Here is a 235382-nt window from a genome sequence, read left to right as displayed (position 1 = left end):
GTTACTCTTTCAAAATGATTTGGCGCCAACTGTTTTGCAGTGTTGCAAACTTATCACCTCTGTCGCAAGATTTACCACCTCTTCACACCCTTTTTTTCACAAAAGCACTTAGCATCAAAGCAACCTTTTGGACAGACCTTAGCTACTTTCCGTAGAAGAGAGTCGCCAGTATTGCCTTGCCAGCGCGAGGTCGGGCTTTCCCTGGGCAGGCACAACACTTCTGGTCTCATTCGATTTGCCGTACAGCAGCTGCATAGACGTGAATGAGCTCCTAACATTCTCTCTGAGCGATCATTTTACAAGGAAATATAACCTAAGTCACAACACAGATGTTTTCTTAAACTTCTGTGTATGGTAATTTTGATGAAGTGGTACTGTCAGATGAAGTGCAGAGCAGCAGCTTTGAAATGGCTTGGAAGTGACTGCTGGTTAAAATGTAGTCTGAATGGGCTGTGTTTCAGTCAGTATTTCAACCATGTTGTCCAACAACATAAACAGAAAAACATGTAAATGAGAACAGTTTTTTTGGGAATGCAGATGTATTAAAATGCTATATATGTCAGCACAGAGAGTGGAAGAGAAGCAAACAGATAAAGGGCTGAAACCGGCTCAAGCTAGGCAGAATATAAATACCCTGGAAGACGTCATGAATATGCTAATTAGCGTACTACGTAATCTATTAACATTTAGCAAATTTTCAAGCAGGCATTATCTTATTTCCTTAAAAAGTAGTTGTTTACAGGAGTTCCACAACAGTTTTCAACTACGTCTTCAATTTTGCACAGTGACCATTCGCTGTCCAGCCATATATTAGGTTTTGATCTAGTCTTATTTATAAAGAACTTTGTGATACTCCTTTAATAACTACTCAATAAAAAACCTTAGATGAATTTATTTTAGCTAAAGCTGCCATTGGGAGTTCTTGTGCTTTCCCAAAGTTGGAGAGACTTTGGGAAAGATTTTTCTGTAATATAAACCCAAAAAGAACCAGGTTATGTAATCATAAATTAAAATCAAATGCAATATCATTGTCCCAGATCTGTCCTGTTATATCTTTCCAGTTACTTTGACATGTTGTCAGTCCATCCTTATGTCTCTGCTAACAAGTTCACATACTAACTTCACCATGCTTAACTAAGCCTGCAGTATTAGATTAGTCCCATTACAGTTTTTCCAAGTTCTTCATCTTTTTCATTGCACTGTGTTCTGGTTCATGTCAAAATGGACACACAGCCCAGCACTGTTCCTGAGGGCCTGTTTCCAAGCAGAGCCCTATACGTTGTAGTAAGAGCAAGATCATTACCACGGAAATATGGAAGAGGTCAGATGTCATCACAGTTTACAAACAGAGCCTCAGGTGGTCTGTGATGAAGCAAGATGTCTGCCTGTGAAGTGAATAGCTTACAGCAGCATGGCACAGTCATTATAAGGATACTGCCCAAAGGTCAGCTGTCTGTTTCACCAAACCTGCAACAACTCCTTCAGTCTCCTTGGAAGTGAAGTCCTCACCTTAAACACCACCTTAGTATTTTGATAACGACAGACTTCACAATGCAAAAATAAAGCAGGGAGAGGTGTGTGGACTGAAAAAATGCACAGATACAGTGAGCGTTAAAAGATTGCAGCGTGACATGGAGCTGTCCGTATGGCTCATGACTCACAAGAGCTGCAGCAGTGTCGTGCTGCTAATACATGCTCGTGATTCTTAATTAATGAGTTTTATTTAGAGTGATTGCATGGTGGATTTGGAGGATCCATTACTCATGAAGTCAGAACCGATGTCGTGGGTTGTGTTTTTTTCTTTCTTGACATGAATTTCAAATAATGAGGAGAAGAGAGGACAGATGGGTGGAGAGAAAGACAGAGAGAGAGAGAGAGAGTCGTTTTTAGATTTTCTCAAGATAAGGTTGTCAGCACAAAAAAAAAAAGGGACTGCAATGTGTGTGTGTCTGTGTGTGTGTGTGTGTGTGTGTGTGTGTGTGTGTGTGTGTGTGTGTGTGTGTGTGTGTGTGTGTGTGTGTTTGTGTGTGTGCATGTGTACCTGTGTTTGTGTGTATCTTTCTACGCAGGAGAAAATTGATTTCCAGCAGATGGCATAAAAAGCCCTCAGAGGACACGAGTGTGCACTCTCTCAGACAATATTTGGAGGACAAAACACAGAGACAGATGCATTTTTAAACAGGTCTATTCAGACACACACACACACACACCTTAATATGCAACAAGAAGATGGGAGAGTTTCTGAGTCTAGAACACATTCATATTTTAGTTGAGGTAATAAAATAGTCTTCAAAGGACATGGGATAATACACATGTAAAATCTGCCATGGCTGACATCAAGGCAGGCTAACTAAAATGGTCTGCCCTCACTACTCTAAATTTCCTTCTTGTTCCTCAGTATTCTTCATAGGTATAAAATCGGACACTTTCGACTGTTGTGTTGTCACTCTGCGTTTCTCACCCATATTCATTCTTACACTTCACTCATCCTCTCACTCCCCCTCTCATCCCCTGACACTCATTTGTCTTCACGCCACAATTTTATTCTCTGGTTATTTTTCCAGTTTTTTGTCTGCGGTGTGCAGAAACAGGAAAATAAATGTATCTAATGATGAAATTTTAAATGAATTGTTGACTGCAAATGCTGAGACTGATGGACTGTGTAGACTGAGAGCAGGTCACGCATGCAAACAACTCTGCAAGAAGAACTCTAGATTAAAAACCAAATACTTAAAAGGTTCTTGCCTGGGTAAAGAAAAACCTTGGTGAATTATGTTCAAAATTTAAGTGTTAAAATTTAGCTGAACAGTTAAAAAGTACAATGCCCTGAGAATGAACCATTCAGGATACATTTTATGAATAAATGGAATCACAAAGTGGACTGTCACAACCAGATGCAACCAAGAGCCAAGCAAGGTGGGTTTGCAAACACACATACACACTCAATCATGAAAAGAGAGCCAAAGCCCCCTCTGCAGTGAATCACATGCTTCACAAATTATGATGCATCTGCTCACCCCATCGCAGTAAAGTAGGGAGGGGTGAGAGAAAAAGGTTAAGAAAGAGGATGTTACGGAGATGTAATTAGACAGAGAGAGACAGAGAATAAGAGAGTGAGAGATTTGGAGGAAAATGTCAGGGAGGGATTATGTTAGTGTGGAAATACCTGATCAGTCCTCTGGTATGCTAGTTGCTTATTAAACATATAAAATACATTCGATTGTCGAACGTTACATGGAGTGGTCAAGTACAGCTTTCATGTAACCCTTGACAGTGTTTTAGGTGTATGAAGTATGAGGTTGCCACTATTTTGGCTGATTATGGATAAGAAACGCTAAACATAAAATGAATACTTTCCACTTCTTCCAACATACACAGGTGCTTTTTCTATTTAAAAATTCACAAATGTGTGTATACAGTATGAACAGCATGTAGCTGTATTAATAACTCTTATGAATGATAAATATGTACTGATAATAAAGAAATTAATAGTCATGATCCATGAGCACAGCTAATATCTTGTTCACAGATTACATAATTCTTTTTGCCTTGTGTTGCAATCAAATGTGTGATGAAGCCTCATATTAACAAACAACACAATGAATTTTCAACACATAGACTGCATCTTGTCCTGTCTCCCGTCCTCATAAAGATGTTACATGTTTACGGAGCCTAATTATCAAGAGTGCTCTCAGTTGCCTTCTCAGATATTAATATGTACCATTAGTCATCTGTATTCATTTATCTGAGATTTAGTTCAGCAACAGAGAATGGACAGGATAACCAGTAAAGCGACCAACTGCGGGGGAAAATGTGAAAGAAAGCTTTCTCCTAAGTGCTGCAAAAGTACTGATTGACTGACAAACATGGCTTACACAACCAGGTGAGTCAAGATGGCTTATTTTTTTACAAACAAATGGCATCAGACATAACAGGACACAAATAGCCGCATCACAGCAAATAAAAAGTGATTTTTGGATTAAACTAATAAGTTATGAAACAAACCAAATGCAGATTTATTTATAACCAAATAAGCAACTTGGGGTATAGTTATATTCATGGTGCATCACACACAGCAACATAGAGAATATATATTTTTAATATACGTGGCCTCAGAGGAGACACAACCAACGTCTTTGGCTCTGTTACAACCATGCCTTGCCCATGGAGTTACACAATGACGGAGTGCTGCATTAACAAAGCAGGGAGAATAAGCGAAGGGAGGGGGGTATGAGATCCAAAGTGGGTGACAAAGATGGAGGAAGAGCAAAAGCTTGTTCCTGTCCAGATGGAGCCACTGTGGGGATTTTGAACCGTGTGTGTGTGTGTGTGTGTGTGTGTGTGTGTGTGTGTGTGTGTGTGTGTGTGTGTGTGTGTGTGTGTGTGTGTGTGAAAGGTAACGATTCTGGTACACTGCCATGTGGAGGCTGAGTAGGTGGATTACCTACTCTGGTTCAGAAGCGAAAGTGATGAGTAGTAGGACTTTGATAGAAAGTAGTTATCCTGGTGACTGCAAAAGGTCACAATGCTCCTCTAGTGTGAATACTATCCAAAAATATGAACCAATGAGCGAAATATTTAAGATACTTAAGATTTTCATGAGCTAGAATCTTGTTTTTAATAATATTTATGGTCAGCATTTCCTGGTGATAGCCATTCAAAGTATTTACATTAAGTAATTACCCTTCTACTTTCATTACTAGTGGCAGAGTCCTCAATTCCTGCACTTGATTCAAACTGCTTACAAATCCAGTGGTAGTATTCATACTTTTACCTCATTGATATCAGCCTCACTGTTCACTGTACACGCTCTGACAGTTGCATATTAAGTTACTGCTAATGCTAACCAAACATTTCCTACAGCTGCTGCTTCACCTTAAAAGCGTTCAAATGAGGAAACAAAGGGTTGGCGGGTTGGAGTCCCATTAAGCCTCCAGAATTCTGGGACATGTAGGATTAAACAGCACTTACTCTTACCCCTAGCAGCCATGGGTAACAGCAAATCAACAAAGACTAAAATCTTAAGGATTACATCATCAACTGGATAGGTCCCTTACATTTCAGCTTTCAGTAATTTACTTCTGTTGTGTGTGTACATTTCATACAGGCGAAAGAGTTTTGCAGTTGCAGCCTCTACTGGAAAAGGACTTCGTTTTAAAATGAAATACACTATCAAACAAATTTATAGTACTTATTTTCCAATGGGAAGCTCAATCAATATTTACTGGGGCTGTAAATGAATAGTTTCCCCCCTAAAGTCAAATCCCAGCAGAGCAACACTTTTGGGATCAACAGACACCGGCTGGAGCTGCTTATTTGACAAGGAGAGGAACAAGCTGCTTCTGCTTTAAGAAAATAATTTCAGTCATATAGATTTGAATCAGAAAAAAAACCCATCTCAAGAAAAGAGCAAAGACATTTAGCCTCTGATTCACTGCAAAGGACGCTTGAACACACTTAAATGGTCAAAGACAACCAGAATAGCATATACAGTGACTTAAAACACTGGACTAATGGACTGTATGGCGGCCTGAGCGTTCTTTTAGTATGTGACTCTGCTTGTTGGTCCATCCATTTCATAGATTATATGGGATTACAATGTGTCCATTCCTAGATGGAACATTATGGATTAGATAGGCATGGGTAATCCAACAGGGAATCTCATCTTCTGACTGTGGATGATATGTGTTGAATGCTAAATATGGTCAGCCTGGTGGTCAAAGAGGTTTCTACAGGAAATAGAAGGTCCTGCTGCAGCCCGTATATCCGCTCCTGTCACAGTGTCCGGTGCCTTTACTCCTCCACGCACAGAGCTGCAGGCTGCCGCTGCACTCTAAATTTTTATGTTTCAGTGAGAAAAGCAAAGACACCAATTCCCAAGTTCGATGCCTTTGCTCAAGGTGCTAAAACAGACAGAAAAAAAATAATAAACTGAGGAGGAGATTTGAATTGATGTGTAAGAATCACACATTGAATTTGTGTCTTCTCCTAGGTCTCTTCCGTTCGCTGCCTCCGAGAGATGCTGAGAGCGCTGAGAAAGAAATTAACACCTGACAGCCTGCCAGAAGCGGTTAGAAACTGGCTGTGACAGACAATTTAGTTAAAGCTAGAGTACCATAGCAGAGTGTGAGAAACTGGTTGTGGCAGACAATTTAGTTAAAGCTAGAGTACCATAGCAGAGTGTGAGACATGTAGCAAAAGCAAAAAGTGGCCGATAACCTTTTTGAATATTGCATATCATGGTTCAAATATCCAGTTGTTCTATTGAACAGCTGGACTCTGGACAGCCATGATACATGAACGATCTTTGGATTATTCAGCCTCCACAGACCCAGTGATAGATCCATCACATTTAAATGCACTGAAATATGATTTAAAATTCTGCACAACACACCAACATTTCTAAAATATACCGGATCAAATAAAAAAAACATTAAAAGGTAACATCGGTGTTGAAAGGTTTAACATTATGTTCTAACTCATTAGTGTGTGTAAGCAGTTTTTCACACACAGCAGGCTACACCCACACTGTAATGAGGTTAGCCGGACTTTGACTTGGTTTAGATCTAAGTTGTGTGACACCAGCCATCTGACTGTGACTGTCGGGCACAAGCAGGATAGCTGCTGATGGACTTAAGATTTAAGTCCATTACTAGAAGAGAGGATTGCATAACCAAAGGGCGCCCAATCGTGTCTTATCCACTGGGATAGCTGAACAGATTGACTCAAACTAATTAGAGAGTACAGATGTTGCTGTTTTGTTCTGTACCTCTCAGTTCTTCACAGTCATTGCTGTACCTACTGGCATGATATTTGTTGTCTTTTCACTATCAGTCACTTGATGGCTTATCATATCATCACCATATTGTGTACAAAGGCCCAAGAGAAAATCAAGACTCATAATACTGATGTTGCAGGACTTGTCTTGAGGCGGAGAAGCATAGATACATTAAATTGTTTTTAAATCCCTCCTCATAGCTATTTCATTTGACAAATCTCTTGCATGCTTTCTCCCTTCAGTTTTTGCCCACAATTCCCCAATATATCTGTAAAAATGACAGATTCGTGACAGCAACCTTAAAAAGTCAGAGGCTCATGCTGCGTACTTGTCTTTTTTTTTTTTTTTTGTCAGGAGACGTGTTGAGGGTGTCTTGGCTGGTTGAGAAATGGGGCAGGGGACTGCAGGGATTGAGTAAAGAGCAGGTGACAGTGGACAAAGCGCAGAGGGGCGGTTCCAGGGTCTGCCACTGGGAGGAGGAGAGGAGGGGTCAGAAGTTAAGGGGAGAATGAGAATGGAGGATGACACAGAGGTGGGAGAATTAAATGTGTCAATTTTAATACAGGCAAAGTGCAGACATGGAAATCACACTGTAATGCCACAGAGGGATAGATACTATAGATAAACACCTGTACAAGTTAATGTAATCCAGTAAAATAGACCTGAATTTTTTGGAAGCTTACAGTGGCGAAAAATACTTTTTTGACATATGGAAACCCATGTATCACATAAACTGAAACTGTGAAAAATTTTTGGAAAATACGCTTATTCACTTTCTTGCTGAGAGTTAGATCAGGAGGTCGACACCACTTTTACATCTGCCCAATAAATATAATATTCTGTCTAGCATTTAGCAGCAGTTAGCTTGGCTAAGCTTAAAAGAATGGAAACGGGGGTAACAGCTAACCTGGCTCTGTCTAAAAATGACAAGAAACAACAAATGAGATATAATTTGATAATTAGTGATCTTTGGAGGTGTTTGTAGACGGATTGTGTTATCTTAAAAGAAAGCCAACTAGCTATTTCCCTCCCTTTCTAGACTTTATGCTATGCTAAGTTAACCAGCTGCTGGCTCTAGCTTCATCATTCATGGTATCAATCTTCTCATCTAACTTTCAGCAAGAAAGCGAAAAAAAGGTATTTCCCAAAATTTCACACTATTCCTTTGGGTACATTATACTAGAACTAGACAGCAACCACCAACGTAAAACACCGAAGGAGGGTGGGGATGCGTGGGTTGTGCTGGAATATTTCTTGGCTCTGAGCAACTGCCAGAGACAACCAGCAAACACTCCACGAGACACGAAGTTAGCGTGCCTGGCCAAGAAATAGTCTGGCACAACAACCTCATGTAACATTTTCTTTTATAAAACTTAGTTTTTTCTACAGATTAAGGCAAATTTAGTTTCCTTTGGACTGAACCAGGCTCGCTGTTTCCCTGTTTCCAAAAAACTGGCTCCCGGCTTTTGCTTCATATTTACTGTACAGAGATTGGTGTCATTCTGCTCATCTCTCTCCAAGAAAGTGAATAAGCGTATTAACCAAAGTATTTAAGCATGTAATAAGAGAACACAGGGGAACCGCTATTTGTATGTAAAATGTACAGTGTCTGTCTTTACAGCCCTAAACAAATTGCAAGCACAATAAATACACATAATGCTGACAGTATAGACTGACTCTCCAAACCCATTTGGAGAATATCTTCTGCTCTATTGACTGTATACAATATAGTATGCTGTCCATTTAAGACTGTCCATTGAACCTGGGGTCCTGAACCTGAGTTCCTGAACTAAGCCAATCAAACATGGGCTACAGAAATACAACCTTTTTTTTGAACATCTAAATGCGTGGCTGAATCACAACAGATAGTTCACTGGGTCTCCCAAATCCTCAATGTACTCATAACTCCTACAGTGTATGCACCTTCTACACCAAAGAGAGAAGGCTCCAGTCTTTTCTCCTTGAACTTTCTGTCCTGTAATTTGCTCAGGGGGAGCAACAGAGGACTTGGAGCACCATGAAAAATGTTTTGTGTCCGTCATGGAAAAAAAATGAGCATTTTTCTTGTTGAGTCTGGAGAGCACTGTTTCTGTAGGAGGGTTTTCTCTCACAGCGGGTTTCGTTACTGCTGCATTTCAATCACAAGTGTGAGCGCGCTTGTTTGTGTGTGTGTCCCTGAATAAAAGCAAATGCAGCTGACACAGGCTCTTATGTGGATTTAATTCACTGCAGCTTTTTTCAGAGGCTCTTAGATTAGAGACAATATGAAAAGAAACACATTCTTTACATCTGAAAATTAAGACTTTAATAAAGATTTGAGGTTTGTACACAACGAATTTAGAACAATACAACACCATACAAGACACGGACATACAGTATTTATTTGTATTTATTTATACAAATAACAACAACATGAAATAGACGGATACCAATGCATACAGTGAAAAAAAAACATAATTTTTTTTTAAGAAAAGACAAACATTGCAGATAGAATTAAAAAGCTTAGTTTTCAATTTTAATAATCGTAAACACAAAAATGCCACACAACTATCAAAAAGCCCAAAAAAGCTCTGACATGAGCGCAACAGACACCAGGCATAATATTAATAATAACACTGCAGACTGAGAGACATCATCAAAGACACTATTAGGCAGAGCAGGATGATTTTGACCTGATTTAACATCAGTTTGGCGGCACTGCACAGAAGTTTCAAGACCTGTATCTGAGTTTTCAAATGTTTTGTCAAACTGCTTAAATCTTAAAAATTCACCTGGGAATTCACAGAGACGCTGATGCTTAATTAGATCAAAATATCCCAAAGTGTGAATTTTTCATCAGGATAATACATTTGATGATTTGTTTACATGGGTACAAACACCCTGACAGGCACTTTCCACTAAGGATTATTTTTATGCTAGCGAGAGCCAGTGATTTAGAAATGTTGAAATAAACAATCTGTATTTAACATCATGTCTCATACAACAGTTGAGAGTAGTTGTCCAAACATGAGCAGAGATAGATTTCCAGCAACATACTGGACACAACATACTGGAGACGTGTTACACACATACAGTACAACTCATGCATGGAATGTAGGAAGGTTGGAGCTGGTTAGTTTATCACACCGCATTACTGCGTGGTTGCATTTATGAAACTGCAAGGAGAAAACAGTTGATATTTAAAAATGTTGAAATTATTGAAAAGTAATATGTGTGATGTGTTTTGGAAGGTTGCACTATTAATTCAAAGAACACTGAGTGTGTGTTTTTTTTTTTAAGATTAAGCCAAAAGTTTCCTTGATTAGACCATATGCATTGATTTTCTAGATGTGTAGAGAATGACATAAATAGAGCGAAAACTGCTCCAACGCGTACACGCATCCATAAAAGAGTATCATTCTGCTAGTGGTGGTGCTTTCCTTAGGGAATAGGATGTCTTGTTTAAGATTTGTTCAGCAACAAAACAAAAGGGAACCAAAGAGACCCTCAGGCCTTGATAGACAAACACAGCAACCTAAAGTAGGTATGGATTAAAGAGGCACTGCCCTCTTTTGTGAAAGCAACACATTGAAGTGGCAAGACATTACAAGTATATGAATACATCATGCAGAGGTGAATCAGCCCCAACAACTGCCTGGTCCATTTGTCTTTTCCCCTGTCCTCCCTCTTTTCTTTCTCTTTCATCATCTACTCCTTGCTGCCATCTACTACTTAGTATTCCCTCCACTTTCTCCAAAATTTTTCATCACCTTACCTTGACTCCCAACTCCAAAGCTGTCACAGCCCCTCATTAACTCCTGGCTGACCCTGGTGCACTCATGGAGGGATTTCAGCTGGCTTAACATAACTTCTGGTAGCCACGGTGGAGGTCAACAGCTCTCTGGCTACAACAGCTGGGGACAGCTCGTTGAATTTATTTGCTTATTACATTATTAACATGCTGTATCTCGTTTGTTGAATCTGTACAAAAATTGAAGTGTAAAAACATCAATTGGCTACTTTAAAAGGGGTTATGTACCAAGCTATTTCTTGGCCCAGGACCAGAAACTCCCTGGAGTCTCTGCTGGTTGTCTGGCAGCTCGTCCTGGCGAAGACATAGTTTGGCACAAACTCTTCATAAAATGCCGAATTGTCGTTTTTACTCTCTGGCTTTTGTACAGATTCAACAAACAAGATATAATAAGATATAATATATAACAAATTTGCTCACTGGTTTAGCTAGCAGAAGGTTCAATTGTTTACTAGTAGACTCATGGTAAGGTTTACATTAGATACTATAGGTAATTAGACGCTAGCTGGTTTGCTAACAAAGCATAGCAAGTAAGTGGTAGGACCAATATAATTTGACAACATAATTTAGGGTAGCCTAAATCTGGAGATGAATCTAATTTACCAAAATGTTCTTTAACCCGTTAAGTACATGTATCTTAAAATGTGACATTTACCGATTCCACAGCTAGTGTATATTTATGAAGAATCCCATTTTGTTATATTGTACAATTCTACATCGGACCTCCATGATGGTGGGTGTGGCAGCTATAAATTTGGTGAAGTAACTGCAAAGCCTCTTCTGTGTCATGTAACGTACAGTATCCCATTCATTTTCCATTTTTTACACACTTGTCAGTCTATGCCACATGGAGTTCATTAGAACATCCTGTAGCAGTGCTAAAATTGGGCATATTGAATCCTACCTTCTTGAAATGGCTACAACTTTTTCCATCATCCCTGCCCTTCTTCTTTCCCCTTTCATTAAAACCTTCACCGTTGGTCACTGAGAGCCCCTGCTGTGTTTACTACATGGCTCCCCTGGGTACTTGGTGGCTCCGCCGTAGACCTCAACTCTGTTCTCAGTCCAGGGGGCCACGCTGCCCTGTGTTACTCTGCCGCAGCGAGCCAAGCTGGCCACCTGGCTAGAGGACAGGACCCGGTCCCAGAGACCCACCTGGGACAACTCTCCAACCAAGGCCTGGGAGGAATCAAACCCCCCACCTAGGGAATCCTGGAGAGAAAGACGTGACGTTAGCTGGATAACCGAGAGGAGTCCTGCAGAGGGATCACAGTGATTGAAGAGCAAAAACAGTTTTACTTCCATTAACACAGAGGCTCAGCTTCACCTGTTTTGCTGCCTTCAGCAAAACTGTGGACCTGCTTTTGGGAACATTAAGGAGGTGCGATAAAAGGTGACCGGTATGACTGCAGGACTCCGGAGCAAAGAAGCCATATGGGAGGAATTCTTTTGGCTCTGGACGCGGGTTCCCTAGGCTATTACTCTTGTTTCTTGTGCCCATTTGTTTCCTGGAACTATGCACACACACACACACACACACACACCCACACACACACACACACACACACACACACACACACACACACACACACACACACACACACACACACACACACACACACACACACACACACACCTCACTCACCAACCACTTCAACACTTTAGCTAGTACTTTGCTCTAAAGTAAACTGATTTTCTAGATTTACTGGGTCTACGTCCACTCTCTCAAAACCTGATTTTATTTACTCAGTTTATTTGTTATATATATTTTTAGAACATGGAGAAGCCAGCAAGTGAATAGCGCCACAAATACAGGCGGTAAACCAGTATTTGCTTGCAGTGCTGTGGTCAGCAGTAGTCTGGAGGGCACACCAAATCAGATTTTTTTTGGAGTAAACTGCTTACCTGCCTCTAATCAGTTAAAACCTAATTCTTTTATTCAGTCTTTCACTCAACCTTCATGCATTCACCTGCTCCTGCCCCAACATGAGCACTCCCGCAGGTCTGATGTGATGTCCGGCTGCCAGCGCGTGGCCCTCGCCCCTCAGCTTCCCCCCCTGGTAGGCCTGCCAGGCTCCTCCCCTCTGGCTCCAGCTCACACAGATGTGCTGCCAGTTGCCTCTGGAGAGGTTCAGAGGTAACTGCGCCACCTAGGAATGGGAAAGAAAAAGGACAGTTCAGATAAAGTAGATGTTTGCATTCCAGGGGTTTGGAGTGCCACACATTTGAATGTCAGACATATTGTCGGGCAACTACTGTGAATTACATTTGCATGATAATGGTGCAGCTGTATAGCCATATATTTGATATCCCTTTTGATACATTTTTTCCCTTAGGGTTCAAAAGCTGGCTGTTATACAGTATTTTCCCGGTCCCAAAGACATTCTACTATCTCCAAGGACACGCAGCTGTTCCTCCAGGCATCTATTACCATATTGACTTCATTGAATTATAGTTAAAGCCACTGCACTGCACTACATCACTCTGCAGTGCTGTCAAGGTGGTACCTTAGTTTGTCATGGAAACACATGAATGAGGCTATTTAGCTTGTTTGCTAAATTGGCTGTTTTGTTTGATTTGCTCTACTTATTTGTATGCTAATACAGTTCACTTTTACATCTGTAATAGACATCGATGCTATAATGTTTTTTATTTACAGTACAACTAGTTAAATTCAAAAAAGTGGGTGAGGCTTCTAGAAAGCAGCGGTGAACCTCTTCTAGGGTGATTATAACTTACCAAAAAACAAAGATGTATACTGGTTACTGTCGATTCCCCCATTCTATATCTGTCTCATATTAGTGCTGCAGATTCTTGGATTACTGTGCCTTACAGGAACGTTATGAACAGTTAGCACTCTGATGCTGAGATATATTTTTATCCTATCCTTAATGGTTTTAATTTAAAAGGCACTGAAATATTATTTTAAAAATGGTCCCAGATGTTTAAAGGTTTCTGTGGCTGCACGGTTGCATCTTATTGACAAATTCTACATTTCTTGTGTATTATTGATATAAACATATTGCCATATTGCACATTTGAATGGATAGAGGAACTCCACATTTACAATACTGTACATGCCAAAGTGTCATCTCTTCAAGCACACAAACAACATACACTTACTGCAAGTACATATTTATCTCTTTATAATTAAAATATTGAGAAATATACTGCCAGTGTGGTGTCTGATATATTGAACAAGAATTGTCAATATTCAATAAATAATTTAAAATTTAAAATTATGTCAGTATATACAATGGCCATATACAATGCATCTTGAATAGAATTTAAAATACATCTTGCAGAACAAGAGCCTGAAACGTTTGTGCTGAGATAATAATGTATTTTAGGAATTTAATTCATAAATAATCTGAAATAGGACCCCTGTATATACCATGATATAAATCTCCTTGGGAAAATCAATCACACGCAAGCAGTGGACAGGTCAGAACAGATATACAGTACATGCTCAGCCTTTTGACATTGCTTTTCAAAGACCACCCTGCAGTTAAAGCACAGACTGGTGCAGTACCTTGTCATTGATGAGCAGCTCAGTGGGGGTGTGCAGGCCTTGCAGCAGCACCAGTTCGTTCGGCTGCTCAGGAACAGCATAAGACAGAGGCGTCCCGATGCCTCCCTCCGCGGACCGCAGCCACAGGCAGAGGGTGAAGGCCCGCAGCGCTGGGATGGAGTGTTTCACAACAGCGTACATGTAGTTTGTCCTTGTTGGGAAGGACAGTCTGTAGCCCTCTGGGTAAGGATGCCCAGAAACACCTGGGAAAGAGAAAGAGAGCTTGAATATGGAAACAAAAGAGGAAAGTGATAGAGAATACAAAAAGAAATCAATTAAGTAATTTACAGTTATCTGGAAAAAAAAGATCAAGTGGTCTTCTTCCTTTTCTAATTTATCTGTATTTTTTTCATATAAAAACATCCGATCTGTTTATTTTAAGCAGGGAATGAATTTAATAGTCTTTCTGATCTTTTTTTTCTTTTGCATAAGTTAAACATAATTAATTCACCATAAAGAAACCCCATGGCTTGATCTGACTAAGAGTAGTTTTTGTGGCAGATTATTTCTCATCATTAGTGATTTGAGTCAGTGCAATGTGATTAATCACAGCCACTCATAATTTATCTCTTAATTGTTTCCTTTCTTTCAATACCTTACCTTCCTCCAGTCCTGAGATTCGGTGGTGTAGTTTACTGATGCCCTGGTCAATTTCCTGTCTGTGTTTCTCCGTTTCCAGCCTCAGGGCTTTTCTCTCTTTCTCCAGCTGCTCCACCTTCCTCTCTAGCTCCCCCTCTAAGTCTTCCATCCTCCAGGGCCTGTCAGTACCATCTTTGTTTCCAGGATCAGCAAACCCTTCTGGGCCGCCAGACATCCTACCTTCCTCTGGTGCTCCTGAGGTGCTACTGTCCGTCTGGTTGTGAGGAAAAGGGCCAATGTCTGTCTTCAGAGGAAAGAGACAGTGGATGGAAACTGGTCCAGAATTTGGGTTTTACAGTCTAAGGAAAATACTTTAAAGTACTCTCTCCACTCTCTCTCCAAGTACTTTCTCTGAAGCACTACATTACACCTGGGGATGCATTTAAGGGCTAATTTCATAAGGTTTAACTATGTAATGTAATGTTTTACTTCAAGGAAAAGTTCACCATTTTGTGACATGACAGTTTGTGGTTTTACAGGACATAATGTGCAGGACTGTTTCCTGGCTGAGCGCATTCACAGTGCGGTGTTTCCCCGTTTCCAGTCTTTATGCGAAGCTAAAATGAGTGACTACTGTCTCCAACTTAAAACTGAATGAACAGCTATGAGACAGGAGGCAATCTTCTCAACTCTCAGCAAGAAAGCAAATCTTTTTGCAAATGTCACTCTATTCCTTTAAACTTGGTGTTTTTTTCATTTATCTTGATTATCAAAGTTTACCGCAACTACTCTATAGAGCATTAGTTTGCTTTTGCAACATTGCTGAGAACAGATTATTTACTATTCTAATCTGGATTATTGATTATTTGTTGATTTTGCCATCTTTTAAAATTGTGCTGGGATCTCTGTTAAAATAGTGTGGTATGAGTAAGTACTTAGTAGCTTAGTAAACCTGCAACATGTCAGTTTTTGGCTACTTGGGTTACAGTTACACTTACATATCATCACCTTTTAAACCTAGGTGGGAATTTTGTATGCAAGAAGTTGCTTATTTAAACATCCAGAAATTACGGAGCAACGTTAGTATTCATTTGGGGTCATCTGATTTGTCACCCGGTGATCCTAATATTCTCTTTTGGTCTCAAAACTCATGAGGGAAATATTTGACTGTCTGTCTGCTGTTTGGTGCTGAGCAGGTAGTGACCAGCATGGTTTTTAGAGCTTTTTCACTGAAAACAGCTGCCTGCTGCAGCCGCAAATAAGCTCTGTAAAGTCAAGGGGAGGTAATTCTCAGTAGGTTTATCTGCAGCCCTTTTCATTTTGTCACGTTGTTTTCACATTGTCATTTGATACATCATTACTATAGAAACATGGATTATAGCCACTTTAAATCACTTGTGATGTAGAATTTCACATGAAAAATGACAAAAATTACTATTCAAGTGTTAAATACATGAAGTTTTGGTTCTGGGCAGATCTTCATTACACTGAGTCATCTTACGTCGACAGAGATTTTTTTTTTTTTTTCAATCAAGTATGACACAATGAGTAATTTAAAGTCAGCAAGGCTGCCAAGAGAATGAACTATATCAGTCAACAACAAATTGCTCTGCTCTGCTGCATAATGTCCCACTGAAAAAAACAGCCAAACCACAAGGGAAGGAATGTGAAAATACAGACTCTACAAGATTCCTAAAACCTATGTGGTCCACTATATCCACCAAGCATTTTGTTTTACAGCATGCTGTATAATACAGAAAATACATACACATACTTGATTATGAACAATACTTAAAAGCCATATAGTGTGCACCATCCTTACGTATGGTATAAGATGATACAAAGAGTAATGCATTCCTACAATGATAACTACTACGACATACATGATAACACAAAGAGGTCAGAGGTCAGGTCTTGGCTTTTGTCCCAAATTAGATAGATGACGGATGGAATTTCGAATGTAATCCTCAGTTCATCCTTTTCAACATGTAGGTTTCACAGTAGACTTATCTCTCTATCGCTAGAAACACTTATCCAGGGATGTAGTTACATACATTGTGGTTGGCAAAAAAAAAAAAAAGTCCAACATTCCTGATATTTTGTCATTATAAGTCACTCGTCAAGTCTACTGTGTTGAATGCGCCACACTTGTACAACGTTGACCACCCTATTGTTAGTATTGTACTATGTGTTATTAGCTCAAAGCGCAAACACATTTGCTGTAATAGTTTTAAAACTGAGCCCAAAATGATATGTATGCATCTTCTCTGTGATGCATCTGCTTTAAATCAAAAACACTCCAATAGTTCTTGGCAGGATGGGTGACCTACTCTGAAATATATTTAAAAGCTCTGTTATCAAGCCTGGGGTTAGGCTCTGAGGCAGGTATTTACAGGTGCAGATGTCAAACATTTCTTGAGAGATACTAATGGAACTGCAATACCCTCTATTCCATAAATACATGGATGTGTACAAAATAAATCTAGAGTGGCATAGGTGTGGTACATGCATCGTAAATGTTCTTAATTCATCAAATTAAACATGCCTACACCTCACACTAACTTGACATAGTTATCTACATCTTAAATCTCTGTCTCCATTGTATTTCCATGCAAATAGTTGGTGTTTGGGCCAAATCATCTGGTAGATGTTTAAATATATCACGGGGTAAGTGAAAATGTTGACCTGCTGGTGCTGCAGCAAAAGTCAGGAGATCATCAAAGTTATTGGGATTCATCCTCTGGGAACCTTGAAGTCTGTCATATCATCTGTATCTTCCTCATTACCTCACCTTCCATATCTTCTTTAGGGCTCTTAAGTCATCAAATTTGTGCATCCATTGTATTTTAATGTAAATACTTGGCATATTCTTAGAAACTGTAATTTATGCAAATTTGCGTTTGAGGTGCTAAATAAAACTAAAATTGTGTTGTAGGGAACCTCCACAGCAGTAATTAATTATAGAATAAGAGTCCATGCTGTATTAGCCCAAACAAGTGCTGTAGTCAGTTTACACCAATTCATTCTTATATTTGCCTGTAAAACAGTTCTGTGAAAACAGGGCCATCAGTTGAAAAAATTATAACAATAATATATACAATAAGCCACAGAGCCAAGGCTGGAAGATATTGCTCCTGGATTCAAATGTCACACACAGCCTATACAAAAGATAAAGCACTCGATCAGCATGGTATTACTGAAAGCTTACTGTCACTGAGCCCCTAGTTGAAACCATACTGATGTTGCAGGAAAAGAACATAAACTGCTCTCAGAAAACAACGTCCCAAGTGTAGTGAGTAATGCTACAAAATGCAAAACCACTGACTGCACAATCACACCACTTCAATCACATCAACTTATTTGCATCACACGTCTGACTAGATAGCAGGAGTAGCAGGAGAAAACAGGCAGGAATATGGTGAAGCCGGTGTGTGATTGGATTTTAATGATGGACGTTGCCTGTGAAATAAATTGTGTCTATAGGTTTTCTGGTTGTAGAAAAATAAGTGGACATCTAGTGACTTGTAATGAGCGACGCTGGAGTGTATGCATGATGCACAATCAGCAAAACAGTCTGAGCGGACCACATGCAGGAAGAAAGCTGGAGGAAGTAAGGAATTTAACAGTTATTTGACCCGACTAGCATTCCCAGATGAGCCCTCTTCATGTGTGTTCACCAGCACGCAGGATCTGATGTAAACACCACACTGTGCTACTGAAGTAGGCCAACTACCTCCTGTACACAGAAACGTGACTTGGAATGGTGGAAGAAGCAGAGTGGGGGTGAGGAAAAAAACAAACAAACAATGGTTTAGCTTTAAATATCACCCTGAGACCGGTGAAATCCATTTGCATCAACACATTGTGTGGAAACAGCATGCAGAAAAGTGTGAAAAGTGTAAAACATGGAGATTGCATTCATTCATTATGGAGCTTTTCATCTGACAGTGGCAATATGGAACAAAGTGTGTATTATCCACCAAGAAAATGACCTGTACAGACATGTCCTACATAAACTACTATTGAGTGAGGAGTACTATACTGCAGAGAGGCATGTTCAGTCTGTGCCCTCAACAAATATGGGCACCTCATAAATTATGTATGGTATTTCTTTAGCCAAAAATTAGGTTATACATCATCGGATTCTGGTCAGATAAGAGCACAATTACTTTGCTATATTCTCTCCTCCTCATCCTCCTCCTCCTGCTGCTGCTGTTACCGCCTTCTCCTCCTCCCCCCTTATCCTCATCCTCATCTCTCCTCTCCCTCCTGCCCCTTCCTCTCCCCCTGTTTACCCGCCTTACTCCTCATCTCTGTCTTTCTTTTAATTTTACATTTCAGTCTGTTTCCTTGACATGATAGATAAGCAGCCTAGTCAAGCCATCAATTCATGCATTATTAAAGGTCCTGGCGGATGACATGTGATGATTAAGCCAAAGAGCTGAATGTTGAAAAAGGAAGAGGGCTTTATATAGTTTCTTCCACTCAGATTCCACTGCTATATTGTGTGTGTTTTTTTTTAATACTTACTTATCAGTGAATAGCATCGCTTAATGCTGTTGTTTACAAAAAAACAAAAAAACAAAAGGGACATCTGACTGCCCATATCCAATATCACACGCATAGCCTTTGTATATTATATACTCACTTGTTCTCATGCAAAATTGAAAACCCCTGCTTTCATAAAGCACTCATGCATGCCCAGAAATCTTGAAAGGGACAATAGAGTGAAGAAGAGACAAATATAGCCATGGGTGTCTACTCCAATAATCACTTATTTCAAGGAAACTGCATGAAGAATTTTATAAAAGGGAGATCTTTCTTTGTGCCTTCGAGATCCCTTCATGTGGGACCAAAGACCGGTCCTTGGGATGAATTACACCTCTGTCAAGTATTGATTCAGTTGGATGCGGAGGGACGATCTATTTTGAGGGGCGATTTTCTTCAAACTCTACCTACCTCCAGTTTCTCTATGCGGTCTTTGAGCTGAGTGATAGCCTGCTCCAGCTCATCCACAGCCCTGACGGTGAGCAAGTGGACACTATCGGGTTCCGAGGCCGGGCTGTCCCGCACCATGATCCGCTCCAGGTGCGCCTCCTCCGCCGTGCCTTTGCCCCCCCACATCCCCGCAGGGCTCCCTCGTCTGTCCTCGCCGCTGCTCCTACCGTTCAGCCCCTTCTCACACTCGGACAGTTTCCCCGTCAGTTCGCGGATGGTCCGCTGGTCGGTCAATATCTGGTCTTTTTGCTGCAGAACGGTCTGCCGGAGTTCCTCCGCGGTGGTGCGGAGGTAACCCCAATCTTCGCCGGCGTACAGCGACGGGTCGTCCGCTTGTTGCTGAAAGTTTTTCGGGTTGCACTCCCCGGCGGGGATCGGCGTGCAGATGAGTCGGCTGACCGTCGGGTCATGTCCGGTGAGTCCAGTGACCCCATCAAGCCCGCTGAGCCCGATGTTGAAAGTAGGCGCCTCTGACTCGGGTGTTTCAGAACCGTGGAGAGCGCCCAAAGATCCGGCCCTGGCCACGGAGCCCCCGGCAGCGGGGGTCTGCGACGCCGCGTCCGGATACAGCGAGTGGTTGTCGGTTGCAGGTTGCTGTTGTGCCGCGGCAGCCTTGGAGGATCCGGTGTGGACGGCCGCGATGATGCAGATAACCGCTCCGATGAAGGCCACCATCCCGGCGGCCAAGATGATAACGATGAACTTCAGGGTGGCGGCGGGTGCGATCGATTATTAGAAAAATCTAATAATAACACTGATCTGTAAGAAACTGAAGGGGGACAAACCAGCGAAAAAGTATCAGATTATCTTCCTGCATATGAATGGAGAAAAATCCCTCCTCACTTTTCCCCTCTTCCACAAGAACAGCCGCTTAGAAAACGAGAGTTCCGCACCATAATTGAGTGATCATGGAGCCAACACAAAACATCAGAAGAAGACAGTCCTCCCCTGTTCAGCGCGCATGTCTTCGTATCCAGGCACAATCCAGCCTGTTAATACTGGAGCAGATTTCGCGCGCGCGCGCGCGTGTGTGTGTGTGTGTGGGGGGGGGGGGGGTTAGTTTGGAAGAAGTTAGACATTAACACACATAGGACTGCTCCTCGCAGTCTGAGAGAACACTTTTTGTTTCGTTTTATCTTCCTCCTCGCCCTAGAGCTAACTTTCCCGGTAGAATTTAGCCACCGTAATCTTCACGGTTTCCTACTGTGGACGAGAAATTCGAGCATCTGACATTTCATCTTTTGCTCAAAAACACGTCAGGTTTTATGTCCTATGTGTTGCCGCACGTGCTAAAAGGGCTCCCTGTATGCAGCCTTTATTATTTATTTTAGCTTTCGCTGAAGATGCAGTTCTACACCAGACCCCCCTCCAGTGCATATCAAACCACAAAATTAGTTTTTCCTCCCTTTGGTTTAATATTTTCCAGCTCAACGCACATCACATTACAGGCCTGCTGTAATGTGATGTGTGGATGGCCATAAATCAGCCCCAATTCTCCCCATAGAGCAGCTGTGCAGCAGCAGAGATGACAGAAAGATGGCCCTAGTGGGGGTGCATGTGTGTGTGTTTGTGGGGGTTAGTTTGGAAGAAGTTAGACATTAACACACATAGGACTGCTCCTCGCAGTCTGAGAGAACACTTTTTGTTTCGTTTTATCTTCCTCCTCGCCCTAGAGCTAACTTTCCCGGTAGAATTTAGCCACCGTAATCTTCACGGTTTCCTACTGTGGACAAGAAATTCGAGCATCTGACATTTCATCTTTTGCTCAAAAACACGTCAGGTTTTATGTCCTATGGGTTGCCGCACGTGCTAAAAGGGCTCCCTATATGCAGCCTCAAATAAGAGGCTACTTCTATTTATTTATTTATTTATTTTAGCTTTCGCTGAAGATGCAGTTCTACACCAGACCCCCCTCCAGTGCATATCAAACCACAAAATTAGTTTTTCCTCCCTTTGGTTTAATATTTTCCAGCTCAACGCACATCACATTACAGGCCTGCTGTAATGTGATGTGTGGATGGCCATAAATCAGCCCCAATTCTCCCCATAGAGCAGCTGTGCAGCAGCAGAGATGACAGAAAGATGGCCCTAGTGGGGGTGCATGTGTGTGTGTTTGTGGGTGCCTGTGTGTGTGTGTGTGTGTGTGTGTGTGTGTGTGTGTGTGTGTGTGTGTGTGTTGCAGAGCATGATGCCCGGTGCTGTTTGTTGAGTTTCATTAAACCCTGCTTGCCTGTAAAAATACATGATAATCTCAGTTTTGATGTACACACACACGAGCACATGCAATTGAAAAATACATTTATGAGTGGGCATGAGAGAGATCCGGTGAGAGAAAATGACACACACACACACTCACACACAAACACACACACACACAGACAAAGGTGTGGGCAACATCTTCACTGTGTGAGGGAAGTAGCTTTCGTGTGTATAAAATTAGTGTGTGATGAGCATTCTCACACAAGTAACAAGGGGGATTTAAGATAAGACTTCTTGAAGTCACAGGCACTGAGATTTCTAATGTAAGATGTGTGAGGGAGAAGGCATGAGACAACCGACATGTCTGCAGCAGAAAATAGCTCCAGCTCTCAGTCTTCACTGAATACCACAGAATAGTAAAGTAGGGGTGCTGAGTGCTCCCGTAGAAATGGGGACAAGAGCCTGGGAAAAGTAAATACGGAGCAATCACATCCTCACATATGATTAACAGTGATGTCTGAACTCCAAATATCTGTGTTCAGCTTCTACACTAAATGGCACTAGTGGCGTTTTTGTTTTTGTTTTTTTGTGCCTGTAAATAGCTTTGCAGCAGTAGTGTGAGTTCTTATTGTGGTTATTTTTCCTCATGCTTGTCACTGTAATGGTCCCATCGTTAATTATAGTGCTGCTCGTGGCTCTAAAGGGATTTTATTTCATTATTTTATGATGATGAAAGTGTAAACACTGTGCCTGTACATGAATGCATTTTGGGGATTGAAGTACACAAGTATAAAATTATGTTTTCTTTCGCTTATTGGCACTAAATGATTGCTAAACACTGAAGCACGCTCCCTTTTCAGTCCACAGAGCTTTGATAATATAGAGGGTACAAGTGCATCAAAATGCCAGTATGGCTGAAGAATTTTTGACCCTGCTGCCCAGTTAATAATCAAGATATACTGCTTATTTATTATGTCTATAAAAGCCTCTGTGAGAGAAACTGTGGCCAGCAGGTCAATCAGCTCAATTTATCACCCAAGTCACCCTTGACCTTTATGTTGTGTGCTAGGGTGATGATAGAGCTTTAAAGTTTTTCTTTGGTGGGATTTTTTTTTAATTATTATTATTTTTTGTGCTAGCGCAGATTTTCCACACGATTTTAACCATAATCTGTGCTGGGGATTTGGTCAGAGCAGCTCGAAAGTTTAAAAGCATTGCCTCTACCACACACACACACACACACACACACACACACAAACTGTATGTGGGCATGTGGAAAAATTGAAGCTTTTCAGGATCATTGTTTTGTATACATTGATGTTGTTTTTCCATCTTCTGATAGTATCTGGTGCCTGATTACTCTGGGTGTTGTTTATATCAAATAAACTGATTAAAGGTCCAATGTGGCAGGAGAATGTAAAATATATCCTTACACCAAAGAGCTACTAATGGTTGACAGCGCTGAAAAGTACATTCACTGGGCTACTTTTTGAGGTACTTGTACTTGAATACTTCTATGTTATGCTGCTTTATACTTCTACTCCACTACAATCCTCAGGGTAATATTGTACTCTTTACTCCTCCTCAGCAATTTATCTGACAGCTGTAGTTACAAGTTACATTGCAGATGAAGAGTTCACATATAAAACACGTGATCAGTTAATGAAAATATAATTATTTTTATGGATAAAACTACCCAGTAACAGTATTTATAGTAGTTAAAAGTAGCCAGTTCTCAAAATTCAACCTACGTGTTAATGCATCAGTAATAATATTTCAGTAATATAACATATAATATTATAACGATAACAGGGTACATTCTGCTGCATATAAAATACTTTTAGTACCTTTAGTACATCTTTATGAAAATAAATTTGTGGTTTCACTTAAGTAAGATTTCCAATTCAAGACTTTTATTGACTTGTAATGGAATATTTTTATATTGTAGTATTGTTACTTTCTACTCAGGTAAATGATCTGAATACCTCCTGTACCACTGATGATCTCTGATAATATGTTACAATCAGTCGTCAATATGTTGACAATGTACCCTTTGCTTTAAGAAAGTTTCAGTATACAGTGGGTGTTTGTGCTCACACACCTGAAATATTGAACCAAAGTTTAAGAGAAAGAGAAAGAGAAAAGAAGGGATAAAAAAAGAGGGAACGAGACAGATTTAAACGAGTGTTGTGAAACTGTTTAAAATTCCAGTCATGTCTCTAGTTAGTTTATGCTGCCATCTAGTGTACAAGCCCCCCCCCCCCCCCACGGCCCATGCCCGTAATCTATTAAACCCTGTACAAATAACTTGGGAACCAAAGGTTTCGCAGTTTTCTTCTTTACTTCCTGTCTGGATTATCTCACACATATGCATCAAATAAAATAGAATAAAATCATGTCACACTTACCACACTCTCCTTCAGGCATTCACAAAAGGAATACATCACCATCCATGCGGCACCTGCACCTCTCTGCCAGGAGTTCACGGGGAGTTCACTGACTCTGACTTATCAGGGAAAGAAAAAATCCCCAGTCTGATAATAATAAATCCATCAGAACTGTGGGTCTGAGTGCAGTGCACAGCAGTGTGTATTTCAGCCATGGTCGGGTGTTGGGGATTCGTGCCAAAACATGATGATTGAAGTAAGGAAAGAAATCAGTAACCTTTTCTCCACTCATCTATGGTTTTGATCAGACATGGTAAATATGGCAGAGCAATTCTTCGCCCGTCTTTCTCTTTAACAGATGCAGAGGTCTTCAGTTTTCACTTGAAAAAAACTGAAAATTACAAAGAAAGATCAAGATACACTCCATTAATTTGTTTTATTCAGTTTCTGTTTACAATGTATGTGAACCACTCCTTCTTGTTTGCCCCGTACAGTTTATGCAAGTACGATTTTGACATATAAACTGATTAAAGTACGGATTATAGGATTTTTAGCACATTTTTGCAAATTTTGCATCAACCAATCAAAAATGAGGAATATTATTGATATTACTGTATTAAAGCATTGGGATTATTAATCATGGATTTCCAAATCTGCTTGATTTACAAGTGCACTTTGTGACATCTTCATATTAATTCAAGTCAAGTGAATTTCATTTATATAGCCCAAAATCATGAACAATGAAACTCCCTTAAAAGGGCTTCACCAGCTCTACACTATGTAACACCATCTATCCTTAGATGAGAAAAAATCCCTAAATCTCCCCTTAAAAGTTAGAAAGTAAGAAACCTCAGGAAGAGCACCAGAGGAGGGAGCCCTTTGTCAAGGTGGACAGACATGCATTGGGCGATGTGTATACCGAATATATTGAAATAACAATAGCAGAATTCCAACATAGAAAATAAGAATGACAATATTAGGTAGATGCATTGTGAAGTATATGATGAATATGAATCCAGGAACTCCTCGAGCAATCTCCAGCTTCCACCAAAACAGGAAGGGCCTGAGCCACATAACAGCCCACAAACATCTGGAGAGAGGACAGTCTATGCATACACACCAGAGGCAAAACTCAAGGACACTGTCCACACATTATTATTATTAGTAGTAGTATTGAAATGTAAAAACAAGTGTTACTGCAGATATACAGCAGATATTGCTGACTCAGGTGCTTTATATCTCCATGTGTTTAGAAGACTCATTTTTCACCTACATTTTCCTCAGAAACAGGATTTATGCTGGCTCCACGGCTCCCTGTGCAGGTTATTCCCAGGCACTTATGCACTTATACATGGTTTGTTGACAAAAAGAAAAATCTAGAATAATAACCAGCTTATTCTTTAAAATGTTATCATACATATATATATATATATATATATATATGTTTATTTTCTATGTTTCAGTGTGAAAACATATCTCTGTTCATTCAATGTAGGAAACACACGCACTCAGACACACAAGTCCAGAGAGTTAGGGTTTACAGCTTATGTCAGTTTGTTTTATGGTAGAGCTGTGTTTAATTATTTACTCCAGTCTTTCTCAGGCCACAGTGGTGTCGATTACCACCACACTGAGCTGCCTCCTCTCGTCAACTCCACATCCAGTCCAATACGATTGACTCGCTTTTCTCTCTGAAGCTGTGGTACATTCGCTGGATGATTTAAGACCTGCAGACCCTCTCAAGGTTTCATTGACAGTTGCACTATTCTGGATAGAAACATGTCAAGGTTGAACAGTGATCAGTTGCATCGCTCCACCTTGGGGATTTACTCGGTAAGTAACAGATACTGTGTGTGGGCCAATGGCTCAAATTAGATAACAAGCTTACCTGTGAGGCAGATGGGTGCAATAAATAACCAGAGTAGTTTAACGAGCAACAGTGGTCTGTCCTGGGTTTTGATTTCTTCTCAAGAGACTCTTTGGGAAACTGAGACAGTTTCTGGAGAACATGGAAACTTTTCTTTGCTACAGAGGAGTAAAACTCAGTTAAACCTCTTTACGTAATTTCTGCCAAGCAAACATGATGTGAATTCACAAAGTCAGTTTTAAACTCAAGGAGTATTTGCTTCCCTTGATAACACAAGGGATATGACTCTTAGCTTGTCTGTGCTCCAGTGTTGAGTGTGTGTGTGTGTGTGTGTGTGTGTGTGGGGATGAATTAAAGATGAATCTTATTGATTTTTAGGTGGGTCTTAAAATTTCTCTGGCCTTTAAAATTTAACAGAGTCTGCGTGTGTGTGTGTGTGTGTGTGTGTGTGTGTGTGTGTGTGTGTGTGTGTGTGTGTGTGTGTGTGTGTGTGTGTGTGTGTGTGTGTGTGTTTGTGTTTCCCACACAGAATTTGATGTATGAGTTCAACCCGAGCCTGCAGAAGTTGGTTTCACTGGGAAACAGCTATGTCCAGGCTTTCAAGGGTAAGAAAGAAAGAAAGAACCCGTGAATAGGGGTATACACACCTATCTTTATAAGTACTATAAACTAAATGGACGGTAATGGTGTTACACAGAATATGGGAGGTGTCCGGCATCTATTTCACTAGGCCTTGTTCCAAAGTCTATTTGCTTTGGGAATATCCTGGTGCTGTTATAGCCTTGGTTATGGACTTGTAACCAAGGCCTATAGAGGTTGATATGACAACACTGTCAACAGACAAACAGGACTATAACTACATTTGATCTCCATGTACAGAGGCAGGGATTAAGGATGCCAAATATAGTCTTGACTTAACAGTTTTGGATTTATTGATGCGCTCTACAGTGGCCTCTATTTATATTTGCTATAAGTCCTCAGAGAAAAAGAAGAGGTCATTACCGGGTTTAAACTTTTAATTTGAACCTGAATGTACAGTCATTACGTCTATATTTTATGTCTTAATTATCCTCTCCATAATCACCTTTTATCCCTGTGCAATACATTAAATGTGAAAGACCTTTAAGAAAAAGCAAATGAAATTCCGCTACAGAAGCAGTTTTTCTAATGGTGGTGCTTGTACACATTATATTATATTATATTATATTATATTATATTATATTATATTATATTATATTATATTATATTATATTATATTATATTATATTATATTATATTATATTATATTATATTATATTATATTATATTATATTATAGGTGTTTGGTTTAATAAATACAAGAACGCTGATGCTATATCTTCAGCAGCTGATTCATAGCAGCACCCCTGCACCAAAAGCCTTGCAGACATAAAATGCAGATTATGATGTGTCTTGTTGCCACCTGCACAGAGACTATAAGCTCCCTCTGTGTGTTCGGAGTAGAGCCATAACTCCAGGACATGTTAATGAGCTCTAGCCAAGGTAGTAATGTTTAGATTCTCCTCGTGCATTAAAAAAAATCTATTCCTCAAACAGGTAGTCAATTCTGTTCATATTTAAAGTAGCTTAACCACTGTTGTGTTTTGTAGTACAAGATATTTAACATGCTGTTTTCTTTTAAATTGTACGTTTGACTAACAATTGATATGTTAAAACAGATATCGAAATTTACTCTGAATATAATTTTGGCTAGATATTGTTTGTAGTTTCTGCCTTTTGGCTTTGTAGAGCGGAAATAAAGCAGCGTCAGTAGTGGGTGTTAAGGTGTTCCTTAAGGTGTTAAGGAAAACTTATTTATAAAGTGGAATCCACTTTAGTCTAAGGGCAGGACTTCTCAAACACTCCTTAACAGATAGCAACTGCAGTAGAGCTGCTATATCTTGGTGTATTCATTTCACTCTGTTCACACTGTTAATACTGTTCATAATGTGTATATCTTAGGGCATTGATATGTACCTGTCTCTGTTATTTATATATCACTATACATATGCATATTAATCTGCACTTTACAGCTTTTAACACTTCTGGTTAAATGCTAAACTGCAATTTTGTTGTCTCAGAAGTTGTACAACACAGTTGAATATTGCACACAGATGTTTGTGTGTTTGGAAATTTAAATTTGAGTCATGCAATAATTTCCCTTTTGTTTGTTATTGATGACTCTTTTTGCCTGCTTTTATATTTCAATGGCTGGGAAATGAAATGTGCCAAAAAAGAAAAAAAAAAACTGCATTTCAATTTGTGTGTATTTGTGTGTGTTTCAGCTCTTGCTGTAACAAGTGAGGCCTACTTCAGTACACTTTCTAAGATCGGAGAGAAGGACTTCCACACCAAGTCCTCACGCTCCCTAGGTATGTGTACACACACAATTAATGCACAGTTGGCTTGTGAAATCTCATGACTAATGAGTGGAGATGCAAAGACTTTATTTCTGTACCTAAAGTCCAGGATAGGAGCATTTTGTCCTTGATGTGTTTATGGCCATTTATTAAACAAATCAAACACTGTTCCTCCGAATCATGGAGACCAAAGTTTACCCTCAGGTGGTACTTTATTATTCTTCCTATTACTAAAGTGTGTGTGTGTGCGCGTGTGATTACTATGCTCTTTGATGTTTAAATGTACACAACATACAGTGAGAAAGTACTGAATGCGTGTATTTCAAAGTGTCTGTAACATTTAGTCTCCATAAAGAGGAAAAGAGTTTGACCTGCAGCTCAAACTGAAACAATATTTGTATTAGGCTCAGGTCGAGTCGATCGCAAAAACGGGGCAGAACTGTCTAATTAGATTTCTTTTGAATGCTTCAAAGTTAACCTGCAACATAATGTAGCCTATGTTTGAGGGTGTTTTTACGTGACTTCAAGCTGAGCGCTGACAGAGTGGTTATCAGATACCAACAGGGAACTTGAATAATAGACACAGCCGCTTTAAACTGCGTGAGCATTGTTTTATTTGTGTCTTTGTTTGTGCGCGACTTTATCTAAGAAATTACTTAAGATAAAAAAAATAACTGCTACTTGAAGATATTTTAGTATGTTCTAACAAACAGACCTGTCGTGCTCGTTCTCACAGCCTGCTCTTTCCTCTGCCATCTTCTTTGCAGGACAGTTATACTTATGTTCAGGTCTGGAAAGTTAACAGAGTGACAAAACATTGGGCTTCATCCTTGAGGTCTTTAAAGAAATTCTTAGTAATCCACTCATTATATTTTCAGCTATCTTATACAAAAGAAAGCGTCACTACATTAGTGACAATGTAGCGTAGTGGCACTAAATTAAAGGGCAATTCCCTTAATTTGAATGAAAGAACATACAGCCCAAACCACAGAAAAGCCCCAAACTAAAAGTAAGGAAAAGTATGTGGATAGGGGTGTATTATTTTATGGTATACTGCTTTTGGAATAACAAATGGCCAGAGATGGAAATATTTCTAGAACAGTGAACACAGGTGATTCAGGGTGTTACCATTAGGAGTAGGGCTTTTTTGATAATATCATCCAAACAATCCAATTTTACTTTTCACCCTCTCTGTTGTCCGAGTGAACCGTGGCAACCCAGTGCTCTTTCAGAGCATAAAGCCTAATTTGATCACCAAAATGAGTCACAAACAGTTTAAGGAAATTTCCCAGAGAAAACTCCAAGATTCACAGTGATACGTTAACTCCTGCTGTCTACTTGAAGTCTAAAAAAAGTGACATAAAGCATTTAAAGACAGAAAGAGAACATTATTATATATGATCTCTTCCTCCGAAACAAATATTGTACTACTGTACTACTTGATAAGAGCCATAAATCCTGTATTTATATTCAGAGAGGCAAACACTGGCAGATGTAGTTCAATTCGGCACAACTGTATTGAACAGTGTACACATTTACAATATGTTATACATGCACAAGGAGGGATGGATGGGAGGTGGGGAGTGAAGGGGTTGTTTTGGGGAGTGGGTAAGGGGTAAGGGGTGGGGGAGAAAGGGGTGGGGGTTGGATAAAGGGTAGGAATGGGGAAGGGGGGAGTGGGTAAGGTAGGAAGGGAGAAAGGGGAAAGGGGCTGGGGTTTCAGGGGTAGGGATGATCTGCTGTAGCTAACCCCTGTTCTTCTTTTGCTTCTTTTCTTTTTTTTCATTAATTTGTTTACCTTCACTCCTCTTTGTCTCTTCCTCCACCTTCTCATTGTCTTTGTTCTCCATCTTTTCTTGCTTCTGAACCTTGGTCTCCTCCTGTTCTTTTGGAACCTTGTTCTACTCCTTCTTGTTCTGAACCTTTTTTTCCTCTGGTTCCTTTTGAATCTCGGTCTCCCCCTGTTCCTTTTGAGGCTTGTTTGCCTCCTGTTCTTTAGGAACCCTTTTCTCCTCTGGTTGCCTTTGAACCTTGTTCTCCTCCTGTTCTTTTTGAACCTTGTTCTCCTCCGGTTCATTTTATACCTTGTTCTGCTCCTGTTCTTTTTGAGTCTTGTTCTCCTCCTTCTTCTTCTGAACCTTTTTCTCCTACAGTTACTTTTGAATCTCGGTCTCCTCCTGCCCTTTAGGAACCTCTTTCTCCTCCGGTTCCTTTTGAACCTTGTTCTCCTCCTGTTCTTTTTGAACCTTGCTCTCCTCCAGTTCCTTTTGAACCTTGTTCTCCTGCTGCTGTTTTTGAGCGAGCAGGGCCAGGCAGTCTATATACGCTTTCTGTCCACTTTCCAGCAGGTTAACTTGCTCTTTTAGAGCCTTGTTTTCATCTTTCAGAGACTTAATCTCACACTCATTGCTGTATAGAGGGCGTCTCTGAAGCCCTGTACGGTGTGCTGCAGCTTGCGCTGCAGTCACAGCCAACAACTGTAATTCATGCATATACTATGAAAACCAGACCTTTTTGAGACAACAGTGTACTAAAAGTGTTTGGTTTTTACTTTATTTTTAGATTTTTAAAATATTTTACCTCAAAATTACCCCAGAAATGCTGCCACATCTATTTTCAGTTTCAGTTGAGTTTATTAGGGGTTAGGTTTGGTTTACTGTAGATTATTTAAGTGAAACCGTTTTGGTCAAAAGTTTTTCATCAGATCTTATACATGCTAGTTATGTTACAATGCAAATTTCCCTTTTTTTTTCATTTTTAATCCATTGATTAGAGACACTGACAGCAAGAGTAATCTGTTTGGGTATTTTGAGAGAAATTTTGACACAATTTTGCCCAAGAAACAGTACTGCAATCATAAAATCCTCCTTTTCTATTTGTATTTTTATCAAAATATATTAGAAGTACTGTATTTCTCAATATGGTTTACTGGATATGAGAAAATTTTGTAGCATTAACTCAACAATTGTATGAAAATGTATTAAAGCTGTGGACAACATAGCAGGGAAAATTTGGCAGGCTTTGAGAGGCACAGTGATGAATGAAGAAGTTTCTCCAGGTCAAATGAGAAAATCTTACCTGGTTTCTTTGTCTGTCCATTTCAGCTCAGTAAAGATACTGAATGGCAACAAAGAGAGCAGTCGTACTTCGCAGTCGGTTGAAGATCAACTTGAGACTGTGTTGCAGTTTCATTGTTTTCAAACTTTCCGATGTTGTCTTTGTTCACATTACTGATGTTAAATTTGTAGATGTTGATATAGATTGACGTTGTTTTGCAACAGTGGACAGTTCGATATCCTCAACGACATGGGATGGCATTTAACAACTCTAACAACTCTAACAAATTTAACAACTCCCTTCTAATTCATTGTGAAAATTCATGAATTTATGGTAAAAGCACTATGGCAAAATATTGACAGTACATTTGTGCTTAATGAGTTCCCAAAAAACAAAAAAAAACAAACATCTATTTATTTGTAAGAAGGAGCGAACAGAGTTTTTTCTCCTGAAAGTTTAAGGACAAAGACAAAATGTTTCCTGGTCTGACCCCTCAGTCACTATCTTGTTTTACTACATGCACATCCCGGTCCCACATTGTTAAAGACATACAACAAATCAGTAAACTCCAAGCTCCATAAGGTGCAAGGACTCAAACTACCAAAGGCCCCCTCACTTCAGTGACTGTCCATAGTACTGTATATATCTGTGTCTTAGGATCCATGATGAAGAGACTGTTTAAGTTTTTAGACTGCTTTCTTTTAACAGATGTCCACAGACTATATCAGTTGGCCGCAAATAGTAGGTTGCGGGCCTCAAACAACACCATCTTTCATGCAGCCATAAAGCAGGCCTTTATGTTGTGTGGATAGCCTATCATTCACATCCCCAGTCTCGTACTGGAACATTCACATATACTAACATAGTAAGCTTCCGTAACTCTGTTAGTCCTTATTTACAAACAGGAAAAATGACATCTGCCCTCACATTTATTCTTAAATATCGATATCGGTCTCAGCCCCAGCAAGCCATTGGTTGAGCTATATATACATACATACATAGCCTATACATAATGTTGACCCAGTGTTTTCTGTTATTGAATAGATATTCAAGACAGTTTCACTCTCTACAAGTTGATTATCATAACAACAATCTAGGCACATGATGTGTTTTGTACACATAATGTTCATTAAAAGGCTGTAACTGTTTTAAAGTCCTCCTCCCCTCCAAAATATGTTTCTGCCAGACTCTGCTGGTAGGGCTCCAGGGGCCGTTCTAAATAAGGGTAAGCTTTGTAAAAATCCTGGTTACAATACGTACATGCAAGTGTTTAAAGTGTTTGTGTCTGTCCAATTTTGGATGTGCTGCAGGGATTTGGGGTTGTAGACGAACAAAAAAGTGAGAAAGTGCAAGACAGAGCTATGCGTTGCTTTTTGGGTTTGCATGAAATGATCCCCAAATTGTCCGTATTTGGTGATATAGGATGTGAAATCATACAAAAGGTTGACATGCTGATGCTGTGCAATAGAGTAATTAACATGCCTGACAATATACTTACTACACAAATGTTTTATTGGCATTGCTCAAACAATTATCCATGCGCAAGAGAACACGCAGAGTTACTCTCTAAATTTGCTTCATAGTATATATTCAGAAATAAGTTGCCTTGTTGTGTTAGTTATTTTAAATAACTGCTATCTGAATATTATAAAGAAAAATTTTCAGAAGAGATATTAAGCAAACCAAAAATGAGAACATAGTGTGTTATTGAACACACTTACCATCCCGAGCAATATGTCGCCCTTAAAATGAGCAGAGCTCAAGGTCTGTTTGTGCTTAGTTAAGATCTGGCATCCTGCCTTTGGCCGTGGAAATGGAAGCTTCCACACAGTCCTAGAGGAGGACAGAAAGTGTCTTCAGTGGTCAGATTTGCTCGTATGACCCAGAACACACTTTAGAAAATAGGCAAAAAAAATACATTACCATCATCATAGTCTGACCTCATATTAGAAAGAGTTGCTTTTTATTTGAGGCAAACATTTTAATGTTTTTCATCTAGGTATCACACTGTGTAACTGTGACTTTGTGTGTGTGCCATCTGGAGTGTGGGTGTGTGAGAGTGTTAAATAATTTAATGAGTGTATGTGGATAAACTAAAGATAAATATATTATATTGCATAATTCATTTTATTGTTTTCGAGTAATATATTGTTTATAAAGTAACATGTAATGCACTTGACTTAAAGGAGATGTCCTGATTCAGATCTCTGAGAGCCAAAGAAGACTCACCTTGGAGCTGGATGGAGTAGTAAGTTACATCAACACTCATCTGTCCATCACATCTTTTGAGCGTGATCTTACCCCATCTGGTTAATTTTCTCATGTGTTTATAATATGGTTTTGTGTGTCTCCTTCTAGTTCCAATGGTTCAGTATTGAGATTCTTCAGGAGATGGAAAACAACATTAGACTGGACAAAGATTACCTTTCAGTGAGTGAGGGCCAAGCAGGGGCACCACAAGGTCGCAAGAGACTCTTACAGATTGACAAGCAGTTATCTTATAATTATGTTCAGGAATGAAAATTAAAATAATCACTGCTGGGTATCATGGGAATAATTTTGGACCTTCGAATAGGTTGTGTGGCCCTGGAGTGAGTTATCCAATTAATTAATATAGCAATATAGCACACTTACCTCACAGACACATCCACTGCATTGCTCATTTTGGCCTAATACTGTATTACAGTTCCTGGATGAATGAGGTGATTTTACACAGACGTGATGTGAATTCTCTGTTATGCAGGGCAGCAGGAATCACTATGAGACGGAAGTCCACCACCATGCAGCAGCTCTGGAGAGAAATCTGAGGAGAGGAATCAACCAGGTCTTTGTGTTTCTCACATTCTTTCTTTCTGCATCATAGGGAGAAAATTCAGTACATTTGTACATGTGTGTGTCCTTGTACTGTATATATATATATATATGTGCTGTCAATTATGTGTATTTTCAGGACTGTATTGAGTATGTGCAGTTCCTCAGGGAGAGCCATGGAGAGGCTCTGAAGGAGGAGGAGAGGAGATACCGCTTCCTGGCTGAGAAACACTGTGGACTGATAAAGTCCATCGCCCACCTCATGGATAAGGTATACAGCTTACTTTGAATAGCATCTGTGAATTCATTGTTTCCCACAGGGAATTCCCCCTCCTTTATAATGAGGGTTAACCACCGAGCAGCAGCATATGAGGTACACAGATTCAGGGCTGATGCCGCTCTAACAGGTCGTGTGTCTGAACTCAGGGACCACTCTACTGACGTAATCTAACATTTTACTGTGGCTGACAATTTTTTTTTTTGCAGTGAACCAAATCCAGTTGGTACTGTTAAACTAACAAAACCCACTGAGAAATATATTTAGGACTGCTTCTTGACCCGTATCTTGACACTTTTGGGGCATTGAAGCCTGGTTGTTTTAACTTATAGTTTAAATAATGAGGCTGTGATGAAGCCCTTTGAGATTGTACCAGTAATTCAGGACTATAGCAATTGAACTAACACATAAATATTTGTTTGTTTAACCCTCTGTACTCATACTGCAGGCAACAATAGTAGTTGGTAAACAGCAACCCTTGGGCCAAATACAGCCTTGCACCGAAAATGTTTGGCCTTCTAAAAAACCGTACGTTTTCCCTTTCATATGTCATTAAAGTCAAAACCTTTACGTGATTTAAAACAAAAAAAATCTACTGTAGGTATAAATGTAAATACAAGGCTCATTCCAATGACGTAACATCTTATACTGCCCACACATGAAGGCATGCAAACCATGCGACCGTGTGTACAGTTTGAACAGCACTAAAATCAAGTCAAATGTGTTTCCAAAATGAATAACACAGACAAACTATCCCCTTCATTTAAAATGACACAAGAATGTATGGAAGCCCATTTCCAACCCGAAAAGAAGAAAATAAACAGATAATAAGTTAGTCCTGATAAAAATAAAAATGCTCATGGAAAGTCAAGATGATGATAAAATTATTACATAAAAATTATAAAGTACAACTTTTGTCATTTCAATTTTATTTATGTCACAATTGTGACTTATTAACTCAAAAATATGATCAAAAGTAAAACCTAGGAGATAAAAAATCAAGGTCAAGTCTTGACTTTTCTTTCATAATTTTTCTTTTTCATTTTTTTTTTCGGCAGCAATGGGCTTCCATACCCTTGAACGTTTTAATCCTGCTGCTGCATCCTGTTTGACCAGAACAGATCGGTGTCTCACAAAATAGGCTGCTGATGATATTTTATACTGCGGCAACAACAGCAACAGTACTTACATGCAAACATAAAAGAAGCAGGCCACTGTTAATCATATGTGGATAAAAATGATTTACAGTACATCTCTTGTCTCGTAGTGGCACACTAAACACACGTTTGAGTAAATATTTGAGTTTTATGGCCAAATGAGTATTGACATAAGTTGCTCTGACTTAAGCTGCTGACCATTTGAACACTCACTCAAGAATGACGAAAAGAAGTGTTTTTTATACATTTGTTTCTCTTTGTGTGTGTGTTGTGGGGCAGACAGGTGGTTCACTCCAGCAGAGAGCTGACGCCTGGACAGAGGAGGTGAACATCACCAGACAACCTGAAGCCAGACATCCCGCTCCTCTGGACAACGCTGTGAGTTCAGGGCAGAGTTTATACCGATCAGCCACAACCAGTTATCAGTTTTAATCTTGTTGAAATCGACCGTGTTTTCTGAATTATTCAAACAGAGTCAGAGTCAGATTGCATTTGAATTTTTCAACACTCCAAGAGTATGAAACAGAACTTGAGCCACATAAAACGTTTTAAAAATCCGTCTTAAAGTCACTGAATAGAACTGAATTTATCTGAATTTATAAACCAAAAGTTAGACAACAAAACATATGGTGATGGAACTGAGTGTGATCTGCATCAATTTTTTTTCTAATTTCTCTACACAGACACAAAGTAAGTCATTCTGAAACCAGTGAACTAGCAATAATATTTTTGTTACCGGGTTGCCCTCTGGTGGAGGAGCTTGGAACCTGACTTCATTTGAAACCATCCGAAGCCACACTTGCATGATTTTGTGACAAAATCTTTCTGACGAGGATTAAACCTGAAGCTGAAGTAGAAAGACAAAGACTACAGATTGTCTGGCATGGAAGAACAGAATACGTGATTGTGATAAGGCTATAAGCATTGTTCTGTCCAGAAAACTAACTTCAATTGAAGCTATGGAATAACGATCTGAATCTGAGCCTTAGACATCATCTGAACGTACACACCCTCAGAACGGTGGGATCAACATCAAGGATGTACAAACCGAAACCATATGGTTCATTGTATAAAAGCTGCAATTACTATTCAAGTAAACAACAAAGAAGCCCCTTAGATAAACCCTGTCAGTCTCAGTCTGTTCCTCATTGGAAGGTGACATGACAGTGAACCCAACAGATCCTGCATCCAGCTGTAATAACAATCAGAGGATTAACATGGATTCTGTGCTTGTTTTGGTTCAACGTGGGATTTATTCTTGTCTGCAACAGTGTGAAGCCTGTGAGCCAGGCAGGCAGATATTTGAGTTGTGTGACATACATTACTCATTGCAGCATATGCAACCGTGTATCCAACAAATCCTACAATGTCTTTGTGCTAAGCTAAGCTAATCGCCTGCTAGCAGTACACTGTAAAAACTGCAACTTATATTCTTCGGCATAAATTACAATTACAAGATGTTGATCCTTTTTAAAGTAAAAGATGAAATTGTGCCAACAAATCAAATTAGTATCTTGTTTCAGGGAAAGTGAGTGAGTCCTGATAACTTTGAATCTTAATCTGTTATTCATTACAAAGAAAGACAGTTCTGTGGACTTGTGCTCTTTAGTTGGGGAAGGCAGGAAAAATAAAACTTTATTCTTTTTTTTATTGATCACATTCAGAACCTAAACTCACAAGTTCAATTGACCAGAAGAACAAAGCTTGACTTAATTAATGATAAAATTAGAAATAAGAAGGAATCAAATCACATTTTTTACCAAGACAGATTTGTTACTTTGAAATGAAATAGGTTAACAGAAGAAAAAATGGTAAGTTAGATAAACTCAAAGCTTAAAATGTTATTTGAGTTTTCTGAACTTTTCCTTTTGCAGTGTAACTTCATCTTTACCATACAGACACGAGAGTGATATCAATTTTTATCTGACTCTTGGCAAGCAAAATAGTATATTTCTCGAAATGTGTAATTCCAGGGAGGCCACAATGAATAATTTCTCAGTAATGACGTCCTCAAATGTGGAAATGTTACAGCTGCCATTTGTGACTGCAGATCCCAGCTTCAGCTCTGACAGAATAACTGAATGACTCACTGATTTTTGTTTATTCTGATAATGTTAACTGATTGCCATTATGACAAAAAGTGCCATAATATTTCCCGGTGTTTACATAAACATTAAAATTACCACTGCAGTTATTACTGTCTGGACCTGTGCACATAATGTGTTGTGTATTGTTGGTTTTATAGGTGGGGATGAAGAGGGAGGAGATCAGAAAGAGCAGAGAGGAGCTCCCCCTCGGTAAAATACCGTCAAGGGGTGAGTGGTTGGTTCAAACAGGTTTTATGAGAAAATATGTCACTTTACTGACACCATGCTTGAGCACAGAAAATAAGATCAAAAATGATAACCTTTTGGCTGTTCAAGTGCTTTAAACACTTAACAGCAATATCATAAAGACATTTTTTTCACATTTTACATTTTTTTGTGTTATGCCTATCACCATAAAGGTCTTTCTGTAATATTCATTTTCGTCTGTAACTCATGCACAGCCTCTGCCTGTAAATCAGTAATCTTTCCTTCACTCTACCAGCTGCTTTATCTCTCTTTAAGCCTTTTATCTCTGTTTCTCTCTCCCTCTCTCTCATCCACCTTTCTCTCCCCCTTTACATTTTGCACATTGTGCACTGTCATACCTCCCCTTTTGTACTTTCTTCTGGTGACAGTCTGTCCAATTATGAGGCTCGCTTATCTAGAGTAAAAATAGATACAGTAACAATGTATGTAAAACAGAATATAAACAATCTCCAGGATGTAAAACAGTGCTCCTCCTCATATTCAGCTTTTCCCCCTCTGAAACATTGCATGCTGCAGGTGTGTTGTCTGTAGCACTACAGCATCTCAGATAGCATTCACTAGAGAGAAAAACAATGCCACCTTGTTTTGTGTAATCCAATGAGCTGCATCCTCCATCTGCCATTCAAGCAAAATAATTATGCATAGAGTGAGATATTTAGTAGTCTGTTAACCCTCTGAGTCATGAACACCAGGGGCATAATGAACAAAAAAATCAATCTTAGCCACTTATCATTTTTAATTAATCATTTCAACAGAGATCCTTCTTTGCAGTTTATCAGATAACTTGTGCTTCAGCAAACTAGTGTCTCTGCATCCACTTTGTGCGTTTCATTTTTCGTCTCTCCAGCTCCGTCCCCCCAGGGAAGCATTGTTCGCTCTGCAGGAGACTCAGTGGGAGTTGGCGGAGGAAGACCTACCAGGGCCCTGGTTGCCCACAAACCTGCTGGCTCCAACCCCACATTGCTGCCCTTCACCAAGGGAGAGACAATCACTGTGCTGGTCCAACAGCCCAGGAACGGCTGGCTGTACGGACGTGCTGACAGCAGCTCATGGTGGGAGATGTCCCCTTGTGAGCGTGTGTGTCTGTAATTGTGTGGACTTGGGGGCGCCTGTCTGTCTTGACTGTCTACCTGTACCCACTGTCCTGTTTATGTCTTTTGCTTGAATAACAACTTGTACATTACCTACATGTTTTCTTCTGCTGCACTGCTGTAATGTAATTAAGAATAAATAGAAAATAAAATAATATATGAAACAGTGAGACTTGTTAGACTTTCAGCAAATGATGGAGAGAAAATGAATAAAATGTTGTAGGGGAAAAGAACAAACAAAAAAGCTAAAACTTGATTACTATAGCTCTGTGAGGCTGAGGCACGGTGGTCCTAAATTTGAACAGTAGTATGCTAACCTGCTCACAAAGACACACTAACATAATAATGTTTAGCATAATGTTTTCTATGTTTACCTTGTTAGCATGCACGAAATGGCACTAAACACAAAGTACAGCTGAAGACAATTGGAATGTCATTGCAGTTATTTGGTCATAAACTGTAGTAGTGGAGTTAATTTTTTATTTTTTGATGACAGCACCAGTTGAAAAATCAGGCGATCACTATAGTCAGTAGCCATGAATGTCTGCACAAAATTTCATGGTAATCTGTCCAATAGTTGCTGAGATGTTTCAATCCGGACCAAAGTGATTGGATCCATGACACTGCTATTCCTAAAGCCACATTGCTAGTGTGACTCAAATCTACTACCACCACCATTCAAATGTATTAAAAAGTGTAACGGTCTTTATCAATTATTTTAAATATGTCAAAATTTAAAAGTCCTGGTGAGATCCACACCTAATCCACTTTATGTCATCTTTAATTTCTGTCACTTTCATTCTCAGTCAGGGATGGTTTCCGGCCTCATATGTGGATGATCCACCAAAGTCAACCAACTCCAGGTAAACATCCAATAACATGAATTCAGCAAGTGTGACTGTTGAATAAATGTTTGCTCATATCTCACTGAATCTTATTATACCATAGACATCATGGCAAAAGATAAAGTTTCCATTAGAATGCAAGTTAGGTCCTCGTCATCTGTAGGATTATGTAATTATTGCGTATATTCTTTTCTTTATTTGCAGCCATTAAGAATGAATGAAGAGATAAATCAAAGGCTAAACCTACTGCAAAGTATTTGCCTGCCAAACCTGCTGCTCTTCCAGGCTGGCCCTATTGTTTTAAAAGAGGGTCATCATGAAACTCAGGCCAGGAATAATTAGAATAACTGAACTATTTAAGATATTTGGGTGACCCACTGCTGTGAGGAAAACCAATAAGAGCTTTTCAATTAAAACTTTGTTCACTGTGTCACTGCAGACACGTGCTACAGCTGAATGTCTAAAATGTGAAATCTCATATATTTCACAAAGCAAAACATGCTTTAACTCGTTTTTTGGATTCATAATATCCTCCCTTTGATCATGAAGTATAATGAGCATTTCAGGAAGAAAGAGAGCTCAGGTGTCAAGTGAAAAAAAAAACAGATATTATACTTCCTCTAGAATGAAAACATTAGAATTTTTTGTGTCGTTTCAGTAACTCTACCCTCCGAAGCAGCAGCAGCACGAGCAACCTGTTCAACCAGCCGGGAAGCAGCCGCCACAGCGGAGCCGCGCCCCCTCCCCCTCCCCCTCCGCCACCACTCTCATACCTGACTTCAAATAAAGACTCTGAGATGCAACCAGTCACACCCACTCTCGACAAAAGGGTTTATTCTAACTCAGAAAACAAGGTATGTTATCGCTTATCAGCGCGTTATTAATCAATTGACTCTCTCTAGGAAAACAATGTCAGTCTTTTTTGAACATGGCCTTCACATGGACACTGAGATGTAACTCTATAAGTCTGCAGTTTGCTGGACGCTCACCGTATTTTTCCTCACAATAGTTCTGCAGTCTTTTTAAAGGCATTTTGGACACCACTTTCTTATAAGATGTCTTTGTAATGTTGTAACTATTGGCTAAGGTTAATGATAAGCTACTAGAGCTTTACATATCAGTTAAAAAACATCAATAAGGACATATTTTTGGTTGCCAGGTTGTGAAAATCCCTTTGGCTGGTGGTCATCCCTTCTATCTAGTAATGATGCAGATTTAAATATTGGTAAACCTTTAGAAAATGCTCATTGGTTTCCTTCTTTCTAATAATCCATCATGTATGCAGTTATAAATGTTAATAAGCCATTAATAAGTGATTTTAATTCATGAAGTCTGCAGTTAAAAGTGCTAGATGTTAGAAGTGAAGATGTTGATAAATGCCTTTTTGTACTGATTGTCTGCAACCCTTTTCTAGAAATACAGTCTGTACTACCTGGCAACCCAAAAGCTGTTCTTATTAATGGTTTTTAACTGACCTTTAAAGCATTTTTTAACCATTACTAATGCTGTTTGTAACAACTCATTATCCCTTTACAAAGCATGCATAATTAGAAACAATAACAAGATACCTCATTGTGTCTGCCTTTTTTTGGTTTACTTACAAACTCAGGGCAAGTAGGAAGTGTATTAATGGTTTCAAATGTACTGATAACCTTTATGTTTTCTCCAATGAGGATGGATATGTATATATGTAGACGTTTGATGGTGTTCGCCAATCTGTCCAGCAGGGGCACTGTGGCAAGGTGCTGTTCTCAATGGCACCACATCCATCTTTCTGGTGGATGCAGGGAGGAAGCTCCAGCTGCTGATGGTGTATGGTGCAAGGAGGTTGTGTGCATGCGTGTGCGTGTGTGTGCTCTTTTTTTAGTTATGTTTTTGGATTGCTGTATTTTATGGTGGAGATGCTCAAACTTCAGGGTGTTGCTGTGTGACAAAACCTTCTCTCCTTGGTTCTGTTTAATCACATTTCCAGCCTGTTCTGTTTCTGTGAGGAACATGCAGAGAGATGTTGACAGGAAGGAGCTTACGGTGATGAAAGGCCCTTGTAAACTTTGATATTTTGTTTTATTAATTGATTGATATTAAAACAATAAAGATATTATACTAAAATTCTAAAAATGATTCGTCTTCACAGTAGAAAACTGTCCTTTCACCAATACAGCAAAGCATTTTAGCGATGAAACCTGTTCTCAAGCAAACAATGTAAATCAGAAAGCAGATTTATTATTTATTACAACAGTAACGATAGGGCTGCAGTGATTAATCCATTAATGGATTAAATGATCAAAAGAAAACTATTTTGATCATCAATGAACCGTATTTCAAAAATGCCCAAAAAATTTGCCGCAATTTCCTGCATCTGGAATGTAAGATTTTGCTGTTTTTTCTGGTTTAACAATATAATAAATTGAATATTTGGGGGATTTTGGACTGTCCCTGGGTTCTGTAGGATATTGTGATGGACATTTATCTCTAATCTCTGATATTTTATAAATTAAAAGATTACTTGGCAATGAAAATAATTGTTAGTTGCAGCCCTAAATAATAATTTTATACAACATATTTTTCCATTGTGATAGAGATACATTTTCTGTTCATGTCTGTTAATGATTTGGCGCTATATGAATCAATTGACTTGACTTGACTTGTTCATCTCTATTGAAGAAGTTTGTGTCAACTGGACACTTTCTGTGGGGCGGCCAGGCACAGCTATTCAATGAGCAGCTTGTGGGAGGACCAACTGAAAGCAGAGGGTTCAAGAGCTGGAGCTTGTTGAGCCTCCATTAGTGCATGTGGCTACATTTTGTGGTTTTCGCTGGCCCTCACTCACCCATACGTTTCTCATCTTTCTCTGCAGAGATCACATCCACATGGATCACAACCGGAGCTCTTCCCGAGGTGAGAATAATGTAACTGTGGCTCTGCTTTTAAAGTGTATTGAGGTAGTTAGATGTTAAAATGGAGGCCGCTCATGTTCGCTTCCAGAGAAACTAATGAGATTTTTGAAGTATATCATGAACCCATTAAATCTGAGAACAAAAGATGAGGGCAGTGATATAAATGGCACAGAATTGGTTTCCTTCCATTAGAGTTTGAAGTGCATTTTACTACTGATACCATCTCAGTAATGGCTGAGTAATGGTTCGGGAACCATGGTTATCGCTCTCACCTCAGGTGAAGAGTTTGCCAGATGATGCTTGTACGGTTTGAAATGCAGTGCTCATTTCTCTTGTTATAACCTCTGTTATTAAGCTCAGTCATTGTGGGCCAGAGCATTTTTTGATATTGGTTTTCTGTACTCTGTCTCTTTTCACCTTCTTTCAACATATATCTCCTTCTTGCCTTTCCTCTCTCTGTTATGAAGGGGTACCAACCCATTTGCAACAGTTAAGTTGAAGCCCACATCCACCGATGACAGATCGGCCCCAATTCTATATCGCAGATGACAGCTTAACCTTGAAACAAATGCTTTCATCGGGCTGAACAGTTTGCTCTGGACCTTGGCCTTCTTTATGGTCAAAGGCTGAGCAAGTGGACCATAGATGGAGGTTGTGCTTTCATACTTTCATATACTTCTGTTCGCCATAGAGTCCTACTGCAAAGATGCACAAAAATAGGAGGAGGAGGAGGAAATACATTTGAATAACAACTTCAGAATTCTTGGTTCGGCACTCTGATTTTAGCCAACGTCTACAATGATTGTATGATGTCTGTTCTTGTTTTTTATATAACAGGTTCTCTGCTCTGTGATTTTAAAATAGTAATGAATGAATAATTGTGATATAAATGTGGTTATGTAACGTAAACTAATATCTGTATTGTTCTTACCTGGCCTTAAATCATCTTCCCTTTTCTGAGATGTTTGATTTGTTGGCACTGAAATGCTATCAGCTGGAGAGATGATATGTGAATGACTTGGATATTGTCCATTTGGCAATAAACTATTATGTACTATAATTATATTATAATTGATATGTACAGTTGATGTTACAAATCAGTGCTTGTTGATGTGCAACATAAAATCTATATTCCTTTATGTAAGATGTGTCATTCATTGCTCAGGAATAGATGCTTTATGCCATGCACAGTGTGCAAATGCTTTAATGATCTTTTCTATATTCAATATTTTTGTATTGCCATTGTATTGTGTCTACCCTTTAATCCTACATTGTCTACATGTGAATTAAGCTGATTGCTAAATATTAATTGCATTAAAAATGTACTTTGGAAAAGGGCTTGTAGTAAATGATAATGTAACCTCTGGCAGACAGTGTAATATCTTTTGAAAAAATAGAATAATATGGCTGAGATGTAATGAAAAATGCAATGCATTCAGGGATTATGTAATACCATCTTTATAGCATCATGTAATTACTTTAACCAATGTGTTAAAGCTGTTACATTGTTATTATTGTATAACATAAAACACTGATTGCTAAATAAACAATAATCAAGGTAGGTATTAGGTATTATATCTTAGGTATTATTTTAAGAGTTTAAAGCTCAAAAACTGTGGGGGTGTGGTTTGATGTTGGTAAATTCTGAATGGAGCACACAAGTTCATGACATCACCTTTTCCAGATGGAGCCACACCCAATTTAGATGAGAGCTCAGTTAAAACAAAAACAAACAAACAAAACCTCTCTTATGAAATAAGCAAAACTGCTCTAACTTTGGTAGAAACTAACATATTCATGTAGAAGCCCATCGCTCATAAAAAGAAGCTGGTTGAGAAAATCTTATAGGGGCCTTTAAAGTATGTCACACTCCTAATTGTCATACTCTGCTTTTAAGTAGCAATTTTCACTTTGGAAGACATAATTTCTGCATGCCACTTCCCATAAAGGCCATCTCTCCAGTGACCATTTATCTTTCTTATGAATCACCCTGACTTAAACAGTCTGTTGGGACAAGCAGTGTGCTTTTCTGGGCTAAACTGAACTCAACAGTACTGTTTCTTGTCGTGTAGGTGATAGCCTCTAAGCTTCAGATCTGTGTTTATTTGCTCAGGCAGTATAATGGCCTACTAAAGATCAGGATTCCCACATTGCCTTTTTGGGTCCTCCGTTGGGGATACTTAACCCAAATTGAACCTCAGTGTGAATTCAATTCTGCTAATGGCTTGACAGTATGGTTCTGTTAAACTAGCACACCGCTTATGAATAAAGACTCTGTGGCAGGGGGAGTAATGTGGCCTCTTCCTGCCTTTTCCTCCTTCATTGAAGTTAGATTCATAGTGTAATGTGGACTGCGAGGAAAACATTGGCAGAAAGAGGCTCCTCAGTGATCTGTAACTGCATAGAGGTTTTCTTTATGTAGTTTCTTTTCCCCAATTACTGCTTAGACGAAAGCCAGTTCTAATGAACGCTTATAAATGAAAGTAAGGGATAATTTGACCTTTTTAAAGACAAAAGCTTTTTATCGTACAACCCTTTATACATTATTAGGTTGCTGTCGAGATATGCTTCAGTTGTTGTGCTTGATAAGAGCAGGAGTGAGAGCGAAATAAAGAAAGGAAAAAAGAAGGAAAGATGGAGAGCTGGGTTAAAGTGTGAAATCAGAGGAGAGAAACACATAGAGGAAAGAAATGAACAGAAGGGTCAGAGTGAGTCAGTTTTTCGAGGCTTTGTTTTCGTCATTTTATTTTATTCTTTCACAGCTTGACCTCTTTCTTCTTTTGGTATGTTTTACAACAGCTCATTATCAGAGGAGAAAGGGATGGATAGAGATGAATAGATAGAGGTATGGAGTGGTTGATGGTGTGGGAGGGGACAGAGGGGAGCAAATGCAGGTAGGGAACAGTGCCTGAGGTGAAATCGAGAGAACAAAGAGAAAAACAGATATAAAGGAAAAAGAAAGAGGGAAAGTGAGAGGACGTGTTGGCTACGAAACACAAAGAGATAAGAAACAGGGTGAAGTTAGAAATACAGAAGGAAATGAGAGTCTTTCTCTAAAATCTCTGTTTTCTTTAAATATCTACTTTATGCTTTAAAATGCGAGGCTTATTCCTGCAGGCAATTTTTATATCTATACAGAAACAGAAACAAGAACAGTTGTTTATAAAAAGGATAAAATAAATAGGACGAATATAGCTTGTTGGGGTACTTGAGGATGTGTGGGTATGAGAGGGTGGGACACAGGAGTGTGTGTAGCAGGAATTAGCTGCAGTCTAGTGGGCTGGCGGTCAGGGTGGGGTGGTGGAGCGTATGTGCTGGGAAGGGAGAAAGGGGGCTCAGCGGGTGTCAGGATGTGGCAGTGGTTAGGAGGGGATCTTGGAGCACTAGTCAGTCACACTAGGTGACTATTTATTCTTTCACCAGGGCCGCGAATTCTGCAAGAGAAGAGGAGACGACAAAAAAATCAATAGGGGTCAGAAATGTTTTGAGTTATTTTCTCTCTACATTTAAAATTTCCATCACAGTAAAAATGTGTTAAGCGTTCAGTTACATACATGATGTCAACTCCACAACATGTCCAGTGTCAAAATCAATTTAAAAAGTTAAGCTATGCCTTAGGAAACGCTAAAAAGTAATGTATAGCACGTACAATTTGAAGTTAGGGTCTGTATGAAAATTATAAAGCAGAAAGTGGGGGGAGAGGTTTTGGCCTGAAATTTTTGAAAGCGCTAAAGAGGGCAGTTAATTTTTATGCCATTCCCCGGATATATATTTTATTTAACGCTTTTCTTATGGTTTACTGTATCAAAAAATGCTGAATATATACAGCAAAATAGTTATGTCAAAAACATGTGTTTATGTTTGCCATGGATCATACAGGTATGTTTTGCCATATGCAGTTGGTTAGCAGGGATTGAACACATATCTCTCTCAAGTGCGCATCATTTTTCCACTAACTAATGGTTCAAAACTAGAGAGCAGCTGCCGTAAACAGGATGCACCATTTGTTATGTTTACAGTAATTTGTGCAATCGCTGATTCCACTCCTAATGTGTGATCTGTGTGCCAATTTGTATCAGTAACCCTGGGGATGATCTTACATTTAAAAAAAAATCAGCGATAACCCCCCAGTAACTTAGGTACAGTCCCCTTAACATGCAAACATTGTATCTGTCTGTCTACAAGTGGGTGTCTGAGCAACTTCAAACACATTTAGAATGAAATTTTACAGACTTTGTGGTTTTATGATTTAATTTGGACAGATGAGAACAATATCAGGCGAACGGTGATGCCAATTAACTGCACCAAGATGCCTGAAAATCAGTGGTGTGCAGTGACTTTTATCGATAGGCAAGCAGACCCGAAGAACCAACTACACCACCTCCTACACCTTGAGTAACAGAAAGGAAAAGATATTAATATAACTGAAAAGTAGTAAGACAAGTTATATCGATTTGAGATGACAAATCACAGTGTAATTTGCTCATTTACTTGCTAATGCTACCTCTTAACGCATAGGAAGAAAAGACTGTTGAAGCATTTTTCTAAAGCCCAAATGCAGTTTCCACATCCATCTGCGCATGTGTGTAATCATGTGTGCAGTATCATAACTGATCTCAGAATGGTAGAAGGGGCAGCTTGACAAGCAAACTTGTCTGTAGCTAGCTATAGCTAGTCAGCCGTCAAAGATCCCAGGATTATCCACATTGCACATGCAAAAATGCCCAAAAAATGCTGCCCACCCCCTCTGATTGACTAACACCAGCCTTTGTCAATGGGACATGGCCAAGCCCAGGAAAAGGACAGAAATGATAGATGCAACAGCTGGTAATTGATCCGGCTTCAGGAGACATTAGCCTATTGCGGCCATAGGAGGGCAGTAAATTACAAGATGAATGTGAAGAGGCAGATCCTTTTAGGGGACAAAAGGCTGTTCTGAGATGTAAGGAGAGATATTGCTTCCACTTTGGTATAGTTCTAATTGATGTCTTTTTTTTTTTAGTTTTAACTAGTCAAGCGCTGCTTGCCTTGCTTGTCTTGATGACACTGTTAAAAATTTATTTGAAGTTCTTTTGGTGTGCTGATCCAAATCAGCAATAGAAAATGACTGTAGTCTAAGATCTCATGGACATAATAACCTTGATTTTATTATCTTATAGCCAACATTCACTACTAAAACTTCAAATTTTAAAAAAATCATGGAAACCTACAAGTGAACTGCAGTCTTAATAAATGACCAATAAATAAATATGTCACACACCGCAGCAAATGAAAACAGCGTGCCTGTGTGCGTGTGGGTGTGTGTGTGTGTGGGTGTGTGGGTGTGTTTGTGTGTGTGTGTGTGTGTGTGTGTGTGTGTGTGTGTGTGTGTGTGTGTGTGTGTATCACTTTCTTTCTACATTTGTGCTGCTTGGTGTCTGTTTGGGTGACCTTGAGACACTCCCACTAATGGAATTTGATGTCAGTATTTACCATCGACCCCAATCTTGCCGTCTCCATCCTTGTCCGCGGCTTTTAAAAATGCTTTGGTTTCTTTGTCTGTCAGGTCCCTGCCATCTTTGGCAAAGCCTTTTAGGACGAATCTGGTCAGAGACAGAAAAGCAGAAGGGATCTTTTTAACATAACGCTAATGTTTTGTGTGCAGTGAGATCATTTGTTACAGTTTTTGGGTTTATATGTGGTTGTATGTTTGTCTCACTTGAGCTCCTCCTCCTCTATGAAGCCGCTGTTGTCGGCGTCCAGCACCGTGAAGACCTTCTTCACATCATCAGAAGACTTGGCCTTCAGACCCACCATCTCGAAAAACTTCTTATGATCAAAGGAGTCAGCAACTGCACGCACACAGACACACACACAACACAAGAGCATACTGTCAGAATTTTGCAAGCACTCCTACACCGGAAAATTTCGAAATGTTTCTAAAATACTTTTGTACTAATAAAGGCACAATGTTTCTGTTGCACTGTAAAGATAATGGGCTTCAAATCCTTCACGTGTGGTTCAATATACATTCTCAGCAGTCAGTGGAGGCATGAAACTGCTCTTAATGTTACTTGAAGCTGCTCTTAAAGTTACTTGAAGCTGCCGAAAGTTGCCTGTTCTACGTTGACCTGGGTGATGAGGCCCAAAGGCAAAAAATTAATTGTAACAAAGCAGCCTTGTAATAAAACAGTGTTACAGTTATAGATTGAGAACATGTGTTTGCCAGAGGACCCATCAGTTCTAGGTCATGGAGCTCTAACTACCTCCTCTGTTTGTCTATACAATATAAGCAAATACACTAACTATGGGTATGCACATATGTAAAAGAAATTCAAAAACTGTTTTAGCTGCCTCTTGAATTACAAATCCAGAAGATGAGCAGCTGTGTCAGAAAATATCTGGTTCTTTGGTTAAAATCAAAAGTAGCTGACAACCTTGCCAAAATGACACACAAAATGTGATTTTTCAAAAATAAAACTGGTGCCTATAGCGTCAACCTATATACGCTGGCTCACGTGGTTTTTGGTGCCAAAATAAAAGAAAGCCTCTGATTTATTTGTGGCAAATGCTTTACCTGCAAATGCATCCAGAGCTTTCTTGATGTCATCATTGTTGAGGATGCTGCTCATTGCCATCTTGGCTGTAGGAGAAAAGAGATGGAAAAGAAAGACAGAGCGGAGGAGACAGAGAAGGAGGAGAAGGACAGAGAGGGGACAAGGTTAAAAACACGGTCACTAGAGAGCAGAGCGGGAACTCAGAGACATTCTCATTTTACACCGGTGACACTCTAGAAATGGAGCAGGAAACCGGGACATGTGAGTAGGAGGTGATGAGTGACAAAGGGAATTAGTGACAGTCGAGAAGGAGTGACAAAGGAAGAGATGGGAAGTAGTTGGAGCAAGAGAAAGGAAACATAGCAGGATGGCGTTGAGAGAAAGGTTTATTTGTGGTGTTATGTGACATACTACTGGGGTCATCAAAATTAAGGAAAATATTAAAATAAAAAAGTCAGAATGAGGGGGAGGCACAGATGGACAGAACAACCAGCTCAATGTCCATATCTGTGTGATATTATTGAGCTGTTTCGGCTGAAAGCAGGGCATCGGGCCAGAGGCCAAGTCAGCAGGGGTTTAACAGCCCATCTGAGTGTTCTGCTGTGTCTGAAATACCGCAGGAGAATTCAGTTGGTCAGCCCAGTCCAGACGGGGAACCTTCTTGCACCTCACACTATGAAAGGTGAGCCCGGCACTTAACAGCCATTGGCTTTTTACCGTGTGTGAGTGAACCTGATCACCACTTACGAGGTTGTCACCTTCTCCTGACTTTGACTGATTCCCTCCCATTCTCTGTTGCTATTGCAAACACACATAAACAGGCTGCGTACACTTGAAGCTGAACGCACCGCCAGGCAAACACACAGAGATTTTCCAATCGAGTGGCGGAAGAAGACAGGAGTCTAGAGATCTGCTGTGTTGATTAGAGGATGTGGTGCTCTGATTTCCCTTTTTTCATTGTGGAAAGACATTATTTCAAGTACGCCGTATGAAAGATGAGCCACGCTTCACTCAGACATTCACACAAACCTCCCCTCCACCCCTAAATGGATGCACACACCACTCATTGGGCTGTTTGTGGTCTTTGCCTCCAGTCAACTGGATTAAAAAAAACCTCTTTCAAAAATGTAGCTTAAGCCGTCTACAGAAAAAAGTTTATGACTAACTGTAAGTTCACCAGGGGATGACCAAAGTAATTATAATTCATCCACTTGGGCTTTTGAATGTATGCACCAAATTTCATGGCAATCCATTCAGTAGTTGCTGAGTTATTTGAGCGTGGAACAAAGTGTACTGGCTCTGACTGCGAGCGGGCTAAAAACCTCAACTTGTGAGTCTGAGTCTGGCTTTGTGAGGCTACCGGGATCCTCTGAAGGAGAACTTACTGTGCACAACTATGCTCCAAGCTTAGTTTGCTGCACTGGGCCCTAGAGCTCTCGGACACGAATAGACACACACCACCGTTCAATGCTGTATGATAAATTTAAAATCTTTTCACCTTAAGTGTGGTGTTGATGGAAAGCCGTGAGAAGTGAAATGTCTGGTAGAAAGGTCAAGGTCATGACACTGTCTCGCCATCCTCCTTGGACCATCATCATCATTGTATTCTCTGTGTGCAGCATATAACGCTGAGCTGGCCGATATCATCGCTCTGTCCTTCTCAGTGTTGGAGACACAGTCTGAGTTGCCTGTACATCTCCGCCCGTACAAATCACTCATGCTTCACTACTTTGCTGTATCATGCCTTAAGCAGTGTAGCTATTCTAATATCATTGGCTCCATAATCCACACATATCACTGGCCTCAATTTGCCACACTGTGCTTTTAGTTGGCTGCATTTCACATAACATTTAACATAATTTATAGATAAATTATATATATTATAAATCAATTATATAAATATTTACAGCAGAGTAGAGAAATCATAAGTTAATGACTTCAGAGGGCTCTGATAATGAGAAAGATCATATTTGCAGTTTATAATACAAGTAGTTAAATGGTAGATGGGTGATGGCACACAATTAAAACAAATTAAGGCACAAATACCAATGGCTATCAAAATAATGGCATTTAACCAGATCTGTAAGTGTTTTAAAATAAACTGCTCACAGACAATGTAGTGTCAACAACTATTTGAAGTAATTCATAGATTTTTTTTTTTTCCACCAGTGTCACACTCAGCTTCAGTGATGCACAAGCTTTGTGTTACCTACTTCAGTAACATACTGCTGCACAGACAGATCAATACTGAACGCAGCCGTACATCCGATCCTTTACCACTATAAAAGCACAACCTCCTTCTCTTACCTTTAACCACAAAGGTGTCCGAGGGGAGAAGAAACAATTCAGCGTGAAATGAGGAAGACAAGATTGATTCACTGAGATATCTCAGTCAGTGTGCTGCCGGTGGAACTGTATAAAGTAAGCCACACTGATTCATCTAAAGGAAAGCACAAAGACCAGTTGCGCTTATGCTGATCTGAGGTCAGTCTCTGCAGATTTTTGGTCTCAGTGAATATTTAGCAGCAGAACGTTATACAGCTTAATTTAAGTCACATTTTTGATGCTAAATGTTTGGGAATGGGGATGCTTATCCGCTTTCTTACCAAGATTCGGTTGAGAATCTCAGCAGGAAAGCGAATACATTTCCCAAAATGTTGAACTAATCCTTTAAATCTATCTCTATTAACAGTGAATTTTAGGCCGGCCGGGCGAAATCTACATTGGAAGATAAAAGCCATGTCATAAAATCTACTCTGACACAGTAAATGCAAGTGTTACAGTGGCAGTACCACGAATCATGAGCTCAACTTCAGGACCAGTGGTGAGCTGATCCTTGGCAATAGGATCAACTCACAGTAATCAAGAAATTATTGCATTTGAAATATTATTATTTAATGAATTACACCTTAAAGTTCAATTTCTGCCCAAGCTTGCTATAAAAGACTGAAAATGAGCTTTGAAATATTACATTTTCATTTGGCAGACACATTTCCTCGAACATAAGAATGTTTCCATCAAACGTCAGGAGAAATTGGAAGCTACAATATGTTTATGAGAAAATTATAGGACAGTATGGTTTGACTTTGTTGATATGGGTATAATTTTAACTTAATAACCTAATAACTTAGAGGGACACTATAGCAAATCTCAATATATGGACATACTGTTAAAGAATAAGGAAATATATAGAAAATCAAAATCTTTTGGATCAGTTGATAATATGGTACTGCCAGTAATGCTCTGGAGTAAACCCTTAGAGTTTTGATTGTGTTTTTCTTATTCTGATTTGTTACTGATCAACCCTTAGGGGTTTCTTCAATTGATCCAATAGATATACAGTACAGTGAATATCTTTGGAAAACGAAGTAGTCAATATTTTACAGATCCATATGATTTAACCTTCAAACATTATTTTGTAAGTTTAGGCTTTAAGATGGCTCGGTGTAATTGCAAGCAATATTGTTCTATATCTTTCAAAGCAACGATAATTTCGTAAGCAATCTGTTTTTTTTTTTCTTTAAATCCTCATCTGAATTTAAGTGGGTGTGATTGAAGCATCAGTCAGATTCCACCAAGGTTATCTAACGCACTGCACTGCAGGTATTATGCACTTAATGATCATTTGATGCCATCGTGTATCACCACTATCTTTGCTAGATCAAGTGTTTCGCCCGGAATTGTCCTGGACGTCCTTGCTTTATTTCGTACTCTTCACTACACTGATTTCTACATTCTTGAAACCATGTCCCAGAGGTATGCTCTTTACTTACTGCATGAACTCAAAAGAAAGCCACATTTTTCATGACTTAGGCAGAATGCTGAGGCAAACAAACAAACAAAAGATTTAAACAAAGATCAAGCCGACGCAAACTGTGGATTTTTCAATATGGACAAACTGCTAATCTGTGATTTGTCCAGATATTTAGAAAATGGTTAACTGAACATACAGTATATGCTTCATATGAGAAAAAGGAAAAATAAACCAACAATATGTGACATAAAAATTGAGTTTGAAAGGTTTCTGGAGGATCCAATGAATCTCAGTTGCCGTCCGACATGAGCTCTTTGAAGTACACAAATATGTGAAACTGGGGTTTCCTTCACGGGAGGTCCCATGACCCTGATGGTCAGTTTAGGTGTGGGAAACCTAAGCATACTGTAGGACTGCCGACGCCCCAGTCTTCTATAACAGCTGCATGAGTGTGTGAATATGTGTGTTTGCATGCAAGTGGTTATATTGTATGTATTATAAAAGGTGCCACAGGCTAGGGTGATGAGGTGGAAGGCTTAAAGAAGAATGTACTTGCATTTTCAAAAAACCTGAGCCCCTTGTGGTCATTTTTCTCTTGTGTTTATGTTTGTGGGTAAGTCTTTAAAAAGGTGAGAAAATGTGTGTATGTGTGAGCACAGTATGTCTTAGGCATACACATCAATCAGCCACCACATTGAAACCAGTTGCCGTTTTTTAATGTTGTATACTTTTTATACAGTATACAGATGGAGGAAATGATAGTTAAGGAGATAAGAGGAAAAGAGAGATACTGCAGAATAATATTCCTCTTCGGTATCATTGCATGCAGTTTGGGAACTGAAAGTGAACTCTTGCCCTCTACAGAAATAGGCTCTGATGGCATTGTGTGGTAGGTTTTCCCATTTGTGTGGAATCATTACTCAAGCTCACTGTTTGAGTTTTATGCTGTTTTAGGTTTAAACTCAGGTCACCAGTGACTTCAGTGATTTCATTTGTTATGGTAGACTATATAAGAAAGGACATTCTAATGTATGACTTTGGTTATTTGAATGAAGACTGTGCTGCTGCTGCCATAAAACACACTTAATATATCTTAGAGATATGAAGGAATTCGGGATGTTGTTTTTCCTAATAATAGATAATAGATGGGATTCACTGAATTTGTGCTGGTGCAGAAATTTGAGTGGATAACAATAAAAAACTTTAGAGAGCATAGTCATGGCGGGACAGTGACAGTCTGACTTGTGTACTGTATACTGAAACTGATACTGTATTTGGTATCTTAAATATATTCTTGTCAAATAAGATGAAAAGAATCAATATGTTTGTCATCCTTAAAAGGACCCAGCTAATACAGTTGCGCAGTAAATCTGAGGAATATAAACCACTCTAATAGGCCAGGAAAGCGTTCTAATGAGCTTGATGGTTGAATGTAGCCAGAGCTATCTTTTCTGTGCACATTACACTGTCAACTGATTTTATAGTGCTGCTGATAGGGAGAGAAATACAATTGTGTGAATTCAAAAACAAATACACATGTGTGCACACAAACAAGATGAGGAAAGAATGGATTTGATAAGAGTAGTGTAGAGGATCATCTGGCTGTTATCACCACCGTCCAGTGTCTAATCCTCTGGCAGGTACAGGACAGGATAGCTTAACCAGACAGTTACAGCTCGGCAACAATAGCCCTGTGTGTGTGTGTGTGTGTGTGTGTGTGTGTGTGTGTGTGTGTGTGTGTTCATAAACTGTACAGAATTTAATTCTCTCACAAACTAACTGAGTTAGTTTATGAAATAATACATTTGTAGTGTAACTAATTATATGCTATGCTAGCATCAGCAAGCTAACATGCTCACAATAACAGTGCCAACAAGCTGATGTTTAGCAGGTATAATATTTACCATTGTAGTTTAGCATGTTCACATGCTAATATTTGTTAATTGTCACTAAACACAAAGCACAGGTACTTTTTAACTATAAACAATATTACAGCTACGCTGGCAGCTATGACGGTGAATGTCCTACACAGCTGTGCTTTGAGTTAAATGCTAAAGTCAACATTCTAACATGTTCAAAATGTCAATGCTAAAATGCTGATGTTTAGCAGGTATACACCATGTTTAAGATTTTAGGTTAGCATATTAACATTTTAACATTTTCTAATTTCTATAGCATTGAAGACAAAGTACAGTATTGTTTGGACAAATTAAAATTTTGACCTGATGATGGCGCTAGAGCAAAAGTCAGGGTATCACCAGACTTGCACCAATTCATCCTGATAGGGGTATGAATGCCTTTTCCAAATGCTAATTCATCCAATAATTATCAAGACATTACACTACAAACAAAAATATCAACCTTGTGGTGGGATTAGAGGAAAAGTGGGGGATCACCAAATTCACCAAAACCATCCTCTGGAGACTATGAACGCCTGTGCAAAATTTCAAGGCAATCCATCCAGTCGTTGTTGAGACATATTATACTCCGTTTTATTGCAAAACACACATGAGATGAAAGCAATCTTAAGGATTTGGATTTGCTACATATTTGCATAACATATTACCAAACAAATTAAAGATGTAAATTCCATTTAATCTGCCATTGAAAGCACCAGCGTTAAGAGGGTTAAAAGGCAAACATATTTTACTGTCACACACAATCAAAATATTATGTGTCTTCCTCATTAATTAACTGAGACCGCATCCACTTAAATATCGTTCTGTCTATAAATATTCATGGTACATGATGCATCTATTGTATGAGTACATGCAAATTTTTTCAAATCTCTGTGATCAAGCACACAGTCATTTCATTCTCAAGAGAAACTTAATGTCTTTTACTGCATCAGCATTTTGACAACGTTATGTTACCCTGGAGCTGTCAATGTGAGACTGTATTCAATCTCATTAGGTGTAATTATTGACCTTGAAAGATATCACAAGTAAGCACTTCAACAAAATTACGCCTGTGCCTCCTATTTTGGCAGCAAATCGTTGCTATCAGAAAGTAATTACTTTGTTGATGTACTGTCTCTGTATCTAAATCTAATCTCACTCTATAGAGGAGCCTGTAAAAGAAGGTAAATTGTCTGGTAAATGTCTTCACACGTTTCTCTATCTATCAACCTTTATATTAGTTTAATCTATCACTGCATTTGATTACAAAGCAAAACCAGAACAGTGGAGCTACTGCGATGTCAATATCAACTATTCCCTATCCACATTTGTGCCTTGTCATAGGTAACCTGGTTATGGTAAGGTCAGTGCTTTACACCCCTAAAAAACTTATCTATTTCTTCTTTCCCTGCAACCATTTCTTCTTCTTACCTGGTTACTGGCTGACGGGTGCTGATGTGGGATAGGGGCCAGATAGGTGCAAGAGGGACATCCAGTAAAAGATCACAGTCTCTGCCCTTTCTGTTTATATGTGCCCGCTCCACCTATTTTAGGCTGAAAAACGGGAGCCCAGCTCACTGTGGGGCCAGTGATGTTAGGCTCAGCCATATCGCTTTCCTGACTGCACTCATGGTAATCAAACATTACTATTAATAATCATAAATCTCCACCTCTCATTCCAGTCAGACTTCTTTTCTAATGCTCACCCCCCCCCCCCCACCCCCACCCCCCCCCTCCTCTAACCCTCAATCCTTCCTCCTTCCAGCCATTTTATTTCTCCATCTAATTTTCTCACACCTCCCACCCACAGGGCCTCGTTCTTTCCTTTAATCCCCCTCTGATCCAATCTCTACCCTTCTCTTCCTCTTTGCCTCTCGCTGTCTCTCTTCTCTTAAACCTTTAATTTGCACCTTGCACCATTCCCTCCTTCAAGGCATTCTGCATCATCAGTGACAAATTGTAAGTCCTTGAGCTCCTCTATCTTTACCACTGGTGTTCTTTCACTTTCCCTAATCTAAAACATTAAGGTGTTTACATGCTAGTAATCTAAAATCTCTTTGGGCTAATTCTTGCAATCAAAAAGCATGTTACCATTGACCACCCCTCTTTACCTTTGCAACAACTGTCGGGCTGTCACCATAGCACATCAGGTAAACACTTAAAATGATAACGTTGTCTCATTACAATAGCAAAGGCTTTTAAGATGAGGACTAATCGATGACTATTTCAGGGAACATTGGCCAAAGTTATGGGGCGGTACATGTCCCCAAATCCAGTAAAAGCTGCTAAACTGCATAAGCTCCTAACATTAGCCTAAACTGTGATAGCATCCAGGTCCCCAAAGCTTCCACACAGTTGCAAAATATTACACCTTTTTTTAAAATGTAACCCCACAAATTGATGTAACCTAGTTAGGTAATGATGTGGTCCTTGGCCTTAGAAGTAATGCTGAGTTACTACTGTAAGTTAGTTAGCTGAACATGCTAACCCTTGCAGCTTGTGTTAAAGCAGCTAAACACATTGTTTATTCCACTTGTTAGACATCTGCTCTGTTGATTTTAGTTATGGAAAGGCTCCTCACACTTAAAAACTTTTATTAGAGCACCAATACACACCACTTATACATGTGGACAAAACCAAAGCTTGTAAGGCCTCCCATGCTTACTTATGGTTGCTAATGTAGGCTATGCTTGGACAACTGCTATTTAGAGGAGGGGTTTGGCAGGCTCCTATTGATAATCTCCAAGGTTGCTTCCATTTGGATCATTTTGCCCAAGAAGTTGAATTAAAAAAAATGTTTGTGGGCTCTGTGGAATTATGTAAAAGCAATAGCTAGACTAAGATGTGCAGCAATCCAGAAAACCTCCAAGGTCCACTATGCAGACCATAGTGACTTTGCAGTGAAAGAACCTGCAGTGAGGCCCCATTGCTCTTCATTGCTAACCCCAACAATAAAACACTCAGGCATTGGCAGGCTATGTATCCTTTTGGTACAGTGCAGCACACCCTGCCCAGCAATCCTCCTTGAGGCTCACTTATAGATGTGAAGTGATTATAGATCACAGCAAACATCAGCTGTTTCCAACAGAGGTATTACTGAAGAACCTCTCACACTGACCTTTAGGAAGCTTTGGTTAGTAGAGGCCGATACAAGACGTAAATGCTACTGTCTGTACGTGAAAGCCATAAACAAGCTCTATTTGGAGGGATAGATTTATGTTTGCTTGAGTCTCTGTGCATGTGTTGTGAATGCTGTGTGTCTTTGAGTGTGAGAAATGGTGCAAGTGTGTGTGAGATATTGAAACAGAGATCAGTGATCTCTGCTGTGGAACAACTTTCAACAACAGATGTTATTATCTCAGTTACTGTTGGATGTTTTGTGATTTATTATCTTTGCAACTTAATCATGAAATGTTTTGTAGAAGCTCTTACATTCCAGTGACTGTCCTCACCAGAAAAACGACAAGATGGGTCAATTGCACAAAGGTGTAATTTTTCATGTAATGGAAACCCATTTTTGATACTATTTATGGTCACCATTTTTCAGCAATAGTCATTCAATGTATTTACAGTCTGTATTTACTTTGATCCTGCCACCAAAAATGCAATGTGTTTGTCTACAAGGTTAAGGCTGACAGTGATCGTTCATCAAAGCTGCGACTTTAAAACCAGACATTGTCCATTTTCACATTTTTTGACAACAAATAAGTAAATATTGCAGGGAGTAACAGTAAAAGAAGGAGCTGCCACAGTGAGATGTTAGATGAAGAGGGGTAGGTGACTGGCTGAACACCTTGGACTCCTCAGCAAGATAACCAACCTTTTGTAATCAGATTGTGGTTTCTCGCGGCATGGTGGAAAAAGGCCAATTACTGACTGACTTCTTAGTTAAAAAACACTGGCTGCACTGTAAACTGATAGTGCCAGTTGCTCTTCTGGAGCCAGTTACATCAGCTGTTCATAAGTTCCAACTTAGTCTAGTTAAAATTTAAGTGTTACTCAGTGTTGATTGACAGATCACTATATATAAACTAGTTGCACCTCACAAACAAGTTACTACGTAGAAATTTTAGCTGTTACTAAGCATTTACTCCTAATAACTGCCAGATAGGATTGTTTCATACTGGTAGTTAACTGAATTAGCTAACTGACAGAACTTACTTTAAACTGAGGACAAAAGAGTGTTATTGACAACATCTGACTTGAAACTTGATCAAAATGCTGTCTAATAGTGAACTGAGAACACTTTAAATTACATTTTACAAAAATAACACACTATACCTCAAATGACAAAACATTATGTTAATAGTCGACTAAAATGACCCAGTACTGGTTAGGTTAGGTTATATCAATTGACTATTTTCCCACTCACACTTAAGACAGAGATTTGATTTTTTTTCTTTATTTTTTCCCAACTTTTTAAATTCTCTCCACCAAAACAACAGCAGAGACATATACAGTACACATAAAAAGCAAATTTCCTAGGATAAGGGTATCCGATAAAAAAAGAAATTTAGCAAGTTATCCCAAACTCTACAAAACCCCTTATGGGTATCACACAGATCTCTGCATGAATGCAAAATCATGAAGAAAGCCCTGGTGTGGTCATTTGAATAATGAATGTCTTCTCTCACAACCTCTTAAGAATAAGATTATGGTGGATAGCCGCACATACAAAATGGGGATCACAGTTAGCTTTAGTCAGCGTTGGTTTCTTTTGACCCATGCCATGATCTTGGCCAAGTAGTTTTAACTGGCTAAAGTTTTAGACATTAATCATTGAGCCAGCAGATCAGAAAATATTCATAATGACTTGTTAGTTGACTAAAACAATCATATGGGTTGTTTGGTTGATGCTGACAAATGACCTACTTTGTTGTTCACATATGTGAACTCAATATGTCTAGAGTAATTAACCTTGCCTTTGACTCTCTCTCTCTTTCTCTATGTCTCTTTCTGTCCTCTGCTTTGGCAAATCTGCACGGGGACATCACCCCCAGTCTAATTCAAAAACCTTCTTCTCAAAGTCCTTTTTAATAATCCCATGCCCTTTCCCTCAACTATCCTTATCTAATTTGGATGCAACCTTGTGAGTATTTCTCTCCCTCCTACTATCTATTTGCTGATGCACTTCTCTAAATTTATCACCCTCTCCAACCCCCCTCACAGCAGCCAAAGGGCCACAGAGGGGGTTGCCTTGATCCCATGATGTGCCAGGTTGTCTCTTGCAGGCCTACAAGGGCTCAGCAGGGGGACAGGAGGAAGGAGGGAATGAGAGGAGGAGGTGATGGGGTAGTGACAAGCAATGCTGGGAGGGAGATACAAGTTCGTGATGAAAGGGCAGAAATTAAAAGAGGAAAGCCAAAGAAGAGATTAAGAGTGGAATGCCGACAAAGCAAAAGAGAAAAGTTAAAAGGGTGTGGTAGAGTGGTTTATTAACAATGGATCTCACCAGAGAGTGTCATTGTTAGATGGGGCACAGGTGGAGGGTAGGGATGAGAAAGTAAAATGAGTGAAAATAAGAGAGAGAAAAAATCCTGTATAGCTATGGCCTGACAAGGAAAACGATCATGGGTTGTCGCCAGAGACAAAATGGAAACCTTTATAGACTGTGTTTTTCTTCTATTTCCTTCGTAATGGCAACAGGACATACTTAATAACTTAACACAAACCTCTCCTGGTCAAGCAGCATCAGAATTTCAATCCCAGTTGTCCCACTGCTTCAAATTATCTGATTATCTGTGCATCACTGTCATTAAAAAGATTTTTGGCTTGTGTATACTTATGGGACTACCATTCAGAATGAATTTTTTGAGATTGTTTCAAATGACTATGCAAGTTAGTTGACTGTGCCAACTGGCATATAAATGTGGAAATTCACACCCTTCCTTACTGGTACACTTAAAGTCTATATATGTGTTGATTTTCCATTGGGGCTCAAGCAAACCATCACCAGCTCTATCGTTAATCACACAAACAGGCACTGCTCATTTTGATATTCTCCTGAGGGTATCTCACTTCAGTTTTTAAGTCGAATGATTTGTAGTGCAGAACAAACATGTCAGTTCAATTTTTTTTTTCTTTCTCCTCTTTTGAAATAGCATGCAAACGTCAGATCCGATGTTTTCCAGCACAGGTTTTGAGTAAAACATGAGGTTACATTTACATTACATCCTGTAACTTATTACAAAGGGAATTTCTTTCCTGGAATGATCTAAGAGGATACGACATAGTATAAGGAAGATTTCCAGGTTGAAAAAGAAGAGATAAAGAGGGATAATAATAATAAGAGAAGGCAGGAGAGAAAGTAGCCTTTGAACCTGAGTCCAGGTAAGCCAACATAATGTGCACACATTATGAACCTGTTTGAAGGTAGCAGAAAGAGACAAAGACAAAAATACAGAGTATGTTACCAACCATTTGTTTTTCTTCACATTTTGATTTGTTCACTGAAAATTATGCTGGGATATTGGACTTGGATATGGACTTTCAAAGACCTTGGAATCTCTTGGCTACATTTTTGTGGTTGTTTTACGATCTGGGTGGTCAAGTTTCATGGAGAGGGTGTCCTTCTTCATGACATATGCTCACCATGAGGGGTTCAAACCTTTGCCTTCCCCTATTCTCAGTGTACACCAAGTCGCTTGGCCTTGACATCACCTCTCACAAATTGTCCTTCCATGCTGTTGTCACCTTTTGAATATCATCTTCATATGTTATATTCTTGTAGATAAACTCTATTTCTCTTTCCTGCCCCAGGCACAGAGGTTCAAAACTGCATCTGGGTATACCTGGCTGAAATATCCTTTTGTCCTCCACAACCTTGTTCTTCCTTTCAAAATCCTGACACCACGGAATCTCTCTTTCATCACCGACTAAACCAAGAGCAACTACCCCAATTTAGTAAAATTCTTGGACTCATCTAACTCGACCATCAGAAAAAAATGCATTACCTATAGAGAGAGGAATAGCAACGGCACACAGGTAATATCTGATTGGACCTACTGTACAATATACTTGACACTCAATTCATTATACTCTTATTTTCTGGTGGGTGAGGCTGTTGAGGGCATCATGTCCCAGCTGAATATCACTTTGCAGAATGTTGGTCCTTGCAGGTTGTAGCTAAACAATGAAATTACACATAGCTTGGACAATATTGGCTCTTTTTTACAAGTCCCCAAAACTATTTGTTAAGGTCCTGACACTAGGTTTTATCATCCATGCAGACTGGTCCCTCAATCATCCAGTCACTGTGGACACAATAAAAAAGCTCCAGAAAGCATTGTCATCTATTACCACAAGGTCATCCCTGCTCTTCCTTTAGCTCAACAGCTTCCCCTCAAAAAATTCTGTCTGTTTTGGAATATTTTGTGCCATTTAGGATAACTCCTTTTTGTAAGATTGAAAATAATACATTATGTATAATCTGTATCAGATCCTGCCCCATTAAAGAATGTACATACAAATTGTTAGTTGCTTGACTGCCTTTCAGAGCACTGATATTAGCTTGTAAGGCCTCCACACGCAAAGTACTTCCATACCCGCACACCGATTCAACTTTAAATTTGCTCTTTGCCTTGTGCTTGGCTACTATACATATACACATTACTACACATTTATTGTTTTCAAAGTGTTAATAACAGGGTAATTCTTACTTTATCTTCTTTTATCAATGTTTTTCAAACAATCGCTCAACCAACTTACTCTTTAAATAGTACACAAAATTGCCAGACTACATATCCTGTCCAAACATGAAGTAGCTTCGCTTGTTTTACTTTTGTTCTCGCTCCAAAGGATACTACTACTGGATAAGAACATCTGCTAAATGCCTCAATTACATATAATGGAAACTGACGTTGCAAGTCTTTGACTTCAGTTGACCTCAGCACCGAGCAGGTTGTCCCCACACAGCAGGAAGGCTTTGTCCTCACATCTGATCAAATTTTGCAGTTAGAACAGATTGCCACCATCAGCATCCTTTTCACAAGGTTTTGCATTCAGATGAAGTCAATCAGCTTGATTTCTGTAGTTATCCTGTAGTTTGGAGCAGTGTTCAAGTGCTGAAATTTCAGTGAGACAGACTGGGGCTTTAATGCTGAAGTAGACACTAACTTTAGTGGAAGTGCATCTCACAGGAACAAGTGCTTTTGAAGCAAAAAACATGTAAATTTCAAGCATGCTGGAAGATTTAAAATGCAGTGCTTCTATGTCAATAATGTCATGGGCTATGGGGGATCCTTTAGCATAACAATATTGGTATGAGGGAAACATTTTTTATTAAACTATCAACAAATCAACAATTCAAACATGCATTGTGTCAAACATTGCAGGGAACATAAAATCCATTTAAAAAATGGGGGTAGTTGAAGGAATATGTAAATCTTTAAAATTTCCGAAAGTTATCATGATACACGCATGCAGTGTATATGAAAGAGATAGAAAGAGTCAACAGAATGGAGCTGTTATATGGCATCATCTTTTTCCTCCACGTGCACTTTTATATTACTCTGTCTCAGCAGTTGTTTTTTTTCCATTCTCTAACATTGAAAAGGTGGGAAGTGAAAAAAATGAGTAGACTGAGAATGGTGAAGTAAACATTAAAGGCAGAGATGAATGAAAAAAAGAGAATATGAGAATAAAAGAAAAATGGAAAAGATGGCATATGCTGAGCAGGTGGGTAGATAGATAGATAGATAGATAGATAGATAGATATATAGATAGATAGATAGATAGATAGATAGATAGATAGATAGGGGGGAGGGTTTCTGTTGATGGAAAAATGAGAATGAGATAGGGGGATCATTCGCCTGTTAATAGGTAACTCCAATCCAATCTCGTCTGCTGTCTGTCTGCAGCAGGAGGAACCTGCTAAATCATTGTTCTTTCTGTTTAAATACCAAGGCATCTAGACAAATATTCCCCCTCTTACTATATATAATCAGATCCTGTAAAGATATAAGGCTTCACACATCAGGCACATTTTGATGCCAAGGATTACTCCTCTACAGAGCCTGCAGATATTGGACGGCGCACACCCTCTGTCAGAAGTAGAAAGATACTAAGAAACTTAGAAGCAAGGAAGAATGATTGACCCATCTGTATGCACACAGAGGTATGACACCCTGACAGAGCGAAGATAGGATGTTGGAGGGCAAAAAGAGGAGTCCAAAGGCTGCTCACAGGAAAAGAAGATTTGTTTGATGTGATTAAGAGTGGAAGATGTATGAGTGTGATGTCAGAGGAATCGTATTCATCTATCTATACATCTGTCCATTGGTCTGGACAGACTGGAAAATCTCTCAGGCTAGTGTTGGAACTTTCCAAGCCATAAAGTGTCCAGGTTGGTTTCACTATCATCACTAGATCTCCACTGTCATCATCAATGTGTCGATAAAGTTGCCCTGCCTGAAGAGCATCTCATTAAAGGAATTTTTTTTCAACTATTTTGTTTATACTCTTATTATTACACATTTTGCCATCTTTTCATTATAAAATTTGAGACCTACGGGTGTGCTGACACTGGTACAAATGCATTTACAATGGACTCCAAGAGGGAAAGGAGCAGGAGGAATCAGATCATGGTGATGGAATAGTCCTGGAGGTTTTAAACAAGTCCCGAGTTTAATACAATGTCTAAATCAAGTAGTACGTGAAAGTGAGATTTATGGGGATTTGTGACCAAAATCAGTTGAAAAGCTTTAAGAAATACAACTAACAGCATGTCTACACATAAAGCATTTCAGCCATGTTTTTTTCTTTTTTTTTTAGTTGTTCATCTCACCTGCATTTGACAGATATGCTCCTATCTTATCAGTCCAGTTGCATAACAGCTCACCGTTATGCTTGTGCTATATGCCCACAAATGCGACCTGAAGCATATTTTTATCCTCCAAGTCTATTTTCCTACATTTAACGCACATAACCACAGTAATTGTGTATTGGGCTCTGAACGCTTCCAGAACCAGGGTGACCTACAACTCATTACCTGCCTGAACGCATCCTGTGTAGACACATATAGAGCACCAGATGTATGTTGCTGATAAGTGCTGCTCCCGCCGTCTGTGCAATTATGCTAAAGAGCTACAGCCATGCTAGCAGCTCTGTGAGACTAGAAGCTACATAATAAAGTCATGCTAACATGTTCACAATATCAATGATTGATATTGATGAATTGATGATATTGATGTGAAGATCGGAGTTAATGCTAGCAGGCTAACATTTGCTAATTAGCACTAAACACAAAGGATGAAATATATCTGATGAAATCAAACTCACTTAGGGATCATCAGAATTTATAACAATCTGTCCTCATGGGAACATGAGTGTCAAATATCATAGCATCCAGCCAATCGTTTTTGAGACATTCCACTAAAAACCACAAGTGTGAAACTCATGTTGGCACTAGATGAAAAGTCAGGGCGTCACCTAAGTCCGGAGGATTCATCCTCCGGGAACAATGAATGTGTCGACAAAATTTCATATCAGTCCATATCTTAAGAACTATTAGTTCTCAAGCTATTTCAGTCTGTTCCAAAGAGGTGAACCAACAGATTGACATTTCCTTATTGAGCCATTGCCAAAAGTGGTTAAAAACACAATTTAGATCATATCTGTATGGAGAGATATCATATCTCTAGAGTCCTGAGGCTTTTTCCTAAAACTTCATTCTGGAATTCTTCCTCTGGGCTAATTTAGAACCTAGCAGATGTAATTTAGATATAACTAAGATTAGTCTGATGAGTGTGGTCAAGATTCAATTAGTAGACTGCTCTCATATCACCAAATAACGGTTGGGATGGACAAGTGTAGCGAAAAATCATCCTAAGTGTATCCTAAAGGGTGTTCTAAGCCAACTGCTTCTATCTCCCATCTTTTCTCTGCTGTGTCTCTGCTCCTACATATATGTATTATCCAGAAAGCATAACCAACATGAACACACATATAGTGTACTAATAAACAGATGCATATATACAGCCAAAAGACCAAAACAAACTTTGACATAATGGATGTAATAACACAAGTGTCATACAGATAGACACACACACACACACACACACACACACACACACACACACACACACACACACACACACACACACACACACACACACACACACACACACACACACACTAGAAATGCTTAGCAGAGGTACAGTGACGAAATGCAGGGCGATTGTGTGAATCCCACAGTATCTGGTGCTGGCCTTGGCTGGCAGAATGGTGTGAACCCAGGCAACAGGTGTCCTGGAATAGCTGAGACTGACTTCAGAGGCAAAATGAGTTCTAGCACCCAGATATGAAAGTTGGTGACTATTCAGAGACAGAGAGAGAGAGAAAAAGAGAGGGAGAGGAAAGGAGAAAAAGAGAGACAAAACCCTTTTAACCTAATTTTAAAAAGTTTAGAGTTTTCAATCTAATTTAAAAACAATTGGGATAGGTCTTGGTTCCTCGTTCATTAGCATGTACAGTAAGAGACATGCAACAGGAGGTAAACACATCTTTTGGAGAAAAATAGTTACGAAGACTGATACAGTGGGAGATATAAGGAGATGTTTGTGGTCACTGGCGTCCTTAGAGGAGTAATATGCAGTGACAAGCAAGCTAATCTCTCTGGCAAAATCGCAGCTCACTTAAGTTTTTGTTAAGCAGTTCATTTATATTGGGCGAAGTTATTTAATTTTTTTTTTTTTTTCTAATGGGAAGTAATGGAAAATGCGTCTGAAAGATAAGATTTGAAAGAAAAGAAGGGAGTTTGTGAGGGGCCACATGGGACAAACCTTTTTTTTTTAAAACTTTGATTCTAACTGTGATACAAGTTATATGATTGAATGAATATTCTATGATTTTAGTCATACTGATAACAAAGTAATTTAAAGATAATTTCAATCAATTTACAATTAGATTTTGTTTGTTTTTAAGTTTCACTTAACGATATCTTCACTATCAAAGTGAAGTTTTTTTCCATACATACAGTAAACTGTATACAAACGCATGAGTGCAAATTTTCCATTCATAATATAACATATGATTAAATAGATAATTTCAGATTTTTTATATTACAATTCAGATCTCACAATATATTTACATAATTTTCGATATTCATTATATTAAATGACTGTCCAGTGGAGTAGAGTGTACTGTATATTTTCTGTTTTCAAATGCAGAATATGTACATCATATTGGCTGCAAACACAATGTGATTAATGACTAAGTGACAGGGGGACAGAAAAAGTGCTGTAAACAAATGACAGACTGGGACTTTAATATTTGAGTTATGGTTCATATAGCCAATTAAACCCATTAGCCCAGTTGTTGTTGGGAATATCAATCTGTTTTGACTTTAGAACACATACTTTCTGATTAGTATCAGTAAATGTAGCTTAATTGAAAATTTTGTGTGACTGGAAAAATCCTTTTATCTCTACAAGCAAGAGAAGAGTCCGTTCTGTTCAATGTAGTGATTTACAGCATTTACAGTGAAGAAAATTGCAGACGAGGGGAAGAAATTAATGAGAAAATCTTTACAAACACACGTGGGCATTCGTGTGTAAAGCATAAGGACACACTTACACACTTCAGCATACGTGCTACATGTAACCCTCCTCCTACTCTCACACTTGCAAACACCTACAAAAATTTGCCAACATATACACATACTGCACACATGCATGTTCCAAAAATGAGCAAAGAAGCATTTGACCTTGAAGCTCAATGTGAACAGAGAAATGCATCTGCTGTGGTATGCGTTGGGTGCAGCAGTAAAGTCTTTCGAACTCCAACAAATCACTAGTGTCAGGCAATAAAAAAGAGAAAATATTTGAAGATTATTCCCCCCTTAAATCCTCTCAAGCTTGAATCACATTAGTGGCACATGGCCACATCTGCACATTATGATAATAACCAACAAAGACTGTCTGTCACAGACAGCCTGACATTCATGTGTTCCTTCGTTAATCCAAGGACGACTTAGTATCACCACACTATTAAATGCTGCACATTATAAAAACATTAGAATGAAAACAAGGCCGGCGTTCATGAAGAAAGCAGCACCTGCTCTGCACTCTCATCCTGCAGATGTCAGACTGCTCTTTATGGACTGTATAAGTTTGAGAGGCATTCCTAAGTGAACAGTCCATTAACATACATTAAGCTAACTGGCTAACAGTTTGCTGTGCACTAAAAACCAGCCGCATTGCAGTTAAAATCTCATTTCAGTCAAGGACTCATACGGGTGAAGGATTCTTCTGGACAAGACTCTGCCAGTCTGCAACGCAGAAAGGAGGGACCATTATCATTATATCAATAAATCAATGAAACATTAAATTGAAGGCATTAGTGTACATTAAATAAGGATAGTGTATGTGTATGTGTGCAAGTGTCTTCAGTTTAATTCTGAGCTCATTTATCTATGTCCATAATGTGTGTGCACTTGTGAACTTACATATCTTTGACATGTTAATATGTTTAGGTACCTCAACAGATACTACCACATTTAGCCAGTTAGTTCTGTTATTCAGAGAAAGAACAATGCAAAAGAAAGAGGCTGCTGCTGCAAATAAGCACAGTGCAAAGGTACAGCAGAATAACTAACTTCTCCTTTTTACTTAGCTAAGAAGCAAGGCTGCACGTGCTGTCTGCCTGGCCAGCTAACTAACTAGGCTGGGTTGTGAGGGTGAACAGCCAGTGTTAGCAAGCGTTGTTAGCTAGCTGGTTGAGTAAGAGTCACTTCGGCAACATTTCGATTTAATGTTTTTCAGACACACAACTCTGTGAGGAGTAAAAAAAAAACTGTCTTCTCTCTGCGGTCTCTCTAGCCAACATGCCCGACACCCTCCAAAATGACCATACCGTTGAATCAACTCCTCTCTATAACTGTTTCAACAAAAACTGAAACATTTGAACCTTAATGAAGATTGGAGTTATTGCCAGAGTGTTGTATTAGCCTGCATTACCTTTAGCTTGGTGTACTTAATAAACTTACAACTGACTGTATGTTTGTATCCGTGTGTTGCAGTGAGGGAGGAGGTCGGGTTTGACACTAGAGAGACACTGTAATTAAGTTGAGTTAATGTACCGGCATCTCATGTGCATCGATCCACTCCCTGCTAATGACCTGTTAGACTTACTAAGTGCACACCTTCAACCACAGTATGACCTGATTAGATAAAAGCCCATTTATTCAGCCTGTACTTCAAGCCATGCGCTGTCATTGCATGCTCCAACAGTGACAGTAAAGATGTTTTAATGAAGTCATTTTTCTTTTTTCCCATGGAGCCCAGAAAAGCAAAGTCCTCCTATCTAATTGTAACGAGAAAACGTCAAACCCTGTTTAATTTTATGCTATGCAAAAAGAGAAATTGGTTTCATTATAATTCCTGGATTAAAATGAGTTCACCGACAACTAGCTGAAGTGCATTTTATAGAAGAGATAGTGCAGAGTGTGGTTATAATTGAGCCGTTTGGGTGAGGTGTCGCAGAGCCTTTGAACAAACTCTGCATCATTCATGACTTCTCAGGGAAACAGGCGTAATAAATCTGTTGAGGAGTGGCTTCCTCTCGCTTGTTCACTCTGCAGGAATACATGAAAGACTTGATTATAAAACACAACCGACAGAACTTTATCATCCTGGATTTTAGAATACCGGTGCAGTGTCTGATTGCCTGGCCTGCATTAATTCAGAGCATCATTCAAACAACTTCACGCTTTGTCTCTGCACTTCCTTGGGTCCTGCACAATACGCCTGCCGTGACATAGTGTCCCCTAGCAATGCTACAGTAAATGCATCATTTCTGGAGGTGAACGCTCCACTTCACTCCAATAGTGTCTGGGTGAAAGTGTAGAAAGTGCTGTCGCAGTTGATTTCTTAAAACCCTGGTATGTGTGCACTGTAAATTGTGGAGGTGCTGCACTGCTCGTGCAGTGTAGTTCCACCTTTTTCTTCACGTCTTTTAACGTGTAGAAAAAACAGTGTTTCATCCAAAAAACTTAACAGTCGACATTCTACTTCCTTGGGTCCTCAGCAATACACCCACCAAGGTTGAAGTCGATCGGATGAGCAATTGTCAAGAAAATGGAAAATAGACAGACAGACAGGGAGCCCTCCATTTATAGTTAGATTACTTGGCAAACATGTTAATACCAAACATTAGTTTAATGCTAGGTAATATGAACAGTTGTTCTAGAGTGTATGTAGCCGTACAAAGTGGTTAGTATTGATGTTATCAATGTTATAAGGCTAATGGAAAGTTTAAAAAGTCCCATAGTACAAGCTGGCCAATGGGCAATTTAAATATTAATAGAATGAGGTATCTTTGATTGAATATCACGACTTAATTAAATCTAATTTTATTGAAAAGATGAAAAAAGAGGAGAAAAGAGGAGTTGTCTTGAAAAACTGTTTTGTCAGAGCTTCTCTGTGAAAAAAAGAGAGGACCTAACAGCCTCATGATTCAATTTCATCTTCAGTTTCTTTTTTCATGCTTTCATGCATCATTTGCTTTGGATCAAACAGCCTCCTCCAAATGTGACTTTGTCTGCCTCTGGCTTAGCTATAGCCTGTTCACTGTCACACAGTCCCCGGTCCCACCCACATCAAGTTCTTATCACAACAGGTCCATGACTCATGAGTTATTATTCCTCTACATTAACCTCTCTGACCTGCTACCTGCTACACTACAATCGCACACATAAAGCCTATACAAACAAATATAATGAACACTGAGTGGCCATTAGTGACTGTTACTGTTCTGACCTCACTGTGTTCTTGTGCATTAACTAAATGTCCTCCATCAGCCCTCGGGAGGCATTACATAATGCATATTATATATGTTTTGAGCAGCGCAGGGGTCCAAATTAGTGTTTGTGTAGGCATGTCTACATGCGTATATAGTATATGAACATGTACTTGAGTAGGATTTGGTATTGCTCTGATTCAGCAACAGGCTGTGCATGCATCTTTGATGTGTAAGCTGAACAGTGAACATAATCAGTACTGGAATCCATTATTCTATAGCCTAAAGTGCAACAATAACATGGGAGGGGATGTTATTCAGTCAGCCAGCAGAGCTCTGTAACAACCCAGTCCTTTCCCTAACCGTCAAGCTTTATAGAGGAAGTGTGTGTGTGTGTGTGTGTGTGTGTGTGTGTGTGTGTGTGTGTGTGTGTGTGTGTGTGTGTGTGTGTGTGTGTGTGTGTGTGTGTGTTGGGGGGGGGTAGAGAGAAAGAAAGAATGAAAGTAAGAGTGTGATCACTTACTCACAGAGCTTGTGAGGATGAATAATGATCATTACTGTGACCTTCCTTGTTACCACCTGAAGGGTAGCTGCTGCACCCAAGGGAGTCGGCGCTCAGCGGCTGGCATCAAAATTTACACACTTTACTAGTGTGTGTGTGCGTGTGTGTGTGTGTGTGTGTGTGTGTGTGTGTGTGTGTGTGTGTGTGTGTGTGTGTGTGTGTGTGTGTGTGTGTGTGTGTGTGTGTGTGTGTGTGTGTGTGTGTGTGTGTGTGTGTGTGTGTAGGGGCAGCACACAGAGCTGCAGGATATGCAATGCTTCCAACTGTACATTACTCCAGACATACTTCACTTCTGTCATCCTGCAGAACAAATTTTAAGGGACTGCAGATCTGATAAGATGATAGGTGAAAGAGAGAGGAAGAGCAGGGGACAAAGGGAGTGAATGACAGAAAGAGAAGGAAAGAGGTGTGTTTGAGTAAGAGGGATCTCCTCTGGTCCCTTCGTCCCTTCGCTAGGATTTGGTTTATCATTCATTCAACAGCAGTTTGCCCATTTTCCCTGCCCTCTTGGCAACACAAATAAAAGCTGACAGCAGTTAGGATACATACATCAGGTTACACACACTTTTACCCTCTTTTTCCCTTTCTCAAATCACATCATACACACCTACACAGACACACACGCAGAGGACTTTAGTTGTAGTAGTTTGAACTGGCCCTGCCAATAAAAAGCTCCTGACGTGGAATCGCAGGTGACAGATGAGGCAGGTGAGGAGAGGAGCAGGGAGGGGGGGGGGGGGGAGGGAGACAAGGAGACAGACAGGGGGAATAATTAGGAGGGGCATGCGATGCTGGAGGGGGTGGAGTGCGGAAGGAGACGGTGTAGATGAGACGGAGAGCAGAGAATGGACAGGTGGGGTGAAAGGGAAAGAATAGCAGGACTGGTGTCCTGATGTTGTGATGACAGCTCGACAAGACAGAAGAGGGGACAAACTGTTCATGGCTCTCTCACGTTATCTTTTATTCCTCTTTTTAATCCCGTGCAGACCTACCTCCTTCTCATTCAGGGCACAGAGAGGAAATTCACACTTCGAATTATTAAAGTTACTCTAGAGAAAACTTCTTCTTACTCAAGCAAAGTCATCCAGAGTTGACGTTTTCATAAGCAGAAATCTTCCAAGTAACGACCAATCAAATGTCTTCAAGAGGATTTCCAAAGGGATTCTGAATTTTTTTGTCAAGATTTTTTTAGCTGCATAAGATTCTGTCCTCTTCCCAGATTTTTCCTCTTTGCATTTGCCTTCTTTTCTCATCATCTTCACTTCGTCTTCTCACTTGTACCCCAACCTCATCTCCTCGCCGCTCCTTCCCTCTCTTCTTTTCTTGTCAAGGAACATCTGGTGCCAGGGGAAGTTTGTTCTTTCCCTCTTTCTTGCAGCTGGGTGCTGGCAGCTGTCAGTCTCGTCATGATGGTTTTCTCATTCCTCGCATTTCACCATCGACCCACCCTCTATTCAGGTGAGACAAGACTTCATCAGCTGCCGTGCCTCAATGAGCTGGTGTCGCTTTGCATCTCAAGTAGGTTTTGCTTGCTTCATATCAAGCAGTTATACACTCAAATGAAGAAAAAGAAACGTGGATAAAATTTTGATGTATTTCATTGTTTTCTTTGGCCTGATCTTCAAAGTTATTTTGTCGGATTAGCAGCATAAATGCAAAAAAAAAAAAGTAAAGAAGAGAGAGTGAAGGAGAAATGACTGAAAGTTCAACCTTTTTTTTTTTTTTTTTTTTTTTAGATTCAATGATTTTATTGGCATATTTTGTCCAAGCATTTAATAGTTAAATAGTTGTTAGGAAAATTCTCTCACTCCAACAGCTGCCTCACTGTCTTTATAACACCCGGCAGTGTAACATCACCTACTGTATGAAAATCTCTCATGCATCTCCATGACTTTTTCATCTCCTTGATCACCTCCCATCTCACTCATGGACCACTTTGCTTGATCAAGACATTGTTTTAGTACCTATAACTTCATGTCAAACTAGTACCTCTTTCACAATGACATGTCATTGGCAGCCATAAAAAAAGTTTAATAATGCTGTGTGGCTATTCTATTGCAAGATCAGATATTTTGGTGGAAAAGAAATACATTGTATATGTTGAACATTTGACTGATATATTAAGTATCAACTCTTTTTAGATTTGATAAAAACTTAAATTAACAACATAACCTCATTATGTTCAAAGAAGATGTAATCCGGTCACATTTCCTTTGAAATAATTACACACTGCATCAGTCTGTCTCTGCCAGTTACACAATCTGAGAGATGCTTTTTGGGTTGAGTGAGTTTGTGAGGGAGGGAGGTTGTGGTTGGAAGGAAGGAGGGAAGTGTATCCTTGGATCTAACTTTTACCCATTTAATAGCATAATGATGGTCGAGTACCTCCAAAATAGTGCTCTGATATCATGAATCAGGATTGGAGCCAGACTGGGCAGCAGAGTGAAGCTGTTAAACGCTATATAAGCAACACATTGAGGCTCTCCTACCTGTTCTTTCTATTGTCTGGTTTTTGTCTTATTTCAGTTCCAGTTTGGCGTCATCCTCTCCTCAGTTTTTGCTTTGTTTCTCTGTTCTCTTTTTCAATTTAATTTCCCTCATTTGTCAGTGTGGCTCCTCTCCATCCTGTTGATTTTTCAAAGACAATATGTCCCCGCCACCCACATTAACATCATTATCTATCTCCTTGGCCTCTCCATCCATCTACTCCCTCTCATTTGGCCGTCTCTCCCTAAGTCTCCCTCTCTCTCTCTCTCTCTTCTTCCCATTTCCAACTCTCCTTCCATTAATTGTACGCTTTCATTTTCTTTAGCAACACACATCTTTGTAGTCACATCAACCTCCTCTCCTGGCACATTTCGCATCATCCCTGAATCCATGATTCCCCCTCCTCGCTTTTATCTCTCTTTCTCCATTCCTGTGTCCCCCCACCCCCTCTGGCAGGATCATTTGGCTGCTGCAGACGGGCTCTTATACTCCAGGTGCGGTGCACTGAATGGTGACCACAGGAGGACCACAGGAGGATGTGGCTCACACACACACACACACACACGCATACAGTGCAAACACAGTGAGCAACCAATGGCCCCATCATTGCACCAACCTCTCTGTGGCCAGCATTTCCTCTCTTTTCTTTCCAGGAAAACTATCTATCATGTTTTTCCAGTCAGCCTCTGCTATAACACCTGATTCAGACGATATTCTTGTCACTCTGCCGCTAATAAATGGGCTTGTAAAAACACACCCGTGGGCAGGAAAACACAAATATGTATATATATATTTGTGTGTGTATATATATATATATATATATATGTGACAAATGTGTCTTTCATGCCATCTCTTCATCTACTCTGTCCTCTGCCAAGCCATTACCCTCTCCTTCTCTCCTCTTCCTTCTCTTCTTCTCATTCCAAATGGAATAATTAATCTAGCCGATTAAAAATACAGCAGCATCAATAGTTTCCAAAACGGCCCTATCATAATTTTGCTTCTGGGCTCAATGAGATGTAAAAATGGCTATTATAACTTGTTAGGAAATACGTAAGCATCACTGTTTCTGAATGGGAGGTTCTGAATAGAAGTAATCTTTTATGGTAGAAATCAGTAAGACATTTGCGAATGCCGAGGCGAATTTCTGAATTAATTACTTTTTGTATTGATATTTGTGTGAGCCTGAGTTGAGGGACTGATTTATGCAGTTTCTACATTTATCACAAAATGGAAATGGCCCTACTGTTAATACTTTCAATCAGGCAATGCAGATAAAAGGTTTTGAAGAGGGAACCAGCAAAACAATGCAGACAGAATAAATTAAATATCTCACTTATCCACTCTTTACCTCAGCTAAACAATAGTTTTATTCACCAGTCATTATTTGAAGCATGTAAGGTGTCATTGAAATCGAATTATTTGGTATTCCTGAGAAATTAGTTACACAATATGGCTCTGCTTCAGTATGTACTTGCACTGGCATTTTCGTCTGGGGGCCTGAACACCCCCTCGTAATGAAACCATGTTTGAATTAAAAGAGCACTCAGTGGAGCGCAGACCTCCGCCAAGGACAATGTCAGATAACATACAACATATAATTCTTGCGTAATCCTGCTGACAATTAAACAAACCAAGAAACAGACAGGTTTAAAAACATAAGCATCCTTGACAAGTTGTTGTAGTCTATCTCAGGGTTGACGCAGGGGACAAAAACATTCACAGCTAATGTACAATTAATCTAACGATCTGCATGTTTTTGGACTGTGGAGGGAAACCCACTCACTGTCCATGCCACACAGGCCACACATGCTACATGTTCATAAAACAATTCCACACTTTGCTAAACTATGTGTAATCATCAGCCTTGTGTTTTGTTACCCTCTTATGAATACTGAATTGAATTTGAGCACATTGAGAGGATGTGAAAGCTTGTACTTCACCAACAGAATGTATGTAATTCAAATGATATAGATGACCTTGACTTTGACAGTGAAATGTCTGTAAATGAAAAAAGACAAACATACTGTACACACACCCACACCCACACCCACCCACACACACACACACACACACACACACACACACACACACACACACACACACACACACACACAGGTAAATAACATAACTGCTGGAAAAGGCGCTGACCAGAAGAATCAAATCACTCTTATATGTATGTCACAAATGTAACAGATGAAGCAGTGTCACGCATGCATACAAGACAGAGCCCTACACACTCACACATATAGTATATACAGTATATTATTCTATAATCCTAGAAATGAAATGCCACATGCCTGTACATTTCTCTGACACTTATGGTTTCATGCTATGGAGAAAATAAAGAAGAGCATCACAGTGTAACTTCAACTTTCACCTGCGACTGCACTGAGAAATCATTAATGCTTACTCATTCATATACTCATCCATATTTACTGTTATTTGTTGAAGATGCCCCTTGACTCGCTTAGTATAGTGTCTTTAAAGCACAACGGGGCCAATGAGTGTGCGATTTTGTGTCTCCCGAGCTGAAAATACTGCAGTCTTCGTCATGCCCAGCTGGCTCACAGCAGTGTGATGTAAGGGCCTATTTTTTTCTTCAGCTGCTTTAAAGTGATGGAGTTCAGTTTGGCTGGGCCTTGTTCAGGGAAAACACTGAATCAAATGAGACTGACGTTAATCATGCCAAGGAGTTTTTGTGTGTGGTAACTGGTGTGGCACCTAGGGTAAAGCAACACAAGAATGGTTTGAGCCATGAATGAATGGGGTCAGAGTCATGAGAGACACGTCTCCTTTTTTACTCATACAGACACACACCTCTTCAGGGCAGCGATCTACACCCCCCCCCCCACGTTCTGATTTGTTTCCTCTAATGTTGCCGCTCTGTCTTGCTGCCCCATGCAGCTTGAATAAAGCATTTACCCTTCCATCCAGCAGACAAAAGGAGAGATCCTGTGAGGTGAGTGCCAGGATGCCCTGTTGCCATTGATTTTAATGAGGGTCGATGGACTCTGAGATCTGGCTCACTGCATACTCCCTGTAAGAGACACAGGCCAACCTTGCCTAGTTAAGAATAACGGCCTACTTCATCAGTGCCATGGTCAGTATATCACAGGTCTCGTCCTTGCCAGGAAGGAACAGCCCCTTTTAGTGTCCTGCTCAAAGGCCCTTCAGGCAGATGCTTGTTCATGCAGATAAACAGAGTCTTTCTACTCACTATGTCCGAGTGCCGTCTCGATGGCCCGGAGGACTCATTCAAACAGGGGTGAGGTTTTCACACAGTATATACAGTACACTCACCATCCCAGTAAATTTCACACACACTCCTTCAAGTTCAGTTTGAGTTTCATATTTGCTCGAGGTCACTGAAACAAAAATCTGAAGATGAAGGGTGTTGTTAACTTCCCCAGCTTGTCAGAGATTCAGGGGATCAGTGACGAATCAAATGTATGATTTTTCGATTTAGAGAATGATTATTATCATCTCAGCTTTGGCTTGAGACTTACATTTTGAAGTAGAGGTGTTGGATTTGAAAGACACAGGTATTTAGGAGGTAGGGAGGGTCTCATGAAAGATTCTGTCAAGTTGCATTATGGGGACCATAAGATTACTAGGAACAAATAGTCTGAATATCCTGCCCTTTGCTGCTTTGGTTTTGACCATTCTTGTTTTTTATATGTCACTTTTGACTTTATGGAAGTACAATACTAAATCACTGGAGCACTCCTTCAATACTTTCCTCAAAACATGGTTTTGAATTGTGAAATCAAAAGCTTGATTAAGAGTTGTATATTTGGTGTGAAATACTGCAAAATACCAAAAATACTGTGGTTGAACGGTTGAAATAAAACTATAAATCAAAACCAATACTGTAGGTATTTCGGCAGGACTCCTTTTAACCCGCTGCATCAAGAATAAATTCAGCTTAACAGTTTACTCATCTCTACACTTGGGCATGGTGGCTATTTCCTGAACACAAAGCATGTCAAAGGTAACGTGCCTGACTGATATGCCAGGTCTGGCAATCTTTCAAAAGAGCTGAAAGTTTCAGTCCAAATCCTGAGAGAAAAGCAAAAAATGAATTCCCTGTAGAAGCTTTATTACCCTTTTTTTAAAACTCAAATAATGTTTTTGCTTTTTAACTACTGTATATCTAGTTCTCTGGTTAATGCTGCATACTGTTGTGACCATATTGCTGTCATTCTTATATTTGATTTTGTCACTGGACAGTAGCCTTATCTCTTGTTGCCCTTTATTTAAAAGCATTAGCCCCATCTGATGTAGCCTGTGAAAGCAGACTCAGGGAATCAGGTGGTACCTGATGACTTGTACTGTCTTACATGTAAAAGTCAAATCTTAATTGATCAACATTTTTTATCTGAACATTGAATCAAATGACTCGCTGCAATAGGAAAGGATCACTCGTGCTGTATTGAGGCGAGAGACTTTGTGTCATTGTTGGTTGGAGAAAATTGTGACCCACATCTTTGAAGACCATACAATCCATTATGGAACACAACTCAAGTACACCCTCCTTAATCTGCATTTTACCTTTTTTCTTTCTATCTTTTCTCCCTGTCTGCTCATGTATCTCCCATTCTTCCTTACATATTCTCTCCCTCTCAATTTGTCTCTATTTCTACCTCTCTGTCCCTTCATCTCTTTGTCTGTAGAACAGCTTTACCACCTTATTGTTGCCTCCCTTTTCTTTTGGCGGAACACATTCTCCTCTGGCCTACAGCATTATAGGCTATCCAAATAAAGAAAGGAAAACACAATTTGTATTCTGGACCATGTCTGTGATGTGAAGGGAGGGGGGGGCAGAGAAGAGAGAAGGGGTTGTTAAAGTCACAGTTTGAAGACTGGTTAAATTCATTAGACATACAGGTTGATGTTCAGGGGCATTTGCCTACGATGTCGGCAGATTTGTTACTTCTTGAGGGGAGTTTGACCTTGAGTCAACAAGGCAAAATACCCATGTAAGAGAACATACTGGAGGTCGTCCATTTTATGTCATGATAGTGATTTTCACTTCTGCTGCTACTTGTAATTAGGCATTCATCTTGTAGAGTATTATTCATCCATCTAATTTTGTGCATCATTAAACAAATGGTTTGTATATTGACACATGACTTGCCTGCGCTGCGCTTGAGTTTGCTGGTGGTTGTTTAGGATGCTCTAAATATAGACTCACATTGTATCCTCACAGTTGGATAACAATGCATTTAGTAGAGTAGGAGAGTAAGTGGGATGGCTATCCACACATCGCAACTCAAGTCTTCATGAATACATTTTTCTGAGCGCTGGTGGCATGCTGTGCATGTGAATCTGTATTTGTGTGAGTGAGCAATGCTGGCAGAGTGTGCACGTGGATGCCAATTTGTGCCATTATGCATTCATTGCCCTGTATCCCTAACCCCAGCAGTGATGCATAGTCAGCAGCTGATACCCACTTGTCACTGACAGCAGCTCTTACAGGGCTGTGAGAAAGCGCGAGATGGGGGGGGTAGCGCTCCATTGACCTTGCAGCAGAAAACAGTTACAGCAGTAGTAGCACACCCTTGACTGCTCACGTACGCAAAGACACACACTCCGAGAGGGGAATACACAACACACACACTCTCCCCTTCTCAGTCTCTCATGTTCATTCTGCTGCTCGGTCCAAACTCAAGTGCTTAGGAATTGCCTCAGGCCTGTTTGCTAGGGCCAGCCTTTTTACAAAGAGAATGAGAGCAGGATGGAAAATGGGCAGGAGGCAGGGGGTTGAGGACAGAATATGTACATTCACATCAAGGAAAGAAATGTGTAGTCACTCATAAAGGCACAAAAGAGAGACACAGTGTAACTGAGTTACAGCTTTAGGGGAAGAAGTGAATAGAGATACACAGAGTCCTGCACACTTCTATGAAGGTACAGTACACAGTTACATGCATACACGTGTAGAGACACATTGACATCAGCAATCCAAAAAGGCCTCTCCTCTATAAGCGGACAGCTTCTGTACAGGTAAGGTAAAGTGCATTACACTACTATATCATGCTGTTGCATCCACAAAGCACCAAAAGCACATAAATGCACCCCCTAACCCCCTTGATAAAAGTCAACTGCAATAGTCCAGTACCATACCAGTGCAATATGAATGTAAAAATAGCCTCCTCAAAGCATTGTCTGACTCCAATCTAATGCCTCTTACTGATAATAACATGGGCCTTAGTCTGGCAATGCGACACTGAATTGAATGGGTCTCATGAAGGAGTGTAATACAGGAGAAACATTGTCACTGAGTGTTGTCTCTGCTGCTGGTTATTGTTGGTGGGATCACTGATATGAATTCTGAATGAAAACATCCCAGTATTAAAAACCTTGAAATTTGTTTTGTTGCTTACTAGACATTGTATTATGCAATTTGGCAGGCCAGCCATTAGGAATTATGGACAGGGGGAGAAAATTGGAGCCACTCATCCACACCCACTCCAGCATCACCAGTACCCACCCACCCTTAGCTCTAATACCAGCACGGTCAATTTCAAATAAGCTCTTGGCCATTAGCCCTGTAGTGACAAAGATGGTGCCTCTAACAACCATTTCCAAATCCAGTGTTACAGACCCATCCAAGGCCATTCTCTGTTTTGCAAACAAATACTCACTATGATTATAAAGTAAAAAAGGTCATGTCAGTTATTGCCAAAAATTCTTTCAAATTAGACTGAAAGTTATAAAATAATAATAATAATGATCTTTATTTATAGAGAACTTTCCAAAATCTAAGTTACAAAGGCTGTTGCAATAATCTAGACGTGATGAGATGAAGGCATGTAGGATGGTCTCTGTGTTTTTAAAAGTTAAAATAGATTGTATTTTTGAAATATTTCCAAGATGATAAACCATAATCACACAGGCTTTCTTACTTTCAAACCGGTATCCAAGATTCCTTGCAATAGGCTTGATATATTCCTTCTTTTACCTTAAAACAAAAACGCTGGGAAAAAAATGGAGAGAAAAAAAAGCAATCTAATGGCTTTATAAGGTCAGTGCAGCAGTGTTTTTTTAATGTAGTTAAGTAAACGTGCTAACATTGCTTAAAGGTTAAGCAGCTAAAGTTTTATTTGCTAGTCTGCCTAGCTCCAAACCTTTTTCACATTCGCCTTCACCTGTAATACCTGGCACGTCTTCACATTTTCTTTTTTCTTTTTTTTTGGGCCAGAAAAATTGGCCATTGTCTCTCTGCTCCTTTCATTTTTTTGTTCTCTCTTTACTCTGGCTTTTCTTTTTCTCAGCCCCTGACTTAGCTAGTCGGTGTGTGTCTTCTGCACATCTGACTGACCAAGTGTTTCGACCGCACCTTTTTACAATAACAGCGGGATGTGGGGTATCAGTTGAAATGTGTTTGAAACACATATTTATATATAAATACATATAAATTGTATTGTCAGGGATATAAGTCAGTAAGAGAATTATAGAACTTGATCCCATTTAAGGGTCAACCAAAGACCTTTTCATGACCTTTCCTTGGGCCCAGGGGGGCCCATGGCCCAGGGTTCATCTGTGACCTTTCACCCCCCTGATTGCCGGGTTGCATCTTGGCACACAGACCCCTCAAAAAAAGCCACAGAGAAATGTAATGCAAGTTCAATGTATTTTCAAGATATAGTCACTGTTATAATTCATAGAAAATGAATATTACCTACAATGTCATAGGTAGTATGAATATTGATCTTTGAGACTGTGGCAGAATGTAAATAATAATGTTTGTGTGAGAAACTTTCAGTATAGAATCAACTAACAAAGCGGGTGATAATGCAGAGATGGAGGAATGGAAGAGTGAGAATGGATAATGGGATAACGATTGCAGATTAAATAAAATGTAGAGTCAGGGAATTGGAAATGATTGTCAGACGAAAGAGGACTACAGTAAGGAAGTGATAAATGGAAGGAAAATTGGCCTTTGTTCCTGAGAGACAGGTTGTGGCCTGAGATGTGACATTCAAGAGGAATTGATGGATATTGTTCACAACGAATGCCGCTTTGCAAGGGCAAAGCTACGGCTCATCTCGCCTAATCTCTGCTATTGAGATGAGCTGTGGGTTGATAATGCAGTTCTATATGATCATTGACAGTTCGTTGCTCCACATTTGCTTGAGCTGTTTTAAGTAACTGTGCTTGGCATACAGGGCGCTGGGCCTTTAAGGCAGCTCTGGCTTTCTCCACTTGTTCTTTTCTGTTACGCTGGGAGCCAAGAACTTCTCATGCACTTTGAATAATCCAACTTTAAAACTTTCAAGACCTTTGGAAATTTCTTCCCCAAATTTGAATTTATTTTCCTTTTTTTAAGTGAAAGGGATTCAGCCATATTGATTTGATGTTCAAAATTCAGATACAATAGTTTTTTTGAATTTTATTTAAGAATTCTTGACTTTTAAAGTGATAGTTTGACATTATGGTAAATAGGCATATTCACGTTCTTACTGAAAATTAGATGTCTGAACGATGAATATAAAGCTACAGCCAGCAGCAGATTAGCTTAGCTTGAAATAGCTAGCCTGGCTCTGTCCAAAGATAACAGAATTTGCCTACCAGCACCTCTAAAGCTCACTAATTAACACGCTCTATCTTGTCTGTTTAATCTGTCTTTCGCAACCATGAGGTTTCCAGGGGACCAGGGCAAAGAAGGGCCAAGAAGGCATTGCGTCTAGCCCAGTACATAACCCCCCCCAAAAAACCACATCATTATGCTTTGAACCTTTGGTTTTTGCAGGGGTTATATATGTTGATTACTGAGCACACTGAGTTGCTTGTAAAAAAGTTGCTTGATTTGGTTACCTTTCGACAGATTTAAGATGGCTTTTTCACCTTGTTTCCTGTCTTTATGTTTAGTTAAGCTAACCGGCTGCTAGCTCTAGCTTCATATTTACTATGCAGACATGAGAGTGATATCAATGTACTCAACTCTCAGCAAGAAAGCAAATAAGCATAGTTCCCAAATTGTCGAACAATTACTTTAAGAGTATTATACCTATCTTGTATTATTTTTCCTGTTTAAATGGAAATGTAATCATGTAGAAAATTAGCATTATATGCAATAAAAAGGTGCTGATATATTTGGTAATATTCACAAACCCTCTATTCTCAATAATGGGTGGGCTGTCTAATTTGTGTTTTAATAAAGATTGCAGTGTATGTAATGTGACTGTATTGGCTCTACATTAATCTAAGAGTTATTTTGTGAATCCACGGTAGCATTTTAATGTTAATTTAGCCTTAATATTACAAAACTTGCTAAAAGTTTAAAATAAGAAACAACAAAGACCATAATTTGTGTAATTGAGCAAAATATGCTTGCACGGATGTTGCACAACTTAACACAGAACAAATTACATTTGTTGACTGAGTAAACGTTTAACCTTAGGACTGATACTGTTCACCGCTTTAGAAACAGTGTAAATCTATATATGACTTTATTCCCTAAAGATAGTAGCTTTAAGAGGCTTTGACAAAATAGGTCACATCATCATCCTATTTAAGTTTTCTTTTCTAAAAAAAACTCCAAGCTCTAAAATAAGAAAAGTCAATTTTTGCTTGCCCTCGCTCCCATCTGACCATGGGTTCATTAATGATCTCATTTAAGAGGTCAGGGTTTTCTAATTGGAAGTGGGCTGACTCCAGTTGCACTGGGCAGGCCTCTGTGACAGTCTAAAGTTAGTATTGACTTTCTGACCTTGGTAAAAATTCTCACTCTTCTGACACAACTGTGCATAGAAGTACATCCAATCCTTCAAGTAGCTCAAACAACATTTAGACCTAAGATCTCCCTAAAGGATCATACATTGTGATAATGTGCAACACCTTCACATGACCTCACAGTCCAGCTGAACACTGTCTACTACTGTTGCTGTTCACTTCACGCTCATAATTCCTTGTTAATAGATGTCTTGGCTCCAGCGCTGGTGCCATCCACACACATCCAAACAATCACATCCATACACACGCTTACATCCGCAGACAATTTGCACTAGTGTCTACAGGCTTACACACATACACACACACACACACACAATAATAATAAGCCCCAAACTGGCAGCATCAGACACGTTTTACACTAATCATCATTCCTATCAGCGAGACCATCAAGCACTCTCCAGATGCCAGCCGCCTCACACAACATCTGTCCTTGACCTTGGCAATGACTCACCCTTGAGGACTCCAGAGAACCTGCCTGTCTGTCACAGCCTTCAGGGCCATTATGATATCAGGGGCATTTTTTAACGTGTGTGTGTATGTTGTGTAAATGTGATCAGGGTTGTTTGAGGAGGGGAGAAGTGTACACCATCTATGACCTGCCCTGCATCAGTTCACAATTTGCACTTGTTGATGCCTGTTTGTATCAGTGTGCATCTGCGGGACAAGGCTTAATGACCTGCGGTGCTACAGTATATCACAAATTTTGTGTGTTAACAATCGAGATGACTTTGCAGGCTGCCCGAAAAGCAAGTGTACTATAAAGTATACTGTATTTGTGCTTGTCAAGTTGTACCACATGAATGCAATCATGATTTGAAACTGTGTGTTTCTGATTGTCACCAAATCAATTCCCATTTCCCTTCTTTTCTTAAATCTCTCACCTCAGCAAAAAAAAAAAAAGGGGGGGGGGGGTGTCCTCTTATCAAAATCTGTGTTTTAATTAATGCCTTTTAACAAGGGCCCTGAACACTGGGTTGATTGTGCTTTTCATAACAAAATCAGCACAAATGCAAATTCTCTCTGAGCGACCTCTGTTCTGTGGCTGGGAACGGTGTTTTAATTATCACGACAACCTCTTAAGTGGCGGAGAAACCGTGGAGATGAGGTAACCATATGCTCAGCAGTGACAACTTATCTTACAGCCGCATATCAGCTCACAGGCGGTGGAGGATGTGAAGAATGAGGAGAACAAACTTAACGCTGATAAGACATTTAAACAGCAGTGAAAAGAGGGAAAGTAGGGAATGGAAGGAAAGTGAAAAAAGAGGAAAAAGATGATGGTGATGTTAAATACCAAGGAAATCAAATTCCAATTCTCATGGATGTTTGCCCACATAAGTACCATGCTTCCTTCTGAATACCTACAATTAACTGACCACTTCCTGAAACTCTCACCTATGATCACAAACCCACACCAATAACCCCCTCTACCTATCCCATTAAAATGACATTTCCCCATCCATTCCAATGGCAGGTTTCCATCCTTCTCTCTCACACTCACAGTCTCCACACAGCAATAAGCAGCAGTGGAGAGAAAACAGACAACGAGACGGCAATTGGCAATGTTGGACAAAAGATAGGCTTCCTGAAAATACACAGGAATACGCACAAATATACTGTATATACATACACACATGCATGCCTACACGCAATTCTCACCCAAACCACCAGTAGTTATTTTTTTTCATTTTGTTTAGTTTCACATCAAGTCTCAACACAGGTCTGCAGAATGCAGCCAAGGTAATGACAACAAAGAATCAATGTCTGCATGCAGTTTGACAATACATATACAGTTACTGTGTTTGTGTTTGTGTCTGCTCCTTTGTGCACTTTTATCCATGCTAGCGGCATGGCTCTGTGGATGGCAATGTTACTCTGTCTCGTACTCGACCACTTTGATCCACATCTGAACGGATATAAAATTGATTGCTGTGAAATCTGTTACAAATGATCATGGCCTGCAGAGGATGAATCATACTGACTTTGGTGATCCTCTGACTTTTCCTCTAGCGCCACCAGCAGGTTGACATTTTTGGTTTTAAGAGAAATGTCAGCGCAAGTATTGGATTGAATGAATTGTAATAATTTTGGTGATCCCTTAACATTTCATCTAGCACCATCATCAGGTCAAAATTTCGTTGTCCAATATTGTGGTTTACAGCGTTTACTGTGGTTTGTTAGTATGCTCACATTTTACTTATCAGCATGCTAAACTAAGGTTTTTTAAATTGTTGTCAAATCAGGACAGATATATGCATACACACAACAAGAGTTTCTCAGGGGAAACAGCAAAACAGAAGCATACTTGTGGCGGAGAAATTCAGAGAGAGTCCTGCTTGAATCATATAATGTAAATTGCTGTATCATTCCCAGTCTGCACTGAATCTCTTAATGTGTGAACCTTCTTTTCTAAGAGTTGGAGACAGTTTTTCCAAGTGGTGGTATGCTCATTTTGTTATGACAATTTTCATATGAAGATGTCTGTTCGGTTCAGCCGATGTGCTGACAACAATGCTCTGCATCTGAACCAAACACAGCATTGATGTACAAGAGTGGATACTATGTTAGTGTGGAGGACTGTGTCTGGATGCGTTAACTGGGATAATGAGTAAGAGAGAAGTACACACACAGAGACATGCACACTTGCCTTTTTCATCTCAACTGACAGGCCACAAGAGCCACCTATAACCAGAATTTAGCAGCACTTAGAGCTCCTGCAGTTAATCAGACCACTTAATAACCATGTACAAACACAATGCACACACACACTCATTGAAATCCCAGTCTGACTGTTATGGTACCAAAATATCTTTCCTTGTCCACCTGTCCCAATGCCTCTGACACAGATCCTAAATTTCTCCTGCACTGGTTCTCCACAGTTCCCTAAACACACCAGCATCAATAGAGATCTTCACAGCTCCACACACGCCCACTCAGTGTCTTCTGTTTCTCTCTGTCCTTCTCGCAAACACACTCCATGCTCCGACCTGTCCTTTCACCTTCCCTCTTCCTGTCTTCCTTGCTCTGATTCACACACAGACATGCATAACCATTCTTTCTCTCACACACACACAACTCCCACAGCCACATTGTGAAGTCTTCTCCTCCCGGAATATTATATCACACCTTGGTATTTCACACTCCACAGAGCTCCACGCTCGTTAAGTCACTGAAGTCGCATAAAATCAGGAGAAGATATGCTACCATGCATCGTGGCTGACTTTTATATCTAATGGGGAAGTGGTGATAAAGTTTATAAGGATGTATGATGTGTGGGTTCAACAATATAGAAGGATAGCACAAGGTCCATAGGGCTGTGTGGACAGTTATTGTGTAGTCTGTATTCTATATTATCCTGCTTGCTGTTCAACTGGAAAGAAGGGAATTCAAATCCTATCTCTCTGACAGGTATTTGTCTGTGGAACTTGGTGGATTAATTTTCTTGTTTAAGAAAGAAAAAACTTATTTGTGGTGAATCTCAAGGTCCAATTCTGGCCCTTATTTTTTCTCTATTTACATGCTTCCCTTTGATGAATATGTTGTTTTAATGTATATGCAGATGATACACAATTCTATCTTTATGTCCATCTTACTGAATCTTGTAGCTTGGTTGCCCTAAAGGTTTACTTTGAGGATGCTGTGTGATGGATGACTGTGACAGTTATATTATAACTTGGCTTAATACCTGCTGCTACCAAACAAGAAATTTGGGATTAATTTTTAATTCAAATCTGAACTTTGAAAACCAAGTACAAGGGGTTAATCAGTGTGGTTTTTATCAGTAGTATCAGAAGTATCTCTAGAAATGAGTAATTTATTTCATTGACCTGGGGAAAGTTATTCATCCCTTCTAGATTACTCTAAGCAGTTTTTAAAAAGCACTATATCCTCTTCATCTTTGCCTCCAAATGCAGTTGCTCAGCTTTTAACTCGAACTACAAAACAAACACATTACCTTAATTTTAGCATTGTGACTTTCCATTTCTTACTCAATACAGTTCAAAATTCAGTTAATTACGTCTATGTTTGGAACCTAGGATGACTGTGCATTTGCATCCCTGGCACCTAAACTGTGAAAAGAATTACCCTACTGCACCACTCCCTATGCATTAAAAACACAGTTTTTAAAACTGGCTTTTAACTGCCTTGTATCTTACTGATTTTGGGTATCCCTTGGGTTATCCTCTAGCTCCACCCTAAGGTTAACACTTGTGGTTCAGAGAAAAATAACATGACAGCAATAAGATGGATTGTCATGAAATTGGCTACAGATATTCAGGGGCCCAAAAGATAAACTCATAAGACTTTTTGTCTAGTGCAAGTAGCAGCTGAAATGTGTCCCTTATTCAGTGAAATACTGTATTTCAACATCTACTAAATGGATTGGCCAAAAGATCTTTTCAGACATTCATGGTTCCCATATGATGAATTTCCTCTAGCACCACCTGACATTTGTCTTTTTTATTGAAATATCTCAACAACTTTTGGATTAAAATAAGTTAATATTATCATTGTACCTAACTTTCTCTCCGTCAATCTTATGCTGCCCATTTCTTCTCCCATTTTTCATGCCAATTTATTATTCCTAAACTTTTTGTCAAATTCCAGCCTAATCCTTCACATCTCTTTTTTCTGTCTATGCCGCCTGAAAAGGTATCTGAAGTTCCCCTCCTCTCCTCCTCCTCCCTATTTCACCTCCATCTCTCTCCCTTCTTCCTCACCTCCCTGCCCTTCAAGTCTGCCCCCCCCCCCATGAGAAAAAAACAAATGTCATTTTTTAAATGGCCAGCATTGGGGAGGCAGTAGCGCATCATTGTTTAGACAGCTGTTAATCTTGGAGGGTTTTTGGTGGCAGCAAGATTGTGCCACTGACGGTGGCAGGGAGAGGAACGGCAATCTGGAACAGCACTGAGAATGACGCAATGAGGTAGAAAGAGTTAGAGAGAAAAAATAGTGAGTTAAGTCTGGTGCTAAATCACCACACATGCCCCAGTTTGTGACCAGATCTGTCTGTCATTGGGACGTAATGTGCCAATGAAGAAATTGATTCACAAATTAAAATGCACTGAGATGTCTCTATACAGCACTCACCATCTCTGCATTATTGTATAGTATGGACTGTGTAATATAGATAATGTTAATGTACCAGCACACACCCTGCAGTTCCATTCAAGTCTCTACTCTGAAGCGTCAGCATCACCCGCACAGGAATATAATGGCTTTTCTCCCCCACCCCTCTCTTGCTACATCTCCTCCTCTCTTTCTTTCACACACATACACAATGAAGCACACGCAGAGACACAGCGCTCAGAGAACCAATCACCATCCCCTGTTTTCAGGTCCTGTTTGTGAATGGGATTCTTACGGGAGAGGTGGAGGCAGGCACCACTGCGTTTGTAGGCATGCGGCTGCTACAGCGGGGAAACATCAGCATCCCATTCTCATTTTTACCTCCTTCACTTGAAATATTTCTCTCACTCCCTGTTGGCTGTTCTCTAATTCATTTTTGATGTTTTGCTCAGTTTTTTTCTCACGCCCTATCCATTTTCTACTTCTTTCTCCATCTTCTTGAACCCTCTCTGACCCTTTTTTGTCTGTTTTGATGCTGCAGTCGATTGTGACTACTGCATCAAAGTAGCATTTATTTTTCCATGCATTTATTTAATTTTTATCCTGACATCATCTCCGTCATCATCACCATCATCATCTACTGCTGTTTGACAATTTTACATCTTTTTCACTATCATGTTATGTCACTTTTCCGTTCACTGCTGCAGAGCTGGCTTTCTCCACTACATCGTTTTTCTCTTCTTTTCACCAGTCATCCCATCTGCCTCCTAAAGCTGTTGCTGATGCAGGTAAAGTGAACCAACAAACACAAAGACACAGACACACACACATAGACCCTTACCTCCAGTGACAGAGTCTTCGTCCCGAGTGCTTCTGGATCCTCACCGGTTGAGGGAAGACAAGCGAGCCTGCAAGCTTCTGGCGGCAGACGTGAAGTGGAGGACAGACAGAGAAAGAGACAGAAAGAGGGAGAAAGAGATAAAAGACAAGAGACAGCAGAGAGAGTGAGAGGTATAAAGAGAGAGAGAAAAAGAGAAAGTGGACGAAAAGCAGGCGGGAGGAGCTCACGCTGGCTGGAGGTGAGATGAAGGGGAGAAAGAGAGAGGGCGAGAGAGATAAAGGGAGAGGGAGGGAGAGAGCGATGGTGCTCTGGACTGGGATAGGAGGGGACTGTGTGATGTTTGTGAGGAGGAGGAGGAGGAGGAGGGATTGCAGGGAATGGAGGGAGAGGAAAGTTGGAGGGGAGGGAGGAAGGAAAGAGAAGGATGCAGGGACAGAGAAGAGAGAAGGAAAAGGTGATTAAAGGGGAGAAATTAGGGAGGAGGGAGGATAGATGGGTGAGGCAGAAGAGATGTAAGGGGAAAAGAGAAGGGAGGAGAAGCAAAAAACAGTAAGAGAGGCCAAGGGGTAGAGAGGTAAGGAACGTGATAGAAAACACATAAACAGGTATGTTCATGCTTTGCTCTTGAGGGCTTTGATTTGCTGATTTCAGAACATTTTACTCCATTACAAATGTAATCTTTTACGGTCCCAAAAAAATACAAGTACAACTCATGTCAAGCTGTCACACACTGGCGGTCCCTGGGTACAGTCAATTTCAGAGTGGTGAAAATATCGTCCCGTCCATTAAATCACACTGTAATCCAATCCTGTGCTGGTGTGTTCCAGCAATAACTTACCGGAGGTAGCAGACAGACAGCTGGGAGAGAAAAAGAGAGGGAGATTGGCAAGAGAAGAAGAGTAAAGAAGAGCCGATTGAGTTTTGTGAGATGCTGTTGACAGACATGGAATCAGGGAACTTACCAAGTTCCCTAAGAAAAGATTGAGTGATAATGACAGAGGGTCATGCGGAGAAAGGACACGTGGAAAGTAGAGGAAGAGGAGCGGACTGATCTCTGGTTAGATGCACTCAGAGATGAAAGGTTGCTGAAGAAGAGAGATGGAAAGAGAGGGAAGAAAGAAAAGACAGCTGAATGGAGGATGATGATATTGTGAAAATTCACTGATCTGTCATGTGCCTTTCAGAAAGTTTAAGGAGGGTAATGGGTCATTTGACATGTACAGTGTCACTGAATGCATGCGACCTAAAAACACATTACAGTCATGGACGGATTATGGAACATCAGGCCCCTGGGCACAGACAAATTAAAGGCCCCCACCTCTTGTACATAGGAGCAAGTAACCCAGACTGAAAGAGACTCAAAATGATAGCTGCATCTTTTGTAATCATTTTGCTTATTTTGGGAGTTGTTTGGCATCTTTTTATGGTATTTTGTGCTTCTTTGTAGTCTTTTTGTTTTTGTGGTCATTTTGTGTCTCATTATATTTGTTTTGTGTTTGAAGTCATTTTGCATCTCTTTTTGGTCATTTTGTACGTCAGCTCCAAAGGACAAAAGCACATACAAGTAAGAAAGCACAAACATTAACGGAAACATGCTCAACATCCAGAAATGCAACAAATACAAAAACACATACACAAAGGGAAAAAACATGCAACAAAAACTGCTGCACTGGAAGTGCTCCAGAATGCAAGGGGGAGTAATGTTCTTGATTTGGATAAGCAACAACATTAAAGATACTTTTTCCTTCCCTAACTTAACCCATTATTCAATCATTCCTGTTTGTAAATTTGCTCCGACGTTTTCGGAGATTTTCAGAGAAGAACAATCTGTCCGGTGAGAATTACAGGTTTTCTCAGCAGCTCTCAGCTCACGGCACCCAAGATGAGCAGCCCATCAATGTGTGCAGTTGTTCCCGTGAGAACAATCTTATCTCCTCAAGCCCGTCGGTAGTTTACCACTGGCTCTGTTGTCTGCTGCGTTTTGAAATATGATTCCTTTAGAAGGATATCATTTGGGCTCAGAGTTGAAGTATAATATTACATAATAAATACGTGTTTATTGGACAGTTTAACAACAGCGCTGCTTCTTTGGACTGGGGTTCTTATATGTAAATATATATTACCACATTTTTTTTTAAAATAAATATATTATAAACAAAAATTAATAGAGGCAGTGCAGTCTTTATTTAATTTCACAGTTTTTTCTTTTTATAGTTTTTTAGTCGTTTTGCATCTCTTTGTGTCTCTTTGTTTTCATCTTGTGTCTCTTTGTAGTCATTTTATGTTTTATTGGGGTAATTTTGTGTTTGTCATCATTCTGCATCTTTGTAGTCGTCTTCGCAGATGTTTGATTGACTTTCCAACAAGAAATTTTAATAGTCACTTCAAACAGAGGCTCTGTCTGCCTATGCCCATCCAGGTCCCCTTGTTAATCCATCTATGATGAGAGTGTGGTAAAAGAAAAAAACTAATCCTGTAAATTACTGAATTGTGTGCAATTTCAAGCTTATATATTTTGCATATGTGCGCGGCCTTCTCTGGGACTGTTTGCCTTTGTAGGTTTAATGAATCCCTCTGTAGTGCACTGAAAAAGTGTAGTATGGTAAAATACCTTCTGGACATGGTTTTGAAAAAAATGCCCTGATCTCAAATTACAGGTCAAGTTTCATTCGTCATTGTAGGACCCGAGGCCCGTAAAAGGGCCTGTGATAATACAGATGTGATGCATTTTGAAAATCTCTTTTTGTATTCAGTGTCAGAGGTTTGGGTCAGCTGCAGTACTCTAGAGCTGACGAGGAAATTATTTTTGTCAAGGTGAGGAGACTTCAGGAGAATGGACGCTTGCCAATGCAGAGCTTAATCCTTGGTCCTCTTGTCTTCCTTTCAAAAAAAAAAGCTTTACTAAGCTGTTTAAACTCAGAACTGACAGTGGCAGTCCCTTTTCACTAAAAAAATAAACGAACTATACAGAGCTGGAAAAAAAATCTAAAATGCCCAAGGCTCGCCCAAATGTGTTGTGAGACTCTCATGCAAATCACCCTTCAGAACATGTGTGTATTGTGCATCTCTGCGTGCATGGATTTTGTGTTTTTTAAAATAAATGGACAGCATAACAGATAGACAACTAGAGACAGAGCAAGAGATACAGGCTCAATTCCAGCTTTGAGGGATTTCGCCATACAAGCTGCTGCGTATTTGTCGACTCCAGAGTGGCAGCTTCAACATCCCAGACCAGACTCCGGCTGCCAGTCCTGCACAAGCACCACTACTGGCAGTGAAAGAGGACGTGAGTGCACTGCACACTCTCTGAAGTCAAACCAAAGAAATTATTTATTCTGATAAAAAATCTTTGTTTGGACATCGTTTCTCAAAGTTATCTGGAGGAGAAGTTGAGGAAAATAAGGGATGTGACTGTATTATCATTGCTCCATGGATATTATATGCATTGTTAAATGAATGCTTTTGAGTGCTCATGTCCTTTCAGTGGCACCATGCACCACTGCGGACTCTGGCAAAAAGTTCAATGTGATGTCTATTCTCACTTTTGTGAGAATAGACAAGTGATATTGGGAAACAGGCAGTAATGGAATGTTACTGTGCTTTGACAGTAATAACATTGTGTGTGTGTGTGTGTGTGTGTGTGTGTGTGTGTGTGTGTGTGTGTGTGTGTGTGTGTGTGTGTGTGTGTGTGTGTGTGTGTGTGTGTGTGTGTGTGTGTGTGTGTGTGTGTGTATGTGTGTGTATGTGTGTGTCCTGTGTTGGAAAGAGAAGGCACGAAATGAATGAGACAGGATAAATAGAGACAGACATGTCTCTTCTAGCTGTTTATCAGCCCACAGCACTCTGCCCAGATTAAACCACAACTACTTTATAATTACTATAATGTATTCGTATTGGACTAGAATGCCTCTCTTAATAAAGGGCCCAGTAATTGACTCTACCTTTCTCTAGCTCTAACCCCCCTCTGTCTCACACAAACTCACTATTGATCTCATCAATTTACATTAAATTCTCATTAGCCTCAGAGAGTAGTGCCTTTTACACCAGCAGGATGATGGCTGTGCAATGGTGAAAGCGGCACAATTAGTCAACAACGAGAGATCGGTCTAATCATTCGGATTGTGCTGGGTATAAATTGTCATTAGCACTGATTTGGCGGTAAAGATTTTTTTTTCCATCTTTTTTTCCCCCCAGAGTAATTAGAATCTTATTGTTTAACTGAGGAATGTATTTTTTCCTGTCAAGAAACACAGCTGATCTTGTTTCATTCAACCTGTGGAAAAATAAAAAACTCTAAAACAATGACTTCAGATGAAGGATAGTCTTTTCTTATGGTTTATACTGTCTGTGGAAATCAAACTGCCTGCTTTCAATTACTTTGCTTGCTTCTGCTGCGAGATCTGTGTCTTCATAAAATGAGATTCCTCTCACTGAGGTGAAAGCAGAAGTCTACCCTAAAACAGCCTCTTGCAGATTAAGTTGTCTGAATACGTGTTTGTATCATTTACACGTCTCACTCAGCTGTCCCAAACATGTCCGAAATTGCAGAAAGAGTGAATTTGTCCTTGTAAAACCAAACTCACACCTGTAATTACAAGCAAATATTCCCAGTTAAAGTTACACAAGGTAAGATTTCATTTTGAATTTTTCCAAAATTACATCTTTCAGTACTGTTTATGCAAACTAGCAACAATAAATTGTCTATAAGACCGTTTAGTTTATTGTGTGGATTTACATGCTGCTGTAAACTGCACACACAGTAAGTGCAATAAGGACTTCTGGAGTTCAAAATATATCAACAAAAGCAGTCATGTTAATAAGAATGTGTTTTCCGACACAGTTGAAATGTGTTTTATGTGTCCAGTTTTTGATGTGTGTATGCAATGCACTGTGTCTGTATCAAATTCAAATGGAAACATGCTGTGGCTGTTATTTTGCGGTTGTTGTCGATCCCAACCCCCGGAGGTCGTTGCATAATGAGATAACCCTCAGTCCAAACCTCTGGTACTCAGCGCTGCTGGATGCTGTTACTGTCCTGTGAATTTGCCCAAATCAAGTCTTTAGAAATGAGAAGCTTTCCTTATTTTATTTTATTTTTTCCAAGACTAGGAAAAAGGTTTTTAAACAAAAATTTACATCAGTAACTAAGAAACAATGTTGTTTTACACTCCTTATTATCCTCCATCCATCCAAGCATACCAAACAGCAGCTGTACTTTGTGATCACAAGGTGGCACAATTGAGGATGAAATTGCATTGCTAGGCTGCCTGGAAAATTCAAAATGGCATTAACATAATGTTACATTTTTTTGATTATGATGCAGTCTCTGGGATGCAGAAGAGTGAATGGCTGAGGTTCTGCAGTGTGCATATAAAAGCCCTAAACCCTTTCAAATATACTTGAAAAAGAGGAGTGAACCATGTGCCCCATTTTCATGTGATCTGTCCTGGAGAAGTAAGAAATTTTTATGCGCTACACTGAAGTCGCAGTCCTTCTCACTTTAGTTTTGGAGCCACACGCAGATGAGTTTTGTAGCTTTCCTTTTCCAGATAAGAGAGAAAACTCATGAGCCCATCTCTGCTTGTTTGACCACATTTTTGACACCAAAAAAAATCAAGTCACTGATATATAGATATCTCCAAGGTGGTTGGCAAGTTCCTTATTGTTTCTGAGAAACAGAGGAGGGTTTTTTTTATATTCTTCTTCTTCTTAAAGTCTCTAGAGACAGAAGCTATTCTAGTCTTCCCAATTTGTCTGGAGCCAAGCCAAACCCACTTGTCAAGTGCTTATACTGACAACAACACAGCAAAGTGGCTGGTCATTCTGTATTTTCCATCTTGATGCTTCCGCTTTTTTCAAACTCAGGCTTTAAAGGGATCTTTTCGCAGGGAGTCATTGGGCTATAGAGAAGAGAAAGAAAGGATAATCTGAGCGGTGTGATTAACAAGGTGTGCCATCAATGAAGTTGACTTGACATGATCTGGCTTGTCAAGTCACTAAACTCACAAGCAGATAACATCAGTGAGGTTTATTTTCTATTTTCTTGATCATTAAACTTAGATTGTTTTTTTTCTAAGTACTCATAAACATAATTTGCCGTGCATGCATCTTTCGCGCATTTCCTACATGGCCTTAAAATGTCATCTTAAAATTTTCATCTTCCCTTTATCAGATTGATATGGCTGTTGTTGTTTTTTTTTTTTTTTTTTTTACTTCCTCCCGACTCAAATGCATCAAGCCAAGAGACCTTCATTAGACTGTGCTGTGGCTCATGATCCAAGTAAACTGCTGGACCTTTCAGACTTGAAAGTAATTTTGAATTGACAAGTGTAACTGTGGCATGAATGTTACGCATAGTGCGCTGCTATGTAAATTCCACGTGGCAGCAGGACACCGAGCCTCGGCTGCACCGCACTCACTTTGTGTAATACTAATAATGCTTCAGCAAAAAAAAAAAAAAAAAAAGATCTTAAAATCATGTGTGGGTCAAAGTCAGAGATCCGTTCATGGATACTTAGTGAAAGCAAATCTTAATTTATGAAGCAGTAGTTTCATGTAAATGTGGTCGCTCGTGCTTAAAAACATACATTTTGTTACCTATCTTTCATTTAAATTAAATAATAAATTGACAAACAGCACATACTGACAGCAAGCAATGAGAAGAGGGGGAAATTGTAATTGTGTACATTATACTCTTTGTTTTGTTTATTATATCTGTCTAACAGTATACTGAACTGACTCTAATAACTTTACTGATCTCGCTGACCAAGAACAGCATCAGTGACAGTATCAGAACAAGAGAGCAGAGCAAACACAGCAAGGAGCACTTATCCTTCACTTAAAATTAAACATGATTTACCAACAGTTAAATAGAATAGGAGCTATTAGAAATGAATTGTAAGTAGAACAACAGTAACAAACATTAAATGGGACAATATCAAAACTTTAAATCAAATTTGATCCTTAAGTTTACATCTTACCATGAAATGTGGTAGATACATCATCCAAATGAGCATATGTTTATTTGCAGTCTTTCACAATGCCTCACCCCCTCTGCCTATCCATGTGAAATAATACGAAGTGGTGGAAGAAGATGTTGCTAATTAAAAAATAGAACAGAGTAAATGTACACGATTACGGGTAAAAATCCTGCATTCAAAATCTCACTTTCGTAAAAAATACAGAAGTATTTTCAGCTAAACAAATTTAAAGTCAAAAGTAAAAGTGCACATTATGCAGTATAGTGCTTTTCAGAGTGTTATATTTCTATACATAATATTATGATCGATGCATTAACTTTTAAGCATCATTTTAATGTTGCAGCTGCTCGAGGTGGAGCTAATTTTAACCATGCCATGTTTCAGTGGTTTCATCTGTAACAATGCATCATATTTTAGAAGCTGCACATATGTTCTGTTTGTAAAAATCTGTAAAAACTGTCACATACGTGCAGTGGAGTAAAAAAATGAATACTTCCTTCTGAAATGCACTGGAGTTAGGGCATAAAGTTGCATAAGATAACGAAATACTCAAGTAAAGTGCAACCACCCAAAAACTACTCAAATTGTACAACTACCTCAAAAAAAAAGTAAATGTACTTAGTTGCTTTCCACCACTTCAAATACGTTAAATTCACTGATAACAAAAATATATGTGATTTTTTTAAACTTTTGTTTCCATCACCCAGATGACTGATAGATGTTTAATCTTAACTAATTTCACATTTACTCTCTTATTCATTTCCTAATCTAATCTAACCACTAATGCTCTGCTTGCACGTAAACTCTGAATTAAGCAAACAATTGTACATTTCACTGCCAAAGAGTTGTAAAACTGTGCCCCCTCAAATGAAGTGGAAAGAAGCACCTCATGGCCTAACACTGAATTATGGCCCTTTGAAGAAATGTTCAATACACCCACCTCTCATTGGCAGCAGAGACGTCAGGCCACTTCTGTGGGGCATTTAAAATCCCTCGTTGGAAAATCTAAAGTATCTGAAGTAGCGTCTTAAGTAAGACAGTTTAAGGGAATGTAGCAAAATAATACACACACACACACACACACACACACACACACACACACACACACACACACATACTCCATTCAGCCACAAAATTAAAACCACTAACAAGTTTTAATGTTGTGGCTCATCTGTGTTTATGTAAATTAATAAGTCACAATGTTGAATGATGATATCTATCTGTAATATCAAAGTAGAGGTTTCAGCTGCATGCTGCATAGCTCCACAAAGGAAATGTGCAACTGTACAGTTATTTCCCAGCATGTGGTTGATTAACCACTGATACTTGTATGTAGCTGGCAAATTTCATGTAGGCTGTATTGTGAAACCAAAAAGTATATACTTTGTGAGACCAGAGAGCAAAATTGGCTTGGTTTTTTGCATTTAAACAGGTAAAGCAAAAGTAATGTAAAAAGCATAGCATGTTACAGGCTGGAGCCAGTTAAAACAGTTTTAAGCAAAGTGACCAATCGGAACCGTGTTTAGTATTCGCTGTTACAACTTTCTCTACTTTGTATCTATGCCAAATAGTTACCAGAATGTACGTTCCCAGAAACAAAACCGCTTTTTGGGGTACAGGTGTCAGGCTAATCATAAACATGTATTTTTGTCTTTTGTAGGCTTCTAGATGATGCCAAAATATGTGACTGCATCTGTCTTTAACTATCTGTACCTCTGTTTTCAAATCAGAAAAGATTACTACTAGCATTTTGGAGCCTGCAGATGAAAAACAGCTGATCATGCAATAAAGTGAAAATGACACCAACTGTCTTTGTGGACAGAAAGAGGAAACTGAGCTCATCACAGAAGAAACTCCCACAGACTTCTCGACAGTGTTCGTGAGGGGCTGGGCGTAAAGCAGAAACCGATGGTGACAGACAGTGGGACAGACAAAGGAAAGGCAGTCTTCATCATTTAAGGTAAGTAAGTGGGAAATTCTGATTTGTGGATATTTCTAGGGTGAAAGTTGTGTCATATTGCTCCCAATCGTACTCTTTAAAATAGCTTTTTATTCAACAAGCTGAAATTGATTGTAAATATCACAATACAAAAGAGTTCATGTATAGTAATATATATATATATGTTCAGCTCTAATTTGCCTTTATGATATCAGAACACAATAATTTATCTAAAAATACTGAGTCCAAGAGAGCTGGACTTTCTGTTTGTTCTTCCGTAGAGCTGTTATTATTAATCCCTGTTATTATTAATTAAATGTGTTGAGCGGATTGAATCCTACTTGTTCACGTCACGTCACTCACATTCGATATGAATTACAGTGAAATTTCGTAATCAGACCAACCATAAGCTGAGCATGTCATCCAAAGACTAGTTATGTACTTTTATGAAGAAAAGCTTTCCTTCATGTCTTCTCAGATGCTTTATGCAAACTGCCATTTGCCGACATATGTGAGTTTTCCACGTTTGTGCTCTTATTTGGGTTGATCTCTGTTTCTTTGTGATTTTACGAGGCTGGTGGTTCTGTGTCAGTATTACTGTCAAACCTGTTGCTCTGCTCTGCTGTGCGACCGACTGCACAGTGGCATAATGCAGGCTGAGAAGGTTATTTGGTTTCATATTTAGTGTTGGATTCCCACATTCTCGTGATGGGGGTTTCCCCGACCCTACCACCGTAAACAGAAGCTAAAAAGACAAAAGTGAAGTCTGTCATGCCTGAGTGACCCTTAAAATCCCCTATTCGGATTACTGCGCTGAACCACTTACTATTTTTCTCCCTTTTTATTAAACTATGCTATCTTTGCATGTTGTTTGTCCTTTTTCAAACAGCATGTTTTTCAAATTATTTAAATACATTTTGGGAAATGTGAAAAGGATTCTACAAAGACTAAGGTTTTTCACATGGTCAGGCCACAAAATGACTTTAAAATTAAATCATTTGAATTAATCTACGGAGATCTACAGTATTTTTATATTAAAAATGTAATGTAATGATAAATGTAGTGCTTCTTTATTAGGGAGCTCTACAATTGAGAAATGATTGCGGAAAAGAAATAAGGAACTAAGCATATCACTGAAGAAGTGTGTGTTCTACCTTTCTTACGTTACTAAGATTTCATATCATTAATTACCTTCAGAATTGTAGAAATTTTGATATTTGTTCAAATTTGTTTTCTTTTTTATTATAATTCCCATAAGACGATTAAGGATCTTAATGGATTTTTTTTTTTTTTTTGGAATTTTAGAATGCTGGATGGATTTACATTCAGAAATTATGTTCATTTATGGACAATTTTGGGTGCACATAATCGCAATTTAAAGAAAAAGTAAAATGTAAAGACTTACATAACATCATGAAAATAGAATTTGCATTACACTTTAGTACAGAATTTGTTTTTAAAAGATTTTATTAGTCTCAGACAAAATATTTAAAATCAACTTTTTCATAGTTCTGTGCTTATTATGTTTGTATTAGCACTCTTAAAATTTCCCGGCCTCTATTAACAGCCTTTTTTTGAAACTCAGTCTGTCAGTCTGAGGACTGCATTGTCTCCTCACACATTGACAGTAACTTCTTAACAATGCTGCAATTTTAAGGGCATTAACATTGTGGTTCTGGTGCCACACTGAATATTTAAGCCAAGGTGTGAAACAACTGATCTGTGTCAACTGTACTTGGTATTTCAAGTTGATGTGTGTGATCCCAAGTGGCAGCATGTGTATTTTTATTTTTTTTTATCAGAGTCAATGACATATGAGAGACAAAGATAAGAAGCAGGCGGATGTGTGGTGACATCCCACAACAAGCTGACACTCAAAGCAGAAGTGACTGATAGTACTGCTGTCATGACAATGAACTCTACCTCTGTCCTTTATTTTCTCTGTATACTACCTCTCCTCTATAGACTTCTTGGTAATGTGTATACACACAGCTCAGTGCATTTCCTGAGACAAACTCAGAAAAAAAACAGGGTCATGGCCCTCTCTGTCCCCAGGAATGATGCCTCTCTTCTGGATTGCGCTTTGGTCAATGCTCCCTCTTCTGGCTCTCCTCTCTGGTCCAGATCATTGTACCTGCCATGAGAGCACTTGCCTACAGAACAGTAAGTTTCTGCGGTATTCTTCTTTTTGAAGAACTTTCTGAAGTTAATTGTTTCATCATTTCTGTGCAGCAACGTGACGTATTCTTTCACGTTTCAAGATACAGGTGCCCGTGTCTAGAACATTTTGATTTAACAAGTTGATTTAAATTAGAAACAGGTTTTCTTACTGCTCAAAGGTTTTTAGGAGATAAATAAGATTTCTTTATAAGATTTAGCGTTTTGAATATTAAATTGCCAAAAAATCAAGTAGTTAAGTACAGCAAAAATTCTGTTTGTACATTAAGGCATTGGTATTAATAATCCTAATATATACATATATAATGCTGGGAAAGCATAACGCATGACAAGCAATTGCTGTACTTGTGTTACGTTAGGCACATTTTCACCTAATACTTCTGCAGTTGTACTTGAATAAGATTTTTAATACATGATTTTTACTAGTAATGGAGTATTTTTACAGTGTTGCAATACTACTTTTACTAAAGTAAAGGAGCTGACGCTGTCTTCCACCACTGGTTACAGTATTTATTCAGCATAACACAAGAGTCATTGAGAGAACTTTAGCACAGTCCTTGACCAGGTATCTAAAAACTAAATTTCTCCTCTCTACCCAGTGTCTCCATTGCTGGAATCCTTACAGTGCCACAACGACTACGAGTCCTACATCCACTGCAAATGGAGGAAACACAGAAACACACCTCTGTTTCTTTGGCTCAAGATTGAAAACAAAAGGTAAACTCAATAGAGAAGACAAAGGAAGAACAAGGGGAAAAAAAGTGGAAAGGATGTTTATCAATGAATAAGATGAATATGTCATACTGGAAGGTTTTGTGTGTGCCACAGCTCTGTGTCCATGTCCTTTCAGGAAGTTGTGTGTGCCGTACACTCCACCAGTCCAAGAGAAGAACGAGAATGTCCAGTGCAGATATAAAACAAATGTATTTTCCATTGGCATCAGTCACACCGTCTTCTTCGACAAGAATGAGACGCTGTCCAACTGCTCATCTGTCCCACGCAAGCCTCTGGATGTTTCTCAGCACTGTGAGTTCACATGACATCTGACTATTATAACAGTCACCTTTACTGGGATAATTACAGAAATAAATCATGCTGCTGAGTTCAATTAAAACATTTTACAAGGTAATCATATCAGTTGTTTATTATGTGTAGCTGCTGTTTAAATACACTTGTGTCTGGCAGTGTCATCACTTCAGCTCCTCAAGTAGCCATGTGTTTTTGTATTTGTGTTGCACAGTGAGAGCGCGTCCACCAGTGGACCTGTCCACACATGATGCAAGTGATGGAGGCCAAAGGCTCAATTGGTCCAGCCCCTACCCCTCCTCCTCTCCCCTGAACAAAAACCTCACCTACCAGCTCAGCTACAGAACAGACAGACAGGACTGGACTGTAGGCATAAAAAAGAAGACATATTCTGCTACCAGATTTAGAAACAAATGACACATTATTGTAGATCAGTTTTGAAATCATGGAGCGACTTTCCAGAATCCCTAAAGTTTTGGTAGCCTAATACTTCTGAAACATTTCACTTCAACTGAAATGTCAAAAATAAAAGCTGAAAAAAATAAAATAGAACTCACATTGAGTTGCATTTTAACAGGCACTTGTGCCATTGTAGTTCCCAAACACCAACTGACATTTAAACAGCTTGCTGTATTATATTTAGCAATGATAATGAAAGCAGTTACTGATGCATAAATCATATCTGATATAGTTCCTCTGACAGGAAAACTGGTGCAAGCTGTGAACCCATGGGGCCAATTTTTATTCAAAATTGGATACTAACGTCAAGTCTGAGCCCTGGTGGCACTAAAATGAAGTATGCAAATATGCTAAAAATACTGTAAAACAACGGAAATCATACAGAAAAAAAAAACAGCCTGGACATTCGCTGCATTTATGCAATCTGGGCAGAATGGGAAAAACAGGGAGAACATGCCCTTATTCCGACTTGGGAGTGAAATCATGCATTATTCCAGGGTGTTAGACCTATACTCTGTCTCACTTCAGATACTTCCATCAGTACACTTCCATGTAGTACCCTTTGTACACTAAGTACTTCCTTGCGTAGTGCTTGAATTTCGACAGTTTAGTGTTGTCTCAAATCAAACACAGCCCTTGTGTACTTAACGGAAATGACAATCACAAGCTAGCCAGCATTCGCGTTCTCATACACGGTACCAAATCAATACAGACTGCTAAATTAACCCATTAAACATACGCATGGTTATCTATCTGACTACAGCATAGTGGTACTTAGTGAAAAAAACCCTTTGCGTAGACATATATAACTTAACATTTGTATGATTTGAAAATAGGCTGGGGGTCCCTTCCCTTCCGCTACGTAGCCAAGATGGCGACCAGGGAGGGTGAGAAGTGTCCATGGTGTCACACTCAACTTTCTGCCCATTATGAGTAACCGACCGGGAACTCGTCATGCACTGCATGTTGCCATAATTTTCAGTTTGAATGCACCTATGCACTCAAATAACAAGTAATGAGAAACAGTGCTCTTGCTAACCTCTTAGTCCCACCAGATAAATAACCAAAATTAGGTACTTTTTTTGTATCACCTGTAGTAGCAGTTCGTTATCTACACACTGGAAGCAGAACCAAAAAATATTTCTTTAACTTTGAATGAAATGTTTTGTCATCCAGGATTCACACGCATTTTTTCTTCACAATCTCTGCAGACTGAGGATGTCACAAACACCAGTATAAAACTAGAAAAGCACTTGTTGCTTCTGGGTCACAGGTATGAAGCCAGGGTGAGGGCCCGGGCCAGCGTGGGCCAGTGGAGTGACTGGAGTCCTCTAGTGACCTGGGAAACTGAAGAAAGTGAGTCAGAGAAAAAATTGAGCCTAATTTAAAACCTACATGCAATCACTTAACAAAATTGTGAATCATTTAACGTATGTGTAGGGATTAGCTTCAACTTTGACATTTCTCAGAAACCATTTTGCTCACATATTTAATGTACTGAATCATTTCTGCTATAAGGTTCTTCTAATACACACCCTGTTCCTTTTCTCCTTCCCTCACATTTCAAATCTTCTCTCTCTGTCCATTTTTTTATGGAAGCCAAGAAAAAAGTCTGTAGCCTTACAGTTGTTGTTATTATGTGTCTCTCTAATATCTCTCTCTTTCTCTCTCTCTCTCTGGTCCTAGACCCTTGGCAGGTTCCCAGTTTGCAGTGTGTGCTGGATGGAGAGAAGGAGGTGATGTGTAGCTGGGAGGTGAGCAGAGAGCTGGCTCACTTCATTACCTACCAGCTGGCCAGTCGACAGAAGCAGACTGCGCCGTAAGTCGAGTGTGATGCTGTCCACACAACCTGGTTGAGGCTGAATGAAGCACCCATCCAGTTACCATTCATTCATGTATCTGACCCCCCCTTTTAATCCCTGCCTCCAGTACTAAGAGATACTGCTCGAACCCAATAGTCAGGTCTGACACCAGCGGGACGGTGCTGAGGTACAGCTGCTCACTGACTGTCACAGACCCTGCACATCTGCTGCTGGAGCTCCTACCAAAACGCAATGTCAAGACTTTTAAGGCCTACCAACACAGTGAGTGGAAACAAGACAGAGGTCACAATGTCACAAGAGAGGAGGATTGGCAGAGGGGACGGGGCTGTCACTCTGAGCTGAGCAGGGAATAGGGATAACATGTCCTGCCAAATTAAAAACACACACAAAGAGGCGATAAAACTGCAGGAAGTTGTGCAGATATACAGAAGAGCTGTGATGTGATTGAATGTCCCCACCTAGTGTTTGAATGGAACTACTGCATCTGTGTCTGTTTATTACCACAAAATAAGATAAGACAAAATAGGATAAGATAAGATAAGATAAGCTGCTGTACACTGAGACACAAAACACTGAACTCTTTGAACTGCACCCATGCTTCCTAATCTGTATAGAGCTTTGTGCCGTATGTGTTTACATGAGTGATCATCTTAATCTGATCTATGATACAAAATAATCTCTTGGTCCACAGTCCGTCCCAACCCACCGCAGCAGGTAACAGTGAAGGAGAAAGGCCGCGACTGGATCGTGGCATGGACTGCACCGAGCACAGCTTCAAAACTGACACTGTACTATCAGGTCTGCTATTACAGGACACAGGAGCAAGTACGAAACTTTTATTACTTTATTATTATTCTAACTGTAAAACTGATTTAGTAAAAGTAAAGTAACTTAAAAGTCATGCTAATCAACAGAAGATAATAATTTGACAGTCATATTCATATTAAAGTGTTTACTGTAGCTGTTTACCACACAGAAACTCCTACTTGGCTGTCTGTCTCACTTTTATATACTTTTATATTTTGAATGATTTCATCGTTTAAACATTTATTATTAAAAAAGTGCATTTAGTTGATTAAGTTTGATCATGCCTTTAAAACAGACACAAGCGGACAATATTTAACGGATTTTATATGCATTACATCATCAGGAACCTTGTACCCTGCTGAATATTTCAGATGGGTCCGTGTCCTTTACCCTCCGGGGAGCCTCTCTGGCCCCGTCCAAGCGCTACCAGATCAAAGTCAGGTCACTGGTCTTCCCGGGAGAAGGCTCCAGGTATGAGGGAATCCCGTCTGAATGGAGTGATCCTGTGGGCTGGATTTCCCATGCAGGTACCACATGTTCACAGACTCTGAGATACACATCATGGGCCTGAAAATCATCATCATCATTATCATCATCATCATCATTTATTCTGTTTTCTGCTCCCTGACAGCCCCCTGGTCCCTCACCACCTTGATATATGTTCTCATCAGTGTGTTTGTGGCCACAGTGTTCTTCATACTCTACTGCACCATTCCAGCTTGTCAAAGGTACTCTACTCATTTATTAGCGCTGTGTGCGTGTTGCCTCCTTTCTCGTCAAAAAATTGAGCTTGCCTGAACACACTGTCAAAACCCAAACTCCTGTTAAAGTGTAACTACAGCTATCAGGTTAATTGATTAGAGTACATGCATTATACAAAGAGTCCATCTAAAATGTAGTGAAGTTAAGCCAATAAGCCTAAAAAATGTAAGCAACAACCTCTCATTAGTTCACAACTCCAAATGTTTCCATTATGGACAAATATTCTTTTGTAAAGTATAAAAGTTAGCACACTAAACCACTTGGCATGCTTTACTTACATGCCAATGAAAGTTTTACAAATGACAGGTGTGTGTACATTTTTTCATTTGAAACAAAACTCACTCTTTACATGGTATATTTTGAACAAACAGGAAGATAATCCTGTGGGTGGACTCAGTCCCTTCTCCAGGAAAAAGCAAAATCCTGTCTGAGTTTAAGGTGAGACTGGGATAATTCTACATTTTAATGAAGCAAATTGAATCAATCACTAAATTATTATGTTGATCTGTAAATCATTGTGTATTTTTGTGATCCAGTCCGCCACCGGTCGGACCTTCTTGCAGTGTGAGGACACTTCCATCTGCAAAGTGCTATACTTCGACACCGTATCTACATGGTAACACGTTTCACACTTGACATTTCTAGACAAACAACAATTACAAATCCTTCTATCATAGATGCAAACTCTGAAAATGAGACAGAATATGTAGTACAGTAGTAATAAATCAGGAATGAATGAATTACTGACGATATTCTGTATCAAGCAGCAAAAACACTCTCTGCCCTTCCTCTCTCTGCAGCTCCTCAGAGGCTTTGCTGTGGTCAACCACGGACACTACCAAAAAACACTTGGATCCGGACGACGGCTTCTGTAACAGCAATAACTTTCTCACCCCTACTGAGAAAGTTAAAAGCTCTGAAACATCCTCCATGAGCTTAGGCGGGCCCTACATCATCTGTCAGGTCAGCCCCTTGCAGCCACAATCAGCGTCATTTGTCAGGTTTCGAGGTGCCGAGAATTTCTCAATCAGTCAATACAAATCAAAAAAAGAAACACAAAGACATTCAGCGCTGAATTTAACTGAATCTGAATGTTCAATATCTTTATCCTTTTTAATAGCTGCTGAAATGCTGACCAATATTCATAAAAATACAGAGTAATAAAAAAGTGACATGTCAAAACAATACATTGTGGCTTTATGGGGGTTATGTACCAGACTACTTCTTGGCCAGGTGCAGTGTTAGGAAGTTACTACTCCAGGCCAAGAAATAGTCTGGCACATAACCCCCATAAAAACAAAAGGTGTTGTTTTGACACTTTGGTTTTTCTATGTATTAAACAAACATGATATAATATGTTAATTAGTGAGCAAGAGAGGTGCTGATTCGCAGGAATAATGAAAATGACAATTCGCAAGCTAATGTTATCAAATAATAATTATCTATTAATTTCCAGCCATTAAATTTCATACTGAACAGCACTGTGTCTATCTCACAGACATCAAAGTCTAACTGGAAGTCAGTGGATGTCAAGAGTGAAGAGAAAGAGAAAGAAGAAAAAACCGTATTAGATGACTCTGGATCCCCTGTGAATTTTTCTGTGAATCCTCCCGTTTACGGAAAAGGTTATGTGTGTCTACCCAACTGCACCATTCTCATATCTCACAGCGATGCCAACACAAACACACACAGACGAGACAGCGCTGAGCAGGACCAACAGTGTCCAGATACCACACTGAGGCAGGATAAGACGGATGCCCAGCGTGGCTTTAGTGAGGCGACCAGCAGGGAGCAACCTCTGGCTTACACCTCCGGACCTTTGACCCCCTGGCCTCAAGGTGGCACCATACAGGCCTCAGGGTACTGCCAGCTCCCACAGCCCTAATGAGAGGAGCACAGTAACCTACAACTTGCAATGGAACAGCATATCTAGCAGGACCTATCAGGCTTTCTTGGCAGATTTAAGAATGAATCAAGCAGTGATTTCTTTCCATTTTATTTCAAACCTCTCATGCTTTCATGTGAAATCAAATAAATCACATGTATCAATTATCGGGTTATTATACATTAGAAAGAATTTTTTAGAAGAACCTTTTTGCTTGTTTTATGCTTATCTGACCTGAGATCCGGTTGGACGACTGACCAACGGAGGGGAGTAGTGAGCTGAGCCTGCGTGTGCAGCGCAAGTAAGTGCAGTGCAGTATGACACCCAAAATAATTCTTCTCAGTTTAGAAAGAATTAAATAACCTCTGTTCACATACTAGGTCAGGGCAAAATAACAGGAATCTGGGACTGTGTCCGGGATATTCAGTTCTGTTTTCCCAGAAAATTATGATAATTTACTGACTGTGTACAATTTGTCACACATGTAAAGTGTTTCATGCAGGATCTAACACGGACTGTTAAGAACTGTGTTTAAATTTCATCGGGTTTTTTTCTATTACATCCTCGATTTCTGTGACAGCTGAGATTAGCAGGTGAATTATGTAAACTGCATTTCATGGGAAAAGTGAGTATGTTTGCTGACTGTCCTGTTCACTGAAGTCATGTAAAATATGCATGTTTGCACAAAGGTGTGTGAGTTGGGACCTTGTTGTAAATATAGCCTATGTGTTGCTGAATGCATTATGAAGTACTGTGTTATCTACCTTGTGTTGTGCCAATACTGCTGTGTGAGGTGGTACAAGTATTGTCACTGCATGTTTATTAGATAAGAACTGAGGCTTGCAGAGACATTTGAACTGAAAGGACAAGGTACTGAACATATGTTAAAGCTTCTCTATGGTATAAAAATTCCCATAAGGTATGTTACTTATAGGCATACCAGTAACCTGAGTAAAGTAATGTAGGTTTGCGATGTATTTGCTGCACTGTTGTACTGTGATAGTGATTAAAAAATTTTACAGTTTTGTGGGTATGTTTAATGAATAGCTTACAAACCTACACGTACACACAAACATTAATTGCACCCCTCAACTCTTCCACAGAAAGGCCGAGAGAAGAAACTACAAAAGCAGTGAAGCTGAGAAAAAGGGTTTAAAGTATTCAGGCTGTGTAACAGATGTTATAATAATGTTTTTTTTTAATGCTGCTTAATTTATCCAAAAGATTTTCCATACAACCTGTGTAATACCTAAAAATTGTAGATACTGGACAGTGAATTATCTTCATGTTTGAGAAAATAACCTTTATTTTGATTACAGAAGCTAACTGGAATTAATGTATGTTTTGCTAGTCGTCCATCTGTCTGACTGCTATTCATGTTGAAATTAATATAATGAATTAATTTAAAATTCATTCAAATTAAATGGCTTCAACCTGGGCAGCCATACAAAACCAGAACGCAAGCTACTGAGTTAGTGTGATTTGGCATTGGTGTGAGCTTCGGTTTTGAAGGTAATTCAAATGTAATAAGATGTTTCACAGAAATTATGCATTCCTATGACACAAAAATTTTGTTTTTGGCCAAATATACTCTGTAGTTAGTGTTTTGCCTTTGTAGAGCAGCGCAGTCTCTGGTCTGTTCACATCATACTTAGCATTAGCAACTACTGTATTTTAGCTGTCATCCATTATACTGAAGTCTCTGTCCCTCTTTCTGTCTCTATCTCTAATGAACAAATAGAAATTTTTTTTGTCCATAGGCAAAGATTCTGTGTGACCGGTTATTCCTTTATCTCTTGCACATTTGTTAACCTGAGTAAATCACTAGTGTGTGTGTGTGTGTATTTGTTAACAGGTGCGAAATCTTTACCTGAGACATTTTTTATATAGCAATTTGGCAGCTGAGGTCCAAACCAGAAGGCAGACATCACTGTGGTGTATACAGTAGTTAGACCATCTCTCTCTTCCTCACATGCACACACACACTCTCACAGCGTTATCTAATTTATTGCTCTGTTTGTCTGAACATCTGTCTAGCCTGACAGGGTTGTACGCTGTATTCAGGGTCTTTCAGTTTCTGGGAGCAGGTGTGAGTGTGTCATACATATACTATGTGGTGTGCAAGCATTTATGAGACTGCAATGCAGCATTACTGTAAAACATTTATATCATGAAAATATTGTGCTTGAGTGATACTAGTCTTTCTTGTCTCTGCAGAGAGAACACAATGCTGGAATTCCAGGCATGCTGATATCAACTTCCTGTGTTTTCAGCCCATCGCTAGGTACAGCTTCCTGTCTGATGAGGCTGAGGAGCAGTTTGACACACAACAACTGATTCAAGGTGTCCGTAAAGGCAATAACACACTTGTCTCTTTGGCCTTGACCATACTTGTGCAGGGTGATTTGATGCGTTTGTCCAGCTTGGCTTTTTCAGATGTTCTGCTCCAAAAAATCAGTCACATTCCTCAGTCTCACAGTCACCGTCAGAGAGCTATTGTTCCCTGGAAGAGAAGGGTGGTCCTGTGGAGTGAGTGAGTGAAAAAGTGACAGATTCATATTGATCCTTATCAATCAGTGAAAAGTGTAAAGAGGAGCAGATATAGGACAAAGGTGTGTGCTGATGGAAACACCAGTGTTAGTGTGTAAATGCTTGTGTGGTCATCTGTGTACAGCATGTCCCTGTCCTTTGTCATACATAAAAACAGGAAAATAAAAGCGCTGGAAGGTGTGGGGAGTCCATGACACCACACGGATGCTTGTGTAACCTCCTGTTCAAAGGCCTCCTGTTTCCTCACTACTGGACATCAGGGAATCCAGGCCAGACTGAAATACACACAGTAATGGCGAAGATATGCCTTCTAAGGACGTCTGGACAATTAGATGCTTTCTGCTATATTTTCTTATCACTTTGAGAATGATTATGATACAAGTAGGGAAAACACAGGTTGAAACACCCTTGCTTTACATTCACATACATGCCTACACATGTTAACACATATATTTTCCATTAGGTGTTTTCTCCTTTATAAGTCTGAACGGCAGTTTAAAGGAATTATGCTTAATGACCCTAATGACATTTTTTTTCTTTCTTTGTTTTTTGCTGATGGAGAAGACATGGAACAGTGGCAGTGTTTTATTTAACTTAAACTTTTTCATTGATGTTTAAAAATGTACATTTCGTCAGTAAAATGGCAGGTGTCTGTCGCCCTCTCATCAACAAGATGAGTTAGGATGAAAGAATAGAACTTAAACAGGCTTTTAGTTAAGTAACACTAAAGCTGCTCCAGTTCCGCATGGATACACATTCCCAGAGGTCCACCACATGTTTAAATGCCTGGTTTCACATACACAAACCTGCTTCTATCACTCAGGGGGACATTGCAATCATTAATTACCCAGAGACTTAACCTAACCTTAACCAAACCCACTCCATGCTTCAACCCAATCCTTACCCTAACTTTATCCTTAAACCAAGTCTTAACCCTAAAAGTTAATGATTTGTGCTCCCAGGACATGTATTTTGTTAAAAGGGGAAAAATGCATGTCCCCAAAAGGACATGCGCTTCTGAAGACATCGGCATACTCCAACTAAACTGCTTGTCGGTGGGTCGAAAAATGTCTGAAACCTCCTCCCCCCGCACCTGTCCTATGGTGAAATTCCTACATCCAACCGTTTGTGTTGCTTTTTGAAACCGGCAATCTGAGATTCACATCCACTTCACACTGTGATTAGCCAGCTCTGTGTGACTGAGAAAGGAGCTAGGGTTCAAACTTTTCACTCAGCCTCTCGTTTTTCATTTTTGACACAACTATTTCTGGCACTTTTTGGGTGTACAAATGCATGCAACAATATGAATGTCTTCCAGGAAAGATCATCTGAAAGTGTGTGCCATTTTCCCCACATTTTTATGATAATTGTTTCTTACCTGTTTTTATGACGCCCACTTTTACCGGTGTTGGAGTGTGACCATTCGAAACAGCTATAAATACGTCTTCTAATATGGTCGGACTATACATCATATGAACTAGTTATTTTCAAGCGTATCCCAGCCTTAAGACAAGTTCACAAACACACACAAACACACAAAACACAATGATCTTTAAGACAAGCCTAAAATGAGATATCAGAAAGATCCCTGAGCAGAAATCCTATTCACTTTTGAGTTTGTCCCAGCATGCACTGGACAAAAAGCATGGTAAACCTTGCAAAAGTCACCAGTCTGTCACAGGGTTAACACATACAGAGAGACAAAACGTTCACACTCACAGCTTTGAGCCATTTGCAATGTCCAGTTTACCTAACCTGCATGTTTTTGGACAAGATATAGAGTAAACATGTAAACAGAAAGGCTTATGCCAGCTATGGGTTGGGCTCAAACCCAGGAGCCTCTTGTGATGAGGTGACAGTGCCTTGGTAGTAATTAATTCTGAGTAATTTACATCACTATAATTGATAAATATACAAATGGTGCAGAATTCAGTGACTGCATTCTGTGCCCCTACTATCCTTCAGAGTTCTATGATGGAAACTCGTGGAACAGATCACCGATAAATCCCAGCACATTTAACAGGATTTGATTGGAACTAACTAATATTAATAGTTGGGTCATAGTTTGTTATGAACTTGGTTTTTTTTTTATTTTTTCATAAGGGCACTGTTCATGATGGTTCATTATATGTTTCCAAGCGTTGTTTGCTGGTTAGGTAACGGTGTTGTTGAGACCCAACAAGCCATGTCATCCTTTAAGATCAGCCAGTCAGCTATGAACCATCCAATGTCTTTAGTCACAGTCTCTGCTCCCTTGGAGACACTCCCACACTGTCATGGTGGCTGACCCCTGTATGTGTTTGGAAGAGCGACCGCATGCCTGTGTGTGTTTGTCACAGTCAACAAGCCTCCAGGCACATCTCTTCCCTATTCTTGTTTGACGTCCGTGGGGGGTGGGGAGCAGCTCAAACACCCATGGAAAAACAGGCATCCCACCTTGATGCTGAATTTGGAGATGGTCTGCTGTTTAGAAGTAGTACGCCTGTGTGAGATTGACAGTCGGGCAACAGGAAGTAATGCATGAATACCTGAATACACATTGAGTTGAAGGAGTCACATACAGGGGGGTTAAGGGTAAAGCGCAGATGCTAAACCGGTACATTAACATGAGATCAAACCTAGTGATTTATCCAAATTTTATATAGACAAACAGAGCTATTTAAGCCCAAATGTGTTAAGACCATAATTACATCAAGATACTCTAAAGATGGTTTATATGCAAGAACATTAGCATTTATTTTGCTTCAAAACCATTCTTCATTTAGACGGGAGAGCAGATGACTTCTTGACTCCATCATTAGCAGACAGAGCTATGCAGCTGATTGCTGAGTAGGGGAGTTTTTGCAGCCAACAGTCAAGTGGGTAAATGTGAAAAACAAACCATAAAGAGTGTGTGCCAGAGTTCACCTACAGTACATCAACCTCCCACTATTTCTTTTCTGTCTCTGTTGTCTGATTTGACAAACCTCACTGCACATCACTGGGACTAACACCCAATACGAGGCAGTGAATTTCAGGAGTCAATATAATGTCTGAGCTGAAGATGCACTGTGTAGACACAACATGCCAAACAGGCTTAGTAAATAAGTCCACCTGGGCTTTAGAGGTAGTAAGAAAGTCAGAGAGTTCATGATGTCATAAAAAAGTGTTATTCTTGCAACTTTTAATGTGTCGTTCAAGAGTTTGGTGTTAAATAAGCACCTGCTTTCTGATTATAAGATGCTGTACTATACATACAGTTAAACAGCTAAACAATATCTGAGACTAAAGGGATAATCTGGGGCAATTTTGTCTCCAGCCTTGAAATCTCATGTGAACCTTTATGTGAACGGGCAGTGACCCAGGAGTTGTAAAGTCCTTGCACATTATTAACCAAGGTTTGTTTTTACCCATGGCATGGCTCTATGGATGACAATGTTGGTCTGTCAGTTCGTTGGGCCACTACTTTGGTCCAGACTAAAATATCTTGACAAGTATTGGATGGATTGCCATAAAATTTGTTACACCAATTCATATCCCCGCTCGGCATGAACTGTACTAACTTTGGTGGTCCTTTACCCAATGGTAAAGTTTTCATATAGCACCATCAACAGTCAAAAATTCAAAATTTCATATTGTACAATAGTCTGGTTTTTGACTAAATACCTGCAAAACTAATAGCATCCCCATCAGCCTCTGTTGTACTTTTTTAGTACAAGCAAATGTTAGCTTGCTAACTAAGACTCTAAACATGGTGAACACCATACCTGCTTAGCATGTTAGCATTAGCTGACTTTAGCATTTGGCTCAAAGAACTGCTGTCTCCAAGTACAGCTGAGCCATAAAGATGGCTGTGGACTCTTAAGGCCAATTCATGGTTTCCACTTGCCCTTGGCTGGACGCTTCTATTCATACCACAACCAGGGTATGCATAGGCAAACATGTTCCACACATGCCCACTAAAAAACATGATGGCAACCTCCTGACCACAAGAAGAGCTCCTTTGTTTCTTGTATTTGGCTGAAGAACATGAAAAAGTCAAAAATAAAAACAGTGTGAATAAAAATAATAAGACCAAGGATGAGACATAAACAGTTCATACATACGTTGCAAAGCACAAGCGTCAAGTTTACTTTGGTGCATGCACAGTTGGTGCGCTCACAGTACAGACAGACCGCACAGACTCAAATTTTTGGGTTGTACGCCAACGTTCATACAGGGTCTGCACAGACCCTCACAGACTTGGGCAAATGACAAAATCTACAACACATGGACCCATGCGGACACGTGGACTCGGAAAGCATGAATTGGCCTTTAGTCTTAAATCAGTTTTGCTTCCTTAGTCTGTTGCTCATCACCTGTTGAGCAACAGTTGCTGACCAAGTAAAATTTGCACATTTCATAAAACAATGGCCTTTTAGGACAAAATCCATGATTATCGAAAAAAAGGAATTAAATGGAATAAATACACAAAACAAAGTCGATTTAAGCACATTAGCTTCTTATACCCATATGAAAATAGCATTAGATGGCAATGTTATCACAAACATTCCTTTTTTTCATCATATGTCATAATAAAACAGACAAAATCAGTAACAGTTGTAAGTTGACACGAAGGACATACAAGCCATGTTTTTCAATAACTTAAGATGTCTGACTGATTACGGATTATTGGATACCAAATAGCATCACCAGTGTGTTTCTACGTGTTGTTTCTAATGAAAATATACACAAACAATATCTACATTTTCAAAGTTTTGCTGTCGTTTTAAGTTATTAGCTACTGATTTACTTGTTTTGACCCTTTCAGTTTCCTGTAAATGAAATGTCAAAAACAATGCGTTGAAGATTAATAAAACAAATATAGGGACAGTTAAAGAAAATATGTTGTAGATAGGTGTTCCCCCTCCTCCCACAGTTTGAAAGAAATGTGATTGTATCTACCAAAATGTAACTGGTGGAAGAGAGACGTCTCAAAGAGAGAAAGAGACAGAGAGAAACAGATATATGCTTCTACATGAATATTGAGATGCATGACAGAAGTGTAGGTGTGGGCATATGCCCGTACACACACGACACCACATACTTAGGCATACAAAACAAACACACATGCACAAACTTTTTTCGACATAGTTAAACACTGCATGATATTGGGAGGACATAAATGGTTGTGATCTTTTTCTTGAACTTGTTCATTGCTTCTGATTGAACCATCCAGCCATCGTGACAGACTGAATGTGTCTACCGATCTTAAAGACAACTTGTTTGCAGTATTTCTATAAAGAGTTAATCCACAGTAATGGTATAGATAAATAAATAAAAAACATACCACACAGTCAGGTAACAGGTGTAATGCTATCACCTCATATTCAGATAGCACCTTACTCTTTTTTCTTCACACCTGTGATGAGATTTTGAAACAAAGAAACCTCCCTAATGCCACATTTTATGTTTCGGTTCTCTAATCACATCCATGTGATTCCAGTGTTTGCAATGAGTTAAATATAATTAAATATGGTTAAAGAGAGACCATCACTGTTTTAATGAGCTAATAAATGATATCTAGCCTTGGTATGGTAAATCTACACAGCTTTATCTTCCCAACATAGTCAAGACTGAGCCCTAAATATGTGAGTTCTATCACACATTGAAATACTGGTCATTTTAGTCAGCATTAGTTGTCACTTCAGTCTGTTGATGATTGTCTCTTAGATTATCCAATTACATTACAAAACGTTCTTTCATGAAACAGAAGAGTTATGTCCACTTTTATGTCCATTTTTCCACCAAACGCACTTCATAGTCCAGTCTGACTGTCATTATCACAAAATCAAGTCTTTCAGCAACAGTCTTTCTCATTTAAACCTCATATAGACTCGGTTTTGTCAATATATAAGTGCAGTTTCTCTCTGTTGATATCAAAACATGGTTCCAAGTAGAGTTTTGAAATTGCACTATTATCCACAGTTCTACAGCGATGCAGTTTCAGTCCTCCAGATGTACTGTGCTTGCACACAATTTTTTCAGTCTTCAGGTGCCACTTGTTACTTAATACCAGCAGCTTTCGTTGTAGAGGCAATTGTTCTCTTTTTAAAAAAAAAAAGGTCCACCTTTATATTCCCTTTTCCTCTCACCCTCCTCTTACTTGGTCCAGATGTAAATACAGGTTCACCAGACAGTCATTAGTAGTGTTACTGAGGAGATCTCACAGGATGAGCAGGTTACTGAATGAATGAATAAATATTTATATGAAGGGAGTCACTCTGCTTCACCTCTGGATTATCCGCAAAATACACCAAGTTCACGTTGTGTCCCTGAAGGGGAAATATAGTAAGGCATAATTTAAACTTCACACATAGTAGCACGGTTTTCCACAGTTTTACATTCACTGATTCAAAACTGATTGGTTAATACTTTTTTCATTCATTTTATTTTATTGCCTACATGTTCTGTGATCTACTCACCTGGGGTAATTTTAGTGCTACATTAGCATTGCTCTCATAGCTGCCTTGCTGATCCGTTTGCGATTCTTCCTCATCCTTCTCTTTGTTTGGTTTGGACGAGCGGGGGGTCTGGGGCCTGCTGGAGCCAAGGGCTTTCGTGTGGTAGTCGTAGATGTTGTTGTCTCTGTAAGAATAGAATTTACATATTACGAGAAATATATAAAAAGAAACATTAAAAAGAAAAAAAAGAAAAGAAAACTACCAAAACTCTATTACTTCTACTCAAGTGGCTTTGTGAAAACATTCTTGAGAACAGGACACTCATTTCATTTAACCACATTATTTTAGTCTGACAGGTATTCATATTTTTTTTTATTACTCCAGTATTAAACACTTTCTATTACCTGGTTTCTGTGTTGTTGTCTGCAGATGATGATGTTTTACATGCAGGTGATGTCGAATATCTGTCCCCTTTTCTTTCTGCCTTTCCTCTTCTTCTCGTTTCAACTGCTGCTGTCTCAGTATGTCCTTCTCTTGGTCCAACCTCTTGTGGAGAAGTACAAGCTCTTTTCTCTCCTCCTCCAGTTTTGCCTCCTCAATCTGTAATATCCTCTCTTCCTCTGGAGTCTCGTTCTCTCTCCGTCTGGATTGCTCTCGAGGCTCTGGATTTGGCTCTTTGGTTGGTCGGAACCTGCTCCCAACTCTCTGACTAATGGTTTCCTCAGTAGGACTGAATTTGGCTTGAGCATTCTGAGTAACAGGCTGAAAAATACCACTTGTGTGATTCTTTGTAAATTTGGATTTGTCTTCTTGCAAAAATGGGCTGTGTGTTTTTGTGCCTTTGTTCTTGCCTCCATTTCCCTCATTAACTTTCCCTTCCGTACTGTTAAACAGCAACCCATTCCCACCTTCTACCAACTTGTTCTTTACCTCAACGCCGACATCATCCGCAGAGGAAACAGTCTTGCTGCCATTTGAGATCATACCATACTTCCTCTCCACATTCTCTGGATTCTCAGATTGGTCTTCAGTCCCATGGGGCCTGCTGGAGTTATGTGCCCAGTGTGGAGCAAAGAGAATAGCCTCTCCAGACCGAGATGTGTCGTCCGCAGCCAGACTGTACCCTTCTCCAGGCTGATTGAAGGTGTCTCCTCTGGGGCTCCAGTGCTGCTCCAGGAGATCCTCCAGGTGGGCCCTCTGGTTCTGTTTCAGCTCATCCCACTGATGGAGCTCATCTTTGGATTGCATCTTGACCTTTGACAATAAAATTCAACAAAATTCAGTTCAGCTTAATTGGGTATAGTTTGTCTCAGTTTTGTCCATTTAGAATCAGTGTTGATGAGTAAACATTTCAAATGGTGTGTACTAGGCATTTGTATGACAAAATAATTCTACAGTCGAATTTTTCGGTTTATTTATTATCTAATGTTATAGGATGGGTCCAAACCTATACTTTAAAATCAACTCACAAAATTATTACTACAAAGCAAAATTATGTTTTATTATGTGTTTTATTGTGAATCAGTGTTGAAGATGTGTTGGGCTGCATTTAGATATTTTGTTGCCAGAGAAATTGTTTAATAAAAGTGGTTAGGCAAAGGGTTGCAGTTTTGTACTCAAGTTTGGCGGAAACCTCAAACCTTGTAGTAAAGGTAGTTTTTTTCTTGTGTTGTTGTGTTCAAACCTTTATAAGTATTGTGTATAACCTTAGCCTTACGTTGAAACATGAGCTTGACTGCTTGAAACTCATCATACTAAACGTTGTCATAAAATGTGCCAGTTTTAACGTCTGGATACATAAAACAAAAACGGGTTTTGTCTTGCCATTATTTTGTGCCACAATATAATTTGCGAATCCAAGTTGTGCACTTAGTGTGGTTCTAGCATCCCTCAAACAACAGAGAGAGCATGTACAATAGCATTGACACTGTACCTTTCCCTGTCCGTGTTCTTGGCTGAGCGTCTGGTTTCGATGCTGGTGGCTGTGCTGTCTGCGAGATGATTTTTTCCTGGGCACCGGGGGACGTGACACCGGCTGACAACGGCACTCCACATGATCCAACACTGACACCACCGCTTTAGCGTAAGTGGGTCTTTTATTTATGTATTCAATCTTCATGACCTGGAGAGGTTAAGGGGAAGGTGGGAATAACAGGGGAAAATTAGCAGTATAACAAAAACACAGTGCCTACATGTGTATGTTTTGACATTGTGTTTTGGCATTGTGTTTTGAAATGATTTGTATGTATATCTGTGTGTATGTGGTTTTTTACCTGCAAGTATCTGGTGTGCGTGACAACAGGGACACACTGCAGGCTCTTGGTGTTGCAGCAGCCGGAGCAGCGCTGCACCTCAACGCAAGGTGGCCATAACAGAAAGTTAGCATTGCTACGGTCCAACATCGCCCTGGTGACCTCAACCACCTCTGTACGTACTTTACACAGAGCCTGCTGGGCCGGCTGGGCATCTGAGGGATGAGATATGACTGAGTATGATTATGACTGGTAGTAATGGTGTTAGCATTAGCATGAGTATTAGTATTCAAAACATACTCCATTGTAACAAATACCTTTTACTCTTCTTGACTATTGAGAAGCACCTTCCCTTTGTGTATATGCTTGTTAAACCAATAATTCAGAGACAACAATTAAAAAGCACATGGGGCTCGTTGCAATGTGAGCTCTTATCATTGAAGCCCAATTTACTGTTCTATACATTAGGGGCTATGACTTATGCAGCTCACCTATGACTAACTTGCATTAGCAGCACAGCATCCCTTACAGCCTGTTTCTTGCTGTTGCAGAGCAGAAACAATCAGCTGGATTATAAAATAAAACTGATATGATATGACTTCTTCTAATCAGCGTCATATTGGTCTGAAACATGAGGGAATCTCATTCCACTGTGCTTCACAAAAGTACACTGTTCAATAAGACTGTTTTGCTTCTCTGGAGCTGACATAAAAGGACACATATACGATATTGGCCGTACTTTACACAAGGATTGATGTAGGGCCAGTAGTATCTCCTCATGCGAGAGGGAATCCAGCAAAGTCACCAAGACTGGTGTAAATTGATGTTTAGTCATTTAGACATCTGTTTTATCATGATAGCAAAAAAAAAAGGTTAATGGGAAGGATTTTACCGTGTCACTAAAACTTGACAGGCCAACAATACTTGTCACATAAATCAACTCCAAGGAAGGCTGTCCTACACCAATGAGGACGGAGTACTTTTACATTCATGAGTAAACTCAGGAATTCTCCATGCCAGCACCATGGCCCTCTGTTTTCCTATTTTTGAGTAGGAATAGGCACACATTTATCCTCACAAACTGATGCATGTTTTATCATGCATGCCATGAGAAGGCTTTTTTTTTTTTTTATATCTAAAGAAGCTACATGAGAGCAATACCAGTGGTGGCTATCTCCTTCTTGATATACAATAAATTTACATTCTGAGAGCAACAAGCAAGTCTTCTAAATAACACTTTAGAGGAACACGAAGGCAGGAGGGGGGCTGATCTCACCAAGGCTCCTTGGTAGTCTGTGACCTCCATTGGCTGCAGCAGTCCCGTCCTCTTCATCTGAGACAAAACATTAAACAAACACAGCATTTGACTAAACATGGCAACTGTTTTTGGTACGTGGCGTATATTTTATTCTAAGGCCTTCTAGCGCCCTCTGCATGTGTGGAGATAAAACACGAGCCCGAGTCCTTGCATGTGGGTGTGTAAATGTGAGCATGCACAAGAAGACAGAAAGAGGGAGGGAGAACAAAGGGGGTGTGGGGGTAGTTAATGTCACATTTGAGTGTGCATGTGGACATACACATGCAAAGAGTAAGAAACAGAGACTTAAACCTAGTTAAAGTAACTGTTGTTATGATTCTAACTTTGAGTATTTGCATGTGTGTGTTTGTGTGTGTTTCTGAGATCATGCATTCCTCCTGCTTTTTTCTGTCTGAGTTAGATTTAGTACTGATGATGTTAAATAGTCACAATTAGAGTAGAATAGTAACCGCTAATTGTTGTTGTGTTAGTTCTCAGTTCATCGTTGCATTATAAATAACAAAGTCTTCACTGTCTGTCTACACTGTCATCTTCTCAGGAAGTAAGAAAACCCGAAGGTTGCACAAGATTTTCAACCCATTCAGCAATAAAGTAGGCAATTCTGTTTCTCATGACATTGTTGCCTACATATATGATACTTTCTACCTTAGTATTTCAACATAACCACATTCTAAACAAGGATGCCATGATATTATTTATTTTATTTATTTGTAATAAATGAGCTACAGATACAGAAAACTAGAGATCCCGCTAGTGTTATGGGCAGGAACACCATTATTGGTCTGCCCTACTATGTGCTTTGCTTTAGGTGTAAGATTAAAAATGGTTTGATTGGTTACTTTTAGCGATAAAATTAAAAGTAGTCCTGTTTAGGTTAAGGTTTAACATGTTGCTAAGGTTGAAATAAAAATTTGAACAGAGCACAGCTGTGTTAGGATCCATAATAAACCCCAAATACTGAATCTGGTTTCAGTGTTTGTAAAGATAATAGTAGAACGCTCTGATCTTTACCTACGGAGTCAGAGAGCAGCAGCAGCTGAAGGTCCTCTATGGAGGAGATGGGGCTGTTTCTAACCAGCTCCACCAGGGCTGCAGGCAGAGGGTCCCCCTGAAACACACAGGTATATATAAATTAATATAATAGACCAACGAAATAAGACTAATGTACAATACATTACTCTGGACCATCTTAGAACATGATTATGGGAAAGGAGGAAAAGAAGATGACACATAAGCATTTAGACATTTTTTCAGCAGTGGGCATGACAATAAGAATAGCTATTTGAGAATTTCCCACCCTTCTACATCCTGCAATAGGCATTACAGAGTTTTCCGAACAATTCCTCTGAGGAAGTGGAATAACACTGCAGCACTTCTGTAACAACCATGTCACAGGTTTTTCAGTATGTGTACTTACAATAGTTGACTGAGGCACAATAGGTGATCAAAATGTAAACAAAACAGCATCTCTTCTATCACAAATCAAAACCAAAGCCTGGACACTCGAACCTGCTATCACTCTCAAATTGACAGGACTTTGAATATAAAAACATTGTTTATATATTATAACTAAACTTAAAGTTATAATACTCTCTGGGGCTGTGAAGGGTTTGCTTACATCCATGATGCCTGTAAACATTTCAGTAACACTGAATTATGATTGGCTCAGAATCAAGCACAAAAAACAAAATTGCTGGCTTTATTATTTAATACTAACTTTATCCTTGAACAACATGCATTTGACCAAATATTTCCATACCACCACAACAAAAACCAAGCAACAGCTGACTCTGGGTTTTACTCCCCCCCCCCCAGTCATTCATGGGCATGAGAGCTTGGGGGGGGTATTAACCAAAGCAGACACACAATGGTCACTAAGAGCAGGGTGAATGACTATTGGCGTTGTGTCTTCTCATCTGCTAACATTTAGGGGTCAAAGGAGACAGGAAGGAGTCAGGAAGTGGGGGAAGGAATGATATAGAGAGGAGGAGAGAAGAAAGGTGCATCTGAAAAAAGAGCGATAATAGATGAACGAAAGAGGATCAGACATGGGTCGACACACTTCTTCACAATTGTTTAAATGCGGTGGATGTGCTTCATTTGCTTTGCCATCCCACGGTGAGATTAACCAATGAAGATGATTCCAAGGGAGCCAATGTGATCTGGCTTGTGCAGCTGTCGACATAATATTTACTGTCTAATAATTAACATACATCAGCATTTGGAAATACACAAAATGTTTAATGTTGCACGCCCCGAGATTAATTTTATAGTGCGAGTCCAGTCCAGTGCAGGATTCCATTTAGGTTCTGGAGAATATAATGAATCTGGCGGGAACCAGGTTTTAGCCAAAGGAAGTAGCCATCCATGCATGAACATGTATTCTGACCCTGCCCGTACCGTATGCCACTTGCTTTGCCCCATTGTTGGGTGGATTTTCATAGAGCCAAGTTATCCAGCAGGGAAATGCCTGCTGTATTACACTTACATCTCCGTTGTAGATGCCCCTGAGGAGTCATCATGATTATTTCCTCCCTTCGCTGATGGAGCAAACCTGCCTGCTTGGCTAATTGTGTCTGATGTTAATTATAGGATATGTGCCTTTGTTCACGGTGGTGCCTGCTGTCATGATGATTTGTGTCTAAGCAGGAAATATTAAATAAACACTTTGGTTCTGATAAACAAAACAGATGTAAACAGAATCAAACTGCTCAGACAGAATATGTAAACATATACTGATAATTTTCAATGTGCAATATGAGGGACGAGTATTTTGATACATTAAATATATCAAGATACTAAAATAATGGAAGTTCGTTGAAAAAAAGATATGTCCTGCAACTGAGAACTACGCTAACAAGTAAGGCCGCAACTAGCGATTATTTTCATTATCGATTAAGCTGTTGATTATTTTTTCAGTTAAACAATTAATCACTTAGTCTGTAAAACATGAGAAAATTATGAAAAGTGCCCATCACACTTTCCTAAAGCCTAGGGTGATGTCAACCAATTGCACACTTTGTAGGACCAAAACTCCAGAACCAAAAAATATTCAGTTAAATATCCAATAAGACAAAGAACAACTGCAAAATTCCACAATTAAGAAGCTGAAACTAGAGAGTGTTTGGCCTTTTTGCTTGAAAAATAATTTCCAACATTAATGGATTATCCAAAAAGCTGGCGATCTTTTCATTGACATATCACCTCAGCTCTACTCACAAGACTGTCAAAGGGAGGATATTGTCAACTCCTATTTCTAATGTCCTCCTTCCTTTCAAGAGGCTGTACGGGCATCCCCGTAGTTTTGTAGAGAGCTGATTAGTTGCCCATAAAATGGCAAATGTTCACGCTTTGGGCAATAAAATGTGAAGACAGTGAGTCTAATGCTAATATTTCCCTGTGCTGGGAGTCTGAGCAAAGTCTGTCTCATCATTCACCCGCATCTGGAGCAGTTGGCCTGTTTCAAATAATGGGCTTCTGCTGATGAAGCAGAGACAACGGCAGCTGTTAGATTAGGTATTATGATGTTGGCTTTGTGTTTATGTACAGCAGCACAGAAATCTTTCTGCAGTACCACGTCTTAGAAACTGCACTACTTAACTGAACTGCTCTCTATAATGTCCACAGGTGCAATGACGTACAATAACCTTATGGTGTCCAGTATACTTTTTTTTACCATTTTACATGTTCCAAAAGTCTGACATAATTCAAAAGTTATCACCTGAAGCAAGCTCCCATCCCCTGAAGGCCTATTGGACACGTTTAGGAATGCCAGGTACAGGCAGCGGATGCAGTGGGCAGGGGAGGAGAGGGAACATTTAATCGTACATAATTAGGGGGTCGAGTTTGCTGCTGGCGCAGCAGCAGTAGCCACAGCACATGTGAGGCTTCACATGCAGTCACTGAAACTACGCCTACACGTGCGCAACACTGGAATGTGTGAATGAATGTGACTTTAATTAATTCCTTTGTCATATTTTACATGGAGTTGGAAAGGTGCCTGAAGATAATGAGGAGTTTGTGTTGGCTAGAAGTTAATGTATGTATTCCTCCTTGGTGGTCCATAGTTGAATGTGCTGTATATGTTCATTATAAGTAGCACTTCATATATAAGCAGGGTTTTAAATTATCACTCACTCTCAACACTATATGTGTTTTAAACCCATTCTCTTATGATAATGTTCTTTTTATAAGGGGCATGATTGAACATACAGATTCCCTGACTATAACTTTAAAATTGGACATGGGGGAATTCCTGCTTGTATACCTCAAAGCCTTGGTAACATTCTCGCTCTAAAACACTTGGCCTGTCAAATTTGATCTTTCTTTTACATGTGGTGTCTACAGAAGCCATAAAATGAAAAGATGGGTTGACGACAGGAATTTAAAGTCATCCATCACAGCTATGTTTCACAAAATCTCCCTTTATGTGAAGTAGTGGTGATGGTAGACTACATACAGTACATTGTCTACATTAAATGGGTTCAGTGAATGAAAGGGGGAATAAAACCACTTATAACACCAGTTATAATGCTTTATGATTCAGGAGCTTTACAGTGTAGGGGAATTTATATATTACATTAACAGTTCACATCCTGAATAACTTCTGTGTTTGTATTTTTTTTCTCTCCTTTTTTTATTGATTTTATTTCAATTGACAGTTAATAGTTTCCAACATGTGCAGAAGTTATTCATTCAGGGGGCAAACCATACCACCCCATCTGACCGGATGAAAAATACTTAGGCAAAAGGGCTCCCCATGACTGACTTTTTAACTGTGTGTGTTTATTAAACTCCATTTAGTTTTACAAGTCACTGACACTGGTGTTTCATTGTGGACATGAATTGCAATGGTCAGAAACAGATAAATTCTGAATGGAGGCAGAAAGAAAAACAGAATCAGATTCTCTGTGCATTGATCCCACTTCTATAGAATTCATATCAGCAAAAAAAGGATATGAAGTCTATAGAATCAGATTTTATCTTTCTTTCTGCCTCCATTCAGATTTTATCTGTGTTTCTAACCCTTGCAAAAAAGAGGCCAGACCCCCCCCCCCCAAAATTACAACGTCACTTATCGTCAAGCCTCACTTGACCTAGACGAGACCCTTGGTTAAGTTTTGTCTTCCTGTTTGACCTCAGCAGACATTCAGTCTTTGTCCATCTATCCTGCATCCATATTTCACTACTGCCTGTTCACTTTCAAAAGTTTTTAAGAAAATTCCCTTCATACAGATATGCAGTGTAATAAAAAATGGAGCAGCATTTCACTGGAGGGGGAAACTGCAGTAATAAGTGCATCGTCTACATGGCAAAATCCATGTAGCCGACTTAAACAGCCTAGATTTTCAGCTGAAAGTGGAAAGGGCTTGGACATTCTCAAAATCATCAAGACACAGCAACACACCATCTCATGTCATCTTGTCCCCCAGATACATTTCACCCTGGGCGTCATAGTTAGAAAAACAAAACAGTGTCTCTGCATGTGTTTTTTCCCCCTGGCCATCAACTGTACAAACATGTGGTCTCTATAGCATGATGTTGCTCAGTAGGATGGCACTCACTGGCTGATCCTCACTCAACATCTGGAACAGCATCCATGACTGCATCACTTAACCACGTGGAGCATCCAGCTGTAAAAGAGCCTATCATGGCAGCCTCTGTTTCCTGTCTCATCACCCACAGAGGAAGACCTCAGCATGTGTCTGCCCCTGGGCATCCATTCATAACGCCAGTTAATGGGAGGAATAACAGTTATTTTCTGCAAGGATCCCACCACCCCTCTCGGACGCAGCGAGAGAAAAACTGGCTTTTATTAGGAGGCTGGACTGAAGCAGGTGCACTCCAAAGTTAGAAAAACCACCTGGGGTTGATTATCATGTTGGTCTGTGTGTCGTCTGTTGTGTTTGTTAAGAACACATTCATCACATACAGTATTTGTTAGCTTATTTTCAATTTTTTATGTAATTCTTCGGAAATAGTTGCTACACTGTTATAAAGGGGTTTAAAGAGTACAACCTAAGTTTATATTAGCTAGCATACTTTTATAGTATTTTATATCCCGTCAGTGCTCGTGTAAAATTTTCAAAAAAAAACGGGGCGTCGCGTTATGCTCTGATATTTGTAGAGTATAGCTACTACAGGACTAGTCATGGTTGTTACAGTAAAGTCCCTCTAAAAGTTCAGCATACTGTGATTGATGCTAACTCACCTCGGCTACGCCATACCGCAGACACGCCGCCAGCAACACGAGCAGCAGCGGCACCCACGAGCTCATCTTGCTGCCCAGCCTCGAGCCTCTTCGACGGACCGGGCATTTATGGAAGCGCGAGAGTCCCTCTCTCCTCAGCACTGCGCGCGTGGGGACAGCGGCTCGCCCGGCGGAACTGCGCGCGCGTAGACGGCCCGTCCACACTGTCGTCTCTCCGGCAGAGATATCCGCAGGAGGAGGAGGAGGAGGAGGAGAGGGAGAAGAAGGCGCTCGGTCAGCGGCGCACAACGGGTCAAAAAGCTTCTAGGCTACGTGATGAAGAAATGAGAAACCCCCAACTTTTTCCTTTACGTGATGTTGAGGCTCCTCTATTTGGTTCACCTTGCGCATACGTGTGCGTTTTCGGCTAAAAGCGCAAATTGACAGCAATAGATTGAATTAACAAGAGACTTAACGACATTTCTAACCAACAAAGGTCCAAACTTCACAAGGCAAAACTATCCAGCAGACTCGGAAAACTAGTAGAGTTTAAATTATTCCAAGAATGTCCCAAATTCTTTTAAATATAATAAATTAAAAATCCAACTGACTTTACTTTTCCTGGCAGTTAAGTCTCTCTTTCACCGTGATGCGTCCCCCAAAAAAAACACAAAAAAAAAAACAGTAGAGCTCACGGGCTGAGCGTCGGAAATAACGTCGCAGGTCAGGACGGTGGCTTGCGGTCCTCTTCTTCCAAGAAGTCTTATCAATGAGCAAAGCGCTGTGTGGCTCGGTGCGCCTCAGCCCTGGAGCCGCCTGATTACGCAGCGGCGGTGGCGATGGTGGTGGTGAGGGGAAGAGCAGATTTCCAGGAGTCTGCTGTTGGCCCGCTCAACAGTATCTCTCTCCCGCCCCCTGCCTGAGGAATGGGTGATAAACTGCGCACAAAGGAACGACATCAGTCCACAAACGACCGCCTCACAGCAGCCGGTCTGAGCAGCATTTCCTCTGCCGTGAATCATTTATGCAGATATTCCTGTGACTGGGCCAAGTCCTGTGGGTTTTTCATTTTTTTTTTTTTTTTTTTTTTCTGTTGATGTCAATTTTGTTTTCACCACATGATCTGGTTTGAAATGTACAGCACATACAGCAAAACTTTCAGTTTAATTAAGTCTGAGGGTGTAAAAATATCAACCTAGTGTCCGGGCTTATGAGCAGTGGTGGAATGTAACTAAGTATATTACCTCAAGTATTGTACTTAAGGGCAATTTTGAGGTACTTCAGTATTACCATTTTATGCCTCTTTATAATTCTACTCCAGTACATTTCAGAGGGAAACATTGTGTTTCCTTTACGCCACTAGATTATTAAACTGCTATAGATTAAGACAAAAACATCACATAGTAGTTAAAATTAGCTCCACCATGATAAACTAAATATGCTTCTTACACATGAATGCATCGGTATTAATAATCCTGTAATATAATGTATGATTAAGGCCATTTTCTGCACGATCAGTACGTGTTTAGAACATTTATGTACTTTCATTTGAGTATGATTTTGAATGCAGGATTTGTAATGGCAAATTGTTCCACTGCAGTATTGCTACCATCATTACAATTAGTGCCAAAGTAAAGGATCTGAATACATCCATCACCACTGTTTATGAGTTACAACACGCCCATTCTATACTTATATTTAAAGTTTTAACCAGACGCCCCCATGCTGTATGGACAAATTGTAGTTCTGATGGAAAAATAATCAACAATACCAATATTTATCAACTGTAAGACACTGAGTGAGTTATAGAGACTGAAGGCAAGCCATGTTGCTCCATTTTAATTCATGTGAATTTATCACCTTGCAATCATTGTTATCATCTATTGAGTTTATGTAAAACGAAAGCTGCTTTAAGCAAAGTCAACACTTATGAATAACCCTAAATAACCTTAAATTTGGCCTATTGCATAACAAGCCTTTATGCAGCTACTATTGCTGGAGAGGTCACAGGGATAGTTGCCATGCCAACTGACTCCTCTTATTACCTCAGCATCACCGCTAGCTAGGCTATCAGGAAACAAAAGGTGTTTCTAAATATCACAAGAGTTATTCTCAGACTCCTGACCTTTGACGGTCACTCATGTTTAGGGAACATTTTTGAACAATGCCCAACGGTGACTCTGCATGTGCAAACTCTGCTGACCCAGGCCCAAAAGTTATACCGTATATCAGCAGGCCAACCTAGTAGACTGACTTATAATGTTACATGACAGTGGAAAAGAGCAAGAAAGTTTTTTACCATGGAAAGTTTTTGTCTGACATGTGAAGTGCAGAAAAGAACAAAACTGTTCAATAAATTCCTGAATTATTTCTGAATGAAGGCATTTTATGAAAGATCCTCGCGGTTTCTCACACAGCATTGTACTATAGCTATGAAGAATGTCCCTTCAGTTGGTAAAGTCTTTTCTTTCAGTTCAATCATGGCCCAGTGAATAATAGGATACCATTGTTTTTCTAACAAGAGTCAATGGAGGAAACAGCATGAGCTATGGAGCTATATTTACACTGCGTGTCATTTTCGCACATTTGGCCAAGGCCGCTGGCACTATGGGGTAACAATTGTGACTTAAGACACCAGTACAATGCAAAACTAAGGTGATGCCAAGTGGAATTAATGACTATGTCCAAACTTACTGTATATATAGATTTAAAAATTAACTCATCATGCCACTCCTTTTCAGTATAAAGTCCCAAAGATCAAAAATAATCCTTGAGCAGAAATGCTTCTCAATATTGATGATGATATTGGACAAAATCTTTCTCTAACGGTAACGAACGGTAAGGGAGTAAATAGGCCTGTTGACATGAGGCCATAATACCGTGACAGGGAAATTGTCAGGCTGATTTATTATGGATTGTGTAATCTTCCACTAAACCATTAGCTGAGTATAACTTTTGGGTGGAATCACTGTGTAGAAGCCAGTAAGAAAAGAGATGTTTTTGAGTATGGTTTTCCACTTTCCTATCTGTTTTAATTTTATGGCTGTACACGTCAAAACGGATTTTATTTTATGCTCAGGTCTTGGTCCCCAAAACATGAGTGTTTGGTTTCTAAGGAAAAGGGGAAAAGGTGGAGGGGGAGAAGGACGAGGAGGATGAGGAGCGGGGAGAAGGTTCATGACTAGAGGTAGGGATTTTCCCACGGGGACCTGCATTCATATTACACTGTATCGGACTTTCTCTCCCTCTCTCACACACACACACACACACACACACACACAGTCACACCTGCAACTGTAACGTCTCACCACAGTCCCACTGAGATGGCCATCCATCATTCTCTACAGAAGCAACGACTTTATAAGAAACATTCATAAAAATAGTGTATATGCACCTGTATCTAGAGCTCAGTCATGTGTTTGTGTGTGTGTGTGTGTGTGTGTGTGTGTGTGTGTGTGTGTGTGTGTGTGTGTGTGTGTGTGTGTGTGTGTGTGTGTGTGTGCAAAAAACCCACATTTCAGTCAGTGTATATATATATATATATATGCATACGTGTATCTCAGGAAAATAAATTATTACACATGCATGCAAATACACTCTTGCATGTGCACACACACACGCCCAAATGTACACACAAATACAGTGAGATTCAATGAAATTGCACATGAAGAGCATTCACACATGTTCAATCATACTTTTGTGTGGAACTAATCACACCCCCTCATAAATTGACTCACACACGTACACACACACATGTCACGCTCAGTGTCCCGAGCTGACAACAGTTTTCAACGATGAATGGAGGACAGAGAGCCCTCTATGCTTAACAATTGAGTGAGAAATGACAGCACTCGCTCAAATATTTAAGAGCTTTTCAGAAGATCCGGAGAAGGTCACAGCACCCTGAACTAATCTTCAATTTGAACAATGATGGCATTTGATTTCATGCATTTTTCCATCGCTGGCTGAAAAGCTTCAGCACTTAATTTGACGCAGTAATCGCATAGTTGGGTCCTCCCCCCACCATCAGCTTTTCTAGATAAAAAACATGAATCTACTGTATTTGTGTTGTACAAAGGGCTGTGGATTTGTGTATGTGCACGAGTGTTCTTCTGCCGCTTGTGTGTGTGCGTGTGTGCGTGAGTGTGTGCGTGTGTATCTGTTTGTGCAGAAGTGCACATATGGCTGCTGTCACATGCATCAGAGTCAAGGGGAGAGACGATTGACCCTCGATTAGTTGCGGGGATAGGCTCTCTCCAGCGCGTGTCTCTGAGATAATAGAGGATCATGTACACCAAATGGCCCGATGGGAAGTCATTAGTTGGCCCATCAAGCCTCAAGTATGACCACTCACCCACTCTCAGGTTTCCCCGTCCCAGAGGCAGGAATGTGGCTGAATCAGATCAAAAGACAAAATGGATAGATTCAGGTGCAGAGACCAGTGGTTGATATATTTTTATTCACCAAAGTCATAAGCACAAAAGACTACTCTAAAGGCTCTCTGTGTACAGTCACATAAAACAGTAATAATAGAACTTAGATTTGGGACTTTTATAATGGTCTCTAAATGAGTCGGATTATACAATATCATGTTCACAAGTGCATTTTCTTTCTAATTTATACCATTAACCGGACAGGAATGAGCTGAGTGTGGCTGGGAGTTTGACAGAGTTATGGCAGCTCGAAATCCTCATGTCTCAGCAAGGATCTGTCAACAGCAGCTAACGAATGGGTCTGAATGAGAAAGAAAGACTGACAGTGAAGAATTGTTGGAATGCATTCTATCGAAACAAGGATGGAGAGAGAGGTAGATATAGAAAAGACAGACAGACAGAGAGATATGCATAATGGCAGAAAAGACACATACCCAGAAAAGACAAACAGAAAAGATAGCTGATAAAAATAGGAGCAAGTCAGGGTAGAAAGATATTGGGGTACATGTTTGATAGAACAGAAAATGCTCAGACGTAAAGGCATGCACTTTGTTAAGGAGAAAACACAGAGTCAGTCAGTTTCTCTCTTCGAAGGCCCAGAGTGCCTCTGGATTAGAGCCAGCAGCAGTCCCTCTGATGTTTGTAACTCTGTTGTTGCAAGTGAGGCTAATTTACAGGCATGTACAGTAATTCTCACAGCTGATATGGACTCTTCCAGATCACATCCTTGACTCGAATGCCAGCCTGTTTATTCTTCATGCACTAGTTTATCTGCAGGTTTATCAGCAGTTTTGTGACCCCCACTTAACTGTACCATCATGTTCTAAGTGGTAACATAAACAAAGCGCAAAGGGGACACCTAAACTTCGGCAACTCATTCGTCATTCTTCATGCACCAGACCATTAAGTTAATGCAGTCTCGCTCTTGTAACAAAACTCACTCATACTGTATTAACATGTAGTCTGTTACACACATCACTGACTTTTATTGGGTGTCAAAACTGAACCGGAGTATTAGCATTGGTCAGGACATGTTTTCCGGCTGGACTGACCAAAGAAAATAGCCCATGATTGTCATGCTATTTTGTACTAGAACAACTCTGAGGGAAAAGATATAGTATATATGTATATTGTGGAAAAAGAACCTGAAGCTGCACTGCACATTCATGCCAACCAATCCTACTGTTATAATTAATATTGGCATATGTATAAAATGTTACCTGTGGGATGACCAAACGGTGGTTTGGTTTTTGTTTTTTTTTAATATTTCTGATCACTATTGTTAGACGGGCTGTTAATTAACAAAATGGAGGTAGAAAAGACAGATTGTCAATTATCAAAAGACAAAGCTTTGCCAAAATGGGGTGGTCTCTTTTCTACGAAGGGCCAAACCAAACTATTCACAATGTGTCAACATTTCTTTTCTAACTTTGTTTTATTTCTGTTGGATGAGCACGCTGCTGACGATGACATTATGACTACACTAACAGATGCACTGAGGATGGACCACACCACCCTGCAGAGTATAAACACCTCCATGAGGAATGCCTGGTTTTGTTCAGCTCCAAGAGGCTGTGTATAACAGCATTCTTCTGCCAGCCTCCCCTCCCTGTCCTGGTTCACAGGGGACTTCCCTGCTCTCTACTGTACTAAAGTACTCTAATGAATACAACGTAGGCCCACTGTACTGTAAATAGCTGTATAATTAATAGGACTGTGCACAGGGCACTAATGATTTACCTCGGTCCTTTAAAAGCTGGACTCATTTATTTTCCCTCAGACTTTTATTCTCAAACTTTCTCAGTATTCTTGAAGAATATTGGAGTGGAATTTACACACTCATGCAGTGTTCTGAGCATTTATTCTAAAACATGCATGCGTCAGCTTGTCAATCACGAGTCACGTCCAACGGCACTGTAATACTCATGGGCTAGACATTCTGTTTCAAAGGGCCAAACTGCAGGGACAAATTATAAATATGAACATTGGTGCAAACTTTTAAGGATAAACACAGATAATGTGATGAACAATAAAGTTGTTTATCAATGAGTTAGTGTTTCTGTAAAGTAAAATTTTAAGATCCGTTTTAATATCAGATTCTTATCTCTTTTTTTGTCATCTGTTTTTTAGCCAAGTTAGTGGACAATTAATTAGTTTTCGGCTCTGATCAGCAAATGTTAGCATGGTATCACACTAGACTAAGATGGTGAACACGGTCAACTTTAAACCTGCTAAACATCAGCATGTTCGCACTGTCCCTGTGAACATTTTAGCTTGCTGACGATAGCATTTAGCTTAAAACACAACTGTGCTAAATACAGCCTCACAGAGCTGCTATGGCTGTAGACTCTTAGTCTCGATAAATTTACATTATACTTTGCTCTAATTGTTTAGTGTTTGAATTCGACCCATAAGAAGCAGAAGCAAAAAATATATAATCAGAAAATAATATCTGAAATGCATTGGCAATCACAAATTGATTATATGTTATTTTATTATTCTTGATTATTGTAGCCTACCTGCACATAGCTTGATGGTAATATTTTAAAGTATTTTAGTATCTGATTTGAGTTTAGCTTTTTATTTGTTATAAAATATTTCACTCCGTTTTGTGTCAAAACAGAAAGAAAAAAGATACTCGATGTGTTCCGCATTGCAAGGCTCTGATAACATGCTGTACCTGCCTCACTGAACTTCCAGTGTGCAGGCAACCTGGAGAGCAAAGGGAGTGTAAAGGAGAAGGTGAGAGTAAGGCGAGTGTGGGAGAAAAGAATCATCACATAACAAAAATAGAAAGGGAAGTAGGATGAGAGAGGGAGGACAGGGAACTGGATTACATGTGTATGTGTAACAGTCAATCTAAAAATGCCTCCTTCAACTTTGTTTCTCTTTTACTGCAAAGAGGCTGTCCATCCTCCCAGTCATTCCTGTTTACAAGGTTGCTTCCTGATGATGTGGTGCTGAGTGTGTCATGGTCCGTCATCTGGTATTCCTTTCAGAAATCAGAACTCCTGTATGTATCCTGTGTGTGTGTGTGTGTGTGTGTGTGTGTGTGTGTGTGTGTGTGTGTGTGTGTGTGTGTGTGTGTGTGTGTGTGTGTGTGTGTGTGTGTGTGTGTGTGTGTGTGTGTGTGTGTGTGTGTGTGTGTGTGTGTGTGTACCTTTTAATGTAGATTTCAGATACACGCTTTCCTTCTTGCTTCTTATTTACTTCATATTGAGGATTCCTATGATCACAGCTTTGGTGATGAGTTCACTTTTCTAAACCTGACAGTCTCAGCTGCCAGCTGTCCTGTTTGTAGCTTACATGTGTTCACATCCTGGCGCAGGGTACATGACATTCTTTTATGACACACTGAAGTGACAAATGTGAAATTGTTGATTTGCGTGTACTATAAGGTCCAAATGGGATCACATACACAACATGTCCAATAAACCCAAAAAAACTCAATAAAAAAAAAAAAGTTAATGGCACCAAGGCTGCGTTCAGGCCAACTTTAGCCTTGCATGAAAAAAAAAGGAACCCTCTACTAAATAAGACTAAAATTTGTTTCATAGTGCTGCTGTTACAGTACTTGTTCCCTCTTTACTGGTCTATATATATTATTATATCTACCAAAGTGGTTATGTTAATACCAATATCTGTTTGTTTGTTAGTTTGTTTGTTTGTTTGTTTATTTGTCAGCAGGATTATACAAAAAGTACTGAATTTGCACCAACTTAGTGGAGGGATGGGGCGTAGGCCAAGGAGGAAATCATTACATTTCGGGGCAGATCCATATCATTTACTATGAATTTGAATTTTTTTCTCTGAAGTCTGGTGTATGTGGTTTGACATTGGCCTTGGCCGAGGTCTGCGCTCTACTGAGCGCATTTTCTAGTTGGTTTTTTTGTCAGTTTTCTAGCTTTAAATTTGAGGCCATCTGAACACGTCATTTTTTGAATATGCCATCATTGTATTAGCAGATATTACATAATGACGCAGTTAACAATATAGTAACTCAGTATTAACTCTGCAGGGGGTTAGGGAAGCAATTTTCTGTGATCTCTTTCCATGTAAGTACCTTCTTTCAAAGTGTACACACAGGCCTCGTCAGTAGTAACTATCACCTATAAGCACCTCAGTGTACCTTACGACTCTGTATTAGGTCTAATAAGGAGAAAATAAAGATTCTAAAGATCCACTGAAAAAGACATAAAATACAAGGTCCAGCTAACTGATGTGACCAACCCAAGCTTGACACCTTTGTAATTTAGTAGCGCTTCTCTTTGTTCCTTTGCCATGCAGCTGCTAACCGAAAGTTGAAAATCCTTGGAGTGCCATAAATTACACAGATGTGAAGTAGTCCTCAATGATTCTTGGAAGGCTTTTATACAGAGGGAATGTGCACACCTGCATTCACAACCAAGCGTACAATATACTGCACAAACATGCATGTGTACAAGTACAAACTCATATACTGTACAGGCACACAAACATACACACCTACAAAACACTAAGCCGTCAACGCATCTGTTCCACACACACTGCAACAAACACACACAGAGTCTGTCCCTCTGTACAGTATCTCAAACACCAGGAAGTTTTAATATCTTGGTCGAGGGGAGGACCCTGTAATCAAAATGAACAATCAGACAGGTCCAGACAGCACAGACATGAGCAGAGGGAACACTGAGCAAATACAAAGCTGCATCTGAAAATGCCTTAAATATCTCTGCCATACCTGCTTATTACATTATACAGGTAATTACTTATCGGATGGATTTGGGGATAGCAAGGAGAGAGAAGAGAATGGAAGAAGCAAACAATGTTGGGATCTCAGTGTTGCTGGTTGAAGGTAAAAATCCTCTCCCACAAGCATATACACTATACTGTATGCAAACACAAAATTATAGGTACACATATATGAAAATGTGACAGAAATCACATATAAAACACAGTTGGGCACTGTTTCACAGGACTAGAACACAACTATGGTAAGGAAAATGGTCAGAAATGATTGGTACAATTAAAATGGAAAAATAGGATGCTGTAAATATCCAGTATATAATGCCATAGGGACCGGTTGAGTGATCAGGGCACAGGTAGGTACAAAGGAAAAGGGGAGGAGAAAACTTGCTGAATAAAAGGACATAATGCTTTAAAAGGGGAGGAGAGGAAATGAGAGGAGTGGTGCTAAATGAGAGGGTGAGAGCAAGGTGTTAGTTGTTAAAGAGGTAGGGAGAGTGGAAACGGGGAAATCCAGGCTTTACCTCCCAGAAGTCAGGGGTGGGAGGGGTGGAGAGGGAAGGGGCAGGCAAGAAGACCTGCAACTGACTCTTGACTGCCAGTGAGGGTCGTGGAGTACAAAATGCTTGGCGTCTGCTGTAGAAGTGATTTCCAACCCCTCCTACTCCATATACAATGAAAATTGTGTCTGAAAACAATGCCATCTGCAGAGACAGAGTGGGAAGAAACTTTGGAGTGGCCCAGTTCAGCTGCATGGCAGCCAGGGAAATGTGTCAAGGATGTGATGTCTGGACTGCAATTGACCAGGACTTCTGTCTGCAAGGCCTTGTTTCTTAGGAAGGGGCCAGTTTGCGCTTGTGTTACTTTGTGACAATCTGGTTGTTTCTTGTTTTTTAAACAGACGATAACGGCAATCAATTCATTGTATTGTATTTTTTTTCTTTAGCCACATGCAAAACTATTGCACTATGGTTTTGTCTCCTGCAATCATTCTGAATTTTATAGACTGCTTTCGGGGTATAACGGCGTGTCTACACGGAAAGCTTTTCAGCTGCGTTTTTCAGTTTTCCGTCTCAAGTACAACTGAAGGATTAGATGTCCTCCTATTTTAATCAATCCAGCTGTCTATACAGGCTACATAAATGCTCACTGCTCAGAAACATTAAATTATCTGCAACTTTCAGTCCTCTAGAAACCAAACACTTGCGATAACAGCAATAACAGCAGCAGGTCTGTCACCGCTTGTAATGCAAAGCGCAAAAGTGCTAACAATGAAAAAGAGGAGAGCGGAGACCCATTGCTGTGTAATTTCAACCTTGTCTCCTAGAAATTACAACTGTCACACCAGAGACTGGAGTTCGTAACCACAGTTCTGTCTATAGTTTAGGCAATAAAAGCACTTTGATTAAGGTTCGGGAAAGATCATGGTTTTCAGATCACAAGATCATAAAGACATTGTGTCTGAAATCACTGTGAACTTTTTCTATTTTAAACTAGAGATCCTCTTGCGATGGGACCACACTAGCTGCGACGCCCATCAACATGTTGTCGTTCCGACCCATGGGTACTCAGTACTACATTATTGACAGGCGTCGCAGCTGGTGTGAAACCATCACAAGGTGGTCTGTAGTTTTACCTAATGTCTTAGAGTGGATGGGAATGATTGAAACTGAGTTACAGTGATCCACGGCTTAAAATGAATATGGGCCAGGGGCGTAAAGTGGGGGTTGCATGGCCCCCTTCCTATTTCCAACCCCCTTGCTTCCAGTGCCCTTACTTGGACCACACCCATCTTCAAGCTCGGCCTTCATTTTGATCTCACTGTATGTTGCACAGTTGTGACGCTACTGTGTTGACAAAATCTGTCCACAGACAGATATACATCTAAACACCTGCGAAACTACTCAAAACCACCTCTGTGGTGGTTTCTGCTACAGTACGTGTCTCCAGGAACACATTTTGCCATGATGAAATACAAACACATACACACACACACACACACACACAGAATGACAAGGTGAAAACAATACCTGCCATGCTGTCGAGGCAGGTAAACCAGACCATGATCTTTCCCTCACCTTAACCAAGTTCTCTGAGTGCCTAAGCATGATGATAAAAAAGTGTAATAATGCTGTAGTCACTACATGTGGATATTGTACTGCAAGATCAGGTATTTTAGCAGGAAATAAAAACATTACCTGTGAACATACTTACTGTGATAGTAATTTGCAACTTGCCAAATACAAAATTAACAACATGTCTTTATTACATTAATAGAAAACATAATCCAGATGCAATTATGTTTCATACAAAGCATTTTTGCTGTTGCAATTTAGTTGTATATCAACATTATTTTAGGAGACAGTGTTGGTAATTGAGATGCATGACTGTCTACGTCAGGGAAAGGGATAAGTTAGCACTTAGCACAAGAATTTAAGATCCATGGGGAATTGGCCAATTAAACTGGGAGAAAAGGGGAGGAAATGAGAAATATGTAGATAATTATACTGAACTTCCAAGCACTTGCCAAGACTTAGATGAGAAGATTGATACCATTCATATCTGTCTCTCCATTGTGAGGCTGCAGTGGGCAGCCAGTTTGCTTAGACCAGTTAGACTATGTCCGAAGGTAACAAAATCAAACTAGTAACACCTCTATTATTGTCATGATAACAAATTATGTCTGGGTTTTTTTGTTTGTGATAAATTTAAGCTAACCAGCTGATGGCTGTAGTGTCACATTTATTGTACAGATACAAGAGTTATGTTAATATTCTCGTGTCATTTCTGGCAGGGTGTATAAATCCCAAAGTGTTAAGCTATTCCTTTGAAGCTGCAATTCTGGGTGTAACTTTATATTTAAAGAATAGAGATTGGTATCAGTCTTCTCATCCAACTCGTAGCTTAGTTAGCGTAGCTTAGCACAAAGACTGGAAACGGGGAAACAGCAAGGCTGGTAACAAGTCCTTCTTAAAACGTGGAATCACGGAGGAATCTGATTTTTTAAACCTCTAGTCACGAACCAACTTATTGTCTGGCAGCTCAATCATAATGATGCTACACTGACGTATAAACCGGAACTCTATTCCCCGGCCTTCTTCCTGGATTCCACATGGCTTCAACAGTAGCTGCTCTACCTCTCTTTCTCACTCTCTCTCTTTTTAATTCTCCTCCTCATCCTGCCTCTCCTCTCCCTCTTCTTCCTCTTCCCTCCTCTGGGTTTGTTTGTTCTCCCTCAGGTCCCAGGTGTTTTCCTGCACAGCTCCATCATCCGCTGAGCAGAGGGCCGCTTTAAGCTCCTCTTCCGTTCTGACTCAGGTACAGTATACTGATGGCTTCCTCTGGCTAAAATACATAACGCACTGATCAATATACATGCCTGTGACACACTGTTCACATATGAAAACACAAACCCCCAGAACCCACATACGCACTCAGTAATCAAATTCACATACAGACATGAATCACACAATGAACATAAAGGATTCATAGACATACACACACATGGTGAATCACACATGTGTGCACACATAAGCACCCACACACCATACACACACACACACACAGGCGCACACACATACACACACACACACACACACACTGCTACTTCACTTTTTTTCCCTCATCCAACAATAACACAACAAACCTTGCTTCCTGTGCATGGGGGAACAATAGTAGGATAGCTTTGATGACCAGAGGTAGTTTGTTGTAGGCACTCCCTTATCAGCCTCAACATCACCAGATCAGCTATAGATCTTGGCAGTTTGCTACTGTATGGAACAACTTTATCCTTAACCAGTGTCAGGATGTCAGGACATATGGACGTGTAACTGAATTACCAGAAAGCATGGGAAGAAAATGGCTTGATATGTTTTCTTATTAGCATCAACTGATTGCAAGAGTGTACTGTGTGTTAGTTAGTTATTTTGATTTTACAGAAAGTTAACATTCTTTCTTTGGTAATAAATACCGCATTTACAGTCACAGAATCTGTTTAGTTTTATTCTATTCTTTAAACTTTTTTTTTTTTTTCCCTACCGATTCCCCGACTATAAACTACTCCTGTGGGCACCAGTGAGTGGAGGCTGTCAGATAATGACTGACAATATGGTAAAACACAGTTGTAATAACTTAAAATATGTTTTCATAGGAGATGCAATAATTGTTGACAGATAGTGTACAGCAATCATCACATTGTTGTCTTTATATCTGTGTAAAATTAAATTATAGTGTCTTAAATGTTTAAATAATCTTTAAATAAGTTCCCAATACTGTGTACCATACAGTATAGGGTTGTGTGTGAAATACACAGACAAACACACTTCACCTTTCATCTCATCAACACACACACCATACAGGGCAATAGCCTGGGAGTCTCAGTTTTTTGGACTCAGCAGTATGAACTTGAAACACAAATAAATAAAGCTTACAAACGTAGCAACTAAACACACAGATATTGTCCTTCTCTCTCCTTCTCTCATTTCCCCCCTCTGTTGTCTCACTCTCTCCATGTGTATCAATACTACCATTGATTCAATAAGCCACGGGCGTTACCAGGGTCAGAGCTGTGTTGGGATATCAGTTGCCCCTGGCAACATCTCCATCGGTCCGCCCCCATATCCTACATGTAGCCCCTGTCCCTTTTGTCCATGCACTGCGCTGTATACCCAATGATGCACTGTGTGTATGTGTGTGTGTCTGTGAATCACTATGGAACGCTGGCTGACAGCAGCTGTGTACAGCTGTTTGAGTATGTGTGTGTGAACGACTGCGTGTGTGTCCTGCGTGGGAGAAAGGAGGCGATGAGTCATAGCACACATACCACCAGGACACAACAGCTCCCCCTGTTGCCGGGGCAGGGGAAGCCCCGGAGGTGTGGGTGTATTGTCTGGGAGAACAGAGCTGACCGTGACATCATAGGATGTCTCGCTCCTACACCAGTCAGTGGAGAAGGTCGGGGAGGGGGAGGAGGGTGGGGGTCGGCAGCAGGTGGAGGCAGTGGTTCTTTCTTTTGGAAAAGTTTTGTTTTCCCTCTGTTTTTCTCTCTTTCTCTCTATACATGCATGCAGGCGCAGACTACTACTGGTGAGGGTTCAGGTGAAAGCAGAATCCGTCGCTCATTCCTGAGTTGTGGTAAAACTTTGATAACAATTGCTATCATCAGCTATTAACTTTTATGAATGAGCCTCACTGTTAAAAGTCTTTTTTTTCTGTGGGATTTAGCAAGAGCATTGACTGAGACGTGATGCCAAGGGAAGAAAATTCCTCCTTCTCTACGAAATCTACTCACTGCATGTGACTGTTGCTGTGACTCTATGCTGACATACAGTATCTGTGAGACCAAATTCATTCTTGGGTGAAATAACGTCTTGCTAATCATCTGTTATTCTTGAAAAAGCATTATTAAAATCATTTGTGAATGCGGTTGCATCTTTTTTGATCACGTCACCACATGCTGTCATCATGTGTGTTCTCATCCAGGAAATAGATTAAGCGTTAATAACCTTGAACTGTCTTGTCAGCAGGTAAAATTTTTGATCCAAACGTGTGAAATCTGCAACCCTGTCTGTGTGTGTGTCTACTGGGGAGAGGGGTCCATTCAGTGTGAAATGGCATGTAACACTCTTCAAGCCTCTATATCTTTGTAGTACGCCGGCCCAGTTCACATAAATCTACACACACACACACGCATACACAAATATATATACACAAGGGCAAAACACGTGCACATGCATCACCTCATACACTCAGTCTTGCACATGCACATGTGCACACACGCAGCGGGGAGAGGAAACTGCAACACAATGATAAGGTCTGGGAACACAATGGGCTCAGCAGTGCACAGACAGAAGCCAGGACCAGTTTAGCTCTGAAAGGTCAACAAGCCTCTCCAGGCTTTCATTCAGTTCCCCCAGTTATTATTGTTCAACATTATAATGATTACTCTGATGGCCTTTATTTTGCAAATGTGGGAGCCATCCGGAAATACCAATGAAATATGAAAATGCAGGCCAGACCGGAGAGGAGAGGGGAAAAAAGGTTACTTATTTTGGAGGGTGCACTTCTTTGACGTCAAGTTTCCCATGGCCTGGCCCAGTCTTGGATTGGACTTCAGGTTTATCAGAGCCCGCTGGTGTGCTGCCAGTTTCAGTAGACATCTGATTTTGTCCACACAACAATCGCTACCATGATAGTGAATGTACTATTAGACAAAATATACTGAGAGTATTACATACTGTTTGGTTTCTGTCCAATGACAAACAAATGTCTGCTTAAAATATACTTTAAAGGTGCACTGTGAGACTTAATGCACATTCAAATCACAGCAAAAACTACAGTGAGTCTAGTGCTAGCTCTGGTGAGAGGTTCAGCTTGAAGTTTCTGGTCTGCAATGAAAGTGTTATCAACCAGTGTTCACAATGTGAACAGATATTTTACTGAAATGATAAAGTTACACAGCAGGAGAAACCAGACAAACACTTTGCCTTAATAGAAGAGTATGTAGAGCTTTTCCAAACAGTAAATGCACGCTTTTAGTATTTTTCTTGAACTATGCAATTGAAATAGTGATAGATTGATCAACAAGTACAAATTTTATTGTCCCTTCTTATAATGATTAAGCCTGAAATTGTTCCTCCATAGCAGCAGTAAAGTTCTCATTATAGATAATAAGTTACAGAGATACAAACACATGCTTCCTGCATGATTTATGTATATTGAAATCTGACAGTCACCATATCTGCTCCTTAAAAATCCTCTCCAGACACGTGTTAATTAAAAAACACTGCGATGAATAATAATTTTTGTCTGATACAGTTTTTATTCCACAAAAAACTTCAATCACTTCATTAAAAAAGCCTTTTAATGCATATTTAAATTGTTAATCTATGAATATTCAAATGATTTTCCGTGCAAAAGTTTAACCATTGGACAAAACCTTTGTCCGGCTTCACTAAAAAGTTCATTCTCAGTGTATGTGTGGCGGAGATTTCGAGTAACTTGCATATTAAACCACGATTAGTGCCAGACAAGTTGCGATGTCACAAATCCTGCTCGTACGAACGCGTCTTAAATTGACATTGAAGGAGAGCACAGGAACTCTCCCCCTTCAACAGAATGTGAAATATAGCACATCCATCATTCAAACATCCAAGTGAGGTAGCAATAAGAAAAACATATTTTTGAGTTAAATTTCAGCATGGATGAGGAACGATGCATAGCTAATTTTCCTTATTACATATTTTGAGGCATTGATAATGACGTCTTTGTTGTCTTACATCACACAGAACAAGCCCATGATCAACCATTCTACTGTAACTCTACTGCTGCTGCATCAAGACACCAATTCAGCCTACGAGAGGCGCCGACCTCAAGGGTTCGTCTGAGAGAATGTCTCACTGATCCTCAAAGCAGTGAAGGAGCAGAGCAGGCCACAGCCCACCACAAAATGTCACAGCTCTAACATAATCCCTGCATGTATTTTCTGTCGTGACACACCAGATATACCCTTCTCCTCGCTCTGAAGTCCTCCAACAAGACAAAAAGGTCAAGACATTAGAGAGGAGGGAATGGTCCTGGCAAGCTTGCCTCACATGGTGCAGAAGGTTAGCGTGGAGAGTGGGAATTTGGACAGTAGGAGTTTTCTTGAGCCCCTCTCTGACCTTGATGCTGATATACTGATTATGTCCCAGTTGAAAGTGACCTATGAGGTTGTGTTTTCACATCTGAGACTGGCTTTGTTAAACTGTGGTGAGTGGGCAACTGGTCATTTGGAGCATAAGCACGTGACCTCAGAGGGTAGCTCAGCTCACTGTCATATAAAGTGACTAATTTGTCAATTTAGTAATTTTACAACCATTACCATTAATAGCAAAACATAGCACAAATAGTTGATTCTATAATTTATATCTTACTGTCACAGTCAAATTAACAAAACATGTCATGAAAAGAGAGTTTTATTTTTAGTTTAATTCATGTTCCATGCCAAGAAACGCGACCTCTGCCCAATTACATTTCTTTTTCCTCTGGAAAATGTTTACAACAGCTCCAAAGCAATGCAAACCTCTGGGGACAAACAAAGTTTAAGAAACAGTTGCCAACATCTAAAAACAACATGACTAAAAACAGTGAACCTTGGTAATGGCAGCCATTTCTACTAAGAGAGTAGTTTCTCATGTCTCAAAATCTTCTAAAGCCCAAATATAGTTTTGCAGCACTGGGTTACATGTGAATATCTTCTCTGAGCTGGATGCGAATCTGTAATTGAAGAGGGTTATTTTTGTTGCTATGAGAGTGATACTTTCTACCGCATGAAGATCTGTTTTTCTGTGTATTCAAAAGCAGTTATCGCACCAAAGTGACAGACAATTGGAGCCTCATAAGTGCTAATGACTGTTTGCTGGTGTTATAGGCAAACAGTCGCCTGTGGTTATGAGAGACAAAGAAAGTCTTTAGTGCCTCGTCTGCTTTTTCACATCAGAATACATTTTTTGGAAACGTGTGTGCATGCCAGACAAACAACATCAGTGTATGTATGCATGTGTGTAACTAAGAAGAAAAGAAAATAACAGAAATATAAAACTATAAACAGAATGTAAAGGACAACATACTTGTTTTGCATGTTTAGCTCATGGCTTATGCTTTACATTTTTCTTCTAAAGCACACCATGCCTCTCTGATTGAGTTTTATATCTTCCAAAAAAAGGAAGGTTGCCCAGAAGCTAAATTCAATCTAAAAATCAATAGTGAGCAGTGAAAATGGTCAGAACAAATCATGTAAGGAAATTCTGGCTTAATCAGTTAAAATATGCAAAACAATCCATTCCTTATAATTTACAAACACTAAGCAAAACAAAATTTAAAATGTATTTTGATTAAGCTGAATGACTCTTGAATACAACAGGTTCTGGTTTATTCTCTTGGGTCTGTCTAAAGGTAGATGAGAAATCAGCAAATAAGGCAGACATCAGTGAGACAGGTTAAGGGAAACGTGGGGACACCAGGAAGTTTAATCACAAAACAACGTAAAATTAGCCTCACAAAGGCAGCTCACACTTTCCTCCTTACCCTCGTGCCCTACATGTCTTAACAGGTTCAATGGGTGTCTGCGTACGACAGGTGTCATTTTAAGATAGATGTTAGAGATTTCTCTGATTTAACAAATGCACCATTCATTCATTGCACCATTCAAAAACATGGCACGTCTTTCAGAAACAGTTCTCCTAAACTGTGCATAAATATCAATTTCTGAATAAATAAGAAATTAAAAAATAGGACAATCTGCTGCTGAATCGTGCAACATTTTATATCAGTAACACTGCGATATTATCTAAGTATATGTGCTCCTCATTTGATGTTCAACTGTCAAAACTGCATTCACTAAAGGCCCTCACCAAGGTTTTGCACCAGTTAGATGAAAGAAAAACAGTACATCAGTAATGGTATGGTGGGGTCCAATGGGGTCATTTAGTATAATGTTGTCTTGTGCTTTCTATGGTTATATAAATCATAAGGATTACAATGCCATCTATTTGACTCCTATGGATTCTTCACAATGCTCCCATCTTTAATGACAACATTTCAATAGACACTGGTAAGTACATTCAAGAAAGCTCTGAGCAGCCCTTAATATCACTAACCCCTTATGGAAGCAGATTTCTAGTTTTGTCCATTAAAAGAACAATTCAGGAATAGATTAACATCCTAATACATACAGTTTGAAGTGTATGACAGCAATACAAGGATTGCTGAGGGTGTTTTAGCCGGCAAGGGATGGCCCTAAACCTTAAGGTTCAACATTTTAGCAATAATCCAGGACTGTTTCTTGACCAGGCTCACTGCGATGGTTGCCTGACTTCATGCTCAGCAAAGTTAACTGGCTGCTGGCTACAGCTTCATATTTATCATACAAACATGACAGTGGTGCTAAATTTTCATGTACTTCCTTGGTGAGAAAGCAAATAAGCTTTATTTTTTTTATTCCCAAACTATACCTCTGTCTGGTGTTTGTGAGTCTGGTGATTCTTGATATACATCACTGTGAACATACAAGCTTTATGCAAAGTTTTACATGTCCTTACGAGCTTCTGGATGTGATGCTTTTTATGAAATATCAGATGCCTGGTATTTGAGCATCTGGTGTTCTATGTTGATCTCAAAGCAGACATTACATGTATCTGGACACACTGAAGCTACGGCTAAGGAGTCCACGTGTGTGCGCAAATAAATGTCCAGTCGCTCTGCATCAGTGCGCATGCATGTAAGTGGGAGGGGAGCCATGCTTCATTGTACATGAGCTTTTTGCTCACTCGTTAAAAGCTCATTTCTCCCCCCACCATCTCCAGCCCCCCCACTACCACCCCTCCTTCTTCCCCTGGTTCTCTGTCTTCTGCGATCAACAATAGTCTATTCTGTGCTGTCCCGTGCGAGTGGAGTCACACCCAAAGCCAAGGCCACGGTGCAAGGGGAGATTGTTGGGTGGTGGCCAACTGAGAGGGACACTGGCTCAATTCTCGTCTGGGAGCATGGATTCTGCCTCAACAAGAGGGCAGAGGTGGTCTTATCTGTTTGGCTGTAAATTATAGTGGTAATTTAGCAAATTGATTCCCCAACCAAGGGTATTTCTGCAGTTGAGGGGTATGTGGAAAGATTGTAGACATCTATAGTATAATTTTTTTTCTAACATATGTATTGACGCAGTGGTAACACCTGCACACCACCATGTAATCCGAGTGCATGAAAACTAGTTAGCAACCCAAAAAATAATGGAGAGATTGTTCAAATGGATCCAGTAATGGATAAACACATTAAGTAGTTAACTAAAAGTAAAAGGCGAAAAAGCTAAAAGGAGTGAATAAATCGTTGAAATTACTAGTTAACTAAAAAACAAACAAAAAAAAGAAATGGATAAACTATTGAAATAGTTTGCTAAAAGTAACATAAAAAGTGAAAAAGCTGTGGATAAATGGGTTAGCTGATAAAATTAATGGTTAATGGTTTAAGTTAGCTACTTAAAGGATAAATGGTTGAAATAGTTAACTAAAAGTAATTGATAAATGGTCAAAATGTTGTGGATAAATTGCTGAAATTACAATAGGTAAATAGTTAACATTAGCTAAATTAGCTAGTTAGCTAAAAGAAAAAGGAAAAAAAAAAGAAAAAAAAGAAAAAAGTAATTGATAAATGGTTGAAATGTCCAACACTGCCACTCCATATGGTAGTAGGAATGCAACTCCTGACCCAAACAACCTAAACACTGACAGTTCAATTGTATGAGAGAAACAATTAATAGCATTAAATATCCAGTTTAATATAATAAATATATAATATATATATATATATATATATATATATATATATATATATATATATATATCTATTAAAAATCCATTGAACACATTTGGTACATAACTGGGGTACTTGAGTTCAGACAGGGGTGTGAGGGTACATCAGGAAAAAAAGACTGGGAGCCACATATTTAGTGTATGCACACGTTTATGTGTATATTCACGAATGTGAATGAGCACTATAATGTATCCTAGTGTGTTCATATCTTTGGGCACAGCTACAACATGGTGGGTTGAGAGAAGTTTTTGCCTAAGTTTCTCCTCTATCTGTTTTATTTTAATGTTGTCTTCTGTTTTTCACCTTCTATTAGTTTATATCTTCTGGTTGTGGGAGCCCCAAAAAGTCCCCACCTCCTCCCAACATACACACATACACACTGAGGTTCAGACACAATATATGCCCTAATCTCACCTGGGCCATGGACTGAAGGTCATTCTACTGCCCGTTATTCTCTATCACGACAATCTGTTCCTTGGTGCCACAGATGGATCCCCCCCACATACTCTGCTGCCTCCTCTGATAAGGCCAGACTCTCCTCATTGTCTGATAACATAAATATGACACACCAACACACCATCTGAAGATCCCTGTCTGCACCAGCCAGCCTAATTATATAATTATCCCTTGTCTGATTGTGCCTGTGCAGCTGAGACGAGGGAGGGCCTTTGTGTGGCTGGTGGAATGCGGTGTGCTTGGCATTTTTCAGCAAAAGGGCAGTTTTCTGGAGGCCACTGCCAAAGGAGAGGAGAGGAGGGTGAGATCACGGCTGCTGGTGCCCACTCTTCTTTTTCTCTCTCTTCTGTCTCTATCACTCAGTCCATTTTTCGGGGACTCTCTCGCCTGTCTCTAGGATCTAGCTTTCTCACTTCTGGACAATCCCATCGCTATCCCTCCACCACTCACCAACCATTCTCCCCAACACTTAACTGCCATGCTCTCCAAGTCTTCAAGTGTTGCAGATCCAGTTGTCTTAAAGATAAAGTGGCCCTTCGATGCGGAATGCACAGGATTTGGTTCTCCAATGATAAGAGCTGACAAGTTACAATGTTACAGAGAAGCCCAGCGGTTGAAGGCGACCACTCTGATGTCTGATAGTGGAGGCGACCGCTCCGGTGCATTATAGGAAAGCATTGCTATTGTTTCTGCTCAAGAACTGTTGAGGGGATAAGACAGACGAGAGCACAAGCAGGTGTTAGGACAGATTACAGTATAGGCCTAGGAAGCATGTCTGCTATCACCTTGTTCTTGAATCAAAGTCAAAAGCAACAAGGCAGGTGTCACATAAACCATGTTCTCTTACACCACAATAGAGGATCCAGACCTTTTTTCTGACATTTACATCATGGGCCTCCCAGTCTTTGCACGTCGCTCCTGGTGATTTTATGAGTTTTATTACTTTATCAGAAGCCTTTTATACTCACTAATGAAAACAGCAGGGTTAAGGGTATTTTGGCGCCAAAGCTCTCCCTCTGAATTCCTCTGTATGAGCTGCTGTATAATTCAAAACATTTTGTCATTTCAGCACTGCTGGCCAAGACGGACTGCACTTTGAAAATGATTTAAAATATTCACACCATTTGAGGTGAAGTTATGCGTCTGATCCCTCAGCTGGCTAAAACACTTGTTTGCAAGGTAGAACAAACCAAGTTCTCTGGTTTTGGGACAATCAAAATGTAGTCCACTTTGTCAAGTCAGAGCAACCTGAAGTTTATGTTGCCAGTCAGATGCAGTAAACAAGTTTATCGGAGACCAGAGGCAGCACTGCTGAACCACAAGTATGGGTAAAATCTGCATGCCGTCTGCAGCAGAAACACTGGTAACTAACAGCACTTGAGAAATTCCCATAGAATTCTGAGCTGTCCATCTGATCCCTGTGCCCGCTCATCAAAGCCCCCATCTGGTGATCACACAGCATGGAGTATGTGAAAGAATGCTGCCGGGACATAGCAGGACACATGGGGCTCAGTATTCCCATCTAAAGCTTCCCTACATGCCCCCGGTGATTTTTTTACTGGCATCAATGAAAAATACAAACAAAAGTGAAAATTTGATCACAAAGTGCGACCAAAGACAGTGCCAACAGACCCCAAGACAATATGTTTAAATAAACAGAGAACTTGGATGAGACAAAGAGTTTGAGTACTAGAGCCAAGAGTAGGACCTCTCCCACCATCAACAGTGCTATGTGAGCTCCATTGTTTTGTCCATCTCAAATAGCCCTGACAAATTGTGCTGAATGTAGAACCTCTGTCTAAACCAGAGGCATCCTCCAAAAACATGCTGGCACAGCGCCAGAGCTGCATTTTCCCATCGGTAAAATTATCATCAGCCAGCATCGCTCCACAGCACCAATGCTGGCCAGGGCTGTTTCAGAAGGGTATCTTAAGCGTGCAGGTAAGATTTTATAAGAAGGGAAGTATCTGTAGTGATGTAGAGAGCTGATCCAAAGATTACATTTTCAGCTGACATGGAATAACATGATTTTGGAATGGTTTTGCAAAGTGCTTCAAAATAAAAGTACTTAACATGTATCTAAAAGTGGGTAACAATTCTCATTATGCATTATGTAATAAGAAAGCTTTTTTCTTTCTCTTGCTAACCCAACCTTTCCGTCACACCTCCATCCTCCTTTTCTGCTCCCCTTCCTCTGTTGTATTACCCAGCTGACAGGTGGAGAGTGAGGCTGAAAAAGACCAGACTTTTCCTGGTATTTAGAGTCTAGGCACTAATCATGAAATCGTTTTGGAAACAAAAAATATAATGCAGAGTATGAAATCCCATGCTGAGAAAGCATTAAGGGGATTTTATTTGGGAAAAATATCAGAAGAGATAACAAAACGTGCATAAATGACTTTTATACGTGATTGGAGATGGAATATAATCGTCTAGTTAATTTAGCATTCCATTTAAAGGGCAATATTTGAATAAAGTTCAAACTGTGCAGAGTGAATGAAAGCTGAATGGTGCCACCATGTGTTGGAATGTAATTACTGCGGTTTGGGCCAAGTAAAGTTTTAGAAGCTCAGAATTGAAAGTTTCTTGCAACAGCTAAATGATTAGTTGATTAATTGATAAGTTAACTGATAGAAAAATATTTGAAAACTATTTTGATAATTTATTAATCCTTTAAGGTATTTTCAAGCAACAATGCCAAAACTTCTCTAGTTCCAGCTTTTCAATTGCAAGGATTTTCTGCTATTTTTTTCTAATATGTATTGGGATGAAGCATAACAAGCCGATTCAATTACATCACCTTGGTCTTTTGAATAATATGGTGGGTATTTTTTTAAATAATTTTTTGAAGGGTTCAATACAGTTTTATTAAAGAGATTCAAATATGCTGCTATCAAACAAATATGTTATTGAATCTTTTAAAATGGCAAATACAAAAATATAATAAATAGCAATATCAGAAACTCCCCATTGAGTGGCTGAAAGAAACTAAAGCAGTAATACTGTACACAGTAATAGAATATGTACATTATGAATCTAGTGCCCAGGCATTATACCCACATTTAAGTCAATATGGCAACTGTAGGTACAGAGGAAGTTGTTTTTGAACAACATTCACTTGTATGCAGTTGTGTGTGTGTTCAGCTGAGTGCATTTGCAGCATAACCATTCATTTCTGTTGAGGCAGGGCTGCAGTCATTCCTCAAAGCTTGTGTCTGGACAGTGAGGTGGTGGCAGTCGATGTGTCTGAACTCAGCTGCAAAAAGGCCAAACAGGCAGAAGAACAACATGACCAAGGCCCATTCACACACGGCAGCCCCAGAGGGATAGCCTCTATTGTGGAGAACGGACACTGTAGGAGGGGAAAGCGGTCAAGGAGCACAACACATAAGAAATGCACATCATAGTAATTCAAAATGTTGTAAAAATGTGAGTTTGCTTTGCACTTTCTTTGACACCTTTCCTTAGTCGTACTTGGGTGCATGTTACTTTTGTATGATGTAGTCCAATGTTTGCGTTCTTAGTGCCTTCCTCTTGCACCTCTCTATCTGTAGTTTTCTGTTCCATTTTGAGGTTGTATGGTAGCAAACAATGTGGGGGATCTTTCAAAATAAATACTGAGTCTAAGAGTAATACACATGTTCTTAAAATAAATTCTAGTGCAATCAAAAACCAGTTTGAATATCTGTCCAATATACTGTAACTGTCTGCAATTCTCAAAGCAAAAACAAAAAATTGATAATTGATGAAGATCCAGTGAGTTTATCTCTCAACAAATGTGAATACTGTAATTACGTAATGCATACAGATAGGAAGGATACTAACGATGACCAGGATGGTACAGAGGATGCAGCAGGTTGCCCTGGCTGACGCCACCCAGCATCGGTCCTGAGAAGGCAGAGCCTGAAAGTTTAGAAACAGCTGTACCCAGAAGTAGGCGAGGCCAAGGAAGAAAGCCAGGAATGCTCCCAAAAGGTGAATTTCCATTAAAACTGACTGCTAAGTGGTGAAGGCAGAAGAAGTGGAGATGTTAGTGAGCACAGATTAAACATTATGAGTTAAAGAAAAAAAGGTAAACAAAAGTTCTTTGTTATTTTATTATTTATTTGCCTATTTTTTTAAGGTGTTACCTGGAAATTGCCAATGACAGAGATCCCCACAGAGGAGATGAATCCCAAAACAATGCTGGCAGTGTTAGCCCTGCCATGGTTACCATAGTCCTTAACCTGCTGAAAACGGATCACCACAATCCACAGGGCTGAGAAAGAAAGACAGAGAGAGAGAGGAGGGCAGAGGAAATGGCAAAGATGGTTACAAAAAAGTCACGAGATTTATGATTAAAGTCAAACTTAAAGAGAGACAATGTCACTTTAAAATTCTACAACCCTTGATCTACATTATATAATAATAGTAGATAATATGAGATCAAAGTTGAGTAAGTCAGTCTGCAAGAACCAACATCCAACTTATCTGAGGACAGAAACTGTCAGATCAACACCTAAAAAATTTAGGACTACTGCATACACAATTTCCTGTAAAAGCAAATCCTCAATCTGTCCATATTATGAGAGAGGAAAGAAACCAATATCAATAACAAATAACATTTAAAAAATAACAAACAGGCAAATGCCCCAAGACTTAAATAGGTCTTGACTACTATAGCCAGGAATAATACATACAGTATGTAGGCACCTAGGAACATTAGTAAATAAGGACTCCCCCTAGTCTGTTAAGACTGGCATAAATATATGTCATTACCTAAAACAGAGCAGATGTTGCAGACCTGGGAGAAAAGACAGCTCTGAGGGTTGTATGTGCCACACTTGCTGATAAGAGAGTGAGAAAATAGAATCAATATCATTCAGCATTAATTTCTTTAATTACTGTACTGGCTTGGCATTTCGCTATACGTATTAAGGAGAGCAAACAGGAACTTGAAGTTCACTTGAGGTGGTTAAACTCTCTACAGCAGGTTGTCCGTTTCAGTTGAACTACGTTATTTATTCCAAATCATCTCTCAGGACACGCAGGATTTATACTAACCTGATGTAAGGGACTCCCTCTGTGAGGTTGACTGATCCATTTGTTACAGCTACAGCAAAGCTAATGGGAAGACAAAGATTGTATTATGAATGAACGGATAGGCCCAGTTGAGAGCAATGTTTCTTCAAAGTCCCTATGCTTATGATAATATGGTGATTCTGGGCTAAAATTTCAAGTATTATTATATTTCTAAATCTGACTGCAAAGTATAATTCGATTAAGTCCTAACACACGGCAAGCAGTGCCGTCTGTGGTGTGATGAAGTTGATCAAACCTTGTAAAGTGAATGGATGTAGTTCCTTCAAAAAAAACTGTTTTTTCTCTTAAATCTGCGACTTTAATCTCAGAGATTTCCTGAGTTTTTTCTTGCAAATGTATGGCTTTATAAACTCAGGGAATATTTGAGTTTTTTCTCTGAAATTTGTGATTTTTTTCTCTCATGAATTTACAATTTTAATCTCAGAAATTCTGAGGTTTTTTTTCATGGAATATTACCCACCTCCTTTGGCTGCGTTTTCTTTTTTTTTTTCTCTCTCTTACCTACTGGCCCTGATAGCCGTCACAGGAAACATTTGCGACTTTGTATTATTAATTATCAGAGCAGACTTTTAAGCAGAGGAGAAGCAAACACCTCTTCTTTAAACAATCAGCTCATCAGATACTAGACTCAGGAGCATGAGGTTTGTTATGTAATATAATATAAATTGCATGTCTTTATACAACTGTATGTTTTGTACATCTGTATTGTGTTCTACCTTAAATATGTTATTGAATCTGTTGTAGTTATTATTATCATTTTGTCTTATTGTCATTGTTCTTAGTTTTGATAGTGAGTAGGCCTATGAATCCAATTTCAACAAGACAGGAAAAATGGGGAAAACGAGGTAACAGTGCAGATATTTTAATGAAATTAGTTACGAATCATTTGTTTAAAAATTATATTATATAGTATACTTTTACCAAAATTTTGTATGGTAAATTACATCAATATTTTTAAATACAGTGCACTATTGGAGATTTAAAAAAAAATTGAACTAAGCCTGGGAAGGGCGTCTAGGTATAAGTGTTTTTGTTTGTAGTTTTAAATGCTGTACACTTTTAAATTGATGATAAACTACTGAAGAACAGTAATGTAGTTTGGGGGTCCAGTATAAGATCCATCTGACAGTCACAACTGATCTGTGAAGAACATAAACAAGCTTGCATGTCCTGTCTATCATCAGATTATATAAAAATAAAGGGATACATAGATACACTCACAAACAAACTGTTGTGGTTTACTGGACAACATACAGTATATGTAACACGAGTGGCAAGAAGCTATCCCCCCTTTCAGGTATGTGCCCACAATGAAAATCATATTTTATATGAGAGTATATTATAAAAATGTTGTTTTAACCTATTGAAAGCACTGCACACAGTTTGGCTCCTTTTCAGGACGTAGCTATAATAAAAGGATTTGTGTGTTTCATCTCTACGTCCCTCCTAAAACAAATCTTCCAAGTCCCTTATTCCTTGTACCTTTTCCCTTCTACCTACAAAAAGATACCCAGTAAGTATTTCCCGGATACCCCACATACTGTACACAAAATATTTACATTGTAATTTGTAGGCTTTAATCTAAAGCATTATAGGATTAAAAAGGTGGAAGGCGGGCAGAAGTTCACCTGCATGGTGTCCTTCCAGCGCTTTTTGGTAGTTTTAGGACCTAGAACGCAGCTACAGAACCTTGTTACACATTTCAGTTAGAAATTAAGAAAGCAGTATTTTATTAAGAAATACTTTAAATGATCAGTCGTGTATCCATAATGCACTGATCCATAATGCCTGTTGAGCTACAAGTATAGTAAATGCTGTTGAGTCTGTTGTGGACATATTCCTGCTTGCTACACTAAGTAACACTCAGACCAGGAGAGTTAAATAAAGAATATTTCATGTTGAACATTTCATATTTCAGAAAGAAAATGTTAATATAGGAGGGGGCGAAATACTCACACAGTCCAAATGCCCACAGTGCCAAAGACAGCCAGGCAGATGGGGAGCAATGCCCACTGCCACATGTTGCAGAACGGCTGCTGCTTTGGTTCATATGAAGAGAAACGTTCAAAATGAAAGGCCACTTCTCCCTCACAAAACAAAAAATAAGTCAGGTAAAAATGCAATATTAACATATGAACTACTCACTCTGTGCTGAGGTATGGCTTGTTGCTGGTTGAGATACAGCTCTCTATTAGAACTTCATGAAAAGTAACTCCTTCTGTTCTCACCATTACCATAATGACACTAGCACATGATGTGAGCTGGGACACTACTGCACTTTTTCCTGACGTTGCACACATGGAGTGATAAGTCAACTTTGCTTCAGAAGTATAGAATAAAAATGATCACAAAGGTTGTGCCTAGTATCTGGTATCAAAGGTCAGTATTTACTGAGTGTGGAGGGTTGTAGACGGAGGTGATGAGAAATACACAGGTGGGGCACTACCCTGTAAAATACGGTAATGTGACTGTTCTATTTAAAGGGGCTGGGATAGACTTTGAGCCAGGGGTTGTTTTTTTTAGATTGACAACCTCTTGTACAAGTTCTTCCCAGTTCTAACTGGGGGTTTCCTCTCCTCAACAGTTTACCTTTTGCTATCCGTTAAGTGAAAAAAAAAACCCCACAACCAAACACTAAACAAGAGCTGGAATTTCAGTCGAATGGTTTAAACTTTAATGACCCAAACTCGGCACTTGGTGCGTGTGAATGATTGCAGAATTAATAAAGGGTAATAAAGTGGTGGATTAATAATTCACACAAGTATTGAATTAGCATTTTTTATGACAAAGCATGTTGTAAAAGCCCTAGAGGCACATATGACCTTTGGTTCCTGTCAATAATATTTCATATGAGTTATAGTTGAATAAAATTATTATTCAAATGCAGCAGGCAGAAATGAATACTATGATAAAGAAAAATTAATTTAACAACTGTTCTTTATTTAGGTACAGTGCAGCATTCACCACGGCCGCACACCAGGATGAAGTCTCTTTCTCTTGGCTTGTGTGCAAGTCAGTGTGCATGCGTCAGAGCTCAAGCTCAATCTTGACATCCATCTTAGCCTTGAATGGCTCCAGCAGGGGATGGACTTCCTCAGCCAGGAACCTGGCCACCTGAAAAAAAGGGGAGTACATAGCAGAAGCAAAGAAAAGAAAGAGCAGAGTATGTTACACATGCCCATGAGAAAAAAAAACAAAAAAAAACAACAAAAAAAAAAAAAAAAAACAGGATGCTTGCACGTGAATATATTAAGTTTACACATACTCAAAAGTAACCACACTTATAATGGCAGAGAAGCCGTCTAGGAAAGAGATGAGGGACTGTTGATGTTGTACCTGCTGCGGAGCACGCCCAATAAAGGTCTTGGGGTCCAGCAGGGCGTCCAGCTGCCCCAGGATGGGGGCAAAGTAGGGGTCTCGTTGGACTCTGGCCAGAAGGTCGTTATCGCCCCCCTCCTGTTTGACCACTGCCGCTGCCTCCTGGGACAGAACACGGATCTTCTCGTGGCAGTCCTGAAGGACATATTCAGTACAAACTTGATCTGAATACACTTGGCGCTGATTTGTGATTTGATGGCTGGTTCGTGCAACACTTTTTATGACAGCAGGGAAGACGTCTAAGTGTGTTATCACGTACTGTTATTTGAAGATCAAAAGATCACACAAAGGAGGAGACAGTCAATTTTGTTGGTTTTTAATCAATTTAATTGGTGAGAATAGTTGGTGCCAAAAAAATATTATCTCTTAATTCGGGAAATCAAAAATCTTCCTTTTTTTTTTTTTCAAAGACCAGGAAACATTTGAAACAGTGGTTTAAGGTTCAAGACAGTGGCAACCAGACCTGTTTCTGGTTGCCACTTTCATTTTCTGTTAAGTCAGTTCTCTCTCCAGCAGAATAAATGAATTATTGCTCTATGATCAGATCTTGATTTATTCTGTCAATGCTGGCTTGCTCACTGAGCGGTATCCCTCGCAGAGTGCTTCCTCCTCCTACCTGTCTGTTTCCTCCAGCCTTCACCATGGCCATAATGATGTTCTCTGTGGCCATGAAGGGAAGCTCATGGCGGATGTGTCTCTCAATGACTTTGGGGTACACCACCAGTCCCTCTGTGATGTTCTGCAGAGTGCTGAGAATGATGTCCGCTGTGAGGAAGGACTCGGGCAGGGAGATCCTCCTGCAATGAGGTCAGTATGTAGAAGAGCATAGGAACCAGGAAAAAGAAATTGCAAAAAAAAAATAATAATAATAAATGTGTGTGTGTCTAGGGTTGCTGACCTGTTAGCGCTGTCGTCCAGCGTCCTCTCCAGCCACTGTACCGCGGCTGTCTGCAGCGGGTCGGCAATCAGCGCCACCAGATGTCGGGCCAAGCTGCAGCAACGCTCAGCACGCATGGGGTTCCTCTTGTAAGGCATGGCACTGGACCCTGGATGGGTAGGAGAACGTCATGCTGATATCTCTTTTTTGAGAGCTGTGGTTCACATCAGATGTTTTCTGTACTAAATGATGTATTCAATACGGACAACAACAATCCAATGATTTGTGTGTTATTAGTGTTATTAGTTAAAACAGATTGTATTTGTTCATTATTGTACCTAAAGGTTCACTTACTTTTTCTTGCCACTGTATTCAGTATAAGGTTAAGCAATGAGTGAACATACCGATCTGCTCTTTCTCAAAAGGCTCCTCAATCTCCTTCAGGTTGGCGAGCAGGCGGATGTCTGTACAGATCTACAGTCGACGAATGCATCAAAAATGAGCTTCAGCAAGTTCATGGGAAATGTTCAAGGTAAAAGGAGCAGGGTTATCACAGTGCTGTACAGATAACCCAACTTCCATTAAAACACCACTAAATGGAGACATTTGTCTATGTGTCTCCAGCTTTTGCAGCCTTACCTTGTGAACAGTAGCTCCCAAACTGGCCAGGTTGGACAGACAATCTATGTCCACCTTACGACTGTATGTCTGGCCAGTCACCAGGTAGGCTCTGGGTAAGATGGGGACAATACCATGAGGACTAATAACAAAGCAAGTCTCATTAACCTGCTAAATTCCACCACCCTCATTTTATTTCGTCCATTATACTAAGAGAACAGATTTGATTCTACTGAATACTGTAAAGAGCAAGAGGCATTCTTTATAGTATAGAGCTTACTTTTTGAAGCCAGCCATCTCGGTCACCATCCTGTCAAGCTCTTCCACCTGGTGGAAGAAAGCATGAAACATACAAATTGGTTCAATTAAGTAGATCAGGAGACAAAATTGCTAAATGAATAAATTCTTAATTTAAATCAAACTGAAGATGATTTATACCTTGTCATGGTCCCCCTGAAAGAGCTGCAGGAAGCTGGCCTGGGTCCCAGTGGTCCCCTTGACGCCCCTGAAACGTAGATCATCACGGGCTCTCTGGAGGTTCCGCATGTCCATGGCCAAATCCTGCAGCCACAGACACGCTCGCTTCCCAACTGTGGTCAACTGGGCAGGCCTGTAGAGAGAGCCGGCATGAGGCGCTGTTAGTTAGAAAAATCAGGCCTCAGAGATGGAGCCCAAAGCAAACTGATGAAGACACATGGAAACACTGCAAATAGAATGCATGTGATGAGAGGGCCCTCAGAGAAGTGCAGCTGTATTCAGACTCACTGGTAGTGTGTGAAGCCAAGCGTGGGGAGGTCGGCATAATTCTCTGCAAAGTTTGCCAGTCTGTCAATGACTCTGGCCAGCTGTGGAAATCAAAACAAAGGCTTTTGGCACTGAATTATTGCATAATACACTGTTATTACTCATGCCTATACAACCCTTGCATGTTAGGCTTATTTTTGGTTTGGTTTTTTTGTGTCAAAACATTGCCCAAAAAAAAAAGAAAAGAAAAAAAAAAAGAGGATTTTTTTTTCTACACTGCTGACTTGTTAGTGAACAGCTGAGCCATACAGAAACACCGAGTTACTATGCCCCTATTTCCACTGATTTCACAGATGCATCACTGGATGGTTGTGCACATTTTCTGGCAACCAGCTGAGCCTCACCTTAGGCAAGAGAATGTCAAATCCGTCACGCAGCATAATCAGATCCTGAGGAAGAAAGACACGACTCAGAGAACATGAAAACCTTTAAAGACAAGCACTTTGTACCTGAGAAAGTACACAAACAATCCCATTGTAATATTACGTTTTGAGTTGTTGCACAACTTTAGCACTGCTGAAAACTTTCACACATACAGGACGAGTTGGAGAAACAATATTGGATTACTGTTCATGTCATCAAATTAATAAATCAGGCTATAGCTGTGTATTCAATATGCATCATAATTACAGTGTTGTCTCCGACATAGCAAGAGGTGGCTCCGAGGTGGATGATGGGAGCAGCAGTGGGGCAGCAGTGTGCGAAGGTGTGGACATGAGCCATCACATCATGCCGGAGTTTACGCTCTTCTTCAGCTGCCATGACAAAGTCAATGTCCTCAGCATGGCTCTCCATTTCCAGGATCTGGGCATCTGTGATGGGCAGACCCAAACCCTGAGGAGGAGAACGATGAAAAAAGAGTAACAGTGAGAGAGAAGACGACTTCCCACAAGGGAACTTGTGAAGTTACAATTAAATTTATTGGTTCAACATTTTTAATAAAAGGGTATAAAGTTTATAACACTGGAAATGTTCTATATCATTATGTCCATCCTAAGATAATCACATTGGAGTGTAAAGATCATGCTTATATTTGTTCTTAAAAATATTGTATTTCCAGTAAGGCTATGACTAACAATTATTTTCGAAGCTGATTATTCCCTTGATTAATCATTTGATCTATGAAACATCAGAAAACAAAAATACCTATCACAATGATCTAAAGCCCAAGTTGATGTCATCAAATGTCTTGTTTTGTCCAACCAACGTTCCAAAACTCAAAAATATGTAATGTGCTATAATGTTAAGACAAGGACAAGCAGAATATTTTCATATTTTAGAAGCTTAAACAACAAAATGCTTTTATTTTTTACTTAAAAAAATAACATACGCAATTAATTATAAAAATAGTTGCCGATTAATCTTCTGTTGACCAACTATTAATAAATAAAATGCATGTAAGAGTGGATACAAGTAGAGTGGGGTCCAAAAGTGTAAGACCACTTGTGAACATGCTTCTATTTTGCATTTGTTTCGAATGTAATACTGCTTTTTTTCATTACAATTATAATACCATCTTAATAATGTGAGTGAAAAGTTGAATCTTTGAAAAATGTAATTGAATTTCAGTATATCTTAGTATATGGTATGTCCCCCCCTTTGCTTAAATGAAAGCATGAACTCCACAACTTTGTGCATAACTTCATGACCCATGTTTTCCCAGCATCATCTGACAATGTTCCCAAGAGCTGCTTGTGATGTCACAGAAAGCTTGGCTTTCTCAGTCCACAAGTGCCTCCATAAATGATCAATGGGGTTGAGGTCTGGTGACTGTGGACAGTCCATGACAGTCAGGACAACTTGGTTTTCTTTGGTCTTCAAGTAGTTATTGCAAAGCTTTGAGGTGTGTTTGTGGTCATTTTTCTGCTGCAATATGAATCCTTCTCCACAGAGATGCAGACCAGATCGTATAGCATGTCTTTGAAGAATGGAGTGGTACTTCTCCTTGGTCAGGGTGTAGTCAATTCGGTGCATGTGTCCAACACCCCCAGACTTGAATATTCCCACCACATTTCACTGTTGGTTTGATACAATTTGGCATAATTTTCCCTGTTCGTCTCCTAACATATACCCTTATGTTACTGCCATAAGTCTCCACCTTGGATTCATCAGTAAAAACGATTTTTTTCCCCCATTCATCCACTGGGAAATGCTGGTATTTCTTATCCCATCCCAAGCGTTTGGCCTTGTTTACCCTCCTGATAAGTGGTTTAGAAACTGCTACTCATCCTCTGAGACCAGCTTTTGACTTACTTGAACTGATGAGTAGATCAGATCCACCTGAGTGTCATCTGATTGCATGCTTAAATGGAAGGAATTCAACTCTAGGAAATCTGACCTTCTGTAAAAAGTTGGTCAATGCCCCAAACTTGCTTACATTTGATTACTGATCTAAAAATAGTGCAGAATCTTAAATATTTCTTCTTTATTTTACATGACATAACTTCTTGTGTTTTTGGAATGTATTCAGAATCAAAACTTTCCGATTATTTCCAGTTTTCCATGAAATGTGGTCTTTACTTTTGGACCCCACGTTTTATTTCTGCTCTTGTAATACTGGCTTTTCTGTTAAGAGAAAGGATATTTAAAAATATCACTCTCTCAGATGGTTGAACAGAGGATAAACAGCCTGCTGATGACGTTAGTTATCTTTTCTGTCTTTTCAAAAGCCTTGATGGGCATGTGCTGTCCTCGTGAGAAGACACTCAGTGTCCTGATTAAATTGGAGTTTTCTCTATTGGGATAGGGCAGTCATATGATCGGACCACTGAACGGTTTAATTGAGATATTCGTCCAAACCGCTGAAAATACCTCTCTCCCTTCATGTTAAAACACAGTTCAAGACCAAATGAGGTCAAACCCTGCAATGTCAAAGTTCAGTCTGCAGGCAGACCAATTGCAAGTAAATAGTGACTCAACACAACAAATCTCATGACAGAAAATATAAATAGTTTTGAGGCCAAAACACCAAAAAGGAAACAGAGCAGGCTGGGCTAGGCTTAGGCTGGTGTAACACAGCCTCTCAGGAGGTAGCTTCCTGTTCCTGTGACATTCTCTGCATGCTATTTTCACACACAAACCACACATTGGCAGCCACAGGCCTGACTCTCTCTGCACAGACAAACTGTAGCAAAGCTAACCCCATGGAGAACACGTCAACCCACAGGAAAAGTAGAAAAGATGGACTCTGATCAGCTCTGATTATTGTGTGTGCATGTGTCTGTTTAACAGGTCATGTGAGGCGATGCATGTGATAGAGGGTCTGTCAACAGTTAACCCCCCCCCCCATATGACAAATGCAAAAATCACTTTGAGGAAATGTAAGAATTGCAGGGTTAGTTAATAAATGTCTGTTGAAATCATCAGCAACTATGAAATTCTGCTCGATTAAACATACCGTGTGTCTTTTCGATGAAAACCTTGACCCCCGTGTGTGTAACTATAGGCTGGGGGACCTTAAAGGCATCAAATAGTGGTTCGGTTTTGGAGCTAAATGTCAAGAGCACTGCTATATTTCAGAGAGTATTATCTCATAACCCCTGAAGCCATCATTACAGACTCATGCTATGCATTGTTCAAACCCGTGGAAATTTCTTCTAGCTAAGATCCCAGAGTCTCCAAGGAAACCAAATACATCCAACTGAAAGCTACATAAGTGGGAAAAGATGGAGGTTTGTTGCACTGTTGCCTCTGGATTTTGCGTAAAATTTTGTGTCTGTTGATACTATGTTATCATAGTGTAAACCTCACAGTATTTGTTACACGTGGTATCAATGGGAAAACTGTCTAAATGCAGGACAGTATAACTTTTGGGCTTTGATCAGCAACCATTTTGATTAACATAGTATGTGCATAAGAGCTAAACTGTTCAGTTGACTGATGATAAGTCAATTGACAGAAGATTAATTGACAACTTTTTTTGATGATAATGATAATAATTTCAGTCGTTTGTCAACCATAAATGCCAAACAATCACCATTTCCACCTTCTCCAATGTGAGAAACTGAAGATTTTATCTGTTTTATATGATTTATATTGATTTTTTTTTTTTTTTTTACTATTTTCTGCCATTTTACAGTCAAAGCGATTAATCGATTAGGAGAAAATAATAGGAAGAATTTTATTTTGTCTAAAATATTTTACTGAAATAAAACTCCCCTTGGCCTGAAACTGGTTACAAGGAGTAGACATAACTGTGTTTACTTCAGGACCTGACAACCATGCATGCAGCTCTGAAGTGCTGCTGGGGTCCTCCTCAAAACTAAAATTAGAGCAGGGAACTTGATAGGGCTCTCTGAAGGTCGCAAACTTTAGTTCATAAGACTTGTAAAGGAAAAGTGCATGTATGTATACAATAATAGCAAAGACACAGGCTATGGTTGCTACAAGTGTGTCAAACCTTCTCAGCTTTAGCCAGGTAGATCCACAGCTTTCTCCAGGTTGTGAATTTCTTCCTGTCACTGAAGTTGTAGGCCATTTCTTTGCTGGCATATCTGGACACCAGCGGAGAGCGGTACTTCATGAACTCGTCGGCTGCCTCCATGTTTGTAAGACCCGGGGGTGTCCGCTAAAAAAAATACAGGTCTGCCCGGCACCTTCTCATACATACATACATACATACACACTAGCTTCTCAAGTAGCCGCACCGACTTCAGCTTGGTAGCATCACATGGACAAGGCAGCGAGTTTTTACGACATCCCAGGTCGGCGTACGGCGTGAGGTCTGAATGTCACACTTCTAACAGTGTACGGCAGAGAGCGGCGAACATGTCACAATTTAATTGCGCTTCAGTTCTTTTTTCTTTTTTTTTCCTAAATAGCCGCGACACTAGAGCGTTACAACTGCTACAACACATAAAAGTACGCCAACAAACGTGACAAAATGTATCAATGTCGTTATTTCCTTCTTCAAAATACATGCAGCGAATGTTGTTTTTAAACCCTCTGTCTTACGTGACTTCCCCTGGGTCCGTGATTGTGTCTCGCCATATAGCGAACATAATTAACCTGTTCAGGAGTCAAGGGTGAGCTCAGTCATTCAGGGTGATTTATATGATTTTTTTTTCTACCACACATGATGTATCCTTCAGAATTTATTCACACTAAGGTGACAGTGCTTTGAATTCAGTTCAACTAGATACCGTCTCACAGTCATCTGCTATTTATAGGAGCTTTTATGTATTATGTAAGCTGTGGCTGCATGTCTTACATCAATATTTAAATTTATTCATGCAGTATGCATGTCCTCACTGCCTCACAATATTTCTGTGTCTGCAAGCATCATATAAATAGTTGTGTTTGCGTGATGCAGCAGCTGGGGAACACATCCAGCTGTAAAGAGAACAGAGGGCTCCCTCTCTCTCTCTCTCTCTCTCTCTCTCTCTCTTTTCTCCCTCTCTCTCTCTGTCTATCCATCTTTCTATCTGTCCCCCTGACTGCAGTCTGCATACAGTGTAACACTGCTGCTACTGCTGCTGCTGCTGCTGCTGTGTGATACAAGCGAGTGGGAGGAACAGCTTACTCTGTTTTGCCACCAAAAAAAAAAAATGAAGAGACATCTTCCTGGAGCTGCTGCAGCAGGGGTGGATTTGGCTTCCAGCCTCCTGCATTGCACAATCTTTCCCCTCTGCTCAGACAGATAAATAAGACAAAAGAAGGAGCGCTGGAAGACGAGGAGAAGGGGAGAGAGGATAAAGAGAAAAGGACGGAAACGAGCCATAGTAGGGTAGGGGGGTGTGGAAGAATAGTTTTTAAAAAAGTGGGAGCGGTTGAATGGCAGAGGGGGTATGACGACAGGAAGGGAGGCAGTGGTAGACAGAGAGAACAGAATATAGAGTGAGTTACACTGCAGTAGAATGAGGGTTAGGGTGAAAGGGAGAGCCAAGAAGCATTTGAGCTGCCACCCTTTTGCACGCCACTTAGGATCCGTTGCTTTCTGAAGAGGGATCTGGAGGAAACCACCGTGGAGGCAAGAAGGAGAAGGAGGAGGGGGGCTGAGGAGGAGGAAGCCAGAGGTTCTACACACAAGATGGCTGCTGTGTCCTCTGCCTCTGACACTGGTAAGTGGGTTTTCATTCTTTGCAGCACACCTCACTGCAGGTTCCCCATCATCACCCTTCATACACTCAGCCAGCGTCCCAGGTGAACTCTAACAGCCATTTCATATTAGGACCAAACATATGGTGACAGTACAGTATAGTGAGAAACTGTTGCTTGAGACAACTTCCTGTGTTTAGCAGCTCAGATGTAATGTGTCAGCAGCGAGTAAATAAATAAACTTCCTTCTCCTCCCACTACATCCTCTCCTCTTGTCATGCTCAGAGCAAAGACATCATTCCTCTTGCCATTCGTATTTCACTGTGATGCCTTTTTGTAACTTTTACTCAACGTGGATCATATTCTGTCCACACACTATTCTCTCTGGAAGAAGTCCAAGGTTCCTCCTTTCTGACCTAATTTTTCCAAAGGCTAAGGAGAGAGGAAGACAAAGAGGAGTGTGCTGGGAGATGGGTTTGGGGGAGAGAAGGGCATTAGGACAAGAATGAAAGAGGAGGCTATGAAAGAGAATAGGTATAAGGTAGCAAGGAGCTCAGATACGAAGACGACACATAGGGAATCTACAAAGTGAGGACAGAAAGAAGGGAGGAGACTGCATGAGCAGGACATATATTGCTGTGGAAAAAATGCAGACATGTCCTCATCTCCAAAACGCACTTTGGGGACAAGACGAAACGGGATTAAAACAGAATAAAGCATAAAGATCATTTCCTCTGAGGCCCAACTGCTGTGCTTCACATAGCACTGTGGAAATAAATTCAACAAACCCATCCTCGTAAGGAACTTCTGTCTAGTCTGTCTGTGTTTCAACAGGTGACCCCAGGGTCCGCCACCCCCCTGAGCGCAGACTGCTGATCCTAGGGGGCCCACAGTCTGGTAAGACCTCCACTGCCAACACCATCCTGGGGGATGAGGTCTTTGAAGCTGGGACAGAGACAACTCACAGCAACGTGGGCCAGACGGAGATCTACGGCCGACGTGTCACCGTGGTTGACACCCCTCCGTGGGCAATCCCCACTGACCAAGAGGATGACGCCGAAGCCGACAACAACGACAACGTCGGCGCCGAGTCGGACAGCCTGCCACGGCCTCCCCCGAGCTTGGACAGCGAGGGGCCGTGCATGGGGGCCATTCTCTGCCCTCCTGGACCCCACGCTATACTGCTGGTTGTGTCAGTCACTCAGCCCTTCACTGATACCCAAAGGAGGGCTGCAGAGGAGCAACTAGGGGCCCTGGGTGGAGGGACCTGGAGGTACTCCATGGTGCTCTTTACGGGGTTGGAAAAGCTGCCCAAAGGTGTCTTCATTGAGGAGCACATAGCAAACACTGGAGAGGCCCTGCAGTGGCTGGTGGAGAGATGTGGAAGCAGGTATGATGTCTGTTTTTCTCCCTCTCTCTTCTCTGTTTGATTTTGTACAAGCCTGCTCTAAGCAAAGGAACATCAACTCCCTGCGTTGTTGTCTGTGTCAGGTCTTTGTTTCTGCTGTGCAACCAGAAAAATCACAAATAATTGCTGGATCTTGTGGTTGGAGCAACAGTACAGCAGCAGTTCACTAGACAACTTAAAGAGGAAATACACCAGTTTTACGCAGCACAGTGTGTTTACAGGTCATGCTGAGTACTACTGCATACTGTACGTTAAAAAAAAAGTTGCATATAACCTTTTGTGGCTTCAGAGGGAGCTGTGCAAAGTCGGATATACGGCCTCAAGTGATGTCACTTGAGTCAGTGTTGGTTGGGGCGGAAGACTTGCAAGTTTGAAAATGAAATCAAATCTGGAGGTGTGGCCTTAGAAAGACGGGACCAACCAGACCTCTGTAGCTGCTCCTCATCTCTGCTCTAGGCTATCAGGTCAAGGCTAAATTAGCTGCTTCTAGCTACTAACACACCCAAATCTCCGACCCAACTGTCAGTGGTCAAGTTGGACTGTTGGTAATGTAGGCACCAGGTTCTGACGAGGAAGCATTGAATACAACAAACGATATCTCAGATTCTGATGCATACATTTTTTTATACTTTTATATATTTATACACTGTTCATCGTGTGTCCACTATGTTATAGGAGTGCAATGCTAAATTGGCAAAAACTCTTTTCACAAAGTAACTTCTGCATCCATGTATGTACACATCTTCTCTTTTAAACCCTTATTGTTTGCATTCATTAATGGGGTACTCCAGAGATTTGGTACTGCACGTCTATAGAATTACGGGGCTCAAAAGCTGCAAGCTAAGCTGCAGAAAGATTAGATCCTACATTGTGCGCCCTTGATAGTGTCTTTCATTAGACTCCCGTGCCTCCTAAATACCAACATCTTTCGTTCTCCACTGCCCTAGTTCATAATGTAGACTTTCTGTTAAAATTTTTGAGTCTCAAGCCCAAGCCAGCATAACCCCAGTGACATCAATATGACCTCATCAGGGTTATTATTTTCAAATTTCGGAAAGCTCAATGAAGACATTATACAACAGTTGTAACAGGTTAACCAGGACTCCTCATGATGAGTAAACTGAACAGCATGCCAAAATTGATGAAGTGCACCTTTAATAAGGGGTTTGTCTACCTGCAGGTACCACGCCTTTGATAATACTAGGAAAGAGACAGAGGATAACACACAGGTACCCGAGCTGATGGAAAAGGTGGAGGAAATGATCACTGACAACCAAGGTTGGTTTTTCACATTTAGCACTATTTTTGCTTTGTGTGCTGCGATGCTTTAAATGATGATGCGTTATGCTGAGCGTCATTTCTGCAGCGTCTGTCTTGTGATTATTGCATTATTAAGGAATAGGAATAGGAATAGGAATCAGTGAATACGTAATTGTTGCTGTTATGCAGGCTGGTACTTTGAGGTGAATGAGCTGATTTTACTGGAGGAAGAGCAGGCCAGGAGAGCTCTGGAGGAAGAGAGGATGAGGATGGAGGAGCATGCCAGACAGAGGGAGCAGATGATCGGAGGACCTCCCAGAGGTGTGAGGGAGCTGTGTGTGTGTGTGTGTGTGTGTGTGTGTGTGTGTGTGTGTGTGTGTGTGTGTGTGTGTGTGTGTGTGTGTGTGTGTGTGTGTGTGTGTGTGTGTGTGTGTTATAACTGAATGAGTCATGCAATGAAGAAGAGAGATGATTGAAAAGAACTGGTGTTCTGGGAAATAACTTAATCATTACTGGTCATTCAATATTGTTTTTCTTTTTCTGTACTTTTATTCCTAATGGCTTCTCTTTTTCTCTCCATTCCTTATTTCTTCACCTGTTTCTTTCTTCATCTGTTTCACTGTCTCTGTCCTCTGGGTGTACAGAATTGAGGTTGCTGTTGTTGGGCTGGAAGGGCGTTGGAAAGAGCTCGGTGGGGAACTCCATCCTGGGCCGGCGGTACTTTGAGTCGGGCCAGGAGACGGAGCTGTGCCTCAGGAGGCAGGCACTCGTATCTGGCCGTCGGGTCACTATCGTCGACACCCCAGGGTGGGACTGGTTCTCAGTTAGGCGAACCCCGAAGCGCATCCGCCAGGAGTCCCAGCGCGGAGCTGCCCTCCTGCGACCGGGACCCCACACCCTGCTGCTGGTCCTGCCCGTTGTTTCGTCCCTCACGGCCAGGAAGAGGCGAACACTCCTGGCTCACATAGAGACTCTGTTTGGTGACAGCGCGTGTCTCCACACCATGGTGCTCTTCAGCTGTGGTGATTGGCTGGGCCGCACGCCCATTGAAGAGCACATTCTCAGAGGGGGGCGGGAGCTGCAAAGACTACTTGAATACTGTGGAAACTATTACCACGTCCTGGACAGTAAGACCCCTGGCAAAGATAGGAGTGTGTCAGTCCTACTGGATAAGATAGAGGAGATGATTAGGGAGAACGGTGATAAGGCCTTCCTCCCCATTCAGACAGAGTGGTGTAAGTCACAATTTTATTTTCATATATATTTTGCAAAGTTAATTATTGTTTAGATTGTGTGTCTAAACGTCAAAACTGCAAATTACACATCTGTCTAATATATCTGTGTTGCATTTGACAGTGAGCGAGGAGAGCTCTTACTCTTCTGACAACACTGAGCCTGAGGATGACTGTCGAGGATGCCAGCTGCAGTGATACAATCGCACTAAAAGGAAAGCCGTCCAGCTTTTTATCCGTGTTCTGGGTCTCCAGTAGGCCCAAACATAACCTCATGTAACTTAAACCTCATCTAGCTATCCCTTTCCAACTCTGAGGAGCTTTAGGGAAAACAAACGTTGTTGGAACAGGAATTTCGTCACAAGTAGCTCTTTGTTAGAAATGAAAAGACCAAACTCACTGATCACCGAGCAAAGCTCGACTTGGACTGATTGTGCAGTGAATAACCACGTCTGAGACTAAATGTTCAAAACAGTCCCCTCAAACCCAAGAGTAGGAAAATTATTCTGCTTTTGCTTCACGGGACCAGAATCCCCTGCTCATGAGCTCGTTCACAGAAATTACCTACTGCTAAAGAGACCCTGTTTCAGCTCTGCAGAGTAAAGAATTACTCGTCATTGTAACTCTATGTTCAGACTGCACTGATAAGATTTGTATTACAAGTTGAAAGCGTAAATGAAAACAAAAAGGGGTATGAAGAAGATAACATGATCATGACCTGGTAGATTTGGGGGTAGGGGTCATGTCTGCAGCAAGTTAGTCAATCTTGGTTATTGGAAGACTAAGAGGAATGTTTCTATGCTTGTCTTATATAAGTTTTAGATGGATTTTACAGTATAGTTATCCCTTTCTGCATCATGTGCCAAACAACAAAAGATAATAATGTATATTGGAATATGTATTCACCAATGTAAAGCAAAAAAGTCGTGAGAATCTTGACTTTGTGCACTCCAGTAACATAAAAGTATACCTTCAGACATGAAATGTGGTAACTTCCTGATCTCTCATTAGAGCAATATTAAAATTTTCTTCATCAACATTTGATTGGTTTAGCTCAGGAAGTCAGGGTTGAATTGATTCCTCCAGGGCAAAATCTGGCTAATTTACAGAAACACTCGTTAATGCTGATTGCAAAACTGCAGACGTGAGTCACATATTAATTTCAAATTGGAGTTTTTCTGTGAGTATTTGCTTTAGTTTGCTGAAACTAAAAAGGAGTCAGTCTTTGCACTTTGGTTGTAATTGGTTACTTTGGTTCTCTTGTGCGAAAAAATTTACTGAAACCATCTAAAGTGGTAAATATATATTTTTATCCCACCTTTGCCAAAGCATTCATGCTCAAGGGGAGCCCTAATAACATTTAGGAAAGGCTGTAATGAAACTATGTGCGGTCTCAGATCCCTGTGGAGCAACTTGGGCTGGCTCTGCTTCGTTTTTTGTGGTCATGCATCCGGTGCATTTACCGACAAGGTAGATTCAGCTATGTGCCTCAGCATCAAAGCGTGAGAGTGGGAGTACAGCCCTGCAGCAGGGCAGTATCCTACAGGCTACATCAAGCTTTCGCCTGCTACAGAAACAACATAACCTCATGAACCATTCAAGCTCACATAGGGCTTTTAATACCTTTTTCTACATCCTTGAGACATCTGTTCCTGTCATTTAAACTGATATTTTGAAAAAATAGAATATATATATATATATATATATATATATATATATATATATATATTCAGCTCTCAGAGGCATGTTAAGACACTGCATGCAGATACATGAGTGCCTATAGAGTTGAAGGCAACCTCACTTCTTATTGCTGTGACTCTTGCTTGAGCAGGTCTATGTGAATTTCTGGTCTGACATCACAACTACCACCACCACCTCTACCTTTACAACTGCAAGAAAATACAAGAAAAAAGTGGAAAAAAGAGACTTTGCTTTCTGAAAGATAAAAAATAAGTATATAAGTAAGTATATACAGTCCAGGCCATAAGTATTTGGATAGTTACACATTTTTCATTCTTCAGGCTCTATGTGTCAGCACATTCAGTTAGAAATAAAATGACAGATACAGCATTAAAGTGCCAAGTCTCATCTTTAATTTGAAAGGGTTTAGATCAATATTAAAAGTGAGCATGCTGAGAGCCTGAAGAACAAAAAAAAATTTTTTTAATGTATATTTGTCCAAATACTTATGGTCTGGACTGTACAGTATGTGACCAATACCACTGCCATGCTGTAAAATTTTGATTTTATACAAATGATGTAGCCTATTAAAGAAACTATGACACTGCTTCCTCTAAGCTTTACAGGCACTTGTGCTTCATCTAGTGATGTAGGCTTCAGCAACACTTAGTGTGACAAGCATGACTTTACAAATTGATATGATGATGTTTCAGATATCATTCAGAGTCTTAGTCCCACTCCACCTGTGAATATATTGTATAAGCTGTGTATATTTACAGTGTAAAATATGTTACATTGTAGGCTTTTAGCGAAGCATTTTGCACTGTGTACCAATTTACTGTAGCCAAAGTGACATTACTTCCTGTATGGTCCATCCTACACGGTGATTGCATCATCAGTACTTTGTTCATCCCCAGACAACAATAAAATATGTGGATATATTGTTGTGTACATTTGGCTTTCATCTCATTATTTAACTATTTTCTTCAGTCTGTCATGGATTTTGTTCTCATCGATGGACTGCAATACGATCCTAGAAGACAAAAAGCATCTTTATTCAGACATGCTGAGTAGACTACTCTGGGGAGGAAGTATTAATTGTGCAGTATTGTCACTAGGTGGCACTGTGGCAAGCAGATTTGCCATCATACACAGATTCTAGACTGAGGGTTTTTAGAATTTTTGTTCTTTTGAAATCCATTTATGGTCACAATCTTTGACTTTTCAAAAAACAAGAAAGTCTCCTGCTTTCTTTTTGCAGGGTTTTATTGGTCTTAGCTGATAAATCTGGTCCGGTTACCATTTATACTGTATGTCACTATGTATAACCCAATTCTAAATGTGGAAAAGAAGATTAGGCCCTTCATGAATATGTTGTTAAGAAAGTATTAATCTTGATTATCCCTCTTTGCTCCAAAATAAAGCACTTCGATGGCAGTATAATAGTGGAAGGTAAATCCACTGTATATAAACTCAAATGTGTCCATGTTTCATCCCAATATAAACCTCTTACTGCGCGAGTTCAATATAATTCTCAAAGTTTTAATGTTGAAATAACGCTCTAGCCATCTTAAGTCAAATGTTCCATGTGAAATGAGGGCATTTACATAGGCAGCATCCACAGAGAAATAGCCCATTGTTTTCTGGAGGGAATGTTTTTCCTCTTGTAAGTAGTTCTGCACCATCTTGACTTTGGCCTGCCTCCATATATAGATTGTCCCTAAGCTATCTGGACGAAAGCCTTCACCAATTATGGTGTGCAGACCTAGGGCCAGTTACAGGCTGTATGTACGCATTCTTCATGGTAATATTATTCAAGCTGTGCCTAGGTCAGCATGAGTCAGCACTCTCTTTTTTTCCTTTCTCGCATGCTCTTCCATTCTCCCACAGTTAAGACAAATACATACTGAAGGTTTTCCTTTAAATACACAAACAAGTGTCTTCGTTTAGCAAACAGCAGAGGGAGAAAACACACAAAAACAAGAAATATTGTATATGGAGTCCTTAGTATGTAGAAAAATGCCATTTTAACCTTCACATGACTGTCAGTTGATTGAACACCCATGTGTCTACAGCACACTGCTGGTCAGGCGGGCTCCATTATCCTCCACCTCCCTGTTTGTTTGAAAGAGGCTCCACTCAGAGGGACATCTACAGGCTCATTGTAAAGTATTATCAGACCGGGAACAAAGACTCTTTGTGTCTGGGACAAGGTTACATTCTGAACAGACTGAAAAGAGTCTCTAAAAAGGTCATAAACGTGCTTTACTGATGCAAACCTGAAGTTTACACTACAGGTACAGTGGCATGAAAAAGTTTGGCCCCCCCATGGACAAATTCCATATTTTGATTTTTGAAGTCGAAAGAAGTAAATACAACCCCTTCAGCAAACAGACATTAAAAAATTAGCCTTTAGTCAAATATTAATGCATTGGTACTTTTTACTTCATAATATATGATATATATTTTATCTTAAAAAAGGAAAAAATAAACTAATTTCAAACATTCGGGCTACTTGTAAAACACTCAGAACTTCATTCGTTAGGACTTGTAAGTCAGGACAAGACTTGTCATTCCGAACTGTCAGCTGATGACATTTCCAGAGCTACTAAATTCTCTGAGCCTTCAAACTGTGTTAACACTCATCACCTATGGGCTCTTCTAAACCACTGACTGAGGAGCCAAAATGAAGCTAATTGCAGCAGGGCAGAATATAAAAAGATATCAAAAAGCTTCTAGCTTGAAATTTCCACTGTCTGAAATGTCATTAAGAAATGGCATCAGAGGGAAACTGTGGAAGTTACGACAAGTGGAAGATCAACAAAACTTTCAGATAAAATTGCACGTCTGCGGGCCAGAAATGCAAAGCAAAGCCCCCATATGACTACAAAGGAGCTGCATGAAGGTTTAGCTGAAACAGGAGTGGCGGTGCATCAGTCCACTGTAGCACGTTGATTCACAAACAGGGTCTAAATCCTGGAGTCGTCATCAGAAGGAAACCTTACCTGCGACCTCATCACAATGGTCAACATACTAAGTCTGCAAAGCAACACCTGAATACTCTCCTTTGCGGTTGTGTGGCATTCAGTGGCACAGGAAACATTGCAAAGATAAGAGGGCAGAATGCTGGGTGGACCTTAAACATGTTGTGTGTAAAAGACAGCCTAAAAATATCTCAGAAACTTTAGTGATTTGTAGGAAGTGGGTCAAAATTCCTATTTCAGTAATAGAAAGACTCTTAGCTGCTACAAGCATTTGCAAGCCTGGATATGTGCTGACTTAGTAGCATGCCCAAACCATTGCACGTCACAGTTAGTTTTGTTTGTTTTGTTTTTTTGTTAAGTTCATGAAATAAAAGGTAACAGTGCATTACCATTTCAAGTTTGCTGGAGTTGTATTTACTTATTTTTTGTGAGTTTATGTATTCAAAAAATACATAAACTCTCACAAACACCTTTCTACAGTTTGATGATGCATACATTTACACAGCCATTCTATTGAAGCTCCCAATGGATGAAAGAAAAAAAGCCGTTAGTATTTACTGGCCTACATTTCTCTCCCAACATCATGCCCACAAGTGATCACAACAAACTAGTGCAATTAGGTTTAAGACTCTTTATTAAGAGATTGATAATACAGGTGGTCCGGTTATAATATACATGTTTTAAAAAGTTTAAAAAGACTTCCTGGCAAGTTACTAAGGTCCAGATATCAGAAAAAATTACATACATTGCAAGAAACAGCACACAAGTTGATATACTGAATGGAAAATACTTGTTTCCATACAATTACTCTTAACATGACAAAACTATTGTATATATTTAATACCAGTATTAGGTATTTAAAAAGGAGATATTCTGACAAAACAGTTCTATTGGATTGTGAATCCAAGTCATGTTGAGTTGACAGAACACATATTATACTGATAAATGTTTGCATTAAAAATAAAATCTGCTGTGCCCACTTTTTTCAATAGTCCACCTCCTATTACACACATCTAATCTGTCATAGTTAGGTCCAACCTCTAGGGGTCAGCACTAAGACCTTTTTTGATCCTGGCCAGACGAACCTCCTCCATCAGCTCTTTGAGGTACTGGATCTCCCTGGCCATGGATTCAGCTTTCTCAGTCAGCTCCATGTTCTTCCTCTCCAGCAGTGCATGCTCTGCAGTAAGTGCTTCGTGCTCAGCCCTCTTCTTCTGCCTGTAACGAGTGGCAGCCGTCTTATTCTGCTCCATCTTCTTTAGTTTCTTTTCCTTTGGCGCCTTTAAAGCTACCCTTTCTTCACCACTTGCACCCCGGAGGGACTTGACTTTGACACTGGTGGCACTGGGAGAGGGTGGGCTAGATTTGTATTTGAACTCTGGGTATGGTCTGCTTCGAGAGGACCTTTGTGGAGGGGAGGCAGGAGGGGAGGAGTGAATGACCTCTGACGTGGTGGTTACAGTAGTGGTGGTGATACCGACTTCATGTTTGGGAGCCAGCACGAGGACAATGCGGGTTGGTGAAAGGGAGAGTACAAGTCTCGGGACCTGTGGGACCACAGCAGCTAACACTGGCTTCACCTCGCTCTCTGAGACGTCTACCTCACTGCCCAAGTCCAGGGTGTAGACTGGGGAGGAAGGAGAATCAACCAAGGGGGAGGCCGGGTCAGGAGAAGCGGGCTCAGATTTGATTTCAAGCTCCTCTTGTGGCTCTGCGACACACGGGGGAGGGGAGGGGGCCTCCTGCCCATCAATGTAGGATTCAGAGTCATCGACCGTAACAACTGGGGCATCTTCACAGACAGCGGGAAGGGCAGGGGGCGGTGTACTTTGAAGAGGAGCAGAGGGAGGACTCAAAACCGCAGGAGTTGAGAGAGTGGGTATTGGGAGGGAGTCAAGCTCCATGGGGCAATCTAGGGAGGCCAGGAGGTCTTCTGTAGAGCTGGGGGAGTCTTCAGTTGGACTGCAGGAGCCAATCAGAGACTCCAGGTCAAACTCGCTTAGATCCATCCTCTCAGCCATCCAGTCCAGGTCACCAAACGTTTCCTCTGTGGAAGCAAATGAGGCACTACATTACTCAGTAACACCATTGCTGGTTGTCTATACTAATGAGATGGTTATCTAAAACTATTTCAAGTATGTTATTAAGTGTGCTGAAGTGTTACATTTCTGGTTATCAAATTCACCTTTCCTGTCATCTGAGACTGTCTGGCTACATCTCAGCTGACCGGGGTGGCCCAACCACGGGAGGGAGAGCAGGTCAGACTCATTCCCGGCTTTGTCCCCAGGGAGGAGGACAGCTGGCGGCGAGGGAGGAGGAGAGTAAAAGGGAGGAGGAGAGGAGGAAGAAGACAGTGATGAGGAGGTGAGGGGTGACGCAGGTGAAGTGTCTCCCTCCAGAGAGGTTCCTCCTCCTTCCTGATGTTCCTTTTGGTCAGGGTTATCGAATTGGGAGCCCATGGCGTCAGCCATGAGAGAGGAAGGCCCCCAGAGAAGGGCCTCCATGTCTTCCAGGCCAAACTGTGAGTTTGTCATCATCATGGTCATAGTGGCTGTTGTTGGTCACAAATGGAGTGCGTGACGATGCTAGGAGAGCGTCGAATTCTTTTATGCTGTCGAAAGCAGCAGTGATGAGGGTTTCCACGTGGGACCTGAGGAATGGGGGGGGGGGAGAAAGACATTTTTGGTGAAAATATGAACACCGATATTGTAGAAATAGATTATAGTTAATACCCGTCATCAAAAACATTTGTTGATTCACAATTCAGACTGTCAGCACTACATGTGTGCCCAAAAAAAAAAAAAAAAAAAAACTGGGTATGAATACAAGGATTCTGATCTGGTCAGACAAATCCTTTCCCATTTTGGTACGACACTGCCCCCCTCCCTGCAATGCACCTGCTACACGTCACGTGTTTCCGCCCAGCTAACAGTCTCAAGACTCTGACGTAGGTCTGTCTCTCAACGAGGTCAGAGTCCGCCGCCCTCCCTCTCTACAAAACAGTCACACTTTTGTTCTCACGCCGCCATTTTGACACAAAGAGGAAAAGACCCATTTTCTGTCTGCCACGCTGGCACGCAAAGTCAGCCGTGATAATTTAACACTCCAGTTTGATACAAGTGTCGCGGGCTGTCCAGGGCTTTAAGATCGATACAATGTAGCGAGACCATTTTAACCAATAGTACAAAATGTAACATTACATGTTAATGTCACGTGTTACGTCATCCCAGTGGCAAATCCTGTCTTAATATTCATTAAAAGACATTGTATCCAAATACTCGAAAACCCAGTATAAGTCAAATTAACTGTAAATGGTCAAACAACTCTAAAGAGAAATTTATCGAAATCTAGTTTAGTGCACGCGGCACTGTAGAGCTGACAGCTGTCATCGACCAAGTGATGTGAAAATAATACTTACGACATTTTGCTGAATTAGAAGTGACTCAGTGCACTGGCTGGATGCACTGTTTTGTTGGCTGCTGCTGGGTCGCTGCACACTTTTACACTGCCATTTCGACCAATTGAGCGATGTCCGACAATACTGCTACTTCGTTTTTTGTCCCTCGGAAAGGAAAATGGCGCACGCTGTGGCGCGGTGCTAATATTGAGCTAAAGCAGGGACTGGAGGTATCCTTCCGCAGTGCCCACATTATCACTCCGCCACTGTTTGTTATCCACATTCCCGTCTACTGTTATCTTAAAAAGCAATCACTGGGACTACATTTTGCAAAGTAACACAGTTTTGTTTATAAATACAAGATTTATTAACCTATGACCGTGATTTCCATGAATTCTGCTGTTCAACAGTCATAGCTGGTGCTCGAACTACAATCGTGAACTACACTTAAATACTGGCTCTAATAAATCACACATTAGGCTTTACAATTATAAATTGTTTATTAAAATATATATGGTAAATAAGGAATGTAACTGCACCAACTGGAACATTATAAAACATCTCTATGTCTTTCTCTCTCTCCCTTTCACACACACACACACACACACACACACACACACACACACACACACACACACACAAAGACTTCTCTGATTCAACTAAACATTTCCCACATAAGATTCAGGTGGTCTAGTTCATCCTGCAGATTTTCAGCCAGCAGGTGAACCCTATCCGAAAACGTGTTCCTGCTCCTGGTCGAGTTTTTCAGATTCTGACCATCCTCTCCTGTAAAAAACTGATCCATATCCTTAGTAAAAGCCAGAAGCAGTCTCTCAGATGACATCCCAGCTGTGTGTATAACAGAAGTCCTGCTTTCATAGCTTGTGTTATTCCTAAACACAGACTGTGACAGATGTGCCATCTTCAGTGCGTCAGGCTGGGCTCCTGCCCTCTGTACCCTGGCAATGTCGTGCCTTCGCAGCTCATTCATCTCAGAGAGGATAAAAGCCAGACAATGTCCCAGGTCAACAATATTTGCCTTATAATTGGACACTAGTTTCTCAACTGTCATCCTATTCACAATCTTCCTGTTGGCCTTAACAGTGTGAGTGCCCATACCGCCAGCGGATGCCACCATGCCAGCACCAACAGCTGTAGCTATCAGTGAGGCACCCATGGTCATAGGAGCCAAGGCAATGCCCACCACTGCAGTCACCCCTCCCACAGCACCTGTGGTGCCACCAGCAATGCCCATGGTTTTGGTCTTCTTCTGCATCTTGTCCAGATTGTTGGAGATGGAGCTGAGCTCTGTGATGACATTCCGCAGGCTTTCACTGCGCTTCATCATGAGAAGGTTGTAGAGGCGCAGGGCCTTGTTCACATTCACGGCTCTCTGATTAAATGATCTGCATAGGGACAGTGATGGGACAGACCTAACGGACATCCGCTTCTTTATCTAGCTCATGTCTTTGAATTTAATATGAATTCTGAAATAGTTTCGCTCATTAACTTCCCTTGTGACATTTAAGTTGTTATGCAAAAAGCCATGATGTAAATATGTATCTAGAACTAGTCACTAGAAAACTGTAGGTATTCTGCATTGTAAATCTAACTTGCCTACTCTGAAGCACTATTTCCTCTGAAAAGATACATAAAATACACTTTAAATTTCGAGACATATTATAACATGAAACTTAAAGAGCATCACCAGTTCACATGATAGTTCCTGTGTCGTTACCTGATTTCCTCTTCTATACTGAGGCCATGCACTGACAGACTCATGTCATCAGATTCTGTTGGAATGACAGCACAAAGATAAATTACATTCTGTACATTTTGATAATGCTCTCTGTTACTGAGGGAGACATTTTTTAAATTCTTCAGTGTTACTGATTTATTCATTTTTTGCACATTTCTTTTAAAATAAATTAATATACATTATTGGTCATCAATAAAATAAGAGTATAAAAATGACACACACCAAAGTTTGTTGCTACACACATAATGATACAAAATTTGTACTTACTTGACACTCTTGTCAACCATCTCAACATCCTATCGATGTCCTGAGGAAAACAGATCATTTTCATGTGAAAAACACTTTGTAGCGACAGAATACTGACTTTTAGCTCTGGCTTTTGGTCACTGTGTCTCGGAGGTAGGTTAACAATTTATCTCAAATGTAAAGTGTATAATGAAAAGAACTAATCATGTTAGAGTGGGAACAAACCTCTTAAAAATTATTTAAGTAAAGCACAGTAAACCAAATTGTGCTAAATCACAGTTTTATTTGCAGGGAGAGGAGGGAGCAAGTAGAATATTTAGGGTAAGACAAGCCTTACATCTGTGACTTCTGTCGCCTCTTGACGTGAAGAGAAACAGCCACTCTGGAAGTGTAGTCCAGAACGAGGCATTGACCTCCATTTTGTCTGGTAGTGTTGAATGGCAATAGATTAAGGTCTCCGAAATAAATTAAAACACACCATTGCCTTAATGTACAGAAATATTATGTGCTCGGTTTTAGAGTGTACAGCTCTTTGTGTGTATGTGTGTGTGTGTGTGTGTGTGTGTGTGTGTACAGCGTGTAGTGTCTCTGTCACCATCTTTTCCTCTGGCAGAATATCCAGGTAGGGACGATGCTCTATCTCACTGTAAGCTGACTCCGATGGTGTCCCTGTTGAAGGTGGGGATGGCGGGTTGAATGGAGGCGGTGGTGGTCTGGTCTGTGATAGACATAGATTGTTTTTATCAACTCTACTGCACAAAGATACAACAACAACATTTCTCCAAAGAATACTGTTAGTAATATGAATGATGAAACTGATGATATATGGCAGGATGAAGGGATCTTAAATTTCTAACTGATTATTTGCATTGTCTATACATTTTATTATTATCACTATATTATTGTATATATTGTTGTGATTATAATAATCAAAGTATTACACCACAGAGTTTCGTACATTCTCGTCTGAATGCTGTTTCATGTCTTCTTCAAACTCCCTGGAACAAATTTTGCCTTGGAAATACAGAATATTTAGCCACGCTAGCGGCCTGGATCCATGTTGGTCTGTGTCAGGTGGTCAGGTGGTCGGTTCACCATAGACAGACAGGGTGGCCAGAGAATGAAACCTACTGATTTTCCTTTAGCACCACCATGTCTTTGGCATTTCTGGCTTTGAGTCGGATATCTGAAATAAGTATTGGATTGCCATGAAATTTGTCAGTGAAGAAAGACACACGAAACATAGTGAGGGGTGTAATTTGCAACACAGAGGTTCCCTGGCCAGTAATCAAACTATGGCCATTGCGGTTATGTGGTATGCACCCTAACCACTAGGCTAGCGGCACACGCCATGCTCCAAAACCTTTGTTTATTTACTGTACGTAGATTCATATTCCACCTAACCCCTGAACAGAAAGCCGTATTCACTAAAAATAAAAAAGTGCTGTATAGAATGAAGTGCTTTGGGTTTAAAGGCTGAGCCTCTCAAGGCAAGAGTGTGAACTCCACTGGTGCCTTTTCCTTGTCTTTGACATTTTAAGGAAGAACATGAAACTGTTTATCAAGTGAATAAATAATCAGAACATTCAAGGTTCAAATTAGCCTTAATTCATTTCTGATGACTCGCTGAAGGATGCAGGAAAGTAATTCTCAACTCTCACATGGAGCTCAGCAACACACACACACACACACACACACACACACACACACACACACACACACACGGGTCGCTAAAGGTTGTCAGGCCTCACCAATTAATGAAGAAATTTGGAGAAGTGGAGTAAAAGGCTTCCAGACCTTTTGGTCCTGCTCTGCCAAAATCTGAGTTTCATGCTGACTGAACATGCAGGAAAAAAAGGGTGTCTTAAATACGTCTTATCTGATTTTCCATGACAGCATGACAAAAACGCATGTGTTTCTGCACGTTTTGTTGCTGTTTTAACACCTGTCCAAGCCCGGTTCATCACCTTGAGCTGTCAGCTCTGCAGTGGCTCTCCTACCTGTGGAGGCAAGGTTTCACACACTGAGGAAGAGCGGGGGAGGGAGGAGGACTGACAAAGTCGAGGGGGAACTGCAGGTCTTTCTGTGCTGTTTGTGGCCTGAAAATCAAAGACATTCACATTGTGGTTTCCTAACACAGTTGAGTACAGTATAACCAAAACACTGAATGTACTCCAACATTTTTTTTTACAGGGACAGGTTTCTGAGCTTTCATGCTGTCGATTGCTAAGTTAGACTACTAATAATATAAAAACGTCAGACCAGAACTCCAATAAAATGATATCTTTACCATCCCAACTCACAGAAAACATAATGTCAATAACGCTTGACTTTAAGACTTGCAATTTACCATTTCATCATAAGTCCCATAGAGGTTCACTACTTCTTCAGAGAAAGCTGGGGAGACTGGAGTTTGTCGCATGGAGCTGATTGTGGATAGCCGAGAATCCTCCGTGTAGCTCTATCCAAGAAAAAACAAGATAGAAAAAAAACACACTCAAGATTTGACGTAGTTAAATCGGGAAAATGTGAGTTGTAGGTGAGTTTCTACATTTTGAAGCGAAGTAAAACAATTTAGCCCTTACCATAGAGGATAGTGGTCTATTATAATAGATGGAGAGAGGAGGGAGGCGTTCAGGACGAGGAGGAGGAGGAGGATTTTGTAGTCTCTCAGTACTGACAGCTGGAGGCTATAGCAGAAGGAGAATTAAGAAGGAGAGAGTAAGTTATAGTTTCTCCCAGTACCACAACAATCAATACTCCTTGTATTAATTACAAAAGACAGAGTAGTTAAAATTTAAGAAAATATATGTGAATATTGTGACTTTAATACCAATGAACATTACAAGTATTAATAATAATATTTAATGAACTGGAACCTGAAAGGCTTTTTTTTTTTTTTCAAAAATACATTTCTGTCAAAAGTTTTAGAGGAATAGTTTGACATTTTGGGAAAACCACTCTCATAGCTGTCGATCGGATAAAAAGCTGCAGCCAGCAGCTGGTTAGCTTAGTTTACCCAAAAAACTGGAAAAGGCATGGGGGGCAGCTAGCCAAGCTCTTTCCAAAGGTAACAAAATCTACCTACCAGTATCTCTTAAGTTCACTATTTAAGACATTATATCTCATATAGTGTAAAAATGACTATATAAAATTTCCTCAAGGAGGTTTTGACTACTTCTTGGCCAGAGGCCGTGACTTCCTGGAGTCTCCGTTGATGGCTTGACAACCTCACAGTGATAACAACACTTCAAGACTTCAGAGGCAGCCATTTTGCTTGCGAAAGGAGGAAAAGCACCGATGTATATGATAACATTAACAATGGCTCCATTCTAGTGTCCCAGTAAGCCATGTCTTGAGTATGTAGAGGCCTGGAATTGGCCTATTCCTTTAAGGTGAGTAACATTTGTAATAGATCTTGAAGCACTAGTACTGTAGCACTGAAAAAGTAATGTAATAACAACACAAAATATAATTTACCTTCACAGCTGGTTTACTATTTAAACTCATATGTTGACTGCCTCCGTCGACAGCTGCTGGGGGTTTACTGAAGTTCAAAGATTTTTTAATTGGTGGTTCAGGAAGGGGACGAACAGGACAGCGCCTCATATAGTCTGCAGGATATTCATTGTGCTGGAAACTCTGATGACAAAAGGACACGAAAAAAAATTAATACATGCTAATTAATATGTGCTATCCTGTGTTTATCTTATCAACCAAGTGTCAAAACTGCTCAACTCACCACTGCATTGGTTAGATTGCTAGATTTGTCTACAGTGTTGTCGGTGTTACTCTGGCCTTTTGGTTGGAATTTAGACCTGGGACGAGGTACAGGTCTGACGTTAACCTCTGACTGGCTTCCATCTGTGCCAGCAGGCTGACATTTAAAAAAAAAAAAAAAACCTAAGTGAATCAACATTTCTAATAATGCATGAGAACTGCAAACTATTACCTTAGATATTATCTGTCCTTACACCACTCTGAATGTCGCCATTTCCTCTTCAGATGGTACAAACTGATAGCATGCAAATACCAGTAGACAAACCGAAAACCATTCAGTAATTCATGCAGTTAGATGGACAGTTATTAACAAGAATCTGTTTTATACCACCAATGCATCCAGGTCTTCGTAGTCTGGCTGTGAGATGTCTCTGGAGCTGGTCGTGATGAACTTCATCCTGTAGTTCACCCTGGTGGGTTTGGGCGGCTATGGGATCAAATAGTGACAAATTTTGCTCTCTAATATTAGGAATAATAGGATAAGAGCTAAGTCTGAGGCTGCCAAACAGCATGAGTTTTCAGATGCTACAATTGCACTCTATGATTGTGCTGTCATACTCTTTGTATATGGTCACACACTGCAAAGGCATTTACCGGGAAGGTTTCTGCTGTTTTTGTGTCTAGTCGACAGTTCCTGTAACCCCTTTTTTCTCCAAACATGAATGCAGTGGTGTAGTGGAGAAGTGCTATCTTTCAGAAAATTATACAGCTTAAACCCCTCAACACATCTACTAAATAATCACCACACATACCCCTAATTTAATTTGTAGGTTTTGGATTCTCATAGTGTTAATCAGCAGTGCATCCATCATGTACGGATTAAGCACAATAGAGAAAATACTGAAATAATGACTTAAAACTAGAGTTTGATATAAGGGGCGCTCTTCAAAATAGGGCCTCAAGAGTAGAAACTAAAGCAGAACCCACCTTATGTTAGTTGTTATAGTGCTTTAGTGGTGAATAATCCAAATCACTGACCACAAATCAGTTGACACAAACCGAGCATGGGGCTTTCGGAGCCCATTTTGCCCTGTTAGTAAAATCCAGTATTGGCATTTTGGCACAAGTTTTTCACAGAAGAGATTTTAACATGTCACAGTAGGAAAAGCACAGGAGTATATTAATAGAATTAATGATGACTGAATTCCATTTAGTTGCTTCCATTCAGCCCTGTTTATAACCTCACATGCTGCACCAAATCACATCTTTCAAGGTAACAGACTATAAATCATGTCTTTTTTTCTGTCAGTTACGTTAGTACTGTGACATGCAATTAAATAATCAGATTCAAACACTTCATCAGCTAAAGAAAAAATATGATTGTAATGAACTGAGAAACTGCAGTGAGAAAGCTGACCTGAGGTCAGCAATAGCACATAAAAAAAACAGTTTTCCTGACGGGGAGGTTCACAGGAAATGCGGAAATGTACACTGGTAAATCCACCTGCAGTGTAATATTGATAATATCCTACACAATATATTAGACACAAACTGTATTTACAACAAATGTGCTTTTGTGATTTGGTTTGTGTTGTAGTCATTTTTATCAGTATAACAGCTGCAAAGTTGTTTGAGCAGTGAAATGAAACATATGGAATGGAAGAAACAAACCACCGGGTGCTGCCGTATTCATGTGGTCACATCACCGGTGTGTCCTAGTGTTGGGTTTAGGTGTTGTGATTGTATAAGGGTACTGCTGTTTTAGTTTATGTTAAACTGCTTGGGCCAAAATTTTTCTGGATATATGATTGTGTAACTTAATAATGTATTGAGCTTCAGATTTACTGTCCAGTTCATTATGGTCATCCATTCAGTGATAGCATGTTTCTGAATCTTTGAATAGGACTGGTTAAAGGAAGAGGAAGCGATGTGAAACCGACATAAAGTATTAGAAAGAACCAGCAACATCCTTGTAAGTGTAAGTTTTTCTTTGTTAGGTCAAGGAGCCTTTAGGCCCAAAAAAGAGAGAGAGAGAGATTCTTACCATCATGCTCCAGCGTAGAAGTCCTCTCTATTTCACTAGTTCGTTTTATCTTTGATTCTAGATCCAGGAGAAGAAATGGCTCAATGATTCTCCAGTGCGTTTACATGCCTGATCACAGATGCCATGGATACCTGCTCGTCCCTCCCTCTGTCTTTCTCTCCGTCCCATTCTCCGTCATCTAGTCAAAACAGGCCTAAAGGGGTGTGTTGTTTTTCTTGTAGCATCACAACAGAGGAATAAAAATGAATGAGTGGATTCTCTTTTTCGAAAAACTTTTAAAATATACATAAACATACAAGTGGAAAGAAGGCTGAAATATGTCGGCACTGCCATTCAAACATCCAGACACACACAAACACAAACTTGTCATTGTCAGTTAGGAGAACAGTGCTTTGACTTACTTTCAAGCCCTTGAGACTTACTCTGACTTTAACCATAGCCACTACATGCCAAACACCAACCTTAACGCTGAACCAACTCTAACCTTATCCAAAAACCAACTCTTAGTGCTTAAGTTTAATGGTTTCCCTTTGAAATATCAACTTTTCTTATTGTCAACAGCCGGAAGTCTGATTGATGATGATGATGGGTGTTTGTGTGCAAGTTTGTGTGTGTGTGTGTGCGTGAGCGTGATGTGTGTTTGTGTGTGTGTTTGTATTTGTGTGTGAACTTTCTGTGTTGAGGATTTTATCTGAAAACTCGTTCAACAGGTCAAGTGACGGTCTGTTTTTGTGATCTTATCTGCCAGGGATTTCATGCTTTGTCATGGGTCTTTGTCAGAAAGGGCAGCTTGTTGAACAGAGGCTTGGATGACTCATCTTGACTTTTCATTTAATGTGGTTTGGATTTGAAACTCTTCAATCATCATTCATAGTTTCATGTTTTACTGAGGGCTTGTGAAAGTATTAACAGCCCATGATTTTTACTTGTCTGATTTTATAAGAATTGTTACACACTTATTTGCTGTTTTGCCAACAGTCAGATGAGAATATCAATATCTCTCTCATAACTGTGTGGTAAATATATAATGCCAGCTGGAGCCAGCAGCTGGTGTCATGTCCCGTTATGTCTCCTAGGTCATGTTTTTATTTATTTCCACTGTTTGCAGTATTTCCTGTTTTATTTTAGTGTCACTGACTTTCCCCCTCGTTTAAGATCCCACTTCCTGCCCTCATGTTTCCTGCTGCTGTAATTGTCTGCCCCACCCTAATGTGTTGCACCTGTGTCTCATGGTCTTCCCTCTCCCAGTGTATTTAGTCTCTGTGCTCCCTTCCTTCTGTGGCAGTTTTGTCATTGTTCCTCTCTGACAAGCATACTAGCTACTTTTCCTAGTGTCTTCCTTGTTTAATTACTATTTTACTATTTATTTTTTTTACCTCGCCTCTGCCTCAGCCCTTTGGATTTGTCTGCTTGTGTGTTTTTTGACTTCCTGTGTGTCGGCCAGTTTCCCAGTAAAGACTCTGATTTTCTGAACGCAATTCTTACTCCCAAGTCGTGCTTTTGGGTCATCTGCCTTGTGGTTTACCAGTTGTTACAGCTGGTAATCTTAGCTTAGCATAAAGGCTTGAAATTGGAGGAAACAATTAGCCTGCCTATGTCCAAAGGTAATAGAACCGACTTACCATCACCTCTAAAGCTAAGTTATTAATGTGATATACAGACAAGTGACAGATTAAAGGGGAAAACCTGAAAAATGAGTGGAGAAACATAACAAATGCAGATGTTTCCACACAGCTGCACTGCACGGTAAAATGAAGCAGTTAACATCCAACTTCGCTCTGTGGCTGGTATAACTAGAGACCATCTTGCGATGGGATCACACCAGCCATGAAGCCTGTCAATTTCTTGACGTTCATACCCATCAGTACTCAGTAGTCATTACTTCATTATTAATGGGTACTCAATACTCATGGGTTGGATCGCACCTGTCTTAGAACGTGGTCCTCATTTTGATCTCAACTACACAACTGTAAAGTGTCATGACTGTATGTTGCATGCTATCGTGGTGATAAAATCTCTCCACAGATAGACAGTTATTTGCCAAAGTAATGAAAACTGACTCTGTTGTAGTTCTCGCTACAGTAGCTGACTCCTGGACCACATTTTGCCCTTTCCACACACAACGACTCACAAGGTGAAAACAATACCGGCCACGCTGTTGCAGCTGGTAATCAGCTGGGCCTGCTCAGCATTTTTACCAGCTGCCACCACTGGTATTGTTTTTACCTTGTGATTCTGTGAGTGTGTGTGTCATCATGGCAAAATGTGGTCCTGGAGACATCTAGACATCATACAGGAAATACCCCAAGCTGGTTGATAGTTGTCTATTTCCCAAAATGTTCAACTATTCCCTTAAAGGGACAAAATATTACATATCAAGATCAGCTTATTCCTCATGGGGAGTACAGCTCTATCACCAATATCATCTGCGGCTCCGGAGCTGTACTTTCATCATCATTATTATTATTATTATCATCAATAATAACAATCATAATCATAATTTTATTTGTTTTTATTTTATCTTTTGCAGTTTTTTATCTGTTTTTTGATGGTGGACAGGAGAGAGAGGAGGTATGAATGTAACAATTTCCCCTGCCAGACTCGAAATAGGGCCATTGCAACTACATCGTCACTGTCTCAAGCCAAATGCAGTCAGAATCCACCATGGGAGAACTTTCTAAAATATGATAGCTAGTTAAATAAATAAATTTAAAAAAATAATTTCAGTCTCTAGGATCCTACATTTCCCATAACTTTCCCGTAATTCTAATTTCATTAGACCTCCCCTGTAAATTGCCATGTCTTTCATCTTAACTTTCCCAGTTTGCTGCAGTGAATACATTTGTATTCTCCGGGCCCAATTAATGTCCCTTGAGTCATTTTGTCAGAATTTTGGACCCCCTCCAGAATTATAGAAAACCTTATACCATTGTTTCCACAGACTGAGCAGTACTCCTCGTGACAGTAAACCGAGTGAAATAAATGCAATGGAGTGCCCCGTTTATCAAAGTGTTACAAATATGAAGCATGGAGTTCGAAAGACATGCGCATTTACCAGACAGGGACGAAGATGCGTTCAGGTTGCATTATGGGAGGTTTAGCATGCAGTGTTTTTGGAGCATGAACCATGTTAGATACTAAAACTCAGGATTCCTCAGCCTCTTCTACATCCGTTTCGACCGTTTGATTTTTATAGTCTGTTCTATCTGTGAGCTTTACTTGGTATGGTTAGGTTTATAGATTCTGTTTCGAAAGGCATTCATCAAACTGTTAAATTCCAGTTCCCGTTTTCTCAGCTGGGCTTTCCTAACATTTACACAGCGTGCTAGTAAACGCTCTCTCATCCATTTCAAAGTCGCATAACACCTTGTGACCCTACAGAGACTTCGTGCACAGGTTTGTAAATGCGGGATGATGGGCATCCTCTTCCGCCAATGAGAACACCTTACTGATTATTTTCCTCCAACCACTGAGCCGCATGGCGGGGAAGTACGAGTAAATGCGGACATTGCCGAAGCACTTTCACCTCGCTTTCTGCGTCAGTTGAAGTGTTGGTGTGAGTCTCTGCGCCTGTGAATAGCGGAAACAACACAAAAGTGGTTGCATACATAGCCTGTAATATATTATTATATTTTTTCTTTTCTTTTTTTTTTGGCGGAGAGACATGACACAACTGAAGATACTTTATATCATCGGGATGCTGCTGATAACACAAAGCATCGCCGTTATCAGGTAAAGACAGTTTGTCAACTGACGCTTTGGCCACTTATGTGTGCTAATATTACGCTACATTCCATTAAAGCAGGTTAATGTACGCGCACGTGTGTGTGTGTGTGTGTGTGTGTGTGTGAGAGAGAGAGAACTTTCTTATTACAGTCTCTACTGTTATAATTAGCCCCACGTGTTTCCAGTTAATATGCTAAGTAATTACCGACAGTAGTGATGCTACGCTGACCCTACAGTTTGTTCCGTGCAAGTCCAAGCGCTAGATCCGAGCGCTCTGTACGAGGGGGCAGCGTTGGCGCGCGCGTCGTACCTGCGACATTTAATTCACTTGTGTCTTTTTCAGAGTCCCCCTTCACAAGACCAGAAGCCTGCGCCGCCTGATGAGCAACAGCGGCATGTCTCTTGTGAAGCTTCGGGATTTGGCGAAGAGCACTGGCGCACCCGACAGCTCCCCCTCCCCGAAATTTCCTGTGGAGAGGCTGACCAACTTCATGGATGTATGCACAGCCACAGAGCACTTCAGTTAAAATTGAAAGCCAGATTAACATTTCAGCGCCTTCTTAGAGCTCCAAATGTGAAATGGCCATCACACTTCTCCATTTGTGCAGCACAAGCCAAGAGTTTGTAGCTACACAGTTCAGTGCGGGTCAGTGAAGTCCCAAAAGTTCAATATTTGAGTAGAATTGCTAGTGGAAACCACACAAAAGGAGGGAATGAAGTAAATATTAGACTTATGCACCCATAATATCATATACACCGCCTTCGTTTCTTTTTTGGCTCTTACTTTAAGTAACTGGGAAGAAGGTTGACATGGAAATGCACAGAGTAGATCTCTCCACTTTTGTTCCTAAATGTTAAGTTTAGTTTTGACTGGTGCTGAGTGGATAACATTATTTATTTTAAAGTTACAGTAAGTCTTTCTCACAGGAAATGCTTCTCAAAAACATGGCAAACCAAATAACACCCATAGCAGATGCATTTCAATCAGGTATTGTGCAGGTATTGATTGGTATTGTTCATAATGGCACAGCTTAGACCCAAATGTACCTAGCATCATTTTTTGCGTTCCCGCAAAAGTTTCAGTCTGCTGTGAAAAAGGCCCATTGTAAATGTTTATTCTCTGTTCTTTTTCTATGAACGTATATGTTCGCAGGCTCAGTACTATGGGATGATCAGCATTGGCACCCCTCCACAGAACTTCACTGTGCTGTTTGACACCGGCTCCTCCAACCTGTGGATCCCCTCCATTCACTGCTCCTTCTACGACCTGGCCTGCTGTGAGTTTGCTTTTTTGGGAAATGACTCATTCAGCATGCTATATACTTTGCTTGTATGTGTGGGCTAATTCCTGTGAGAACACTTGTTGTGTGACTAAAATATCACACTTTTTGGTTGTGTCATAAGAGGGGGGGGCATATTCAAAGGAGGGGGGCACATTTGGGGAAAAGAGTAAAAATGTGTTAAGCCTAAAAAGACCTGCTTCTTGGCAGTAGTATACTGCACATTATTCATAGTTACATTGTTTGTTCAGTGTGATAAATGAATGCCAAATAAACAACTTAAAATATTCTGTTATAATATTGATGGATGGCCTACAGCCATGGACAGATTATGAGACAATGGGCACTTGGACACAGACATGTAAAAGGTTGCATTGTTTGTGCACGTTCTCTGTCATTTTGTCATTTGATTGTTTTTCCAACAGGAAATGTTAAAGATCACTTCATACTGAGGTTCTGATACTAATGAGCCAAACTGCCTATCACCGTCTTTCTCTGGTGGTGGAGGCACCAGGGTTTGGGTCAGCCCTGGCCATCCCTCTAGCCCCACCCCATTTCAAACAATTAATGGAGTATTATCACTAGCATTCTGTGTCTTAAATCCAGGAAATCTGTGCATTTTCACTTTGATTGACTGTCCTCTCGCATTAGGGCTTCATCATCGTTACAACTCAAAGAAGTCGAGCACATATGTTCAGAATGGCACAGAGTTCTCCATCCAGTACGGCAGAGGCAGCTTGTTTGGCTTCATCAGCGAGGACACTGTCACTGTGAGTTTGAGGAACACTCACTCCCATTCTCTCACTCACAAAGCTCTTTGTCTAACTGCATTCCTCTGTTTTGGTGGTCACGCCATTCCTATCATTTCATTAAAACGCACGTTTTTCTATTGGCATTGACGTCTCTCTGCTTCCTTGCCATGTCTTTGTAGATTGCAGGTCTGTCTGTTCCTGGTCAACAGTTTGGTGAAGCGGTGAAGCAGCCCGGCATCACATTTGCTGTTGCACGGTTCGATGGGGTCTTGGGCATGGCCTACCCCTCTATATCAGTAGCTAATGTCATCCCGGTGTTTGACAAAGCCATGGCTGCCAAGCTCCTGCCCCAGAACATCTTCTCTTTCTACATAAGCAGGTTGGTTTCTGACAGAAGATGCAATGAAGAACAAGCATAAATAAGAAAGTTCACTGCCCTCCGTTTAACGTTTGGCTTTGTGGGTTTGTCAAACTTGCTCTTTGCTTTTTCACTACAACACTAAAACCAATGCCAGTTGGTAATTCAGCAACTTTGGAGTTTTCACACTTGTGAAACTAGTTGGCTCATTTTGGTGTTTTTTTTTTTGTTGTTTTTTTGCTAACACAAAGGGTTAACGCTTCTGTCCACCCTGTCTCTCAGAGACCAGACAGCAGCAGTAGGAGGAGAGCTGATTCTGGGTGGGACAGATCCACAGTACTACACCGGAGACCTGCACTATGTTAATGTCACACGCAAGGCCTACTGGCAGATTGAGATGAACGGGTGAGAGAGAATTTTCTGTGGCTTCCTTTTTTTTTTTTCGAGGAACTGGGACCTGTAAAAGGGTAGTCTGGGTTGACACACTTTGTTTTAGTTCTCTGTCATGGACACAATTATCTCTTTTGGTATCTACAGTCCTTTTTATATGTGGCAGGTTTTTAGGATTTCACCCCAAAAGAAGCAGTTAGATATGCAAGTAATTAGCTTTCAGTTTTTATTTTAATTTGTGGGGTTTTGGTCTTAAAGGCTGCATCAAAGCAGGTGCATCAGTTGCCCCCCAACTTGCCCTGTGATGACACTGAACTGATGTCACTTCCTTCTCTCTTTCTGCCCTGCCCTGCCACTCCCTCTCTAATCCACCCCGCAGAGTTGAAGTTGGCAGCCAGCTGACTCTTTGCAAAGCCAGTTGCCAGGCTATTGTTGACACAGGAACGTCCCTAATTGTCGGTCCTCGAGAGGAAATCAGAGTGCTGCAGAGAGCCATTGGAGCTCTGCCCCTGCTGATGGGAGAGGTATAGTTGAAAAACACAAAGCCGTTCAGTTTTCTTTTTTCCTTTTTGGTTTTGAGAGATCATTTTAAAATGTCCTCTCCTCTCCCTCATAGTACTTTATTGACTGTAAGATGATTCCATCTCTCCCCGTCATCTCCTTGAATATTGGAGGGAAGATGCTCAATTTGACTGGGGAGGATTATGTCATTAAGGTAAATTTCATTCATGTCAGGTGAATATCACTTTAATTTTGTCACTGCCAGTTATTTAGACCACCAATTGAAAGGAAAACAAAACTTTTCCTTCAAGAATTATCAAATGCAAATGAGGGTCCTTTAGTAGTGTAGCTTTTTCCTCCCTGCCAAGAGCTCGATTGTTGTACAAACCCTATGAAAATCACATTGTCGCACTGTTGCACTTGGAGACACATTCCTTCATTATACTGAAAAAGGGCACTGTGGTTTATTTTGAGTCAATCCCACATACACCGAGGTGTTTAAAAATAGTTGCTAGAGGACCAAATGGGAATTAATCCGCATCTGAAATTATTCCCGAACAAATATACTATTTACTCCTGTTTGAGTAACATTTGCTGAAAAGCACAATCCCTAGCTTTTTTTAAAAATAATTTATTCACTCTTTTTGAAAAACTGACATCCATGACCCATTTTTAAAGATGTACATCTTCAATAGGTAAAAATGGGCTTAGGGCAGAGAGCTACAGACAGGGTAGGGAAGTCAAGAGTATTTAGCTTAAGGCACTAATGTGCTTTCATAGGATTTGTTGACAAAATAGAATCTTGTTTCCTTTTTAAGCCTTTTTCTTTAAACAGATGTTGATTCAACTCTGGTCAATTTTTTTTAGGCGTGGGGCCTGTATCATGAAGTGAGTTTAGTGGGTCAGCCATCTATCTTTGGGCTTCACTCTTGTTTTCCATTATCACAAAGCTGGCTCAATTTTAACTGGGTTGATCACCATGGTAACCTATGCTGCACTGTTAACCTGTGCTGGAGCAGGTTAACTTCCAAGGATCACATCAAAACCTGTCAACAACCCGACTACTGACCAATCAGATCACTGGAAAAACAGAGTCAAGTCATCATTCCTACAAGATCCTGACATGAACAAAAGTACTGCTTTTATAATAAAGTGAAGACTAATAAAGAGCAATAGGTACTTTTATAGATCAGTTGAATCGCTTTGCCATCACAAGCTTTCCAACAGAGCTTCTCACAAACAGAGGGGTAGGTAATCACACTTAATACATAATGACGACTATGGCTGCATTTTAATTGCTCAAAGATTCTTTCACTCCCAACAGGTTTCCTGACAGTGTCGATGCTTTTACACACAAACCAATTTTCTTCTCCTCTTCTCTCTCCCGTAGCATCAGAAACAGTCTTTTACTTTTAACTTATTTTATGTGAATCACATTCATAATAGTTTGTTCTTCAGAGAAAAGCTAAATATAATCACACTATACTGAAGTCATATACTAATTGTCACACTTATTTCTAGCTTTTTCATTTTGGAAATTCTAGTGTTTGTACAGCTTCCTATTCCAGTCATGGGATTTTGTTTACACTTCATCTTGTTGAATATCACTTTTGGCTGTCACTTTAACCAGATTATCCCGCAAGTGTTACCATTTCATCTCATTTCGTATGATGTCACTTATTAACAGCTCTGCCTCTTACATGAATGCGCTCATAGCTGAGTGGGGAAACTCAATTAAAGGAGTCAGTTGGTAGCTAGCTTCCAGGATCACCCTAAGAGAGCCAGTCTAGGTTGAACTTGCTCATGAGACAGGCCCCTGGTGGCCATCATATATTGGTCTGTATTATAGTGACAGGTTTCTAATAGGTATGTAGACAGAGGTTGACAAACAGTGCGTTGTTACGCATTAGATGGTACAACTGTATCTATTAATCTGTTTCTTGCATATCCTGAGCATCTCTGCAAAAGTGGAAAAATTTGGCTTTGCTGAAACTGAGAATATTTGTCCTTTTGTAATTACAGGAATCTCAGATGGGTATATCAATCTGTCTGTCAGGCTTCATGGGCATGGACTTCCCACCTCCTGTGGGGCCCCTATGGATCCTGGGAGATATGTTCATTGGGAAGTACTACACTGTGTTCGACAGGATCGCTGATCGTGTGGGCTTTGCCCTCGCCAAGTAGTTACAGAACACTGTTTGTATGAAATAGGTTCCACTGCTCATTTCTAGTGGCAATTTGACTTTGAAGAAGATGCTGTTTAAAGTACGTAAAGTTTGTTGGATATCACTGAAAGGCCTGGCTGGCCACATATGTAAATATCTCACATCTGCTTCGACCAATTAGGTTTACATGAGAAACTGGTTTCCAGTGAGCACGTATGAATCTTAAATTAATAACCATTTCCACATATTTAGCCTGGAGTGCAGATGTTTTCTGCAACTGAACAAAGGGACTGCTTCAGTTTCTTGCACTTGTCTGCGAAGCTGCTTCTGATTTTTGAGCTTTAAAGTGGCAGGATTCAGTCAGAACTATGCATTTTGATGTATTTGTGCTGTTCAATTTTCGTAATTTAGATGCTTTGGGGGAACAAATGCACTTCAAATGTTTCAATGTAAGTTTGTTTCATTCCTAGCAACTGAACTGCATTTCCAGTTTCAAACTATGATGCTAGATTTCAAAATATAACTTTAGCGGCTTTGTAGACTGAACATACCTACCCTTTTTTAAACATGCCTATGTGAAATTTAAACCAAATCTCCCAATAAAACTTAACAATGACTGAATGTTCAATCAGATTTGGGATGAATGGGTTTATTTGATTCTAACGTGTCCTGTAGCATGAAATAAAGTCTCTCAAACTGCATGCTTCCTTGGGTGGGGGAAAAGAAAAACAAAGATGACCATACAGAATGTCATTTAACATTTAATGAATCATACAAAGTGCTGCACTGTTCAACTCTGGAGCTGAACTAAAGAGGGGAGAAAAAATAGACAGCATGCAACACAGGACATGGCTTGTATGCACTCCACAAGGTAGAGGTAGAGATCTACTTGGGGTTTTGTTTTACAATAACATTACAAATGCGGCACAGTGACTCCTCTCACATTAGCACAGTAGTAATTTGTAGCATAAAGTAGGTCTGCAGAGGAAGACACGTAATGTGCACAAAAAGATGATGTACTGTGGATTCATTTTATATCCGTGCATCCAGAACAAAGCACTTAATGAAGCACAAGTGATACTTTACATGTAGAATTGAATTAATGCAAATAAATATTATGCTCTTTTTGGTTACAAATGTACAATAAATACAAAAATATTCACCTGTTTCTCTATTATCTGGATGATTATTTTAACTGAATGCACGACAGAACTATAAACAACCCAAATCCCTCCATTTTGCACAGCATACAAAGTAGGATGGGATTGAGGGGACACTTGCTCCATATCACTGCATTTTTATTTTTTATTTTTTTAATTTCTTTTTAAGTCCTAAGGCTAAAAGTGAGAACAAAAAGCAGCCATGTGATTGTTTTGGACAACATATTTTGAGTGGTAGTTTAGATGCAATAAACTCCACTTGACTGTCAGGCAGCTATTGTAGTTACTTCACCTACTGTCACCTGCAATGCAGTGACAGTGAACTGGCAGGACGTGGAACTGTACATCTTAAATTGATGATGCCCCACTGAGTACCAGGCTAATCTAACATCAAAAGCCTTGGCTATCAAAGCTGCTATTATGTAACTGCAGATCTGTGAGTAAATCCCCTTCATCAGACAGTATTCTACAGAGATTAGCACCTGTAATCTATTAATATACATATAGACCTGACAGACAGAAGCAGCCTGCTGGTAATGAGAATCACCACAGGTATCACAACAACCGCTGATCTGTGCCATGTGTTGTAGTTGCAGTATAGTACCAATATTGACAAATAACAGCGCTTGCCCTTTTGAGCTGTGTGACAGCCTCGGACCGCAATAATCCATGTCTAGCTACATACTCCAGTATGTCTGTCTGGCTAGATCAGTACCTACAAGTTAATCAGGGTTTAATGTGGATTTAAACTGCGCAAAAGGTATGCACACAAACACAATACTACAGAGGTAGCAGACTCCATGCTCTAACTGAAGTCAAGACAGGAGCTGAAGTTAATACTGAGACTAATTCACCAAATGAAAAACAAGGAAAACCTTCTCCTGCAGGTTAGTACCAACAGTGTTCACAGCAGTGTGTTGTTGGTCGTGGATTTCTGATACAGTAGGGGAACATTTTCTGAGCCCATAGCCCAGTTACGCAATATTGAACAGCCTGTATTTGAATGTAATGTTCTAGACTGAAGGGGAAGTGAATAAGTGAATTTAAGTTAAAGCAAAAACCAGTATACAACAGCACTTAAAAGTATCAAAATGAAACACTTTTGCACATCTTTGTTGCAAATCTACTACACAACACTTTGACAGTGCAAAGTAACCCGTAATGGATGTCTTACAAAGTAATGATTAGTTAATAAAGCATATCAGACCTTTGCATCCAAGCAACAAATGTGAGACTACAGAAGAAACCAACTCTTCACAGTGGCAGAAAAAGAACAGCTGTGTATTAGACCGACAGTCACATGGAAACATTTCCTGTTCACGTCAAAATAACTATGAAAAAATGACAGTGTTTGATTTTGTTCGGCAACAAATCCGAAACTGCATATTTCCATAAGTGCATTTTATTTTATATCAGAGTCTTTGTTGAATGGTGTGAATTAGAAATATGAGAAATAGTCATCAGCATATAATGTCAATGTCTATTCACCAGTTTGATTTCTAGAATAGGTAGCGAAAACATGCAATCGGTAGACATTCCGAACACAGCCTAATGTTGGTTTTCAAATATCACTGGAAACATGTAAAGCATACCTTTGAATTTTGCCACTGTATTACTGAAGTCTTTTTTTTTTTTCTTTAAACAAAACCTTGACAAAACTTGCAGTGTTTAATATTCTATCTGATGGCAAATTGGGCATGAAAAGTTAAAAGCTTGTGAAAAGCTTGTCTCTGTAACTCAAGAATGTTGAGTCCTTCAGGCTGATCAACAATTTATTAGCTTTTGGGTTGGCATATACACAATCAACATTACATTCTACCCTTGACACTGTGGTATCGATCCATCTCTAAGCAGAGTCAGCACCATAACCACAGTAACATTAACTGCATCAGACATGTCTGTATTCCTAAAACTCTCCAACCAGTTTAAAAGAGCTCAAATATGGCATTATCCGAGTTCATTCCCACCATCCCAGTGTGTTAGACCCTAACAGCATGCCTACTATTAGCTTCATTAATACAATGGCTTTAGTGAGAGCCATGAACTCCAATGACCCTTCACTTTTATCTGAGATTAAAATATTTGGTGGATCACATCACATACAGTTTTCATGTCAAACTGATCAACACTAAATAACTGCTACTGCGTGTATCACATTTTCTCACAGATGTTTGTAAAGAGGCATTTAAAACTTAAGAGACCATGTGTTATGGGAGAGAGGATAACTCCATGCAGATGTTTTTTTTTCCCCAGGAACCTCATTCTGGCTCGAGGTCACCATTGCCCACAAAACCAGTGGTTGCCATTTTGGTGCCACGTTGCTGTGTATTGACAAGTTTGTCAGGGATGGGTTGGCTGTGCCACAGCAGTTCTCAGCAGCCCCTCAGGATCTGAGAGGGCACAGTAGAGCGTATACCCCAACTCGTCCACTTCCTGTTCTGTCAGCTCACAGAATAAGTTAACTTTAGGGTTGAGGGCACATGGCAGCCTCCCAGCCTCTAGGTGTCCCACTAGTGCTCGTAGCAGCTGGAGGAAGCGGTCACCCAGTGCTTCCTGGGTCCAGTCACCTTCTTTTTCACTCAGCAGCAAGATGGCGTTGGTGAGCTGGCTGGCGTTGAGCCGGTTAAGGGCAGGGTTGAGCTTGCACACCGCTTTCGCCACCTTTAGGCAGGCGCATCGGCAGCCTCCATCCTCCTGATCCAAAGCCCTGAGCCGCGCCGTTTCAGCCACACGGAAGCTCTGCCGCCAAAGGTTTTCATGCCGCTCTGCAGCAAGCCGATGTGGTTTAGCAATCAGTGAGGTTCCATCCTCCATCACAAGTAATGGTAGAAAGTCCACATACAACTTCCTGTCCGTCTCATACTGTACCTCCAGGGTAAGTGTTTCTGAGGGAACCACAGGACGGATGATGTAGTCAAGGACACTCCCTATAGCCGGCCAATTAATGGAGCCAGCCACAAGTTTGTCAAAGACCTCGAGGACTGATTTAGGGGAGAGGTAACCGCCGACCATGCAGCGGTCCCAGTAGCTGCTGTTCCGTGGGAAATATTCCAAGTTCTCCCTGCGGACAAGCCAGAAACCTGGGACATTCATGATGGTGTCCTCCCCGGGGATGGACGACCACAGGTTCTTCTCCAAGATAAGGGGCACCATAAGCTGGGCATGGTCTGCTGTAACCACCTAAAAGATGGAGGAATGGAAATTTTTTTTTTTTGGATTAAATCAATACGCTTTAAGAAGGCTAAACTAAAATAGTTTTTGTCCTAATTTTTGACAAATGTGTCAAAACTCTTACCTGCAAGTCATCATACAGACTGCCACTCAGGTACATCTCTCTAAGCGGCATGTCGGGCAGTTTGGCGTGAAGAAACACTCTGAGCTCTGCACAGATGTCCAGCGCTGCCCTCCTGGCCGTAGACTGCTCCTCAGTAGGGATGTTCACATTATTCTGGTAGAACTCCCACAGATGTTCCTGCAGGGACAAACGCATTCGGGCCCGCAGCAGGTCAGATTGAGTGGCCCCACTTCCTCCCACAGCAGCTCGACCCACGACCCTCCGCAGACAGTCTAAAGAGATTGGAGGCAATTGAAAGTTAAAAGATGCATTAATGCAAAAATATGCAGCAGAAGTTTGTGACTTTCCCTCTTCCACCATTTCAAATATAGACTTTTAAAGGGGTGGCAGTGGGTAAACGTGCAAAAGGTGGGGGCGGCATGGGTGTGCCTTTAAATATTAGAAGCTGTAAAACAATTAAATCTACAAAAGAATAAATAAAGTATCTGTGATATTATTAAAACATCAAGGTTTAACTATATCATGTCAAACTAATACAGAACAGCTGGGTGACTACAGCACTACAGCATGACAAAGAACCAACACCCACTGTAAAGGAAGAACAAGAATCCTCCAAACAGGCTGTCTGTCAACAGATAAAAAAATCTTACTGACAGCTGGCTGAAAACTCTAAACGACAAAGCTGGATACTCAAAGACATTTTATGTTACTAATGACATAGGAAAAACTTAACTATTAAAGAGCACTTTCTTTTCCTTACCTGGTTCAAAAGCATGTGGGGAAGTTGGCAGAGTCTGTAGTGACCTGCTAACTGTGGACTTCATGTCATGGTTCAATACCCGTGGTGACGAACCCATCCAGGCGGGCTCCTCCCAGCTTCTCTTTCCTGTCTGCTCCATCTTGGTGGGGCTGGTGGGAGCGCTTATTGCACGGTCATACATCTGTACAACAAAGAATTATGTACATATCTTTCATGTTGGTATGGATGCTTAAGTAAGAGCATTTTTTTCCCCATGATCACACATGGGGGTGAGGGGTATGGGAAAACACAGTTAGGAGATAAGTGTCTTCTGACTTACTCTTTTGACAGCTAGTGTTGCAATGCCAAGCATGGCTGCTCCACCCACCCCCAGCACAAGCTTAGCATTGGAAAGCATGAAGTCAATGGCTGTGCCAATCCCATTGTCATCTTTCTTCCCTTTACGGTCTCCATTCACCCCTGCCATCCTGCCACTGAAATGGAGATAACGAAAGAGTCAGAGAGGACAAGACTGGCAGGAAGACGATAAAGACAGAAAAGGTCTCATCTTAATTCCATTCATTTCTTGGCTAAGAGGCTTTGACATACTCTAGGGTTGGTAACCAGATAGAAACCAGAAGTATACCAATACTACACACTCAGTTCAGACAGCATCTCTCAATCAGCAGTGATTGTGTATTGAGTACCTACAAAAGTAAAATCAGTGAGTAACCACACATACATGATCTTACTCGTTACCTGGAATCTGTGAAGAATCTTACAAAAGTCAATCGTCCACCATGTGTCAGACCTAAAAAGTTTAATTTCTGACATAAAAGAGTGTTTCTTATTGTAAACCCACCTGAGAGATACACCTCCACACGACCTCTAACCCACCTCCAGATGACCTGTGACCCCTTCCCCCTACATAAGCCCACCCAGTCGGCTGTTGAGGAAGAACTGGCCCCTCTTCAGTGCGTCCTCCTTATCTTCAGGTACCGTCAGGGCTTGGCAGCGCCGAAACTCACGTGTCACAGCGTGGCGATAGTAATTACGGTCAGTGTACTGAAGGTGACGACCTGCACGGAGCAGCGCCCGGTACAGCTCCAGCACAGCACTGCGAGACCAGCCGCCCATTAGGTACCACACATGGAGAGGGGGGACACCCTGGCACCTGAGCAAAGGAAAGCAGAAGCTGTGCGATGAAGTTAACAGATTGTGGAAATGAGGACCTCATAGGGTGAGACAACAACTGCATGTATATCTAAAATACTAGTATGGTCATATGGGCCAAAAAAATCATCTGGTCATTGTGCTGGCTCAAGAAGCAAAAAGCCTAACTTTATCCCCCAGTAATTCCATGAGCTACAAATATTTTTTTTCAATAACTAATCCGTTTCTACTTTTAAAAAATTGGAAATGAGAGAAAACGTACATTTAACAGCACACCATTGTTATACCCGAAAGTGAAAAAAAAAAAGAAAAAAGATCCTTTGCCAGTTGAGTCTGTTGTACGGTGCAAATGTTTACAAACTGTTTCTCAGATGCAGTGTCAGCTCGTAGAGACTGTAACGTTAGCTAACGTTAGCAACCATTTAAATTTGACCACTTAAACAACGTGGCTCACCGTCTCCCTGCTTTCCAACGACTTTTATGAGACCACCGCCACTACAAAATATAAAATATCAACAGAGCGAGCTGCCGAGTTCCCTGTGCATTTAGAAAATGGCTGGCTCAACGGAAAGTCACACATCTCATGACTGGCTTTTTAGCTTGACGCGCTAACTAGCTAGCTATTAGGCTAGGCAGCGCTGACCTTACCTTTAGTCAGCGTCATTGACAAAACACTCATAAATGACAGTGGAATACATAGTGGAGGCAAACACACAAGCACACAAAACAAAGAAACATGAGCAGACCTACGTTTCAGAAATTAGACCAAAGAGTTCTATCTTCAGACAGAGGCAGAGCTCTGCTCAAACCGGGGGTCAGATTTGACAGTGACACCGGAAACAAATAGTCTGCTAGTCATATATTACATCCGGGTTATTATTAATTTCGTTGTAACACATTTTTAAATTGTCACTAATTTTATATTAACATTTTATACTAGCCTATCATCATACTAATTAGCTGTTTGAAAAATCTAATTCCTTATACATGATGCATTTAGGAACAACGCCTCATTTCATGTTTGTGCGTCTTTTTTATGATGTTGGGGTTAATTCTGGTTGTTGCTATCAATCAAGATAAAGTGATGTTAAAAAGAAAATCTCGACTCTGAGTCGAACTGCAAATGTATGATAAAGACTTACCTCTCAAGTCCTGTATTTTTGATTATACTGGCCTATATCCGACTGGAAATCGAGATCATTACAACAGATTACAATCTACTACACAACTGCGCCTCCTGTACCGTTTTTCATAAATGTTTTCAGTTGTTGTTACTGCTGTCATATTCATTATTTTATAATGCAATATTAGGTCGTTTCTGCTGGAAGTTACCCCAGATGAATAAAGTACTACAACTCCTCTGAGCCAGAGATGTAAATGGTTTATGGGATAAAAGGTGTGTGGTATAACTGTGGACAACACAAGTCATGGTGTTTATGAATAGCCAATCAAATGTCACTTATGCTGAAAATGTCTGATACACCTAATGAAATACTTCCTGGCAGCGTACTCAGATGTTGTTAAGTGAATAGTCATCATAGCAAATCAACTTATTTGCATTGTTATGGTTTTCATCTTCATTTTTCAACATTTATTATTATGAACACTTCTACCCTTCCTATTACTTTCATTGATACTACTGCTTATGTCTTTGCACGTGTGGACAAAGCCACACAAATCCAGAACAAAAAAATTGTTCTCGATCAAATTGTATCAGTGATTAAGAATGTCACAATTTGATCCAGAACAATTTATTTGTATGCAAACTATGTACATTCTTCAAAAACATCAAAATGGTCATATTTTAAGTTGCATTAAGCAATATTTCTCATCTGAGCATTAAATCAATTGACTCTCTGTAATTTGAGAGTACTGGTTATTCCATCTAACTTTGCAGATCAATGCAGAGTTCAGCCACTTTCAGCTCATGGTTTAGATATACCATTATGACAAACTGATGAGTTGCTTTGGCTCAACCAGGAGACTGACATTGAGCCAAACAGTCTGCTGTCATTTTTAATAGCTGATACACATTGTAAAGTGAGCTTGTTGTTGCTCTTGGAAATCGGGTAGCCACTGGTCACATTATATTTCTTTACCAATCTAACACTGTGCTATCATATTATTTAAAGTTAAGTTAATACATTTACGCGCACATTTTAGTTTTGTGACATTTGCACCTGTACCCAGGCTCCTCTAACAGCCTTAAACCAGTGACATGATTGTAGACTCCTATAGGAACAGGTCCCATTGACCTTGACAGTGATCCATCCAGATTGATGACAGGTATTTATTTGGTTTGTTATTTTTTAAAACTCATTATTACTTCATGAAAAACACCTTTAGTACATGATCCTTATGACTTTAACAAAAATCTTTACATAAAAAGACAATGTGATAGAAATAAGACAAAAAAATACATTGAAGAGCAATATAAAGAATTTGCTTGCATAATTGATAATAAAACATTTAGGGCCAACATTTAGGACTTTAAATATGTGTTCCTTTATGTTGTCCTTACAGGACTAAATTAATTATTTCGTCAAGACTGTTTATCAGTTGTACACCAAGGAATGAAGCTACTGAAACAACTCAAGTTGTACTTACACTGTTTATGTATTTTCACTTTGTAGTTACACTGACACTGTAGCTTTATCATTAAGAAAGTAAACCAACCTTTAGTGTAACATGATAACTTTAAAAGAATAACTAATTAATTACTTTGTGTAACCTTGATGTCAACTTTGTCTACATTAATATACTTTTCTCTTCTTACTGCAATGATGTCTCAACTTTTTATTGCATTTGTAAAAAACTTAATTTTCAGAAACATTTTACTTTGTGGGGTACACAGGTCATGTGGGACTACGGACTGAAGGAAGGTTCCTCTACCATGGACAGAGCAGGAAAGATTTTAGGAAACCCAAAGCTGGATAAAAGTCCCAAACTCTGGATTATTGAAGCGTATTTATGGTAAAAATCTCCATTCTATACTCTTCTTTTGCCCCATTATTACAAGTATATTACATCTAATGGCCTGAAATTCCAAACAAAACTGATGATCAGGGCATGTATTTACTTCCTTTCATCTGAGGTATGAGAAGTATATCTATATATACCATAGTTTGATCAGAAAACAATTATTTCACCATTACCATACCAACACTTTCAATAATATTCTAACTTTGGATACATGTTTATCACAGAACAAATCATTCATCTTTTCTTGTAAACTTGATCTTAGTCATCTCTGCCTTCTGGTCACTCTTTGTGATTACATTTCTGGTTTGGTCTGCTCTGAACTTATGTACTTATGATCAAGGCATGTATTTCATTCCTTTCATCCGAGGTATGATATGTATATCTCTAATGTCATCATGCTGAAGAAGCCAACACAAGTAGCGCTCCGTCCCCATGCCCCATCCACTGGTGAGGAGTGGTTTTACTTGGCGCATGTTAATGTACCATTTGTAGGACTGCTCAGGGACTGCATGGTGCCTGAGAGCCTCTTGTACCATCTCAGGGGTGGAATGACGTTCACCAAGACCGACAGTCTCACCCAGCCCCAGCAGAAGGTCAGCAGCTTTGGCTTTGCACTGCCCAGTTCCCTCCACATACGCCTGGTAGAATGGAACTCCAAGATGGTCCATCTCAGTCAGCCAAACAGCACCACCATATTTCTCAATCAAGACCCGCTCTCCTTTGCGTGTTAGCTTTCTGCCAAACTTCGGCTGACCATCTTGGACCCACTCTACACAGTCAGCAGAGGGCATCATGGGAATGGCCTTGTCTAGAGGGACTCTTGGTAGTGCGGTTTTTCCATCCAGCTTACTGAGCATGGCTGTGACATGTGTAAGAGTCCCAGCAGTGTTGAGAATTATATTGGAGTGTTTATTAAACATGGATTTGGTGAGATGAGCCAGGTATCCCTCTGCTGTGGAAATGGCATTGTCCATGTCACCCAGCAGCTCACACTCCACATGGTAGAACTGGTTCAAGTGTGTGGCATCAGGATCTTCTCCTCTAAAGCTGGGAGATATGTAATAGGTCCCCGGCAGGTTCTCCTGGAAGCGAAGGAAGTATTCAAGCACAAATTGCATTGAGTCAGCCAGGTAGATGTCCTGGCCCAGCAGGTTAATAGAAACTGGTTCTGAGTCAGATCCCAGGCCCATTGGTGAGGAAATGGTGTCTGTGGTGAGAGGGGTCAGAGCGTAGGAGTACTGGCAGGAACTTTGGAAGTATTCCACTGTGCTGTGGAAAAGAGTGTTTTGAATCTGGAATAGGTTGCGATACCACTGGCTCTTGATGGCAAGTGCAGAGTGGGAGTGAGGGTCTTCCCATGAATGAGGAGGCCTGCACTTGATGATTTTTAAGTAGATCGTTTTGAGGGCCTCAGGGTCAGCAGCTGGACCATCCAGCGATGACACATATCCAGGGTAGCTTTGAAAGTATTCTTGTTGCAGCTCAGCAGGCTTGGTGCCATCTGGTGAAGGTAACAGAGGGATTAGCTTGACATGAGCATAGTCAATCTCAAAGCCCTCAAAGATCAGTGCAACACCTCGAGCTCTCATTCCCTCTTCCAGTAGTCGGGCAACTTTATGAGTGGCTAAGATCAGTGCGTTGTAGTCAGCTTCATCCAGTCTGAAGATGTCACTGGACAATGGTTTGCGTGGCACCACAACAGTAAGTCCAGGAGTGTTTGGGAATGGTGTGAGGAAGGCCACATGGTCATTGTCTTCCCATACCCTCCACTGCTGCTGCTCTCCACGTACAATACGGCTGAAAAGGTTATCATTAGAAGGGTCCCCATAAAAGTCAAAGCAAGAAGGTGCATTTGGTGTTGGCAATCTGTTTCTAATCTTGGCTTGAATCTGGGCCAGTGCTTTGTCATCCCAGCCCGGGGCACTTTTTGAGGTGCAGTAGCCAGGATCGTAAGCATGGAATTCCTCTTCACCAGCAAGATGGCGCTGCCAATTTGGCTCTAGGCCATGAAGTGGGAGCAGTTTGATTTGTGCAGGATGATCAGGGGTTGGATAGAAAACCAAGGCACAGCGCTGCACTCCCAATCGCTCACATAGTAAGCTTGACACCACTCTTGCTCCTTGTAGCATAGACACAAAGTCAGGTGTGGCCGAGTGAAAGATGCTGCTTGCCCCACTGAGAGTTTTTCTAGTCAGAATGGTTGATCCAGGGATCCAGGGGTTGGGATTCAGGTAGGCAACCAGCTCGTCTGTTTCCCAGATCACATCAGAGAAGCTTTTCAGGGGCCTGAGGACCTCTACTCTTGAAATGCCATTTATCATTGAGGCCACAAACATAACATCAGCATTTGTTTCAATGATGACTTCACCTTTTGTGTCCACAGCAATGATACCTGCACAGATCCCATTTAGATTTTCAGCCATCACTTCTCTGCATGCCTGCCTAAGGCTATACCCTTTGTAATGGTAGAGACTGGCTATTTTCTGGGAAACTGTGTGCCTCAGAAATACATCTCCATCTCCAGAGCAGGTGATAGCCAACTTGTCGTCAGCATATATTCCTGCCCCTACTACTGCTGTATCCCCAACTCGCCCTTTCAGCTTTCCTACTAACCCACCTGTGGAGGTTGCAGCAGCCAACCGATGCCAGTGATCCAATGCCACAGCTCCAACTGTCTGAGGGTGATTGTTTTTTGAGGGATTTCCACCACTGAGCTTTGCAGTTAACTCTCTGTGACGTATATCAGTGTAGAAATACTCTTGCCCAACAGGCTTCTCCTTCTCCTCCAGCCCTTGCAGAAACTCCTCAGCACCATCTCCTACAATAAGTGAATGTGAGCTTTTCTCCATGACACATCTGGCTGCTTTTATTGGATTCTTCACACTTTGCAGACAAGCAACAGATCCTGACCTCACTGCACTGCCATCTACAATGGTTGCTTCCAGTTCATTTTTGCCATCTTTGTTGAATACCGAGCCTTTACCCGCATTGAACAGTAAGCAGTCCTCCAGAGCTTCCACTGACCTCTGAACTGCATCCAGACTCCTGCCACCTTGTTGAAGCACTTGGGATCCAAGCTTTAAGGCTGTCTCTAGAGCAAACTCAATAACCCCAATCACTTGCATGTTCAACATCATCTCTTCTCCTGCTCCACCATGGATCACCAGAGAATAATTTGGACTCTTGCCCGTGGTGGAATTACCAGTGCTTTTGCCATTTTTTGGGCTCTGTGGACATTGATATGTCTCTACAATCATTTTCTCTGTTTGACCTTGTTCGAGTAGACACTCCAGGGCTCCCATCTGGCTTGCAATGGCATATCTAACAGCTAGAAGCATCACTAACTTCAGATTTGTCTTCAGGTTTTCTTGAACCTTCTCCAATGTCAGAGCAAAGCTCCCTTTCCCATTAAGCACGATGCGAACCTTGTCTCTTTTTCCAAGGTAGGTTACAGCCAGCTGATCTTGGGCATAAACATTCCCTACTCCACACTCTACACCCTCCATCAGATCTGTACCAGTGAGGTACACAGAAGGACACCCAAAGGGGTCCAGGAACTTCTTCAGTGGATTGTCAGATGGTAAAGATCGACGCAGGGCAGCTAGGTGTGGACCAACACCTTGACCACTTTTAGTGTTTCTGATGAGGTTCTTATGCTCCAAAAATGCAACATGGAACAAGTTTAGGATGTCAGTAGTGTATTGGATTTTGTTATCTGGGCCAGCGCAGGATGCCAAGGCACCTATTAACTTGCGAGAATGCATGGTGAGTGAGTATGTAGGATCACATCGGCCATGTTTGTAGTGGCGCATATGGGTAGGTGTGACAAGTATGTGACTGGCAGCCGATTCCCCAAGAGTCTGCCTCAGGGAAAGCTGCAAAGAAAAGTTGATCCAGGCATCATACAGGCCTCTCTGCCCTCTGAGAGTAGAAAAGACATCAGGATAGGAGGGCACATCAAAAGTGAGAACAGGATGAGTTGCTTTTAAGTCAGGGCTTGGATTGGGGGTGTTTACTCCTTGCAAGGGGAATGTTAGGGACGTTGGGCAAACAGAATTAACATTGCTTACTGTGACAGACCCATTCACATTTTCTGATTCAGTATGGACTAGGTTTAAGTCAGCAGTCTCAGACAGATTGTACACACGCTCAGTCACAAGCCCAGCCACCATCCCATCCACAGCACTGTGCTCAAACACCATCCCAGCTGTACTGTCCTTGAACACCACCAGGTTCACCACCTGTCGAGAAATAGAAAACAAATGATTGTTTTTTTTTTCACTGCACAGAAAATTAGTGAGTATTGTAACCTCTGACCACCTCTTATAGCACAGACAACTGACATGTTTGTGTGCATTTTTATATCCTTTACAATTTTTGTCCATATCAAAATCTAAATATTTTACTAGCTTACATTGTCAATGTCTCTTTTTGAGACAACTGTTCTGACGTTTATTCATTTTTGAAGAGCAAATGCAGAAATTGTAATTCAAGAACAGTCTGTTAATATACATCTAATGACCAAAGCTTTGCTCTGGGACTATAACTGAATTACTTTGTCATATACTTATATATTTACTTGAAACCTTGTGTAAATCATGTAATAATGTGTGTGTTATGCTAAATTCGACTGTGGAACTCGAGGGCGTGTGTGTGTGTGTGTGTGTGTGTGTGTGTGTGTGTGTGTGTGTGTGTGTGTGTGTGTGTGTGTGTGTGTGTTAGAGATGTTAGAGATCAGTTAGAGATCTGATCTCAGCTTGTTTTAATATCCTTATCCAGATTCTCTCTAATACCTTATCATAATATCTCAGACGTGGACTGTCTCCTCCTCCTCCCAGCCTCACTGCATTGAGGATATCAGCCAGTTCAGAAGGTGCATTCCGATCTTCCAGACAGAGTGTTAGCACAGCACTCTCCATCAGCCCCAGTGATGCTGCTGCTTCCCCTTCTTGCCCCAGGATCCCTTCCCTGATTGAAGCCCAGGCCCTACGCTGCAGAGCTGAGAGGCTGCAAATGGCAGAAGGATCATTCTGTTTTCCTGCGCTGGGGTGATCCATCACCTGAGCCAGTTGGTTGTAGATGTCAATGAATGGTCTAGCAGAAACTGGCCCACCAGTGCTGGGACGCCAGAGTATGTCAACAGGGAACACTCCTCCAACACAGGTGATGATGGCATGGAGGCTATCTGGGTAGACCTGGAAATGACAAAGCTACGGATTAGAAATTGCTCAAAATATTTGGATCGGTGTGGGAGGATGAAAGGTCAAGAAATAAACTAAGGTCAAGATTCAACCTGACATATTTCAATTTACTGCCTGAAAACTTGAAACCCCTAACCTTTGCTCTCCAGCTGCACCCTGACAGTTATCTTACCTTAATTTGATCTTGATTCCTGCCAGGAATTCGGCTGGCAGCAAATACCTCAGACTGCTGTGTGCGCTCCATTGGCACATCACCCTCCAGTAACAAGGGCTCACTGTACAGCTTTGCTGCTGCCCAGAGTAGAGCAGCTGCCCTCCCCAGCTGGGTACATCTCTTTGCTTTGGATGGAAGAAGAACAACAGGGAGGGCTGTGGAGGTGGGCAGGGGGTCAGCACATGACAGCAGACCTCTCTTAAATTGCTCTGTCACCCAGTTCTCCTGTCCTGCAGCTCTAGTTGCTAATTTCTGCTGGGCCTCTTGAAGGTGCTCCCTCTGCTGCTCCAGCGCGATTTTGAACTCAGGGTAAAGGTCAGGACTTAAAGTGAGCTGCAGGACACGGCCCACTTCTTGCAAGGTAACATCCAACTCTGGAACAGGGTAATCAAGAAGGGTCATCCTGTTGGTATGGAGGAGACTTGATGGAGAAGGAGAAAAAGAGAGAAAGAAGCAGTAGTGATGCCAGGTACTTGATTTATAACAACAGATTTTGAAGCATTTGAATAACACAGAAAAAGAAAACCTTGTGCATGTGAAATAGCATACTTGCTAGATAGCTTACTTTTTAATATGTAGGTAATCTAAGCAAAAAAATGTATTTAGCCTTAACAAACAAATGACACTTTCATACAAGCAGTGACACAACATCCTTCCATCAGCACAGGAAACAGGAGTTGAGCTATGCTAAGTATAACCAAAATGATCATCACGGCAAACTATAAATCCTCAGAAGCCACTGAATAGGATAAATAATCTTCAACATTTATGTAGCAATGACTGTACAGAAAAAAGATACAGTATATGAGCGCAAGTAACGGAAATTTAAAACTTATTCAACCTTTGTTTTTAGACATAGGGTTTTAAAGCTACAATGCTAGCATGGCTCTAGGAATGGCATTGTTGGTCTATCAGTGAGTCCGCTACTTCAGTGGGACTGAAATGTGAGGTGCCACCGCAAGGCTTACATTTTGTTTTTGTTTTTTGTGAAATGTCTCAACAAATATAGGATGAATTGCCATCAAATTTGGTACAGACATAACTATTCCTTAGGATGAATTTTAACAACTTTGGTGATCCCTTAACTTTTCATCTAACCCCATAATAAGGTCAAAAATTTGATTTGTCCAATACTTTAGTTTAGAATTAAATACTTGAAAAACTGATAACATTCCCATCAGGCTAAGCGTTACTATGTGTTTAGTGCTAATTAGCAAATGTTAGCATGCTAATATACTAAACTATTATGGTGAGCATGGTATAACCATTATACCTGCTTCTCATCAGCATAGCATTGCCATTGTTAACATGTTAACATGTGAACATGTAAGCATTTAGCTCAAAATCTCCTCTGTGCCCATCTTACAGAGCCATTAGCCTAGCTGTAAACTCTTGACTCTTGTTCTACAAAAGGTGTCAGGGTTTTTACACACAAACTACACTTCAGACCTTGAACAGACACACATACTGTACATACACACACAAACGTGCACAATCTCCCTTTACGTTTCCTTCACATGATGTCCAACCTTTCTCACATAAGCGGAGCCACTAAGTCACTTATCTAAATTATGGTGACAGGGCTGCTGAGTCCAACACAGGTCTCTTTGTGTGTTAATTTGGTGAACATGAATGGAATTAATCCAGATTTTACTTCTGTGTGAGACAATACCCCACTGGACTGAGCAGTAACTAAGCACATCCGCTCACACGTGGAAGTAGTTACTCCAGCTATACCACTCCTCCTTACAAAACTAGAGCCTGCCGTTTTTTGTTGTCAAGGAAATCCTTCCATTGCTGTATGACTGATGGAAAATTACATTTCTCCTGATTCGTCCCATCATTTCAAGTCATCCAGACAATGCTGGCTGTCTGTATTCTGTCTGAAGATGGATTCGGCCTCCACAAAGATACTAGTCAGTACTACCAATACCACTACTACATATTACATAATACATATTTTTCAATTTAACACTTTAGGGCATTTGTCTTGTATTCTGTAAGATTAAAATTATCAGATTTTATTGACATTAAACTAGTTTTTAGCCAGTCTGTCAAACCAGGAAAAATGAACAAAGCACAAAAAATATTCAGAAATTGGAACTTTGTCTTGTATTAAAAATTTTCTCACTTTAAACTTATAAATGGTGAACATATTTCTCCATTTAACCCCAGTGGTATCTTCCCATGCAGATCATTTCAGTTATATTTGCTGAAGTTTTTAGATTGTTGTCTGAGATGTCTGCCGTCACCCCAATGCAACAGAAGAGTAGGGGATTTTGTTTGTCCTGCTCAAAGCATTGAAAAAATTATAGAAATATTTTTGAAAACCTCAATAGTAAAATCTCTTTCCAGAAACAAAATCCTAGAAACTGGAAATGTCTGTCACAGTTTTCATTTAGACTATTTTCTACTAAAGAAATAGTCTATGAAAACTGTGAAGTCTGTGGATTTATGTAACGGGACATAGTTTCAGGGAAGACACTGTTTACTAAGGGAATATTCTACATTAATATAGCTCAGGTTTCAGTAAGGTCTCCTTTTTATTTCAATTTTCATTCAATTTCTCCACAAAATGCATTTTTGTATAAAAGAAGATTATTTAATATCCTTTAAAAAACATTACTGCTCATAAGTATAAAGACAATTTTTTTTTGTTTGAGGACTATAGACTTGTTTCTACTCAAATTTAAAACTATTTCAAAGACAAGAAATTACCTTCAAAACTGCAATTAAAGCAATAAAAGTGACAGAAAGTGACTTCTTTTTCATTTCTTACAATATTCACAGATTTTTATTTTTTTGCAGAAAAAAATCGGCTTACCTGTATATGGAAATTCCTCTGAGATCTGGCCAGTTGGTACGATGGAAGAACATTCAGTGGGAGGAAAACTTGGTTGGACCAGAAAAAAAAGGGTTTGTCTATAATGCAGAAGCAGTGACTCAAATTAAGCAATTCCGTTTCTTTCCTCCACCCTCTCTCTCTAAGTCGCAGTGTCTCTTTGTCTCTCTCTGTCTCTTCCCTGTTTGTTCATGTGTTCCATACACCATTACATGTTTGTTACTTAGTCTAACTTTACCAAAGCACCATCAACAAAGCATCAGGTGCCTCAAATGACTCCCCGTCCCTCCCTCTCCCTCATACTTACTGTCTTTGCGTATGTAAACACTTTTTGAGCAGTGAATCAAATTTAAAATAAAAATTTTTATGTGCTCAGTGATTAGAAATATAAAAACTCCTACTTAGTACGACTGCTGTTAGCCTTAATAACAGCTGTCACAATGACCTTACAATGTACCTGTAGCATCCTGATGTTTAAGGCAACATTCGGACATTAGTGACTCATCCAGCAGCCTGATATTGATGTGTGGATACTTCTCTCTGCGGATGACTTTGTTGGAATGTAACTAAGCACATTTACTAAAGAACTGTATTTAAGTATAAATATGAGGTATATGTACTTAACTTAAGTATTACCATTTAATGACACTTAGTAATGCTACTTATGTTTCAGAGAAAAATATTGTACTTTTTAAAATGTGAGTTTTAAGAATTAATTGATTAGTTGCATAGTTAATTATAAAAAAAGATTTTTTAAAAATCAGTGATCGTTTTGATAACTGATTAATCTTTTCATGCAAAAATGCAAAACATCACATGTTTTCAGCTTTTTGCTGCTTATCCTTTTCTTTAATTACAGCAAAGTGAATTTTGAGGCTTAGACCATTGGTCAGTCAAACAAGCTTGAAGATGTCACTCTAAGCTCTGGGTAATATACTTAAAGGACGTTTTCCTGGTAAAACTTGTGTACTTTTACTTAACCTTTTCAGTCCATGGCCAGAAACATTTTTGTACTACTTACATTCATCAGACTCTAAAAGTCTCTCATTACTTTCAAATATGAATGTATTTCACATTTTTAGTTTTCAGAATAACTATGACTATTTCAAAATGAAATCAAATTTGATGTGAATAATTGCATTCAAGATTTATGATGGATTAAATGTACTGGTGAGAATTTAGGTTTGCCTAGAAAATGTTATAAAATGCATTTTATCAGAATTGAAAAATGAAGTTGTCATATATGATAACTCATTGCAGAAAAGCAATCCAACTAATCAGTGATACCTGTGAAGTTTTTGGTGCAACTGACAGGAACTTTGTGCTTAAGCCAGTCTCATAACCAACGAATAAAACAGGCTAAAATTGAAAAAGTAAAACAACAAAGATTTAGCCAAAGTAACTTAGGTTTTAATCAAATCAAACCATGTGACTAATCTTTCTGACATCATAGGGGTCAATGGTCAACACCTAGAATGTGAATTATTTAAAATAGTATAATAACTGCTAAATAAAAGAGGCAACTATTCAATGAGCTCTTTACATCCTCTTCTGCCATTAAGTAGAATGGGACACAACCAAAATTTTATGCTCACATGTTGATTGGATTGCCATAATAACATACGAGGGGTTACAAGAGAGCGAGATAGCTCTTTTTGCTTATAAGGAACAGGGCTATTTATATGTTGATAGACAGTGACATAGACCTGTATGCAAGCTTCACTTGAATAGTGGGAAGGACACCAGCATTCTACTGGGACTGATGCAGTAATATGCTGAAATCAGGATTTTTACCTGTACTGGAATATTTTTATAGTTGGGGATTGTTACTTTTATTTAAAGTAAAGGATCAGAATACTTCTTCTACCACTCACGACGTTGACCAAGAATATAATGTCATTTCACGAGAATCTAACAATTACAATATGGAGTGTTATGATGTTAAAAGTATCAATCCCCTTGGGGTAAAATGATGGCCAAAAATTGATCAACTTGGTCTGCTATATTGTTAAAGTATGCCTGAAATCAAAGCTTTAATCTACAGATATTAAAGGACCCAGTGTGTTCCCCAGTGTATCTATCAAAGACCAGCAACCACATAACAATCAAACATACTAGTCTTTTGTTCAGGCAAATCAGTTGTATACCTTTGAGACTGGTGCTCAAACTCATCCTATGGACACCCACAAATTAGCTGCAGATGTAGCTCCTAACATTAGATGATAGGTGCTCATCGGAGCATAGGCAGTAACTTTATCTTAATTTATCAGCATATCTGCAGTAAACCAGAATCTTGATTATATATCTCGTTATATCAGTTTTGTGTGATAGCCATGAAATAATGTGGAGCAAAGACCACACCCCATTCTTTTACAGTGTAAAACTTGCCCATTTGGACGCCCTTCATATCAGGCCATTTTTGTCCCTTGTCGGGTCCATAGTACTAGAAAAAGTAGTATTAAAGAAAACCTAAGGAATAAAATAGAGTTACTCATTGTTACTGCAGTCAGTATAGTCCAGGAGAGTGCCTCACACAAAGGTCAAATCTGGATGCATTCCATTCTTGTTTACCTTATTACTGTAATACACAGAGAGACCTGTGTTAGACTACTCAGCCCCTTAACCATTAAGCAGATAATTGACTTAACTGGCTCAACTTACTGTGTGTGAGAACTGTTGAACATCATGTCAAGAATGTAAAGGGGAAGCAGACAGTGACATGGTGTTGATGGTGCAGATCTCTCCCTTTTGTGTTCATAAATAAAACCACTAATTCCTCATAAAATACTCCTAATGATGTAAAGCATTTTGTAACTTGATTGCTGTTAAGATACACAGAAGAACACTTAAATATTGATTATTATAATATGACTTAATTTCACGTCTGAGTTTCTTAAATGCCATTACAGGAGTTCAAAACAGTTAAAATAACCATCGGAGGCGAAGAAAAGTCAAAAGGCAAACAGTTCAGAGCTGGACATAAACAAGCTGAGATAATATAAGAGAACAATAAGATGATAAAATATTTTAATTTTCCTATTTGCAAAGTATGCAGTGAAGACAATTACAAAATGCAACTCTTTATCTGTTTGTTATTTTTGTTTGTTTATTTTAACAGGTGGTGAACCTGGTGGTGTTCAAGCAGAGTACAGCTGGGATGGTGTTTGAGCACAGTGCTGTGGATGGGATGGTGGCTGGGCTTGTGACTGAGCGTGTGTACAATCTGTCTGAGACTGCTGATTTAAACCTGGTCCATACTGAACCAGAAAATGTGAATGGGTCTGTCACAGAAAACATTGTTCATTCTGTTTGTCCAACTTCCCATTCCCCTTGCAAGGAGTAAACACCCTCAGACCAAGCCCGAACTTCAATTCAATTCAATTCAATTTTATTTATATAGTGCCAAATAATAACAGAAGTTATCTCTGGGCACTTTTCATATAGTGCAGGTCTAGACCATACACTTTATAATAATTTTTACAGAGACCCAAGATTCCCCCATGAGCAAACGCTTGGCGACAGCGGCAAGGAAGAAGTCCCTTTTAGCAGGTAGAAACCTTGAAGAGAACCCGGCTCATGGTGGGCGGCCGTCTGCCCCAATAATATACTAATAATACTAATAAAACTAAATATAATAATAGTAATGATAATCATAATAATTGCAGCAGTGGGTGTTGAGCAGGATCAAGGGGGCTGTAGGTGGTTTGCAGTCACAGATCCAGACTCCCTAGCACCAGGGGCAAAAATACCTGCAGAAAGCAACAGGAAGAGAGAAGAGAGACGAGCACAAAATTACAGGAGAGAGCATAAGTCAAGTTAGTAACGAGCATTGATACCATTTGAATGCATACAGATGGCGAGGAAAGGGAGGAGAGAAGAGCTTGGTGCATCATGGGAAGTCTAGGCCTATAGCAGTATAACTTGGGGGTGGTTCAAGCTAAGCCTGAGCCAGCCCTAACTGTAAGCTTTATCAAAAAGGAAGGTTTTAAGCCTACTCTTAAATGTAGAGAGGGTGTCTGTCTCCTGGACCCAAACTGGAAGATGGTTCCACAGTAGAGGAGCCTGATAACTGAAGGCTCTTCCTCCTACTGTACTTTTGGAGATTCTAGGAACCACAAGCAAGCCTACGTTCTGGGAGCACAGTGTTCTAATGGGATAATAGGGTACTATTTTCTGCATCTTTTTGAGACAGGATGTTCCTGATTTTTGCAATGTTACGTAGGTGGAAAAAGAAATTCCTTGAAGTTTGTTTTATGTGAGAGTTAAAGGACATATTCTGATCAACGATAATTCCGAGATTCCTAGCAGTGGTGCTGGCTGTCAGGGCAATGCTATCAAGAGTAACTATATCATTAGTTAATGTGTTTCTGAGGGGTTGGGGGCCTAGCACAACAACTTCAGTTTTGTCTGAGTTTAACAGCAGAAAGTTGCTGGTCATCCAGGTCTTTATGTTATTAAGATATGCTTGAAGTTTAGCTAACTGATTGGTTTCAATGGGCTTCATCGACAAATACAATTGGGTATCATCTGCATAACAATGGAAGTTTATGGAGTGTTTCCTAATAATATTTTCTAAAGGAAGCATATATAAGGTGAATAGAACTGAACCAAGCACAGAACCTTGTGGAACTCTGTGACTAACTTTTGAGTATATGGAGGATTTATGGTTAATGTGCACAAACTGAAATTGGTCTGATAAATACGACTTAAACCAGCTTAGAGCAGTTCCTTTAATGCCAATTAAATGTTCCAGTCTCTGTAATAGGATATGATGGTCAATGGTATCAAACGCAGCACTAAGATCTAACAAGACAAGCACAGAGACAAGTCCTTTGTCCGATGCAATTATAAGGTCATTTGTAACTTTCACCAGTGCTGTCTCTGTGTTATGATGCACTCTAAATCCTGATTGTAAATCCAAAACTTAACTATTATAATGTAAAAAGTCACACAACTGGTTGGCGACAGCTTTCTCAAGGTTCTTAGACAGAGAGGGAAGGTTAGACATGTGTCTATAGTTGGCTAAAACATCTGGATCAAGAGTATGCTTAATTACAGCTGTTTTAAAGGACTGTAGTACATAGCCTGTTAATAAAGACATATTGATTATATCTAGTAAAGAGATGGTAACTAAAAGTAAAACTTCCTTAAGCAGCCTAGTTGGGATGGGGTCTAAGAGACAAGTTGATGGTTTAGATGAAGACATTGTTGAAGTTAGTTGGCAAAGGTCAAAGGGAGAAAAACCGTCTAAGTATATATCAGGTTTACAGCTGTTTCTAAGGTGCCTGTGTTTGAAGATAAATCGGTACTGGTTGAGGGCAGGAGTGGGTGAATTTTGTCGCTAATAATTAGAATTTTATCATTAAACAAGCTCATGAAATTGTCGCTACTGAAAGCAATGGTTTAATGGAGCTATGACTCTCTGTCAGCCTGGCTACAGTGCTGAAAAGAAACCTAGGGTTGTTTGTATTTTCCTGTTTTAGAGATGAGTAATGTTTTAAGACTATCATGCCAGGCTAAGTGGGGTTCTTCCAGTTTGGTAGAGAGCAATATCCTTTCACTTTTTAACGTAATTTGCTTTAATATGCGGGATTGGGAATTAAACTATGGAGCTAACTTCCTTTGTTTTATTATCTTCTTTTTTAGAGGCGCAATAGAGTCGAGTGACATTCTCATTGAGACTGCAGCATTATCAACAAGATGATCAATTTGGGAGGGACTAAAGTTAGCATAGGTTTCCTCTGCTATATCAAAACATGGCAGTGGATTAAGTGCTCATGGAATCAGTTCCTTAAATTTGGCTACAACACTTTCAGATAGACATCTAGAAAAGACATTTCTACCTAATAGTGTGTAGTCCAGTACCAGGAATTCAAAAGTTACCAAAAAATGGGCCGATAAAAGAGGATTCTGTGGAAAGACTATTAAATGTTCAATTTTGATGCCACACCTTTGAGGGTGTGGAGTAAGTGGGTTTATTTATACCCTGAGCGAAGCCAGTTGAGTCTAATAATAAGATTAACCTAGTTTTAAGGCTATCATTATCAACATCCACATGAATATTGAAATCACCTACTATAATTACTTTATCTGTACAAGGGACTAAACTTGATAAAAACTTTCAGAGTATGGGCCAGGAGCGTGGTACACTATAACAAACAGAATAGGCTTTAAAGTTTTCCATGATGGATGTGTAAAGACTAAGAACGAGGCTTTTGAATGAGTTATAATTCGAGTTTAGGTTTAGGGTTGATTATTAGGGTTTGAGTTAAAAATGGCTGCAACTCCACATCCTCGGCCAGTGCCTCGAAGAATGTGAGTATTAATATGACTGGGGGAGTGGATTAATTTAGGCTAACATATTCATCATGACACAGCCTAAAGATTTGGATTTTGGACATTGCACTTCTGCCTGACTCTCTCCCTCTCTTGCACTTGGATCCACACACACCTACCCTTACACAGCCAGGTTTCAGTAACTAAAATATAGCAAGTAACTAAATATAGCAATATAATGATCAGATATTAGATCATTTACTAATGTGGCTTTGGATTAGAGCGATCTAATCTGCAAGAGTCCACATTTAATTATCCTATTTTGTTGTACTTATGTTTATTTTTGAGTTAATGAATTTAGGTGGTCAGGGGGCAGACACAGTCTCTATGGGGTTTTGGCTGGGTGACTGCTGTAATGCGAAGCACAGAGAAGCGTGTAAGACTGCAACTCTGCTTCCTGGTCTCAACTCTGGGTTGTCATGGTTTTGGTCTACTAATAAACTCAGTCAGATTTCTAGGTATGAGAGCTAGTCCATCCAAAGTGGGATGTATGCCATCTCTCCTAATCAGACCAGGTCTTTCCCAAAAAGTTATCTACAAAGCCCACGTTGTTTGCTGGACACCACCTCGACAGTCAGCAGTTGAATGGTGACATGCGGCTATACATGTCATCGCTGGTCACATTAGGCAGGGGCCCAGAGAACACTACAGAGTCTGACATTTTCTTTGCATATGTACACACTGACTCAACATTAATTTTTGTAACCTCCAATTGGCGTAATCGGGTGTTGTTACCGCCAATGTGATTACTATATTTACGTTTATCCTTAGCCAGCAGTTTTAAATGGGATTCAGCGTCGCCTGCTCTGGCCCCAGGAATACATTGGACTATGGCCGCCGGTGTCGCTAACTTTACGTTTCTGAAGATAGAGCTGCCAATAACCAGAGTTGGTTTCACAGTGGGTGTGTTGCTGAGTGGGGACTATCTGTTTTAATGATGATGAAATACATGCCCTGATCATAAGTACATAAGTTCAGACCAAACCAGAAATGTAATCACAAAAAGTGACCAGAAGGCAGAGATGACTAAGATCAAGTTTACAAGAAAAGATGAATGATTTGTTCTGTGATTAACATGTTTCCAAAGTTAGAATATTATTGTAAGTGTTGGTAGGGTAATGGTGAAATAATTGTTTTCTGAACATACTATGTTATATGTAGATATACTTCTCATACCTCAGATGAAAGGAAGGAAATACATGCCCTGATCATCAGTTTTGTTTGGAATTTCAGGCCATTAGATGTAATATACTTGTAATAATGAGGCAAAAGAAGAGTATAGAATGTGGATTTTTACAATAAATACGCTTCAATAATCCAGAGTTTGGGACTTTTATCCAGCTTTGGGTTTCCTAAAATCTTTCCTGCTCTGTCCATGGTAGAGGAACCTTCCTTCAGTCCGTAGTCCCACATGACCTGTGTACCCCACAAAGTAAAATGTTTCTGAAAATTAAGTTTTCTACAAATGCAATAAAAAGTTGAGACATCATTGCAGTAAGAAGAGAAAAGTATATTAATGTAGACAAAGTTGACATCAAGGTTAAACAAAGTAAGTAATTAGTTATTCTTTTAAAGTTATCATGTTACACTAAAGGTTGGTTTACTTTCTTAATGATAAAGCTACAGTGTCAGTGTAACTACAAAGTGAAAATACATAAACAGTGTAAGTACAACTTGAGTTGTTTCAGTAGCTTCATTCCTTGGTGTACAACTGATAAACAGTCTTGACAAAATAATTAATTTAGTCCTGTAGGGACAACATAAAGGAACACATATTTAAAGTCCTAAATGTTGGCCCTAAATGTTTTATTATCAATTATGCAAGCAAATTCTTTATATTGCTCTTCAATGTATTTTTTTGTCTTATTTCTATCACATTGTCTTTTTATGTAAAGATTTTTGTTAAAGTCATAAGGATCATGTACTAGTGGTGTTTTTCATGAAGTAATACTGAGCTAACTTTACGTTTTCTTGAAGATAGAGCTGCCAATAACCAGAACTGGTTTCACAGTGGGTGTGTCGCTGAGTGGGGACTATCTGTTTGAAACATTAACTGGTCCGTGGTTAACCATGGGCTTTTGCTTAGGGCTGGAGACTCAAAGCAACTCATCCTGTTCTCAATTTTAATGTGCCCTCCTATCCTAATGTTCTCTTCTACTCTCAGAAGGCAGAGAGGCCAGTATGATGTCTGGATCAACTTTTCTTTGCAGCTTTCCCTGAGGCAGACTCTTGGGGAGTCAGCTGCCAGTTGCATACTTGTCACACCTACAAATATGTGCCACTACAAACATGGACGATATGATCCTACTAACTCACTCACCATGCATTCTTGCAAGTTAATAGGTGGCTTGGCATCCTGCGTTGGCCCAGATAACAAAATCCAATACACTACTGACATCCTAAACTTGTTCCATGTTGCATTTTTGGAGCATAAGAACCTCATCAGAAAAACTAAAAGTGGTCAAGGTGTTGGTCCACACCTAGCTGCCCTGCGTCGATCTTTACCATCTGACAATCCACTGAAGAAGTTCCTGGACCCCTTTGGGTGTCCTTCTGTGTACCCCACTGGTACAGATCTGATGGAGGTTGTAGATTGTGGAGTAGGGAATGTTTATGCCCAAGATCAGCTGGCTGTAACCTACCTTGGATATCATGGAGAAAAGCTCACATTCACTTACTGTAGGAGATGGGGCTGAGTAGTTTCTGCAAGGGCTGGAGGAGAAGGACAAGCCTAAGTATTTCTACATTGATATATGTCACAGAGAGTTAACTGTAAAAGCTCAGCTACTGCTGTTTGGCTGACTGAGAGTTTACTTCTACCAGACGTATGTGGAGGGAACTGGGCAGTGCAAAGCCAAATCTGCTGACCTTCTGCTGGGGCTGGGTGAAACTGTGGGTCTTGGTGAACGTCATTCCACCCCTGAGATGGTACAGGAGGCCCTCAAGCACCATGCAATGCCCCAGCATTCCTACAAAATGTAGATTAATGTGTGCCAAGTGACACTACTCCTCACCCGTGGATGGGGCAAGGGGACGGAGTGCCACTTGTGTTGGCTTCCTCAGCATGATGACATTAGAGATATACATATCATACCTCAGATGAAAGGAATGAAATACATGCCCTGATCATAAGTACATAAGTTCAGAGCAGACCAAACCAGAAATGTAATCACAAAGAGTCACCACAAGGCAGAGATGACTAAGATCAAGTTTACAAGAAAAGATGAATGAATTGTTCTGTGATAAACATGTATCCAAAATTAGAATATTATTGAAAGTGTTAAATGGTAATGGTGAAATAATTTTTTTCTGATCATACTTTTTTCAAATATATCCAGGCACTCTCCTTGTGTGATTCTTGTGGATGAAGTGTCATTGCTGTTTTTGTTCAAATAATACTGATCAAATTAAACACCAGTCACAGGTAAATTGACTATAGCTTTACGACTGGTAAAATGTTTTGGTATGTCTTGATAAATTTACAGATCCTGCTGTACTACATACTACATCAGATGCATGAATATTGTGTGCATTTGAAAATTTTACTTTTTATGCAACCACTATCTTGTTAATTGTTGATCCCTGAAGATTCCCTGGAAGGTGGTGTATATTGTTTTTGTGTGGTAGTATTGTAATGAAATCAGTAAAATCAATCATTTAATCAAACTTTTTTCATTGTGTTTGACAAGATATGTCCAGAAAACTTTGTAAAATAGTTGTTAATATACAAATTAAAATGTCCCTGACTAAGATCTTGTTTCTTATAAACTTGTAAAATAATTCAGAGTAGTAGAGAGCATACTTTAGAACTGAACTCACTCTATTTCATTTTTTAAAGGTCATGAAGATATTGTAAGGACTCATATTAAGGCTCTGACTGTTACATTCCTTCTGTACTTCTTATGTTGGTAATTTTTAATTAAAGCTTATTCTATTAAGCTAAAATAATATGTAACTTCACATATGCCATCATCCCTCCCAAAGTGACAACAATAAAGTAAGAGCAATAGTAAATATTGGCTAATAAATATGTTGAAATAATATTATGAGACCATCAGTTTCCAATCAAATTGCAGGCTTGCGCCGCGTCACATCAAAGCTTAATTAACCTTGGGGGTTTTCAGAGGTAAAGATCCCCACAGCGGATGATCTCCACGGTGTCCTTGTGAAGCCCAACAACCTTAAAACCTTGGTATGTTTTTTGATTTCCAGTCTAAATACTTTCTTACATATCAATATATGATGGTAATGTTACCATCATAAAGGTTTTGTTAAAACTGTTGATCTCAAAGGTCATTTTAGAGACCATGCCACTGAATTGTATTTCATTGTACTGAGAGGTGTTTCTAATATTTTGTCCATCACATCTACGGTTGGGGACATAAGTATTTGGTCAGTGACACTATTTTCGTAATTTTGCATCTGTACACCACCACAATGGATCTGAAATAAAGCCATCAAGAAGTGTAGACTTTCAGCTTTAATTCCTAAACAGTCAAACATTGAATGTTTGACTTTTTTTTAACAAAAATATCACATTTACCATTTAGGAATTACAGCCATTTTTACACATAGTCCCTCATTTTCAGAGGCTCAAAAGTAATTGGACAATTGACTGAAAATCAGTTTCATGGCCAGGTGTAGATTGTTCCCTCAATATATCATGACAAATTAAGTAGACTAGTTCAGTGCCCATTCAAAACGTGCTGGTATCTCATTAATAGTTTAATATTTTTTTCAATCATCTAATAATCATCATCTAATTTCCACTTCTTCTTAATATTTTGTTCATCCCATTTATATGAATTAAGGCTTTATTGCAGGCCTGCTGTATTATACTGCATTAGGTTTGTTCAGGTGTACCTAATAAATTTGTCAAGTGAGTTTAGATGAATTTAATCACTTTGTGTCATAGTAACCCTTTCCCTGAACTTGAGAATCAGTATTTTTACTAAAGAATTTGACTTAAAGCTTAAAATGGATATGACTTTGATTTATTTCGTCACTGGAGTAATATGTAGTTCGGCAAATCACTGGCAAATGTATTTTTGCATCAGGAAGAAAAATATTCGAAACAATTTAACGTCAGTTTAACCCATTTTCTCACTCATACATGGCCATTAAAAGAAACAGAAAATATAAAATGGCCAAATAACAAGATGACGCATAGTCTAACATTATGTTACAAAAACAACAGCGGTGCATAAATAACTTGTTCCGCCTGTTAATAATCCTAATATATATTGCTTTGGTGGGGAAAAAAGTAAACAAAACAGCACTGTCTTCCTTGATGCTTTCTAATCAAATGACCATGCATAGCAGTTGTACTGCTGTGATAAGCAAATTTCCAATTTACAAAGCTTGGGTCTCTGTCTAAAATAGTCCCACACTTTAGATGATTCTGTGTGAGGATATATTGCTGTAGCTTGTCTTCTGGGGAATCCATGCTTTGACCAGGCGCAGGTATCTTTGCAATGTGCCGTTGTGTAATTGATGAAGTCCAGCCCTAACCAACTGTAGTTTCATATTTCTTTTTGTTTCTCGAGAACTGCTCATCCAAAATCATTCACAGTTGACACTGCATTTCCTTGGGTCCTCAACAACACACACGTGAAGTTTGAAGTTAATCGGAGGTATGGTTGTCTAGAAAAAATAGAAGGACAGACACAAAGACAGACAGAGATTTCTCCATTTATTAGTAGGATAAAAGGTCTGGAGTGGATTCCAAGTGTTGAATATGCATTTGGTAGCTGTTGATGGAAACTCTCATCATGCGGTCCAAAGAGGTGTCGATGCAAATGAAGGAGGCCATCATTAGGCTAAAAAACAAAATAAACCTCTTAGACAGATGGCAGAAACTTTAGGAGTGGCCAAATCAACAATTTGGTACATTCTTAAAAACACGGAATGCACTGGCGAGCTCAGCAAAACCAAATTGCCTGGAAGACCATGGAAGACAACTACAGTGTGTAGTTTCTTTCTTGGTGAAGGAAAAACCCCTTCACAACATCTAGCCAGGTCATCAACAATCTGGAGGAGGTAGGTGTATTATTGCCTCAAGAGACGCCTTTGTGAATTTAAATACAGACGGTTTACCACAAGGTGCAAATCACTGGTAACACTGAAGAACAGAAAGGCCAGAGTAGACTTTGCCAGAAAATATCCAAAAAAGCCTGCCCAGGTCTGGAACAAGATTTTGTGGACAGATGAAACCAAGATTAACTTGTACCAGAATGATGAGAAGAGATGAGTATGGAGAAGGAAAGGAACGGCTCATTATCCCTTGGTCCTTGCCTTATTGTTTAGGCAATATTTAAAGCACAAATGGCAAACATTGGGTGGGTCCAGTTTCTCAAAGGTAAGAAATTGATTGTTTTCTTGGTTTTATGTTTCATTTAACCTGAATATTTTGGGGTTGTAGACAGATATTTAATGATGTCACCTTGTGATCTAGAATAATGTTTTCACTATTTTCTGATCTTTTCAAGATCAAGTGATTCATCGATTGACGAAGATGTATAATATCTAGGTTAAGATTGGGTCATACAGGACTAACCAGCACACTTTTTAAAACAGGTAAACATCAAACAGGAGGTTTACAGGAAAAGATATTACATCATGTAATGCTTTTCCAAGGCTCAATGAAATCAACTTAATGATTTACATTTTTTATACTTATTGTACCTTAATTATGTTATGTAATCTTTTATTTTTTTATTTATTCACCAATTCCCTTTCTGCCAACCACTAAAAGACACCAAGTAAAAGTGGCAGAAGTTGAGGACAGCTTCACTTCACCCTGGTGTAAACATGGCAGTGCAAACTCTCGTCCCTGCAAAATGGCTTGCTAACATGGTCAAACGCAAACTTGTCGTGCCAGAGGTTATATTGTCATCTGTTTCTGTCGGGTTTTTTTGTTTGTTTATTTGTCAGCAGGATTACACGCACACACACACACACAAAAAAAAAAAAAAACTGAACCGATTTGCACCAAACTAGGTGGAGGGATGGGGCATGGGCCAGCAAAGAACCCATTAAATTTTGGGGTAGATTTTGTTATGTAACCACTGTGAATCCATTTACTTAATTATTCAGATATCTTATTGGGTTTACAAGGCAGCCATTTAGCTGTGTCTCCAAAGTTAAGAATCTTTTTCATTGCCATTTTCTATTACTTCATCTGCCCTCTGCACTGATGACATTGTGCAAGGGGTGGGCACAAATTAGTTATTTGCTGAATACCAACTGGCAGTATGTGTAAGGCCTGACGAAGGTTTCAAGACAAAATAAGAGAACAGACAGAGGCACAAAGAGGTCAGATAACTACCTGGTGCCTTTGAATCACCGCTAAACTATGTAGTGCACCAAGGGGTCTATCACAATATTTAATGCTGAATGCAAAAAACAACACCATAGCAAAGAGGAGCAGTGGTCACAAATACTAATGAACAATGATAAGACACCAGAATAACAAAATAAGAGGTTAGGATCTGACAGACTCAAACGTAATGTTTACTGAATTTCATTATATTGTAACAAGTGCTTACACAATCTACTGAACAGCAGTTATTGTTTTGTTGTAGTTTGTTTAAATTTTGTTCAAAGCATTTATTCAAAACTCAGTATAGATTACAATGTAGCGATGTCACTTCAATAATATCCAGCCAACAAACCAGATGTGATAACAGCGTAATTTAAAACTTGGTTTCAAATACTATTTTTCTAAAACTTTAAATAATCATTACAAAGTAAGCAACCATCAAATTTAAATTCTAGGGAAAAAACACATTCTTCCAGTTATTTTTAAAGAGTTAAATAATCAAAAAGTAAACTGATGTGCTCTATCAGGACTAGTGGGTGTAGTTTGTCAATCAGATTTGATTGGTAGTCTCCTGGTAACGTGAGCAAACAGCCACAGAACTGTCATCAGATTGTGGGTCAAATACTGTTAAATCATGATTGGTGCACAGGAATTCATGACATCAGTCAGAAAAACTCAGACAAAAACTGAAATCGGCTACAGAAACCTCTTGTGAGAAATAACCAAAACTGTCATAAATGTGGCAGAAAATGTTGTTATATGGGACTGTTTCACTCATAGTAAGAAGCTGATTGAGATTATAGGTTTTTAGGGCCTTTAACATTTGCCTATACTTAATACTTTTGTATACTAGGCTATACTACTACACTGTGCTACAGTGTGCAGAGAAGTTAAATAATGATGCCGTCCCCAGAGGAGCTGGAGAAGATCTTTGAGAAGTCACAAGTGGACCTGGGTTAGCCAGTCTGCTGCTCCTGTGGCTCGGGTGCTTGTGGCCCGTCACATGGTGCTGGCTGCCCATCTATGTGGCACCCTGGGGCATCTGATGGATCCTGGTATGAGTGGTTCACCAAGGCTCCGCCAGAGCACGTTGTCGCCGAGGTCAAAAGCCTTCAGGAGGTGTAAAAAAGTTGATTCAGCATATTTGAACCTTCATCAGCCACACTTGCAGCTCGGAGATCTGTAAACCAGATATGTGTGTGGATGCTTGTTTGAGGATTTGAATGTGAAAACAACATCGAAGTCTTCAGGAGTTTTTCCTCCATTGTTTTAGGAGAATAACTGTATAGTTTGAGCAGTTTTCTAGCTCCTGTGAGAGCATAATTTCAACAAAATCCTGTATCTGAAACGCAAACCTATACTGTCGTTTGAAGAAATGTATTGATATGGCACAACCTGCTGGTGCTTTAGGGGACGTGCAATATATAAAAAAAGATGTGCCTGGGTTGGATTTGTAAGTCCAGTTTTCTAAGTGCAGCTCATGTGTGCATGTCATAGCCTCTAATTCAAAGTTATAAAGCGCCGTGGTAGCAAAATTAATTGGTTTAAATGAGTTATTTTATGTGATTTAAATTAAGTGTAGGCCATAATGGTTGGTCAATAACAACACTTCGTGCAAGAACGGTGCCAGCGTCCTCATTCGTTGCCGTACTCTCTGAATTTCTCTGAAGCTCGACACACGCAAATGTTGACTTTCCAAGTTGTCCTTTGAGAGCACAGTTTCCCTCTAGCGCTCGGGGCGTGTTTTTCCCAGCGCCTCGTCATGGCGGCGGCACAGATCCGAGCTCTGGTGTCAGGTCGGTGGCTGGCAGATTCCGTCAGAAGCGACCTCGTCGGTGCCAAGCTTCGCATTCTTGACACTTCGTGGTACCTGCCGAAAATGCAACGGGACCCGAGAGCTGAATTTGCGCAGAGGCACATACCGGGCTCCTCGTTTTTTGACATAGACGAGTGCTGCGACAAGAGCTCTGCGTTTGATCACATGCTGCCAACTTTCAGCCACTTCTCCCAGTACGTGGGCGGTCTAGGCATCGGGAACGACACGCACGTAGTCGTGTATGACACCAGCGACTTCGGGTCGTTCAGCGCGCCCCGGGTGTGGTGGATGTTCCGGCTGTTCGGACACAGTTTGGTCTCGGTGCTGGACGGTGGCATGAAGAACTGGTTGGCCGACGGCTTTCCGGTGACGTCTGACTACTGCGAACCGGAGCGCAGAGAGTTCAAGGCGACTTTGAATCAGTCGTGGGTGAAGAGCTACGGGGACGTGCTGGAGAACATCAAAACCGGGCAGGTCCAGGTTGTGGATGCCAGGTCAGCTGGCAGGTTCAGGGGGATTGAGCCGGAGCCCAGAGATGGTGAGAAGGATTAAGGGAGGCTCAGAATTTTGCTCATCTAAAATTTCTATAAGATCTTTTCTTCAGGAAAACATGTAATAAGTGCGCCTTTAAAAAAAAAAAAAAAAAAGGTTGGCTATTGCATGAAAAAATAATAAATTGTAATTTTGATCATTTGTTTTGCGATTAATAAAAGAAAATTATTTATTTCTGGTTACAGCTACAGGGTATACGTGATTGCTTTCATATATATCATATGTATGTCATAAATGAATATAATTTGATGTTATTGTGGACATTCTATGGTCTTGTCATTAATCAAAATAATGAATTGTCATTTCAAAGAACTATTTTTATTTACTGTCACGCTTGTAGTAGTTTGACAAAAAAATCTTTACTCAAGGCTCACTCACTAGATTTCTACTGTGCTTTCGGCCATATCTCATGGCCTTCATCAGTGGATATAGTTTCCTGGAGATGGGTTATATGTCATCAGTCACGAATAACAACTGCGCTCAAGTGAACCATCCACTGCTGAAGGCCAAGAGATGTTGCTGACAGCCCTGCAAGAAATGAAGTAAGTGAATATTGAGGGTTTTTTTTTTTTAAAACAAAACGTTTTTTTCAAAGATTAATTAATTAATGTTTTTGCCCCCAGTATTTTCATGATATTTCTCACTTGTCTATGTCATATGCACAGACACGCTGCCGGGCCATTTCCCCGGTGCAATCAACATGCCATTCACGTCTTTCATGGACGCCTCTGGAAAGGAGCTGGGAACTGAGGACCTGTCCAGCCTGTTCAGAGAGGCAGGGGTGGACCTGGAGCGACCGCTGTGGGCTACCTGTGGTTCCGGTGTCACAGCATGTCATGTCGTTCTGGCTGCTCATCTGCTCGGCCACCCTGGGGTCTGTGTTTACGACGGCTCCTGGTCTGAATGGTTTAAGAAGGCATGTCCAGAGCATGTCATCTCAGAGGGAGATGGACAGAAGGTGTGAACAAACAAAAGTGGAGAGACAGGGGACTACTACATACAAGGATGTGATGTTACTTTTACAAGGGAAAGCTGTGTGTTTTCTGCCAACAAGAGTTACAGATAAGGGCTGCAAGACTATCCAAATAGTCTACAAATACTGAGGAGGTACTATATGCTGTAGAGGGCTTTGCACAGTGAGCTTGTTATGAAACCTAATTACTCATTTAACAGTTGCAAGTTTAAGCAGCTGTCAGAAACCTTTAATGAAAATGTCCCCTACATTATGCAGATGATTAAAAATTTCATTACGGGAAGGTATCATAATTTAGAAAAATGTACATGTTACTATCATGTTACCCTACAGTAACATGATAGGTTTTATGTGTTGAATGGTCCAAGATATGTTTGATTCACCTCTTGAAAAGATGTCACTATTGTTGTACAATTATGGGACGATCTTCCAAGAAATGTGTTAAGACAGGAGAGGTCTGATTCTTGAAAAAAGTATACTTTCATGATAGGAGGATATCATGTGGATATATTGTATTCTTTTACAAATGTTACAATAAATGGATGGTTGAGGTTCTCGCTTTGTTATGCTACAAACAAGTAGATTGACACAATCTACCTGTTTCTTTTTTATCTTTTCAAACTATGTCTAGCTCTTGCGTGGAGGAAAAACTCCTGTATTCAGTAACCAGAAAAGTAAATATATAACTCTGTTAGAAGGCTTTGGAAAATAGCACGGCAAATTCTGTGGAGGGATGAAATATTGATCCACCAAGTTTCCCTCACACCCCATGGAATTACAGGAAATGATTGTAGTCCTTTTCTTACAGGTCTAGTTTCATGATGATTATGATGCTTTGCTATTGTATTTTCACTTCATGACATTCTTAATTGTTGCAAAGTTACTTTTGACGAAAATATAACTATGAGTCATTTAAAAAATGAAGCAGATAAAAGGCCCACAACAATACTGCACCTTTGCTGAGATACCATGTAACACAAAAAAAAAATTTTTGGGATGCTGACGCAGAGGAAATCAAAACCAGTTCAGTCCTGTTGCTGTTCTTGATTTGAGGTGTCTGGCAAGATGCCCGATTTCCAAAACAAAGTTTATGCATTTTAGCTTTTGATACGCCATGGCAATAAAATATACAACAGTACTATGCACTGTGTTTATACGGATATGGGCCCTAAATGTGTACAAATGTGAAAGGGAATTCATAAATTGCTAAGCAGGGTTCTAATTTTGGAAGTAGCTCAGAAGATTGCAGTGAAATCTGTGCACGTATGCCAACCTGCATCATTCTCTTTTATTATAAGCAATATGACATTGCCGTCTTTGAACTGTCAATTATAGCGAGTAATTAGTTATCTTAATCATTGTTTGTGATGTCAGTTATTGCTATGTTGATTGTAGTAAAGAGAAAAATGCAGAGACCACAACTGAAGAGCATTACGACTGGGCAGACGAGAACGAACAACTCATATTGAACAAGTCTTTAGAGTTTAGGATTTTCCTAGTGAATCTGCAGTGGTATCTCCTGCTTCACATAGCTCAAACCTCCCACTCTGTTATTGACAGCAGCTTCATTAGTGCCTATTTTGCTTATTACCCTCACTCAGACACGTGTCTGTCCATGAATGAGGGTCAATAATCAATAATCAGTAATCTGTAAGTAATCACAATATGAGCACTGCAGAGTGGAGTTTAAGTTAGTTGATTATATACATTCGTGAACACAGCTAACTTTGTAATACAAAAGTACTGGATGGTGGAGGTGCTACTGATCTTAGATATGCAGGCAACGTGTTTGGCGAAGGTATAAATGCAGTATTTATTTGGACTGATTATAAAGTTTTTGGCATTGTATTTTTTTCTGAAGCCCATATCATACATTAGCTTAGGTCACACATTCAATATTTCACACAAATCAAGTTCATTTTGTGAAAACGGTTTTACTCTTATCAATAAATTTAAAGCCAATTAAAAAATAGATACTACTTCATTTTTTGACTTGGACACCGAACTTTACTTTTACTTGACTTTAAAATATAATAATTATAATAATAATACATTAGAGCCCTATCTATCTTATCACATTTAATAATAGTGCACTTGCATAATGCATACTACCGTTATATCATAAATACTAGAGAGGCTGATTTGAAAGAGCAAAAAATTAATAAATTAACAGATTTTAATAAGCAGGATTGGAAGTTCATGCGTTTAGAGCATACGACTCAGAATGATTGAATCCCCCAAAGGCCCGAACTGCCCAGCACGATTGCCACAACAAAGATGGCCGACCATCTCTGACGTGTGTCACTCGGTTGTCCCGTAAACTGCCTGAAGGTCCTAGCGAAATAAACAAATTGGGGTCCTTTTTGGCGATAGGCTAGCTATCGAAAAGATATTACGAGTCACATTGTTTTACACAACTGTGGTATATTGTCAAAAGTAACACCAATATATTTCGATAAGTGTGTTTGAGGAATGTTGATAAAATAGAAGCTTCATTCGGTTTGGTCCTTTACGCCCTAACTAGCCCGGTAGTTTTGTTTTTGAACGTCGAAGGGTGTGTTTTTCGGCCGTAACGTTAACGTTAGAGCTAGCGAAGCAAACAAGCTAGTCCTCAAATCCACGTAATTCTGATATTTAGCCAAATAAAATAAGAGGTAAGTTCAGTTGAAAGACTGTCATTTAACACGGAATCTAGTGTGAGTGAACTTTTGCTAGTGTATATTCTGTCCTGTATAGTGGATTGTAGAGGCTAAATGAACCTTGTAATTTCTACTGGTCTCATAAACAAATAAGGTCAATTAATGTCATTGTTATGTAGTAAATCGTCAACATGCATTGTAATTTTTTGTAGAAACGATCGAGACCTTATCACTAGATTGTGGACAGCTTGAATTGAATAATTAATTTGTTTTGGGTTGTTTTTCCACAGGGAGGCGTTGATGAGCAACAATGTCTGGCATCGCTCTTAGCAGACTGTCCCAGGAGCGCAAAGCCTGGAGAAAAGACCACCCATTTGTAAGCAGCAGCATCCTGATTATTTTGCAATATCAACACTTTGTCCCCACTTTCTGAAATGATTTCATAGATTTATTAGCTAACTGCTCACGAGTGCTACTGATACAAAGTAGATATCGATGTAGTTAACTAGGACAGAGGTTTCCCACTGATATTTTGTCTCTCTTATAAACCATGCAGGGTTTTGTTGCTGTGCCTACTAAAAATCCAGATGGGACCATGAATCTGATGAACTGGGAGTGTGCCATTCCAGGGAAGAAAGGAGTAGGTCACATTAAAATTGGAGAGTCAGGCAACAGTTGTGGACCAGCTGTTTTTACGTTTTTTTCAGAATGACCAGCATTGGATAATTTCAATACACCTTTGACATACAAACCATAATCCTCAATCCTTTTGAAAACCTTTTGCTTTTCTGTCTTTACCACCTTAACCCTCTCCTCCACTGTTTGCCAACTGGTGTTCATGATTACTGTAAAAGGAGATTATTACAGGACAATCCTTTTGTAGGTTATAGGTAATTTTGCAACAACACACTACAGCTCAGTCTTTAATATTTGTATCTTGCATTTGTAATGGTGACCAGGCTCAGTGGTGGAATGTAACTAGGTATGTTTACTCAAGTACTGTATTTGAGTGCAAGTTTAAGGTACTGGTTTACTTTAGTACTTTCTGAAATATGCAGAGTAATACTTTTACTCCACCCCAGTTCAGAGGCCAATATTACTTTTTTGTTCCACTACATTTATGTGACTGCTATAGCTACTAGTTACTTTACAGATGTGTTAATATAGATTAAACCCCCGCTACTGAGTATATTTTGATGGTAAGACTTACATACTTCAACCAGGGTATTTATATACTGTGGTATTAGTACTTTTTCTTAAGAAAAAGATCTGAGTGCTTCTTCCACCACTGACCAGACAATATGGCATGTAAATTACTGCAAGTGAATAAGGTAACTAAATACTTCATCGATCAGGCACAGAAAAACATTTGACAATAAGCAAGAAATCTCAATATATTAAGCTTGCATTATCTTTTGACCTTAAACTAGAAAACAAATGTTGGATATCAAAGAAGCTGTATCCAAAATTTTAAGGTAAAGTTGAAGTGCCTCCCTGTTATTTATGCAAAACAAGCAGGATCAGTACAAAACAGAGATTTTGATCATCATCAAATAGCAAAAGACACAAGTTGCATTTCATTTTCAGCGTGATATCTGTTACATAATGTCCACATGTTTACTTTGCTGTGGCTCCACAGTAAAATATGCCAGTGTTTTCTAAGGTCATTCCTTTTGTTTAGTCCTTTGCAGCTGTTTAATATCTCTTTGTTTTTCCTCAGTGAAGAAGTTATTTCGTTTTTTTTTTTTTATTAGACCTTATGGGAGGGAGGACTTTACAAACTCAGAATGCTGTTCAAAGATGACTACCCTTCCTCGCCACCTAAATGTGAGTATGATTACGCACTTGGTACATAGTTTCATTTTATGCTGTAGAGCAGAAATTTACATAATTTACATGGTACATGCAGGTACATTCAAAATACATTTAAAATAAAAGAAGAAAAACTCAGGAAATACAGTGAACTCTGAGTAGACGATAACAGTGTCTTTTTTTGTCATGATAAAAAAAAAAAAATGGTTAATGCCATTCATTCTTTGTGTGTGCATTTGGTCTTTGTGAATGTGGAAATCTATTTTCGTTTTGAGTTTTATATGTAAGCAAGAATGTTACACATTCAACTAGACTTGAAAATGTGCAATTGTTTGGTGTTTCAGTTGCTTTACATCAAGGGGTCTGTCCCAGAATCTCTTGGTGTGATGGTGCTATCGGTTTCAAAAACACTTATTGTACATTGCATGCTAAAACTGCATGATAATTTGCATATAATAAACTGTATTGGTGAAGTGAATGATGCTAGAGTGTGATGGTACAGTGTAACTATTCCATTCTTGAATAAAACCCTTGGTATTGAGCTTAGCCTCAATACCAAGGAATGCTTATGACATAAGCATTCCTGTTAGTAAAGTGTAGTGATAATCAGATCGGCTGTTGAACAAAGACAGTACTTGATCTGTGATGTCGGTGGGTAGATGTGAGGAAAATTCACTGTTTATCATGGGAAGATTTACAGAATATCAGCACTTTCACAGATCCTCTTGTGTTTTAGAGATATTGAATGAAAAACTTCAGGTAATGATGGTTTTTTACAATGACTATATTGTACTTTGTAATTTAAATCTTCAATTTTACCATGTCAGTTTTGCTTCAAGGTTTAAAATTCCAACTTTGTTTTCAATGATTTCCACTCAGGCAAGTTTGAGCCACCAATATTCCACCCAAATGTCTACCCATCAGGCACTGTGTGTCTGTCCATCCTGGAGGAGGACAAAGACTGGAGGCCCGCCATCACCATCAAACAGGTTTGAACACACTCACAGTCACTGTCATCAGCAGTGGAGTTGGTTGGTTTAAGGATTTATCATTAGTTAACTTTTAATCATGGCCATTTGCTTTGTGAGTATAGTCCTCTTATTGCACAGTCTAGTAACTAAATGTATAAATATTTAACTGCTGTGAAGGAATGAGTGCAGAGCTAGTGGGGTTCAAACCAGTAAACGATGACACTTAATGGACTCTGACCGCAGGATTATTAACTGTGTTTTCAGATCCTGTTGGGCATCCAGGAGCTGCTGAATGAGCCTAACATTCAAGACCCAGCACAAGCAGAGGCTTACACAATTTATTGGTAAGTGTACCTGCACACACTTGGCTGCAATTGAAGCCTGAAGGAATTGTGTTTTATTCAGCCATATCATTTCAAAGAAACTGGAACTTGTTGAGCTGGAAAGTCAGCTCTTTTTTTAATTTCCGCGTTTGCAGCTTCAATTTGTGGTTTTCCCTTGCTGCATACTACAAATTGCATTTTTTTTTTAAGCACTAAAGGCCTGTACTTAGGAATTTAGATACTTTATCAGTTCAGATTAACTTCAAGATAAGTTGTGAATTGTCAGGGCAGTACTCCTTTTCTAAGATATCACAGACCTTTAGAAACCCAAGACAAGTTATAACACAAAAGAAGAAAGTAATGTTTCCTGTTTGTTCACCATTTTATACACTGATGTGATGTCTTGGAAACTAACCCCTAAATAAAAGTGTAAGTAATGCTAGCAGGGTTTAAAATGTCTTTATCTCTCTGTTTTTGTGTACCAGTCAGAACAGGATGGACTATGAGAAGCGGGTAAGGGCACAGGCCAAGAAGTTTGCCCCCACATAGAGAGGAGTGCTGGCCTTTATCCTACCAGAGCAGCCTGAACTGATAGAGGTTATAAACAGGAGGCAGGCAGCACCTGAAGGACCACTCCAATAAGAATCCAGTTTTGAGTATTATTATACTATTACGCTGATGACAAGTGAGCCTGTTTTCTTTTTCTTTTTCTTTCTTTCTTTCTTTCTTTCTGTTTTTAAACAACAAAAGATGATAATTTTACATGTCTTCAAGAAATATTTATGCATTTGAATGCATAGTCAATGATCTAGAACCGTGATCAACATGACATTTGCTATTTGTAACTCTTGTATAATCCTAATCTCCAGTTTTGTCATGAGTGAGCTGAGATCACTCATGCCTCCATTAATTATGTAAGTCATGCTAATGTATGGACAGTGCTGTAGAAATAAGATTTCATGTCAAAACCACTCTCTGTGTAATGTTGAGTCGGTTGTGGCAGAGGAGGAGTGTTTGCCTGTTCGTAACCTTCCAGTTTTTATCAAACCATCAAACCCCAGAAATATTGTAGATAGTGTATCATGAATATGAACATAAACTGGGACAAAGCAGTTGGAAACACAATGGAAGTTGGTCGTTTCTTTTGTGCTCTTGGTCCCTTCTTTCATTCCTATCACATATCCATCACATCAGAGTTTCCTCAAAAAAGCATCAGCAGAATACCATCAACACGTCAAATCCACATAAAAGACAATCCTGGCACTTGTATGTTGGTTACAAGCTAAACCGTAGCAGTTATTTAGGTAGGAAGTGACGCTCTGTCCACCTCAGAGAAGGGAAGAGTCACAGATGGAAAGTGGGCTTTGCTTCAAGGCTTTGCTTCCATCAGCCATCCTTTATTGCAGTGAAACTAAGATAAACTTAGTGTTAAGATTCTTTTTGTGAATCCAACTGGGAATTAAACTATTTGTCAGTTACACTGATGAACTCAAGTCACATTCAACACCAGTATGTCGTCTGCTTCCCAACATGCTATACTATGAGATAGAGGAGAAGTTGCATACGAAAAGTAAGAAGAACTGTTGCTGTGTGGTTTGTTTGTTTTTTTTGGCTCTATTTGTTCAGTCATTTTAACCCCACAATGCCTAAGAGGTTATTAAAAACCTCTATAAATCCAAAAACTGTTAAATCTACAAGTCCCTCGAGCCAACAAGCTGTAGGATCCTCATTGGAATGGCCTCTCAACCAGCAAGGAAGGCAGATGAAAGTGCACTTGAGAGTAAACGAAGGCCTGAGATTTTTTTGCCTCTGAATATATGAGTGCATGTACATAATATAAATAATGAAAAATTGTGGAAGTTATGTTTTATATTGTTTTAGCCAGTTGACATTTGTGTGTGGTATTATAATGAAGAACACAAAAAAATGGCATAAAATTGTGAAATAAAGTTGAATAAAAGAATTAAAAAATGTTTGGCTTTTTTTCTGTGACTTGCTTTTCTATGTAAAGTTAGTTATGGTTTCGGCTGCGACATTAAGCTTTTTGATGGTGAAAAGGGGAAATGTAAGTAAAACACAGTGATATGGCCCAGTTAAGAAAAATGACATGAGGCATTGTGAGTCAT

At 40.0% G+C, this 235382-nt stretch overlaps 15 protein-coding genes across 27 annotated transcripts; 6 read left to right on the top strand and 9 right to left on the bottom strand.

Annotated features, from left to right (window-relative positions):
• Positions 1-11549: 11549 nt before the first annotated feature.
• On the bottom strand, positions 11550-20391 carry cbx6b (chromobox homolog 6b). The gene is made up of 5 exons (XM_040123684.1): positions 19678-20391; positions 14740-15022; positions 14101-14342; positions 12539-12718; positions 11550-11780 (listed from the first exon to the last, which is right to left on the bottom strand). The coding sequence occupies exons 1-5, from the start codon at positions 20389-20391 to the stop codon at positions 11550-11552; spliced, it is 1650 nt and encodes a 549-aa protein (XP_039979618.1).
• Positions 20392-26009: 5618 nt separating this feature from the next.
• baiap2l2a (BAR/IMD domain containing adaptor protein 2 like 2a) lies at positions 26010-44038 on the top strand. The gene is made up of 14 exons (XM_040123732.1): positions 26010-26135; positions 26699-26774; positions 28472-28558; positions 33790-33851; positions 33962-34033; positions 34347-34427; positions 34554-34685; positions 36128-36226; positions 38094-38163; positions 39050-39254; positions 40100-40156; positions 40797-40992; positions 42996-43036; positions 43503-44038. Exons 1-14 carry the CDS (start codon positions 26082-26084, stop codon positions 43582-43584), a joined length of 1314 nt encoding a protein of 437 aa, XP_039979666.1. The 5' UTR covers positions 26010-26081; the 3' UTR covers positions 43585-44038.
• A 539-nt stretch (positions 44039-44577) lies between these two features.
• On the bottom strand, positions 44578-89918 carry pvalb6 (parvalbumin 6). Its single transcript, XM_040124337.1, has 5 exons — positions 89660-89918; positions 49592-49657; positions 48734-48866; positions 48508-48617; positions 44578-46469 (listed from the first exon to the last, which is right to left on the bottom strand). The coding sequence occupies exons 2-5, from the start codon at positions 49650-49652 to the stop codon at positions 46444-46446; spliced, it is 330 nt and encodes a 109-aa protein (XP_039980271.1). The 5' UTR covers positions 49653-49657; positions 89660-89918; the 3' UTR covers positions 44578-46443.
• Positions 89919-98530: 8612 nt separating this feature from the next.
• On the top strand, positions 98531-108507 carry csf2rb (colony stimulating factor 2 receptor subunit beta). Of its 3 annotated transcripts, none has more exons than XM_040154555.1 (15): positions 98531-98599; positions 100634-100741; positions 101356-101473; positions 101607-101782; positions 101997-102148; positions 103453-103597; positions 103928-104060; positions 104171-104325; positions 104756-104889; positions 105215-105398; positions 105503-105599; positions 106005-106071; positions 106170-106249; positions 106434-106596; positions 107132-108507. In XM_040154555.1, exons 2-15 carry the CDS (start codon positions 100636-100638, stop codon positions 107516-107518), a joined length of 2097 nt encoding a protein of 698 aa, XP_040010489.1. In that variant the 5' UTR covers positions 98531-98599; positions 100634-100635; the 3' UTR covers positions 107519-108507. The 3 variants fall into 3 exon arrangements, with proteins under 3 accessions (XP_040010489.1, XP_040010506.1, XP_040010498.1); XM_040154572.1 differs by having other exon boundaries at positions 98563-98599; positions 100610-100741; XM_040154564.1 differs by lacking the exon at positions 98531-98599 and adding an exon at positions 98609-99089.
• Positions 108508-112817: 4310 nt separating this feature from the next.
• On the bottom strand, positions 112818-127150 carry pdgfbb (platelet-derived growth factor beta polypeptide b). 2 transcript variants are annotated; one of them, XM_040123815.1, is made up of 8 exons: positions 126272-127150; positions 121072-121168; positions 120019-120075; positions 118764-118957; positions 118424-118612; positions 116895-117744; positions 116512-116674; positions 112818-116361 (listed from the first exon to the last, which is right to left on the bottom strand). In XM_040123815.1, exons 1-7 carry the CDS (start codon positions 126335-126337, stop codon positions 116529-116531), a joined length of 1599 nt encoding a protein of 532 aa, XP_039979749.1. In that variant the 5' UTR covers positions 126338-127150; the 3' UTR covers positions 112818-116361; positions 116512-116528. The 2 variants fall into 2 exon arrangements, with proteins under 2 accessions (XP_039979749.1, XP_039979750.1); XM_040123816.1 differs by lacking the exon at positions 126272-127150 and having other exon boundaries at positions 121076-121170.
• Positions 127151-150003: 22853 nt separating this feature from the next.
• tmem150b (transmembrane protein 150B) lies at positions 150004-154681 on the bottom strand. Of its 4 annotated transcripts, none has more exons than XM_040120836.1 (7): positions 154438-154681; positions 154249-154331; positions 152254-152313; positions 151969-152036; positions 151341-151468; positions 151032-151209; positions 150004-150562 (listed from the first exon to the last, which is right to left on the bottom strand). In XM_040120836.1, the coding sequence occupies exons 2-7, from the start codon at positions 154311-154313 to the stop codon at positions 150351-150353; spliced, it is 711 nt and encodes a 236-aa protein (XP_039976770.1). In that variant the 5' UTR covers positions 154314-154331; positions 154438-154681; the 3' UTR covers positions 150004-150350. The 4 variants fall into 4 exon arrangements, with proteins under 4 accessions (XP_039976770.1, XP_039976766.1, XP_039976757.1 ...); XM_040120832.1 differs by having other exon boundaries at positions 154249-154328; XM_040120823.1 differs by having other exon boundaries at positions 154249-154681.
• Positions 154682-155208: 527 nt separating this feature from the next.
• On the bottom strand, positions 155209-162834 carry adsl (adenylosuccinate lyase). The gene is made up of 12 exons (XM_040120810.1): positions 162369-162834; positions 158600-158803; positions 158314-158358; positions 157931-158010; positions 157604-157775; positions 157446-157492; positions 157187-157277; positions 156952-157021; positions 156569-156716; positions 156287-156467; positions 155629-155805; positions 155209-155406 (listed from the first exon to the last, which is right to left on the bottom strand). Exons 1-12 carry the CDS (start codon positions 162510-162512, stop codon positions 155320-155322), a joined length of 1446 nt encoding a protein of 481 aa, XP_039976744.1. The 5' UTR covers positions 162513-162834; the 3' UTR covers positions 155209-155319.
• Positions 162711-169564, top strand: si:dkey-110g7.8 (GTPase IMAP family member 8). 2 transcript variants are annotated; one of them, XM_040120797.1, is made up of 7 exons: positions 162711-162829; positions 163892-164028; positions 164840-165395; positions 166594-166691; positions 166863-166994; positions 167318-167908; positions 168030-169564. In XM_040120797.1, exons 2-7 carry the CDS (start codon positions 163998-164000, stop codon positions 168101-168103), a joined length of 1482 nt encoding a protein of 493 aa, XP_039976731.1. In that variant the 5' UTR covers positions 162711-162829; positions 163892-163997; the 3' UTR covers positions 168104-169564. The 2 variants fall into 2 exon arrangements, with proteins under 2 accessions (XP_039976731.1, XP_039976722.1); XM_040120788.1 differs by having other exon boundaries at positions 162711-162993.
• Positions 169565-173185: 3621 nt separating this feature from the next.
• On the bottom strand, positions 173186-176172 carry atf4b (activating transcription factor 4b). Its single transcript, XM_040154328.1, has 3 exons — positions 175988-176172; positions 174755-175219; positions 173186-174616 (listed from the first exon to the last, which is right to left on the bottom strand). Exons 2-3 carry the CDS (start codon positions 175113-175115, stop codon positions 173610-173612), a joined length of 1368 nt encoding a protein of 455 aa, XP_040010262.1. The 5' UTR covers positions 175116-175219; positions 175988-176172; the 3' UTR covers positions 173186-173609.
• Positions 176173-176583: 411 nt separating this feature from the next.
• Positions 176584-187831, bottom strand: LOC120806095. Of its 4 annotated transcripts, none has more exons than XM_040156830.1 (13): positions 187667-187831; positions 183736-183928; positions 182080-182178; positions 181714-181848; positions 181452-181613; positions 180557-180661; positions 180322-180432; positions 179972-180070; positions 178567-178689; positions 178309-178395; positions 177993-178032; positions 177705-177759; positions 176584-177372 (listed from the first exon to the last, which is right to left on the bottom strand). In XM_040156830.1, exons 2-13 carry the CDS (start codon positions 183739-183741, stop codon positions 176622-176624), a joined length of 1773 nt encoding a protein of 590 aa, XP_040012764.1. In that variant the 5' UTR covers positions 183742-183928; positions 187667-187831; the 3' UTR covers positions 176584-176621. The 4 variants fall into 4 exon arrangements, with proteins under 4 accessions (XP_040012764.1, XP_040012746.1, XP_040012755.1 ...); XM_040156812.1 differs by lacking the exon at positions 187667-187831 and adding an exon at positions 186791-187197 and having other exon boundaries at positions 183736-183949; XM_040156821.1 differs by lacking the exon at positions 187667-187831 and adding an exon at positions 185796-185823 and having other exon boundaries at positions 183736-183949.
• napsa (napsin A aspartic peptidase) lies at positions 185315-193640 on the top strand. Of its 2 annotated transcripts, none has more exons than XM_040156880.1 (10): positions 185315-185339; positions 187398-187467; positions 187805-187958; positions 188615-188738; positions 189393-189511; positions 189673-189872; positions 190134-190256; positions 190621-190765; positions 190858-190956; positions 192765-193640. In XM_040156880.1, the coding sequence occupies exons 1-10, from the start codon at positions 185330-185332 to the stop codon at positions 192924-192926; spliced, it is 1206 nt and encodes a 401-aa protein (XP_040012814.1). In that variant the 5' UTR covers positions 185315-185329; the 3' UTR covers positions 192927-193640. The 2 variants fall into 2 exon arrangements, with proteins under 2 accessions (XP_040012814.1, XP_040012821.1); XM_040156887.1 differs by lacking the exon at positions 185315-185339 and adding an exon at positions 186860-187131.
• Positions 193641-195821: 2181 nt separating this feature from the next.
• On the bottom strand, positions 195822-199150 carry mief1 (mitochondrial elongation factor 1). Of its 2 annotated transcripts, none has more exons than XM_040156862.1 (5): positions 199040-199150; positions 198442-198595; positions 198123-198303; positions 197363-197634; positions 195822-197247 (listed from the first exon to the last, which is right to left on the bottom strand). In XM_040156862.1, the coding sequence occupies exons 2-5, from the start codon at positions 198586-198588 to the stop codon at positions 196408-196410; spliced, it is 1440 nt and encodes a 479-aa protein (XP_040012796.1). In that variant the 5' UTR covers positions 198589-198595; positions 199040-199150; the 3' UTR covers positions 195822-196407. The 2 variants fall into 2 exon arrangements, with proteins under 2 accessions (XP_040012796.1, XP_040012789.1); XM_040156855.1 differs by having other exon boundaries at positions 198964-199078.
• Positions 199151-202591: 3441 nt separating this feature from the next.
• Positions 202592-208073, bottom strand: LOC120783755. The gene is made up of 4 exons (XM_040116956.1): positions 207630-208073; positions 207050-207451; positions 206337-206497; positions 202592-206177 (listed from the first exon to the last, which is right to left on the bottom strand). Exons 1-4 carry the CDS (start codon positions 208071-208073, stop codon positions 202592-202594), a joined length of 4593 nt encoding a protein of 1530 aa, XP_039972890.1.
• Positions 208074-225273: 17200 nt separating this feature from the next.
• mpst (mercaptopyruvate sulfurtransferase) lies at positions 225274-228065 on the top strand. The gene is made up of 2 exons (XM_040123727.1): positions 225274-226524; positions 227204-228065. The coding sequence occupies exons 1-2, from the start codon at positions 225933-225935 to the stop codon at positions 227500-227502; spliced, it is 891 nt and encodes a 296-aa protein (XP_039979661.1). The 5' UTR covers positions 225274-225932; the 3' UTR covers positions 227503-228065.
• Positions 228066-229873: 1808 nt separating this feature from the next.
• On the top strand, positions 229874-235165 carry LOC120785069 (SUMO-conjugating enzyme UBC9-like). The gene is made up of 7 exons (XM_040119404.1): positions 229874-230165; positions 230441-230526; positions 230707-230790; positions 231905-231977; positions 232842-232951; positions 233198-233277; positions 233742-235165. The coding sequence occupies exons 2-7, from the start codon at positions 230461-230463 to the stop codon at positions 233803-233805; spliced, it is 477 nt and encodes a 158-aa protein (XP_039975338.1). The 5' UTR covers positions 229874-230165; positions 230441-230460; the 3' UTR covers positions 233806-235165.
• Positions 235166-235382: the final 217 nt, after the last annotated feature.

The sequence above is a fragment of the Xiphias gladius genome, chromosome 3, assembly GCF_016859285.1.
Source record: "Xiphias gladius isolate SHS-SW01 ecotype Sanya breed wild chromosome 3, ASM1685928v1, whole genome shotgun sequence".
Classification (NCBI taxonomy): Eukaryota; Metazoa; Chordata; class Actinopteri; order Istiophoriformes; family Xiphiidae; genus Xiphias; species Xiphias gladius.
The sequence above is the reverse complement of the archived record's forward strand: the minus strand, read 5'-3'. Positions and strand labels throughout refer to the sequence as shown.

What these genes read in the sequence shown, in the direction of transcription:
- si:dkey-110g7.8 (XM_040120788.1), top strand. Translation starts at nt 162,860, where the DNA reads ATGTCGTTATTTCCTTCTTCAAAATACATGCAGCGAATGTTGTTTTTA. An exon ending in GTGGAGAGATGTGGAAGCAG is followed by an intron (nt 165,396 to 166,593) that starts GTATGATGTCTG and finishes GTCTACCTGCAG; the next exon opens with GTACCACGCCTTTGATAATA. An exon ending in AATGATCACTGACAACCAAG is followed by an intron (nt 166,692 to 166,862) that starts GTTGGTTTTTCA and finishes GCTGTTATGCAG; the next exon opens with GCTGGTACTTTGAGGTGAAT.
- LOC120783755 (XM_040116956.1), bottom strand. Translation starts at nt 208,073, where the DNA reads ATGACCCTTCTTGATTACCCTGTTCCAGAGTTGGATGTTACCTTGCAA. An exon ending in GGAATCAAGATCAAATTAAG is followed by an intron (nt 207,452 to 207,629) that starts GTAAGATAACTG and finishes TGTCATTTCCAG; the next exon opens with GTCTACCCAGATAGCCTCCA. An exon ending in GAATCAGAAAATGTGAATGG is followed by an intron (nt 206,178 to 206,336) that starts GTCTGTCACAGT and finishes TTCTACTCTCAG; the next exon opens with AGGGCAGAGAGGCCTGTATG.
- LOC120806095 (XM_040156830.1), bottom strand. An exon ending in ATAGTAAACCAGCTGTGAAG is followed by an intron (nt 180,662 to 181,451) that starts GTAAATTATATT and finishes CTTCTGCTATAG; the next exon opens with CCTCCAGCTGTCAGTACTGA. An exon ending in ATAGACCACTATCCTCTATG is followed by an intron (nt 180,433 to 180,556) that starts GTAAGGGCTAAA and finishes TTTCTTGGATAG; the next exon opens with AGCTACACGGAGGATTCTCG.
- csf2rb (XM_040154555.1), top strand. Translation starts at nt 100,636, where the DNA reads ATGATGCCTCTCTTCTGGATTGCGCTTTGGTCAATGCTCCCTCTTCTG. An exon ending in CGACAGAAGCAGACTGCGCC is followed by an intron (nt 104,061 to 104,170) that starts GTAAGTCGAGTG and finishes CCCTGCCTCCAG; the next exon opens with TACTAAGAGATACTGCTCGA. An exon ending in TTTTAAGGCCTACCAACACA is followed by an intron (nt 104,326 to 104,755) that starts GTGAGTGGAAAC and finishes CTTGGTCCACAG; the next exon opens with TCCGTCCCAACCCACCGCAG.
- adsl (XM_040120810.1), bottom strand. Translation starts at nt 162,512, where the DNA reads ATGGAGGCAGCCGACGAGTTCATGAAGTACCGCTCTCCGCTGGTGTCC. An exon ending in CTTGGCTTCACACACTACCA is followed by an intron (nt 157,776 to 157,930) that starts GTGAGTCTGAAT and finishes CTCTCTCTACAG; the next exon opens with GCCTGCCCAGTTGACCACAG. An exon ending in CTGGACGACAGCGCTAACAG is followed by an intron (nt 156,468 to 156,568) that starts GTCAGCAACCCT and finishes ACCTCATTGCAG; the next exon opens with GAGGATCTCCCTGCCCGAGT.
- pdgfbb (XM_040123815.1), bottom strand. Translation starts at nt 126,337, where the DNA reads ATGAGCTCGTGGGTGCCGCTGCTGCTCGTGTTGCTGGCGGCGTGTCTG. An exon ending in TGCGGTATGGCGTAGCCGAG is followed by an intron (nt 121,169 to 126,271) that starts GTGAGTTAGCAT and finishes TGTGTGTTTCAG; the next exon opens with GGGGACCCTCTGCCTGCAGC. An exon ending in GCTGCTCTCTGACTCCGTAG is followed by an intron (nt 120,076 to 121,071) that starts GTAAAGATCAGA and finishes GTTTTGTCTCAG; the next exon opens with ATGAAGAGGACGGGACTGCT.
- tmem150b (XM_040120823.1), bottom strand. Translation starts at nt 154,424, where the DNA reads ATGTTAATATTGCATTTTTACCTGACTTATTTTTTGTTTTGTGAGGGA. An exon ending in CTGTCATTGGCAATTTCCAG is followed by an intron (nt 151,210 to 151,340) that starts GTAACACCTTAA and finishes TTCACCACTTAG; the next exon opens with CAGTCAGTTTTAATGGAAAT. An exon ending in TACCATCCTGGTCATCGTTA is followed by an intron (nt 150,563 to 151,031) that starts GTATCCTTCCTA and finishes CCCCTCCTACAG; the next exon opens with TGTCCGTTCTCCACAATAGA.
- cbx6b (XM_040123684.1), bottom strand. Translation starts at nt 20,391, where the DNA reads ATGGTGGCCTTCATCGGAGCGGTTATCTGCATCATCGCGGCCGTCCAC. An exon ending in AATCTCAGGACTGGAGGAAG is followed by an intron (nt 14,343 to 14,739) that starts GTAAGGTATTGA and finishes TCTCTTTCCCAG; the next exon opens with GTGTTTCTGGGCATCCTTAC. An exon ending in AGCTGCTCATCAATGACAAG is followed by an intron (nt 12,719 to 14,100) that starts GTACTGCACCAG and finishes TCCCATTCCTAG; the next exon opens with GTGGCGCAGTTACCTCTGAA.
- mief1 (XM_040156862.1), bottom strand. Translation starts at nt 198,588, where the DNA reads ATGGCAGGGGTGAATGGAGACCGTAAAGGGAAGAAAGATGACAATGGG. An exon ending in CAACACTAGCTGTCAAAAGA is followed by an intron (nt 198,304 to 198,441) that starts GTAAGTCAGAAG and finishes TTTGTTGTACAG; the next exon opens with ATGTATGACCGTGCAATAAG. An exon ending in CCCACATGCTTTTGAACCAG is followed by an intron (nt 197,635 to 198,122) that starts GTAAGGAAAAGA and finishes CAATCTCTTTAG; the next exon opens with ACTGTCTGCGGAGGGTCGTG.
- pvalb6 (XM_040124337.1), bottom strand. Translation starts at nt 49,652, where the DNA reads ATGGCAATGAGCAGCATCCTCAACAATGATGACATCAAGAAAGCTCTG. An exon ending in ATAGAGGAGGAGGAGCTCAA is followed by an intron (nt 48,618 to 48,733) that starts GTGAGACAAACA and finishes GTCTCTGACCAG; the next exon opens with ATTCGTCCTAAAAGGCTTTG. An exon ending in CGGCAAGATTGGGGTCGATG is followed by an intron (nt 46,470 to 48,507) that starts GTAAATACTGAC and finishes CTTCTCTTGCAG; the next exon opens with AATTCGCGGCCCTGGTGAAA.
- LOC120785069 (XM_040119404.1), top strand. Translation starts at nt 230,461, where the DNA reads ATGTCTGGCATCGCTCTTAGCAGACTGTCCCAGGAGCGCAAAGCCTGG. An exon ending in GGAGAAAAGACCACCCATTT is followed by an intron (nt 230,527 to 230,706) that starts GTAAGCAGCAGC and finishes TAAACCATGCAG; the next exon opens with GGTTTTGTTGCTGTGCCTAC. An exon ending in GAGGCTTACACAATTTATTG is followed by an intron (nt 233,278 to 233,741) that starts GTAAGTGTACCT and finishes TTTGTGTACCAG; the next exon opens with TCAGAACAGGATGGACTATG.
- napsa (XM_040156880.1), top strand. An exon ending in TCAGCGAGGACACTGTCACT is followed by an intron (nt 189,512 to 189,672) that starts GTGAGTTTGAGG and finishes ATGTCTTTGTAG; the next exon opens with ATTGCAGGTCTGTCTGTTCC. An exon ending in TTCTCTTTCTACATAAGCAG is followed by an intron (nt 189,873 to 190,133) that starts GTTGGTTTCTGA and finishes CCTGTCTCTCAG; the next exon opens with AGACCAGACAGCAGCAGTAG.
- baiap2l2a (XM_040123732.1), top strand. Translation starts at nt 26,082, where the DNA reads ATGTCAAGGTTGAACAGTGATCAGTTGCATCGCTCCACCTTGGGGATT. An exon ending in TGAGGAGAGGAATCAACCAG is followed by an intron (nt 34,428 to 34,553) that starts GTCTTTGTGTTT and finishes GTGTATTTTCAG; the next exon opens with GACTGTATTGAGTATGTGCA. An exon ending in TCGCCCACCTCATGGATAAG is followed by an intron (nt 34,686 to 36,127) that starts GTATACAGCTTA and finishes GTTGTGGGGCAG; the next exon opens with ACAGGTGGTTCACTCCAGCA.
- atf4b (XM_040154328.1), bottom strand. Translation starts at nt 175,115, where the DNA reads ATGACCATGATGATGACAAACTCACAGTTTGGCCTGGAAGACATGGAG. An exon ending in AGTCTCAGATGACAGGAAAG is followed by an intron (nt 174,617 to 174,754) that starts GTGAATTTGATA and finishes TTGCTTCCACAG; the next exon opens with AGGAAACGTTTGGTGACCTG.
- mpst (XM_040123727.1), top strand. Translation starts at nt 225,933, where the DNA reads ATGGCGGCGGCACAGATCCGAGCTCTGGTGTCAGGTCGGTGGCTGGCA. An exon ending in TGAGCCGGAGCCCAGAGATG is followed by an intron (nt 226,525 to 227,203) that starts GTGAGAAGGATT and finishes TCATATGCACAG; the next exon opens with ACACGCTGCCGGGCCATTTC.